General features: G+C 38.5%; 1 protein-coding gene across 1 annotated transcript; it reads right to left on the bottom strand.

Annotated features, from left to right (window-relative positions):
• Positions 1 to 78,583: 78,583 nt before the first annotated feature.
• Positions 78,584 to 185,515, bottom strand: LOC149194310 (short-chain dehydrogenase reductase 2a-like). The gene is made up of 6 exons (XM_089407626.1): positions 185,378 to 185,515; positions 185,041 to 185,193; positions 80,162 to 80,386; positions 79,936 to 80,014; positions 79,657 to 79,732; positions 78,584 to 79,562 (listed from the first exon to the last, which is right to left on the bottom strand). The coding sequence occupies exons 1-6, from the start codon at positions 185,513 to 185,515 to the stop codon at positions 78,740 to 78,742; spliced, it is 1,494 nt and encodes a 497-aa protein (XP_089263752.1). The 3' UTR covers positions 78,584 to 78,739.
• Positions 185,516 to 288,358: the final 102,843 nt, after the last annotated feature.

Below are 288,358 nucleotides of genomic sequence, written 5' to 3'. Positions count from 1 at the left end.
ATTTTTCATGCCATTAGAGATGATTATCTTCCTAGTTTTCCCTATGATGCCCCTTAATTCAATTTCATTTCCTTCTATTCACAGTGTCAGAAATTCGTCAACCAAGGGGGTCTCCATGGTGTGAAGTTCCAATTATACCTCACACTATATGGAATAGGATCCCCATACAAAATATCTATCTGGTTGCCATATATTTTTACAGGTTTGCCTTAGCTTTAACTATCAGCAAGAGAGAGAAGCACATATGTGGCTTTGAAAAAGAAAGAAAGTGTGTTTGGTGAATGTTTGGTTGTAGGTGTATAAAGGTTCTGCTAATACATAGGGAGAAAAAGTGATCCTCTAAGTGAGAGGTAATAGTACCACCCTAGTAGAGGCACACAAAATCAAGAAAGAATCACCTAACATCAAGCAGAATAAACCACATGGATGCGACAATTGTTACAACCATTACAACACATTCTCTATATGATAAGCACTAAAATAACTGAAATAGTTCAACTACTTTAGTACAGGTGAAAGAAAACATAAATCATAAACATTTATAGAACAATCTTACAAATATTCACAATCCATGCATGAAAATGTGTTAACCATGAGGTTTCAAGTAGTAAGTAAAATTCCAAAGATACATGTGTACAATGAACATTACTAGCTCCAATAATGGAGCATTGGAGCCATGAATGGCTCCCCAAAAGTATTGAATCTATCTCTCTGATGCCTTATGGGAGAAGCTAAGGTGAAAAGTCCATTTCTTATACAATGAGGGTGTATATGTAATGAGTGGAGCAATCCTTCACCTCCCTTGTGACTCTTGGACTACCCTCATGACTATTCAACTTCTCTATGAGATTTTGACTTCTTATATGATTTTTCACATTACATGACTGAATCTTGGACTTCCACTTCACAATATAGTTCTCCATTATATAATTTAAATAATCCATAAAATGATGTGGTACATGATGACTCACGACACAACATGACATGAAGTTGAAGACATGGACTACATGATGACGTGGAAGTGTCAAGTCATTCTTTGCTGCTAGTTTCTTTGTATCTTATTGGTAGATAGAACATGGTCTTTTCTTTCTCCTCCTCCTGACTTGAAGATAAGGAGTCTTCAATGTGGTCTTGATATTATGTTTTCTATTGTAATCGTGTGTTCCTTCGTATTCTCTCCTAATGATCATCTAGTTTATTTAGCTCCATAGGTGTCTCTTAGCATGGTCTCCTTCTCCATTTCCTTCATCATCCTCCTATCATAGAACAAAAGAATATATGAGATTGCAATCCACTCATGAGAACATGACATCAGTTTGATAAACCCCTAATATAACATGCTTCATGAAATCACTTTTCAAGGCTAGAACTGGTGACTAGTTGAGTGACTGAATCAAGGATTTCTCATTTCCGAAGATCAATGTTTGGGACTGAGGCTTGATACTATGAAATACGTAGTTTTGGAAGGCCAAGGATGAGTGACTACACAGTTGAGGGACCGAAGGAGCAAGGTTAAGGGATTGTGCATTGGTTTTTCCTACTACACAGTTCTGGTAGGCAAAGGAGGCTAGGTGACTGCGAAACTACGTAGCTCAGGAGCTCAAGGCTAAGGCCTAAGATCTAAGACTCTATAATGTGTAGTTAAGGCTAGGCTAGAGACAAGGACTGTGCAGTTCTGGAGCTAAGGGGATGGGCTTGAACACTAAGATTACGCAGTGTGCAGTTTTGGAAGGCAGAAACTACACATTACCTAGTGCCAAGAGACAAGGATTATGGTTGAGGGTTGACACTACACAGTGCACAGTTCAAGAGGGATAAATGAGGCTAACTGGCCATGTCGGAGAGTTTTCCTAGTTATGCTAAGTGTTGGATTCAAGAATTCAACATGATCAAACACTTAGATTAATTGATGACATGACAAGGAACACTCAGAACACATGAAAATCACAGTTTTCCTCAATGCGTCAACTTTGCGATGACCTACACCAAGTACAACACAAAGTGTACACTTTTTTACGACAGTGACGACACTTGTGTGACAGTGCTTGAAACTTTGGAAATGAGTGTGATACATACTTTCATGATAAGAAAAACTCATAATCACAAATATTACCCCTTGCGTTTACATGATAAACAAAACTTCTCATTGTGAAAAGATGACATTTTCTCAAGTACAAACGACACTTGCGATATGTGAATGACGGAGAAAGCGACACATGCCACAGAAAACATAACATGAAAATGACACTAATTAAAGTGAAATAAAGAAAAAGAATCAATCAAAAGAATGAAAACGACACTAACAAAAGAAAAGGTGCGCAAAAGCATCAGTTTGCAAAACTCACCGAAATAGGAGTACAAACATAGCTAGAAGTGAGAGGCTATCAATGTCATTGTGCACTGATTATTGACATGGATTGTGATAGGAATGTTAAATCTTGTGTAAAATAATGTGTTCATGAACTCGTTGTAGACTGAGCATGTGTGAGAAGGTGACTTCGACACTTACAATTCAAGAATGGAGCTGAAAGACTTAGCAAAGCATCAACTGACAAAGAAGTGACTATAGAACAACTAATCGTAAGATCCACAGTAGGCTCCAAAATTCAAGTGTAGGAAAATTTTTGGAGGGTGTTTGCCATAACGATAACACTTGGTGACACACTGATAGAACTCCAACTTCTCTATTTGGGCTTTATTCTTAAATGAAAGGTCTTAATCTGTGAGGAAGTATTGGTTCACCCTATGAATTACCTTGATTTTCCACTTGTCCTTGTTAAGTATATATTCCCTTCTATTCTTTGATCAACTTAAAACGCATCAATATAAGACTAGTCAAGACTCAACTACTTTGTTAGGGGAGAAGGATAGTAAGTATATCAAACTTGTAAGCACATTCGCTGTTGTTGCTCCATTTCCAGTGAGTCGGAATAGTACCCCAAGGACGTCACCTTAAGAGAACACAAGAATCACTTTGCTACTAGCAGTTCTGGATAGTACACCCAACAAAGTTTCTTGCTTCACCTCTTTGCATAGGAATCCTTTCTCTTCTTTCACCCTTTATTTATTTTATTTACATAATTGTGCTTAGGCACTTATTTATTTATCGAGCAGGAAGAGGGATTCCAACTTATTGAGAATAGGAGAGATAGTTACTTTTTTAATGGATTTAAAAGATACATCCTCGTTTCAATTTTTTTCTCCTTTCCCTTCTTTACTCGGTCGAGTCGACAAGTCAAAACACCATTCAATACAAGGCAGAATCAAGAATGAGAGTCCATTTGAAGATACGGGCTTTGTGGTTCAACCAAAGGCTTTATTTCTAGAATGAACCGTATTTTCTTTCTAGACATCATTAACTCTAAAGGTATGTAAACCCAAGATAGAGAAGAGGATAACATATAATCCAAGCATCATTCATCATCACAATTTCCCTTTTCAAGTTTTTCCACATTGTCTTTTGAGCCAACGAAGGATCTTTCATGCAAAAACTAAAGGAAAATACATGATAAAACACAGAAACAAAATCAATATGACAAAGAAAATAGAGGCTAAACCAAAAATAGAATGTGAAACAAAAATAAGAAAACAAGAAAGACTAGCAGAGAGTAAGTGTAGGATGGGTGCAAGAAAGGGAAACTAGAATGCAACTAGACCTACTCATATCCTAACTAGCTAGAAGGTCAGGGTTAAGTATAATGAAATTTCCAATGAAGCCACCATATTTTCTCCTAACATTCATAGACAAAGACATGAACAATTAAAAATGATATAAAGTGATGTGCAATAGAAAAGATAAGATATTTAATAACTTGCACAACAACTAGAAGGGATTGCCTGTCATCAGAACGATATCCCATAGCCACTAATTCTAACCAATTTGCATTGTTACCTTTCGATAAAAACCATCACTAAACAAACCTTAGAAGCTTCTTGTGAATGTGTCTTCATCTGCACTGTACTCCTTAGCAAGCATGAGGATAGATCAAAACTTTTTATTTGTGATGGAGCTTTCCAAGTAATATTACTCTAACCATTTAGCGATTAGATTATGAAATTAGAAACAATCCTCTTGAAAACCCTAAAATATTTGAAAAGATGAATTTTCAATTAAAAGCATGAGACCAGGATGAGAATATTCTAAGGGAAAATTAATCTGATCATGCTCAAAAGGCTCATCAAGACAATGAGGGCCTAGCATAACCATTAGCGAAGGTCGAAGTGCCTGAACTACTTGACAAGTATTTGAATAGTGAGATAAACCATAAATATTAATTGATGTGAAACAATTTTCTTTAGATATACTGGTGGGAAAATGATAAAACAAATGACAATTAATTTTATGATCAAATGGACTATTTGTGGCATGGGATTCTAGGTTAGAGCATAACAAACATAGATCAGTTTGAACAAATTTACAAATGCCTTGAACAAAAGAATCATCTTCATTGCATGATAAAAGTAACAAATTATTTCCTTGTAACTGGTCACATGTTACATTTTCATCATAGTCGTCGAAAGAAGTGAACAAGAATGATAGTACAACAGACAAAAGATACCAATCAAGGTATAGTGAACAAAGAAGAATTTGATTCACACAATAACGCATGTATTCATTAGCAGTCAAAAGGATCTTAGGTGCGGTGAAGAACAAGATTTGCGATATAAAATTCGCAAGAAAAACTAAGAGCTAACTATTATGAAAATCATTTGATAGACATGATTCATTTGGCTAAAGATGATCTTTGAAATAATCAGATTCACAATTCAATAATTTGATGGGAGATGCACATTCCAAATTGGATTTTGATACAAGAGATTTGCATGAAGATGAATTAACTGAAATAGAATCCTTAACCTGATGATACATCGAATCTTGAAAGTTGTGAGAGTTATAGTCAAAATACAAAACATCTTTCAAGAAGGAATTTACATCTAGTGAAACCATGAAAAGGAAAGAATTTTGTGAGAAAATTAAAATCTGATTTAGTTCAGGGACCTCGCTAGAGTTACAAGAACTTGACATAACCATCAAAGGAAGTTGAAGTTCCTAGACTTCTTGACAAGTCCCAGTACTCTATTGTAAAATTTCATTTTGAAGATTGAACCAGATCATGCATTCCGTAAGAATTGCTACTACCTCTGATTTCAATAAGATCACTACTAACTAGATCAAATTATCTCTTTCACTGATTTGATTGAATTTTACAACTTCAACAACCATATTACTCAAGAAGAAAGATTATCTTGATAACAAATCCAAAGATGTATGAATGAGGGAAATTTCATGAGCAAGCTGATTTGAAGAGTTATCTTCATGAGAAACAAGAGATGATGGGGGATGGAAAGAATACTCAATGATTTGATTGTTTTATTTTAAATCATGGATAACCTCACTACCTTGTTTCAATTGAGAAGTTAACTCATTAGGTGAAGAACTTGAAGAGAAAGGAGTATCTTGATTGCAATTTGATGCATCATAAATTTTAGAACAAAAGGGATAGTGAGATGAAGAGTAAATTTCCATAAGAGCATATTCTTCGACTGAATGAGATTCTAGATCTAAATATTTCAAATCAAAATATTCTAGAGGAACTAAAAGATTGGTCGATGTACTTGGGCATTCATAGTCACATACAATTGTTGGTAATGTTGGCATTGATGTCAAATGGTCATGATAAGGAAACTTCTTGTCATTAGGATGATTGATTAATGTCGATGAATGTTGTTGATGTCATTGCAAAGGTTAAAATTGATGTGAAGTGCAAAGGATATGATAATCAATGAGAAGGTTGAACATTGTCAAATTAAACATAAAATATTGAGACACAAGCTAAAAAATATATTCTTTAATTGAATAGAAAAGTGCATGATATAAGATAATACAAATCTGATTTGTATCTTATAATCATTACTAGTTGAGCTATTTTATTTCAGCTCTATTTTATGCTATGATTTTTTTTTTTTTTTTTTTTTTTTCAGAACTAAAAATGAAGAGACAAGCTTGTGAATAATTTTAGAATACCAACAAACAATACCTCATTTCATATTCCTACAAAGAATACAAACAACCAATAATGCTTTGTTATAAAATATACATTGTTAAATGGAAAGAAAACTTTTTGAAGTGAAGTTGTCTACATGAGAAAGGTTATGAGGAGAAATAGAAGAGGCACAAAATTGAAAAGGAGAAGTAGTGAAGATTTTTGGTAGACTTAATAGCAAAATTGCATATCAGGTAACCAACACTTTTGACTTGATATTGTGATTGGGAGATTGTTGTCCCTTTTTATGTTGTAGCTTGATAAAAAACAAGTTGTAGCCTATTGAGGTAGGAACCTCCTGCATTGTAGCCAACATAAAATTTATGGATTTGGAGCTTTCTTTGAGGTAGGAGCCTCTTCTATGTTGGAGCCTACAAAAATATGAAGTAATAAGGAGTAGTAGCTTGCCTTCACATCACTTTCAAACTAAAATTCACGGTTTTATCCCTTTGGGGTTTCTACTTATATCTGAGGTCATCATGTGTTGGTTCTTGAATTTTGTGTGAATGTTCTTGAATTCTAGATAAGTATATATGAAAATTTCTCTCTCTGACAGCTGCAAAAGGATTCCAATAATAATAGAGCATATACATAAACTCATAAGAAGAAAATTAAGTCGAGTAAAAAGTAAAATTTTAAATTATTGATTCACCCCCCCCCTCCTCTCAGTAATTTTCAAACATAAATATCAATTGGTATCAGAGCCAAGTTCCTCCAGTAGCAGTCTAACAACCTGGAAGGAGGTCCTAAGTTAGTAAACTAGCTATTCAAGAAGGATGCTAAACAAATAAAGCTCCTCTAATAACTGGTACAAACTATGCCTTCTTGAAAGTGAGAATGAATACATATTTAATGTCTCTTGGAGTAGAATTTTGGCCTACTATGATGGTAGGATATGAAGAACCAAAGGAAATGACTCGTGATAAAGACGCAAAATTGGATTTTTAGTTAATGCAAAAACTATGAATGCACTTCTGAGTGGTCTATGTGAATTTGAATTTATTAAAGTAATGCATTGTCAGACAACCAAAGATATTTGGGTTAAATTAGAAAATATTCATGAAGGAGATAAAAAGGTGAAGATCGCCAAATTATGAGTATATAGAACACAATTTGAGACCTTAAAAATGAAGGAAGATGAATATATAACTAAACTCTTTTTAAAAGTTGATTAAGTCATAAATGTCATGATGGTTCTAGGAGAAATAATCAAAGAAATTGTAATAGTTTAGAAAATATTGAGGTCATTACCTTCTAAATTCAATCCTAAGGTTTCAGCTATATAAGAGACAACAAACTTTAAGACTTTAAATAGGGATCAACTCCTTGGTTATTTGACAACATATGAGATGAGAATTCCAAAAGGGAAGCTAGTCACTAGAGAGGCATCTTTCAAGGTAGACAAGTTCATAGAAGATAATGAACGTTTATTCTCAGATTATGATGATGAAGAAGAAAAATTTGTTAGAAGGTTGAAAAAAGGTATAGGTAAGTACAAAAGAAAACTTCCATTTAAGTGTTTTAATTGTGGAAGAGTGGGGCATTATGCCTCAAAATGCCCTTATCTCAAAGAATAAAATCAGCCTAAAGGGAAAGAAAAGAACAAATCTAATAAAATGTAGAAAGAGAACAAGTTTAACAAAAAAAGCTTCTATGCTCATGAAGATAGCAATGTATCTAGAAGTTCTAATAAATCCTCTAGTGAAGATGGAACCAGTGAATTCATGTTGATGGCCTTGGAAGAACTTGACAAATATTGTCAAGAATATGAAGAAGAAGAGGAAGGTGAGATAGATATTGAGGGGGAGTTGATCAATGCCCTGGATGAAATAGAAAGGCTTAAACTAAAGAATAGGAAGAAAAAAGAGATCATATTGAAATATGCAAAAGAAGAATCAATTTCAAAAGACATTATCAAGTTGAAAGTTGAACTTAAAGAAGGAATGATGGTAGAATACATTTTGATGCAAAAAATAAAATAGAAAATCTAGGAGTGTGAAATATTGGAAGAATAGGTGGTAAGTTTGAAGAAGAGGCTAGAGAAGGCACAAACTGAATTAAACATGAATATTCATCAGATAAAAGGGTCTGAGAAACGAGATGTGACATTATGATCCAGGTGGATATTGGTGGCCGCCCACCTATTCCACTTGGACCCCCAACACTGTCTCTTTCAATTTTTGAGTTTCCTTAATTGTAGTAGAGTTTACTATTTTTGGTAGTTTCTTCGGGTCCTGAATTTCCGGAGCCATATTGAGGCACTAAGCGATGTTGTTAGGGAAAACAGATAGACTAGAAGGGTACCAAACTGGCTTGCTAGCTTTCTTTTTTCCTTCTCTTATATATCTTCGAAAAAGGGTATTATGATAGCCAAACGGAGATCGCATGCCAAAGTTATGACCTCGGGAAGTTGATGTGCCAATTTACCCAAATGGGGCCCACAGTTTTGGTGCTTCATCTCCTGGGGTTACGTTTTTTGATGTTTAGTGTTTTTCATTCTTTCTCAATAATAAATAAGCCTTTGAGCCTCATTGTAACATAGTTCAAAGGCATGTAGCCACCACATATCTTCTCAGAGATAAGCGACCATCACGTGCACTAGTTCATTTTATTTCCGTATGTAAGCATATTTCAGTTCTTTGATATTAATGAAATGAATTTTTATTTCTATTGCATCTCTGTGTATATGGGTATTTCTTTATTTTGTTGCGTTCCTGCATAAGTCCAGATCAGTGGTATCATAGGGGTCTGCTCTTTATTTATTTTTCTTTACATGTCCCCATCGAGGTCAGGGCATAAGAAATTAGGGCTCGATCTGGTTCAACCTTTTCAAGACCAACCATGTAAAACCTGACGACATCCCATGGTAGAAGAAAAGAAAGATGATGGGGTAGGAGATCCTTTTAGAATACTGCTCGAGGAAGCCCTCGAGTGATAGAGGGACACAATGATGGATAAATTTCCCCAAGTCCTTCGACCAATACCCACAATTGATGCATCTTCATCCAGTAGCCACTCTGCAGGGTACAAGTTAACTTTGATATTCCCATATTTGAGGGCCATATAGATGTAGACGTTGTAGATAAATGGTCAAATATGTTCAAAGGGTATTTTTCAATTCATGAATTTTCCAATTGGGAAATAAATACTTTTACACTTCTCAAAGTTGCCCCACATGTGAAGGAATGGTGGGAAACTTACTATGAACAAAAGGAGGGTAGGGAATCCTGATTATTTTTAGCCGCACCCACTTGAAATTATTTTCGATATGCCATCAAGGAACAATATTACTGTGTCAGGAGCTGTGAAGATAAATACATAAAGTGGACCACACTATAGCGGGGAAGAGGCCAAGATGTGTCAAAGTTTACAAATTTTTTCCACACCCTTCACACGAAGCTAGGTATTAAGGATTCTGAGCAGCATTTGTGATGATGAGCCTCATCTTTGGGTAATTATATGGGCCTTAATTGTCCTTAGTTCACCTCCTAGCTTAGTCAAACCAACTACTCTCACAACTTATTGCATACTTTTGATTATATTTTGTTTATGTGATGAGTTAGAGTTGGATATTTTTCTTTGTGGTCTAATGTGCATGTAATGTAGGAATAAAGGATGAAAGAAAGGAAAAATGCAGGAATAAAGGATAAAATCAAGGAACTGTGGCAAAGACCTTGGTAAAAACTCGAATGGGACAAGGGAGAGGAATTATACAAGGTAAATCCTCCACATTTACTACCCCTCCATTTCAATGTTCCTCCATCATCTCAGAGTGCAAACAACCAAATCATGAGGACTAGAAGACAACCAAGAAAGTGAAAGTGATAGAAACCAGTTTATCTTGAGTTGGGAGCCAAGCCTCCCTAATTGGAAGGAAGTCATTAGAGACTTTAGATGTATAAGTAGAGAGGTTTAGGACCTCAATAGGATTCATATTTTTATTGTAAAACTCTACTTTATTTCTAAGCTGCAAGACCTATGATAGTTTGTTATGTAATCCATGGTTTTGATAATAAGAATGAGTTTCATTTTGAGCTAGCAGTGAGTTAACTCAGAGGGCTGAAGCTCTTGGGTTAGGGCCCAACCCGAGTAGCCAAAGCTCCTCTTTATTGTACATGTATGCTAGCATAGATTCCTGGTTTTCTTTTCATTTTCTTAAGTACCCGCATTTCCATTACAGTAGTATAACATAGATGATTCATGGTTTTTCTGTTCATTTTCTTAAGTAGCTGCATTTTCATTACAATAGTATAGCATAGAGTTATGGTTTTTCTGTTCATTTGCTTAAGTAGCTACATTTCCATTACGCTAGTGTAGAGTAGATCGGTTGTGCTTGAGTTTACTTCCATTTGTGCCTTCTTTCAATTAGAAGGTTAGCTAGGAGAAAAAGATCACCATAAGGTTGTCCACAGGTGTCTCGGCCTCACCTCCTCCCTCTGAGACCATGACTTCAGGAAGAGATCCTTCAACAACCCCAAAAACATAGGTTTCTAGTTCTCGCATGAGCTTTGGAGTTTGTTTTTTGATGTAGTTACTTGTTTCATTCCATTTTCATCGTTTTCCCTCACTCTCGGTCCACCCTCACCCTCACTTGTTTTTTTGTCGTTTTCATCGAAACCTCCTTCAGCACATTCTTCATGCATAATTTCCTTACTATCCAACGCACAACAAACCTGACCAATCACCATCTGATTCATTAGTTTACCCAACGGCCATCACGCACGAAGTCTTCAACCTACTTATGTGCTCCAATCTCCACCATCGATCTGTCTCTTGATCCAATGGTTATCGTGTCACCCGCTCGCCAACTAGCTTGGCCAATCTTCATTGTTGATCTGCCTTGCCTGATCCGACATATATCGCGCAATCTCATGTGGATTCTTGCACGATCGTTATCCACCCAAGAGCACGTGAGAAAAGTGGTTTTCCCATGCTACGTGTCACCCAGTTAGGCTAATCGCGTGAAATTTCGAAATACAACTTACAACTTTGAGGGCGCGCGAGAAACTGCTTACCACCTCCGAAAACCCGCTCCATCATTTCCGCACATTTGTTTGATGATAATATCTTCACCAACCATTCTCCATTAATCCTGTCTATCCATCTATTAACTTAGTTCCCTGCGATAAGATCTCCATCGTTCATCTGTCGATTAATCATGTTCGTCCATCCATTCACTTAATTCCCCGTGATAATATCTTCGTCATTCATCTTGTTCGTTAACCCTATTCATTATCCTATTCACTAAATCACCCATGATAAGATCTTCATCGTCCATCTTCTATTTGTTGATAGATCCAACGGTTTGTATGCACTATTGTGCCCTTACATCCTCTTTTCTCCAATTTCGATCTCCGACTGCTCTTCCGCTTGAAAACAGATTTAGTTTAGTTTCTTTGCTTGCACCTTAGTATAGTTTGATGCTCTTTTCTTCTATAACTTAGATAACAGCATTAGGTTAGCGACTGATTTAGCAATTCTGATTAGCATAGTTGTTTAATTGGTTAATTAGGTTATGGTGTGAGTTAGCATTATAAGTTGTTTTCTTCATTACTATAGTAGAGTAGCTCTCTCTTAGAATAGATTTTCTCTTCTTCCATTAAATAATCAAGCTTCTTTTGACTGTATAGAAGTCTGGCTTGGAACCCTTGGGGTCTCTTGCCAGATGAATAGTGACAACAGGCAAGACCTTCACTTTTACTTGTGCATATAGCACTATCACCTCCAATTTTGTATGAAGCCCAGGTTGATAAGTAAAGCTGGTAGCCCTCGGAGTTCCAACATTCTTATTGCAATACCTAGGCTCATCACTTTTTGGCCACAGTTCCTTACTTTTATCCTTTATTCTTGCATTTTTCATTGCTTTTATCCTTTATTCCGGCATTACATGCACATTAGTTTACAAAGCAAAATATCCAACTCTAACTCATCTCATAAACAAAATATAATCAAAAGCATGCAATAAGTTGTGAGAATAGTTGGTTTGACTAAGCTAGGAGGTGAATTAAGGCCAATATAATTACACAATGATGAGGCTCATCATCACCCCCCTACTGAAAGTGTTGCTCATCCTCTGAGAAAATTAGTCAATGTCCATGTCCTTCATGGCTTTGGTAGGCTCTCTGAAATCCCATGCTTCTGTTGTGGTCTCTTCTTGTTGTTTATAGAAGTCTGATTTCCTTTCTACTTCTTCCCACTGCCTCTTTTCCTCTTCTTCTTTTTTCCCTTCTAGCATCCCTGGAATTAGTGGTGGACTGAGTTTTAGGCCTATCCAACTGACCTTCAACCTTTGCATTGATTGCTTATACATAGGTGTCCCGTTGAGTGCCTCTCTCAACCTTTGAGGGAAGTGATATTCTCTGATCTTCAGCTGTGTAGTAGTGTGTTCCATATCTTTTAGAAAGCATGTATATTATCATCTCTTAGCAACCTAAACATATCCTCAAAATGTGAAATTGCTTGCTCTTGGGCAGCAAGATATCTAAGTGACAGCTGAGGATCATTTGTAATTAGATTATGGGTGCTGATTAGGGCCATGGGATTTGATTATTTAGCTCTGATGAAAAGAGGTTCATTTTTCTCTCTGGCCAATATTCTTTTCATCTCTACAACCCTTGACTCCTCATGGTTCATCGATGATGCCAAAGCCATTAGTTGTAGATCTCCTAGCTTGGAATTAGGATCCCAAATATTCATGTCTGTGAGGGCCATGTTGTGCAAGTAAAACTTAGCCATTTTGGCCCTATCCTCTAGTGTACTTTGATCACAAAGATTAATAAACTGCCTGTAGTCCTGAAATGGCATGGTTCCCATCTATGCCAACCATTGTTTTAATCTGAAATTGCAACCATTGTTCTCTGAGGTAAGGAGCATAGGATTTAGTTGGCATCCTACACTGGATGGACTCCAAGGAGAGGCTAGCCATAAATGCTAGCTGGTTTTCCTATTCTTCCCCTTTTGTTTCAATGCCTTCTTCCTCTTTGCTTTTCTTATGTTCTTCTTCTTAATGTTCTTTCTCCTTTGTTTCAATACCTTCTTCCTCTTCTGTTTCAGCATCATCCTCCTCTTATGCTTCATCATGTTCCTCTATATTAGATTCTTCTTCATCCATCTCATACCCATCTAGATATGTATCTTCTTCTTCTTGTTTTCCCTCCTCCTCACTAATAGAAGGAATAACATCATAGATGAGGGTTTTGATGTCATCCTCTGCCAGTAAGTCTCTGATGACTAACCATCTTATAGGGATCCTGAGGTTTTCGAGGGCATCCTCGATGATGATCTTGATCAACCCATGGTGAACTAATTGTTGGGAATTTCCTTTCTTTACTTTGTTGCTGGAGTCCATGAGTGATTGCATTAGAAAATAAAGAATGCTGAGTCTTTGGTGAGCTGGTGTTTCGATCCCAAATATTAATCATTCAAGCATCCTAAAATGGTAGCCATAAACAACATTGTATCTACCCTCATAGTGTTTGTGGGTTCTATCCTATTAAACCCTCCTGTCATCCTTTTTGTGGGGCTTGAGGAGGAAATGAGAGGTGTGGCAAAAGAATTTTAAATTCAGGAGAAAATAGAGTTCCCTGTATATGCAATCCACTAGCTTTTAGAGCACTTCTAGTTCATTTTCTTGTAAATGGGGATGGCTTTTTAGATCATACCTCTTTAGAATGGTGGTAGTGGACAATTCTCTTTATATTCCCTCTTGAACCCTTCTCTGCCTATCCTGTAGACTGCCTCTATAGACTGTTCCTATAGGAATACCTGTGCATGCTCTTATGGAAATTCTCTTGCAGAGCGATGGATCCTTGCTTCCAGTCGGTGGCCAAAGTTATGAGAACTACTTGAGTGAGGGAGTTTCAAGGAGTGGAATGCATGAATTCACACAAACAATGTTTTGTTTCCCTTTATAACAACTCATCATTTCCACTCCTCGTAATCAGCTCCCACAATTGTTAAATCCATAGTTAACCACTTCTTATCCTACTCCTCCTCTATTCTTTGCATTGACTGTTTCCACGTGTAAGAGGACACCCTGCTTTGTATGTGATGACTGAACAAAGGTGGCCAAGTTAACTGGCCACCTTCTCACTTACAAACCAACTACCTCATAACCTTTACAACTTTAGCTCAAATGATGCATATGAGTGAGTGAGTGGGATACTTACCTGTGGTCTTGATGCCATGCTATAGTTTGTTGAGGATCAGAGGTGTTGCGTTGTTTATTTTCTGCATGGTCATTTCTCTTCCTCCTTTATTGTCTGCTGATGGTGTTTGTGACTATAGATCTGATGATGCTATTGTTGTGTAGCTCCTGGATCATCAGTAGCTGATGATTTATATTCTATGGGATAGGGTGATGGTAATGGACGAGGTGAGTGGTTAGATCATGTCTAGAATGAATTTTGGGGACCTAACCAATCAACCACTCAAGGGATCTTGTAGAAAACACTATCTACACCTAAAATGGAGCAATGAAGTAAAAAAAAACAATGGAATTGATGGAGGGATGCATGGTAAGGAGTGGAGGAGATGAACATATGTGAGGCATGGTTCCCTTTGGATCTTCTCTTTGCTCCTTGATTATCCTTCTCACCCAGCTGCAAATAACAATTATGTGTTTTTTTTTCTTTTATTATTACATTTTTGTAAAAAACACCTAGGCTGCCTCAGAGAGGTTTTCACCCTAGATATTTTCCCTAGGCGCCTCAAGGAAGGTTTTCACCCAGGGATCTTCTTACTCTTTTTCATTTTTTCTCATCCTTGGGCCACCTTACGAGGTTTTCAACCCAAAGATGGGACTCAGGCACCTCATGCAGGTTTTGACCTAAATCCTTATTCTTTTTCTCCTTTTCAGTGCCCTGATGAGGGAGGAGCTGGAACTTGCTCCACCATCATCATTGTCTTATTGATATTGTCAATGAACTCTTATTTTGATAAAGGCCTCTTGTACATTTTCAATCGGTGTCCATTAATAAGTAATGGAATGGCTTCTTCATCTATAGTTCTGATTTGCATTGAACCATTATCATGGCATCTTTCCACCACATAAGGTCTGAACCATCTTGTCCTTAGCTTGCCCTTGAAGTCTTTATACCTAGAATCATATAACAATGCCCAGTATCCCTCCTGAAATTGCTTCTCCTTAATATGTTTGTCATGCCAGACCTTCCTCTGAAGCTGAAATATCTCTGTATGTAGGAGGGTCTACATTTTAAATTCATCCAAGCCCTTCAAATGGAACAACCTTTCTTTCTGTGCATGACCGAGATCCAAATCTAGTTGGGCTGCCATCCTCAATGTGTTATATTCAAACTCAATGGACAACAAATCCTTTTTCCCATAGACCAGGTCATAGGGTGTAAATCTAGTGGTGGTCTTCCATGTTATATTATAGGCCTAAGTGGCCTCAACTAGTCTCTTTGCCCAATCCTTCCTGCTGCTGATCACTACCTTGGATAAGATGTTCTCAAGTGTCCTGTTGGTCACCTCCACTTGTCCATTAGCTTGTGTATGATAAGGAGTGGAGGTCCTATGCTTGATTTTGTGATGGCTGAGCAGTTCTCCAATCATGCTGGAGGTAAACTGGCTACCTTGGTCTGTGACTAGCTCTCTAGGGTACCCAAATTTGTAGAATACATTCTCCCTTAGGAACTCAGCCACTTTCTCTTCTATTTCTGCCTTAATTGACTTGGTTTCAGCCCACTTAGTCAAATAATCAGTGCACACAATAATGTACGGCTTTGTCTTTGAAGGAGGGTTGATAGGCCCAATGAAGTCCATGCCCCACTTGTTAAATGGCTCGAAAGTCACTTGAGGTTATCGGGGAATTTCATCTCTTGGAGTAGGCTTTCCCATCCTCTGGCACCGATCACACTGAATAATGTTATTTTTCACATCCTGATGAAGAGTAGGCCAATAATAGCTTGCTTGTAACACTTTGAATGTTGTCCTCTTTGCTGCAAAGTGACCTCCATAAGGCCCATCATGACAGGTCATAAGGATGTAAAAAACTTCCTCTTCCCTTACACACCTTCTGAAGATTTGATCTGGGCCAAGTTTGAACATATTTCCCCCAATCCAAGTGAAGGGGGAGCTTTTCCTCACTATCTTTCTCTTTTCTTTGGAGGGCGTGATTGGTGGGAACTGTGATGATAGCGAATAGTTTGTTATATTAGCAAACAATGGGGAGAGAACTGAAATATAAAACAAATGCTTGTCTGGTAAATGGTCATCCACCATTCCTTCTTCACCTGCAAGCAGATTCATCCTAGATAGAAAGTCCGCAACAACATTTTCCTTACCAGACTTATCAACAATAGTTTGATCAAACTGTTGTAATAAAAGCAGCCATCTTATAATTCTAGCATTCACATCTAGTTTGTTCATTAAATATTTGATTGAAACATGATCAGTATGCACAAATGTTTGATAGCCTATAATGTAATGCCTAAATTTGTTTAATGAATGCATAACAGCCAGGAGTTCCTTTTCAGTCACAGTATAATTTAGCTCAACCTTTGACAGGTTATTTCTGGTAAAATAGATGGCATAGGGCAATTTCTCCTCTTCCTAACCTAAGCCTGCTCCTATGGATTTGTGTGAGGCATCAACATGGATATGAAAAGGGAGGGCCGAGTTTGGGCCTCGAAGAATTGGTGCAGTGGTTAACTTACCCTTTCTAAGGACTCTTGACAACTCTTTGACCATATAAACTCAGAATCTTTGGCCAACAACCGAAAGAAAGGAGAGGCTAACTTGCTGAAGTCCTTTATGAACCTTTGGTAGTATCTAGCTAACCCTAAGAAATTCCTGACATCTTTCTACTTTTGTGGAGGTGGGACCCTTTGGATGATCGCTATTTTGTTTGGGTCCACCTATAGTCCTTGCTGAGATATTGAATGACCTAGCATAGTCCCTTCAATCATTAAGAATTCACATTTTTTTGGACTGAGAGACAGATTCATTTAAATGCATTTGTGCAATACTTTACCTAGGTTAGTCAGGGCTTCTTGAAAATCACAACCATAAGGTGTAAAGTCATCCATATAGATTTCCACTGCGTCATGTATTAATTCAACAAAAATACTCAAGACTGCTCTCTAGAAAGTGGCAGGAGCATTGCATAAGACAAAAGGAAGGACCCTATAGGCGAAAGTACCCTAAGGACAGGTGAATGTGGTATTATACTAGTCTTCTAGGTAGATTTGGATTTGGTTGTACCCATTGAATCCATCTAGGAATGAAAAAAAACTTCTTCCCTGCTAGACGATCTAACACTTGGTCAATGAAGGGTAAGGGAAAATGATCCCTCTTTGTGGCTTTGTTCAACTCCCTGTAATCGACACAAATCCTTCACTTACCATTTTTCTTTGGAACTAACACTAAAGGAGAGACCCACTCACTATTTGAGATAGGGTAAATGAATCCTGCATCTAGCAGTTTTTGCAGTTCTTCTTTGACTATGTATTTAAGAGCTGGATTCATCCTCCTTTGTTGTTTCCTGACTGGCTTGGAACCTTCTTTGATGCATATGTGGTGATTACACACTGAGGGGTGTACTCCCTTCACGTTCTTGTAACTCCAAGCGAAGGATTCTAGGTTTTCTCTCAACTATTGCTTAACTCTTCCTCTTCAAGAGCAAACAAAGATGGATTAATTTTCAAAGTTTTCTCTGGGTCAAATTCTATGGTTTTGACATGGAGTGGGTTGGAATTTGTCAAGCATAAGTCAATTGGATGATTGTTCTCGGTTTCCCTTACTTCTTCTTCTAATTGTAATGAACTAGGAGTTGGACTTTGGAGCAAGTGTTCAATTAAGTCATCCTCATCTTGTTGTCCTCTTCCTATGGTTGCTTCCAAAGCATAAAGTTAGGTAGAATAAACCTCATCTTCTTCCTCCTCCTCCAACCATATAGGTAAATCATGCTTTAAGGTAGGTTGAGTAGGAGGGTATAGGACTAACTGTTTCAACATATGCCCATTCTTGATGGTGATATTCCCAGCTCTGCAGCTAATGTAAGCATCAGCTGTGGCCAACCATGGCATCCCAAGGATGAGAGGGTAACCAGTAAGCTTAGCCTTGGGCTGGAAAACTAGAAAATCTGCAGGGTACTCCTAGGAATCAATGGAGACCATCACATCCTCCACAATTCCCTCAAGGGTGACTGTGGAACGGTCTGCAAGTTGCAGAATTTTTGTGGTCTTCCTCAATGACCCTTGGAGGTTGAGCTTGAGCATGGTGTCCTTGGTCATCAAATTAATGGCAACCCAAAGATCAATAAAAGTGTGCAGGACAATGGTGCCATTGATGTGAACATCTACTATAAGGCTTTTAGGGTCCAAATATTTTGGACATATTACCTACCCCAGCATTAAGTCAGACAACCGCCCAATGACATTAATGGTAGGGGCATCCCTTTTTCTTCTTCTTGGATGCTTGAAGAATTTATCCTTAATCAACTTATTGTAAATGGGGACATATTTTATTGCCTGGAGAAGGGGTATCTTTACACATAGATTTTTCAATTCTCCCAGAAGTTCAGTTTTCTCTGGGGTAGGCTGGAGTGGTTGGGCTAATCTCTCGGGAAAGTGTGGATTTACTTTAAGGTTGCTTTCCTCTCTTTCTTCCTCAACCTCCCTATGTGGAGAGGGAGGTTTGTTATCAGCGAGAATTCTCCTAGATCTTAAGTTGATCTCCTGAATTTCTACAGCATAAGTTGGGTATGATTTCTCTCCACTGTATACTTGTTGAGTCTACCTATTGTTTGGGTTTGGATTTGGCTAGGCAGGAACTAGGGTTGTTTGGGTGGAGCAGAGTGCAGGAGTTGTGGTTGGGTAGGTGGTGGAGGCAAGGGCTGGAACATTGTTGAATTAGGGCCTCCACCCCTGGAGTGGGGTATTCTAGTGATGTTGTGGCTGAACATAAGGTTGAAATGAATGGCTAGCTGGTTGGAAATGATACTGAGATAAATAGTGTTGTTGGGAAAAGTATCCAATACGGAATGACCCTATCCCACTCTAAGGGTGATAGTTCCTTATCAACAATCAAAGCAAAGCTATCTGAGATTACTTCTTTATGAGATGTAAAAGAGGGGAGAAAGAGATCCACTAACCGATGTCTTTCGCTAATGGTTGATCCAATCTTCTCTCCTTGCTGCTTGCCCCCAGCTCCTTACTCTTTCACTGGCCCAGCTACACCAAGATCTTGCAAAATGGCAAGAGAGGGAAACCACAAGAAGCATACATCCATAATTGATTCAAGGATTAGAATAAATCAAATACACAAGTATAACAATACACCGTTGAGACACATGCATATAGAAGAACCTCAAATGCTTTATTAATGGAAGAAGTAAGGTTCAGGAAGTGATACAACCATAAGAGGCCCAATCCAGCATCACATTCCCAGCAGAAAGAAATCTCCTCTTCACCTCCTTCAAAGAAAATCACCCAATAGTTCTAAACTCAAACCAACAGCAATTCTTTACATTCACAAGATTCCAGCCTCCCTAGACCTCATGAGAGAGATCTATATATAGGAGTTTTAGAGAAAGGATGAGTCAGCTTGAGGCTGGCATGAAGCTGACTAGTGTCCTCTCTCACTTCAGTTCTTAAGTCCACTTGGAGGTTCTTGCTTCAACTTGGAGATCTAGAACCTCTTACTCATCTCCAGTCGAATTCCCTGATCCAAGTGTCATTTTGGAAGATTCTTGGGCATTGACACCTTGAGGAATGATTGTGCCACATGTCCAAACTCGCCCAGCGCAGGTAGCCTTCTTTGCAGTTGACATTCAACGCAGGTAGACAGTGGAGCACTTGACATTCAGCGCAGATGCTCAGTGGAGCAGTTGACATGATCCAGAATTGCCTTGTTTTTTAGTGTTTTCAGGTGGAGAACTTTTGTTCAGTGCTATGGTTTGCTGACCTTGTTCCTCTAGGGGTAGGAACAACATGTTTAGGGACTTTGGATCCCTTCGATTATGGAAATTTCATGCTTCATGTTGTAAGGCACAAAAATGTCTATAACAGTTGCCCCCTAAAGTATGAGGTCGTTTATCGGGTGAAATGCTTTATCAGGAGGATCCGAAGTTCATTCAATCGCTGAGAGGTGACCTGTAATAAGATACAATACAATACATTATTTTTCATTCTGCTTTCATGATCTAGCTGAGGCGGGCATTCCCATGCTCAGCTTTATAAATTCATTTTGGTACATAGAACAGATGATCGTCTGATGGTAGACTGATAATTTTGGTGAAAATTATCATCCTTTGGGTAGGATGATCATCTGCTGCAATGATGTACATGTCAAATGTCTTTATTTTCCTGAATATATATTGCAGCCCGGATGGATGAAACTAGATCCGGGGTCTTCAAACTCGTTCGATCTTCACTCTAAGTACAAGTCGATCCATGTGAGAATTGCGCTGAAGTCGAACATGGAAAGACATCGCTTGATTACCGGTCAATGATGTAAACCGTTAACAAGCGCGAGAGGAATCACTGATAATGATAATGACCCTCAAGGTACTGCAGTACAATTCACATGGTGTGAATAAAGGACTTGGCGTCGAACACCACACAAAATCTTCTGGTCGAAGGTCATTGACGTATACCTGTCGTCGGAAGTGAGAAACTTGCCATTGAGGCATGCAAGCTTCAAAGTACTGAGGGGGTTGTTCCTAGATCAACTTCTTGGATAATGAGCTGAAGTCGACAAGAAGTGATCCGTCAAAGGAGGGTCTTAATGAATCCCACATCAGTGACACGAAACGGAGCTAATGATTGTGATGAAGGTGAAAACGATCTGTGAAATATGATTCAGGGTGGCGGTCATGAAAGGATGAAAGATGATGTATGGTAGTGGATGGGACACGGTTGACTCTTTCTGAACAACATCTCTTGAACATATAACGACACTGATGCGATGGATCGGTAGCATTACCCCAAATGTGGATGGTTTGGCGAGACCATGGTGATGAGACCGGTGAATGAAACAACCCAACCCGATGTGGTACGGAGGAAAAGTGTCATGTTCAAGAGCGACTTGCTACCATTAAAGCTTTGAGGTTCTCCCAATTTTTCCCTAGTCATTTCTGACTAGTACCTCTTTATTTTTGTCAAGCTTGAGGAGGATAACATATGCTTGTTCTATAACCTGCCCTTCGGGCAAGCCCATCGCTATGTTTTAACGAGCTTAACGATAGGGAAACTCGTTCTCGTCTAAAGACAAGTTTGTCGCTATTTAGTCATTTTAACGAGTCTAACGACAAGGAAAACTCGTTCCTTTTCATTTTTAGAGAGTCTGAAAAGGTACATAAATTTAACTCCAAAATTCCTTTTTCGTCATCTAATCCCTTAAGTTCGGAAAAGTATAAAACAATACGAAAGGGATGAGTTTTCGATAACTTTAACGAGCCGAATAAAACAAGCGCTCGACCTTTTTGTGCAATAATCCCTCAGGTCCAAAAAGATTAAAATCTAGAGGAGGGATAGCTCTTCCGGTCCTTTAACGAGCTGGAAGGCCAAAACTCGGCAATCTTTTCATATTTTATGAGTCAGTTGAAAAGAGCTTAAAGAAGACTCGTCTTTTGAGGAACGAGTGATAAACAAGGATAGCAACTGATTCCAGGTATAGGTTGGAATTTTCCAATCACGGCAGTGTCACAAGGATGGCTAGGTGAAATCACTCTTCGCAGCTGTTCCTCAAAATGGGTAAACAATCATATGGAGGTGAACGATCGGCCAAATGAAAGTGGAGGTGGCAGGTGCAAACATGACCAAGGCTTTTTATGGCTGATAAATTTACAAACACAGCGGTTATTTACCGGGATAGGTTCATTTTTTAGTTAAAAATGAGCTTAAACACTGGAGGAAACTCTGCTCACTGCTTATATTTATTTTTTAACGAGCATGAAGACTGCGTTAAAACTGCTCGGATCTTGCGTTTATTTTTTAACGAGCATGAACTTTATGCTAAAACTGCTCGATTATACCAGTCATAAGATAAGAATGTCTCCTGAAAGATCCCATTTTTTATAGAGCTTGCGCCTTACCAAAGCTATGCTCACTCTCCTTTCTTTATGCAAGTTCAGAAACGGCTAATCCTACGAGTTTAAAGGGTTAGACCTATAGGTTTAAAGGGAGGACCTAAAAATTTAAAAAATAAATAGTCGTACCTTGCTTGCACTCCAAAAGGTTTGCATGCCCCCAGGTATAAAATACAATTTCAAGGTTGCCCCTCCTCCTTCTCACCTCTGCTTTTCTTTGGGTGTTCACAGCTACTTGTCGTCTTGCTAGTCCAATTTTAATGATACTTGTCTTCTCGTTAATTTTAACGGGTCTATACGATACTTGTCTTCTCATCAGCCCAATTTTCAACAGATTTTTCGCAAGATCGCAAGAGAACAGCTACTTGCGACAAGAGAGCAGCTACTTGCGACAAGAGAAGAACACTACTCAAAGACAAAACATTTGTGTTACTGAGGGAGGCTTACCTCTTTCTGGTTACCCAAAGATTGTCTCGTTAATCTTTCAAACAAAACACTTCCTCAGCAATGTCTACCGAAATAGACAAGGGTGAATGACTGGTGCCAAACACGTAGCTTTGACAAAAGAATCCTATTCCAGAACAACCCTTCTTCCAACCACGGACGGGGTACGGACTAGTCATATTCTCTCGCGAAAATTCTACCTTATACCCAAGGTTTTCTCTGCCCAACGCAGACCAGGATGCATGCCCCCTGGGTTCCAATCCCATCTTTCCGAATCACTCGCATTCATCGGGAAGAAGGACTGGGGGTGGAGACACTTCTTGATTGAATAGACCATTCAGGGTTGGTATGTGACTATTTGCGATGCGTGATCCTGGAAATGAAAGTTGGTCTACGAGCTTGACCATTCTTCCTTCGTGTGGAAAACACATTACTCTAAAGAGTGAGGAGACTATTGCTCCCATGCAATATATATAGTCTCGTCCAAGGACTAGGTTATAATCCAAGGGTCCTTGAACGACTATCATGTTCATTTGAATGGCCTTCCCTTTCAATGTAATGGGCACATTAGGGAGGATCCCTAATGGTCGACTGGTTCCTTTATCGAAACCCGAGAGATTTCTTATCTCAGGCAAAAGCGCCGGGGAACCCAGTGCTTTCCAAGCAACAGAGGAAAGGATACTCACAGATGCCCCTTCATCAATGATAGTGCCAGCCATTACCATTCTGTATATTTGGACTATGATTCTGAATGGTATACTGGCTGGCAACCGGGGTCTGCCTAGTTGGTTCCAATCAAAGGACACAACCAGGTTGCTTGGTGGTGGGACCGATTACACGACCGGATACGACCCTGACGATGTTCCTTCCTGCGATAAAGGAATGGGCACATTGCCCTGACGCTCATCAGAGTCTGTGTTGATGAAAAGAATCTGGATGGTGTCATCCTTATTCTCTTCAGTGAGGGTGTCATTTGAAGATGGAAATTCTGAAGGGAGAACCGGGTCAACTGCCGTTTCGACCTTTGGACTTTCGTTCGGTCTGGATTCAGTAGGTTCATTTTCAATGACTGACGCTTCAGCTGACCACTTGAGCGGGCCAGCTGTATTCTCAACCAACGAAGGACTTGGCATGAGTTTTTTGTATCCAGGAGGAAGTCTCAACGGTGAAACCAGACGATCTTCCAAAACTCTCTTCGCTTCGTCTAAGAAGGGACAACGGTGGATGGCGTGATCGCCTTCACACAGTCTGCAGGGGGATCTTTCTCCCCCTCTTTGTCTTGAACCTTCACTTTCGCTGGTTGACGGTAAGCATTCAACATGGCTATCAGAGGTTGATGCTCCCGAACTGTGCAAACGAGGGGACCAGTCCCTTAGTATCCGGGGAATACAAGGACAATCTCTATGGAAGTGGTCTCCTCTACATATGACACATGGCAATTTAGGCCCAGTCTGTGCTGTGTGTGGATTTTTGTCAGATGTCTTTTGCTTGCCCCCAGTCGCCTTAGGCTCCTTCTTCTTCTTCTCTCTCTTCTTCTTCTCCTTCTTCTCCATGGGAGCTTGGCTTTTGCCGGCTCTACCTTGCGAAGATGAAGGATTGGAGGAAGGGTTATAGGAAGTAGAAGGCTGGTGGACAGCTCTAGACTGATCTAACTGTTGACTCGACTGTTCAGGAACCATGGTGTTCTGAATTACATTGGTTGAGAATAGCCAGATTGGCAGGCCAATTGTCAGTCCTGGAAGCGACAATGTGGCCATGTGGGGCGCACCAACTTCTCCCCAAGAGGAGAAAGGACTAGGATTTCCATCATGGGGAATTCCTTGGTTGGTGCGTTCCATGTTCTCAACCTACAGATCAACGCAGGAATAGGAGGTGATTATGTTCCGTTTTAAAATAAATTTTATAACGACGCTTTAGACACAACTTGCTTTTTCACTTTTTAAGAGTCGAGAAAAAGCTAAAGATGACTCTAGTCTCCTTCGATGTTTTAACGAGCCCGAAGTGACAAATTCTCGGATGGACTTTTTCAGTTATAGAGTTTGAAAAAGGCCAAAAGAAACTACTCTGGAGTTCTAGGCAGAGGGTGTGCCAAACTTTTCGCAAAACCACAAAATACGTTTTACGGTACGGGTGGTCGATCTTCGTGAATGTTGTGTTCACTGCATTGCGATCAGTAGGGTGGCCATCACGGCTTCCTATGGATAAAGGTTTTGTTCCTATAGGGGTCTCCCAATATATACGCGACGGTACGTGGGAGCACAAGTCCGTATTGATACTTATCGCTTCACCGTGGAGGAATCACCCAACCACTCAACGCTAAGATATCACGTTTAACGACGCCGGAACATGTCTCTAGCTTAGACCTCTATGTGTTTGCGTTATGTTTCAAAGCGTTGTTATGTAAATTCAATTTATTTTAGGTTGATCTTGTTTAGCAGTTTGCCTTTATGGATCACCACGAGATGTATGGTACAACTCCTAAATGCAGTCTAAAGATGAGAAGCAAGCTTTTTCAATCTTTTCAACTTATGAAAATCTTAACTACTGAGGGAAAAGAAAGACATCATCTTTTCACACAGATCATAGAGCACACACTAATGCACTTTTTCCTAAATCAACATGCAAGCTGTCAAAATGTACATGCACAATGCAGGTATTTCTTTTCTCTTTCTTAATGTTGGTGTACTACAAAAGAAAGCTGTTGTATAACTTTGAATTCAATTTCAAGTGAAAGAAAACAAGCTTTTGTCCAAAATCAAAAGACACCTTAAGATTTACTTGTTTCAACACTAGAAATACATAAATTCAAACCATATGACGAAAGCAAAAGCTCAATCAGCTATGAACAGCAAACAAACTAACTCTTAAGATCAGAACGACACTTATCACAGGTCTAGATCTAAGAGGCCACAGCAAGACTAGTTCACTTTCATTATGGGAAAATGCAAATGATGTAAGAAATACACAAAGAACAAATATAGTTTCTTTATACAACTGAGGCAGAATAGTGGCAAAGAAAGGTGGTTTCAGATAGGTACATTGACTGATAACAGGCAGCAAAAACAAGGATGAAAACAGGGCAACAGAAAGTAGAGAACCCCAGCTGCACAAGGCAAAATTGGTTTAGCACAGGTAGAACACTGTCAGTTTGACATTCAGCACAGGTAGCCCCTTCGGGACCTACGATGAAATGCAGACTGCCTTCACAGTGCCTGCAATGAAGAGAGAAACTCTCGTTTCTCTTGGTTTCCGGGTTACAGATTGCTCAAAAATCAACAGTTTTTGGCCAAATCAAAGCTACCAATCAAGTACACACTAAAGGATGAAAAGGAGGATGAAAAGCTATCACTAAGAGCTGTTCAGAGTCCTTGTGGATCAGCTCTTCAAATCATAAACATGCCCAAAAACTGAGCTAGAGTAGTTGCCCTCTACTTTGCATTTGAAAGATCCAAATGCAGTTCGATTCGGTACTCACTGTGTTTAGGAAATGAATAGAAAACACAAAAAAACCAACAAGATACGATCCCCAGCGGAGTCGCCAATTTGTTGTTGGGAAAAGTATCCAATACGGAATGACCCTATCCCACTCTAAGGGTGATAGTTCCTTAGCAACAATCAAAGCAAAGCTATCTGAGATTACTTCTTTATGAGATGTAAAAGAGGGGAGAAAGAGATCCACTAACCGATGTCTTTCGCTAATGGTTGATCCAATCTTCTCTCCTTGCTGCTTGCCCCCAGCTCCTTGCTCTTTCACTGGCCCAGCTACACCAAGATCCTGCAAAATGGCAAGAGAGGGAAACTACAAGAAGCATACATCCATAATTGATTCAAGGATTAGAATAAATCAAATACACAAGTATAACAATACATCATTGAGACACATGCATATAGAAGAACCTCAAATGCTTTATTAATGGAAGAAGTAAGGTTCAGGAAGTGATACAACCATAAGAGGCCTAATCCAGCATCACCTTCCCAGCAGAAAGAAATCTCCTCTTCACCTCCTTCAAAGCAAATCACCCAATAGTTCTAAACTCAAACCAACAGCAATTCTTTACATTCACAAGATTCCAGCCTCCCTAGACCTCATGAGAGAGATCTATATATAGGAGTTTTGGAGAAAGGATGAGTCAGATTGAGGCTGGCATGAAGCTGACTAGTGTCCTCTCTCACTTCAGTTCTTAAGTCCACTTGGAGGTTCTTGCTTCCACTTGGAGATCTAGAACCTCTTACTCATCTCCAGTCGAATTCCCTGATCCAAGTGTCATTTTGGAAGCTTCCTGGGCATTGACACCTTGAGGAATGACTGTGCCACATGTCCAAACTCGCCCAGTGCAAGTAGCCTTCTTTGCAGTTGACATTCAACGCAGGTAGACAGTGGAGCACTTGACATTCAGCGCAAATGCTCAGTGGAGCAGTTGACATGATCCAGAATTGCCTTGTTTTTGAGTGTTTTCAGGTGGAGAACTTTTGTTCAGTGCTGTGGTTTGCTGACCTTGTTCCTCTAGGGGTAGGAACAACATGTTTAGGGACTTTGGATCCCTTAGATTATGGACATTTCATGCTTCATGCTGTAAGGCACAAAAATGTCTATAACAGTTGCCCCCTAAAGTATGAGGTCGTTTATCGGGTGAAATGCTTTATCAGGAGGATCCGAAGTTCATTCAATCGCTGAGAGGTGACCTGTAATAAGATACAATACAATACATTATTTTTCATTCTGCTTTCATGATCTAGCTGAGGCGGGCATTCCCATGCTCAGCTTTATAAATTCATTTTGGTACATAGAACAGATGATCGTCTGATGGTAGACTGATAATTTTGGTGAAAATTATCATCCTTTGGGTAGGATGATCATCTGCTGCAATGATGTACATGTCAAATGTCTTTATTTTCCTGAATATATATTGCAGCCCGGATGGATGAAACTAGATCCAGGGTCTTCAAACTCGTTCGATCTTCACTCTAAGTACAAGTCGATCCATGTGAGAATTGCGTTGAAGTCGAACATGGAAAGACATCGCTTGATTATCGGTCAATGATGTAAACCGTTAACAAGTGCGAGAGGAATCACTGATAATGATAATGACCCTCAAGGTACTGCAGTACAATTCACGTGGTGTGAATAAAGGACTTGGCGTCAAACACCACACAAAATCTTCTGGTCGAAGGTCATTGACGTATACCTGTCATCGGAAGTGAGAAACTTGCCATTGAGGCATGCAAGCTTCAAAGTACTGAGGGGGTTGTTCCTAGATCAACTTCTTGGATAATGAGCTGAAGTCGACAAGAAGTGGTCCGTCAAAGGAGGGTCTTAATGAATCCCACATCAGTGACACGGAACGGAGCTAATGATTGTGATGAAGGTGAAAACGATCTGTGAAATATGATTCAGGGTGGCGGTCATGAAAGGATGAAAGATGATGTATGGTAGTGGATGGGACACGGTTGACTCTTTATGAACAACATCTCTTGAACATATAACGACACTGATGCGATGGATCGGTAGCATTACCCCAAATGTGGATGGTTTGGCGAGACCATGGTGATGAGACCGGTGAATGAAACAACCCAACCCGATGTGGTACGGAGGAAAAGTGTCATGTTCAAGAGCGACTTGCTACCATTAAAGCTTTGAGGTTCTCCCAATTTTTCCCCAGTCATTTCTGACTAGTACCTCTTTATTTTTGTCAAGCTTGAGGAGGATAACATATGCTTGTTCTATAACCTGCCCTTCGGGCAAGCCCATCGCTATGTTTTAACGAGCTTAACGATAGGGAAACTCGTTCTCGTCTAAAGACAAGTTTGTCGCTATTTAGTCATTTTAACAAGTCTATCGACAAGGAAAACTCGGTCCTTTTCATTTTTAGAGAGTCTGAAAAGGTACATAAATTTAACTCCAAAATTCCTTTTTCGTCATCTAATCCCTTAAGTTCGAAAAAGTATAAAACAATACGAAAGGGATGAGTTTTCGATAACTTTAACGAGCCGAATAAAACAAGTGCTCGACCTTTTTGTGCAATAATCCCTCAGGTCCAAAAAGATTAAAATCTAGAGGAGGGATAGCTCTTCCGGTCCTTTAACGAGCTGGAAGGCCAAAACTCGGCAATCTTTTCATATTTTACGAGTCAGTTGAAAAGAGCTTAAAGAAGACTTGTCTTTTGAGGAACGAGTGATAAACAAGGATAGCAACTGATTCCAGGTATAGGTTGGAATTTTCCAATCACGGCAGTGTCACAAGGATGGCTAGGTGAAATCACTCTTCGCAGCTGTTCCTCAAAATGGGTAAACAATCATATGGAGGTGAACGATCGGCCAAATGAAAGTGGAGGTGGCAGGTGCAAACACGACCAAGGCTTTTTATGGCTGATAAATTTACGAACACAGCGGTTATTTACCGGGATAGGTTCATTTTTTAGTTAAAAATGAGCTTAAACACTGGAGGAAACTCTGCTCACTGCTTATATTTATTTTTTAACGAGCATGAAGACCGCGTTAAAACTGCTCGGATCTTGCTTTTATTTTTTAACGAGCATGAACTTTATGCTAAAACTACTCGATTATACCAGTCATAAGATAAGAATGTCTCCTGAAAGATCCCATTTTTTATAGAGCTTGCGCCTTACCAAAGCTATGCTCACTCTCCTTTCTTTATGCAAGTTCGGAAACGGCTAATCCTACGAGTTTAAAGGGTTAGACCTACAGGTTTAAAGGGAGGACCTAAAAATTTAAAAAATAAATAGTCGTACCTTGCTTGCACTCCAAAAGGTTTGCATGCCCCCAGGTATAAAATACAATTTCAAGGTTGCCCCTCCTCCTTCTCACCTCTGCTTTTCTTTGGGTGTTCACAGCTACTTGTCGTCTTGCTAGTCCAATTTTAACGATACTTGTCTTCTCGTTAATTTTAACGGGTCTATACGATACTTGTCTTCTCATCAGCCCAATTTTCAACAGATTTTTCGCAAGATCGTAAGAGAACAGCTACTTGCGACAAGAGAGCAGCTACTTGCGACAAGAGAAGAACACTACTCAAAGACAAAACATTTGTGTTACTGAGGGAGGCTTACCTCTTTCTGGTTACCCAAAGATTGTCTCGTTAATCTTTCAAACAAAACACTTCCTCAGCAATGTCTACCGAAATAGACAAGGGTGAATGAATGGTGCCAAACACGTAGCTTTGACAAAAGAATCCTATTCCAGAACAACCCCTCTTCCAACCACGGACGGGGTACGGACTAGTCATATTCTCTCGCGAAAATTCTACCTTATACCCAAGGTTTTCTCTGCCCAACGCAGACTGGGATGCATGCCCCCTGGGTTCCAATCCCATCTTTCCGAATCACTCGCATTCATCGGGAAGAAGGACTGGGGGTGGAGACACTTCTTGATTGAATAGACCATTCAGGGTTGGTATGTGACTATTTGCGATGCGTGATCCTGGAAATGAAAGTTGGTCTACGAGCTTGACCATTCTTCCTTCGTGTGGAAAACACATTACTCTAAAGAGTGAGGAGACTATTGCTCCCATGCAATATATATAGTCTCGTCCAAGGAGTAGGTTATAATCCAAGGGTCCTTGAACGACTATCACGTTCATTTGAACGGCCTTCCCTTTCAATGTAATGGGCACATTGGGGAGGATCCCTAATGGTCGACTGGTTCCTTTATCGAAACCCGAGAGATTTCTTATCTCAGGCAAAAGCGCCGGGGAACCCAGTGCTTTCCAAGCAACAGAGGAAAGGATACTCACAGATGCCCCTTCATCAATGATAGTGCCAGCCATTACCATTCTGTATATTTGGACTATGATTCTGAATGGTATACTGGCTGGCAACCGGGGTCTGCCTAGTTGGTTCCAATCAAAGGACACAACCAGGTTGCTTGGTGGTGGGACCGAATACACGACCGGATACGACCCTGACGATGTTCCTTCCTGTGATAAAGGAATGGGCGCATTGCCCTGACGCTCATCAGAGTCTGTGTTGATGAAAAGAATCTGGATGGTGTCATCCTTATTCTCTTCAGTGAGGGTGTCATTTGAAGATGGAAATTCTGAAGGGAGAACCGGGTCAACTGCCGTTTCGACCTTTGGACTTTCGTTCGGTCTGGATTCAGTAGGTTCATTTTCAATGACTGACGCTTCAGCTGACCACTTGAGCGGGCCAGCTGTATTCTCAACCAACGAAGGACTTGGCATGAGTTTTTTGTATCCAGGAGGAAGTCTCAACGGTGAAACCAGACGATCTTCCAAAACTCTCTTCGCTTCGTCTAAGAAGGGACAACGGTGGATGGCGTGATCGCCTTCACACAGTCTGCAGGGGATCTTTCTCCCCCTCTTTGTCTTGAACCTTCACTTTCGCTGGTTGACGGTAAGCATTCAACATGGCTATCAGAGGTTGATGCTCCCGAACTGTGCAAACGAGGGGACCAGTCCCTTAGTATCCGGGGAATACAAGGACAATCTCTATGGAAGTGGTCTCCTCTACATATGACACATGGCAATTTAGGCCCGGTCTGTGCTGTGTGTGGATTTTTGTCAGATGTCTTTTGCTTGCCCCCAGTCGCCTTAGGCTCCTTCTTCTTCTTCTCTCTCTTCTTCTTCTCCTTCTTCTCCATGGGAGCTTGGCTTTTGCCGGCTCTACCTTGCGAAGATGAAGGATTGGAGGAAGGGTTATAGGAAGTAGAAGGCTGGTGGACAGCTCTAGACTGATCTAACTGTTGACTCGACTGTTCAGGAACCATGGTGTTCTGAATTACATTGGTTGAGAATAGCCAGATTGGCAGGCCAATTGTCAGTCCTGGAAGCGACAATGTGGCCATGTGGGGCGCACCAACTTCTCCCCAAGAGGAGAAAGGACTAGGATTTCCATCATGGGGAATTCCTTGGTTGGTGCGTTCCATGTTCTCAACCTACAGATCAACGCAGGAATAGGAGGTGATTATGTTCCGTTTTAAAATAAATTTTATAACGACGCTTTAGACACAACTTGCTTTTTCACTTTTTAAGAGTCGAGAAAAAGCTAAAGATGACTCTAGTCTCCTTCGATGTTTTAACGAGCCCGAAGTGACAAATTCTCGGATGGACTTTTTCAGTTATAGAGTTTGAAAAAGGCCAAAAGAAACTACTCTAGAGTTCTAGGCAGAGGGTGTGCCAAACTTTTCGCAAAACCACAAAATACGTTTTACGGTACGGGTGGTCGATCTTCGTGAATGTTGTGTTCACTGCATTGCGATCAGTAGGGTGGCCATCACGGCTTCCTATGGATAAAGGTTTTGTTCCTATAGGGGTCTCCCAATATATACGCGACGGTACGTGGGAGCACAAGTCCGTATTGATACTTATCGCTTCACCGTGGAGGAATCACCCAACCACTCAACGCTAAGATATCACGTTTAACGACGCCGGAACATGTCTCTAGCTTAGACCTCTATGTGTTTGCGTTATGTTTCAAAGCGTTGTTATGTAAATTCAATTTATTTTAGGTTGATCTTGTTTAGCAGTTTGCCTTTATGGATCACCACGAGATGTATGGTACAACTCCTAAATGCAGTCTAAAGATGAGAAGCAAGCTTTTTCAATCTTTTCAACTTATGAAAATCTTAACTACTGAGGGAAAAGAAAGACATCATCTTTTCACACAGATCATAGAGCACACACTAATGCACTTTTTCCTAAATCAACATGCAAGCTGTCAAAATGTACATGCACAATGCAGGTATTTCTTTTCTCTTTCTTAATGTTGGTGTACTACAAAAGAAAGCTGTTGTATAACTTTGAATTCAATTTCAAGTGAAAGAAAACAAGCTTTTGTCCAAAATCAAAAGACACCTTAAGATTTACTTGTTTCAACACTAGAAATACATAAATTCAAACCATATGATGAAAGCAAAAGCTCAATCAGCTATGAACAGCAAACAAACTAACTCTTAAGATCAGAACGACACTTATCACAGGTCTAGATCTAAGAGGCCACAGCAAGACTAGTTCACTTTCATTATGGGAAAATGCAAATGATGTAAGAAATACACAAAGAACAAATACAGTTTCTTTATACAACTGAGGCAGAATAGTGGCAAAGAAAGGTGGTTTCAGATAGGTACATTGACTGATAACAGGCAGCAAAAACAAGGATGAAAACAGGGCAACAGAAAGCAGAGAACCCCAGCTGCACAAGGCAAAACTGGTTCAGCGCAGGTAGAACACTGTCAGTTTGACATTCAGCGCAGGTAGCCCCTTCGGGACCTGCGATGAAATGCAGACTGCCTTCACAGTGCCTGCAATGAAGAGAGAAACTCTCGTTTCTCTTGGTTTCCGGGTTACAGATTGCTCAAAAATCAACAGTTTTTGGCCAAATCAAAGCTACCAATCAAGTACACACTAAAGGATGAAAAGGAGGATGAAAAGCTATCACTAAGAGCTGTTCAGAGTCCTTGTGGATCAGCTCTTCAAATCATAAACATGCCCAAAAACTGAGCTAGAGTAGTTGCCCTCTACTTTGCATTTGAAAGATCCAAATGCAGTTCGATTCGGTACTCACTGTGTTTAGGAAATGAATAGAAAAAACACAAAAAGCCAACAAGATACGATCCCCAGCGGAGTCGCCAATTTGTTGTTGGGAAAAGTATCCAATACGGAATGACCCTATCCCACTCTAAGGGTGATAGTTCCTTAGCAACAATCAAAGCAAAGCTATCTGAGATTACTTCTTTATGAGATGTAAAAGAGGGGAGAAAGAGATCCACTAACCGATGTCTTTCGCTAATGGTTGATCCAATCTTCTCTCCTTGCTGCTTGCCCCCAGCTCCTTGCTCTTTCACTAGCCCAGCTACACCAAGATCCTGCAAAATGGCAAGAGAGGGAAACTACAAGAAGCATACATCCATAATTGATTCAAGGATTAGAATAAATCAAATACACAAGTATAACAATACATCATTGAGACACATGCATATAGAAGAACCTCAAATGCTTTATTAATGGAAGAAGTAAGGTTCAGGAAGTGATACAACCATAAGAGGCCTAATCCAGCATCACCTTCCCAGCAGAAAGAAATCTCCTCTTCACCTCCTTCAAAGCAAATCACCCAATAGTTCTAAACTCAAACCAACAACAATTCTTTACATTCACAAGATTCCAGCCTCCCTAGACCTCATGAGAGAGATCTATATATAGGAGTTTTGGAGAAAGGATGAGTCAGCTTGAGGCTGGCATGAAGCTGACTAGTGTCCTCTCTCACTTCAGTTCTTAAGTCCACTTGGAGGTTCTTGCTTCCACTTGGAGATCTAGAACCTCTTACTCATCTCCAGTCGAATTCCCTGATCCAAGTGTCATTTTGGAAGCTTCCTGGGCATTGACACCTTGAGGAATGACTGTGCCACATGTCCAAACTCACCCAGTGCAGGTAGCCTTCTTTGCAGTTAACATTCAATGCAGGTAGACAGTGGAGCACTTGACATTCAGCGCAGATGCTCAGTGGAGCAGTTGACATGATCCAGAATTGCCTTGTTTTTGAGTGTTTTCAAGTGGAGAACTTTTGTTCAGTGCTGTGGTTTGCTGACCTTGTTCCTCTAGGGGTAGGAACAACATGTTTAGGGACTTTGGATCCCTTAGATTATGGACATTTCATGCTTCATGCTATAAGGCACAAAAATGTCTATAACAAATAGGACTAAGGAGGGGGTGTAGACCAGGAAGGATGAGTAGGGGGTCCCTAATAATGTATAGTTGTGGTTTGGTTGGGGTTGTAATATGCATGGTATGGCCCTTGCATACCTTGCTGGTATGGTCTAGGCCCAGGAGGTCTCCTTTGGTTGATGTATAAAATCTGCTCAGTGACCCCTTCAGCTCCTTGATATATAACTTTGAGTCTAGGTAAAGAAGGGCACTTGTCTGTGTAGTTGTTTTCTTCACAGACTGAGAAAATATTAATACAGTTCAATGGACATTCGTTCCTAGGATGCCTCCTCATGCATCTATGACAAAAGATGGCCAAGGTTCTCTCTGCTTCCTCTTGCTTCCTTTTGATGTTCATGTTGTCCAATTGCAAGGCAAGGGTTTGCAACATATCACTTTTGAAATCTTCCAGCATATTTCCAATTTCACCCTTGATGGATGAGTTGGAGGATGATGTACTGGCCATAGGTTGACTACCCCTACCCTTTTTCCTGGCTTCCCTAGAATGGTTTCTAAAGACAATATTGATATATTCATAGGGTAATTGGCAGATTTCTCCTTCTGCTAACATGTGCAAGGTATCCAGAAGATCTTCCCTTACTCCTCTAAGTAGGACTAGCTTTAGTGACTCAGGGTCAAGTGTGCACCTGGCCCTTTTGTAACTAAGTTGGAATCTTTCTTCATAGTCTTCTAAGGATTCATCCTGAAAATCTCTTATTTAGTATCCCTTGACCTACATTAGCCCCTATATTTGTTGTTAAAATCCTGTTGCATCTGAGCCCAAGTTGTGATGCTATCTCCAGGTAAACCCATGAACCAGTGCAGTGCTCCATCCTTGAGGATAGATGGAAACAATTTTAACTTTTTCTCATCATCTATATAGTCATAGGTTCGAAATATAACAATAAACTCAAATAGGAAAGTGTTAGGGTCCTTTGTGGTCAGGCCATGGAAATGAGGTAGAGTAGAGGGGCTTATATTCTTCATCTTAGTGTCTCCATTGGTCTCCCTGATGAGGAAGGAACCCTCAATTCTCTCTCTATTTCCTCTGTCATTACAATTTTCAGCTATTGGTTTAGTAGGAATGGGTTCTTCCTCTTCTTCTTCCCCTGTAGGTTCTTCAAATATGTAAGGTTTCTTACCTAAAGGTTCTTCTAGTTTACAGTCACCGAAGAAGAGAGAAGGTTTACTGTTGGATGCAGTGGGGGTATTTGACAAGAATTTCCCTAAATTATCCCTATTTCTACAAGGCATTAAAGGAAATGTTTTTGGGTTGGTTTTTGTAAGATTTTGTTAAAGCTAGAAAGTACTTTTCAGAAACGAAATTGTTGATTGAATGAAAACTACTGACATAAAAGACTACTTGCTGAATTGAAATTCTATTTGCAGAAATGAAATTTTTGATTGAATGAAAACCACTACCAAAAGACTATTTGTTGAATTGAAATTCTACTTGCAGAATGGAAAGGAAAGCAGATAATGACAAATGAAAGAAAGGAAGCTACTATATTACTATTGCAGAGATAAACTAATGGAAGAAAATTGAAGACTACATAATAGAAGAAAGAAATAATCACATTCTACTTTTACACCTCCCCGGCAACAGTGCCAAAAAGTGATGAGCCTAAGTATTCCAACAAGAATCCTGCAACTCCCAGGGCTACCAACTTTACTTATCAACTTGGGGTTCGTACAAACTTGGAGGTGACAGTGCTATATGCACAAGTAAAAGTGAATGTCTTGCCTGTTGTCACTATGCATTTGGCAAGAGACCCCAAGGGTTCCAAGCCAGACTTCTATAGGGTCAGAAGAAGCTTGATTATTTAATGGAAGAAGAGAAAATCTATTCTAAGGGAGTGTTATTCCGCTACAGTATTGAAGAAAACAACTTATAATGCTAACTCACACCATAACCTAATTAACCAATTAAAAATCTATGCTAAGTAGAATTTCTAAATCAATTGCAAACCTAATGCTGCTATCTAAGTTACATAAGCAAAGATCATCAAAATATACTAAGGTGTAAGAAAAGAAACTAAGCTAAATCTGTTTTCAAGTGGAAGAGCAGTCGGAGATCGAAATTGGTGAAAGGAGGATGTAAGGGCATAGTAGTGCATAGGGATCATTGGATCGATCAACGGACAAAATATGGACGATGGAGATCTTATCGTGGGTGATTTAGTGAATAGGTGAAAGAATAGGGTTAATAGACAAGATCAACGACGGAGATCTTATCGTGGGGAACTAAGTGAATGGATGGACGAACATGATTAATCAGCAGATGAACGATGAAGATCTTATTGCGGGGAACTAAGTTAATGAATGGACGGACAAGATTAATGGATAATGGATGGAAAAGATCTTATCATGAAAGAAATGTGCGGAAATTATGGAGCGGGTTTTCGGAGGTGGTAATCAATTTCGCACGTGCCCTCAAAGCTGTAAGCTGTATTTTTAAATTTCATGCGATTAGCCTAACTGGGTGACACGTAGCATGAGAAAACCACTTTTCTCACATTCTCTCGGGTAGATAACGACCATGCAATAATCCACACGAGATTGTGGGATAGCCATCAAATCAGGTGAGGTAGATCAAGGACGGATATTGGCCAAGCTAGTTGGCAAGCGATTTACGTGATAGCCGTTGGATCAAGAGATAGATCGACGGTGGAGATTGGAGCACATAAAGTAGGTGGAAGACTTCATGCGCGATGGTCGTTGGATAAACTAATGAATAGGATGGTGATTGGTTAGGTTTTTTGTGGATCAAGTGGTAAGGAAATTATGCATAAAGAATGTGTTGAAAGAGGTTTCGATGAAAACGACAAAAAAAACTAGTGAGGGTGAGGGTGGACTGAGAGTGAGGGAAAATGATGACAATGGAATGAAACAAGTAACTACATCAAACAACAAACTCCAAAGCTCATGTGAGAACTAGGAACCTATGTTTTTGGGGTTGCTGAAGGGTCTCTTCCTCAAGTCATGGTCCCAGAGGCAGGAGGTGAGGCCAAGACACCTATGGACAACCTTATGGTGATCTCTTTCTCCTAGCTAAGCTACTAATTGAAAGAAGGCACCAATGGAAGTAAACTCCTTTTCTCCTAGCTAATCCGCTAATTGAAAGAAGGCACCAATGGAAGTAAACTCAAGCACAACTGATCTACTCTACACTACCGTAATGGAAATGCAGCTACTTAAGAAAATGAACAGAAAATCCATAACTCTATGCTATACTGTTGTAATGAAAATGTAGCTACTTAAGAAAATGAACAGAAAAACCATGAATCATCTACGCTATACTGTTGTAATGTAAATGCAGCTACTTAAGCAAATGAATAGAAAACCAGGAATGTATGCTAGCATACATGTACAATAAAGAGGAGCTTTTGCTGCTCGGATTGGGCCCTAACCCAAGAGCTTCAGCCCTCTGATTTAACTCAGTGCTGGCTCAAAACGAAACTCATTCTTATTATCAAAACAAGAGCTAGTACATCAGCTAGTACAAGAGCTAGGGGATTGTAGTTCCCTTCCAAGAGAAGTTGGAGAACTAGAGAAGGTTGCAGCCTTATGTAGATAGAAGCCTGCGCACTGGTATAATATTGCACCAGTACAAAATATTGTAAAAATAAATTTCTTATTAAAAGAAAGATAGAGACGATTGCAACAGGTGGTTTTCACCCACATTGGGTTTCCACCTTATATCTTGTGTTCATGTGTGTGACTATCTGTTTTGTTTTTACTGCTCCTGCTTATTGTTATATGGTTCTAATGCACAGATTAAAGATCAAAATATGAAAAATTAACTAAATTATAAGTTTACAAGGTATACGCTAGTTGCCTTATATACAATTGCATATACACGCAAGTTTCATTAACTGAAGTAGCATATATGAATCAGAATATGGAAATGAAATATTATTGACTTGCTAATACTGATTCACCCCCCACCCCCTCTCAGTATTATTTCCAACATCAAGCCCTTCATAGATAAGGTACTATGCAATGTTGCTCCTCTTGAATTTTATGATGTATTATTAGGAAAACCATACTTGTGGAAGTGGCATGTTGTATATGAGTCTAGACCTCGCTCCATGATTATTACTTTTGGTGATAAGTTGTACAGGATACTGGAGGTAGCCCCACCGAATGCCATCTCTTTGATCACTACAAAGAAATGCAGTAAGATAATTTCCTAGAATAGGAAATTTGTTTTCCTTATGATTTGCCCTCAACGAAAGAAGAAGGTTGTGGCCACCACTTCCAAACAGGGTTCCTCAACACAACAGCAATAGATGGGCAAGGTCGTGGAGGAGTACAGGGACATTTTTGCCTCACCTACAGGGGTAAATTTTCACTATCATGTCAAGCACGCCATCGATTTGATCCCAGGCATGCCACTACCCAATGGATTGATATATTGACGCTTTGTTCTATTGAACGACGATATCAAGAGGCAGATTCAGGAGCTATTGCAGAAAGGGCACATCAGGGCATGCTCATCACTCTATGAGGGCCCGATTATATTGGTACAAAAGAGAGATGGGGCCCGGAGACTCTGTATTGACTATCAGGTGTTGAAAGAGATCACTTTCTAGAATAGGTACCCAATTCCATGGATTGATGACCTTCTGGTCTAGCTCAGCAGGGACAAATATTTTAGCAAGATTGAATTGAAGCCTAGTTATCACCAAGTCTCTATCAAATCCTCTGATGTGTGGAAGATGGCCTTCAAGTATAAGGAGGGCCTTTTCAAATGGTTGGTCATGCCTTTTGGGTTGATGAATGGCCCAACAACCTTCATGAGATTGATGGACATAATATTGCGACCCTTCACCAATGCATTCATGGTGGTGTATTTACATGACATCTTGATCTTCAGCCAGAGTTGGGAAGAGCACCTCCACCATATTCGACAGGTCCTTGAAACCCAGTGACAACATAAGATGCGTGCCAATTTGGAGAAATGCACTTTTGGCATGACCCAGTTTCAATATCTTGGGTATCTTGGGTACATCATTGATGATAAGGTTGTGAATGTGGACCTGGACAAGACACAAGTCATTTGGGATTGGCCAGGCCCAACCACTCTACCAGAGCTCCGCAACTTTCTAGGCCTTGCCAATTTCTATAGCAGGTTCGTGTTGGGGTTCTCTCATATCACTTGGCATTTAAGTCAAGTAACCAAGGGAAGAGCAATAGAAAAGTTAGTTTGGCCTAAATCCCAAAAAAAGGCATTTGTTGCATTGAAGTATCACCTCTGCTCTTCATACAGACTACCGACCCCTATAGTTCATACAAACATAAGGAAAGTTGCAAAACAACCACCATCAGAAATGGTCCACATACGTGGAACAATTCCATTTGAAAATTGAGTACAAGAAGGGAAGAACCAACAATGTTGCAGACTACCTCAACCAACCACCGGTCATGGCACCAATCGCTATGCTCAACTCTTCTGAGCAGGACACTACAGGGTGGCCTCATCTTTACAAGAGCAATCCAGAATTTGGTAGCATATACCATACACTCCTGGAAGGTAAGAAAGTTCCAAATTTTCACCTCTAGGATGCACTTTTATGCCACCTAGGACGCATATGTGTTCCTTTAAGTGAGCATGTCAAGATGATTTGGGAGGCGCACTACAGTCAGGTCGCTAGACATTTTGGGATAGAGAAAACAATGGTTATACTGCATGATTATTTTTATTAGATGAACCTTTGACAAGACATTGGGAAGTACATCAGATCCTACACTTCCTGCACTATTGCCAAGCTGACCATAAGGAAGCAAGGCCTATATACTCCTCTTCCTACTCGTATTCGACCTTGGGAATCCATATCAATGGATTACATGTCTAGCCTTCCTTCTATTAAGCATGGCAACAACTGCGTTTTCGTGGTCATCGATAGATTCTGTAATTGGTGGGTTCCAGTATTGCAGCAATGATGTTGCAACTCCTAGGACTCCCTTCTTTACTTTTGTCAACCCGGTTGTTCGTAACAAACTTGGAAGTGACAGTGCTATATGCACAAGTACTAGCTCTTGCCATAGGCTGTCACTAGATCAGCTAGCACAAGTCCGCTAGGAGCTTAAGCCAACTTCTATGAGCTCTTAGAAGAAGCTTTTAACTGTGATGGATGAAAGCTAACTCAAAGGAGGCTAGTCTACTTGCAGAAAGAAGCTAAAAGCTGAAAAGAAACGTAAACCCTATCAAATCCTAGTTTTACCGACTAACCCTACTGGTGCAAGAAAAGAGATGAAAGTGGTGGGAATGGATGCCATCGACTCTTGGAAAGGTAAAATTCATGTGACTAAGCTACTTCTGAAGTAAAATCTGGAAAAAGCATATTTTTGTATTTTTGAGTAATTTTGCAGAATTATTATGCATGTGCTTTAGCGATTTTTGACTGTGCAGAGTTTAATTGGTGAAAGGAAATGGACTAGGCACTTGCAGGAGGTTGGGAAGGTGAGAAGAGGGCCTAAAGGGTCCCTAAAACCCTTCCAGAGATTTTCATAGTGATCAAATCTCGAAAAACTGCTCACGTGAACTTCTACAGGAAGTCTGCAGGGGTTCTATAAGATGTTCTACAGGAAGAGCCGAAAGAGGATTTTGGAGGGTTGATGGTGAAAAAAAAAGTGGGAAAGTGGAAATAGAGGTTGGATGAGGATGTGAAGAGGTCTAGGACTTGTTGAATGAAGCTAAGGAATGATTAAGGTGGTTGGATTTGTTCAAGGATGGAGGGAGCAATGCTGCACAAGAATGTAGAAATTAGGGCAAATCGGAAAAGTGTGGCAAATGAAGGGAAGGAATCTTGTATTAGGGGTTGGAGTAGGTTGTATGATGGAGGAAGGATAGGTAGGGATGTATTACAAGTGCTCTGCACACTATTTTCCAAAACTGATCGAACAAAGACTAGGAAAACCAGAGATCTAGCTATTTTGACCTAATATGACCTAAAAACCAGAAACATGATGAACAAAAGTTTATAGATAGGAAATCATGCAAGATAACTATGGAAACTAAGCAAGAACAGATCTTAAACATGCAAGTACAACTGGTATCAACTTTTCCAACTAAAAATCTAACACTAGCAATTGCATGGAAAGGCAAAAACAATGTTTTTGTGGCAACAAGTATGCCTTGGTCTCAGCTCATGGTCCCAAGGAGGGAGAGATGGGATCAAGGATTGCTTGATGGCCATTTTACAGATCTTTTCCTTTACCAAACTTTCAAATCAACCTGATGTATGAAAAGTTATTCTAACCATCGAAAACAACCTACGTAGCAAAGAAAGATCTTAACCTAAATAACAGCATTTATTCTAAAACTGCAACAAAGACACATAAAAGTACACAAAGGAGGTATTGGCACTTGGGTTGGGCCCAACCCCAAGAGCTACAACCTCCTAAGAAAGCTCAGAGCTAGTACAAAGTGAAATTTATCTCAATTACTCAAAAAGTAATCATGTCACAAAACTGTTTACAGCAAAAGCTCGAAGATGAGCTGAAATGTAGAGCTGCACCAAAGTGTGAAAAACAACTGTTCAATGGCTAAGCTACTAAGGCTTGAAGCCTTCCTAATTATGCACCACGGGGACTCCCAACAACCCTCCTTAACTTTAGGAGCTTTGCTGCTCAAAACTGCAGTTAATCAGCCACTTCACAAAATCTGCTTGGCTGCCCCTTGAAATCATCTTTGGTGGGCTATTGAACTCCGAGCTAATGGTGAAGAACTCGAGGAAGGGGTCATTTAGTGCTGGAGACACCCTTCATATGAATCCTCATCCTTGTTCCTTCGTATTTGGCTGTCAACTTGCTCATAAATGCTTGACCTTGGTCCAAAATATGTCCAAAAATCTGCAATAAGCATGTATTAGACTTTGTGGTCAAGTGACTATTCTCATTCATTCAATTAACATAAATATATTCAAAAGCATGCATAGAACTATGAAGAATGGTGGATTAATTGAGAATAATAGGCAAAATGAGCCCAATAAGTTACCCATTTTTGGGGCTCATCATCACCCCCTGCTGAATGTGTTGCTCATCCTCTGAGCAACTAATCCAGCTCATCATCTTTGATTGCTTTGATTGCCTCTCTGACATCCCAGGCTTCCGAGGTGATGTCCTCTTCTCGGTCATGAAACCCTACTTTTCTCTCTACCTCCTCCCACTGCCTGTGTTCTTCTTCTTCTTTGACCCCTTCCAACAGTCCCAAAAGCAATGGAGGACTGAACTTTAGGCCAATCCAGCTAGCCTTTATATTTTGCATTGACTATTTGTAGAGGGGTACTCTAGCCAAAGCCTCCTGCATCCTTATTGGGGAGTGGTATTCCCTTATTTTTAGAGCGTGGGACAATGTGTTCCATCTCCTGGTGCAAGCATGGATGTAGTTATCACCCAAAAATATCTCCATGTCCTCAAAGTGAGCAATGGCCTAAGCTTGTCTTTCAATGTAGTCTGGGAGATCCTGAGGGTTGTTGGCCAGGTGTTGATGGGCATACACTAAAGCTGAGGGATCTTCTGGTTCTACTCTGGTCATGAGTGGCTCACTCAGCTCCCTGTCCATAACTTTCCAAATTTCTGATGCTCTCTTTTCCTCATGATTTAACAAAGAGGCCATGGCCATTAGTTGCACATCCCCCAATGCTGCAATGGGGTCCCATAGATTCATGTTTGGAAGTTCCAAGTTGTGTAAATAGAATTCTGCTAACTTGGCCTTATCCTCAGCTGAGCTACTATCACACAAATGTATGAACTGATTGTAGTTCCAGAATGTAATGGTGCCCCTTTGGGCCAGTGTGTTAATTTGAAATTGCAACCATTGATCCTTAAGATATAATGCATATGACTTTGCAGGTTGCCTACATTGTAAGGCTTCTACTGCCCAGCTGGGCATGCAGGCCATTTGGGCTTCTTTCTCTTGCACCTGTTTTTTCAAAGCCTGTATTTCTTTTGCTGCCTGTGTCTCCTTTTCATATAGTATTTTTTTTTATCATCTCAACATCAGTTGGCATCTTTTCTTCTCTCTGTTGTTCCTCGGTTGTTTCCCTGTCTTCTGGAGGTCCTTCTTGCTACTGCTGCTCTCCCACAAAGGACGGCCTATCTTCCTTATGACCTTCCTATAGCTGCAACTGCTTCCTTAGAGCTCTAATCCGGATTTAAACAGGAATGCAATAAAATACAGAGATAACAATAAAGACAGATATGCAGCAGAAATAATACTTCATTTCATTATTGTAAAATACTGAAATATGCTTGCAAACAGAAATGGAAATAAACAAGCTAGGGCGATGGAAGCTTATCTATGAGAAGAGATGTGGTGGCTACATGCCTCTGAACTATTCTGAACTGTGTTTCAATGAGGCTCAAAGACCTATTTATTATTGAGAAACAATGGAAAACCATTCACTTCCCAAAACCTAACCATAGAAGATGAAACGCCAAATTGTGGGCCCCATTTTGGGGTGAGTTGGACGGCCAACTTCCCGGGGTCGCGAATTAGTCGTATTATCCCATTTGACGCACATGATAGCCCGTTGGAAAGATCTCTCTGAGGAATATAACGCAAAAGATGATTTTTTGACAAAAAATTGCTGGCGATAGATTTCCCAAAAAACGTCTTTTAAGGCCTCAAAACAGCTCCGGAAGTTTAGGACCTGAAAAACTGCCAAAAATAGTAAATTGTGCTATAATTAAGGAAACTGAAAAACTAAAAGAGATAGTTGTGGGGGTCCAAATGGGATAGGTGGGTGGCCACCAACATCCACATGGATCATTCTTCCCCCCTTAGGAAGCAATGGTCCCCATTGCGTTGAGTTCCTCCCTGAGATGAGGAAGCTTCTGCTGAGCTGAGTCTCTGGTGAGCTATTCTGCAATCTCTGATGTTTCCAGAAATGGTGGGGAGCATGGTCGGTGACAGTCCACATTGAACACTCAGTGCAATCGAAGGAATGGAGGAATGTTGTGCTTCAAAGCATTGTTGCCCGTAGCCTTTTTACTAGTGTAAGGACCATGTCGAAGTGGTCTGAGTTTCTGATGGGTTCTGGTAAGGCATTCCCTCTGCAAATGTAACCAAACTTTGTCACCCACCTGAAACTTGTGTGGTACCCCTCTCGGTAAGGAGAAGTTGTTCCTGTGTTCTGTCATGACTGTATCCCTCTGTTGCTGCTGTTGCATGGAGGAACCCTTCGTGGGGGTCATGGATGTAGCAACGATCTTCCCCTTACTTTGGGAGCGAACCAGACAGAAAATAAATTTCCTAGTCTATGAGATGAGATTGCTGCCTTTCTTAGCAGTGATCAAAGAGGTGGCGATAGGTGGGGTAACCTCTGGTATCCTGTATAATGAATTATCCAAAAAAATAATGACAGCGCGAGGCCTTGACTCATACACAGCATGTCGCCTCCACAAGTATGGCTGGCCTAATAGTACATCACAAACATCTAGAGGTGTAACATCACATAATACCTCGTCTGTGAAGGGCTTGATGCTATAGGGAAGGCAGCACTGCTGGCGATCTATGAGACCTCGTCCTTCGTGAAGCCACCCAATACTGTACGGTTGTGGGTGTGGTGTAGTTGGTAGGCCCAATCGCTTCACGACCTCTACTGAGATGAGGTTCTCTTGGCTGCCACTGTTGACAATGAATTGCAACGACGAACCCTTCATCCACATCTGTGAGTGGAAAAGACGTTTCCCCTCCTCTGGATCTTTGGGCTCATTTTTCTGGATCTGGGCGGTGGCAATAGTGGCACTGGGCTCTGCATCAATGATCTGCTTCCCTTTGGCATTCCCCTTGTCAGGTTCTGGCTCAGGGTCGGAACATGCATTTGATTCAGAAGCCTTCAACTCGGCCACTAGCGACTGCTTGGTCCGACACTCACTTGTGTTATGAGTGGGACCCTTGTGGAACTCACACCACTTTCTTGTGTCCTTCTTCGGCTTCGTGGTGGTGTTCTTTTCTTGCGGCTTCGAGGGGTTGTCTTGGGTCACCCTGCCTTGGCTTTGTCCTTTAGGCTTCGGATTTGCAGATCCAAAGTCTCGCTTCTTCTGTTTGAACTTTTGCTCGATTTTGACAGCGTATCGGTATGTTGTGCCGATTGAGGAGATGTTCAAGAACTCCATCTCTTCCTGGATGTATCTGTGTAGGCAGCCGCGGTATTTGAGTACCAGATGCAGCTCAGAATCTTTGATACCCAATTGTGTGTGAAGGGTATGAAAAATGTTTGTGAACTCCAGCACATCTTGGTCTCGTCCATGCCGCAATGTGGTTCATTTGATGTATTTGTCCTCATAGCTTTTGACAGGGTAGTACTGCTCCTTGATGGCATCCCGGAAGTCATTCCAAGTGGGTGCGGCTGAAAATAGTGAGCCTATACTTTCATCCTTCTGCTCGCAATAGGTTTCCCACCAGTCCTTGACGTGGGGGGCTGCTTTGAGAAGAGCGAAAACGATCTTTTCCCGATTTGAAAATTCATGAACAGAAAAATACCCATCTAGTAGATTTAACCATTTATCTATGGCATCTGCGTTTATTTGACCCTCGAAGATGGGGATTTCAAAATTAATTTGTACCTTAAAGGGTGTGGCATTTCCAGAGTAGTTGTTGGAAGCCGATGCGTTGCCTCTGGGTAGCCGTTGAAGGATCTGGGCAAAGTTGTCCATCATTGCGTTCCTTTGTCACTCGAGGGCTTCTTCGAGCAAGATTTTGATAGGATCTCCTGCCCCCTCGTCTTTCTTCTCATCCGCCATGGGAGGTCGTCGAGATTTGCGAGGCTCATCTTTCAAAGGTTCGACCAGTTCAAGCCCTAACTCCTTATATCCCGACCTCACTGGGGACATGCAAAGAAAAACAGAGAAAAAGCAGACCTCTCTGATACCACTGATCCGGATTTAAACAGGAACGCAATAAAATACAGAGATAACCATAAAGGCAGATATGCAGTGGAAATAATACTTCATTTCATTACTGTAAAATACTGAAATATGCTTACAAACAGAAATGGAAATAAACTAGCTAGGGCGATGGTAGCTTATCTCTGAGAAGAGATGTGGCAGCTACATGCCTCTGAACTGTTCTGAACTGTGTTACAATGAGGCTCGAAGGCCTATTTATTATTGAGAAACAATGGAAAACCCTTCACATCCCAAAACCTAACCCTAGAAGATGAAATGCCAAATTGTGGGCCCCGTTTTGGGGTGAGTTGGACAGCAAACTTCCCGGGGTCGCGAATTGGTCGTATTATCTCCGTTTGACGTGCATGATAGCCCGTTGGAAAGATCTCTCTAAGGACTATGACAGAAAAGACGATTTTTTTACAAAAAAGTTACTAACGATAGATTTCCCAAAAAAAGTTGTTTAGGGCCTCAAAACGGCTCTGGAAGTTTAGGACCCGAAAAAAAGCCAAAAATATGATGCATGAGCATCTAGACCCAGCTAGCAATGTGGAGATTTGTCCACATGTTGTGGTTAAATCTAGTGAAATTTATTTACTGTTGGTCAAAAATCAATTTACTGAGGAGGTTGGATTCCTCAAATAATTTGTTATTGTAATAAATAGGAGATTAGCTTATTTTGGATTTTGAGATAGAGCTGTTAGTCTAGGTGTGCTTGAAAAGCAACGGAATAGAAGAATTTTGTTCTTTCTTGAAAAAAATAGGAAACTCTGTTAGATAATTTAGGAGAATTATTCGAGTGGCTAATAAATAGAGGAAAATTGTAATGAGCTGGGAGGATTCTTTTAGATGGATTAGAGTTTGTCTGTGGCTTTGAGGGGAGTGAGAGGAGCGATGGTGTGAGTGTGAGGTTTGGTGTGGAGTGCTATGCTCAGATTTAGTATTGAGATGTGTAAAAAAGAAAAAATAGTGATCAGTTTTGTGTAATTGTCCAAGAGCCGAGACTTTTTCATTCTTTGAATATAATTGTGGTTTGAATACATCGATTATGCTTTATGATGTTAAAATTGATAGAAAATAGAACGCGCAGTGTTATTTGCCATTAGATCGGTTGTAATTGCAGATTGTATAGAGTGTATACAACGTTGAAAAACTGCATTCAAAATTTGTGGAAACACGAGTATGTGGAGGCGAATTAACATATCATTCAATTTGAAATGCATCGAATCCCCAGAACTTATGGCATTGAAATAAAAAGGGAAGGTTTCCATATCAATCAATTTAGCAATGAATCTAACGCGAAGTGATATTAATTGGTTTCAAAGGATATCGGTTTCGTGTTTTTATAGGTGAACGTGGTTAATTATCCAATCGGATCGGATAAGAGGATAGTTAAAAGCTGGAAGCACACTTGCATGTGCCGATTTCCGACTCCGATCAATCGGATCGGAATTACAACTCTTGACAGCTTTGATATTCAAATAAATGTGACTTCCGATTACTGATTACATCGGATCGGAGCTGTTGTTGTTATTAACAGTTTTGGCTTTCAAGACGCTATGGCTTGCGAGTGCCGATTGCAATCGCATCAGAGTATAGAGATTTGGATCGGATCGCCAGCTTGGAGCGCGTAGAACAGTGGTTGATATTATATCGGCATTTGTGGAATTGGCGTATGTCAGAGTTTAAATCGGTGCGTTTTGCAGTTGAGGAGGGTAGTGATACCGTATCAAATTGTGGTTACATGCCCAAACTCTTGTAGCATATCATAATACAACAATTGGCAAACCGATTCGGCATCGAATCAATAAAATCTGGGATTGCTGCAATGTGCTGTTGATTCAGAAGAGTATATTGCGCGATGTTGTGACCGATCTTTCGTTGCATTATTTGAAGAAGGCGAAGATCGTGGTTGTCAAGGACATGGAGAGGGATGATATTGAATTTATTACCAAGACACTGAATTGTTTGCCTATTGCGAATATTGAGCATTTTAGGAAGAGAAGTTGGGCATGCCGACATCATGGAGAAGCGCAGAGAGAAGTTGGGTCGAAAGGCCTAATTATTGGTATGGGAATGTGTCTATAGATGCTTGTTAATATCCAGATAAGAAAGAAAGTATTTGGAGGGTAAAAGTGAAGATTTCAAAAGCTATGGTCCATTATTAACTTGTATGCAAAGTTCGATTATTTATCGAAGAGTCATAAGAAGGGATTATTGAAAAAGGACTGAGTATGGTATTCGACTATGATTTTATAACCATGTATATGAATTTGGTTTGAGAAATTCAAGCTTCCGCATGTAGAAAAGGTTGGTACAAATTGAGGTTGCCAGATATTGAGTTTTATTTGAGCAGCAGATGAAATGCCTGTTTATATGCATCAATAAGAGTGTGATTCTGGGGTATCACAGAGGTGTCTCTGCGTCATTTTTGGTATCAGAGCTTGGCTCTGTTGAAATTGAATAAGTTTGTTTTTCTGAATAAAGTTTAGTACCAGATTACAGTAGTGAGGAAATCCATTCAAAACACAGGTGACAACATCAGAAAGAGTGAAGACTGCAGCAATATAAATCAAGAGAAGTTGTGAGAGAAGAACCAGATGCATTCTTAAAAGTAGAAGTGGCAGTGAACCTGAAGGTTCCAACAAGAGATTGGACAAAGAGGAAAATTGAAGTGTCTTCAAGAGAGAAAGTGAGAGATTGCAGAAGCCTAGAGGGAGCAAAGGTGTTGCTCAAGAGAAGATTCCAGATAGGGGATCGTGCTTACCAAAAGACTGAGTGAGGAGAGCTTAGTGAGGTAAGATTGCAGTAAGAAGGACTTGCTGTGCAGAGGCTTGTTGCAGAGGTGCGAAGAGCTCATGGAAAGAGAGGAGCAGAAAATGACTACAGATAGTCATAGCAGAAGTTCACAAAGAAGCCACAGTAGAAGGGAAGATGCCAAAGCAAATGGCATGAGGATGAGTCAAGAAGACTTTGACAGAGAGAAAAATGAGATAGATTTCCAGATTGGAATATGATGAAGATGCTGCAGAAAAGTGTTTGGACCATGAGGAAAAGTGTAAAGTGGCCAAGGCTACGAGAAAGGAGAAATCAGCAAGTGAAGCCAGAGATGGTAGAAGAATTGAGAAAGATTGAGCAGATATTGAGTGCTCAAGAGGAATCAGAGAAACTCAGAGAAGCAGAGGTAGAATTGGAAGTTTCCATTTGCAGACCAGAACAAGGTGAAATGTTGGGGAAAGAGGATAATGAGAGGTCAGCTGAAGATCTCATGGACTACTGGCAGAGTTCAGAACAATTCAAAGATATGTTGACAAAGGAAGCAGATGAGGCAATGAAGCCTTGTGATTTTGATTCTTATAGTTTGTGTATGTTTGCAGGATATGCAGAGGATGATGGACAGTCGATTGAAATTGTCACAACCAAGAATGAAGCTCTTGAGGTAAAGTATGATGGTGAATCCCTTTTAGAGGAAGAAGGCGTTGATCTATTGCAATAGAAGGAGTTCATAGATGAAATCCTGTTTGCGGTAAAACAATCAGATGAGGTTGATATAGACCAGCAGTCTAAAGAAAATTCCATAGTGGGACTACAAAAAGGTAAACCGATGAATTTGTTTAGTGGAATTAATGAAAGATGCTTGCAATATGATGATGTAGAAAACAGGTCAACTCAGGAGGATTGCCAAGAAAAGAATGAAGCTGAGAAGGAAAATTGTGATGATCTGCTGGAGAGATTTCACAAGGAGATAGAGTTCTTGGAGAGAATACTCAAGGAACCCAAAGGAGAAACGAAGCTTACAGAACCTGATGGAGAAAAAAGTGTGGAAGACAGCATTAATAAATATGATGCTAAAATCAGAGAAATTGAGCAGCGATTATATGAAGGTGAGATGAAAGATCAAGAGCAACAAGGGAGTTATGTCCTCAGAGACATGAAGGAGACAGAAATATTAACTCAGCAAGATGGAAGTAACCAGAAATTTAGAAGGAATGATCAGCTACATGAGAGTGAATTTGAGGAAGGCATTAAATTGCAGAAGTATAGAAGCTGGCAGCAGAATGAAGAACCAGAAATTGGTCTAGCAGTACAAAGAAAGATAAGTGAAGATCAAAGATACAGATGGAAACTGAAGAAAAGGGTGAAGTGGAAGCTATTGCAACAAAGGTTGAATGGCAAGCTGATGAACAAGTTCAGGGAACTTGAACAAATTCATATTGATTTGTTAAAGAAGGGAAGACTCAGAGAAATCGAGTCACCGCAAGAAGGATTTGCTGAAATCCAAAAGATCTGTGATGGAGGATTGTTGCTTGAAGCATCAAAAGAAAATGAAAGGTATTGTATTTTGAAAACTGAAGGTTGTTGTGTGTTTGCAGGTCATATCGATTTGAGGAAAGACAAACAGTTATTGAAGACTGTTGAAGAAATGGCTACTCATAGTCATATGCAGAATAAGGAGGATGGCAAAAGAATTTTTGAATTCAAAGGATACACTGAGTCATTGAAGATCATTGATCTTGAAGAAAGCCAGAGTGAAGGAGGATTAAAGACAGATATTGCGGACAATGCAGTTAGTAAAGATGGTGCAGAACTTTTGAGAGAACTTCCAGATGAGATGGCAGATTTGTATAAGTCGAATCTTTTGATGAGGAAGCCAGGTAAAACATTTGTGTTTATTGAGTTGATTAATTTTGATGAAGATTTACATGCAGGAAAAGGGCAGTGTGAAGTCAATCTGAACCAAGAAGAACAGATCGGATTAATGGAAGGTGTGCTGGAATTTGAAGCAAGAAATGATGAAGTCATGAATGAGAAACCAGAAGAAGAACCTGGGAAAAGGCAGTGGTACATTTCAGAAATGTATATGGAAGTTTATTGGCACAAAGATTATGATGTTCTAATTCAAGAATGCAATCAGTTGCAACATAATATTATTCAGCACATGGGAAGTGAAATGGACAAAGAATTGGATGAGTTATGGAAACTCATACTACAACATTCCAGTAAAACAAATGCAGGACAGAAGAAGAAAGGAAGATTGGCTGGAAGAAATGGTACAGGTGAAGGGAATGAAGAATTGCAAATTAGAGTGAGCAAAACAGCAGCGAGGTATGTGAAAAGGACAGCAGCAGATAGTGATGCATTACAACATAGTGAATAGAGACTTGAGGGACAAACAACAACAACAGTAACCAAGGACAGACTATCAAACCAAGTATGGGATCCAGGAGGACACAGATCAGGAGTGTATGATCAGGAGATCATGGCTAATTTAAACTTTGAGAGTTTGATGCAGGAGCATCTAGACCCAGTCAGAAATGTGGATATTTGTCCACATGTTGTGGTTAAATCCAGTGAAATTTATTTACTGTTGGTCAAAAATCAATTTACTGAGGAGGTTGGATTCCTCAAATAATTTGTTATTGTAATAAATAGGAGATTAGCTTATTTTGGATTTTGAGATAGATCTGTTAGTCTAGGTGTGCTTGAAAAGCAACGGAATAGAAGAATTCTGTTCTTTCTTGAAAAAAATAGGAAACTCTGTTAGATAATTTAGGAGAATTATTCGAGTGGATAATAAATAGAGGAAAATTGTAATGAGCTGGGAGGATTGTTTTAGATGGATTAGAGTTTGTGTGTGGCTTTGAGGAGAGTGAGAGGAGCGATGGTGTGAGTGGAGCGCTACGCTCAGATTTAGTATTGAGATGTGTAAAAAAAAAAATAGTGATTAGTTTTGTGTAATTGTCCAAGAGCCGAGACCATTTCATTCTTTGAATATAATTGTGGTTTGGATACATCGATTATGCTTTATGATGTTAAAATTGATAGAAAATAGAACGGGCAGTGTTATTTGCCATTAGATCGGTTGTAATTGCAAATTGTATAGAGTGTATACAACGTTGAAGAAATGCATTCGAAATTTGTGGAAACGCGAGTATGTGGAGGCGAATTAACATATCATTCAGTTTGAAATGCATCGAATCCCCAGAACTTATGGCATTGAAATAAAAAGGGAAGGTTTCCATATCAATCAAGATATATAAGGATTTCTCAATAGCAAGGGTTAGATGATGATACTAGAAATTACAACTCGACTGGGATTGAATTTTCAAATGTGGATTCAGAACTAGTAGTGGGAAAGTCGCATATCATCTCAACAAAATCTAAGGATTTATTTGACATGGATTTGATGAATTCCAAGTCAAAATACTATAAGATGATGATCCATTTGAGGTACTTTCCCCCCGAAAATTGACGTGACAAAATTTATATCATAGGGTTGCAATCTGAAATGACCATAGATTTTCAGAGTAGTATATAGTGGCAGAACACAACCGCCAAAGTTAACTTTTCAACGTGAGTGTACTTAAATTCGATATCATTGAGATTTTGACTCAAGTAGTAAATGGGATGCTAGATCCCTACATCATCTTCTTGGATCAATACCATTGCGATGGTAGTAACTGCAGCGACAAGATACCGAAAATAGTCGCACTGGTAATACATGGGATATATTAGAGTTTTTGGAATCAATATATATTTCAAGGAATCAAACACATTTTGAGTAGCATCGTCTCAATGAAGGGGAACCCCTTTCTTTAATAGGTGAGTGAATAATTTTGTCAACTCAGCATAGTTAGGGATAAACCTTCGTAGAAATTTAGCCTTCCCTTCAAGTCGTTGGAGCTGAAGGAGGGAAGGAGGCGAAGGTAGATATATGATCGCCTAAAATTTCATAGGATCGATACGAATTCCATGTTTTGAGACCAAAAAACCGAGAAGTCAGCTAGAGCTAATGCACAACACACATTTTTTATGGTTGAGTTGAATATTGTATTTCCCACATCGTAAGAAAATGACCCTGAAATGCATCGGGTGATCAACCCAATGTTTTGAGTGAGCAGGGAGATCATCTAGATAAGGTTGCACAATGTGTTTGATATCATGGAAGGTGTAATTCGACACCTTATGAAACATTGGCTGAACATTATTCATTCCCAAAAGGATTTTTTTGTATGCAAACGTGCCCTAGGGATAAATAAATGTAGTTTTAGGTTAATCCACTAGGAGAATGTTGATATGATTATAACTGGAAAATCCATCCATGAACGAATGGATCTCACAACCAAAGAAATCAACAACAATATGGTCAATGAACGGGCTGGGATAATTATCCTTTGGAAAAGCACAATTTATGTCTCGATAATCAATACATAAACGAATTTTTCCTTATTTCTTCATCACAGGAGCAATATTTGACACCCAATTATTAAAAGGGACTAGATAGATGAAACCGATGCATAGAAGATTTTCAAATTCAGATTTAACTACGACAACTTTCTTGGAATGGACTAGACGAAGGCACTGTCGAACTGGTTTAGCATCAGGATACATTTTTATTTCATGAACCATGATGTTTGGATAGATCCCTAGAATTTCTTCATAAGACCAGGCAAAGACATCTCGAAACTCCTGAAATAGAGCTTTATAAGTCTTAATCTCATATGGAGAGCAAGACGCACTGATATGTAAATTCTCAACAATGTCATGTTTAATCGAGATATCAAGAGAGATAGTCTCTTAAATATTCTATATATTTTTCTGTGAATCGACTTCATGAATAGAAATGTAATTCGTAGAGAGCTCAATGATATTGGTCAATAAAGGTCCATAGGATTACCCTCCATGGAATCTGATAAGGAGGAGCGATGGTGATGATCATACCATAGCACATCGTCCGGCATCATGATCTCCATGATGCTCTCATCAGTAGGGAATTCATGAGAGAAAGCATTAGAAGAAGTTCCATAATCCAATGAATGATCGAACCAATTGATAGAAGAGACTAGATCAAAATGAGTCACACAAGCTAAATGAATGGCTTAAAAATCAAGCTCGATGGGGCTAAGAGGCATATGGTCACCAAAACTATCGATGTTAGCTTCGTCTGGTACTACCCTAGGATTAGTTTCAATAGTAGAAGAGGATATCATATTGATATAGGCAACCGAAGGAGAGTTATCAGATAGCGAAGGAGAAGAGAAAATGTTCCCATGAGAGAGGAATCCTTAATAATTCCAACCTGAACATGCTGGTATAGGTGTAGAGTTTTCCCTACGAGAGGGACACTTCCAGTAATTGGAGAATTAGAGGAGAAAATTGTGAATTGATTGATGGCTACTATGTCACCTTTATGAGGAAAGGAGATCATTCATAAATCAGTCAAAACAATAGTAGCCATGGTGTAAACCCATGTGCAACCCAATAAAATATTATAATTGAGTGGTTCACTGATAACTTTGACCTTTTGTGGATATGAATTTACTTCCCCAATCTACTTGTAAGGAATTCAAAATCCCAAAAGGTTTATAAGTTCCTTAGTCAAAAAATTTCAAGGTGGTGGGTGACTGATTCAATTGAGGAGAACCAATGGCCTCCCAACAAGACAAGGAAGTGATGCAGGTTGAGGCTCCCTCATCGACAATAGAATGATGAATGTTCTTACCGTGGATGACAACCTCGACCATAAATGCTAATTAAGCTAGAAGTCGAGGTGTATATTTATCGTGATTAAAAATGACTAGGTTAGAATATGAAGGATCGATGCATCCAATCGTGGAAAGAAAATCCTTTCTCTGGGAAGGCCAATTTTGCAACACCTCGAGGGCAGGCATAGTTGATGGAGATTGTTCAACCAAAAATAGGATTTGCTATTGTAGAAGAGATCCCCAAGTTGAATTTTCCTTTATTTGCCACAAATTATGCCTCTATTTTACCCTAATGCATGTAATAATGACTCTCAAAGTAGCAGCAAAAGGGTAGAATCTATCTCCGAAATCCAACCCCTTGCCCATGGATGGTTGTAAATATATAGATGAGGGAGGTAGTTCATGAATTCTTATCCATTTTCCAATCTAGGCTTGAGATCTAGTTGATATGGGAGGATGATCTCAAGGGATAAGAGGTGAAAACTCCAAGGTAGGATCAAATAGGATTCAAGACTCTTATCTAAGGCAAATGGTTGAAACAACCTCAGGAAGCTTCTAGAAGAGGAAGCTTCATGATTCTTTTTATTATTCCCGAATTTCTAGCCGAAGACTGATCAAACTATTGGTGATTAGTATAGGTGCAGAGAGGGAAAATATGGTGGCCAACATTGGTCCCTAAAGGGTCAAGGTGTGATCGGCCTTAAAATATTGGAAAATTAGGAGTCAAGAGAAGAAACTCAAGGATTTATCAGAGTCATTCTTAGGGATTTGTGTAGGGATGATGAAAATATGTTTCAGGATGTAATTTGAATCCTTTAAAGGACTATTGACCAGATGCGAAAAAATGTGCTATAACACTTCCCTTTATCACTAGAGATATGAATTGCAAACAATACACATCCTTTCATGCTACTCTATTTTTCCTACATAGTTGTAGCGATTCTCACTGATGTAGGCTTCTTCTTACCTTGCAATATTATCTTCTCATCATTGTCATCCAAGAACTCAATAGCCTTATCATAACAATCTACCTTAGTCTTGTGAAGGTACAACCAATCCATACCCAAAATCATCATTTATTATCCCAATGGGAGCACATTCATATTGTTGATGTAGGCATACCATTAAACTCAAATTCACAAGATCTCACCCAATGGTGAACTCTCTTCTTGGTCCCTATAACCAATTGCACCAACCAAGATTCTGAATGAACTTCTTTATTCAAGCCACATTTATCCACGAAGCCAAGACTAAGATAACTATAATTATATCTAGGATAAATCAAAATAGAAACAACTTGATCACAAATTTTAGCTTCCATCTCGATAATAGATACATGATGATTAGCTTACCTATTATCTAATGTTGCATAAATCCAAAGAATGTTCTATCTAAAATCCCCAACTGTTTGTGCCTCCTGAGCACTTTAAATTTGATATTAGCCACCCTAATGTTGTGGACAATCTCTCCTATGTTGATCCTTTCCACAAAACCAATACTGTAAAGGCTTCCTACCATCACCCTTGTTCTGCTCCTCAGACTAAAATCTCTGTCCTCTTTTAACTGCATTAAACTTCTTGTACGATGTTGTGTTCTCCTTGTTACATACATCCTAAGGTCTCCCTCACTTCTTATCCCACTTTCCTTTAGTCTTGTTAGTACCTTTCCAACCCTGCTTAGGTTTCTACTTAGGCTTAGACTTCAAATAACAATGCTTTAAATTCCCAATGAACTCCTCCAATGACCAAGGCTAATCATACTCAATCTAATCTTTAAATGAAAATGGAAATCCACTAATGAATCTTTAAACCTTCACCTTTTCATCCTTAAGATATGGCACATACCTCAAAAACTCTAGAAACTTAGTCGTATATTTTTCATCTGTAATAGACCCCATATTTAACTCATAGAAATCCTTAGCCTTACCATAATAGTATCTTTATGACAAGTACTTCTTCCTGAAAAGTCTCTTGAATTCATGCCAACTCAATGCCTCTGTCTTGATACCCATGACATGCTTCACACATTCCAACCAAATGTTTGCTTTCCCTTTGAGACTTCAAATAAATATCATGGCCTTCATGTTCTCAAACATGCCAAATATAAACATTATCAAACATAACTTATGTAATAGCCCTGGTGAAAAGTTCATATAATAAAAGATAATAAAGGAAAAATAAGACCAAAGTTAAGGGACACTTATTCTAAGCTGAATGGTGGGCAAAGATATCCTAGTGCGCATCACTGGATGTGTGTTTTGGCTAAGAAAATTGGAAAAGGCTAAGGCAAAGGCATTAAAAGGAAAAAAGGCATTTTTGGCACAATTATTTATGAAAATAATGGAAAATGAAGAAAATAGAGGCCTCATCCATAAAAAGCCTTCCGAGGATCAATTGGTAACGTTTTGTTAGTTCAATTTTGGATCTCTCTCTCTCTCTCTCTCTTGGTCACTTAGAGTTTTGTTCGAGCACTATAGCTTTGGATCAAGGAAGGAAAATCAAGCAAAGGGAAAGAAAGGAAAGTAGGATCAGGAAACTTCAATAGGAATACTTGTAGGCAACCTTTTATATGTGTGATTTCCTAGATGGTTTGGAAATGCATGGCTTTGCATGTTGGTGTATCATTCTCTTGTTATGAGTGTCATGGTTTTTATAGGTTATGACAGTGGTTTTCAGCATAGCCTTGCCTTTTTCCACATGCCATGGTGTTGGGAATAATTATTTCAGTTTTTGACCTTCCGTTTGTCAGATGGATTTCGAAATCCAGGGCAGAGGTGGTATGAAGTTCCATTCCCAAAGGCCTAGGAATCCCTTGACCAGTTTTGGAGGAATACATGGTAATGCTTGAGGGATAAGTCTCGGTTTAGGGTCTAGTGATCTAGTTTAGATTGCATAAATCCTGAGAGACAAGTCTTAGTTTAGGGCCTAGTGATTCGGGTCGGGATTGTGGTAAAGCCTGAGAGACAAGGAGACAAAAAATTCCTCAAGGATAGTGATGGACTCCGGATGGCATTCCAAGCTTTTTACGGTTGTGATTGGAGGTTTGATGAGGGTGGAGGTGGTTTAACCTTTGGATTCCCTTGGATTTTCTTGGATTGGTTTTTCAATGAGATCCCACATTCTTGCTTGGAATATGGCACGTGGTTGACTGGCTGAAAGAGAGATTTGGTTAACCTATTTCTAGGGTTAGGTGGTACATGGAAGTCTTGAACTTGGTCAGATTTTCCTATGACTAATGAATACTAAGTTCTCTTAAATTTTCACTTTTTTATATGTGGATTTGATGGCTGTCATATCTCTAATATTTACATTGTTTTATGTTGGTTATAAGCATGGTTAAATGACTAGTTTATGTCATGGCTATTTCATGTATTTACGTGTAACTGTTAAATGGATCGATGAAAGACCTAACTGATTATATAATAGTTCAATGGAGAAGGTGGTGATCCTTCTAGTTATGTTTCATAAGTTCTTTCAGTCATCTATGCTTTGTCTTATATCGTAGATCTATAGTTTGCATTGATGCCAAGTGCTTGATAGAATGTAAGTCCCGGTTGGGGGTGCTCAGGCTTAGTCCTGAGGTTGATGTTTTATTTTTTTATCTTATCATCATGCTTTTGATTTATACTAGAGGTTGTAACAAGTTCTAGCCAGAGGCCAAGATTATGGGCTAGAAAAGTGGCTCAAATCTCAGGGTCGCTGGCATAGGTCTACTAAAGAGAGTCTAGGGACACTGGAACACAGGCCTATGAGAGTGACTTTGGCTTCTGGTCATTGTATTTCCTATAACATGTGAGCAAACTTGAGTTAAAAGGTTTAAATCATCAGTGGGAGTAAGGGGCAGGATGTGTGAGTGGCTAACATGTCTCCTGACAGTGTTGTTGCTGATGTGGTTGGTCTTTTTGAGGTGTTCTATCGATTCCATTTCCTTAAGGTCACCAAGGAGATTGAATCCATTATAGTAAACTCTCTCATCACATGTTACCCCCGCAGGTTGGTTGCTTGGGTGGACCTTGAAGGAGGGGGTGCTACATATTGGTTTCAAAGCATGGTTGCGCTCTCCTTGGGTGAATCTGTTTCCACACATGGTTACAAATTGGTACCATAACAGGTTTCTCTCTCTTTGGGTCATATCTGATACTATAGATGTGGGTGAATGTGTTGGTCATGCAAACATTTTAGTTGCATGTGTGTCTCTTACGCTTGTTTTCCATGTGATTATTACACTAAATCATATTAATCATGGTTGTAGTAAGGTTATCATGAGGAACTTGATGTCGATTTTATGGAATGCATCGTCAGGAGTATATGACTAGTTATATGATTATATGCATCTTGATTACATCCTTGTATGTTGGGTTGCATTCTTGGTTATTTGATTACATGTATTAGTCTTGTAGGTTGATTACAAGAATTGATCACTTATTCTCGACTACATGCGGTTATGCATATGTGTAGTTGATTAGGAATTCCTTATGCAGGTTGATAGTTGCATGAGGAAATGTGTACAATGGAATAATGTTCATTGTCATGCAGGAGGTCATAGCATGCATTATTGATATGGCCTTGCATTGATAAATGGATCCTAGCTAGAATGATGTTTATGCGTTGATGCACTTATTTGATATATGTCTATATGTTATTATGGTTATGTTATACATGCATCATGATGATTCGATGATCTTTTAGACAAGGTATCCTCCCTTAATTATGCTAAGGTACATTGATTTATGGTGATCTATTTTAGTTGACATAGTATGACTTGTAGGAAAGAGATCAAATGGCTAGCAAGGTAGTAGACTACATAGAATCTCCCTATGCATCAGATGAGTAGCACGGTTTGGGGCACTCTTTTGACTTGGTATACATATTAAGAATCCCAAAGGGAGAAATAATGAGTTGCAAAGTAGATAATGTAGGCACAAAATAATTAAGCATAGGTGTATGCAATACTACTTCAGAGTTTGTTAGATTTGCAGCGTCAAGGACCACTTCGGATCAACCATGGACTGGAGGATAGAACTAATGGGGCACATGGAAATAGATCTCCTAGTAGATACATGTCAGATAGATCTGACATGGTCAAAGATGGCAGGATGTTGGACACTCTAGATAGGAGAGGTGATCGATAACAACTTTCAGTCTCAAATGTAAAGCATATATTTTGTGGGAAGACATGATGAATGTCAATGATATAGATGAGGGAGATTTGACTTGGCATAAGTTTGAAAGACTCTTCAATAAGAAGTACTTGTCTGAGATGTACTATGATGAAAGGGCTAAGGCGTTTTATGAGTTGTGGATGGGTTTTATGCCAGATGAGGAGTATACTAGGATATTTTTGGGGTTGTTGAGATATGTACCTTATCTCACAGAGGAGAAGGCCAAGGTTCAGAGATTCATCAGTGGATTGTCATTTGTATACAGATACCGAGTTGAGTTTGATGAGGCTAGATCATTGGAGAAGGCCATCTGAAATTTGAAGCATTGTTATGATTAGTTGAAGCACAAAGTTGAGCCTAAACGTGACTTGAAGAGAAATGACAAAGCTAAAGGAAAATAGACACCAAAGAGAGGAAGACCTCAAGATGCAAGTGAGAAAGAAAATGTAGTTCCTTACAAGAGATTCCAGATAGTTGAGAAGGAGCATGGACAACAACAGGTTAGAGGCGATGGTAGGGAACCATTGTAGTGTTGGATATGTGGTTAAGATCATTGTAAGAGTGATTGTCTGTAGTGTCACAGTGGTGGTAGACCCCAGATCTACAGTGTTGAGGAGGCGTATACAGTTGGTGATGTTGGTAATAGAATTCTTCAGATTTATGCAGTTGTGGATAATAGGCAGGCAGATCATTAGGCATCGATCATGGAGATGAATGGTAAGATTTATGATCAAGTTGCTTCTATTTTGATTGATCCTAGATCTAACTATAGTTATATAAATCCTGAACTGGTGGATAAGTGTGGTTTGAGAAAAGAAGTGCATGTAGAATATTGGTTGGTATAGTTGGCTACAGGTACAAAGAAGCAAGTTCACCACTGGGTAAGAGCTTGTGCATTTGAGTTAAATGGTATGCCTAGAACAACACATTTGAATGTATTTCAACTGTGATTGTATAGTATGATTTTAGGTATGGATTGGCTATACCTTCACATAACCAAACTGGATTTCTTTGACAAGGCTATTGAGTGTGTGGATGATAGTGGGGAAAAGAGGACTTTGCAGGGAAAGAATAAGCCTACATCATTGAGGATGGTTACCACTATGCAGGCTAAGGTTGCATAAAAGGTTGTGTGATGTTTGCAGTACACATTTGTCGTGGAAGGAGTAAGGAGGTTGAGGATGCAGATGTGTGGAGAAGGTATCCAATTTTGTAACAGTTTCAAGATGCATTTCCTGAGGATATTACAGAGTTTCCACATCACAGAGAGGTAGAATTTTCTATTTAGTTGGTGCCAGAGGCAGCTCCAACATCAAGACAACCTTATAACATGAGCACACCTGAGTTGGTAGAGTTGAAGTTGCAGCTGGAGGAGATGTTGGAAAAATGATACATCAGACCCAGTGTATCGCCTTGGGGTGCACCAGTGTTATTCGTAAAGAATAAATATGGTACTCTTAGATTGTACATTGACTACAGGCAGCTGAAGAAGGTAACGATCAAGAACTGGTACCCTTTGTCGAGGATTGATGATTTGTTTCATCAATTAAAGGGAGTAACAATGTTCTTTAAGATCGAGTTGAGATCGGGATACCATCAGGTACACATCAAGGAAGAGGATATCTTCAAGACTACGTTCATGACCAGGTATGGTAATTATGAATTTGTTGTTGTTCCATTCAGTTTGACTAATGCTCTAGCTACATTCATGTATTTGATGAATAGTGTGTTGCGTCCATATTTGGATAAGTTTGTTATTATGTTCATTGATGACATACTGGTATATTCTAAGAATGAGGAAGAACATGTCGAACATTAAGCAAGAATGTTGAGGTTGCTAAGATAGTACCAGTTGTATGTTGAACTTAGCAAGTGAAACTTCTTTCAAAATGAGGTACATTACTTGGGGCATGTTGTTTGCAAGGATTACATAGTAGTGGATCTAGAAAATATAATGGCTATCATGTAGTGGGCAACTCCTAAGAATGTGGATGAGGTGAGATCATTCATGGGATTGGTAGGCTACTACAGGAGGTTCATCAGGAACTTCTCATGCATCACATATCCTATCGCATCATTATACAGGAATGGTAAGAAGTTTGAATTGACAGAAGAATGCGAGATTATTTTTGAGCAGCTTAAGCAGTCGTTGACACATTCATGCTAAAGATTGTGGACCCGCTCAAGGAGTTTGTAGTTTGTAAAGATGCTTGCAAGAGAGGACTTGGTGGAGTTCTCATGCAAGAAGGACAGGTAGTGCGTTATTTGTCACGGAAATTGAATTAGCACAAGCAGAAATATCCAACACATGATCATGGGCTAGAAAATATTATACATGCATTGAAGATGTGGAGACATTATCTTCTTGGTAGGAGGTTCACATTGATGAGAGATCACAGTACGTTGAGGTATCTATTTGATTAGCTGAATCTAAATGCTAAGCAAGGTAAATGGTTGACTACTCTTAGTGAGTTTGACATCAAGATTAGATACATCAAAGGGAAGGAGAATTGAGTTGCAGATGCTCTTAGCAAGAAGGTACAAGTAAATCGTATAGAAACCATGAGCTCTTATGGGACAAAATTACAGGATATGATTTTGTAGGCAACATAGCGGGAATACATGGAGATCATGCACAGGTTATGGCAGAGTACATGTATAGGTACAGGTATAGGTTCAATTGATCAATATGCAGACTACCCTCTCATGGCAGATGGGTTGGTGAGATTTAGAGACATGATCTATGTACCAAATTGCAACGAGCTCAAGAACCTTATCTTGAGAGAATTTCATGTGAAGCCATACTCAGGTCATCCATGATATCAGAAGACATTGATGATGGTTAATAAGTTATACTATTGGTCAAATCTGAAGAAGGAAGTGGCAGATTTCATCGCTAGATGTTTATATTTTTAGCAGGTTAAGGTGGAATGTAAACACACAGGTGGTTTACTACAACCTATAGTGATTCTGGAATGGAAATGGGAGGTCATTTCCATGGACTTCATCATAGTCCTTCCGAGGAAAGTGATGCAACATGATTCTATTATGGTCATGGTCGACATGTTTAGCAAGGTAGCTCACTTAATTCCAGTGAAGACTACATATTCAGCCAGTGAGGTAGCACAAGTGTTCATCAAAGAGGTAGTGAGACTGCATGGTGTTCCAAAGAAGATTGTGTCAGATAGGGATGAAAAATTCACTTCAAAGTTCTAGAAGGAGCTATTTGAAAGTTTGGGTATAGAGTTTACCTTCAGTACAACTTATCATCCACAAATAGATGGACAAACAGAGAGGTTCAACAAGATCCTGGAGGATATGTTGAGGATGTATGTGATGCACCAGTAGAGGAAATGAGAGGAGTATCTTCCATTGGCTAAGTTCACATACAAAAATGGTTATCAAGAGTCATTAAGAATGATTCCTTTCGAGGCATTGTATGGAAAAAGTTGTAACACTCCCATCATCTAGAGTGATCTAATGAACAAGGTACTTATTGGACATGATATGTTGGTGGATATGGAGCAAGAAATGCAGGTTATAAAGAAGAACCTAAAGGCAGCACAAGATAGACATAAGAGTTATGCATATCAACACAAGGTATTCAAGGAGTTTTAGGTTGGGGAGCTGGTGTATTTATGCATCAAACCGAAGAAAAGCTCTTTGAGGATTAGTTTATGTGCCAAGTTGGCACCATGGTATTGCGGGTCCTTTGAGATTCTTGAGAGGATTGTACTAGTGGCATATCGACTTGCACTACCTCCAATAGTGAAAGTCCATGATTTTTTCCATATTTCATTGCTTAGGAAGTATATAAAGGATTTTGATCATGTTATTGATTGGTATGTATTACACGTGCAACAAGAAGAAGCGTTCCAACCAAAGCCTCAGTGCATATTGTAGCGGAAGTACGTCATACTCACGAACAAAGCCATAGAGAAATTTAAAGTGGAGTGGAAGAACTTTGGGTGTGAAGAATCTAAATGGGAGATAGTGGATCATAGGTGGGTCGTGTATCCTGCATTGTTTTCCGGTTGAGGAAAAGTAGTTTTGGTTTGATGTTGGTATATGTTTGGCGTAACTTTTTTTGATGTTTTGGTATATGTATATATGGTTGTAAATACCACCATGACCTAAGTTATACATCTCCGATAATTGGTATGGTTGTTATATTATCATGTTGTCATGATGTTTTGCTTTAAGTATGTCTTTCATTGTAAGTATTGCAACGATCTAAGTTATAAAGTTCCATAGGCAGTATGTTTTCTTTTCAGTGGTTTTGTTGAGGTCTTGGTGAGGTTTAAAACTGAGGACAGTGTTCCCCAAGGGGGAGGGATCTCTAACAACCCTCATGAAAAGTTCTTGTAATAAAAGTTAATAAAGGAAAAATAAGACCACAGTTAAGGAACACTTATTACAATATGAATGTTGGGCAAAGATATCCTAGTGGGCATCACTGGATGTGTGTTTTTGCTAAGGAAATTGGAAAAGGCTAAGGCAAATGCATTAAAAGGAAAAAGGGCATTTTTGGCACAATTATTTATGAAAATAACGGAAAAATGAAGAAAATAGAGGCCCAATCCATAAAAAAATCTTTTGAGGATCAGTTGGTAACCATTTGTGAGTTCAAGTTTGGAGATCTCTCATTATTCTCTCTCTCTCTCTCACTTTTGGTCACTTAGAGTTTTCTTGGAGCACTCTAGCTTTGGATCAACGAAGGAAAAGAAAGAAAAGGGAAAGGAAGGAAAGAAAGATGAAGAAGCTTCAATAGGAATACTTGCACATAACCTTTTGCATGTGTGATTTCCTGGTTGTTTTGGACATGCATGAATTTGCATGTTGGTGTATGGTTTTCTTTTGTCGGTGGCATGGTTTTGCCAGGTTATGATAGTGGTTTTTAGCCTAGCCTTGCCTTTTTCTGGATGCCATGGTGTTGGGATTTTTATTTCAATTTTTGATCTTTGGTTTTCCAGTGAATTTTGGAATTCAGGGTTTAGGTTATCTCAAGTTCCATTCCCAAAGGCCTAGGAATCCTTTAACCAGTTTTGGCGAGATACACGGTAAATCTTGAGGGATAAGTCCCGATTTAGGGCCTAGTGATCCAAGTTTGTATTGTAGTAAATCCTGAGAGAGTGGTCTCGGTTTATGGCCTAGTGATCTGGGTTGGGATTGCAATAAATCCTAAGAGACAAGGAGAAAGAAAATTCCTCAAGGATAGTGATGGATTCCGGATGGCATTCTAATTTCAGTTTGGTTGTGATCGGAGCACCAGTTTTGGTGTGTTCATGGTTTGATGGTTTAACCTCTATATTCCCTTGGATTTTCTATGAGATCCCACATTCATGCTTGGAATATGGCATGAGGGTGACAGGCTGAAAGACAGATTTGGTTCAACCATGTCTACGGTCGGGTGATACATGGAAGTCTCGAACTTGGTCAGATTTTCCTATGATTAATGAAAGCTAAGTTCTCTTACTTTTTCAGTTGTTTATATATGGATTTGATGGCTTTCACATCTTTGATATTTACATGGTTTTGTGCCAGTTATAAGCATGGTTAAATGGTCTACTTATGTCATGGTTATTTCATGTATTTACTTGTAACTATTAAATGGATGGATGCAAGACCTAATTGATTATATAATAGTTTAATGGAGAAGTTAGTGATCCTTCTGGATATGTTTCATAAGTTCTTTCAATCATTTATGCTCCGTCTTATGTCCTAGACCTGTAGGTTGCATTGATGCCAAGTGTTTGACATAATGCCAGTCTTGGTTAGGGATGCTTAGGCTTAGTCCTGAGGTTTATTTTTGATTTGTTTATCTTTCATCATGTCTTTGATTGATTATGGAGGTTGTAATAAGTTTTGGGCAGAGGTCGGGATTCTGGGTTGGAAAAGTGGCTCAAATCTCAAGTTGCTGGCACAGGTCTGCTAAAAAGAGTCCAGGGACACTAGCACATAGGCCCGTGAGAGAGAATTTGGATTATGGTGGTTGTATTACCCATAGCATGAGAGCGATTTTGAATTAAAAGTCTTAAATCATTAGTGGGACTCTAGGAAAAGATGTCTGAGTGGCTGAGATGTCTCCTGAGGGTGTTGTTGCTGATATGGCTGGGTTTGTTTGATGTTTTTCGTCGATTCCATTTTCTTAGGGTCATTAAGGATATTGAATCCCTTATAGTAACCTCTCTCATGACATGTTACCTTGGCAGGTTGGTTTCTTGCTTGGACCTAGGAGGAGGGGGTGTTACACCCTAAGGAAGCTTAGGGGAGGTTATATCGTCTGCAAAATCAATCTAAATTAACAATATATATATATATATATATATATATATATATATATATATATATATATATATATATATATATATATATATATATATATATATATATATAGATATATATAATGAAATCAACATATCATTGTCTCAACATCAACATCATATCGACGGAAGACCACAATAATGGTTATCACAATGTACGTATAGCTAACATATCAATGACTAACATGCATGCATAACAATCACACCTAGCCCATCCAGTCCAAGTGTTTGAACCTAGAAGATTTTATGTCACCCTGTAACCACCTCACCCCATATTTACCCACTTTAACTTGCTCAGTAGGGTAAACATGAAGATTAGAGTTACTATGCTAGACCTAATTTCTAAGATGGACTTATGGAAAATTAGGTGCTTATGTCCAGAACTGGCTACAACCACTCAGTGACACATGATCACACTATTATCAACCCAACTTGACACAACACTATTTTTTTTAGTTTCTTCTCCTTAAAATTTAACATCTATTTTTGGCAGTTTTAAGTTTCTAAACTTGCGAGGCCTTAGAAGGCCTAAATGACATTTCCAAGGAAAATGGAGAGATTGAAAAAGTGCAAGACCAATTTAGTAGGTTTTTTTTGGCCTCCTCATGGAGATATTCAAAACGAGGTATTATGATAGTCAAACAGAGATTGTATGTCGGAGTTATGACCCTAGGAAGTTGGAGGTCCAAATTACTCATTTATACAAACAATTTTTGTACATAGTACTTGTAGGTTATAAATACTTATTAGTTAATTAATTCAATAATCTCACCAAAGAATCACCGAGAAGGCATTCTCCACATAACAGCAACACCACTTATTAGTCCATACATTCATTCGTTGATCAATAGCTAAATAATTCATGACAAGAGGCATAAAAGATACGCATCATACGAACAAAAGATAACAAGAAAATAATCAACATATAAGCCATGACAACCCAGCCATAATATAACTAGCATAATGTCAACAATTATACATGAATCATCTTAAAAGAATAGCTCTTATTAACATATGCTAATTCCAACCAAGTCAGGACTTCCATGTACCACCCAACCATAGATTGGGCTGGACCAAATCTCTCTTTCAATCAATCACCCCCGTGCCATATTCCAAGCATGATTGTGGGATATCACGAAATAAACTAGACAAAACCAAACCAGGGCTTCCATAGGCCAAACCAACTTAAACCTCAACCAATGATTCCACCTCATGGTCGGACATCACTATCACCAACCAGATCGGTCTCTACCGAAGCTGTCCAGGGCTCCAGGAACTAGTTACTCAACGCACAACCTTCCAGCGCTCTAAAGCGTTTGTCCAACTTGACTCTAGGGACTAGTAACACAACCCACCAAGGGCTCCAAAGTGTTTGTTCCAACCTAGGCTCCAAGACTAGTAACTCAACCCAAGTTGTTCTAGGGCTTCCAAAGCATTTGTTCCAACCCACATCCATAAGGAATTATGAGCACCAACTAGAAAACCATGAAATGGAAAATCCCACAACACCAGGGCTATCTAGGAAATGACAAGACAAGGTTAAAACCATTGTCGATCCAGGAAATTCTCCTTGCCAATGACAACAGATAATGAGATAATCACATGCATACACCATGCATCCATAAATCACCAAGGAAAACACACATGTAATATGTTACCTGCAAAGTAATCCAGCTGTGATTGCTAGTAATCCAGTTGTGATTGCTGATCCAACTGTTCCCTTGCACTTTCCTTGACAAACAAATATAATTAGCCTTAAATATTAAAAAGAATTATAATTTTTTTCATCATTTGATCAATAAATAGTTAACATAAATATATCTATATGTAAAAATTGTATCTAATTAAATAGATTAAAGAATATTTTTTTAATTAACAATGTGTTTAAATTACTATTTACCAAACTATATTATATTATGAGGTTGCTCTCTTTATAGTTCAAGTTTTTGGTATATATATATATATATATATATATATATATATATAGATAAAAATAATTGCATTAGGCCTTTTCAAAATAATGGTTAGGAATTCTAGTATAAATTTTATTTTCATATTAATAATGAATGTGATTAAAATAGCCCATCAATTTATTCTATATAGATTAATAATTTTTTTTAAACAATTATGAGAGTTATATTAAAATAATTTGATTTACACGATAAAACATTTTACATATTTATCTTTGATTTCTTCATATGCATCTAAAATGATCCAAAAAACATTGTATCTTAGAATCCCATATAACATTGTATATTAGAATCCCATATCTACATTTTGCTATTGGAAAAATGTTAAACTTATACACCCTCCAAAATATTTATAATATTTCTATGTATCTGCGTAACGTAATTTAAAATGGAAAACATAGTTATCAAAACACTTTTTTGAGGATTTGTGTTTTCATAACTTCAAAAATAACTAGTTGATTTCCTAATTTTTTATTGTACTCCTTTCCCGTACAATTTTCTTAGGTGGTCTCCCTTTCCCTTTCTCGCCACCTTTTTTCTCGTGGTTACTGCCCTCGTCTGCTTGGATAAGTGATTGGGGCATGTTTTGAGTGGTGGCTGGACCTCCTGCATTTTTGTCTGCAACATGATCAGGTGATTATTCAGCCTGAGACTTATTAGGAGTAGACCTCAAGCATGAGGCTCTTGGAATTTTTTCCGAGACTTGTTCTTTCTCATGTTCACTTATTTCCTCAACTTCTTGCTCCACCACTACAGTTTCTATGCGTGAAATTTGCTTCTACGAGGTAGGGTTTATGGAAGCCCATTCGACACCTTTATGATGCTACAACATACTAAAATGATTTGTTGATGTGAATGCACCACTTTTATTTTGGACATTTTGTGCCTTATCCTCCAACGGTTTTCCTTTATTTCCTCCTCTCCTTTGAGTTTGCCAGGTTTAACATGATCAATGGGCGATTTTGGCCCTCTACTCATTAGAATTTCTTAGTCTTTTGAGAAGTGATCGTATTCATGGAAAAATCTACACTTGAAAGGGATTTTTGGCCCTCTACTCATTAGAATTTCTTAGTCTTTTGAGAAGTGATCGTATTCATGGAAAAATCTACACTTGAAAGGGATTTTCTGGCAGTCCAGAGATTGGTAAAGTGACAGTCTCCTAGTGTGAAATTGATCACAGAGGGAAAACCTTTTTTGAAATCTACCCACACATAAATTTTAGCACTTCCAAACTGAGAAACTTTGGGTTCAGCCCAATCCAAATATTTCCCAACTCCATTTCAAATGGCTCTCAAAGGATCATCACTCCAATAAAAAGATAGCACCGAAGGGAACTTCACCCATGCACCGAAGGGAACTTCACCCATACTGAGATGGCATTTGGAATATCTTCATCTAAATTAAAAATGAAAGAAACCACTTATTTAAATGCATCCCTCTTGAACCCAAAAAAATATGGACCATTTCTAAATACTACATCCAAAACTTCTTTTAAGTTCAAACAAGAAACAAAAAAAGCCATTCCCACAAGGATGAAGACTGATGTTAACTTTCATCATTGTCTCCAGGTTTTCTCGGTCCATTCTTCCATTGAATAGGGAGACGACCACATTCCCCGTAAATTTTCCAACTAGAGCGTGTTCTGAGAGATTTAGCGTTGTCCAGCGAACCCCCTCAGGTAGGACTACGGAAGGGATTGAATCTGATTTCTTTATGAACTTTGTTTGTGCATCCTTGTTTTATGGCCTGTTTGATAGGGCCGCCACGAAGGCCTGAAACGCAACGGCTTCATCAGGTGGGTGAGAGGGAGGAGCCCTCTCCGAGAAGGTTATTCCGAGCAGCTCATAAAGGTTTCGTTAAATTTTCAGGCTTCGATGCTTCTCACTTCCTATTTAGATTAAATTTTTAATATAAATTTTATTTTCGTAGTACTAAAATTTAGAATTATTTTATCTTTTTTATTAATATATTTTATTTAAATATATCTTTGATAATTATATTTTTTCAAAATTTATCTTATTCAAAAATATTTTGGATAATTAAAAAATAAAAACAATTGAATTTTGTTTCTACCTGTACCCAGGTTTTGTTATCCATTTATTAGTTTGGTGAATTACCTTTTTCACTTTATTTTTCATCCATTCATAATTACACTATGACATAGTTATCCATTTATTTTGTGAAATTCAAACAAATATTTATTATTTTTTATTTATTGATAGGCAAGTCATATTGTAATAATTTATAGTAAAAAATGTTTGATTTTAAATTAGTTTTGAAAATTAAAAAAAAAAAATTTATTAAAGTTTTGAAAAAATTAATTATTAAACAAAATATTTTGAAAATAAAAAAATATTTTTTGAAATTTGAATTTTTTCTTTTCTTTTTTATTGGTTTATATAGATGAAAGGACTAATTTTAAGGGGTTATAAATAGCATTGAAGTTTTGAAAAAAAAATTATTAAACTAAATATTTTGAAAATAAAAAATAATTTTTAAAATTCGAAATTCCATTTTCTTATTGACATGAAATGGCAGGGTATAAATAGCATTGCTAAGATTGATTTAATTTTTATTTTTTTATACCACTTAGTGTCATAACAGTAAACCCATAAATCTTAATGTTTGTGAAAGATAGTATACACATCAAATCTAAAAATTTAAAATTTCGTTTCTAAATAAAATGGATGATTATATGGTTTTAAATCTAATTATCAAAAATTTAAATTATTTAAAAAAAAATTAAAACCAACAAAAAATTTAAGACAACAAGATTGTGACAAAGAAATTTTTGAAAATTTGACTTATAACTGTCAAACTTCAAAATGATGGTACCAAATCTATTTCAGACATCTTTTCAACATCAAAAAAAACCAACATCTTTCCAATATCAAAAAAACTATTTAAACACTCCAACCTTCTGAGTTTTTAAATTTTATTTTACCAAATTCTAATCCAACAAATTTATAACATCAACCAACAAAAAAATTAATTTATATTTATAATAATACACAAAAGCTACTCAACGTACACAGTCACCTCTGTCCTAATGCGTAATAATTTTGTACGATGGTATTATAACGAGAATGTGTTGAAAATGTCTTATCCTCCGATAAAGAACGGTTCAAACTAGTTTTTCCCGGGGCTTTCGCTGAATTCAACAATATTAATGTGAAGGATATGAATTTCCGATCCCATCAAACCAGAAAAGTTTGTCATCTAAACACATCTGGATTTATAACAAATTTTTGGAAAAATAAAGCACACAGCGCCTTTCTCTTCTCCACTCAAACACCCGACACAAACCGTTTTCCAGACGAGGAGTCGGGAAAACCTAAAATATCCACGTCAGTACCACCAGTTTTCCCGGTGCCGATAGTTGAAACATTGGCCACCGTTTATCCCATTGTATTATTATTTTGAAAAGACTGAGATTTTAATGAAAATACTTTCACCTCAATTACTGGTCAACTCATGTAATTTGTTCAATAAAAATTCTTTAATAAATTACACATCTCATAATGTTAAAATTATGAAAAGACGATACATTATTTATAACTCTAATACATCTACGAAACAATAAAACAAATATTCTAACTCATATTATTTAAAGGCAAAGAACCAAATCACGCTCTCAAAATGATATTCTAAAACGGAGTGCATCTTAATCTAAATCAGGTATCATTTCAATGATTATATTTCATATATTAAGACAGGGAGGGGGTTTATTAAAATCTGTCATTTTAACAAATTTACCGCCTCAATAAACAACGCTATTAAAATAAGTGTGTTAATTATTACAATAAAATAAAATTTATTTTTTTAATATTATATATATAATTTTATTTTATTTTAATATTTAAATTATGAAATATAAAATAAATATATGCTAATCAAAATTATTAAATTTGAAATATAAATATTTTGTCTTATTGATTTAGATACAATAGACTTAATAATGCTATAATAATATATAGATTAAAAAATTAATAATGTTATGTAAGGATTAAAAAATTAATAATATTATGTAAGAATTGAATTTAAATAAGGGAAAAAATATTTTTTATTTCAATTTTAGTGCTTATATATATATATATATATATATATATATAAAAAGAGAAAAGTATTTAAAATTATTATGTTATTACTTAAATAAAATATTTTTATAATCAGAAATTTTTAATAAAAATATACTTTTAAGCTTTACTATTAAGACTCTAATACTATTGCAACAGTGCAACAACTACAAAAAGAAAGTACATTTGTGATATTCTATCACTTCCTATGTCAATATAGAGTTTTTTTTAAATGCAATCTAAGTTTTTTCTCTAAAATTTTGCTGCATTTGAGTCCCTTCCTACATTAATACAACTTCATTAGATAAATGATCAACATTTGAGTTGGATTATATATATGTGAAAAGAATCATAGAAATTGCAACGATATTATAGTATCAATTTTACATTTATTGTCTGTCTAATTTATTAATAACTTAATGTCTCCCAATACTTATAAATATTTTACTATTGTTTTTCAGTAAAAATATAAAATACCTAAAACTTAACTTAATTACTCATTTCTCTACTAACAATATATTCCAAAATAATGTAATGTATTGATAAGAAAAAAACAATGTCTCTTCCATTATAAAATTTTATAGCTTTTTGGCATGCCCCTAAGTCAACATGTCTTTTAATAATTAATCATGTGTTCCTTTAATATTATATAATATTTTCCTTTCAAACATTTTTACTACCTTTAATAGCTATCTTGATTTTATGGGAAACTTGTGTAAGAGTCACATAAGGCCTTAATATATCAAGTTGTTGAGTAATGCAAAGTAAAGACTTATAAGCATTTGTAAATGTATTAGTTATTTAAGAATATAGACAACAAACGAAAGTCAATTGATACCAATTATTGTGGAAGTTTTTGTTATGAATGATTTTAATGTAAAATCGAAATTTCATTGTTTTAACTAAACACTTAAATCTTAACTTTGTGAATTCAACTATAAAAATCTCCCTACTTAAGAATTTTAACAATTCTATTTGTTTTTATGGGCAACTTCTGTAAGAGTCATATAAGGCTTTAAAATATCAAGTTGTTGAATAATGCAAGGTAAAGACTTATAAGCATTTGTAGATGTATTAGTTATTTAAGAATATAGACAACAAACAAAAGTCAGTTGATGTCACTTATTGTGAAAGTTTTTGTTATGAATGATTTTAATGTAAAATCGAAATTTCATTGTTTTAACTAAACACTTACAAAATCTTAACTTTGTGAATTCAGCTATAAAAATATCCCTCCTTAAAAAATTTAGCAATTCTGTTTGTTTTAATATTTTGAAGTAGAAAATTAAATTCAAAATTTGAAGAAGATCTAAACTATTATAATGTTGCCTACAAAATGGAACATTGCAAATTACAAAATTTAATAATTAAAGAAAGTTAATATTTTTATTCATGAATATGACTTAAATTTTTATGCTATCAATAATTTATTCATGAGGTAAGTAGTAAGAATTTTTATTTTAGATAAAATAATTTCTGCTATCAATTACTCTATTCATCAAACAAGTACTCAGCAACAAAACTATCTATTATATTTTTTAAATTTAATTTGTCAATAACCTCTTTCCGCCTTGTTAAATTTAATCTCAGTAACCTCTTTCACCTGTTTCATCAATTGGTTACTTCTAGTATTATTTCTGATTCCATAATTGTTCAGCAACACGAGGTTTACATATTTACAATGTACTAATGATACTAGTAATCCTAATTCAGCATTGGAAACTGCTCGAACTCTCGTTTGTTCAAAATACTAATGTTTATTATTGATATATGTTACATGGGTTTTTCACCGACTCCCAATGCTTGTAAAATTCACCGACTCCTCATGCTTGTACTTCATATATCCAATTCACCGACTCCCCATGCTTGTACTTCATATATCCAAGTAATTTTTGTTTGATTTTGAAGGTGGTTCCGTGTTCGCCATAGTAGGAGGCGTTGAGATTCCTCCACCGAACAAAAGCTTTTTCTGTAATAGTTAAAGACAACCCATTTGAAATTTTTATCTCATTTTGAAGATGGCTCCCAGTTCATTCCTCCCCAAACGAAAGCTTTTCCTTAAATACTTAGAAAGCATACCTTGCATAATATTTAAATTAAATTATAAGTAGTTTCCAGAGAAATAAATAAATCGGTAAATAAATTTGAAAAAATTCAAGATTTTGTACTCAAATATTTACACTTATATGAATTTAGTTTGTTTGAATATTTAAATTTATATGAATTTAGTTGTTTGAATATTTAAATTTAAAATTTGTTAGAAACAAAAAAAATGATGTTTTAACTTCAATCCAATTAATGAGTTAGTTTTGGATCGAGGATCTGTAGCTGTTTCTTGGAGGTAATGCAAATTGTCAATTCTAGTAAATTTCACAACAAAAACAGAATATGTGATAGTTATTGAAGAAACAAAGAAGATTGTGTGGATTAAGGAAATACATGAATATTTGTTGGTGAAACAAATAAATTCTACTCCTCTCCTCGTCTAGTTGACAACACTCTTGTAATGAAGTTGGCCAAGAATCCTAGATTCTATGATTGAACTAAACATATCATCCCAAAGTATCATTTGATTTGATAGCATGTAGTGACCAATATTATTTATTTTAAGAAATTTTTCCACAAATGAGCAAATTGCAGCAAAGTAGTCTAAAGGGAAACATTTGAAAAAATCAGAATGATGCTTGAGCTCACAAACTGATCCAGGTTGTACAAAGAAAGGAAGGAAAGGAAAGAAAGGAAATGGAATAATCCAGGTTGTACAAAGAATGAAAGGAAATGGAATAATCCAGGTTGTACAAAGAATGAAAGGAAAAGAAAGAAAGGAAATGGAATAATCCAAGTTGCACAAAGAATGAAAGGAAATGGAATAATAGGTTGTACAAAGAACGGAAGGAAACTAAAGAAAGGAAATGGAATACACAAACAAATATAGAAGAGAAAATAATAATATAGTAAAAACCCAACTTCTATTTATAAGTAAATAATAGAATATCTCAGAACACAAATTGGTCAGAATTATGGAAGCTATCTCTTAAGGGAGAGAGATGTTAGCTATATGCATTTGCAAAATCTATTATAAGAGGCCAAAATGATGGTCTTTTAACATAAAGAAAGAATTGTAGAGGTCCAAAACCCTAACCATATAATATGAAGTGCCGAATGGTTTGCAATCCCACAAGGTGGTTAGTTGGTAAATTAATTTCCTTAGGGAAAAATTGTGCATACAATGTTTATCTAATGTACATAGTAGCTCGTTGGAAAGATCCGTCCAAGGACTACAAATTTTGGCCATGGCCAAGGGGATTCTATGGCAACATGTGGCCTATGATATTTCCAAAAAACATCATTCAAGGCCTCAAAAAGACCCTACAAGTTTGGGACCTAAAATGTCATAGAAAAACTTCCAAAAATATAGAGAACCATTGAGTCAGTAGAAGAAGTGGGTGGCCATCTATATGCAATTGGATCACAAACACCCCTTTGACTTAAAGGAGGGAATGTTGAACATAATCATTTGGTATTTTTGTAATAAAATTTGTAAATAAATAAAGTAGGAGAATATGAAGGGACCTTTAGACATTGAAACCAAGGGTCACCTCCTTGTATAAATTTAGTTGCACATTAATAGAGCTAGTAAGGACTTATCTCTCACAAGTTAAATGGTACTATTATTTATGCTTAGTAAACCTATGATATCATGAATTTGTACCATTTATTTATGCTTAGTGAATCTATGATATCGTAAATTTATAACAAAATGAATGTGTTAATCATGCTACATTCATTTTTCATAACTTATATAAAAGTTATTTTATTGAGTCGAATAATAAGTACTATGCATGTAACATTATAAATATGATATTTACATGAAAATAATGTTTGTATATATATATATATATATGAAATCATAATATCTAAGTACACAAATAAATTTTGAATTTAAATATTTAATTTTTTTTAACATATATATAAATTAATTAAAAATATTTTTTAAATATTATTATTTAACCAAATATATTTTGAACTTACTCACTTTATAATTCAATTTTTTTAGTATTTACATCTAAAAATAAGTTGCATTGAAGATTTAGTTATTTACTGCTCAAAAGTACGTTGAAATTCCAGCGCAAACTTTTTTCCTCCTTATCCAACTTTATTTTCATAATTCTGATTAGTATTCTTAAAATAGATAATCAATTTATTTTATTTAAATTAAATTGTTTATATAATTTATTTTATTCAATAATATATTTTAAATAAATATATTATAAGTAATTAATATTTTTTTAAAATTTATTTTATTCAAACACATTGTAGAAAAAAAAAGAAAAATCCATTGAATTTGTTTGCTACGTATCACAGGGTCTTCTTGTCATCCATTTATCTTGCTCTAAAACTCAAAAGCAAATATTTATTATTTTTAAATTTTGGTGGGTAAATTACCCTTTTCACTTCGTTTTTCATCCATTTATACGTACACTAAAAGTGATGTAGTCATCGATTTATTTTGCAATTAAACTCAAAAACAAATTTTATTATTTTAAATTTTCATCTGTCCGTGACCTCTTTCCGCTCATTACTTTTAAAAATATTTGTGATGCCATCATATTGTTCAACACACTCGGTTTACCTATTTACAATGTACCACTAATACTCATAATCCAGTGCACGAAACTGCTGGGACTCTCATTTGGTCAAAATCTAATGTTACATGGATCCCTCACCGACTCCCAATGTTTGTACTTTATATTTCCAACTGGCCTCTCTGTAATTTTTGTCCCATTTTGAAAGTGGCTCTGTGTTTGCGGAAGTAAGAGGTGATAAGATTCCTTCCCAGAACGAAAGCTTTTTGATTTCGATGGTGGTTTCACTTTATATAAAGTGTTATTGGTAAAGTCTATATATATATATAGTGTTACTGTTAAAAAGGTTTTTTACAATTTAGTATAGTAGTAAGGTGTACATGTAGTATAAAAATGATTTGTAGTTATAAGATAAGAAAATTTATAAATAATTTTACATTTTACTTTAATAGTTTGAATTTAGATTAATGTGTTTAATTTATAATACATAAAAAAATTGGTAAATATTTGCATGTAGGTTAAAAATAATGTGGAGCTTAGTATAAGAGAGATGTTGTGGTGTTCTTAAAATGTTAAAAATAATAAAATTAATAAAATTCAATTTGTTTTATTGTAATTTTGTTTTTATTAGTAAAATTATGAATACTTTTTTAGATAAAAGAAAATAGTAACATATATATTACATTAAAATATATAGCCTATAAATAAAAAGAAAAAGTTAAGATCCATTTAATATTATAAAATAAAATAATGATTCTAGAACCATATTTAATTTTAATTAATAAGCATATGGAAACTTTAATACTTACAATATAACAATATGTTTTCCATATATATTATTAACTTGTAAATAGACTTTGTTACAATATGATGTGTGAATACCATGGTTCATCAATACAATATGCCCATAAACCATCTATCATTTTACAATCGAAATATTTTATAAATATTTAATTTTATAATAGTTTTTTGATTAAATCTTAAAAACAATAAATTATAATTACTTTGGAGATCTATCGACACCTTTACCACATTAAAAAATATCATCCATTTTATTATATGAATTGAAATAATAATTTTGTGACCATATTTAAATTTCATCAATAACCACATAAAAAATTAATACTTAAAATATAACAAGATTTTTAACCATGGATATTCACTCTCACTTTACCACAGATATTATTAACCATACCATACCATGGGCCAATATGATGACTCATCAATACCACAAGCCCAAAACCATCTTTTATTTCCTAGTATGGAATAGATGTTGTAATGTCATGTTATATTATCTTATCTAAACATTTTGACCAAATCAAATTGCATAAAAATAAAAAGAAAAAAGAAAATTATTAGTTAAAACATTTTGACTTAGTAAAATTATATAAAAGTAAAAATTAAAAGAAAAATTAAAATTAATTATTAAACCAACCTAGATCTATTTTAATTCCAAATCTATCAACCTGTGAGAAAGATCAAATCTCTGAAGTTCAAATCTCTGCACCTAGAAAAATCCCTAATAAATCCAAAATTAAAATAAAACTAAAGTAATAATATTAAAATCCCTCACCAAAAAAAATCTACAATAATTAAATACATGCCATAAAACCTTGCATTTTAAAATTATTAAATACATGCCATAAAACCTTGCATTTTAAAATTATTAAATACATGCCATAAAACCTTGCATTTTAAAATTAGTTAAACTACCAGCAGTTTCACAAAAATAAATCAGTAAACGAATGTAAGATAAGGCTCTTTCCAATCAGCTTCCATGGCAAGTATTAGCTCTTCCCAGTCAACGTCAACTTTCAGTAAATTAGTTAAACTACAAGCAGTTTCACAAAATTAAATCATTAAACGAATGTCAGATAAGGCTCTTTCCAGTCAACTTCCATCACAAGTATTAGCTCTTGCAAGTCAACTTTCAGTACGCACCCTTGTGGAGTCCAAACTCCTTACATTAATCAAGATTGGTGAAAACAGTGTGCGTGAAACGAGAGACAAATTGTTTGGAAGCAGGTCACAGACGAATACAGTTATTTACGTTTGTAACACCTCCATCCACTACTAAATTATGGCCGCTTACATACTGCGAATCATCGCTGGCAAGATACAGGGCTGCTTCTGCTATATCCTTGGCTCGAAGAGTTGGGCCCTTTAAATTTGCCAAGCTTCCAACCAGCTCTTCTATTTTCTGCTTGCGATGTTCGAGATCATCCTTTAACATCTCTTCTACATTTTCTGTATCGTATTCGCTCCAAGCATTTATCATCATAGACGTTGCAACTCCAAAGGGAGAAATTGAGTTCACCCGAATCCCATATTTTCCTAGTTCACATGCACCATTCTTTGTTAAACCGATGATGGCATGCTTAGATGCCGTGTATGCATGAGGTCCAAGTCCTCCCAGAACACCTGCAACACTTGAAGTAGAAATAATGCACCCCTTTCTTCTGGGAACCATGACTCGTGCTGCATGTTTCATTCCAAGCCCCACTCCTTTCACATTAACACTCATTATTCTATCGAACTCCTCTGCATCAAACTCCATTATGCTCTTGCGTTTCTTCTGCTCTCCAAGGATTCCTGCGTTATTGTACATGATATCAAGTTTCCCGTACTTGGCAACTGTTATGTTGACAAGCTGCGCCACATCCTCCTCTCTGCTCACATCGCAATGCACGTATGTTGCAGCAGGAGCCAAAGATTTGGAGAGCTTCTCGCCTGCAGTGTCATCGATGTCGGCTATTATAACTTTTGCACCATGTTTTGCAAAAAGCCGAACAGCAGCTTCGCCGATCCCTCGCGCACCTCCCGTAATAATTGCTACTTTGCCTTCCAACCTATATATATAAGGCAAAGCAATTTTACGTTAGGCAACATGCGGTAAAATCTCATGTATTCTAGTAACTCTCCAACGACAAAGCTAGTTAATACATGGATACGTATTTGAAACCATAGTTACCAAATTTATATAGACATGTATTTGAAACCATAGTTATCAAATTCGACACTGTAAATTCAACGTTGAAAAAAAAATAAGATAATATACATCTTAATTTTTACTCCTCAAAAAAATGCTTACTGTATTAAACTTAACGAATTATTAAATGAATCAAATAGTATTCAAGAATTTTCGATTTTTTTTGGCGGATGCTGCCGAACTTTGTAACTATGTTTGAAACCCGTCATAAACCTTTAGAAGGTCTCCTTAACCTTCAGCACACAGTTCTGTAAATGAAAATTGAAATACAGATATGTGATTGAAATTAAGCAATTTATCACCAGCAGAAATCTTGCGCCAACAAAGTAAAAGAGACACAACGCAAATACTGTGTAGCAAAATATGATCCAGACTAATTCGACAGCTTGTGGGATTACAAAAGCACAACTATTTGTTAAAGGATGTGTGTCCATTCTCATTGCTTTCTGAAATAATGACCGGCTCCCGCACATGCCCATGCCCATTCTCAATAACCTCTGAAACGATATTGGGCATCACAGAATGGCCATCCTCGTTACATTCAGAAACAGTATTGGTCAACACTATGGGATTTTCGTTGCTTTTGCTATGTGGTACGTTATCTCGCACCGTTGAATGCTGGTTAGGAGTGCTCTCGCCTACATGTTGCGCCGACACGACTGTGATTCGGAAAGGAAAGAGAAACTGCACAAAAGACACAGCACTCAAGAGATTGCTACTGAAATGATCTCCCAACTTAAGAGGCAGCTCAGTGCGAGTATCCTTCTGTGATGACCATATTTAGAACCACAAGTTATAACTACAATTTCGTCAAAGGGCACAGAATCCTGATTTAAAACGACAGCCTATACGCATTTCCTAATCTTTGAATTTTGTTCACGACGGCATTCAAATCCTGATTTAAAACGACAGCCTATACGCATTTCCTAATCTTTGAATTTTGTTCACGACGGCATTCAAGGTTGAAAAAGTATCTCTAGAGAGTATTGGCAGCCTTTCAAAAACTGATAAAAACGTAGTCAAACACCACGGGCAAGGACGAAATTTCGATGAATAATAACAATATGCGCAATAAATGGAATTGACTGGCATGTTCAACGACCAGCGTTATGCATCGATGTATGACTCATCGACTGTGGTATTGTACACTTTGAAATAGATTAAGGACACAAATTTGTTTAGAAAATACTAGAAATTTTGTTATAATTTTTGTTAAAAATTTAAGTAAAATTTTGGAAAATTTAAATTATAGTTATTGAATTTTAAAATGGTTAAGATTTTTTCATAATATTGAATCTATTTTTACCCTAAATAAAAATAATTCAAAGACACATGTGATTAGATTTTTAAAAAATCACTAAATTATGGAAAAAATAACTTTCCAAATCAATTTATAACCTCCTGACAAGAAAACCCCTTTTAACATTTATGTAAATCCATATTTAAAAATGTATATGTTCTAATATGTAAATACATATTTGATAGTGTATATGCTTTATTATGGATAAGTCTTTTGTTGGAGATCAGATGCATAGCAAACATAAAAGCATATACAAAGCGACTAAAAATCATGCACAGGGACATAGCTTTTTAATGTGGTTCACCCAATCAATCTGGGCTACTAAGGCATTGGCAATATTATTAATCAAACAGGAGATTACATCAATCAAACTCTAACTCTACACCCAGCTATCCGAATGACTACCTATTTTATAGCAAGGAGAATCTAACTGCCTCTCACATCAAATTTAGGATGCATTAATTTTCTCCCAACAACCTAGAGCTAATCCAGCAACAGATTTTCTATTGTTGTCACACACTGAGATTTTTGCCTATTTCGTCTAAAACAGAAAAATCTCAAAAATCTCCACCTTGACAACAATTAGCCTGATGCCATGTTTGTTTATTATTGTTATCTTTTCTGCAAGCCAAGAGAAGCCAAACACCAACGTAGCTTCTCTAACAAAACTGGTTTCGTGAACATGTCTGCACAGTTTTCCTTTGTATGCACCTTTTCAAGAGAAACTCCTCTTTCAGTGATAACCTGTCTTACAAAATGGTACTTAATTGGAATATGCTTTGATTTACTATGATAGGCCGGATTCTTAGCCAAATGTATTGCACTTTGACTGTCACAAAGTAACCTGATGTTGTCCTGTAACCTACCAAACTCACCAAGCAAACCTTTCAACCAAACCGCCTCTTTGCAAGCATGCGAAGCAGCAATGTATTCTGCTTCAGTAGTGGATAAAGCAACAATGTTTTGTAGCTTTGACATCCAGCTAATAGCTCCACCTGCAAGAGTAAAGACATACCCTGAAGTTGATCTTCTCTTATCCAAATCACCTGCAAAATCAGAATCAACATATCCGCAAACAGATTCACTACTCTTATTGTAAGTAATACAATAACTACTTGTGCCTCTCAAATACCGAAGCACCCATTTTACTGCTGACCAGTGCTCTTTACCTGGATTTTCCATGTACCTGCTGACAACCCCAACTGCATGTGAAATATCTGGTCGCGTACACACCATCGCATACATCAAATATCCTGCTACATTGGCATATGGAATTCGAGACATATAATCCTTTTCTTCATCTGTATTAGGACATAAACTGGAAGAAAGCTTGAAATGGGAAGCTAAAGGGACTGACACAGGCTTCACATTATTCATACCAAACCTCAAAAGTATTTTCTCAACATACTTCTGTTGTGATAGCCACAGCTTACCATTATTCCTGTCTCTGAAAATCGCCATGCCCAAAATCTGTCTTGCTACTCTTAGATCTTTCATATCAAATGTCCTTGCCATCTAAGTCTTCAACCTGTTGATTTCTTCAATGCTTTTGCTTGCTAAAAGCATATCATCAACATACAACACTAAGATAATGAACATGCCATTATTTAACTACTTAAAGTAAACACAATGATCATATTCACTTCTTACATATTTCTGACTCAACATGAAAGAATCAAACTCCTTATACCACTGCCGAGGCGACTGCTTCAGGCCATATAATGACTTCTTGAGCCTGCAGACAAATTTCTCATTGTGATGCTGAACAAACCCTTCCGGTTGTTCCATATATATTTCCTCATCTAAGTCTCCATGTAAAAATGCAGTCTTAACATCTAATTGCTGCAACTCTAAATCAAGCAAAGCCACTAATGCTAACATAATTCTAATTGAAACAATTTTAACCACTGGTGAAAATATCTCATGAAAGTCTATGCCAGCTTTCTGAGAAAACCCTTTTGCAACCAGTCTCGCTTTGTACCTATCTTCCGTATCATTCACACCCCGTTTCACCTTGAACACCCACTTGCATCCCACAGTTTTCCTGCCTTTGGGAAGTTCAACCAGATCCCACGTGCCATTCTTACCTAAGGCCATCATTTCTTCCTTCATGGCTGCTTTCCATTTGTCACTATTTGAACCTTCTACAGCTTCCTGATAACACAAAGGTTCATCATCATTAGCGGTCAAAGCAACTGAAGTAACATAATCATCATACCTTCTCGGAGGGCGTTTGATCCTCGTAGACCTCCTTAAGGATGTTTCTGGTGCTTCCACAAATGGCTGTCTACCATCTGTAGGAACTTCTTCATGATCGCCATCTGAGATTTGTTCATGTCCTCCATCTGAACCCTGTTCATAATATGATTTTGAAACCTGTTCATGACTAGAATCTGAACTATGATCATCATGACTATCATCAGAAGTGCTGTCAAACTGAATGTGCTGAAAATCAGATACATCATCCTGTTTCAATTTATTATCTACATCTAACTGTATAAGAGAGGATTCATCAAACTTTACATCTCTGTTGATGATGATTTTGCGGGTAGTAGGATCCCACAATCTAAATCCCTTTGTTCCATCACCATACCCAACAAAGACATACCTTTTCGATTTCGGATCTAATTCAGTTCGCTGATGTTTAGGCACTAGAGCATATGCATCACAACCAAACACTCTAAGTTTAGAATAGTCACAAGGGTGTCCTTTCCATACCTCTTGCGGATCTTGCAGCCTATCGCCGTTGATGGAGATCGGTTTATCACATAACAAGTTGTTGCCACCGCTTCCGTCCACAACTCCTTTTGCAACCTGGCGTTACTCAGCATACACCTTGCTCTCTCTAGAAGAGTCCTGTTCATGTGTTCAGCAACTCCATTTTGCTGAGGAGTATAAACCGTGGTCTTATGTCTCTCGATCCCTGCATCCTCGCAATAGCTGTCAAACTCCTTGGAAGTAAACTCACCACCATTGTCAGTTCTTAAACATTTTATAGTTCTACCAGTGTTGTTTTCTACCAATGCTCTAAACTGCTTGAAAACTGTAAAAACATCAGACTTCTTTTTCAACATGTAGACCCATACTTTCCGAGAAAAGTCATCAATAAACGACACAAAATACGATGAGCCACCATACGAGGTTGTAGGTGCTAGACCCCAAACATTTGAATGAATATAATCAAGTATTCCTTTACTAGTATGTTTGCTTGTTTTAAACTTTTGTTTACTTTGTTTTCCAAACAAGCAATGTTTACAGAAATCTAACTTTCCAGATCTTAGATTAGGAAGTAACTTGCGGTCAGCCAAAATTTTCAACCCTCGTTCGCTCATATGGCACAACCTTTGATGCCATAGGCGAATGGAACTACTGTCCTATTCAGACACCGACACATGATCTGACCTAGTTCTACCTTCTAATTGAAAAAGATTTCCTACCTTCTTAGCCTTCATCACTAGTAAGATACCTTTATAGATTTTCATAACTCCACCTTGAATTACAGTTTTATATCCATTCGTATCCAGTGCTCCTAATGAAATTAGATTTTTTCTTAGATCTGGTACATGTCTCACATCAGTTAACAATTTGGTTGTGCCATCAAACATTTGCAGCTGTATACTCCCTATTCCCACAATATTAGATGTGACATCATTACCCATGTACACGACTCCATCATTCACTGATCTATATGTCTTAAACCAATCTCTATGTATACACATGTGGTTTGGTGCACCAGAATCTAGCAACCAATGTTGATCATGATTTGACATATTAACAGACAATACCTCATCACTCATACCTGAACCAGATACTGAACCTGTATCTGTGGTGTTGGCTTCCTTCTTTTCTGTCAACGAGCCTTCTTTAGCAGCCTGCTTTCGCTTCCAGCGATCCTTTTTCAGATGTCCAGCCTTGCCACAATGCCAGCACTTTACCTTTGTCTTCTTTCCTTTGGACTTTGAACGAGAGTCGCTATGCTTGCCCCCGAAGTGTCTCTCTCTTGAGCGACCTCTGGCCATCATTACCTCTGATGTAGAGGTGTCTGCATTCGACCTCTTCCTCGTCTCCTCAGACAACAAGGCTCCAACAACATCGTCAAACTCAAGGATGTCTGTTGTACTAAAGCTTATGGAAGTAACAAAGTGATCCCAGGATTCGGGCAATGAACACAATAGAGTTATTGCCTTATCCTCTGAATCAAATTTCACATCTAGACTGTCTAATTGCACCAGTAAGGTATTAAAAACATTCAGGTGATCAGTAATCGAGGTACCTTCTTTCATCCGCAAACCGTAAAGCTGCCGCTTCAGGAGAATCCGGTTTGTCAAGGATTTTGTCATATACAGCTTCTCCAACTTCGTCCACAAACCAGCTGCAGTCGTCTCTGACACGATGTTAAATAAAACATCATCAGCCAAACACAACCGAATTCCGCTCAAGGCTCTTCCATCCAATTCATTCCACTCATCATCTGTCACGGGGAAGGCAGTTTGGACCTGCCCAACAACGCCTTCGCCACGCCCTGCTGTACTAGCAGATCATGCATCTTTACCTTCCAGATCTCGAAATTATTTTTGCCATTAAATTTCTCGATTTCGAATCGGGCACTCTGAGTTTTCGCCATCTCGTCTAAAACAAAGAATCTCCAATTTCAATTTAACAAAAAACAAAATTGAATGTCACTAAATGCCTATGCCTCAAATTATCTTCGCCTTTTTAAAAACAAACAACAACCCCCGGTGTTTTTGCTGTTTAAATCTCAGATTCCAAATTAAAAAACAAATGGCGCTTGCTGATTAGCACCTGAACCGCGCCTATTAAAAAACGCTCTAAGTGATGACAAATTGGCGCGAGAATCGCACTCAAATGCGCGCCTATCGGCTCATTAGCGCATTGGCGCACTTAATTAATGCGTTTCCGCGCTAATTCAATTGGCTGGCGCAACTGTGATTGAATTACCCGCGCCAAGAAGAAAACGTATAAAAAAAAAAACAAAAGGCACTCACCAATTTTAGGCGTGTTCTGACATTACACGTATCTGCGGCAGCACCAAATCTATACGCAGCAGCATACAGCTAACAAGTCACACACATTTATTTGACGCCTAGGACCACAATTCGCGTGGCGAATGGCTCTATGATCCGTGGCGACCAGCGCTCCACGCAGACTCAATACACAGCATGCAGGTTCAACAGCTCGCACCACGCTGTACACCAAAAAAAAAACTGGAATACGCACTACAACCACGCGGAGTTATTGTTCATCGCCACGCAGGTGTTATAATATATATCCACGCAGTGTTAAATACACAAATCCACGCAGGATTATTCAGCTTATTGACCGCCGATTCACCTCCATGCACCAGCATGTATCGATGCTCCACTCGCCTTTCCCCTTTGGATCCGAACTGAGCTCCTTTTCGCAGGAAACATATACCTCCTTTTCGATGGTAGCTTTCACCACGCAGTAATCCTCAGCAGCGCTTCGCTCCACGCACCAACAGCAGTGCGCTCCAGCAACGCATCAAAAAAAAAATGTTTCACGCAGCTTCTTCGGGCTCACACGACGCCTCCAACATGCTCTGATACCAATTGTTGGAGATCAGATGCACAGCAAACATAAAAGCATATACACAGTGATTAAAAATCATGCACAGGGACACAGCTTTTTAACGTGGTTCACCCAACCAATCTGGGCTACGTCCACACAACTAAGGCATCGACAATATTATTAATCAAACAGGTGATTACATCAATCAAACTCTAACTCTACACCTAGCTATCCGAATGACTACCTATTTTATAGCAAAGAGAATCTAACTGCCTCTCACATCAAATTTAGGATGCATTAATTTTCTCCCAACAACCTGGAGCTAATCCAGCAACAGATTTTCTATTGTTGTCACACACTGGGATTTTTGCCTATTTCGTCTAAAACAGAGAAATCTCAACACTTTTTAGGATACTAGTTCGAAAATTGTAATTTTAATAGAAGGATGTATTATTAATCGTTTAAAATCGTGATTTTTTTTTGAAAATTATAAATAAATGGAATTGACGAAATTTCGATGAATAATAACCATATGTGAAATAAATGGAATTGGCAGGCCGGTTCAACGACCAGCATTATGCATTGACGTATGACTCATCGTTTGTGGTATTGTACGAATATATGCACTTTGAAATACGCTTTGAAATATGGTTGTATCGAATATACGTACTTTGAAATAGAGTAGTATATGAGGGTATATATTTGTTCAGAAAATAATAAAAAATTTGGTGCGATGTTTTAAAAATTTGGTAGAAATTTAAATTATAGTTGTTAATTTCAAGATTTATAATCTTAAGATTTATAATAATGTTAAATTTATTTCCATAAAAAATAATTCAAACATTTTTATAATTAAATATTTAAAAAAGAACTTACCAAATTTCAATTAAAAAATATTTCCAAACTAATTTATAACCTCCCTAAATAACACTTTTTAAAATTTATGTAAATCCATATTGAAGAGTGTATATGTTTTACTATTAAATACATATTTAATAGTGTATATGCTTTATTTCCAAACTAATTTATAACCTCCCTAAATAACACCTTTTAAAATTTATGTAAATCCATATTGAAGAATGTATATGTTTTACTATTAAATACATATTTAACAAGAGACGCTGCATGGCAGCAAGTCTCTGTGTTGAGCTGGATAGCTCTACAAGGAACAATACAATGCAATTTAATGCTTTAGAGGAATATTTCGTTTGGATGAGGAGAGCCATAATTGAAAATTGCAACTGGGCAGCGGAGGGCAACGAGCACGATATATTTGAGGTCGCTCTCTTAACTGCGAAGGCACAGGCAGTGCTCGATGAGGTACACAAATTAGTTAACGATGTGCAATAATTTTTTTCCCTCGAATCCCCAATTCATGTGTCATGTGACCAATAATCATAGCAATAATGTTTTACGTTTCTGTTTGGATTTGTGTTCATGGAGATCATAATAATTTATACATACTCCTTATTTTGAGGTATTCTTCAGATCTATCGAAACGACGTGCTGCGCCATACGGGTCAATCCAGCGGAAGCGGAGTTGAACGAGCGGCGTATGATGATAGTCAGGTTTGAGTATGATGACGTTTAAAGCCATCTGGTTTATATCGAGATATTTAAAGCTTTGATTTTAAGTGGTTTATAACAAATTTATTGTGAATCATCAAATTCCGATGGAAGCTCGCCTTCATGGTCCATCCCATTTGACCGAAGCGTTTGGCGTTTTCTTCGGAGCCCTTTGTTCGCCAGCATAAGAACACATGTCCACATATGCAATAACCCAAGTAACACTTGCAATGACATTTATATGTTGAATTGGAACGCAACCACATTTTTTATATTTCCCAAAAATGCAAGTACCCAAGTAACACTGCAACGACATTTATAGGTTGAATGGGAATGTAGCCACGTTTCGTATATTTTGCATGCAAATATTTTATGGTCGACTCTCCATTGGAAAGGATGTTAGGCAAGAGGTAGAGCCATATCACGTGGCTTGCATGCTCGCTTTCATGTCACCAACTTTATTGTAACAACCCAAAACATCTGTCTTCGGTTACGATTACAGATCTCCATGAAGATGACCTCGTGATCCAGATTTCTTTCAAATGTCACCAAATGAGCAATGAGAATGAAATCGCATTGGAAACTCAGGCCGTAGATCCGGCCTGGCAGAAAGATTTCTCGCTAAGCCCAAAGGAGAGCAAGAAAATTAAACCCTATACTTATCCGCGGATGAGAGCATCAATCATCCTTAGTTATTATATGTCTGGTTATTTCATTCTGCCTGGTTTGTGTGCACTAGCGATAAATAGACAGACTTAAATAGAAAAACAGTCGCAGTTTGAGTCATTGATTCTGATGTTAGACCATAAAAATAACTCCGGGCATAAATTTATTTAAGACAGGTATTAATCAGTTACAATTTGGGAACGAATTGCCTTTATTCTGATTTTCTATGTACCCGGCAACGGAACGAACCTGGATGATTTGTGGGAGAGCGCATGCACGCCTTCTACGAAGAAGAACAATAAATGGTCTTTCCAGGGGCGCCGATTTGTGGGAGAGCGCATGCATGCCTTCTGCGAAGAAGAACAATAAATGGTCTTTCCAGGGGCGCTTAGGGTTTGAACCTGTGAATTTTTGCTTGGCAAAACAAATCCAGCCAAAGAAGCTAAATTAGGGAATTAAGGCGAAGGAGAAGAGGCAAATGAAGTGGCTCGAGTATACATAATATTCCAGATGGGAGTGGAATTCCTCGGACAGTCCGTAGGCAGTATGGTCTTTCCAGGGGCGCCGATACAACGAATGCAAATGGCCTTGAACGCGGTTTTATGCCCATGACGTACCAGGGTTGTTTTAGTTCCTTGAGATTCAGTGGCTTGTGAAAACGCCCTACCCTTTCAATCAGTAGTCAGCTCTGTAGTCAGTGTTCTGCGAAGAAGAACAATAAATGGTCTTTCCAGGGGCACCTGGGGTTTGAACCTGTGAATTTTTGCTTGGCAAAACAAATCCAGCCAAAGAAGCTAAATTAGGAAATTAAGGCAAAGGAGAAGAGGCAAATGAAGTGGCTCGAGTATACATAATATTCCAGATGGGAGTGGAATTCCTCGCACAATCCGAGGGCAATCTAAAATATTAGGCAACTGCTTCTAATGGCCTTTTCTCCTAAAAATTGGCTCACTCACTCATTTTTCGTTTCGAGTCGTTTGACAAGGTGAAAGGTACTATCCTAGACTGGTTGTTTCAATGATTTTATAGAATGTAGTGTCTGTACTTTTTAATATATTGTTCAGATTTTAGTAGTCTACGAATCTGGCAGGCTTGAAAATGTATTCTCATATCCACACTCCACATCAAGCTATAAACCCTTTAATATGACAGATACTTCAAGGAGTTTTTTGCTATTGTTGCAGTCATTTCCAGCAAAACAACTTAAACCCCATATAACATAGTCTTGTAGAGTGGGCGTCTTCTGGAAATTTTATAGTTGTAACACTCCTTGCCCTACATGCAATCCCTTTCCATTTTTAGGTAACTCCATGCTCTTCAATACTTGACGAAGAAGTAGCAGTGAGGCGTAGAAAAAAGTAGTATAATGAATAGAAAGGCGCAGGAAAAAATAAAGCCCTGCAGTAGCTTAATGTGTTTAATGTGTTATGCCTCTTCCATCCATGCACTGGGGGAGACCCAATTGAAATATGGAGAAAAAAATAGCAAAAAGAAAACAAGTGAATTGGGGTTACCAGAACGGTCTTGTTCGCCGCACCAAGAGGGGTGATGATCAACTGGTCTCCCTCCCTCGAAACCATCGACTCCTTCCTTTTCAATGAAGGCCCAGAAGTTGTTGTCGAACTCATGGCTGGTTTCCTTTCGGCCTAAGTTTTAATGTCAAAACAAATCTGAGATGTTTCATACTATAAAAACAAATATGAGATGTTTCATAACGTATATTCATATGTACAGTAAGTTAATATTATCTCTGGCATTCGTGCAGGATGTAGCTGAGGAAAGTTCAGAAGCCCAAATTGCTTGATCCGAAAGCCGCTACTGCCGCATCACGCCCCAGGAAGGAACGACCACCGATTTAGGATTAGTAATGGGATGAGAAGGATCCTATAGCTATTGTTCATATTGGACCTGCTGCAGTAACACCGAAGCACCATGCAGTAACAGGTGGAAACAACGGCAAGCACGGGTGGCACCTACACCACCTGCATGCACATCTACACCTGCCAACCTGCAAATAAATGCTCAAACTATGCTCAAACTAAAATGCCAACATGCAAATAAACGCTCAAACTACAAACTAATGTTAGCATTAATATCCACTGTTTCACAGCGATTAATAATGAACCGGGTAAAACAGAACAAACCTATGGTCCAGCCTCTTCCGCCTCGGGAAGAGGCCAAATAAGATGGCAAACAAAGATGCATTTAAGAACTTTGGTTACTCCAGCAATGGCAAACAACATTGTATTTAAAAACTTTGGTTACCCCCGCGATACTCAGCTCAAATTAGTAACATAGCACCTTAGACTAATGCTATAGCATCGCATTTTGATTACTATAGTCCCTGGCCATTGCCAGATGGCAGAGACTAATAATGTATATACTTTATTTTGGAAAAGCCTTATAATTTTAAAGTATTTGATTTTTTTTTATAAGACCATGTATATTAACTATGTAAAAATTCTAAATAGGAAAGATCATTTATTATTTTTGATTTAAAAGTAATCAACTTTTCATAGCCAGTACGTTGAATTCTTTTTTGCAATTTAACAAGGAAACATTACAATGTCATCAACAATAGGTTGCTTTTTCGGGTATTAAGTTAATATGGGGATATTTTCCTTGTTGGCATGTAACCTTTTCAGGAATGAAGTTAATAAGGGAACTTTTCTTTGTTTGTATTTTTTGGGTTGATTTTATAGTGTTAAATGTTTTTAAAAATTTAAAATTGAAAATATAGTTTAAATTTTCCAAAAATTATATAATAAATTTTTAATAAAAAAATTTATTTTAGTAAATTATGGAATTTAATATATATAAATATTTATATTTATATGAAATTCAATAAATATAAATATTAAAATATTAAAATTTGATAAGTTATGTGAGTTTTGAGATAATTAACACGTTTAATATATAGTTTGAATAGCCAAAATCCAAAAACATCTATATTTTTAAAATCACTTAATATAAAATACCTTGTTACCATCTCCTCTACATCCAATAGTCACAATCTACTCTACGCACGAGAGTCAGAATCTTACTTTTAGTTTTCACAACTGGAATTATGATAAAATAATGTGGTTTAACAATTAGATATTTTGGTTTTTCATTAAATAGTCACAGTCCACTCTACACACGAGAGTCAGAATCTTACTTTTAGTTTTCACAACTGGAACTATGATAAAATAATGTAGTTTAACCATTAGATATTTTGGTTTTTCATTATAATGTAGTTTAACCATTAGATATTTTGGTTTTTCATTAAATATTATTAATACAAATTTTTGTGAAATTGTAATTTTTAGTTTTTTCAAAATATTAAATAAATAAATAAATTTAATTTTTTAAAATTTTTTAAATTACATGACTCAAAATTATAACTAACCATTTCTTTTATATAAATTATTGTAGAATGGAAAAGAATATAAATAATATGACCGTGAATCATAATTTTAATTTTCAAACTCTCATAGATGTAAGAATTCAAAGTAGCCCTAACGTAAAAGGGAAAAACAAACTCCATGGTAAGTAATTTTTTGCTTCCAAACATAGTGAAAATAATTCAATTAATTACATGATTTCAGTAACGCAATTATGAGCTCAACATGATCCAAATCCAATTAGTTAATGGAAGATTTGTTTAGGTAAGTATGTTTAATTAATATAATTATGAGAAATAAAAATGGAATGGATAAATGGCTAATATAATTCGTTTGTTTATATATATATATATTAACAAACGAATTATATTAGCCATTTATCCATTCTATTTTTATTTATATATATATATATTAAAATTAATAATAAATTTAATTGATAAGTAAATTTAGGAAGGCAATAAAGATTGAAAAAGGTTAAATAATATTAATAAAAATGGTTTAAAAATGATTATTTACTAATAAATGATTAATTATTTTCCTAATTCAATATTAAAAACTATATTTTAAGAATGATGTCTTTTTATTAAAATATTATTATTTATTAATAAATAATATTTATTTAGTCAAATCTAACTATTATATGATAATGTCTAATTTCTTTTCTTCATCTAGTTAACTTGATGCCAAGATATGGTTCTTCATCTTGTTCTCATGATGACGATGATGTGGTTTTTATCGAAAATTTTCTTACTTTTAAGTGATATTATTCTTAATTTCAAATATAATAATGTGTAGCACCTTCTCAATAATAAATATCTATCTATTCCAAAATTATATTAATATATGATTATAAACTCTTGAAGTATATTGATTTATGAAAACCAATCATTTTTACTATTTGTGTATTTATGTGCAAGTAATTATATTGTAAAGGGAAAGAATTATGTTGTAAAGTGTGTCTTATTATTATTATTATTATTTTGTTCTATGAGATATTTAAACCTTGAAATTCATAATTTATATAATACCTCATAACCATGATTATGAATTAAGTTACCTTGTAAACTATTTTTTATAATTCTTTTAAAAAACTAAAATATTTAAATTAAAAAGAAACTAAAATATGATGACTCTTATTGGAGAATCTGGAGAATGGAGTTCACGTTGATTTCTAGGGTTTTTTTTTTTCATGTTCTCCTCATCATCCACTTCGAGCCATGGGATGGATATTTGCGATGGAGATTTGCTTCGTTAGTGATGAGCCCCATAAATGGATAATTATATGGGCTCATTTTTCCTCCTAACTCAGATTAATCCACCATTCTCATTAGTTTATTGCATGTTTTTTATTATATTTATGCTAATAGAGTGAATTGGGTTAGTCATTATGCCATGAAGTCTAATGTGTCCTTCATGCAGATTTATGGTCAGTTTTCAGACAAAGTCAAAGGTTTAATGAGCATTTGGTAGCCAATATTTGAGGAAAACAAGGGAGAGAATTGGTAGGAGGGTGTCCCCCTCATTTATGACCCCCTACTTCGAATCCTCCTTCAGAAATATTGGAGAACAAGCAGCCACATCAATGCATCCAAGAGGCAACTGAGTAAGTGAAGAAGAACTGTGTCTATCTCTAATCTTGGAAGACAAGCCTCCTTGATTTTAGGAGAGTTGTTGGGGTTCCAGTTGTATAAATAGGGGGGCTTAGGGCCTCAGAAGTTTAGTTGGATGTTAGTCAAATTTTCGCACTTTTGTTGCAGCTCTTGCTGAGCTCATTTCGAGCTTACTTTTGTGAACAATTTATGTAATGTGACTATTATTTTGATAATGGAGATGAAATGTTTTCTGAGCCAGCACTAAGTTCTTTCAGAGGGCTGAAGCTCTTGGGTTATGGCCCAACTCAAGCTGCCCAACACCTCTTGTTTTGTATTTATATGTTTTCTTGTTTCAGTGTATGAATTAGTTGTTGTTAGATAGATTTTTTCCCCTTGGTTAGAATAGGTTGTTGTTGGTAATTTACATAGCTGTTTCCATTTCAGTTGCTGAAGTAAGTTAAATAGTGATAGGAGAAAGATACAAAAAGGCCAACAGGGCCTTGACCTCCTTTCCTCCCTTTGGGACTATGAGCTTAGGTTAAGACACTCTTCATGCCACAAAAACACAATTTTGCTTCCTCCATGCAATTTATAGTGTTGTAGTTTGATTTAGAATGCTTTGCTTCAAATCCATTTTGCCATGTTCATTTCTGTTTCTGCACTAAATCTCTTTCCATGCTTTCCTTTCCATACAACAGTGTTCAACATTTTATTTCCCTAGATCAGAATTTAGGTTAACATGAGATATAGTTCTATTTTTTGGTGCAACTAGTTCCTTTTCTTGCTTAGTTTCAATATTTTGATGTGCAACTCTCTTACAATACACCTCTGCTCATAATAAATCAATAAAGCAGCCATCACCATCTCTTTTGTAACAGGTTTCGTAGGTCATTCACAACCCTTCACAAATCTGCCCTAATTTCTGAACTTTTCTCATAAGCTTTCCTCCCATCTCTTGAACAAATCCAAACATCATTTTATTTCCTAATTCTCCTTGATGAACCTCAGACACCTTAGCACATCCCTCTAGTCTTCAGCTACCATTTCCCACCATTTTTCCACCTTTAAAACCTCTAAAACAACCCTCGGCATCCTCCTGTAGATCCCCTGCAACCTCCTGTAGAATTTTCTGTAAGTGACCTTTTGAAGTCCGATTGCAGGGAAGCCTCCAGAAGGTTACCAAAGGCCTCCTAGGACCCCTCCACACCTTCCTACACCTATTCAAATCCAAAATTCACCCTCCATCGCCACCTAATCGCTGCCACATCCATAAACGAATAAATTACATGCATAACAATTTCACATAAAATACCTAAAAATCCAAAAATATGTTTTTTTCTCATTTCCTTCTAGAAATAACTTGAATAGATGTAGTTTACTTCCTCAGTATTTAATGGCATTCATTTCATAGGTTTGTATCTCTCTTTCTACAAAAGTAGGGTTAGTTGGTAAATTAGGGTTTGCTAGGTTTTGCTTTACATTCCAGTCTTCTTTCTCTTTCTACAAGTAGAATAGCCTCTGTAGAGTTAGCTTTCCTTTCTTTCATCACATATAAAGCTTCTTCTGGAATTCATAGAAGTTCGCTTGAGCTCTTAGTGATCTTGCATCAACTAATCAAGTGATAGGCTGCAGTAAGAACTAGTACCTGTGCATACAACACCGTCGCTTCCAAGTTTGTTACGAACTATCGGGTTGATAAAAGTAAAGTAGGAAGCCCCATGAGTCGTAGCATTATTGCTGCAATACTGGTGCTCACCACTTTTTAGCGCCGTTGCCAGGGAAGCGTCAGAGTATTTTGTGATTACTGTTTTCTTCTATTTTCTATTGTAACATTATGCTAAGTAGTTTATTTAAACAAAAGTAGAGTATTTATTCCTTTCAATTTCTGCATTTCCTTTCTTTCCTTTCAATTCTGCAATTTCCATTTCAGCAAAAGTAGATTAGTCCTTTCCATTCTACAATTTCCATTTCAGCGAAAGTAGATTAGTCATTTCCTTGCTTTCATGTCAATTGTGCAATTTCTATTTCTACAAAGGTAGATTAGTCATTTCCTTGCTTTCTTTTCAATTCTACAATTTCCATTTCAACAAAGGTAGATTAGTCATTTCCTTGTTTTCCTTTCTGCATTTCATTTGCTTTCCTTTTCATTTATGCAATTTCATTTTAGCAAGTTCATTTCAGTTAGTTGAAATTTGTTTGTTCATTCAATTTTAGTTTTGCAGGTACAAGCAGAAAAAAACAAAAACCACCCAAAAAGAGATTTCCTTTAATGCCTCGTAGGAACATAGATAATTTAGGAAAATTTTTGCCCAACACCCCCACTGCTTTACACAACCAACCTTCTCTCTTCTTCAGTGGCTACAATCAAGAAAAACCCTTAGGTAACAACCAGACATATTTGAAGAACCTATAGGGGAAGAAGAAGAAGAAAACATTCCTCTAGAGCCAATGGCTGAAAACAGAAATGTTGGGAGTAGTACCTTTTCTTCCAATGCATCCATTAAAGGTGAAATTGGAAACATGTTGGAAGACCTCAAGAGTGAGATGTTGTAGATTCTTGCCATGAAAATGGATGCCTTACATATCAAAAGGAAACAAGAGGAAGTAGAGAGGACTTTGGCCATTTTTTCCCTAGATGCACTAGGAGGCACCCTAGGAATGAATTCCCATTAAACTCTGTAAGGGTTTGTTCAATCTGTGAAGAAAATCATTCTACAGACAAGTGCCCGTCCTTTCCCGGACTTAAAGTTGTATACCAAGGGGCCAATGGAGCCACTGAACATATCTATTACATAAACCAAAGGAGGCCACATGGACCTAGACCATATCAGCAGGGGATGCAAGGGACATCTCAGGCATACTATAACCCCAACCAAGTCAACTCCATACCTTCTTGGGGCTCCCTTGCTCATCCTTCCTAGTCCACACCTCCTCCTTGGTCCTTCACATCTCCATATCATGTCCAACTAGCCACCCATTCATTTCAACCCTATGCTTAGCCGCAACCTCAGTGGAATGCATCTCATCGGGGGTGGAGGCCCCAGTACAACTCTCCTTCCGCTCTTTTTCCTCCACCACGTGTTCAACCACAACCATTGCCTCCTACTCCACCAAGGAAACCCCAAATGCCTGCCCAGCTGAACCCGAACCTAAACAACAGATAAGCCCAACAAGTATATAGTGGGGAACCACCATTTCCAAACTCGTACATTGGAGTAGCTCAACCCAATTACAATGCTGAGGTACAACACTTCCAAACAACTCCTCTTGAGCTCAATGATATTCACCATAGCTCAGGAAGAGTATTGCAAAAAAGAGATTATATTGATATCATTGAAGGACCACATCCAACAGAAGAAGATGCAAAAGAGAATATCAAAGAACCATGGGCTGCACTTGATGAAGAGAAGACAATAGAATCAGAGATCGAGAGAGCTCCCTCATGGTTACCATCAAATCCTCCATGTATTCAAGATAAAAATCAACAAAAAGAGGAAGATGTGAAGGTCATGATAGAAGAAGACATGAAGAATGATCCAGATCAGAAAAAGGACCAAGGACATGACGACTATATTCAAATATGGTTCCAGACAGTCATTAATTTGCAACAGTGCTCTCTTCCTCAACAATGCTTGATCCCTTCAAAGTCAAATAATATGGTCTCTGAAAAATGGATACATGTCAAAGAATACATTTCAAGCCTCCACATGATTTTGTTTATCATCTTGATGTGCACATGGCTCCATTGGAAGTATTCTTATACTTGAAAATGATTTTGTTTTTCAAGTAGGGCAGGGTAGAAAAAATAAATAAAACAAGAAAAAAATGAAAAATAAGAGAAAAATAAAAATCTAAGGTGAAAACCTCCTTAGAGGCGCTTCAGATTGGCTCATTGATTAAAAACCTCCATGAGGCGGTCAATGGGTTGGAAAGAAGAGAAAAAAGGAAAAATAATAAGATCCTTGGGTGAAAACCTCCCTTGGAGGCACCCAGGGCAGGCAATTTAGGGTGAAAACCTCGGTGAGGCGCCCTAGTTGTTTTCAAAAAAAAAAAAATAGAGAAAAGGAAAAAGAAAAATGAATTTCCAGTTGTATTGCAGGTGCAGGAGGACTACAAGAAGCAACAATAGGTGCCAAGGAAGCTTTGAAACCAATAACAGCACCTATCCTACCTTCCCTCACCTTTCTCCATCATTCTTGACATTCTTTGCACCTCACTATGCTTCTTTTCTGAAAACTGTGTTTTCTACAGGAGGCTTCTATAGAAATTACAGAGAGCTAGAAATGGATTTTAAAAGTAGTTTGAGGAACAAGGAAGCTTCATAAAGGGTTTATAAATCCTCCTGCAGTCTTCAAACCTCTCTTCCATCATTTCCAAGTCTGCATTACAGCCCAAGCTCATTTTTTTTACTGTCTAAAAACTGTAGGATGCTCTGATACAAAAATACATAGAGCAGAAATTTGTTTTTTCTCTAACTTGAAAACCGTGCATCCATTTAAAAAATTGTTTCATGGGGAGTTGCATATGGATGATGGTAACATGCTCAAGCAATTTCAGCAAATTCTAGTGCACGGTTACCAAGAAATTGGCCTCCATCACCTTTAACCATTTTGCATTTTCTCCATATCCGTGCATCCATTTAAAAAAATGTTTCATGGGGAGATGCATATGGATGATGGTAACATGCCCAAGCAATTTCAGCCAATTCTAGTGCACAGTTTCCAAGAAATCGGCCTCCATCACCTTCAGCCATTTTCAATTTTTCTCGAAATCCGTGCATCCATTGACCAAATTTTTTCTATGGGAGGTGCATAATGATGATGGAAACATGCTTAGAAAATTTTAGGTCAATCCAGTCTACCATTTGGGAGATATGGACAAACCAAGTCATCGTCCCATTAAAATCTAGCATCAACATCATGAGGGTGCAAATCTGAAGGTTGAAGCAGACTCTTGCAGCTTAGATCTAGCTAGAGGATACCTATAAAAGAAAAACAGCCACACATCAGATAGCAAAAAACATATAGTAGAAGGGATACAAGCATGCAACAACTAAATATGAGCATGCAACAGCAAAAGAACCAAGAAGCACCATAGCACGAGCATTCAACTTGCATGTAAGTGTCTAACCCTCTCCTATATTGCATCTGTGTAATTAAAAAAGTGCATAAATGAATGAGATGGTGTTGTGCCCTACAACAACCCCCCATTTCATAACATTTTTATCACAAACAATTCACATATGAAATGGGTCCTTTTTAAAATTTTAATTGGCATTAACGAATTTGTTCGAAAAAAGGTATGATAATCAAATGAATTTGTGAATAAAAGCCTTTTTGAACAAATAATAAGCAATTTTTGGTTAAGTCCGAAAAATCAATCGCCAAATCATTTGCCACCTTGGTTCTTTCCGATGCGATATCGCTATCGGCCATCGGCGATAGCCAATGCACACACAGAAAAAGCACATGTCTTTTCCCCGATGCGACACGATATCGGTGATCAACTATCGGCGCTGCTTCTTATGAAAAGTGTTTTAAGCTTCGACCCGATGCGATATCGCTATCGGTAGTCGGCAGAATCTCATACATCTTCATAAGACGTTCAGATCTTTTCCCGATGCGATGTTGACTGGATGAGAGTGGCCAGTTAATTGGCCACCTTTCTTGTCCAAACCTAACCATCTGTTGATGCCCCGAAATTCGTTGCAACAACATCGGGGAAACCACCCGGTCCGGAACTTAGTGCAGCTCCTTTTCCGTTTGGAATAGTGGCTCCGACTGGGGATAATGGGACCAGTTTCCCAAAGATTATAAGTAAACGAGATGGATGAATGATTTACGATATAAGGTGATAATAAGTAAATAACTAAACTACAAGAGAAATATAATAACTATAAGCTAATCCCGGGACTTATCGATTCGTAGAATGCAGCGTTTGATAATCTACGCTTAATGGCAGGCATATAGATGACTCTAACACTAAAGCATAGATGTTTAAATCATTTGAGATTGCGCTGCATAATTAGTTATGCAGAGCGATAATAGCGAATTACTGCACTCAGTCATTTATATTATTGTTACACGCATGAGTAAGAGAGATAACAAATCACAAAACATTCAATAGTGATATGAAATGAAGACTTGCTGTTATATCGCATACATGTATTCAACAATAGCAAAAATAATAACACAGCAATTCATATAATAGAAAAGAGAACAAATACAGATAATAGTACCATGTAAGCTGTTTGATCAATCCAGTATATTAATCACTATGTCGCGGTCCTTCCTTCAAACCAGAAAGCATTCCAAGCAAACGACAGTAGTGCACAATTTACTTAAAACAGCCTTCTAAGCAAAATTAAGAACCAATGGTCGAGTTTCAAAAAAGAATATAGACTGAAGCACAATAGTGCAAACTTCAGCCTTTAAGTCTTTTACAAAATTTTACGACCCTTTCCAAAACAATGAAAGGATCTATAAATACTATGCTAATCTAAATATCTAAATATCTAAAAACTAAAAAGCTACTAAATTGGCATTAACAAACATCATCTTGTTTCCTGGTGATCTGGCAGTCGGCGGCGATGCTTCATTCAGAGGTCTCTTTGCCTTTACTCCTTCGCTGACATATCGCCAGCATTGGCTCTACTTCTGGTGGAGTATTGAGGCGTGAAGTTAGCTGTGCATCATATGTGGCATCTTGAATGTCGGAAATCAGGTATCGGAGAGCATCTGTTAGACAGTTAAGAGCCGACCTTTGAGAATGTGGTTTAATCAGAAAAAGCCAGTATGCATCGGCGGTTAAAGTATTTACTCCGGCGATTAACCGCCCTTGTTTCTCCAGATCAGGGTAATTCCTGTGCTCCAGCATGTTTGCTGTTGTTATGTTTCCAGGTGTGCATTGGGAAATCATGTTTGCCAGATACAATGTATCATTGACTAGATTGATCATGTTGCTGGCAATCATTTTGCATCTTGAGGCTGCCCTTTCCGCTTTCATTACCTGCGTGTTCCATTCCATGAAGAGTATGTCCTTGTATGTTACATGGATTCGGGACAAGTTTGCTGCTTTCCCTTCTGGAGTGTCTTGCCATTCAATATATTCTGTTATATCATCTTCAGCCTGATCCAGCTTATTCCTGGCTTTCTCTATTTGTTCACACACTGCTGTAGATGTTTCACAAAGTGATTCAGCGTCAACAAGTTGTTGGCACAAGAGCTTGATTTGAGATATCAATGCGCTGTTTATTCGAGTTGCCTCTGTTCTGAAATCATCAATACTCTGGGCGCCCTTGATACCTTCGAGCTGTGCTGATAGCTGAATTATTTGCTCATCTTTAGCTTTTGTAATCAGCTCATTCGATGCTTTTAACTGGGATAATGCCTCTGACAATTCTTTTGCTTTCTGAATGTCACTTTGGTCTATCCTCTGTTTTTCGATTTGCTGGGTTAACAAATTATTTTCTTGCTGTTGGGCCAGCAATTGTTCCTCTACCTGCGCTGCCTTATTTCTTGCCTCAATTACTTCTGCTTGTAATGCATATATCTCATGATCTTTAGTCTTCAAAAGAAGACTTACTTCTGAGGCTTTGTCAATAGTTGTCGCTGAATAAGCTCCCGCAAATTGCGATAGCTTTGTCAGATCTTCAGAGGGATCTAATTCTCCCTTCCAGACCACATTGCCTGTGACTGTTTGCTCAGGTGAAATAGAAGGTTGATCAAGCCTTCGTCTTTTCCTAGAGCGCCTTACAACGGCTCTATGCTTTGGGCTGTAGAAAATGTCTAGGGGAGGAATTTCCTCCACCTGAAGATCAATTTGATCGGATGGGTCTTGAGTGATTACCTCAACATTCTGTACCATGGGTGGGCCGCTGGTTCCTTCTAGAACCGGAGAAGAAGTAGTATCGGGAGCATTATTTGTTTTAGAGGCGTCTGAGTCTTTGGAGGCTTCCTTACCACTTATAATGGAATCGAATTGGTTCCATTCTTTAATCAATTCAGGATCAGTAGAGATTTGCTCACTTTGTTCTGTGTGGGCTTTACTCTGTTCTTTCTCTCGTTCAATCCTCTGCTGTTCCTCGAATGCCTTCCGCTGTTGCTCCTCTTGTGCTCTTTGCTGCTGTTCCTCCAATTCCCTTTTCTGCCTATCTTCTAGTTCTTTCTTTGCTTTCTCTTCTTCTTCTCTTTTCCTTTGTTCTTCTAACTCCTTTTGTTTTCTTTGCTCTTGATCCTTTTGTGCCTTTTGCTGCCTTTCTATCTGCTCCCTTTTATGCTTCTCTGCTTGCAGCTTGTTTTGCCTTTCCTCTTGTTGTTTATCATACTCTTTAGTTGTAACAGGAGATAGGTGTATTTGCTGCTGACCAGGCTCGCTTGAGGAGGATGTTGGGGTTGTGGATAATAAATCTAGAGGCAAAGTTTGCAACCTTTGCTTTCTAAGTTTATTAAATTCAGTTAACTCCACATCTTCATATCTCAATGTAGCAAGTTGTTTGACTTGGCTTATTGAATCAGCACTCACGAACAAGTCATCAAACTGATCCTCCTGATGGACAACCTTTGACAGTTTGGCCTGTTCCAAGGCAATGAAAGCAGTCTTTTTTGGATCATAGAGTCTATTTGGAATAGAAGCCAGGGATATCATTTGGAGTTTTGCTGCTTCCTTTTCTGCATGCTTGTAATTTAGCAGCGTATAAACTCCAATTCTTAAAGGAAAAGAGGGCCATCCTCTCTTTTTCTCCTCTTTGAGAGTTTGTGTGACACCCTCAGACATAATCTGGTAGGAGATTTCCCGGGCTAACAATTTATCTGGGATGTACAGGGGGAGAACATGTGGCCTAGCCTTGCTTCCAAAAACTCTAATATAGGTAAAATGCTCTTCGCCGAACCAATGGGCTACAGTTGGTAGGTCAAAAGAAGCTTCATAGGAAATTCTAGGGATAGGTCTGTCAAAAATAGAATAGTGAACGGGCACCATGAAACCATTGCAAATTTGATACAAATGGTCTTTGTGAGAGGGTTTCCATAATTTCTGATGGTACAAGTGAATGGGTGTTGGGTCATGGGTGGTCCATCTCCAACCAAGGACAGGAAACTCAGAATTAAAACACAGGGTATCCATAATGTAGGCAGAGTAATAGAAGGGTGGGATTTTCCTCTCGGTGACTCTAGTTTTGGCCCTAAACTCACGAATGGCTATGACCAATTTATCAGACAGAATAGTGGCCCAATCCATGATTGTACTATTGACGGCCGCTTCCATTAGGGGAACCATATCAATATGGATATTAGCAGAGTCATGTAATCCCCACAATCTACACATCATAATCCCAGCATAGCAATAAGGTGAAGCCAAAGAAGCATTTGAGTACTTACCCGACATATCATGCTTGTGTTTAGCTGGATTCTGCCTCCAATCTCGGAGAGGTTCAGATGGTGATTCATTCTCTTTCGCGAACTTCTCCACAAAGGCTTTGTTATAGACTAGCTCAGGTTCAGGCAAATGATACATTCGTCTCAAGTCATCAGGCTTGAAGGAACCGAAAATCCTTCCATCCTTTGTATGAAAGGTTCTATCAGTGAGGGTAATTTCCTCAATTGCCCAGCGTACCACATCAGTATAAGGCAGGACTTGTTCTCTGGCTGCTATTCTGTGCAGAAAGGAGTCGGCCAAATCTTTGAGAGTTGCCTCGGACTTCCTTAATTCATCCACACTAGCCTCAGTTACTGTCTTTTCTGGTTGCTCTGCCTCTAGCAAATTGTATGTACCTTGCCATGTAGTGCTAGGAAGACCAGTGCATGTAGTATCTGAGATTAAGCCTTTCTTTGAAACTATAGCAGCTTGGCCTGAGACAGGTGTCGCAGTAGAACCTGCCACCTTCTTGAATTTCTTTCCCATCATATTCAGACTTCTCTCGACGGTTGAATTCTACACAAATGCAAGAGAAATCGTAACAAGGAAATAACAATGACGATCCATAACGGGATAGATATATTATTTGAAGCGTGGTGAGATTATTTCTAAAAGTGGCTGCGGATCTAATGATTTGAGAAGGCACCGCAGATGCAATGATGGTGATTTTACAGCCTGCAGCTCCATAAATGACCATTACTTAAGTTATTAAACCGAATGACCCCTTAAAGCGTGCAACAGATTTTTTCAAAGGTCTAATCGTAATTGTTCGTTAATTCGAAGGGGCAAAGCTTTAAATACGCATGCATTACCTTATCCCTTTATTTAACGGCATTTTGAAATCTGTGCTTTTGTCAAATCGGATTTAAATATAACTTTAAAGCTTTGAAATAATCACCTTTTAGGAATTCTGGTCATCATTTAAGCGTCATCGCATCGCATCGGGGGTGTGAGTGACATTATCATTTGGGAGAGATCTTGGCGAATGCCGATTGCGACATTGTATCATATTAGCGTGCGAACATAATCCCTAAATGTATATCAATTGATTTACCGACTACCGATAGCGATATCACATCGCATCGGGAAAAGATCTGAACGTCTTATGAAGATGTATGAGATTCTGCCGACTACCGATAGCGATATCGCATCGGGTCGAAGCTTAAAACACTTTTCATAAGAAGCAGCGCCGATAGTTGATCACCGATATCGTGTCGCATCGGGGAAAAGACATGTGCTTTTTCTGTGTGTGCATTGGCTATCGCCGATGGCCGATAGCGATATCGCATCGGAAAGAACCAAGGTGGCAAATGATTTGGCAATTGCTTTTTCGGACTTAACCAAAAATTGCTTATTATTTGTTCAAAAAGGCTTTTATTCACAAATTCATTTGATTATCATACCTTTTTCGAACAAATTCGTTAATGCCAATTAAAATTTTAAAAGGGACCCATTTCATATGTTAATTGTTTGTGATAAAAATGTTATGAAATGGGGGGTTGTTGTAGGGCACAACAATTGGCGATTCGCTGGTAGAACCAGTTATCTCTGGACTAATAAATATACTTACACCTTTTCAAATAGAATCTTTATAAAGGAAAGGAAATTTCTAATATAACTGGATGTCTATTGATTCTGAATAAAACAGGCTTCTTCATTTGACTTCCTCTTTTTATAAAGAAAATAAATGCATTTTGAGTTTTAAAACAAGTCTTTATTGGTTCATAAAGGTAAAATAGAAAACTTTTCCATATCAGCTTTTAGAATAAACTCCTCTATCACAGGTAGAGCCTCTGCTGCCAGCAAACGTTCATAGTCTCGGCAGGGTTACCTTTTAACCATGTTGTTGTCCATTGTTCCATTCACTTAAGAGTGTGACTAAACAGAATGAATTCAAAAGATATTTTCGTAATTTTTTTGAATTTCACTTTCTTCTTTGCTTAAGATAAAAGCCATTGTCCTGGTTTGGTGGCCAGATAATGACAATGCCACTCACGGGTAGTAATCAAACTGAACAAGCTGGCTCGTGATGAGACCCCTTGTCTTGAAATTTCAAGCCATTATCCTGTTTGATATGCAGTTTTGGTAATGTCAGTTAAATTATTTTCCTATGAACATGGTAAGCAGGCTTGTAATAAGACCTCTTATCTTTAATCTTTTATATTTTAGAATTACACTCTGAGTAATCATAAACTTTTGGTGAATGGGATGAACAACTATCTTCTTAAGAGTAAATGGATGACAGGTTAAGAGTTAAAGATGCTGAAGATGGATTAGCTCCTATTTTAATATAGATAACCTTTAGAGACTAATTTTGAAAACCCAAGATGACTCATAGAACTTGGTTCAGAGTGAAGTTTACAAAAGTTAGACTGTGATGTTCAGAATAAAAAGATATCTAATTTCCTAGAAATGATCTCTCTTGGTTTAAGACGCTATTATCCAAAAGTAAATACTAATAGTGTCGTGGCGAGACAACTTTTAATTACAGCGCAAGGTCAATGGAAGATATCCCACATTCTTATTTCTACAAATCCTACAAATTACGTAAAACTATCAAACTATAAAGAGAAGGGGTTACCCCCTCAATTAAAGAATTTCTTCAAGATCAGACCATTGACAGGGAGAGAATCTCTCACCCCTGATAGATTTTGCAGTATAAAAGTGGAATGGCCTACTTTTTCACAGATCTGAAATGGTCCGAGCCACAGTTTTTGAAATTTGGAATGTTTACCTTTGTCTTCATGGGCTTTGTCCCATTTCAGGACTAAATCTCTGACTTGGAATTGTTTAGGACTAGATGAAGCTAGATCGAAAGCTACTTTAATGACTTGCTGATGTTTTGCGTGTATAACCTTGGCTTTTTCCCTTTCTTCTTCAAGTTTGAGAATTTGATCATATCTAAACTGGATAGAGGAAGAAGGAGTTTCGTCAATAAATTGCACTAGGGCTAGAGATGGAAGAAGAAGATTGGTTGGTACGATTGCTTCTTTTCCGTAGACAAGATTAAACGGAGAGGTCCCTATGGAAGCTTTCTGTGTTATTCTATCCGCCCATAATGCAAATACCAAGGATTTATGCCAGTTCTTATGATTCTCTTCGATTGTTCGCTTAATGATTTTGATTAGATTTTGATTAGTTGATTCTGCTAGGCCATTGCCCTGAGGGTAGTAGTTAGCAGAATACTTTAATTTAAACCCTCTTTTGATAGCGAAATCAATCATTGCATTGCCTGAGAAGTAAGAAGCATTATCAAAGACAAGAGCGTTTGGAACACCAAACCTGGTAATGATGAACTGATCTATAAATTCAATGATCGCCTCAGAGTTTGTTGTCTTTAATGGAACTGCTTCTACCCATTTTGTAAAGTAATCAGTTGCTGTAAGGATATATTTGTGCTGCTTGGAAGAAGATGGATTAATTTCTCCAATGATGTCCAATCCCCATTGTTCAAAAGGCTGTTCAATGTTGACTGGTTGCAAAGGGAAAGCTGGTTTTTGTTGTCTTCCACTGGCAGTTTGGCATTTGAGGCATTTCCTTACATATTCGTGAGTGTCCTTAAACAAAGTAGGCCAATAGTATCCAGCATGAATGACTTTATGAGCTGTTGTATTAGCTCCAAAATGTCCTCCTGCTGGTCCGTCGTGTAGCTCCTGTAACACCTTTTGAGCTTCAGGTTTCTCAAGGCATCTTAATAGGACAGAATCATAATTTCTTTTGAAGAGCACATCATCAATAATGGAAAAACTCTTAGCTTTCAATCTAAGGGCCCTTTTGTTCTTGTAGGACAAATTGGTAGGTGCATAACCATTCTTTAAATAAAATATCAGATCTGCATATTGAGATTCGGAATAGGGAATACTTAGCTGATTAACTTCTTGGGTTTTCTCTGTATCACTTGATTCCGGAATGTTTGATGCTCCTGCTAATATCCTGCAAAAACCTTGACCTTTAACAAACTTTGCTGGCTTTATTTCTAGATCATATTCTTGGAGAGCTGCGACCCAATTTGCCCTCTTTTCACCCAATTCCTTTTGGATTAATAGTTGCCTAACTGCTGAGAAAGGAACTATCACTTTAGTATGGGTTTTTAAAAGAAAGGGTCGATAATGTTTGACTGCTTTAAAGACAACAAAAGCTTGTTTCTCAATATCGGAATAGTTCAATTCGGCACCTTGAAAGTTTGAACTAAAGAACGAGATGGGCGCTTCCAAATTGTCATCATTCAACTGGGTGAGCACTGCTGCGTAAGATAAGTCGGATGCAATGGTATATAATGTAAAATGATTAGAAAGATTTGGAGTATTCAGAGCTGGGACATTGATTATTGATTGCTTAATGTCATTAAAAGCTTGCTTTTCTTCTAATCCCCATCTGAAGGTTGAATTCTTTTTAATCATCGTTTGTAGTGGTAGTACAATCTGTGAAAAATCTGGAACAAATCGTTTAACGAAATTAATCTGTCCTAGAAACGACTGCATCGATTTTTTGTTGTGTGGAAAAGGAATTTCAGAAATTTCCTTAATTCGATCAGGATCTACATAAATGCCATCCTTAGATACAATAAACCCTAAAAGCTTACCCTGGTTAAGGGCAAAGAAAGACTTTTTCGGGTTAAGAGAGATACCATGTGTTTTGCATCGTTGAAAAATCTGATTTAAATCATGCAAGTGATTATATCTCTTCTTAGAATATACAGTAATATCATCGAGGTAGACGACTACTGTTCGATTAATTAACCCTCTAAAGGCTATATCCATAGCTCTTTGGAATGTTGCTCCTGCATTTATGAGTCCAAAAGGCATCTTTTGATATGCATAAGTCCCCCATTTTGTTTTGAATGTGGTTTTAAGTTGGTCATCAGGATGAACCAGCACTTGATTATATCCTGAGAAACCGTCGAGAAAGGACATCAATTCAGATCCTGCTACCGATTGGAGGATTTGCTCCATGGTAGGCAGTGGGAAATTATCTTTCAAGCTTGCCTTATTCAAGTTTCTGAAATCAATACAGATTCGGATGTCGCCGTTTTTCTTCCTGACTGATACCATATTAGAGACCCAGTTTGAGTGTCGGACAGGGAAGATAATCTTAGCTTTTAAAAGCTTATTAAGTTCCGACTTTATCTGGCTCTCCAAATTTGGATGTATTTTTCTTAACTTCTGCTGGATCGGTTTTTGATTGGGAAGCATAGGAATAGTATGTTGTATGATAGATGTATCATATGTCTTGAGGTCGTCATACTTCCAAGCAAAAACTTGTTTGTTTTTTCTCAAGAGTTTGATAAATGCTTCCTTTTCTTCTATAGAAAGTCCTAATCCTAAGTTGATATTTTGAGGAGCTTGATTTGTTCCCAAATTAATCAATTCAAACCTAAGAGTAGAGCTTTGGAGTTTTGCATTAATTACAGGTTTGAACCTGTCTTTAATGTCATAAAGGTCTTCGAGCTTTACTACAGGCTTAGGAATCACGTTATCTTGAGATGTTTATTTCATTTGAGAATCATGCTCATCTTCTTCAATGATTTGATTGTCATAGGACTTTTCAGAGGTTAAGAATTGCAAGATGTCCTCGTCATGGTTGAAAACCCTCCAGTTGGTGATGTTATCGGGAACTGAAGGTCTAAAAATTAATTCTATAGAAAATCTATCAAGACTATAGTCTTCGGAAGGGAGAAGTTTGGAAGCTACGTTGGCTAGTAAATCGGCTGCTGAGTTTTGTGATCTAGGAATTGAAGAAATGTTGAATGCTGAGAAATGCGAAGCAAGATCTTGCACTAGCGATTGATAATGCTCAAGGTGACTTGAAAGGCAATGAATTGCATTCCTTACCTGCTTAACAATGATCTCACTATCGCCGAATACTTTAATATATTGGATTTTAAGGTCAATTGCCTTATATAATCCCTGCACTAGAGCTTCGTATTCGGCCGTGTTATTGGTGCATTCAAATTCTAATCTACAGGAAAGCATCGTCTTTTCGCCTTGCGGACTAACCAAAATGCAACCTGCTCCTGAGCCCTCGCTGGACTTAGAGCCATCAAAATACAAAGACCAAAATAAAGGAAAATTAACAAAAATATTTACATCCTTTTGATTTTCATTGAAGCATTTGGATAAATTGGTTTGTGAAAAATTTTCTACCTGAGATGTACAATGGTTAACTGAAAAAGGGGAAGATTGGGCAACAAAGTTGCCAAAGAATGATTCTGAGGAATAATTTCCCAAAATGTTGTTGTTGAAGGCCACAGGCTGGTTTTCTTGTTCGAAATCGGTTACTGTGTGGGTCATGTGTTTCTCACGGTCGATCCTTATTTGATTTGGCTTACCCTTGTAGGGGAGCCACATATGTGACCAATCCGTGGAAATGTATCCATGGAGTTTTTCAGACCAATCCCTGCTCAAAATTAAGCCGTAGAATTCAGGTATGTCAGCTATCAAAATATCTATTCTCTGTACTATTCTGGGATCAGCAGACAACCTGATAGTCACGGAATTAATTTCTCCTATAACCTGTACTTTGGTTCTGTCTAACTGTACAATGTGAATAGCGGACTTCTGGGGTTCTATGTTCAGTTTAGAACAAACTGAAGCTGGCATAATATTAGATGAAGCCCCTGAATCGATTAAACAGTTATGCAGATTTCGATTATAGATTTCATAAGTGAGCAAGAAAGGTGGGGTATGAGAATTGGATCTATCTCCGATCAGAACCGAATCGGTAGCTTCGACCATATCTGGAGGGGGTTGTCCTGAATCATTAGCAGCTTTTGAACTGGGAAGAGGAGAAGAGGGGACAGCATTAAATTCTCTTAGGAGTAATTTCTGCTGATGTTTTAACTTACTCAGTTCAAACATGGTTATGTTTGCCTTAGTCTTTTTCATATCATCAACAATATTATACTCCATGGAGTCAGATACCACTAGTGTCTTAGATGTCGAAGGAGAATTAGAAATTGGAGGCTGGTTTTGAGGGGCTGCTACCGGAGACTTTTTTAGGAGAACTTTTTCTTTTGGTGTGGCAGCACCTGCACTCCTCTTTTTTGTAGTTGTTTGAGTAGGTTCAGAAGCGATTTTACTTCTTGTAGTAACAGGAAATGCTTCTTCTTGATTCTCAGTGTCAGAGTTTGGGAGTATAAAATCCCACATGCCGTGGCATTCAACTACTTCTTCTTCATCATCTGTTTGAGAAGTTGTTTCCTCTTCCTCTTCATCCTGTTCTGAGTCTGCATTAGATATAACATTGGGTGGCTTTGTTTCAGTTTTCTTGAAAGTTCTAAATGGTCTTTTGTTTGAAGTCTCAGCCACCTGTTTTTTAATCTCAACCATTTCATTAGACAATGTTTTGAGGACTTTTTGTAAACCTTCCATGTCGTATGGGTCCTTTGGGGTCTTTTTCTTAGAATCTTCTTTAAATGAAACTTTTTTGGTTTTTCTATCCTCCAAGGCTGCTTTCTTCTCTAGAGCATTAATACGCTTTTCAACGGCAAGTGCTTCCTTCATATTTTAACCTAAGGTAGGTTTGCCAGCCCTGTCAACAAAAATAGCTATGTTGGAAGGGAGGGCAGTAATATACCATTCGCTCCTAATTTGTTCACTTGGTTTCGAAGCGGTGGGGATTTTATTTAGGAGTTTGTTGAATCGAGCATTAAACTCCTTTATTGGTTCCCTATGCTCTGTTCTCAAATTGGAGAGGTCATTTATTAAAGTGGCTAGAGACCTGTCATCTCCATATTTGGTAAGGAACTGCTCTTGGCATGTGGTCCAGCTGGTAATAGAACCAGAAGGTAAGGAGAAGTACCAGGATCCTGCCGATCCTTGCAGGGTATAAGGGAAAAGCCTGACAACAACATCTTGTTCTGTCACTCCTTTTAAATTAACTGCTAACATGAAATTGTTAATATGTTCTTCAGCTTGTGTTCCGTTATCTGGATTAAATTTAGGCAACCATTTTTCGGGAGCATCAGGTAGATCATGCAATGGTGCGGGCATATTGACTGCACCTGGCGTAGTCCTTGGATCTGCCATTATGCTCGCGATAATAGTTGTTACTACTGTTGGGATTCCAGATGACTGAGGAGAAGAGGTTGTTGAAGAATGAGTAGTTTGAGATGCTGTAGTACTTATTCCCTGATGAACAACAGCATGTAACGGAGGAGTGGATGGTTGACTTCGCAGAGGAGGAGTTGAGATGGAGGATATGGAAGAAAGATCTTCACTATCAGATACTTCATTAATCTTCTTAGCCTTTTTCCTTTTCGGTAAAGGGAACTCAGTAGGTTCAATACTGAGTTTTTCGCTCTGAAGTCTGGTAAGTGGATGGGATAAGTTGAACTGCGAGGTCACACTGCTTTGTGATACTTCAGATTTCTGAGGCGAAATCGAGAAGCTCTGAAGTTTATGGATAAGAGACTGAACTTCAGGGGATTCAAGACTTAATTGTTCTGAAATATGATGGGTATGAGCAGTGGTGATTGATTCCTCTTTTTCTCGATTGTGTGCCGGAGAACCAGCATGTGATTGAGAAGGGGAAGAGGATTTGGAGGGAGAATTACTCTTAGAATGGTTTGCAAATTTGGACCTACTTTCCATTCACAGTCGATGGCCCTCCTTCTAGCGCCAAAAATGTTGATGCCCCGAAATTCGTTGCAACAACATCGGGGAAACCACCCGGTCCGGAACTTAGTGCAGCTCCTTTTCCGTTTGGAATAGTGGCTCCGACTGGGGATAATGGGACCAGTTTCCCAAAGATTATAAGTAAACGGGATGGATGAATGATTTACGATATAAGGTGATAATAAGTAAATAACTAAACTACAAGAGAAATATAATAACTATAAGCTAATCCCGGGACTTATCGATTCGTAGAATGCAGCGTTTGATAATCTATGCTTAATGGCAGGCATATAGATGACTCTAACACTAAAGCATAGATGTTTAAATCATTTGAGATTGCTCTGCATAATTAGTTATGCAGAGCGATAATAGCGAATTACTGCACTCAGTCATTTATATTATTGTTACACGCATGAGTAAGAGAGATAACAAATCACAAAACATTCAATAGTGATATGAAATGAAGACTTGCTGTTATATCACATACATGTATTCAACAATAGCAAAAATAATAACACAGCAATTCATATAATAGAAAAGAGAACAGATACAGATAATAGTACCATGTAAGCTGTTTGATCAATCCAGTATATTAATCACTATGTCGCGGTCCTTCCTTCAAACCAGAAAGCATTCCAAGCAAACGACAGTAGTGCACAATTTACTTAAAACAACCTTCTAAGCAAAATTAAGAACCAATGGTCGTAAAATTTTGTAAAAGACTTAAAGGCTGAAGTTTGCACTAATGTGCTTCAGTCTATATTCTTTTTTGAAAACTCGACCATTGGTTCTTAATTTTGCTTAGAAGGTTGTTTTAAGTAAATTGTGCACTACTTTCGTTTGCTTGGAATGCTTTCTGGTTTGAAGGAAGGACCGCGACATAGTGATTAATATACTGGATTGATCAAACAGCTTACATGGTACTATTATCTGTATCTGTTCTCTTTTCTATTATATGAATTGCTGTGTTATTATTTTTGCTATTGTTGAATACATGTATGCGATATAACAGCAAGTCTTCATTTCATATCACTATTGAATGTTTTGTGATTTGTTATCTCTCTTACTCATGCATGTAACAATAATATAAATGACTGAGTGCAGTAATTCGCTATTATCGCTCTGCATAACTAATTATGCAGAGCAATCTCAAATGATTTAAACATCTATGCTTTAGTGTTAGAGTCATCTATATGCCTGCCATTAAGCGTAGATTATCAAACGCTGCATTCTACGAATCGATAAGTCCCGGGATTAGCTTATAGTTATTATATTTCTCTTGTAGTTTAGTTATTTACTTATTATCACCTTATATCGTAAATCATTCATCCATCCCGTTTACTTATAATCTTTGGGAAACTGGTCCCATTATCCCCAGTCGGAGCCACTATTCCAAACGGAAAAGGAGCTGCACTAAGTTCCGGACCGGGTGGTTTCCTCGATGTTGTTGCAACGAATTTCGGGGCATCAACAGATGGTTAGGTTTGGACAAGAAAGGTGGCCAATTAACTGGCCACTCTCATCCAGTCAACTGCGCTCATATGAAGATACCACCAAACGTGTGCCTAGTCAACTCACAGAAAATCCAAAGGACAGGTAGTGGCAGGTGTATAAACTCCGATGCAAATGATGGGAAGTGATTGTGGGCAGAAGTCATGAGAAGTCATGATGACACAATAGTGGGGACCAACAGTCCGAATGGGGCCAACGTACACTTGGCTAGCTCACCCTCCATCACCGGAAATATCCATAAACAACCATAAGTACTCCTCCTCAAAACACTCTCACCACCTTGTCTTTCATTCCATCCTCGTCCACTTAGCTGTAGCAAGCTCCTTGTCACCCCACAGCCTCGAAACCATCGTTCTCCATTGCTTTCATCCATCCTCTTGCTATCGGCATTCTACAGGAGCACTTACAGGTTCTACAGGAGCACCTACAGGCAATTTTACAGGAGGGGCAGTGAGTTGTTTTTAGGAAGAAAACAAGGGATTTTTGCTCAATTTCTGGCTTGAGGATGTAGGTTCCATGCATACCCACCTCGATTATCAATATGTGCAAGGAGTGATATCATTTTAAAGAGGAATTGAGTCCATAGAAAAGAGGAATTACATAAAAAAATTCTACCTATTTTTTTTCAAAAAAAAAAAAAACAACACACACACACAGTTTTTTTCTGTTTTCCTGTTTTCTTCAAAATTATTGTCTCCATCTCTACATTTGGTGTTCAAAAGGGGTATAAGCACAATGACAGGAGGATTCATGAGGAAGGAGCCCTCACCTATGATATCAGTCCTTTTGACAGTGAGGAACAAGAGCAGAAAGGTGAAGAAGGTGAAGCAACTGATGACTCAGCAGGACAAGAAAAGGAGAAGGAAGAAACTAAGATAGAAGAGGAGGAGGATGAAGAGATAGAAAAGGAATAAATAGAGCCAACAAAGATTAAGAAAAAGAGATAGAAGGAGGAGAAAAAGAGGCAGCAAAGGCAAAAACAAAGAGAAAGGTCCCCTGAGACTCTAGAAAGAGAGGTAGCAGCTGCCCTCACTGCCCTGAGCACACCAATTAAACCAAAAGAAAAAAGGAAAAGGGAGGCCTCCATGTATTTCAAGGCCAGGAAAAGCACAAGGATAAAAAACAGGAAAACCCCAGCCATCCTCAACAGTGCCCATTACAATTGAAGATTCACCCATTGTCAAAGGGGAAGAACCTCCCTCTAAAACCCCTATCACAAATGAAAGAGGGACTCCTAGATCTTCCACTTGGAAGGAAAAAGTGCAACTACAGGACCCAAAAACAGTCCTATAGGAGGCACAAACAGTTCTACAGAAGACACTGTGAAGACTACAGGAGACCCAACAGCTTGATAAAACAATGGAAAAGCAACCAAAGGGGAAGGAGGAAGCTATAGAGCCATAAGAACCTGATCCCCAACCCAGCACATCAACTACTTGCAAATAATCCTTAAATTGCCCCTAAGTATATCGATGATCAGGCTGAAGCCATTGCACATTTTGAGGACATGGAAAGGTTACTTGGGGATGAATGTATTCATGCTTGTATGAGAAGGTGGAATACACTGCCACAAAGGAGGAAGAAGAAAGACAACAGTGGGAAGAGGTGGACAGAAAGGCTGGATTCCATGATAGAGAAGGGGATCTCACATCAGAGGTATGGGATGTCAGGGAGACTATTAGGGCCATCAAGGATGAGGAGATGGACTAGTTGCTCAGAGGATGAGCAACACATTCAGTAGGGGGGTGATGATGAGCCCCATAAATGGGTAATTATATGGGCTCATTTTGCCTCCTAACTCAGCTTAATCCACCATTCTCATTAGTTTATTACATTTTTTTTATTATATTTATGCTAATAGAGTGAATTGGGTTAGTCATTATGCCATGAAGTCTAATGTGTGCTTTATGCAAATTTTTGGTCAATTTTGAGACAAAGTCAAAGGTTTAATGAGCATTTGGTAGCCAATATTCAAGGAAAACAAGGGAGAGGATTTGTAGGAGGGTGTCCCCCTCATTTATGACCCCCTACTTCGAATCCTCCTTCAGAAAGCTCGGAGCACAAGCAGCCACATCAATGCATCAAAGAGGCAGCCGAGCAAGTGAAGAAGAATTGTTGTCTATCTCTAGTCTTGGGAGCCAAGCCTCCTTGATTTTAGGAGAGCTATTGGGGCTCCAGTTGTATAAATAGGGGGGCTTAGGGCCTCAGTAGTTTAGTTTGATTTTAGTCAAATTTTTGCACTTTTGTTGCAGCTCTTGCTCAACTCATTTCGGGCTTGATTTTGTGAACAATTTATGTAATGTTACTATTATTTTGATAATGGAGATGAAATATTTTCATCTCCATTATCAAAGATGTGCCACCTCTTACTATATCATATTTGTCCATCTTTTACCCTTTATGAGACCTGCTATCATCTACACCATTAGAATTTTCTTCCTATCCATGGATGATCCCCAGTGGTCCCTACTTCTGCAATTTTGAAAGGCTGTCGAGAATGACTACATTAACATCATATTTCTTTTCTTGAGATATGGAAAGCCTTTCCTATGCCTCCATCAACCACTTATTGTATTCCTTGCAACTCACAATTTATGCCTTCAAACTTCTTAATGTATATGCCAAACTAGGAGAGTATCCATCTCCCTGTTTCTCAACTGATCTCTCCCAACCCACCAATGTGTCTCTTTCGGACTATACAGAGAGTCATATAAATTGTACTTAACTCTTTTTCTCTTCATCTCTTGCCCTTCGCTTTCATGGAATATGCAATTATTATCTAAGTAAAAACGTAATCAAAATCATACCCCAATATATCTCACAGGAGGTTATTGCATCTGCACAAGACAATCCATATTAACACGATACAATATCACATGCATGCCATCTCATATATGGATATCATGACCATAACAATAATTAGCTAACATGCATGCGTAGTAAACATATAGAAAACTAACATGTGTGCATAGCCATCACATTTACCCTAAGGTCCAATGTCGCAACCTCGCTCTAATACCACCCTATAACTACCCCACCCCACATTTACCTGCTTTTACAAGATATCTAGTGTAAAAATGAGTTGAGAGTTACTATGACATGACCTGACCTCAAAGTTCTAATTATGGAAGTGGGGTATAGCAACTAGAAACATAATACAACCTCCCAAGAGAACTACTATTAGGCATGGAATCTGCCTAAGGCATTTTTTGGGGCTTAAAGCCCAAGTTTTGACCGAATCTTTTTGTAAAAGCTCCATGAATTGCGGGCGTGGGGCACGAAAGTATAATAGAGTCATAGGGTTGTCTACCCTAGTTTTTGTAATGTAATGTTGGCTGGATAGACCTACCCATGGTCCACGGACCATGGGATTGTATAAATAGAGCGAGGATCTAAGTGTAGAAAATAACTAATAGAAGGAAAGCATGAGAAGTCTAAGTGATTGAGTCGAAGTGTGTATGTGGGTCATAGAGTAGGAGAAGGCTCAGCAACTGAGTGCACAAAGGCCTAGTAGTCCACAGCTGAGTGCACAGGGCAGGAGTCTGTAACCGTTGGGAGAATCAATAAAGAGAAGTGTTGCTATAATTTTGGGTATCTTTTCCTAGTTTAATGCATGATTGGATATAATTTGCAAATATATTGTTTATTTATTGCGTGAACCTGTATGAATGTTTAGTATTACGAATTATAACTTAAGACATTTAGGTTGGAGAAGGTAATTAATTAGTACTGGAAGATAAGTCAGATCTCGGGTAATAGCACAAAGCGCGGTACATCCCCTGGTTAGGGCTGTGCGAACGTAGTGTATCAGGCTGTGAGGAACGGAAAGTGCGTGAAGCGACCTGTGCATAGGAACAAACATAGGACTAGTCATACCTCTCAGACATCTCAAGGGTGCGGAAGCCTGGTTCTAGCACCCTCCCATAATACTTTAGGTGAGACATTAGTCCACGCTCTGCAAACTGTTGTCGAAAGGGCCAGTAGTACAGGGATTTGTTTGGTTAATTAACTCCAAACTTGGGTCAGGCCCCAACAACACAACAAATGGTTCCATTGCAGGGACTGGGATCTACATAGAGATGTCTAATGTCATATCACTAGAATCTGACAAAGAAAGGAATTGAATAGTGGTTGGACAGAAAAATTCACGAGTTCGCAACGTAGGAAAATAGGTATCCACGATTATCAAAGGAAGAGTGGTTAGATTGCTACTTGTATACAGAGATCCACAAAATTTTCTGTACATCCTTCGCCATTGAGTTGTACGAGTGGATCGCGAAGCTAGCAGTTAGCCAAGGAAGGTGTAAACTTGACAAAACTATTGTGTGGACTCTAGAATTGGTGTGCAGACTAGAAGCATCAAAATATAAGATCGCATGTGCTGTCAATCATTGGCTCGATCGAATCATAGGAGGATTCATCACCGAATTCACGGTAGATACTTTAGTCAACTACAGTGAGGCAGAACGACACTTCCTCAAGGAACCACGAGGTAAGTACATTAAATCTTTGAACACTTGGATTAAAATGCTACTGTGTGAAAAGTAGGTTATGCGAATGAATTGATGTTTGGGGCTATGTGGAGTGGGAGAATCTACAAAAATGAATTAGAAACTAGCCCCTTGATTTCACCTCTGCGAGGGGGCGAAGAAGAGCTCACGAAGGTATCGCCAAGAAGTAAGATCAATTTGATAAGGAAAATAATTCTGCGCATAACACCCCCACCCACACCACCACCAGTTTCACCATCTTCACCCCCATCTTCGCCCATACCTCCTCTGCCACCATCATGAAGCAGTATGGCAAGCGCGATAAAGCTACCAGTGTTTAAGGGAGTAGGGAATGAAGATCCGGACCAGTTTTGGTTCGTGATAAAAGCTGTATGGGAAGCACAAGGTGTCATGGATGACAATATAAAGAAGGCAACATTGGTCAGTGCTTTGCAAGATCATGTGCTGACCTAGTACATTAAGCATTCCAATGACAATCTGAATGCGGGGATCACGGATATCCAAGCTACGCTAAACAAATAATTTAGCAGGCCAAAGTCAGAGGCACAGTCGATCATTGGATTCAAGGAAATCACAATGCTATCGAGCAAAACCCCATGGGAGTTGGATCAAAGACTAAAGTGCACAATCTGTGAAGAAAACATGACATTAACAGATGGGCAACACCGCAAATGGTTTCTAGCATTGTTAACGCCGCATCTGCGGAACGCGCTATCGCAACAAAAGCTAACCACTCAAGCTGAGGCTTTGGAGGTCGCGATGAGATTGCAGCAGACTCTGATACAAGATCCTAACCTGAGAGTTCAGCAGATTCATGTGCAGCTGAGAAAATTGTGCCTGGAGATGCAGATTTTGAAACAAGATAGGACAACCGGCCCAGAGATGTGCAATGAGGTATGGTGCATAAAATGCAAGGGCCAGGGGCACGACGAGGATCACTGCCCGGTGTTCGTGAATTACCTGAAGGGATGAGGGCCAATGCCACTTAGATCGGAGGCACAAGCAGGGCCAAAAACGACGCCTACACTATGGTGCATGATTTGTCAGATAGGAGGAAAGCATGCCATAGATAACTACCATCTATTACAGAAGTATATGTAGAATTCACAGCAGTTGTTCTTTAATTTTTGTAGGTCCATAGGACATGATGAGTGCACCTGTTGGAGTTATGAATTGATGATGGATCAAACTCCTACCTACAGAGTTCAGGCCAAAATATAGGCCCTCGATCAAAACACAGGAATGGCGCGCACCATATTTCATGGATGTAGATGAGGCCGATGTGGAAGGGGACCAGGAAGAGTTCGCAGGCAACTGATATGTTACAATTGCAGAGGGCTAGGGCATTATACTTTTGATTGTACAAATCCAACATGACCATCGTGATTGTATTGTATGTTGTTTGACCATGAGACAGAGGATTGTCCCACACTGATAGCGAGGTTGCGCGATAAAGGATAAATCCAACCTCCTCCGACTCAGAACCTACAAATGATGAGGTCTAAGCCCCGCGAAGAAGACCCTAATGTAAATATCGTGCTCCGGAGTGATATTATGATAGGGGATGACAAAGGAAAGTAGCTTGAAGAAATTACCTGGGTTCACAAGGCTCCAATGAAGGAACTAGAATTTGATTTGGAGCGCGCTAAGCAGACCTTCATGGAAACTAAGAAGAGCTTCATTGATGCCTCCACTTTAGGAAGTAAAGGCAGATTGGAGCTGGAAATGGACCCATCGATGCTCACTACATTCTCAGAGACATGCATGAAGTTGTTGCACGACAGCAAGGCTGTAAAGGGGTTGTAAGAACTCATAACAAGATGTGCTAGGACTATGCTAGGAGAACCGCGCATAGTCTCGAAGCTTAGGAAGCACACAATGTGAATAGGAAGGGCAATGAAATTGATCGTGAAGATCGCAGATTATGAGATGGACCAAGTGATTCTAGATCTAGGATAGGATGCGAATGTCCTGCCAAAGCAAACATGGGAGCACATGGGCAGGCTTGCATTGCAATGGTCTGTTATCCAGCTATGAATGGTGAACCAACAAAAGATCCTACCTATGGGGAGATTACAGGTAATCATAGTAGATATCGAAGGAGCAAGTGCGCTAGTAGATTTCGAAGTGATAGAGATTATTGATGGCAGCAATCCCTACCCCATGCTATTGGGAATAGATTGAGCCACTGACATGAATGGAGTGATAAATCTAAAGAAGCGCAAGATGATCTCTGAGAAAAAGTCACTCCACGTAGTGGTACCCTTAGATCTTGCAGAAGGATCGCACTACACGAAGCCAGTGTGTGACTATGATAGTGATGAACTGCATCTACAAGATAACCGCACGCAAGTAATATTGCATAAATCCAACCACGGATGGTCGAATCTCTTGGGAGCACGAAAGCTCCTGCACATCAAATTTTGACGAGGAGACAGAACAATGGAAAAACCGATTACACGAGGTAACCACACTCATATGTAACATGATGACAAGGCCGCTGCACTGCATAGCAATAGAGGTAAGATATTTGCCTACGTATGACGAGTTAGGCGAGGTGGATGACTTCATGAAAAGAATTGAAAGAGAAGTACCATAACAACATCGTTTCAACGCTCTAAAATGGGTACTGCGAGCTTTGCCTGCAAGATGGTGCTATATGCACCAACCAAGTTTTGGGGACTGGCATGAATGCAGAAGGATGATGTGCATGCGGTTTGGGAAGCCTTCGATGTGATTAACAGACAAAATTGACAAAGGAACCGGCCCACGCACCCACCTATCTAGGTGGATATAGGCATATGGTGCAAAACCTACACGAATTCACACCATTCCCGCAGTAAGAGACACAATCAGTAAGCAGGTGTGGGTAAGGCTATGGCACGAACAAACCCTTCGGTTGGGACCACGAAGTATCGAAAGACCAAGTTCACAGAAGAATATCCACGTAGAGACTTTTAAAAAAGTAAGTGAAGCGTTGAACAAGGTCCAGAATGTGAAATAGACTAAATGGGACCTGCGCATACGGTGACTCTCTGGGCTTATAGGAATGCATGCAAAAAACCTGACTGTGCAGGCACTGCCAAGGCTGGAGTATGACGCAACCACAGTAAGCCCTGTATTACTTGGAGAGCTTATATCGCACAGGATAGCACCGATAGATACGACGGTTTGTGGAACCTTGGAAGCAGAAATCCAACAAGGAGATTTTAGACTCCAAGAACTTGAAGAAGAAAGGGTACGATTAAGGGAGAAAAGTGCTTTGGTGGACATGGAAGTCAAGAAGCTGGAGGACAAGATAAAGGAAGATTTTCTTGGCAAAAATACCAGGGTGTTTTTCCGGGAAAACTAGTGTCTTTTCGATTTTCTAGTCCCACGAAGATGGGTAGCTATCTTAGAAACAAACAATTCAAAGCACTTCAGATTTCCTTTATGTATGATAGATAAGAGATAAGCAGAGAGCACCAACATGTATCTTCCGCTTGGCTCCTTGCTTGTTCCCTCTCTCCCTTGAAAGAGCTTGCCACTCTTCTCCTACGTGTCCCGCTTTAGAGAATACCTGTAGAGGCAAAGCAACAAAACACTATCAAAGCATCGAGATATATGATATCATAAGCAATGCAGAATAAAAAATACATCAACCATACAATTGCATCCACAAATAACAAGATTTACAAATACACAATTATATGGAGGAAAACTCAAAGAACTTTATTGATAGTAGAAGTAGAAGAGAGGATCACAGCCCAGTTGTTTGATCTAGCATCATCCTCCCAGCATGAAAGCCCCCTTCACCTCATGAAAAGTAAGATCACCCAATAATACAATGTTTCTTCTCAAAGAGAAGCCAAAAGCACTTCCTTACAAATTACAAAATTCTCTCCTTTAGATCTCTCAGATGAGGGATCTATTTATAGATGTTTGCAGAGGGGTGAGTTAGCTTCTGGGTTTTTGATTAGTGTCAGTTCATTGATAGTTCTTGGTTCCACTTGGATATTTCATTGATCTCTTACTCATCCCTGGGCAAATTCTGAGATACAAGTGTCATATGAGAAGTTTCTAGAAGATTCCTTAGGCATCCACTTAGCAAACTGTCTCTGCCATTTGTCTACTCTTGCTCATCACACCCTACAAAGGGCCTTTTCAGTATGCATCACACCTCTTGTGTGTAGCAAGTGAGATGCATCGCACCTTCACCAAGGAGCAGTTAGTATGGTCCAGTTTTGGCCAGTTTTGAGTGGCTTTTCAGGTGGAACCTTTGGGAAATGATGTAATCAGTTGACGATGATCCTTTAGGGTGTTAAACAACACTTTTAGGGTTTTGAGAGCCCTTGGTTTATCAACATATGTGATTGGGGTTGCAGTGCCCAAATATTTCTATAACAGGGTGATAAGGTAGGATGTGTAGATCATGATGAAAGGTTTAAGGCCTATCGCCACAAATCGATCAATCTGATGCCTTGGCTTGGACTACACATTGCTAAGCATATTGACCAGGATAGCACGTTGTAGATGGTAAAGTATGCAATGCCAAACGTAACAATAAAAGGTGGGTATTTTCCAGAAAACACGTTGGATGATAGGATGAAGCTTTACATGGGTGGTGGGACCACCTCACTAGTCGAAGGAAGTACAATCTTAGTGCTCCAGGCAGTTGAAAGGAAGTGTGGGACTATAAAATATTCTACCAAGGAGCTGCATGATGTAGGAGCTACACGTAGAAGAAAAGAGTCACCAGGTCCGTGCTCGTGCATGGGGGGCTACACTGCCGTGTGGGTTGGCCAGAAAGTGACCATTAAAGTCACTATTCATGATGGGATGCTCGACTTAAGACCAAATGGAGCGGGTGACAGACATTTACACGATTTATGGGTAAGATTTGGAAAAATATGCCACCAAGGGAGCATTAATGAATCAGATTTGGGGGGAGCGGTCAAATTCAAATTCAAAAAGAACTATAAATTACAAAGGGCTTCCCAGCAAACAACACTTGGTCATTTGTGATTTGAGCTATTGAGGAGAGCCTTGATTGTTTTGTGTCAAATGTTGATTGAGCCCTTGAGTTCGTGAGTGCTATATTTCTGAACGGACACGATGGAAACAACTGAGGACGTTATGGAGATAACATAAATGTCTGTCAAAGAGGTCGTGCAGGCCCTGAATGTGGGGGATGCCCCAGAAGGTGCCGAGATTGTGGCATAAATTCCGAAGTCACCGTGCATGCCAAGACCCAAGAAGGACAAACAAGCAATGGTTCTCGTGTGTGTGTCCCCGCGAAACCTGCTATGCACCAAGCTGTCAATTGAGGAGAAGGGGAAAGCCATCACCATAGAGACCAATGAAGAAGAGGAATACCTGGAGGATCTAATCATCGTAGAAGACGAGGATTAAGGCATGGAGGAGGAAACTAAGCCTTTGCACCCCCCGAAAAGTCTGCCAACCTATGTCCCACTATGGAAGGAAAGGCTAGAGTGCCTAAGGACCTTGACGAGACCAAGAGCTTGCTATAGATCCCACTCCTCCCAAACAACATTAATTTTGAGGGCACGCACCTGGGATGGGTGTCGAGCCTAAAATTCAAATATTGGGACCTCGCTGACCACGATAACTTCCCTCATCTTGAGACCTCACACCTCATGAAGCCTAAGCAGAACACCATGGTGGGGGTTAGAAAATTAGAGCCACGAAAGTGGTTGCGCGGAATGGAAAATGCTGGGCTATTGAAACTGCTCTAGGTGTTGCATTTCCACCGTGCCCCAATAACCATTTTCGTCATCAGGCAGTTGCTTTTCCTGGTGCATGATGGGTGTTTGTGGTCGGAGGAGCCCAACCCCATCATGGCAGACTTGATTCACTGTATTTCCTAGCTTCCATGTAAAGGAGAGGACCCCACAGACATCTCGGAGGGGAAGAGCAGTGACTTGGACATAGCGGAGGCCATGAAGAAAAAATACAAGTTGGCAAAGAAAAAAAGGGGCTACGCCATATCTAGCATCAGTGAAAATGGAAACCCAAATACTGGCCGGTAAGGTTATGCACAAGTGCCACGCAGACGAGGTACCTGTGCTGGTGGTAGCACTGGCTTAGCAGTGTGTGGAGGTGGTCCAATTTAATTGGTCTCGGTTCCTTTGCAAAGAGTTTTTAGAGAAATTCCACAAAGCTCAAGAACAGGGAAAAACATTCCACTATGCATGGCTTCTTTTGTCCATAGTGCTCATGGCAGGGGAATTACTAGAGGAGAGTCAATTCCCCAAAATTGACAGAGATCTGTCAGAGGCCATGAAGTACGCTTTGCTCTAGGCCACAAAGGATGCCACTAAGATCCACGACAACAAAATATTCTGGGTGTTCATGGAGATGAACCTCAGAATGTGGATCAACCACAAGCCACGATTGTAGCCTACCATCTACAATAGTCTTCAGAGTTTTGCAAAATTTAAAGTGGACATCCATAGCATTCACATTAGATCATGCAAGGACCTGACCAAATAATGGAGGAAGCTACCCTTTGTAGCCATAGATGATGTCATCTTTAATGTCCTGGAGACATGGTCGCCGGAGTGGTGTGCTCCAGACATCGCGGAGATAGAGAAGTTGGGGGCACAAAGGGAGAAAGATGAGGCTAAGCTGTGCATCACACAGTTGGCATAAAAGAGAAGGAAGGAAGCAGTGACAGCAGAAGTACGGGAGGCGCGGGACACTACACAAATAGCAACTGAGCAGGAAAAGGCCACAGTAGCAACAACACCAACACAGGAGGAAGCCATGAAGGCATGCGAGGGCCAAATGTCACCTTCACATTGGAAGGAAGTAGAGAAAGAAGAGGGAGGCACAGACCCACAAACTGTGTCAACACAGCTGAAGCGAGAACACCCAACCAAGTGGGAAAGGTCATGTAAGAAGGTCAAGGCATAAAAGTTGTCTATTGACCCAATCACCCTAACCGAGCGTGATGTGCATGACATCGACGAGACAATGAGTGATGTCACCTCTGAGGCCCTCCAAAATTTCATGTAGGAGAACCAGATTGTGTTGGGGGCCCTCAGAGTGTAGTTGCAGAAATCACAAGTGTGCCCTCCTCAAGATGGTACCCTTTCGACCAACCTCATAGTCAGAACAATGACAACAAGACAAATTTTGTGCACGTGGATGACGAATACCATAGTGCTGCTGGAAGGGGCACTAGTGACAACAAATGAGGCCGACAGGCCTATGGTTAGCGCGCTGAAGGGTCTTGGTATCAATATGGCTGCACTCCCACGAGAGACCTTATATGTTTTGTAGGATGGGATAACTGCAGAGCTGCGAGCTAGGGAGAGTCACGCACTGCAAGTCCTCAACAAGTAGAAAATCAATATGGAACAATTGAGCTTGCAGCGCGACAAAGTGGTGTTGCAGAATCAACAACTGGTACAAGTAATAGATGAAGCTTGCCAAAGCATCCTGGAGCTGGCCATCCCAGTAGACATACCAGTAGAGGTGTGCATCCATAGGTTAGTAGCAAGGGTGCGTGAGGCGTGGGAGGAAATGGCAAAGGTTCAGCTGGAACTGAACCTTTAGGTCGATGAGCTGCGGTTAAAGGCGCAGTTTTCCACCCCTCTGGAAGTTAGAAAACAATGCATTAGCACTATCACAGTGGGACTGGATAAAATTGGTAGTGCAGTGGAAGACTGCACCAGCATGTTGGAAGAATCATTTGAGGTCCTCAGCAATCTGTAGGAGGACCCAAACATCCAACACTTAGAGACAGAGGCATGAGAACACCAAAAAAAGTATGACAACATCAAAGGAACTGCGTAGATAGTAGCCCTCACTCAGAGGCTCGTGCAGATGCAATAGGCTAAAGCGCTGAAAGAGCATGTGGATGTGGCACGACACAAGGAAGCAGTTTTTAAGGTGCACGTCAACCTTGGATCGACGAGGCCTTCACCATCAGAACATAAATTGAAGGCAAGCTCACACACATACAGGGGATGCACGCACTGATGCAGAGAAGCACTTCCAACACAGAGGTCTCGGAACAATGTTATAGCTCTAATACCACTTGTTATAGCTATGATTCCACTTGTTATAGCTCTAATACCACTTGTTATAGCTCTGGTACCACTTGTTATAGCTCTCATACCACTTGTTATATATCTGATCTAAAAATATAAGACAATGAAAATAAACCCCAGAAATAACAAGATCTGAATATAGATAGAAATGCTTCTTTATTGATCAAAACCCTTAAGGTAGGGCAACACCATACATTCACTCCTTAAGGAAGAAGAACACTCCACAAGCCATATGCCTGTTCATACAATAATCCTTGACATCTCTCAATGGGGAGTCTCTAGCCTCTATATAGGCCTCATACATACAATACCATGGGTCATTACCATGGTTCCCTCAATACCATCTATCTAATACCATGGGCTTATTACATTATTGCTAACTACTTGTGGTCCCTTACATGATATGGGTTAACCACCTTATTTATTACGATGGCCCATCCAATTATTACATTATTCCCTTGGGTACCTCCCTTTGTACCCCATATTATCCTCCCTAGGTATACTACAAACAACATATGCAACAGATCCAACAAGCAGTAGCTCAATGCGTTGTTGACCTTGCCGTAGTTCAAGAATAGCTGGAGGGACTCTGCGCAAATATCTCCTCACTGACAAAGTGACTCGAGGGTCAGTCATGATGTTTTTCTTAGGGTCCTGTTGGGCATGGAATCCCCCCAAGGCATGTTTTGGGGCTTAAAGCCCAAGTTTTGACCGAATCTTTTTGTAAAAGCTCCGCGAATTATCGGCACGGGGTGCGAAAGTATAATAGAGTCACAAGGTTGTCCACCCTAGTTTTTTTAATGTAATGTTAGCTAGATAGATCTACCCATGGTCTGCAGACCATGGGATTGTATAAATAGAGTGAGGCTCTAAGTGTAGAAAATAGCTAATAGAAGGAAAGCATGATAAGTCTAAGTGATTGAGTTGAAGTATGTCTGTGGGTTGTAGAGTAGGAGAAGGCTCTGCAGCTGAGTGCGCAGAGGTCTAGTAGTCCACAGCTGAGTGAACAGACCCTTGCATCTGAGTGCGTGGACCCCTGCAACTAAGTGTGCAGGACAAGTCGAGTCTATAACCATTGGGAGAATCAATAAAGAGAAGTGTTGCTATAATTCTGTGTATCTTTTCTTGGTTTAATGCATGATTGGATATAATTTTCAAGTATACTGTTTATTTACTGCGTGAACCTGTATGAATGTTTTGTATTGCTAATTATAACTTAAGACATTCAAGTATGCGAAGGTAATTAATTAGTACTGGAAGATAAGTCAGATCTCCAATAATAGCACAGAGCACGACCCAACCTCTGGTTAGGGCTGTGCGAAGGTAGTGTATAACGGTGCGAGGAATGGAAAGTGCGCGAAGTGACCTGTGCGCAGGAACAAACAGAGGACCATTCGTACCTCTTAGACATATCAAGGGTGAGGAAACTTGGTTCTAGCACCCTCCCATAATACTTCGGGTGAGACCTCAGTCCACGCTCTGCGGACTGTTGCCAAAAGGGCCAGTAGTACATGGATTTGTTAGGCTAGTTAACTCCGAACCTAGGTCAGGCCGCAACAAGCCAACAACTACATCACCTAGATACCATACAACATATGTTGATGACCCTACTTTGACCTGACAACCCAACTACACGAATGCCAAGCTATGAATGTGGTCAGAAAGCTTCAACCACACACACAATTTCCAGTTCAGAGGGTTCGGTTAACAACCCCATTCTAATTTTTCAAGGCTAGTTATAGACCAACTATCCAGAACAACCTAGAACTCTCCAAAATCAAGTATGAGATAATTACAAGTCTGAATAATCAATACTATGACTAAATCTTTCCAAAACTTGCCAAACACATGGAAACTGACATCCACCCATGGTATTCATCCACCCATAGTATTAATCCACCCATGGAATTTACCCATGGTATGGTAAGTGACATTCACCCATGGCATTTATCCACCCATGGAATTTACTCATGATATTGTAAGTGGCATCCACTCATGGTATTAATTCACCCATGGTATTGTAAGTGGAATCCACCGTTGGTATTCATCCTCCCATGGTATGTATCCAATCATGGAGTTTACCTATGGTATTCTAAGTGACATCCACCCATGGTATTCATTCAACCATGGTATGTACCCACCCATGAAATTCACCTGTGGTATTGTAACAAAAAAATGTTATAAGTAACAAGTCGCATTTTGTAAAAGGACAGATTGTCCACCATAATGTAGCCCTTATAGTTATTGTTTGTTTTAACAAAAAAAAAATTGGTTTTGTTATTGTGTTTTCTCTTCTCTTCTTTTGATATTTTCATTTTTCAGATCTTGGGGGCTTCCCCCCTAAGATCAATTTCATCTTTTTAGTTTTCGTGGGCCTCCCCCAAAGATCTGGATCACTGGTATTAGACTGAGGTTACGACTCCATGGAAATGAGGTTTTGATGCATATTTCACTTTCAAATTTTTTTTAGAAACTTTCACCAAACTTCATGCATGTGCTACGACCTCCACAAAGCACTTTCTTGGGAAAAATGTGATCCGGATTTAAACACGAATGCAAAAAATTACAGAGATAACCATAAACACATAGATGCAATGGAAAAAATACTTCATTTCGTTAATGTAAAATACTGAAATATGCTTACAAACAGAAATGGAAATAAACCAGCTAGGGCAATGGTAGCTTATCTCTGAGAAGAGATGCGGAGGCTACACGCCTCTGAACTGCCTTACAATGAGGCTCAAGGGCCTTTTTAATATTGAACAATAAGAGCAAACCCTAAACAACCAAAACCCTAACCCGAGGAGATGTAACACCAAGAGTTTATGGGCTCCGTTGGGGTGAGTTAGACAACCAACTTCCCGAGGTCACAACTTGGTCATATTATCTCCGTTTGATGCACATGATAGCCCGTTGCGTGAAGTTCCCTCCTAAAAACTGCTAAAAATAGCAAACTGTGTTACAATTAAGGAAACTGAAAAACTGAAATAATTAATGGTGGGGGTCCAAGTGGAATTGGAGGGTGGCCACAAATATCCACCTCGATCAAAACGGGAAGACATTTTTTTTTCATTTTTCGCAGGAAGTTTTTTGGGCGGTGAGTTTTCATATCAGATCTGAAATTTTTGTTGAAAAAATTATAAAATAAAAAATACGGATCTGGATTCCTTACAAAAAAAATACCCAAATTCGAAAAAAACATCGGCTGGATCAGAGTCCAGATGAGGGAGATAATTTAAAATCAGTTACGTTTCAGAAATTCTTTTGATGACAATTCATGGACAACGAATCTCCTATAATGTTTTGCAGTTTTTATGCAGAATTTCAGAAAAATGATTATAGATCCAAGCTCTTCTAAAAAAATCATACAATTTAAAAAAAAATTAGTCAAATTAGAGTTCAGATGTGGGAGATATTGTTGATTTAAAATCAACTTATTTTCAAAACTTTTGTGATGGTGAGACAGTTGCAGCGTGAATTGCAGTTTTCAAAGTGTCCAGATAGGGATTTCAATCAAATGGGAAGATGCATTATGATCATTCTATTTCCAAAAGTAGGTTCTGATTAATATTGACTGAGTTATGCCCATTTTAAATCTGGAGCAACATTCAAAGTGGGTTCCCTTTGGAGACGTTTCCTCCCACCCTAATTTAGTAGGCACATGCTTTACATTCATCAGTTTCAGCAAGCAACATGTATCTTGGGTTCTTTGGATATGTGCCCTCCCACCCTAGGCTATGTAGGTACCTGCTACTTCATCAACAATGAGAATCACGGTTATGGGTCAACCACACAAAATCCTTTTCATCGAAGTCCATTTGTTAGGCCGCACATTGTTAGTATCATAGTTAGTCACAAGCATCACAAGGTACCTTTATCCTCAGATATTCATTTTTCATGGTTATGGGTCATCCGCAAACCCACACTTCATTGAAGTCCATTTTCTAGGCGCACACTATTAGTATCATCGTTGGTCACAAGCATTATAGGGTATCTCTATCCTTGGATCTTCATTTTTCATGGTTATGGGTCATCCACAAACCCAAACTTCATCGAAGTCCATTTTCTACAATGCCCACTGTCAGTATCATCGTTGGTCATAATAATTATAGGGTATCTCTATCATCAGATCTTCATTCATCATGGTTATGGGTTAACCACACAAAACCCTTCTCTTCAGTGGCTCTTCGTATTCAACAATGGCTTCTTAGGAGGGAACTTCATGCAATGGGGACGATTTCTTCTTAAGGAGGGATGAATGATCAGAATGGAAAATGGCATCCACCCATGTAGTTTAGCCATGGTATTGTAAGTGGAATTCACCCATGGTATTCATCCACCCGCAATATTTATCCACCCATGGAATTTACCCATGATATTGTAATTCACATCCACCTATGGTATTCATTCACCCATCGTATTGTAAGTGACATCCACCCATGGTATTCATTAACCCATGGGATTTACCCACCCATGGAATTTACCTGTGGTATTGTAACAAATTTTTTTTATAAGTAACAAGTCGCATTTTGTAAAAGGATAGATTGTCCACCACAATGTAGCCTTTACATTTATTATCTGTTAAAAAAGAAAAATCTTTGTGGTTTTGTTATTGTGTCTTCTCCTTTGTTCTTCTCATATTTCAATTTTTCATATCTTGGGGGCTTCACCCCCCATAATCCATTTCAATTTTTTTAGATTTTGGGGGCCACCCCCCAAGATCCAAATCAAGACAACATCTCTTGATGACCCTACTTTGACCTTACAACATAGTTGCATGCATGCCAAGTTGTGCATGTGGTTGGAAAGCTTCAACGACACACACAATCCTTCCTCCATGTAGATGTAGCCAAAAATTTCTGGTTTAGAGGGTTTGATTAACAACATTGTTCTGGATTTTCAAGGCTAGCTACAGACCAACTACCCAGAAAAACCCATAACTCTCCAAAATCAAGTACGAGATAATTACAAGTTTGAATAAGATACTAAATCTATACCTTATCCAAAACTTGCCAAACACATGATAATTTTTTTTCAAACATATGGTAAACATAGTGGCTATAGTTTATGAATGCATATATGTCCACATTATCTTTAACTTCATCAAAAAATCATCGATAAGTCTCAACACACCCTTAATTAAATGAACTAAACACTAGTTAGCCCATTCATTCATTGGCCATTCAATAAATTATCAAATCATGAATATATCCATAACAAGAGCACATCATTTGACCATGCCTATAACCATAATCAAACCAAAATGAATCCATGACAAATTAGTCATAAAGTAAACACAATAACAAACACATGTGCGCCTTGATCACACTAAGAAAGTAGCTCATATTAACATATGCAACTGCCAACCAAATCAAGGACTTCCATATACCACCCAACCATAGATTTCGCTGAACCAAATCTCTCTTTAATTCAATCACCCTCGTGCCATATTCCAAGCATGAATGTGGGATTATATGGGTTAAACCAAAATAGTACCAACCAGGGCTTCTAAAGTCAAAACAACCTCAACCCTCAGCCATATGATTTCACAAAAACCAGTCTAGAAATCAATAACACCAAACAAGCTTGGATGCCTCCCACTTCCTTCACCATATCTAGAGTAATTTTCTCTCTCGACCCATCTGTCAAGGGTTCCAAGTGAAACACCATCTCCACCGTTGACCCTTGGGAATTTTCTCAAGACCACCTCAACCATGATCCAAGTCTCTTGGCTATCCAAAGATCAACCAAATAGAGAAACCACTACATCATGGTTATCAAAGAAATGGAAAGGAAAGGCTAAAACCAAAACCAATTTAGGAAAATCCAATGCCAATGAAAAAAGAGTAACCAAATAATCAAATGCATAGACCATGCTTCCAAATCTTAGCAAGAAAATCACACATGCAACCTGTTACCTTTAATGGAACCTGTTATAGTTTCCTTTTACAACCTTTCCTTGTGCTCCCTATATTCCCTTTCTTTTCTTTTCTTGTTTGCTTGTTTGTGACCAATTGCTCTCACCCTCTCCTCTTGGAGTTATATTTCTTCCTTAGTAAAACTAAAGTTGTCACAAACTGAAACTGATCAAAGCTGTCAATTATTTCTCAGATGCCTTTTTATCATTGATGTCTCATCTTTCTTCCTTTCCTTTCTATTTTTCTTCATTTTCCTTATTTCCTCTCTTATTTCCCTTGCATGCATATTTTTCTCCCTTCACCTTCCTTTCTCCTATTTTCCTTTATTTCCTTAATTAATTTCCATTTACTGCATTTTTCCATTTTCCAATTCCTTTGCCAATTTCCATATCCATTAATTAACAACAAGTGATACCCACTTTAATGTTTGACCACCATTCAGCTTGGAATACATGTTGCATGACCTTGGTCTTATTTTATGTAAATGGAAAGGGTTGTTAAAACCATTTATACCAAATTACGACTTCAAATGTTAATTAAACTAGGGTTGCATCAACGAGTGAATTGTAAAATGATACCCCATGTTGAACCATGTGTAATAAATAAAGGAATAATTTTAGGTCATGGTTACTTTGCTTCGAAAGAGAAAAATGTCTCAATAGTGCTTGACCTCTACTCGCTCTAGTCATAACCATAACCTTTTACCTTCAAACTGGAGCAATATATAAAACTTGTTTCACAACACACTTCACATGATGTTTTTTTGTAGCCCATGGCTTCAGGGTATATATAGTTGATTGGTGGTCCTATGGCTCAATAGGGCCAACACATTGATGCCCTTAAACAATATGATTGATCCTACATGTACAGAGAGTATCCATAAATATGACTAGGTGACCATGTCCATATGACCAACATAGAGTGAATATTTTGAAACCCAAATATTTTGGTGGTTAACTCAGTGCGACCTTGCCATGTGACCTGATCCTTAGGCTTCCATGTCCATTTTCCTGTTGAAATCATCATGACATTATCAAGTTACATGGTAGTCCGTGAGGGGTTCCATGTGTCATCATTTTTAGGCTCTTTCACCAATAATAGTGAAGCAAATATGCTTTCCACATGTTAGCCTCTAATTGTGCCACATCATCATGTTGAAATCATTGAACGATGTGTCACACCACATCGTACTTGCAACCATGTCATGTCCTGTGATTGGCTTCCATGTTTTGAATCTACTACATCATAATGTCACTCTAAGTGTCAATCGACCATGTCATTGCATTGGGACAACCAAAACTCACTAAGTGGCAATATTCCAAAACTTGGCAAGTGTCATTTCCTTCGTATGTCATGTTCCTTGAAATTCCACTCAAATTTTCCACACATTCCTTCAATGAATCCCTACCATGTGTCATCAACTTGTTGGGTCAGCAGGACTAGTTAAATGCCATGCACCTCTTAACATCATCCACCATTAACCTTATCATTCAATTCTTGGAGTCATCCAATCAGATCAAACATGCCTAAACTTTAATTATATTAAATTTCATGCATGGTGAGCCACCATCTAGCTTAGATTTTCCTAAAGATGGCATTGTTTAATAGATTAATGTTTGGGGGTTTTCTCCTTATAGTTTTAGACCCTCAATGAATGTTGATTTTGAGATAGCCATAACTTCTCAACTAGGAGTACCTTTTCAAAGAAGGAGATGCCATTAGAAATATATCAATTATAACTACACAATCATGATGTTTGTATGATCATTAAAGCTTCATAACCTTTTCAAAAAATCATTGTTTGTACGGTCATTAAGGCTTCATAACCTTTTCAAAAAATCAATAAAATTAATGCTTCCTTGGACTTCACCTAATGAGGGTATGCAATATGTCTAATTGTCATACTACTTCCTTAGACCCATGAATAATATTGCTGATATCTCAAACATCCTCTTTGAAATTAATGACAACTTTTTGTAGTCAATGATAACATTATATGTAACATGTGCATCTTCCTTTATCGATGAACCTTGAGGATATCTCATGAAGCATGAATAGGACATTACATATCCAATTTATTTTTATCTTGGGAAACCATATAATGATGAGGTATGTAATGTATATTTTATTATTAACATCTTATTGTTTTCATTAATGAGGAAAATTTGTTGCAACACAAGGAACATTTCTATCACATTGAATATGCATAAATGTTAAACAATACAAGAATGTAAGCAATAGATAAGATAAATTGTTGAATGCATATTATTCACAATGATACACATATTTATAAATTATTTTTTGGCCATTGGTTTCATATTCCAAGAGGTCTCTTCGACTTTCATGATCGTTCAAAATCCACATCATAACCCTTAGTAGATTAGGTGTCCAACATCCACCGCCCCTTAATTTGAGGGGATGTATATGAGTCCAAGTAGAGATTTGAAATAAAAAAAAATGCAAAAATGCATGGGAACAATTGGTTGAATGTGATCTCTAAAATGATTGTAAAAGGTGGGATAACTCAAGGTCTCAACTGGTGGTGGTTTAAGGCTAACCACAAACAAAAGAATTCTTGGTGCAATTCCTAGAATAGTTCCAAATTTGGTTAGAAGTTGAAGTCTTTTGCAGGTAGAAGTGCTCCCTAATGTTATGAAAAGGGAGACCATTGAGGTCTAAACATAGAATGCTTAATGCATTTCTTGGAAAAATTCCAAAAATTCTTGCTCATGGGGCATGACTTTGTCTCCAGTTATAACTCTGAATCTAGGTAAGGTTGACCCTAGCTCTATATGACATCCCTTGACTTGAGGTTTTTATGTTATTACCTATACATATGTGTTTTATTTTTTAATGTTTAAAATACACAAAGAATTTAATTATCAGTACTTTATTACTAATAATGAATTATTGTAAATATGTATTTAAGATGCTTAAGTAAAATAAAAGATGTCTAGAAAATTAATATTGCAGTACACTTGTTTTGAAAGAGATAAGGTTGCAAATTTTTGGTGAATATCAATTGCCTAGTAATAAGTCATCAGAATCAATTGCCTAGTAATAAGTCCTCGGAATCTAATCTGAATGATTAGATTTATAATGAATTTATGGAATTGGACAATTTATTGTTTCCCCAAAAGATAGGATGTTGTCATTGGGAGTGAGAAAGAAAATCTCATTAATGAGCCACTAACTACTTGCCACCTATTAGTGAGATGGAGGTAGTTACTAACTACCAAAATGAGTGGTGGATGGAAAAATGGAAAGAGAAGAAAATTGGGATTCTCTATTTTTTTCTTCTTAATGAGAGACACTCACGTTGTCTAGGGAGAGACTATTAGAGCAACAAGCGAATCCGACGAACAAAAGTCATTTGCAAACCTATTATGCATGGGGGGATACTTTTTGTATGCAGTATCAAGTTTGGGAGGACTCAGGAGCCAACTAATCAATTATTAGTTTTCCATATCTATATTCCAAATCGGTATTTTGAAATTTTCATTTGTGTATGATTTCTTAATCTAGCTTGAAGGAAAATTTGAATTCTGTTTATTTGTTACAAGTCATGAAAACTGAATTAACTTATGTTATCTTTATTTATAAAATTTTATATGAAAAATAGTTATAGAAAACTAAAATGTAGCCATGTGAAAATCTGTCTAAATACAAAATTTTATTCTAACAAAGGTAAATTTTAAGTATTTATTCAAAGTATAGGAATCTATATAGACATGCACATATATGTAAGTTCAAAGAATATATATATATATATATATATATATATTAAAAGAATTTATGTACAAGATATATATTTGGAAGATAGATATTTAGAAAACTTACAAAATAGAAACCTATACATTCCAAAGAATAGTTTTTCTTACAAAGGGAACTAGCCCAAACTATGATGGAAACAAATAAACAAAGTGATTCTATTTCTCTTAAAATATAAAGGATTACAACAATATGAAAAATTATAATTAAGTTGAATGTTTATATTTAGAAACTTTCTCAAATAATAGAAATCTAAAATACCATGAAATTAAAACATGGTATTTATAAATATAAACATTTATTTTAGAATTGTATAGATTCAATGAATTAGTGCCTGCATGTGGATAACATTGTAAGGGATATATAAAACCCTTAAGATATTGTACAAAAGGTAAGAACTTACAATTAACTAAAAATAAATAGAATAAGTATGTTCCAAAGAAATTCTTATTGCAAGATAGGATTGAGACTTCAAGTTACTTCCATCTAGGAAGAAGATATATCTCAAGAAATACATAAATAAAAGAACCAACTATTAAATATTTAGAATAAAAAATTCTAGATATTTTACTTCGAGCACAATAATCATCTATACAAAAAAATTAACGAACCAAAGGTTCGAATCATTTGACCTGGAAATAGATAGTTAAATGTCCTACGAGTTGCAAGAGTAACTTCATAAGAAATTGGAAACATTGATGGAAAAAGGTAATCCAACTGGTGTGTTGAAAAATACATACAGAAACACAAAATGAACAATGATAACCATTAATAATTGTTTATAATAGAGGCATACGTAAAAAAACTAGTAATGAAATAATAATTTAAAAACAAGTTTCATAATTACCTTGAAACGATTATAACCTCATCTTGTTCTCATTATTAACAAAAAAAAAATAAATAAATTTAGTATTGAAATGGGAAACATATGACACCACAAAGTCTTATGAATACATATTTAAAAGAAAAAGGAAAATAAAAATGTACCCAAAAAAATTATATATAACTTTATCTAGAGTAAACAACTCTTAATAACACATATATGTAATTCGATAGAGAAGTAGAAACAAGGCTTTAATAAAATTAGGGTAAGGAAAAAACATAAATGTATCAATATAGTTTAATAACCCATACATATAAAATGGTAATTCGAACTAAACAAATAAAATCCCATTAAAAAAATAAAATTGTGAATGTGGTTGTATAATTCCTAGAATTAGAGGAAAATTTCTAAAACTCCAAATGAATTTTAATATATTAAATGAACGGTGAGTAAGAATATAATATTTTTAGTCATATTCTATATAACAAATCAATAATTTCTATCTTTAAAAATAGATGAAGACATATAGTTTCAGTGAGTTTAATATAGAGTTTGAGTGGACTTAATGGTTAAGAGTGTGTGTTTCCTTCTAAGATGTCATAGGTTCAAAACCAGAAGCGGTAGAGTATGTATGCCTTCATAGACTAAGTGTGTCAAACAATTTTGAAGCTGTTATGATAAGCATATTTAAAGGGAAAATATTTGCATATTTACCGAAAACACTTGAAGGCAAAAGATACGAAACCCTGGAACGTCAACAGTATCTCCAACGAAAATATACCTCAGAGAGAGACTGTAAGTTAGTCTACACGGTAAAAAATTGAAAACACAAAAACTTTATTTTGGGAAAATCATAAAAAAGACCAGTTTTTAATTAAATTTGCATCAAAATATCACTTGATAGGTATTTTTAAGAGAGGGAAAAGAAATAATATGCGTACTACTACACTAATGTAAACTTTGGGGAAGCTTTATGGCCAATGGCGAAAGTTCTGTAACAAACCCTTAACATGGAAACACAATAGAGATAGTCGTAAGAACCTGACAAAGTCAATAATGAGTGATTAGCACAGAGAGATTAAACCCTGAAAAATTAACAAAAGAACGAATTAGGCATCTTAGAGATGGTACATTAGTAAAAGTTACCTCTATCATTATGTTTCGAGAAAAAATACGAGCATAACTTTTTGCTTGGAAGAGCTAATGATGAAGATAGAGACATAGTTTTCCCACGCCATTATTCAACAAACAAACCCTTGAGTAAGGTTAATTACAAAGAGAAAATTTACAGAGCACAATGAGGAAATGAATGTATAGACAGAAACGGTTGGAGTAGTCATTACACCTCAGAGAAACCATAAAAACTCTAACCACCATCAATTCTGTAGATCACATCATAACCATTCACTTGGTAGGTCAAAAATATAGTATGTGGAGGTGCATAAGAACACTACGCATACACATAGAAAGGTCTAGAGATAATTCCCATGAAATCCTTATCAACTATATCAAATTTGATGCATAGAATCCGATAACAATAATACCACATCGAAGCGATGAAAGGAATTGTAAACATTAATATAAGTAGACTGATATATGTCACGTTACATCACGTGAGTTTTTATGTCTCCTAAAACTGAAAGGCTTATTTTATCTATGTCATGTTTATATTGTCAATGGACTGTTATAAAAGTTTGAAGTATGTTTGGACATACCTCTATAGGACCACCTAGAGGTGGTGATGAACTTGCTATTGAAATTGGAATTGGAATGATGGGTGGAGGAACTAGTAATGCGGAACACCAAGTGTTTGAGGTATTGAAATTAGTGTGTAGCTTGAAGGAAGACTTAGATAACATAATAGACAATCAAGAAATATTGTTTAAGGCTAAAGAGGAACTTGATGATATTAATGGTTATCTATTGAGAAAATTAGAAGAAAAAAGAGTCAATAACAAAATAACAAAAAGTCACAATAAGAGAACTAGGAGTGAGCCAACAAACACAACTAATTCTATAACCTGCTAATGAAAGTAAGTCTCATGAATTTGATATGGGAGAAGAATGTAGATCTATAAGTAGTACTTCTATATCTAGAAATAAGGCGACTACATATTAGCTACAAGCAGAGTTTAAAAATACCAGGCCTCCGAATTTTGATAGTGAATTTGAAGGAGTAGAAGCACAACTTCTTAATACGTTTAAGTATTTTGAAGTCTACAATTATCCAAGCTATTTGAAGGCCAAGATAGAAACTTTGAGTTGAATGGTAAGGAAACCTTATATTGAGAGGAGAAAAAATCTATAAAAGAATTAGAAGTAAATATTTAACTTGGAATCTCCTTAGAAAATAATTTAAAAATAAATATCTAATCGAAAGGTATTTTGATGAAAAAGCTAGAGAGTTTCATGAGTTAATATTGGGATAGTCTACCATGGATGAGTTTGTTAATAATTTTATGAGTTTGTTGAGATATGTACCATATATGAAGGAGTAAATCTCCAAAATACAAAGGTTCACTAGTCATTTTCCTTTTTCACACAGGGAAAGGATTGAGATTGATAATCCGAAGACCATGGATGAGAATATAAGGTGAAACTATGTTTTAATAAAAACAAAAAGAAAATTGACAACTCTAAGAGTTTCATAGCCAAGAAGCATGAGAAGTTCAACACTAAGAAAAAAGGATTTAAGAAACCAAAATTTTCAAATACTTTCAAAAGTAATTAAGGAGGGAATTATAGAAGAAGTTTGAACCAACCAAGAAATTTAGGATAAAAGAGTGGACAAGAGGTTGGAGCAGGAAATATTTTTTTTTTAGAAGCAACCAGACAACTAATTAAATGTTGGGGTTACAATGAAAATAACTTGTGGAGAGGGTATCCACAAAATCTAGTAAATAAAGAAGGAATAGTAAATAATATGCAAGAAGCTTCAACAGTGAATGATATTTCCTGCAATATTCCAAGGATTAGTGCCACATTGGATGGAAGACAAGCAAACCACAAATCCACAATGGTAGAAGTCTAAGGTAAAATTTTTGAACAAAATGTTTCAGTATTAATAGATGATGGATCTACGTCAAGCTACATTTCCCATGCAGTAATTGAAAAGTCTGAACTTATAAAGGAAAAACAAGGAAACCTTGGTTGGTACAACTAGCCATAGGAACAAAAAGAAAAGTGACAGAAATAAGAAAAAACTATTTATTAAAATTCAATGGAATGAACACTCAAAAGAATCTGAATCTTTTACCTTTGGGGTGATACACCATGCTAATTTGGATAGGATGGTTAGAATACCATAAGCATTTCTTAATTACCTCGAAAATTCTTTCAACTATGTTAATGATGAAGGAGAAGAATGTGTAGTGAAAGGAGTACCAAGAGATATTTTTGTGAGGCAAATTTATGTTTTACAACTAAATAAATGTTATTGTAAATGTTTTCAGATGTTTGTTGTTTCGGTCTAGGATTTAGCTGGGGAAAAAAAAGGACCATCTTTAGAAGACTACCTTGTTTTGGAGCAATATAAAGATGTGTTTCTTTAAAATATACCAGGACGTCCTCAAATGAGAGATATATATTTTACTATTGATCTCATTCCTAGAGAAATTCTAGTCTAAATCTCCATTTAGGATGAGTATTCTTGAGTTAATGGAGTTGAAAATTCAATTGCAAGAGCTACTAGATAAGAAGTACATAAGACCTAGTGCACCAGTTCTATTTATCAAGAAGAAAGATGAAACACTTAGGCTTTGTATTAACTATAAGCAACTAAACAAAATGACAATAAAAATAAATATCTTTTACCCTAGGTCGATGACTTGTTTTACCAACTCTAAGGAGCATAAATATTTTCAAAAATTGATCTAAGGTATGGATATCATCAAATAAGGATCAAGGATGAAGATATACATGAAACAACATTGAGAACAAGATATGGACACTATGAATTTGTGGTTATTCCATTTGGATTGATTAATGCACCAAAAAAATTAATGGTCTTGATGATATTCTAGTTTACTCAAAGTGTAATGAAGAACATGATCAAGATTGTGGATTGTCCTTCAAACACTTATAGAGAATGAGTTATATGCCAAATTCAACAAATGCTCATTTTACCAAGAGCATATTTAGTATTTTGGACATGTAGTGTCTAGGGAAGGGATTTTTGTGGATCCATAAAAGATAAGAGCTGTTACTGGGTGACTAGTACTTAAGGATGTAGCTGATGTCAAGTCATTTATGGGAATTATATGTTATTATAGAAATTTTTTAGAAAGTTTCTCTAAATTGGCATATCCTATCACTTCTCTACAAAAGAAGGGGACAAAATTTGAATGGAGTCCAAAGTGCCATTTAATTTTTGAGAACCTAAAGCAGTTATTAACCACTACCCCCATCATGGAACTATCTTATCTTAATAAATATTGTGTTGTATACACAAATGCTTGTAAAGAGGGATTGGGAGGTGTTTTAATACAAGAGGGCTATGTAATCAACTGTGATTATATGAAAATAAAGGAACATGAAATGAGCTATGAAAGACATGCATTAAAACTGGAAAACATCATACACACTTTAAAAATGTGGATGCATTACTTCATATGAAGGAAATTCTAGTCAAGGATAAACAATGATAGCCTCAAATATATTTTTGACCAGCCAAACATGAATTCTAGGGATGCTAAATGGTTGGCATTCCTCAAAGAGTATGATTTTGAAATTTTACATATTAAAGGAAAATAAAAACAAAATTATTGATGCCCCAAACAGAAAGTTATATCAAATATGTACAATTTCCTAAACAAGCCAACAAGAGATTTGATAAAAAGGGTAGAAAATTAACAAAATTTGATAAAGAATACACGCAAGTTAAAAATAAAATGCAGAAAATAGAGTTGTTAGGTGAAGAAGAAAATGATTTTTCATTAAATATTCAAATATTTGTTGTTGTTCAAAGGAAAAATTTACTTTCTTAATGATCCGGAACTGAAAACATTTTCTTTAAATGAATTACATAAGAAACTAATATTTGGTCATCTTGGATATCAAAGACTGATAACTATGTTGAGGAGGATTATTATTGGCTAACATGAAAAAAGAGACAAAAAAAATGTGGCTAAATGTCTAGAGTGCCAACAAGTGACGACTTTCCATCAACACCCAACAAGTTTGTTGCAACCTTTACCTATTCCAGAATGGAAATGGGAAAACACATCCATCGATTTTACTACTAGAATGCTAAGTACTAGAAGGTAGAATTACTCAATCATGGTAATGGTAGATAAGATTAGCAAGGCTACACATTTTATTCTTGTTAAATATATATTTAAGGCTATTAATATAACATAAATATTTATGAAAGAGATATTTATACTTCATGGTATGCCCAAAATTGTGATTTCAGACTATGATGTGAAATTCTCTTCAAAATTTTAGAACGGATTATTTGAAGGAATTGGAACAAATTTAAAATTTAGTGCAACCTACCACCCTCAAACTGATGGTTAAATGGGAAAAACTAATCAGATCCTAGAGTATATGTTAAGGATGTATGTTATGGACATACCAACTAAGTGGGAAGACTACCTGCATCTAGTTGATTTTTCCTATAATAATGGATACCAAATTTCTTTGAAGATGAGTCCCTTTGAGGTACTATATGGCATAATCTGAAAAATTACATCTAACTTAGGACCACCCTAAAGATTGGTTAGTATTGCGGCTGGATATGTTAAAGGAGATGGGGGAAGTGGTTAAACAAGTTAGACATACTTTAAAAACAACATAAGATCAAAAAAAGAGTTATGAAAATTTTAAAGAGTTAAAAGGGAATTTAAATGGGATGTCATGTGTATATAAAAGTGAAACCAAAGAAAAACACACTTAGACTTGAAAATTGTGCTAATTTATCACCTAGATGTTGTGGACCTCTTAAATTTTTAGCCAGAATTGGACTAGTTGCTTATAAGATTTCCCTTCCAACAAAAATAAAAGTTCACAATGTTTTCCATGTATCATTGTTAAAGAAATATGTACATGATCGATCACATATAATTGATTAGAATGTTGTATAGGTGGAACTGGAGGGATAGTTCCTAGAAGAACTGCTACTTATTCTAGATTGGAGGGTAGTCATGCTCCGGAATAGAGATATAACTCTGCTAAAGGCTTAATGGAAACATTTCAATATGGAAGAGGAAACTTGGGAATTGGAGGATGCTATTAAAGAAGCATATCCTTCTATATTTTAACAAACTAGAATGTATTCCAAAATACTGTGATCATACACAAGGACGATGTCATATTCAAGTGTGGGAAGATGCGATATCCCATGACTTGAGCTTTTCATGTAATTAGTTGTATATATGTGTTTTCTTTTTCAATATTTGAAAGACGTGAAGAATTTAATTATTTGTAATTTATTACTGATAATGAATGATAATAATTATGTATTTAAGATGTTTTTAGTAAAATAAAAGATGTTTGGAAAATTAATCATGGAGTACGCTTAGCTAAAAGAGATAACGCTACAAATTTTTGGTGAATATTAAATACCGAGTAACAAGTCCTAGGAATATAATCTCAATGATTAAATTTATTATGATTTTAAGGAATTGTACAATTTATTGTTTCCCTGAAAGAAAGGATGGTGTCTTTAGAGTGAGAAACAAAATATCATTAATGAGCTAATAAATACCTACCACTTGTTAGTGAGGTGGAGGTAGTTACCAACTAGCAAAATGAGTCATAGATGGATAATGGGAAAAGAAGAAAAATGGATTTTTTTCATTTTTTGTCTTCTTGTTGAGAAAGACTCATGTTGTCTTAGGAGAGAAAATGAGAGAAGCAAGTGAATAGGATAAACAAAAGGAATTTGCAAACCTATTATTCTCATGGGGATACTTGTTGGATGTAGTATGAAGGCTAGGAGGAGCCAAATACTCAATTATTAGTTTTCCAAATCTATATTTCATGTCAGAATTTTGAACTTTTCATTTCTGCATAATTTTGTAATGTGGTTTGAAGGAAAATTTGAGTTTTGTTTATTTGTTAGATGTCATGAAAATTGAATTGCGAAGATTCGAAATTTTACAATAGTTATATAGAATAAATTAAATTATGTTATCTTTATTTATAAAAAATTGTATGGAAATTCGTTGTAGAAAACTAAGACAATTCATGTGAAAATATGTGTAAACACAAAATTTGATTCTAACCTTAATTAATATACAAGGTAAATTGAAGTATTCACTCGAAGTATAAGAGTCTATATATGCATGCACATATATGTAAGTTTGAGGACTAAGTCCAAAGTGATACACACACACGTATATATATATAAACCACAATGAAAATATATACAATAATGTACACAAACAATAAATATTCATGAAAATATTTGAAATAGAAACCTATACATTCCAATGAATAGTTTTTCTTGCAAAGGGAACTATCCCAAACCCTGAAAGACACAAATAGGCACCATGATTATATTTCTCTTAAAATATAAATGGCTAGAGTAAATAGTAAGAAAATTTACACTTAATTCAAATGTTTATATTCAAAAAAATTCTCAAATAACAGGCATCTAAAATATGATGAAAATAAGACATGGTATTTAGAAATATAGACATGCATTTTAGAATTCTACATAGTCAAGTGACTCAGAGTATACATGTGGATAACATTGTAAGGGATATATATATAACACTTAAGATATTGTACAAAAGATAGGAACTTACAATTAACCAAAAGTAAATGGAATCAACATTTTCCAAAGAAGTTATTATTACAAGAGAGGCTTGAGTCTTCAAGTTACTTCCATTGTGGAAGAAGATATATCTTAATAAATACATAAAGAAAAAAACCCAACTATTAAATATTTAGAACTAAACATTTCAGAGATTTGACTTCGAGCACAGTAGTCACGTCCAAGAAGAATTAAGAAATCAAAGGTTTGGATCATCTGACTTAGATAGAGATAGTCAAACGTCCTATGAGTTGTAAGAGTAACTTTGTAAGAAACTAGAAACATCCAAGGAAAAAGGTAATCCAACTAGTGTGCTGAAAATTGCCTGTAGAAAACGAAAACAAACAATGATATTCATTAATAATTGTTTATTACAAAGGAATAAGTGAAAAAAATTAGTAATAAAATAATAATTTAAATGTGAGTTTCATAATTACCTTGGAATGATTATAACCTCATCCTATTCCAATTATCCGCGTAAGAATAAATAAATCTAGTATTGATATGAGAAACAATATACACAATGCAACCAGAGAATCCTTATATATATATATATATATATATATATATATATATATATATATGAAAAAGGAAAATAAAATTGTACATTAATACATATATAAAAGAGAAAGGGAAATAAAATTGTACAGAGAAATTTATTTATAACTTTGTCTATAGTAAAAAAATATTAATAACACACATATGTAACTATGTAGAGAAGCAGAAACAAGAATTTTACACTTATAAAATCATAGGTAAACAAACATCATAGTTGTATGAATATACTTTAATAACCAATAACCATATAGGGTTTATACATATAAAATGGTAATTTGAAATAAACAAATAAAACCTCTTACAAAAAAATTGTGAATGCGGTCGTGTAATGCCTAGAATTAAAGGAAAATTCCTTAAACCCCAAATGAATTTTAATATATTAAATGAATGGAGAGTGAGACCATAATATTGTTATTTATATTTTGTATAACAAATTGATAATTTCTACCCCTTAAAATAGATGGAGACAAAAAATAAATGGGTGCAAACTCTAAAAAGGAATTACAAAAAGAATGATCAATAATAGAAGAAAATTGTGACATAAAATTTTTGAAACATTATGATAAATGTATTTAAGGGGAAATTTTTTGCATATTTACCTGAAACTCGCAAAGTTGTTGAGTTAAAGGCTAGAGGTATGAAACCTTAGAACCTCAACAATCTCTCCAACAAAAATGTCTCTCAAAGAGAGTGTAAATTTTTCCAAACCATCATAAATTAAAAACCCAAAAACTTTATTTGGGAAAATCATAAAAGAAGACAAGTTTTTAATTAAATTTCTATCAAAAAGATCACCTTAGAGGTGTCGTTAGTCAAGGGAAAACAAATAAGACATTAATAAACTCTAGGGAACTTTTATGGTCGATGACCAAAGTTTGGTAACAAACCCTTAACAGGGAAACAACATAGACATAGCCGTATGAACCTGACAAAGTCAATCATGAGAGATTAGCACAAAAATATATTAAACCCTAAAAAATTTAACAAAATAATGAATTGAACATCTTAGAGATGGCACATTAGTAAAACGTATTTCTAGCATTACCTTTGAAACAAAAATCAATGTATAACGACGCGGTCAATGGCAGAGACGTAGACGGATAATAATGAGGAAATGAATGAACATATAGAAACCGTTGAAGTAGTCATTACACCTAAGCAACCCTTGAAGTAGTCTAACCATCGTAAATTCTTCAGATTACATGATAACCATTGATTTGTTATATGCATAGAAAGCTCTAGAGAGATTTCACATAAAAACCTTATAAATTATATCGAATGTGATGAATTGAATACGGGAACAACAATACCACATGAGAAATGAAAGGAATTGTAAGCATATATGATGTGTTAAATGTATCATACTTATGATATATGTTTATTTTATACAAGGACATGGAGTTTTGGTTAAAGGTTAAAATAATGTCGATGGTGGGATTAATATAAACTTAGTATAAGTGAAAGAGAGTAGCATGGCCTATAAAACAAGTTTGTTGGTAAATGAAAAATATTTTTTTACTTGAAAAACCCTTCGATTTATAAAAATGAAAAAACACATTACAATGTTTAAAAGAAATGTTATGTAAGTAATAAATGGTCAAGGGTTGATAGATCAATTTCAACCAGAGCACTAAAGCAAATTATATCCGTGATAAGGAATTTAATGTATGATTCTATGAAGGACAAGGAATTTATATGATTCTTGTAAAAAGGAAATTATTTGGAATAGAATGCCAAAAAAAATGAGATTAGTAATGAATAATAGTCTAGGGTATTTAAATAAAAGTAACAAGTGGAAGTTTATAAAAAAAATATCAATTTAGGAATCGTAGAGAAAATATATTGTGATCAAATTTATTTTTTTTGTAAGTTAAATTTCTATTTATAGTTTCAAAATGAAATACATCATAGGAAAAATGTAGGTAGTCTAACCCCGACTAGGTTTGTTGACTATCGTTGAAAGCATATGACAATGAAACAAAAAAACAAAGACAGACACAATCCACAATTTCAAAGGTGATATGCCCCAATAAACGGACAAAACATATTAAACACCTCTATCCATGCTAGTCATCAGAGGTGATAGAGGCTGGGTTGTTCCTAGGTGTACTAGGAGGTGGCAGAGGACGAAAAAAACATTGGACATGCTCCTTGAAATGGGCCATCCAAGCCTCTAGCTTCTCAACCTTCTCTGATAGAAAAATCTGGCCATGCCAGACCACCACAATAAACTCCCAGGTATGACATTGGAAATAATGCATTTTGTTTAGAGTTTCTATCAATTCAGCAGGCTCCTCATTTCTAAGCCACTTTGAATTCTCCAGATGTTCCAGAATTGACTGAAACACATCTCTGTAATGCTCCATGTAGCATCCTTGTCGCTAACTGTGGCCACCCTGACGCACCAATACATGATGCCTAGAACCACCACGATGAGCCAAACCCCCTCAATGTAGAATGGGAGGAGTGAGGCAGGCCTGACTCCTAGCTAAGCCCTCGTGTCTACCACCTCGAGTTACTGACCTTGTGCATCCAAAACGCCCCGACCAACCACCACCTTTGCCTCCTAAATCCACATGACTTGAACCCTCTGCACTTGGACCTCCCTTCACCACTGCCAGACACTAGCTCAAGCTGAGGCCATGACTTAACCAACCCTAGCCTACCCGAATTAGATGGCATCTGGCCTGAGGACCACCTTAAGCATGGAATCAACCACATTTTTGAAACCCCGACACCATATAAGCAAGACGAAGACCACCCTTTCGATAGCTACCAAACAATCCATGTAGGGGTTAAGACCACTAGCTCTCGCGGAACCTCCTCTGCCTCTAGTGTTAGGCATCCATGACTTACAAAGCTATTTCCCACATTGAACCAACAACATACACCCCCGCTAAAGTGACCCCTCAAAATTCCAACAAACCAAAACCCACGACAGGCTCGCCAATGGCACCACCTTGCGGCCGAAGACCCTATGGACTAGTTGGGGAGGCACACTTCAATAATCTCGCTCCACCAAAGGAAATATCGCAACCAGCCCAGACTAAAACCACACCAAACAAACCAAAAGAAAAAAAACCACCCCCGTTATACGCACATACACCATGTTCCTTGTATACTTGGTCTTGCTAAGCCAAATTCGAAAATTAACAGCTACCCACACCCACCAGTAGGGCCAGAACCTTCTACGACAATGCTGACCCTTTCGCTGGCCTAGAGCACCTCTGCAACACCGCCCTCTTCTCCCAGCACTCCACACATAGGCTCCAAAACTATACCCATTAGAGAATGACCATCGAAGACCCCTGCCACCCCCCATAACGTTAATGCACTCACCACCCTCCGCAAGACCCAATGTAACTTGAGGTTTCCCACACCAATATTTAATGTCTCTTATACTCAAGGTAATATGGGAGGTTCGTGAGGCCAATCCGCCATCTTGTAGCCACGTGCTTACCATAGGCAACCACGTGTTCCCTCGGGAACACACTCCTCTCCATTCTTAAACCCCCATCGGGAGGCCTCGTCTGAGGCCATGATCCTACTCACATATCCCATGGATGTATCCTGCATGGTTTGGGCCCAATACCTAATGTGTTCCTAGTCCTAATGATCATAACCCCAGTTAGCAAGCTTTTCCGCTGCCTTCTTGCCCTCATGGTCAACCTACTTCATAATTACATATTCAAGAGAAGGGATCCTTGAGGGAATATGTTCACCGATGACTTCTAACCTCCAAATCTTAATCACCCAGTTTAGAGGGGATCCATCTATCAATTTTTGTAGCATGAAGATCACTATTTGAGAGTCTCCTATGACCTGCATCTTAGCAACCCCCATATCCACTACAACTTGTAGTCATTTTTCCATCACCAGAAAATATGCCACATTATTGCTGGTGTTGACGCATGAGGCTGCATATATTTTCACTACTTTACCTTTGTCATTCTAAAGTATTCCCCCTAGGCCATGTAGACTCAGGTTTCCCTTGGAGGCTCCATCAAAGTTCAGTTTGAAGAATCCTCGTGGCGGGCTAGTGAAAACATTTGGGGAGAGGGATTTAAGAGAATGGAGAGGGTTAGATTGAGGTCGAGCGCGATTAATATTTCCCGTTCCCTAGCTATCTTCTTCCAATATTCATCTGACCAACAAGATATTAAAATAGTTTCTTTAATATTACTCATCACTATTTTCTAGACCTAGTCAGTCTGGATGTTCTCTTAATGGAATATTGCACATGTTCCTTGCTTTCGAAATGTTCTAAAGAAAAAATCCCTATGAGATTCACCATGCTCTGTTAACAATGGGATTCTGGAAGAGCATCCATCGCTGCTACTCTAAAGAGTCCTTTAAACTATTGTCTGGTCGATCGCTTAATCTGAATAATATAGCATGTCGGTCCCTAATTTCCCACAATTTAGAACAAAAGTTCAGTAAGTGGTCGGTTGATTCCTCCTCCCTAGTGCACAAGGGGGAATGACAGGGGCCACAAAAACCTTCTTTCCTAATTTTATCCCATGTGAGGAGCTTACCATGCCAGATAATCCAAAGAAAGAAAGAAATGTTGGGCCACAATTTGAGTACCATATTATTTTCCATAATGGGTCAGGATCCTGGTCAGAAGAAGTGGAAAGAATCAAATAGTCTTCTTTAAGAGAAAACATACCTTTTGGGAGGTGCCCGCAACAATTTTTTTTTGGTTCACCATTGTTCAGAATGGTGCACTATTGCAGGATCAGGGTGAGGGCTTCCCAATCCAGAGGCAAAGCCTGAACTAGCCAAATATCTCTAGGTTTCCAAACTCTCCACTTCGACCATTCAGTCGAGTCTTTCCAAAAATCTCCAACATTTTCCAAGCCAATATGGGTGGTGAAGGATTGAATTTCTCGTAGACTGTCCTCCAAATCGAGTCTGGGGTGTTTCATCCAAGAATCCTCCCAGAATATACTTGCTACCATCTCTTATCACCCAGAACCCATGGTCTTGAGCCAACACTTGGTTGTCTTTTTCCCTATTCGAGATTGAGGATCCACTCAACATGTTATTATGGGATTCTAGGGGCTCCTGCCAACCATTCGAGCCATATTTAGATGACCACACCTCCTTCCAAATCTCCTATCCACCTTGCAACCATTGCCACCAGAATTTAGCACTGAGGGTTTGAGACAAAATTTTCGGTTCCTTCAAATCAAGGCCACCATAGACCTTTGTTTTACATAATTTTTCCCATGCAACCAGGGCCCATTTTCGACCATATCTCCAAACCTCACCATAGGAAGCTCCAAAATTTTCCTATGAGGTCTTTGTATATACTACGGGGGGATGGAAGGGCCGAGAGTTGGTAAATTGGGATGGCCTACAAAATATCTTTTAGGAGGACTAATTGTCCTTTAGAGTTTAAAACTCGAAAGGTCTAGCTGGAGCGTTTTTGGTCAATACGACTTAGCAGGTCCTTCTAATGCAATACTTTCAAGGAATTAGCCACCAAAGGGACGTTGAGATAAGTTCTTGGAAGAGATCTAATTTTGAAGCAAAGAGCTCGAGCTAGATGGTTCTAGACTTGAGGGTGAGTATCAAAAAGTAACATATTAGATTTGTCACCATTAATAAATGTTCTAGATGCTTGTTGAAATTCCTTCAGGATGGATCCAAATTCTCTTGCTTCTCTGAGGGTGGGATTTCTGAACAACATGTTTTCATGTACAAATTGTTCGTAAGTGATGGAAGGCACTGCCCTGGTGAGTTTTAGCCCATGAAGGGATATGTTATCCACCACAACCTTTATAAGCCTATTCAGTCCTTTTGTAGCTTTAATAAAAAGGAAGAGGGTTAAGGATCTCACTGCCTCAGACCCACATATCCCCTGAAGGTGCATGAGGGAGCCCCATTTACAGGAATGGAGTAGAATGGGGTTTCAATCATAGATTTGATCCAACTAATCCATGAGAATGAAAATTTGAATGCTTCCAAAACTGCCGAAAGATAGTTCCAGTTCAAACAGTCATAATGTTTTGAAAGATATAATTTAATCAACATATATGGGGATTTTGAAGTGGATTAGATAGGGAAAGGGGATGAAATTCTCTTGGGTTCAAGGTCGCACCTTTCTTTGGGATCAGCGTGAGAAAAGAATAAAGAAACAAATATTTGAATTATCAAAGTAAATACTTTTTGAAATAAATACGTTTAGGAGGAAAATGAGTTAGTCTCCTATACAAATAATTATTCCCTTTTTCTCAAAAAGAAAATTTAGTGTTAAGAGGGATATTACACTCTATGCCATGGGGGCTTCACTCAACTAACCTCTAACATATCACGTGCATTCATGGCATATTAAACAATACCCTTAATTTGACTAAATATTGGAAAATATCTCTAAAAATCACATTATTTAACCCCCTACCAATATGAACTCAATACACCTTCCCAATATAAAAACCCCTACTTTCATTACATATTGTAGGTATCCATTTTTCATTAACATTTTTCATACCCCTTTATATTTTTGCATTAACTTTGGGATCCATTTTTTATATTGGCCAATATAAAAACTCTCTACCCCCTATATATCCCGCAATATATTTTCTCATTTTTTTCTCAATAAATATCCCCCGATATGAATCCACACGATATGGTATTGCTCCCCGAGTAAAGCCCCTGTGCTCTAGGCTTAGGTAATAGGCTAAGGTTATGGCTTAGGCTCACATTATGTACCTTTGAAGCTTGTAGTGTTGAAAATATAAAGTAGAAATGTTAAAAAATACATCAAGAAAAATCCTAATTTAATTTTTCCTTGAATTAAATTGGGAATAAAATTGTAACCCTACATCTCATGACAACTTCTAATAGTTAACTAAGTTAATTTGACCTAGTTAGCTTAATTAATTCAAGTTGATGGTATAACTAGGGTCATGTAGTGTCTCTTAAAATTAGGAGCACTAGTTGATTTTATTTTGAGTTGTAATTATTTAATTCAGTCTAATTGAGTTAAAGTCAGTTAAACTAGTTCCAACTATTGGAGGAATTTGTCGGAGGTCTAGTAGTGGGGTGTAACTATTTGGTGTGGAACCTGATTATCCTCTTGATTCAAAGGTCTCTGTTTCATCCAAATGTATACCCTAGGAAGAATGTACACCCCTCCATGCGGGAGGGTGCAGGGGGGACCATCCCCCTCAGCTGGGGGGTCCAGGCAGTGCCCCTGAAGCTAAAAATAGATGTACAATTTCCTTGAAAAATATTGTAATTTTGTAGTCAATCTGGGTCATTTATTAGGCAGATGATATGATGGTAGAAGTTATGTTTAATTTAGGTTTTTTTCCCTAGAAGGAAACCCCTCAATTTATATGAGGGAATTGTATTGCAACTGTGTATATGTGTATTCTGAGCGAGAACGAGAAAGGATATTGTGTGAGAGAAAAGAGGAAATTATAGAGGATTTGTTATAGGTTGTATCTCTTCATTTTGTTGGATAATATGCAAGTAAGGACTAGTCATTTCTCCTTGGACGTAGCCCAAATTAGGTGAACCACGTATATCTGTGTCTCTATTGTTTTATCATTTTCTGTGTTTGTGTTTTTGCAATATTTTATATGTTCCATTGCTCTATAATATATAATTTTATAACAACTGGTATCAGAGCGGATAGTCTATTTGGCTGTTAAACTCATACAAGAGAAGGGTTCTTGGTTTGAGTGGGAGAAATGGCAGAAGATGGTAGGTTTAGGGTTAAGAAATTTAACGGAAAAAACTACCAGTTGTGGAAGATGCAGATGGGAGATTATTTGTATCAGAAAGATCTATACGTACCATTGAGTGGAAAAACAAAGAAGTCGATGAGTATGGTAAACACAAAATGGGATATTCTCGGCAAAAAGGCACTTGGAACAATACCGTTGTGCCTAGCAGTGTTAATGGCCTTTAATATTTCAAAGGAAACGACAACAAAGGGTTCGGCCTAAAACAAGGAATTTCTTATGAAGCGTTTATTTAACATGAAGATGTTAGAAGGTGGATTTATTGCTAATAATTTAAAAGAATTTAATACGGTTACCAATTAGTTAAGTTATGTAGGGGTAAATTTTGAAGATGAATTTAGGACTTTGTTATTTCTATGCTCATTGCTAGAAAGTTGGAATGGATTAGTTATGGCCGTTAGTAACTCTATCTCTGGATCTAGTAATTTAAAGTTTGATGATGTCATTCATGCTATCCTTAGCGAGGAAATGTGAAGGAAAAGCTCCAGTGATACATCAGGTAATGCTTTGACTGCAGAGACTAGGGGTAGAAAAATGGAAAAAGGAAAGATCCTAGGATATCGCGGTAAGTCAAGGAAAGGCAGATTCAAGTCTAGATCAGGGATAATGTGTTGAAAATGTGGGAAGAAAGGATACCTGAAGAAATATTGTGAGTCTTGGAAGGGAAAAAAAGGAAACACACAACAAGAAAACAATCATAAAGTGAATGTGACAAGTGATGTGTTGAAAGATGCTTTGATTCTTTCCTTAGAAGATATTATTGATGCCTGGGTGGTAGATTTAGGGACCTCATTCCATGCCACACCTGATAGGAAACATTTTCATGATTATGTTCAAGGAGATTTTGGTCAGGTTTGTTTGGGTGATAATAAATCCTATAAAATCATTGGAATGGGTAAAGTTTTCATAAAGAAATGGAATGGAAAACAATGGCTATTGAAGGAGATAATTCATGTTCCAGATCTGAAGAAAAATTGTTGGATATATTTAATATACAAAATGAAAAAAACAATTAGTACACCTTTGGCTAGCCATTTCTAACTAAGGATATGTCTAGCAATGGCATGTACAAGGCTTGATATTGCACATGTAGTGGGAGTTCTAAGTAGGTACCTGAACAATCCAGGAAAATAACATTGGATGGCAATGAAGTGGATTCTAAGGTAATTGAGAGGTACCAGAAATCAAGAATTATGCTTTGGTGGTTCAAACATTACTTTATAGGGATATGTTGATGCAGATATGGCAAGTGATAGTGATAACATGAGAAGAACCACATGGTATGTGTTTATTATAGGTGTAACAAGTGTCAGTTTGGTTTAAAAAATGCAGAGTGTTGTTGAAATTTCAACAATGGAAGCAAAGTATGTGGTTGTTACAGAGGCTAGTAAAGAAATGATTTTGTTACAAAGGTTTATGGATGAATTGGGTAAGAAGCAAGAGATGGGAAGATTATATAGTGGCAACTACAGTGTCGTTCATCTTGCAAAAAACCCAACATTTCATTCCAAGACTAAACATATATATCTCAAGTACCATTTCATATGGTCAGTGTTAGAAGATGGACAATTGAAGTTGGAAAAGATACACACTAGCCAAAATCTTGTTGATATGTTAACAAAAGTTGTAACCAGGGAGAAAATGAGATTTTGATTAGTTTCAATTTGTGTTCATGTATGATGATGAAGATGAGAAATGACCAGGTCCAAACTGGATTCATTATCCACCAAATGAAGCAGCATGGAGTTATTATAATCAGTCTCCAAGTGGGAGATTTTTGGGTGTGGAGCCTGATTATCTTTTTGATTTAGAGGTCTTTTTTAAGCCAGATGTATACCCTAGGAAGACTATACACCCCTCCACATTGGGGGTCTAGGGGCCAGCGGGCCCCCTATGGTAGTTCAGGGGCAATGACCCCCAAGCTAAAAATAGATGTAAAATTTCCTCGTAAAATATTATAATTTTGTAGTCAATATGGGTCACTCATTAGGCAGATGATATGACAATATAAGTTATCTTTAATTTAGTATTTTTTCACCTTAAAGGAAACCCCTCGACTTATATGACGAAATTTTATTGTGGTTGTCATATGTGTATTTTAAGCGATAAATAAAGACAATATTGTGTGAGAGAAAAGAGGAAATTACAACGAATCTGTTGTAGGTTTTATCTCTTCATTTTGCTAGATAATATAAAAGGAAGGACTGCCTAATTCTCCATGGACATAGCCAAAATTGGGTGAACCACATATATCTGTGTCTCTCTTATTTTATGCATTTTCTGTGTTTTTGTTTATGTAATATTTATATTTTCCATTGTAATATATAATTTTCTAACAGTAACCTGCAATAGTGAGGTATAACCTACAATAGTGGGGTGTAATCTGTAGTAGTGGTGTGTAACTTGCAGTTGTGGGGCGCAACCTGCAGTAGTGGGGTACAACCTACAATAATGGGGTGTAACCTGTAGTAATGGGGTGCAACCTGTAGTAGTGGTGTGCAGCCTATAGTAGTGGGGTGCAACTTGTCGAACAGTGGGGTGCTGCCTGAAGTGCAGTGTGATGTTGCATGCAATGTGTTGTAGCTTATATTGTGTTTAAGCTTTATATATCAGTTTTATCACAAAACAAAGCAAAAAATCAAAATAAATGGAAAATTAAATCATTGTTTAAAGTTTGATTACATCGCAAATATCCATGGGACCTGTATCAGCGGAAAGAAATATGGCATGCGATATGGCAGACCTAATAAAGTATTAAGCATGGCTTTGAAATATTTGAAATTTGGAAGATTATGTTTGTTCGCATATCAGAGGAGTTGGAGGGGCATATGTGAATGTGACCCTTGGAGGATGCGATTGCAATTAGCGATAAAGATTGCATCGAGAAATGTGCACAGACACGGAATAAGCGGAAAAAGGTATGTATTATGTGTATTTCCCTTTTGAAGGGTTTATAATAGAAATAAGCGCCGATAGGAGGTTTATGTGAGTTAAGTCCAAAGTAATAAGGTTATGGGGCTTGGATATATATATGCGGCATAAAGCATAATCAAAGGGTTAATAAACATTAATCGAAGGATTAATGAAGAGGGGTTATAAAGTCCCGATAGAAAAGAAAGACTGGGCTACATGTATATGGGTTTTGTCAATTGCGATTTGCGATGACGGACTCGAAAAACATATATATCGTGTTTTATAATTTCGGTGGGTCCATTATATCGCATAACATATTATATATATGGTTCCGCTGATTGCGATATGTGATGGCTAGACCCGAAAAATGATATATTGTGTTTTATAATGTCGGCGGGTCCGTAAAGCACTGAATGCATATGTTTTGGTTCCACCAATTGTGATATGCGATGGCCGGACCCGATATGGTATATACATTATGTTTAATACTTCGGCGCGTCCATCATATTGTAGTTTGTTAAGGATTGGATTAATACAACATTTGAAAGTGCCAATTGCGATTTGTGATGGGAAGTTAATGCAACGTTGAATGGGCAGATCTGATGGAGTTATTAAAGTGGGTTAATTCTTTTTCAGTTATGCTATTGCATGCTTTGCGTTAATTTTTCCATGTAAAGGAAAAAATCAGTGTTAAAGCTGAATTTGAAGAAAAGGCAGTTGGTCGAGTTTCTTGGTGTTTTGGCCAATTGAAATGTGCCTGATACATGTGTAAGCCAAGGTTTATACAAGTCAAACATAGTTCATTATGATAAAAGCGGATTAAGGCATATACAGAGGAACTCGACAGTGGATTAATAGAGCTGAAAAGTGAGCAGTCATAGCCATCTTCTATGTTCAATTATTTTCTATTATTTTATGTTATTTAAGATGTCTTTACCCTCTGTGTAATATTTTTTAATAGTTTTTACTTCAGATAGTTATGAAAACAGTTTAGTAGTTCAATAGTTTCAGAGATCAGCAATTGTTTCACAAATGTATAAAAGGAGGAAGATTTATAGAGAGTTGTTGTGGTTCAAATTTTGGAGAACTCGGAGACAAGGCCATTGTATTCATGATATAATTGTTGATTACTGAAGAATCAAAAGTTTCCATGCATTTGTTGGGTATGATTTTGTGACTTCTTTGTTTAGTTCCATCTTATGTTTTCTTCCTTAAAGTATGGTAATGAAGCTGCAGGTCATTATTTGCTTAGGTAGATAAAGTTAAAGTTCCTTAAAAGAGCGCTCCTGTAATTGAAACTTTCACCTTTATTTCTAAGTTACAGATAGTAGTTTCTGTGCAAGGCAACATATTATCTTTAACTTCTATAAGAGTCATAGATAGTAGGTTCTGTGTTAAACAACATATTTTCCATGATTCAGTTCTCACCTTCATAATTCTTCGAAGTTACAGATAGTAGTTTCTGTGTAAGGCAGCATACTATTTTTAACTTCTTCAAGATTTCTTCATTTATCATTCATATTTAGCTATTAAATGGCATTCTGATATTTCCTTGTCACCTAAGTATTGAGAGTAAAAAACCAAGTCTCCAGGTCCTTCATTTGAGAACACAACATATATCTAAGTGACAAATAATTGACAACAAACAATAATCATTAATGTCTTAAGCACAATTTCTCCACAGCCAGGAAATTGGTTTCTTAAGGTACAACACAATGATCAACCAGTAAACTGAAGATTCAATCATAATTAACTCATGCATATCATATCAGAGAAATACCCAATTGAGATTGGAGTTCAGGGATAGTGTAGTATCAGTTTTAAAATCATCTAAATTAAATTGATGGTGCATGAAATTAGGAAAAGGCCTATGAATATTGTGCAATTCATAATTGAGGAATTTTCCGATTAAATATGGACTAATTCCTTGAGGAAAAACACAAGGAATTAGGATCTTGGAGGCTTGGAAATTTGGATAGGTATCGGCTAAAGGCAGTTAGTCAGGTAGAGGATAGAAAATACTTGTACAGGTTGAGCTCAAGGTTGATCAGAGGATATTATATTCATATATATTCTTTGACTAATGCAATATACATATAGCATGGGTTTTTAGTTGTGGTTTTCCCCATGAAGTAATTGTGCTATGTGTGACTTAATTCTTTCTCTTGTATGCTTCATGATTTATTGTTTCATTAATTATTTCCACTCATGAGTAGAGTAGATTCAAGTCAATTATTTTAGCATATTACAATTTGCATTTTGAATCTACAATGAATTTCTACATGGTATCAGAGTTATATTTGTAGCAAATTATACATGTTATTGGAGATGAAATCAAAATAGAAGAGACTAATTCAAAGTTTTCCTTGCAGATTGATGGATCTCTAGTTCAAGGAAGATCCAAAAGACCCTATGTGTAAAATTCTTAATGGAGAAAGAAGGTTTCTAGTGGGCAGATCAATGAGCCAATGTTTAGTGACAAAAAAATGAGTTTTGATAATTGATATTGGTAGATTGAGGAGCAAAGATATTTCTCATAGGGATATAAAGATTCAGAGGGATTATAGCTTCATAGACAACAGCCCTATGAAAGCTAGTACTTCAAGATCTAGGGATATAAGACTTATTATTACACTAGTTGCAGCAACAAAGTAGTATCAACAACAATATGAGTTGATAAAATTTATCTCATGCCTGAAAAGCCTTGAGGAGAAAGGAAGAGGTTAGAGACTTGGTGGTTGTGGGGGAGCATGAATTACCTCTCAACATGCAGCCTCAAAAGTAGCATTAGCAAGTTGTGGAGAAACCACATTACGAGAAGTAGGGAGGAGATCAAGTGGAGACATATAGTCAAGCAGAGACCTCTGGTAGGGGGGGGTTTAAGCTAAGTGGGCAAAGGGATCACATGCAACCATACCTTCAGGTGAGAGGTGGGGCAATGTGAAGTAATTGTCCCAAGAGTGCAGAATTTTAGGCACGATCCATTGATGTTGGGTCCCTATAATACTAGTGATTACCCCATTACTATTATAGTTATACCCCTTATTTATATTATTGTGCCCCCATTTCCCTCATATTGTTATTAATGTGCCCATAGAATCCCTCTATTGTTATTTTTGTGGCTTTATATTATTATTGTTAGGTCGACTGGATTATATTGTGACTCCTTAGACTCCTATATATAGAAAGGAGGTTTTGTCATTTGTATCATTCAAGAATTGTTCATTTATGTAATGTAAAGGAGGTTTCCCCCTCGAAGAGGCTGAATTCTAAGGCGTTGATCTATCTTTTCTATCTTTTCTTGAGCTGGTTTCATAACATTTGGTATCAGAGCTTTGGATTCTAGGGTTTCGCTGCTCCAAACAGGTCATCGTGGAAGTTTCCCTATAAATTTTTTTATGTGATGCTTCAGAAGTCCCAAAAAAGACCAATTTGAGAAGAAATCGCGCTAAAGCTTGGGTCCGAATTTCAGAGTTTTTCGCGCGATATTTTCGGAGATATGATCTGAGGAAGTTGGTCTTTTTGCAGACTCCTGAATTACATTCAAAACAGGTGACCTGGGGAAAATCGTCATAACTTTCTTTCTGAGAATCGGATTGAAATTTCGTAAGAAGGTACAGAAAGAGGACAGACTGTAGTTTTCTTTTATATATTTTTCAGAGTCAAAGGTTGAAACAGTGACACGTGGCACTTCATACAAGTTCGCTCTACTGAACTAGTCTATAATCAGGTCACTGTGGGAGATTGTGCATAACTCTTTCTTGGAGAATCCAATTTGGATCAGACTAGTGGCATTGGAAAGAGGACATAGAAGGCTACTACAGGTCACAATTTCAGAACTGGATGATTTGAAATTACAGAGATACATCAGATTCAATATCAGGCTTCTACAAAGTGAAAAAGGTGTGTAGTTTTTTTTTAAATTTTTGCATAAGCTTGGTTTGAAGGAATTCAAAGGGCATAGTAAAGCATTATTATCGGTAACTGATGCCCCAAGGAAAGAAAATGCAAAACCTAGTAAGGAACCTGAAAGCTCTAGCATGACTCATGAAGAAGAGGAAGAAATGCTACATGATATATCAAAATTACAAGAACAAGTGCAACAAATGTCACGCTCACAAAAGCTAACAGATGCTAAGATAAATGGCGTGGAATCTAAGATAAAGGGAATGGAAGCTAAGATGGATGATCTGAAGACATATTTGAGGACAGATTTGAAGATAGACATGGCAGATTTGAAGACAGATTTGACAAATTTTTTACAAGAAATACTTACTAATGGTGAAAAGGTTGTAAAGGAAACTCATGATGTGAACAAAAGAAATGTTAATCATGATTCCATAGACTCTAATGTTGGATCGAAGACCCACCATATTCCAAAAATCGATATGAGGAAGTTTGATGGCAAGGATCCCGCCACATGGATATTACAGATGGAGCAATTCTTCGATCTCAATAATGTGCAAAACACACAAAAGGTACGTATGGCAACTTTATATTTGGAACCAAATCAGTTTGTATGGTATCAATGGCTTTGCTCTCGTAAACAATTTATCACTTGGGCAATTTTTACGGAAGAATTGATAGCACATTATGAGGATACAAAAAGCAACACTTTTTTTAGCCAATTGATAAGTCTCAAACAAAAGGGTTCAATAATGGAGCACATTGAGGAGTTCCAAAAATTGAACATAAGGGTAAAAGATATTCCAGAGGAGCATAGGATTGATGTGTTCATAGGGTCTTTAAAGGATAATATCCAACATGATGTTGCCTTTGGGAACCTGATTCATTAGAGAAGGCATTCAGGTTAGCAAGAAAAATGGAAAGCAAAATTATGGCAACCAGGAAGCATACCACTCACAACTATAAAGACGGAAGTGTTGTTGCCCCTAGTCTTCCACAACCTATAAGGTTGACACCACAACAATTGGAAGAAAAAAGAGCAAAAGGGCTTTGTTACAGTTGTGATAGCAAATACACTAAAGGTCATAAGTGTGCTGAGAAGAAATTATTCTACATAGATTGTGAAGAGGAAGAAGAAAAGGAGCAAGAAAGGTCAAAAGAAGAGGATATACTCCAGGAACAAAGCCTAGATGAAGAACAAATAAATCCGACCATATCTTGTAATGCATTGGCAGGAATTACCACTCCTCAAACCATCAAGATAGAAGGACAAATCAAGAAGAAAAAGGTAATAGTGTTGATTGATTCAGGAAGCACCCACAATTTTATTCATTGTAGGGTAGCAAAAGAATTGAATTGCTTCCTATATCCAGCACCAGAGTGTCAAGTGATGATTGCAAATGGAGGAACAATAAATTTCTCTGGAAAGTGCCATAATATCAAGCTATCCATGGGAGAATATGTATTGACTAGCCCAATGCTTTCCATTCCAATGGGAGGTGCTGATGTTGTACTAGGAGTCCAATGGCTACAATCCTTGGGTACAATAGCTTTTAATTTTCAAGAACTTTTCATCAAATTTTCTACGGAAGGAAAGGAAGTTGAATTAAGGGGTATTGCAGGGAAACCAGGAAAGATAATCAGCTCTAATGGTATGACAAAGCTTCTAAAAAAGGAGCAAAGAGGTGTAATTGCACAATTATGTTCGCTAGATGTTTCCACATTGGAATCATCTATTTCTCCAGATCTCCAAAAAGTCCTGGACAATCATTCCAAGGTATTTGAGACTCCCAAAGGTCTCCCACCTATGCGTGATCATGATCATGCTATTCATCTGATTCCAGGAAGTGTTCCTCCAAACATCAGGCCGTACAGATATCCCTATGTCCAAAAAAGTGAAATTGAACGTATGGTTGCAGAAATGCTAGAGGCTGGTATAATTCAACCGAGTCAAAGTTCTTTCTCTGCTCCAGTAGTATTGGTGCACAAGAAGGATGGATCATGGCGCATGTGTCCGGATTATAGGGAGCTCAACAAGCTCACTATTAAAGATAAGTTCCCCATTCCTGTCATTGATGAATTACTGGATGAATTGCATGGATCAATTTACTTCACCAAGTTGGATCTTCGTTCGGGATATCATCAAATCAGAATGAAGATTGAAGACATTCCGAAAACGGCATTTAGAACTCATGAGGGTCATTATGAATTTTTGGTCATGCCTTTTGGCCTTACCAATGCACCTTCAACATTTCAAGGTTTGATGAATTCAATTTTCAAACCATTCCTTAGAAAATTTGTGTTAGTATTTTTTGATGATATACTAATCTACAGCAAGTCTTGGAAGGATCATGTTGAACATGTTGACAGGGTGCTACAACTATTGGAGGAGAAACAATTATATGCAAAAAGATCCAAATGTTTCTTTGGAGTCCAGGAGGTGGAATATTTGGGTCATATTGTATCTCATGAAGGAGTTAAGGTAGACCCTAGCAAAATTAAAGCCATTAAGGAATGGAAAATCCCCACATCCATAAAGCATCTGCGAGGATTTCTTGGGTTGACAGGGTATTATCGCAAGTTTGTTAAGAATTATGGGAGAATAGCAGCACCTCTAACAACATTATTGAAGAAAGATGCATTTTCATGGACTCCGGAAGCAACAAAGGCCTTTGAACATCTTAAAGAGGCAATGTGCCAAGCACCGGTCTTAGCTACACCGGACTTCACAAAAACCTTTATTGTGGAATGTGATGCTTCAGGAAATGGAATTGGTGCTGTTCTAATGCAAGATGAAAGACCCATTGCTTTTGAAAGTCGTCCAATCAAGGGAAAGTTTTTAAGCAAAGCTATTTATGAGAAGGAAATGTTGGCAATACTCCATGCACTTAAGAAATGGCGACCCTACCTAATGGGAAGACACTTCAAGGTAAAAACGGATCATGATAGCCTTAAATACTTTTTAGAACAAAGATTATCCTCTGAAGAGCAACAAAAGTGGGTCACAAAGATGTTGGGTTATGACTTTGAAATCATCTACAAAAAAGGGAAGCAAAATGTGGTGGCAGATGCACTCTCAAGAAAGGATGAGGATGTGGAAGCATTGTTGTGCGCCATTTCTATTATCCAACCAGATTGGATAAATGAAGCAAGGGAGGAATGGAAGAATGACGAAGAAGTGTGGGCACTTATTCGAAAGCTACAACAAGATTCCAGTACGTCTGATACATTTAGCTGGAAAAATGATTCGTTATGGTACAAAGATCGCTTATACCTCTGTAAGAATTCCCAGCTAAAACAAAAGATTCTTATGGAATTGCACACTTCTCCCTTAGGAGGGCACTCAGGATTTTTAAAAACTTACCACAGGGTTAAGAAGGAATTTTTTTGGGATGGCCTTAAATCAGATATTCAAAAGTTTGTGGCAGAATGTTTGGTTTGCCAACAAAATAAAGTTGAAACAATTAAGACACCGGGTCTATTACAACCTTTATCCATTCCAAGCCAACGTTGGGAGGAGGTTTCAATGGATTTTATCACAGGTTTACCCAAGTCTGAGGGAAAGAGTGTCATCATGGTGGTAGTTGACAGACTTACCAAGTATGCACACTTTTGTGCATTATCACATCCATTTAAAGCCAGTACAGTTTCTACTGCATTTATGGAAACAATTCAAAAGCTACATGGAAACCCAAAGATTATTGTAAGTGACAGAGATCCCATTTTCACTGGAAATTTTTGGACAGAATTATTTTCTTGTCTTGGTACTCAGTTAGCTCATAGCTCATCTTATCATCCTCAATCTGATGGGAAAACTGAGATAGTAAACAAATGTTTGGAAGGATATCTTCGTTGCTTTGTATCTGATAAACAGACACAATGGGTCAAATGGTTGCCTCTGGCTGAATGGTGGTATAACACTTCCTTCCATACAGCAACAAAAATGACCCCATTTATGGCACTTTATGGGTATCAACCACCATCCATCACATCATATTTAAGAGAAAATTCTAAGGTTCAGGCAGTGGAACATCACATCGAACATCAACAACAAGTCCTCCAACTCTTAAAGGATAACCTCGTGTTGGCACAGAATAGAATGAAACAACAGGCAGATCAACATCGCAGTGAAAGAAGTTTTGATGTAGGTGATTGGGTATTCCTACGGCTACAACCATATAAGCAAATGTCCCTCAAGCAAGCTAAGAAGGATAATAAATTATCACCAAAGTATTATGGTCCGTACAAGGTGTTGCAAAAGATTGGTACTATGGCATACAAATTGGAGCTTCCTGCAGCTTCTCGATTGCACCCAGTTTTCCATGTTTCATGTTTAAAGAAGGTTATAGGCGACAAGCTCCCAGTTCAAACAATATTGCCAGAACTTGACGAGGAAGGAAAAATTATATTGGAACCGGAAGCAGTCATAGAAACAAGAACTCGACAGCTACGAAATCGATCAATTTCAGAGTATCTTATCAAGTGGAAGAACTTATCCGCTGAAGATTCCACATGGGAGGATGAGAATTTTATGCAGAAGTATCCAGAACTACTCAAGCGTTGAGGACAACACTTTTTTTAAGGAGAGGGGCATGTTGGGTCCCTATAATACTAGTGATTACCCCATTACTATTGTAGTTATACCCCTTATTTATATTGTTGTGCCCCTATTGCCCCCATATTGTTATTAATGTGCCCATAGAATCCCTCTATTGTTATTTTTGTGGCTTTATATTATTATTGTTAGGTCGGCTGGATTATATTGTGACTCCTTAGACTCCTATATATAGAAAGGAGGTTTTGTCATTTGTATCATCCAAGAATTGTTCATTTATGTAATGTAAAGGAGGTTGCCCCCTCGAAGAGGCTGAATTCTAAGGCGTTGATCTATATTTTCTATCTTTTCTTGAGCTGGTTTCATAACAGAGGTGCTGATGTTGTACTAGGAGTCCAATGGCTACAATCCTTGGCTACAATAGCTTTTAATTTTCAAGAAATTTTCATCAAATTTTCTACGGAAGGAAAGGAAGTTGAATTAAGGGGTATTGCAGGGAAACCAGGAAAGATAATTAACTCTAATGGTATGACAAAGCTTCTAAAAAAGGAGCAAAGAGGTGTAATTGCACAATTATGTTCGTTAGATGTTTCCACATCGGAATCATCTATTTCTCCAGATCTCCAAAGAGTCCTGGACAATCATTCCAAGGTATTTGAGACTCCCAAAGGTCTCCCAACTATGCGTGATCATGATCATGCTATTCATCTAATTCCAGGAAGTGTTCCTCCAAACATCAGGCCATACAGATATCCCTATGTCCAAAAAAGTGAAATTGAACGTATGGTTGCAGAAATGCTAGAGGCTGGTATAATTCAACCGAGTCAAAGTTCTTTCTCTGCTCCAGTAGTATTGGTGCACAAGAAGGATGGATCATGGCGCATGTGTCCGGATTATAGGGAGCTCAACAAGCTCACTATTAAAGATAAGTTCCCCATTCCTGTCATTGATGAATTACTGGATGAATTGCATGGATCAATTTACTTCACCAAGTTGGATCTTCGTTCAGGATATCATCAAATCAGAATGAAGATTGAAGACATTCTGAAAACGACATTTAGAACTCATGAGGGTCATTATGAATTTTTGGTCATGCCTTTTGGCCTTACCAATGCACCTTCAACATTTCAAGGTTTGATGAATTCAATTTTCAAACCATTCCTTAGAAAATTTGTGTTAGTATTTTTTGATGATATACTAATCTATAGTAAGTCTTGGAAGGATCATGTTGAACATGTTGATAGGGTGCTACAACTATTGGAGGAGAAACAATTATATGCAAAAAGATCCAAATGTTTCTTTGGAGTCCAGGAGGTGGAATATTTGGGTCATATTGTATCTCATGAAGGAGTTAAGGTAGACCCTAGCAAAATTAAAGCCATTAAGGAATGGAAAATCCCCACATCCATAAAGCATTTGTGAGGATTTCTTGGGTTGACAGGGTATTATCGCAAGTTTGTTAAGAATTATGGGAGAATAGCAGCACCTCTAACAACATTATTGAAGAAAGATGCATTTTCATGGACTCTGGAAGCAACAAAGGCCTTTGAACATCTTAAAGAGGCAATGTGCCAAGCACCGGTCTTAGCTACACTGGACTTCACAAAAACCTTTATTGTGGAATGTGATGCTTCAGGAAATGGAATTGGTGTTGTTCTAATGCAAGATGAAAGACCCATTGCTTTCGAAAGTCGTCCAATCAAGGGAAAGTTTTTAAGCAAAGCTATTTATGAGAAGGAAATGTTGGCAATACTCCATGCACTTAAGAAATGGCGACCCTACCTAATGGGAAGACACTTCAAGGTAAAAACGGATCATGATAGCCTTAAATACTTTTTAGAAGAAAGATTATCCTCTGAAGAGCAACAAAAGTGGGTCACAAAGATGTTGGGTTATGACTTTGAAATCATCTACAAAAAAGGGAAGCAAAATGTGGTGGCAGATGCACTCTCAAGAAAGGATGAGGATGTGGAAGCATTGTTGTGTGCCATTTCTATTATCCAACCAGATTGGATAAACGAAGCAAGGGAGGAATGGAAGAATGATGAAGAAGTGTGGGCACTTATTCAAAAGCTACAACAAGATTCCAGTACGTCTGATACATTTAGCTGGACAAATGATTCGTTATGGTACAAAGAACGCTTATACCTATGTAAGAATTCCTAGCTAAAACAAAAGATTCTTATGGAATTGCACACTTCTCCCTTAGGAGGGCACTCAGGATTTTTAAAAACTTACCACAGGGTTAAGAAGGAATTTTTTTGGGATGGCCTTAAATCAGATATTCAAAAGTTTGTGGCGGAATGTTTGGTTTGCCAACAAAATAAAGTTGAAACAATTAAGACACCGGGTCTATTACAACCTTTATCCATTCCAAGCCAACGTTGGGAGGAGGTTTCAATGGGTTTTATCACAGCTTTACCCAAGTCTGAGGGAAAGAGTGTTATCATGGTGGTAGTTGACAGACTTACCAAGTATGCACACTTTTGTGCATTATCAAATCCATTTAAAGCCAGTACAATTTCTACTGCATTTATGGAAACAGTTCAAAAGCTACATGGAAACCCAAAGATTATTGTAAGTGACAGAGATCCCATTTTCACTGGAAATTTTTGGACATAATTATTTTCTTATCTTGGTACTCAGTTAGCTCATAGCTCATCTTATCATCCTCAATCTAATGGGAAAACTGAGATAGTAAACAAATTTTTGGAAGGATATCTTCGTTGCTTTGTATCTGATAAGCAAACACAATGGGTCAAATGGTTGCCTCTGGCTGAATGGTGGTATAACACTTCCTTCCATACAACAACAAAAATGACCCCATTGATGGAACTTTATGGGTATCAACCACCATCCATCACATCATATTTAAGAGAAAATTCTAAGGTTCAGGCAGTGGAACATCACATCGAACATCAACAACAAGTCCTCCAACTCTTAAAGGATAACCTCGTGTTGGCACAAAATAGAATGAAACAACAGGCATATCAACATCGCAACGAAAGAAGTTTTGATGTAGGTGATTGGGTATTCCTATGGCTAAAACCATATAAGCAAATGTCCCTAAAACAAGCTAAGAAGGATAATAAATTGTCACCAAAGTATTATGGTCCGTACAAGGTGTTGCAAAAGATTGGTACTATGGCATACAAATTGGAGCTTCCTGCATCTTCTCGATTGCACCCAGTTTTCCATGTTTCATGTTTAAAGAAGGTTATAGGTGACAAGCTCCCAATTCAAACAATATTGCCAGAACTTGACGAGGAAGGAAAAATTATATTGGAACCGGAAGCAGTCACAGAAACAATAACTCGACAACTACGAAATCGATCAATTTCAGAGTATCTTATCAAGTGGAAGAACTTATCCGCTGAAGATTCCACATGGGAGGATGAGAATTTTATGCAGAAGTATCCAGAACTACTCAAGCGTTGAGGACAACACTTTTTTGAAGGAGAGGGGCATGTTGGGTCCCTATAATACTAGTGATTACCCCATTATTGTTGTAGTTATACCCCTTATTTATATTGTTGTGCCCCTATTACCCCCATATTGTTATTTCTGTGCCCCATAGAATCCCTCTATTGTCATTTTTGTGGCTTTATATTATTATTGTTAGGTCGGCTGGATTATATTGTGACTCCTTAGACTCCTATATATAGAAAGGAGGTTTTGTCATTTGAATCATGGAAGAATTGTTCATTTATGTAATGTAAAGGAGGTTTCCCCCTCAAAGAGGCTGCATTCTAAGGCGTCTATCTATCTTTTCCATCTTTTCTTGAGTTGGTTTCATAACAATTGAGGTGTTTTTTGTCTCATGGATCATTACCTTGTTATAGGGTCCCACAGTATTCAGTAGTAGGAGGATAAGTGTCAGTAAGATACTGAGGAGCGAAGAGAAGTGTTGAAAAGAAAGAAGCAGGCTCAGTAGTAGAGTCAACAATAACATAATATTCCCAGTAGATAGTTGCAGACACAGTTGATTCATTTTTTTTTTTATGCTTTTTGGTTGTAGATGTTGCAATAGAAACAACAACAGTGACAATAGTTGAATGAAAAAAATTCCAAAGGTATGAGATTGAATAGAGTTGAATTCCTTTCTTGTTGAGAGGGAGTGTTGAAAATAACAACAAGAAATGTTAAAAATAACATCAAGAAAAATCCTAATTTAATTTGTCCTTGAATTAAATTGGGAATAAAATTGTAACTCCGCATCTCATGAAAACTTGTAATAGTTAACTAAGGTAATTTGACTTAGTTAGCTCAGTTCATTTGAGTCGAGGGTCTAACTAGATTCATGTAGAATGTCTCCTCAATTAGGAGTACGAGTTGAGTTTATTTTGAGTTGTAATTATTTAAGTCAGTCTAACTGAGTTAAAGTTAGTTAAACTAGTTCCAACTGATGGAGGAATTAGTGGGAGGTCCAGTAGTGGGGTGTAACCTGAAGTAGTCGGGCATAACCTATAGCAGTGGGATGTAACCTGTAGTAGTGGGGTGCAACCTGTCGAACAATGGGGTGCTACCTGAAGTGCAGTGTGGTGTTGCCTGCAGTGTTCAACCAGTAGACTGAAGATTCACTCATAAATAACTCATGCATGTTAGATCATAGAAATACCCAGATGAGATTGAAGTTCAATGACAATGTACTATAAGTTGTAAAATCATGTAAATTAAACCGATGGTGCATGCAATTAGGAAAAGGCCTATGAGGATTGTACAATTCATAATTGAGGAATTTCCCCATTAAATAGGGGATAATTCCTTTAGGAACAATGTAAGGAATTAGAAGCTTGGAGGCTTGGAAATTTGGCTAAGTATTGGCCAAAGTAAGTCAGTGAGGCAGAGGATAGAAAATACTTGTGCAAGTTGAGCTCAATGTTGAGCATAACATATTGTATTCATCAAGATTCTTTGACTAATGAAATATATAGATAGCAGGGGTTTTTAGCCATGAATTTCCCCAGGAAATAATTTTTTTATGTATGATTGAATTATTTCTCTTGTATGCTCTGTGATTTACCAAACTTTTAATTGTTTTTTCTGATGAGTAGAGTAGGTTCAAGTCAATTGTTTTAGCATATTACAATTTGCAGTTTGAATATACAAGGAATTTCTATATGTAGATACCCATTAGTTCTCCCCCTTTTAGATACAAGGTTAGAATATGGAGAAATATCTACTGCAAGGCATGTTAATACTCGAGAATAAAATTTATGGTATCAGCGAAATATCTTCTTGGTTGTTCAAACCCATTTCCAAGAAGTGATTCATCCAACGTGATTATTCGTTCTTACATGAGGCTTTATTTTGGAACATCTGTTTGAATGATGATTAATTATCCAGGTGGCTCTAGAGACACATACAAGACAAAGAGGACTCAAGAAAGCTCAAAAATAAAAATATTTGGATTATGCTCGAACCAAGACCAGAACGTAGATCTCATCATCTTCATCGTGGTGGTGTGAATGGTTCGTCACTCTGAGTTCGGATGAGGAAGTTAGAAGCAATCAAAGTTGGGTTGACTTTTTTCTCACTGGGGAGGGTTAAGGAGGCCACAATTTGGACAGAACCTGGCCACCAGATTCTGGACAGCTCCAGCTAGATTCCAGGTGAAATTGTGGCCTAGTTAAAAAGACTCCTACGGCTTACAAACCAAATTTAAAAAAAAAACATGTTTTGTTAAGTAACAAAAAAAATATAAAAAAAGTGGGGTGGGGACCACCAGCCTCGCCACCCCCTCCACACATAACCATTGCTTGCATATTAATTATAGTGGAGGGGTGGGCCATGACCCCCGACCCCCTCCCATGGAACCGCGGTCACATTGAAAGGGGGTGGGCTAGCCCTTGGGGCACAGACCCAACCACCCATCCATGGAACCAAAACAACCTAGGACCAAAAAAAATATTAAGTGTGACCAGCCGGCAAGAGGTGGGTATAGTGGGCGGGCCACCCAAGGCAGGCCCGACCCAACCGAAACCCCAAACGTAAAAAAAAATCGTTTGTAGTGTGTAATCAAAGGAGGCAGGGTTTGACCGCCCGACCTCCTCCCTACTAAATCGAATCTTAACTAACCTACCTAACCACCTTATTGAGAAATCCACCCAAGAAATTTTACTTAAACATAGTTTGTTAGTGTGCTCAGGGGAAGAAAAAGGCAAGGCATGCAGTTCGAGGCAGAATTTTGCAGGAGGGCTGAATTTTCACTTTGTCAAATTTTGACAAATTTTATATGGTTTCAACACTTCACGAAACCACAAATGAAATGTTGCTATCCGTTTATCCATCAGAGTTCTACAATTTTTTGGCCATTTTTTAGTATGCAGGTGGAACGATGACTACTGCAGAAGTGGGGAGAGGAAGCATGATCCTTGAAGTTTTCCCGAGGAGGTAATTTTTCTTCATGTCAGAATATAGTCAAGTTTATAGTCTTTTTTCATTGTTTTCTACAGGGATCACAATGGCAAGGTTAGAGTTTCCTTTTGAGTTGTATATCTCCAGTCCACCCATGGAGAATAATCTTTGAGGAATCTCAAAGATTCCTTAAGCCTCAGATTCTCAATTTCTCAGAATTCAAAAATTGGACAGTCAATTTTTCACTATTCGATGCCACAAATTTGATGGTGCATTCAGATTTTTCATTTTCTCATTCTGTTCTTCAGCCACTTTTCTAAGTGGAATGGAGGTGTCAGCATTCATGTGCGAGCAACCATTTTCATGCGATTCGATGTCGTGATATTGATGGCCCGAACAGCTTCAGCAGTTTGACATCCGCTTCTTCAAATGGCCCTTTGTTGTGAGGTATATGTAGTGTTCATGTATTTCTTTTTGCTATGCATTGTGTTGCACAAATCCCTATTTGATGCCTGAAGTGGGATCTTTTTTCTTACTCGTTTTCATGATTCCTACTTAATGTGATGCGAAATCATATGTCTGATGTACTTGTTGTCATGATTCGTCGTGTTATGTTTTGAGATCCCTTTGTTGTATGCTGATGGGATACTCATGTTGTTGTCATGCATGTTTACACTGAGATCCCTTGTATGCCATGTTGGCGGGATGCTCATTATGCATGACTTTTGTTTCATATTGATAGGAGTCTTGTTGACTGAGAGTTCCTCTAGTGTAACATCTCTCGGAGCCACTCCTGTGTGAGGGCATTTCCCTTGTATGATAGCGACAGCACCTCATGTATATCATCACTATTAACAAAACTTAATGTAGTAGCCTACACCATCTTGACTCTGGGGCCCGAAGACATAGTCCCTCCTAAATGAACTCCGTTATCAACGGCTTATGTTTTCATGTGTTGATGATTGACATGTTCCTCTTCTTTACAACATGCACATATATTCATTTATTTTCTTTTAAAAATGAAATTTAACACATCATGAAAGTAAAAGGTCTTGGAAGGGTCCTTTGTCACACTTGGACCTGGATCAAGTGGTATCAAAGAGATCTTTGCATTGAGGTGAATTGCAGCGTGAACAATGGAACATGCAGCAACAGAGGATGAAAAAGAGATGTATGAGATCGTGCTCAAAATTTCCAAAAGAGTGGAAATGATGTATGAAACTCTACAGAAAGAGACAGAGGAAAAGGAGTGATTCCAGCATCAGTTGCAAGCCACGGAAGAGGCCCTGGAAGTACTGAAGCATAACAAATATAATCTACAAATAGAGAACACCGAATTGAAGATCTGTCTACATGAAGAGAAAGAGGAAAAACAAAGCTTCTACAACAACTGTAAGCAAAGGACGAGGCCTTGGAAAAGTTGCAGCATGACCCATGTGAGGTAAAATGTAATTCTCCAAATTCATGTATGTTTCATGATGATGATTTCACTATTTTTGAAAATCATACCATAGAAATTGGCTCCAAACTGTTGAAGAGAATGGGGTATGAAGGAAAAGGCTTGGGTGTTAATGGCCAAAGCATTGTCAATCCCATCAAAGTAGAAGAATTACCCCATTAGACAGGACTTGGGCATGTCAGAAAGGAAGTTGGAGAATGCGCCGAGATAGCTAGTGAATCACCAAGAACAGATGATGAGAAGCCATCAACAATTGTTTCCAAATCAACAAAGGAGGTAAAATATGTTGATTTCCTTTCAGTTTCATTGTCACATAGTATGATTTTTGTTGGAGATTTGGAGATCCCAATTAGAGGGACAAACATGAGGCTCCTTACTAGGATGAGGCACGAGGAGGAAGAAAAACTTGGTGTTAATAACCAAGGCATAACTCAACCATTGGAGGTTGTGAAGAGACCTCAATTTGCAGGCTCGAGATACACTAAATGAGAATGCTCAAAGGTGTTAGATTGTTCTGAGACATTGTCAAAATCGTCGAGGAAAGAGAATGATGGGAACACATCCCCACCATCCCATGGTAGTGCCCATTGCAGGGAGAGAGCTGAGGCAAGCTCTCATCGCCATATGTACACCAGAGACAGCAAGGAAAGGTATAACCACTCTCAACATTCAAATTTTCATTTCGATTATGATCATATCGTTAATGATGAATGAAGAACATGGCATCGAAAAACATGTACCTTTTGTGGATTACATAACCATACATTTTCTAAGTGTTGGAAAAGAATGGAAACACACAAAAGGATGAGGCATGAAAGACCCTCTCAACAGTAGGGAAAGAAACATGGTAAGTAGATCTGGAGGAAGAAGATGTATTGCAGTCATTGTGACAAAGGTGGCCATCAAAAAGCTACTTGTTGAAGGCTCCATCGAGAGCAGTGCCTTAAAAAAAAAAGTGTCGATGCATGAAACAGGTGAAACTATTGTTCGACAAGCAAAACCACCACAAGGAGGCGACCCATTCACATTGATAAGTGAAAAATGGTTTCTAGATATCTTTTCTTGTCATGGTCGTGCTTTTGTAAATAATTTGTTGCTTTTCAAAATGTAAAAGTGATGACGTGTTTCCATCACTTGTTAAGAAACAATGATGTCTGGTCTTATTTTTAGTTGCGTGATAAACTGTGAAAGTGATGTCGTGCTTCCATCACTTGTAAAAACAATAATGTTTGGCCTTGTTTTTGTAAATCATGTGTTGCAGTGATGATGTGCTTTCCATCACTTGTTGAAGCAACAATGATGTGTCGGCCTTGTTTTCGTAGCTAGGGTATTGTGTCCATATTGGTGTAAACTTGACCATCGAGTATGTGTTATAAACTTGTGGCAAGTATGGGATGCTTGGGTCACTATTTGGTCATGAAATGCAAGCATGTAATTTGCAAAACAATGTACGACAGGTTGCATAGGTTGCAGGTGTCGGCTCATCGCTTAAGGCTCCAAAGAACAAAGGTGAAGGAGGGGGAAGCGATGCCTTTTCAGGATGCTTGTGAAGTAGACAAGGTACAGAGAAGTTGCAAATTATTTTTCATGCTTTTGGAGGACTAAAAGCTCCTTAGTGGGGAGGATTGATCCAGGTGGCTTTAGAGACACACACAGGACAAAGAGGACTCAGGAAAGCTCAAAAATCAAAATGTTTGGATTATGCTTGAACCAGGACTAGAGCATACATCTCATCGTGTTGATCGTGGCGGTGTGAACAGTTCGTTAATCCGAGTTTGGATGAGGAAGTTTGAAGCAGTCAAAGTTGGGTTGACTTTTTTCTGGCTAGGCAGGCTTAAGGAGGCCACAATTTGGACAGAACCAAGCCATTGGATTCTGGCCAGATCTGGCTAGATTCTGGGTGAAATTGTGGCCTAGTTAAAAACACTCCTATGGCTTACAAACCGAATTTTCAAAAAAATGCATGTTTTGTTATGTAACAAAAAAAATCTAAAAAAAAGAGGGGTGGGGGCCACCAACCCCGCCACCCCCTTCGCACATAACCATTTCTTGCATATTAATTATAGTGGAGGGGCAGGCCATGACCCTCAGACCCTTCCCACGAAACCACAATCACATTGAAATGGGGTGAGCCGACCCTTGGGGCACGGACCCAACCATCCATCCACAGAACCAAAACAACCCACGACCAAAAAAATATTAAGTGTGACCAGCCAGTGGGAGGTGGGTATGGCAGGTGGGCCACCCAAGGCAGGCCCAACCCAACCAAAACCCCAAACGTAAAAAAAAATCATTTGTGGTGTGTGAAAAAAGAAGGAGGAGAGGTTTGACCGCCGGACCTCCTCCCTATTAAACCAAATCTTAACCAACCCAACTAACCACCTTATTGAGAAATCTTCCCAAGAAATTTTATTTAAACACAGTTTGTTAGTTCTTTCAGGGGAAAAAAAAGACAGGGAACACAGTTCGAGGCAAAATTTTGTAGGAGGGTTGAATTTTCACTTTGTCAGATTTTAACAAATTTTATATGGTTTCAACACTTCTTGATGCCACAAATGCAATGGCGCTATCTGTTTCTCCATCAAAGTTCTACATTTTTCGACCATTTTTCAGTATGTAGGTGGAACCATGACTGCTGCAGAAACGGGGAGCAGAAGCATGATCCTTGAAGTTTTCTCGAGGAGGTAATTTTTCTTCATGTCGAAATATATTCAAGTTATAGACCTTTTTCATGGTTTTCCACAGGGATCGCAATGGCGGGGTCAGAGTCTCATTTTGAGTTGCAAATCTCTAGTCCACCCGTGGAGAAGAATCATTGAGGAATCTAGGGAGAATCTAAAAGATTCTTTGAGCCCCAGATTCTCAATTTCTCATAATTCAAAAATTGGACGGTTGATTTTGCACTATTCGACGCCACAAATCTGATGGTGCATTCAGATTTTTCATTTTCTCATTCTATTCTTTACCCACTTTTCTAAGTGGAATGCAGGTGTTAGCATTCATGTGCAAGCAACATTTTCATGTGATTTGATGCCGTGAGATTGATGGCACGAACAACTACAGTAGTTTGACATTCACTTCTTCAGATGGCCCTTGGTTGTGAGGTATATGTAGTGTTCATATACTTGTTTTTGATATGCATTATGCTACATAGATCCCTGTTTTATGCTTTATGTGGTATCTTGTTTCTTACATGTTTTCATGATTCCTTCTTGATGTTAATGGGATACTCATGTTGTCGTCATGCATGTTTACACTGAGATCCATTTTATGCCATGTTGGTGGGATGCTCATTATGCATGATTTTTGTTTCACACTGATAGGAGTCTTGTTGACTGAGAGTTCTTGTAGTGGAACATCTCTCGGAGCCACTCCTGCATGAGGGCATTTCCCTTGTATGATAGAGACATCACCTCATGTACATCATCACTATTGACAACACTTAATGTAGTGGCCTTGGCATCAGGGCTCGAAGACGTAGTCCCTCCTAGATGAACTCTATTATCAATGACTTATGTTTTCATGTGTTGATGGTTGACATGTTCCGCTTCTTTACAACATGCACCTATATTCATTTATGTTATTTTAAAAATGCAATTTAACACATCACAAAAGTAAAAGGTCTTGGAAGTGTCCTTTGTCACACTCGGACCTTTGACATGGCTAACTCTATCAAAATTTGGCATTTGACAATTTGTGGTCATTGTGGAAGAGGAAAGGGAATTGGAGGAGGTGAATATGAATTGTCATGAAGAAATCGAGTGCTTTGAAACTGTATGGGTTTGGAATAGTTTTTAATATGAAAGGATACATCCTTATCATATCCAAGATTCATTTTTTGCTTTTTGTTGGAAAGGAATTCCCATATTCTGATGCTGAGCTTGGGAAGTGCAACCTAAAATTCTACATATTTATGCAAAATTGCTCCTAAAATGGGAATTATATTTGAATCGACCTCAACATCACTAATTTGATAATTTTTGTTCTGTTTATGGGAGTCAACTTTAGACTCAAAGAGTGAGTTGTTGTGAACAAAAACCAGCTTAGAATCGCCACTCTTATACTCTAATTCTTCTTGCTATAATTGAGATTTGAGTTGTAAAAAATCAATCTTTTATTGTGCATTTTGTTGATAGATTTTGATGTTAGAAAGAAAGGATTTTTTTATTTTCATTGTGTCATCAATGGTAGATTGTATCATATTTTTCAAAAACTCTGATACTTCACCAATTCTAGCCATTTTCTCAACAACTTAAGTCAACAAAATACTGGTGTTAGCTTTAACCAAAAATGCACTATATTTTCACTTTGAGAACTTCAAGGAATTGCAATGTCACGCTTTGTCTCCATTCACAATACTTCACTTTTCCCATTTACACGATGCATATTTCAAATAGTTTATTTTTTCAAACACAATAGTTGATAAAAAGACATGGTTGTAAGTTCAAATGCGCCAAAAGAAATGCACCAAGAGAAAGTTCCACTACAATTTATATTGTTAACAATATTTATCCATTAAATCATTATATCTCTCAGGTTCGAGTTTCATTTTAGAGATGGAAACATAAGCATTTTCTTCAATTGTGAAAACATAAGAATTACTCTTTAATGCTACAACAACTACCTACTAAACATTCAGAAAAAGGATATTTGTCTCTAGAAAAAATCAAATTTGATGCAGAGACTAGCCAAAATCATTCTGAGGTTGAGAAAAAATTCACAGAAAAGGAAGCTTGAGTAAGTGTGGCCCAATGGAAATTCACCTCCAAATATATAAATTTGTTATCTTGTTTTTATATTCCATTAAACACATGTCTAAGCATCTGAGAATTCTAGACACGTGATCTTGATAACAGTTGATATACATAAGGCTTGTAGAGCCCAATCTCTCAAATTTTCCATCACATTAGAAATGCACTCTAGCATGATGTGTAGTCCAACATGATGCATCAATTTTTGGTCTCTTATAGTGACATGGATTTACAAAACTTTCCCAAAATATCTAACTCTTCTCACACTCCTTTTGATATGTGTGTTACACTTCCACATATTCAAACTCACAACCTTCATGCATACATGTTTACTTGCAATAACTAGCATTAAGATTGAGTTAACTCACATGGATTCTGTGTATGCTTAAGGGGAAAAATAGGTGAAGACAAATTGTAGTGGTAGTGGAAAAGGTGAAGGGTTAAAATTTTAGAATATAGTGTTGAATTTGGCTTTAAATCGGGAAACTAGCTTACAAAAAGCAAACAAAAAAGTTGCAACCAACCTCAAATGGCATTGACCTGGATTCCTTTATTGAACAAGAAACCAACAACGATGACATGAGCGATTTGTTGGGGCTAATACATTATCCATTATCTTGTATAATCTACCCCTTCTATTGGTAGAGTGTGAGAATGGACACGATAGGAGAGAGTGCACTAAAAATGAAAACACTAAAAACATAATGGAGGTTGCAACATATCTATATGTTTAAAGAGTGGAGACAGGTGTGGAGATTAATTTCTAGCTTGATAGAATCACACCTGAAAAGGAATGATTGAGCATTGAGCAGAAATACTAACTGATAGAGATGGCAGGAAGAATTAGGGTTCTTAGGCCTGTTGCAACAACCATGGAGTTATAGGGGCAAAGGAATGCCAAATCTGAGTGGAACAAGTCTTACATACTCAATAAATTAAAATTTGCAGAGAATCATGGCTAAAATGGAAGGACTAAAATGGCCACAAAAAGAGTGGCTCAAATTTGAGCAGGGAAAGTATTCACTCGCTCAGATAGAATGAACAACATAAGAATGTAAAAAAAATATAAGATAAATAATTGAATGCATATTATTCACAATGTTATACATATTTACACATTTTTTTTACCCTTGGTTTCATATTCTAAGAGGTCTCTTCGACTTTTGTGATTGTTCACATTCCACACCATAACCCTTAGAAGATTAGGTGTCCAACAATAAAGTTTCCATGCATGGATAACTTCAATGTCTACCCAATTAACACATGAAAAAATTTCAAAATGGGTAGTTTCAAGGCTTAAATATGTTTTGGATAGCAACATGCTTAGTCATTGATGTATCATGGAATTATTCATCTCTCCAAAAAAACAACCATCAAGATCCAAATCACGAGCTAACATGCATTTCCACATTAAAATTTTATGGCATGCTTCATGTGGATGTTTGACAGAGGATAATGAATAGGGCCATCAAAATTTATATAGGTTTATATGTGAACCATCTTCTAAAAACTAGATACTAGAGGCTATTATAGGTGAGATGCATGGTAGTGAAGAAGGATCATTATGCGAACATGTACATAGCCCTTTGGAGAGTAATTTTGTAATGCACGAAGGTGATTCCTATCATGGTGATTGGTTTCCCGATTTATCCATCAAAGGTGATGATCCGAATGGAAAATAACATCCACCTATAGTATTTATTCACCCATGGAATTTACCCATGATATTGTAAGTGGCATCCACCCATGGTATTCATTCACCCATGTTATTTTCCCATGGTATTGTAAGGGGCATTGACCCTTGGTATTCATCCTCCCATGGTATTTATCCACTCATGGAATTTACCCATGGTATTGTAAGTGACATCCACCCATGGTATTTAACCACCCATGGAATTTACCTGTGGTATGGTGACCAGAAAAGGCTATAAGTAACAAGTCACATTTTGTAAAAGGATAGATTGTCCACCACAATGTAGCCTTTACAGTTATTATATGTTTTAATAAAAACAAGTTTCTTTGTGGTTCTTTTATTGTGTGTTCTCCTTTTTTCTTCTTGCATTTCAATTTTCAGAAATTGGGGGCCTCCCCCCAAGATCCGGAGCAGGTGATAACTATATCATTCCCATCTGACATTGGATGAATCAATCATAGAGTGGTAGACAACAATCTTGGTGTGATCTTCATCTCTTCCTTCATATGTAAAAGTTCACATTAGTTTTCAGCCATACTGATAAGCATATAACCCCTTATTAAGCCCTAGATATTGAGTTGTTATACTTGTATTGTTATGTTTGCGGGTCATCTAAAATATTTCAATATGCCATTTTATTATAATTGTACTGATTGTCTCCTACACACACTCACACACACCAAAGAAACCTAGTCTTAGGATCATCTCATATTGTCTTGTGCATTGTGATCATTGTAAAATAGATCTCCCCCTTGAAGTGTATTGTATTCATTGACTTGTTATTATTTTCTAGGAATTTTTTTCATCACATTTGGTATCAAAGCTATGATCTAAGGGTTTTTCTTCTTCAATTAAGTCATCTTGGCATTTTCACTGTAACTTTTTTCAAGGACATTTTGAACTATGAAATATTGAAGTGACTAAAATAAAATATCAAGATATGGGTCATACAAATTTCAAGTTTTGGTTCATTATACTTTCAAAGATATACCCAATGGAATATAAGGTTTGTGACTAATCCTAAATTCAATTTTAAATGAGTCATCCTAGAATTTTTGCTATAGTTATTTCTCTAGGAAGGTTCAAACGGTAAAATTTTATGGAGATACAAGAGAAATATCATAGTATGAGGGGTTAAAATTTCAAAGAGATATATCATCTAGTTGACAGGGTTTATAACTATTCCTAAATTTATTTTTAAAAGAGTCATCCCATAATTTTCAATATAATCTTTTTTGTGAAGTTTTAGACTCTAAAATTTTCATAATTCTAAGATGACATAACTAGTTACATGCAAAAATAAAATAAAATTGACTCATTATATTTTATGATGTTTATCTTATGAAATTTAGGGTTTTTGAGTAATATTCAAAATAGTAGTAAACAAATAATTTTGGTATTTTCTCTATAACATTTTCCAATGAAGTCTCAAATGGTGAAGATTTTTTAAGAGTTTAAGAAATCACTTAATCGTGGTACTATAGGCAAAAATTTGGACTCATAAGGGCTAAAATTTTATAGATATATCAATACAATGGTTAAGCATCCATAAAGTCTGTAAATTAAGGTTTGAATTGTACATGACTTACAAGTGGCATAAATTTTAAATGAAAAACTATGTTTTGTGATTGAAAATTTATGATAAATAAGAGTGTTGTTAGTTTCTCATATGGAAAAGGGTTATACAAGAAACATTGTTTGTATTCCTCATAAACACTCAAACATGAAATCCAAAGATAGTGAAGACTTAGAAAACATGCTATCATAATTAAAGATCCAATTTGATGAAGCGAGTGGTAGTACATTGAAGAAAATGGATTTATCATATTCTCGTGAATATCTTAACAAGGAAGTTGAAGAAAAAATGAAAATATAATGGATGAAAATAGGGAAAAAATGATAAAACAGATGGATGAAAAGGCAAAAGATCAGAAAAATTCCATGTCTACCATCTACTTATATACCTTAGATAAGAAAATCCCTAAAGGACATATCAAGACACAATAAAATCATGAAAATGCGGAGGAAATAAATGTTGAATCCCAAAATCATGATTTTTCATCACATCAAGATCCATGTCATCAAGTTTTCAATGTGTAACTAAGAAACTACTTCATTCCAAAGATTTTCATGAGGAAGTTTGATGGTAGATATCATATAACATGGATATTCTAAGTGGAGCACTTCTTTGAATTATACTAAGTGCCAACCTTTCAAATGGTAAATATTACATTGTAGTATTAGAAAATGATCAATTATATGGTATGAATGGATTTATAAATGAAAAAGGGATTTTATCGTCTCTTGGTCCATTTTTATGGATGAATTGATAGTATATTAAAGTGATATTAAAAGAAATGCATTTTTTAATAAATGGATAAATATTTGACCAGAAGGGCCAATTGTGGAACATATTCAAGAATTCCAATAATTAATTATTAGGGTAAAGGATATTCCAGTATATAAACTATTAAATCTCTTTATTGGAACTTTAAAGGAAAGCATCTAACATGAAGTGAATTTCTTTGAATCTAACTCCCTTGAGCATACATTCAACATGGCAAGGAAATTTGAAAGTAAATATATGGCTACCAGAAGAGTGGTTGAACTAAAAACTATAGAGAACATCATGCTCCCTCTCCTAACCTCACTCAATATATAAGGTTGTAAACTTAACAAATGGATGAAACAAGATAAAAAGGACCATTTTTCAATTGTGATGTGAAGTATAGTAAGGGGCATAAAATTAAATATGGTGAGAATAAATTATTATACATCACCCATGAAGAGGACGAAGAAGATCAAGATTTGAAATATCATAAGATCTAAATCTAAAAGAAAATACTCCAATGATATCTTAACTTCCATTGACCATCATAAATACTCTACAAACCCTCGAGATAGAAGGATATATAAAAAAGAAAAAGGTATCAATTATTGATTTAGGTAGTACTCATAACTTCATCAATTACAAATTAGCAAAAGCTCTCAATTGCTTTGTATCTCTAACACCAAAATTTCAAGTAATGATTGTAGGTGGGGGTGCCATAAATTATGTAGATAAGTTCTATAGTATTAAGCCAAATATGGGGGAGTATTTATTGGATAGTACCACGATTTCAATACAAATGGGCGGTGTTAATGTTTTATTAGGGGTGTGATGGTTACAATCATCAAGAACATTGGCCATTAATTTTCAAGAGATGTTCCTTAGAAGGCAAGGAAATTGAGCATAAAGATGTCAATGGGAAATATTCTAAAGTGATTTACTCTAACCTAATGAAAAAATTAATCAAAATGGACATTATGGTGTAACTTCACATTTTTTCCCACTAGATGTTCAAAAATTTATATACTGTACTCTACTAGAGAGATTCCTAAGGGTATTCCACTTCCTCGAGATCACGACCATGCTATTCATTTTCAACCTAGAAGAACGCCACCTAACATTAGGCCTGATAGGTATCTATATGCATGGAAGAGTGAGATTGAGTGTATGGTTAAAAAATGGTTAGAGGCGAGCATTATTCAACATATCTAAAGTGATCTCTCTTCATTAGTAGTGATGGTTAAATAAATAATGGCTCGTAGCAAATGCATCTATAGTATAAACAGATAAACAAAATGACCATCAAAAATAATTTTCATATTCCTTCATTAGTGCTGATGATTACAAAAAAGGATGATTCATGAAATTTGTGTATAGATTATATACAATGCAACAAAATGACGATTAATGATAAATTTCCAATTCCTATCACTAGTGAAATATTAGATGAATTGCATGGAGCACGTTTCTTTACTGAGTAAGATCTCCATTTGGGATATCATCCAATCAAAATAAGGCAAGAAGACATTCCTAAAATAGCCTTCAAAACACATGAAGGTCATTGTGAGTTTTTGGTTATTGCATTTAAACTTGCTAATACAACTTCAACATTTCAAAGCTTGATGATTTTTATTTTCAAACCCTTCCTTAGAAAACTTTAGTTACTATTTTTTGATGACATACTAATCTATAACAAATCATGGGAAGGGCATGTAAAATTATTTATAGGGTCTTAATACTATTGGAAGAGTAACAAGTATATGAAAGTCCTTCCAACTGTGTCTTTGGGTTTTAATAAATAGAATACTTGGGTCATACTGTATCTCATGAAGGTGTAAAAGAAAACTATAAAAAAACTAAAAATGTGATGGAATACCCAAACTTCAAAACATTAAACAAAATTAGAGGATTATAACAATTGACAAACTATTACCATAGTATTGTCTTCCTCTAAAAACTTAGAGGGTTTTTAGGTTTTCCATTGTTTTCACTACTAAAATAATCTTTGAAGAATCCCTAATTCTTAATGTAACCATGGATAATCGAAATAGTTTTCTAATGTAATTTTATAGCTAAAGTTATTCACTTAATCTTTAAACGTTATTTTAGCCAAGGAGGAATATTAAGAGTGAAATGGGATTTCTCTCTTAATCTTGTTATGAAATCACGTTTTAAGATATTATATATTTTGGAGACAAGTTTTTGGCGATAATTGCATCAAAATTCATTTGTCAACATGTTTCGAACCAACAAGTGTGGTTCATCGTCGAGACAAGATGAAGAATCAGATCAGGGTAACATGTTAAATAGAGAGACCAACCATTCAAACTGCTAGAAGGAAACGACTTGAAGGATAATTCTATGAGCAGACTTGTGAGGTTTCCATGGGCTCCCCCTATCCCCGATTGTTGATAATCTTTTTATGGAAGACTTTGAATCCAAGGCTTTGGCCTCAACCCATTTCCATCACAAGATATGGAAAGGGTTTGTAGATGACACTTGTGTCATCTGGCCTCATGGTCAAGAAAAATTAGATCAATTTTTCCAGCATCTCGACAATCAATCTACCTTCATAAAATTCACTATGGAGAAGGAATTCGAGGGTTTCCTGCCTTTTATTGATGTTCTCATTTCGAAGAAGGATGATGGTTCTTTCTCCCACCAGGTGTTTCAGGAGAAAACTCACACTGAGTAGTATCTTCATGCCAAGTCTCATCATTTCCCGGCTCAAAAGTTTGGTGTTCTCAACACACTACCTACTTGTGGGCTGAGAATCTCTATTGAAAACCACCTTTATAAAGAGAAAGCCCAATGTCCTTAATGTTTTTGTTAATAATGGATATAGTAGGCACCAAGGTCTTAAAGCTTTCCTCGAAGCTAGTAGAGTTCCCATGGTTAATAAATAAACTAAAGATCGAATATCATGGGTTCATCTCCCTTTCATCTAGGGAACCAGTAACAAGATTGGGAGAATCCTAAGGAAGCATAATGTTTCCTCAACTTTTAGACCACTTAACACCATTCATAGCTCTTTAATATTTGTAAAAGACCCTGTTGACCCCAAGGATATGGAACTTGTTTATGTTATTCCATGTTCTTGTGGGACCCCTATTTTGATGAAACGAGGTGCTCTATTAATCAGAGGATTCATGAGCACACAACCGACATCAAGCATGGGAGGACCTGGTCTTTAGCTTTGGCTAAACAAGCAGAGAAGACTAAGCATAATATATGCATTGAGGAGGCTTGGGTCATCACTAGGATTGCTCCTTTTCATCACCAAAAGTTTAGGGAGGACATTGAAATTGAAAGGAGGCTGAGTAATCTTAATAGGGATGATGGACGAAGAATCAGCAGTTGCTTGATCCCCGCCCTTTCGTCTTAGACCCCCCCTTCCCCAACCCCCACCCCCACCCCGCAATTTTTTCCTTTCCTATTATTGTTTTCTTTTTCGGTTTTGATTTTATTCCCTCGTCCCTTGAATTTTTTGTATTTTCTCTGTGTTCCCTTTTCTATTTATTTGTTGTTTTTCCTTTTTTGTTATTTATTTAGTATTTGTTGCCATTATTTATTCATTATTATTTTTATTAATATTATTATTATGATTTATTTTTAATTCTAATTTATCTCATAATATTCCTATAATAGTAGTAATATAAGTTTATGTATATGTTATTAGTTTTAATAATAATAAAGAAGAGAATAATGTCCCTTAATAATTATGTATTAGGTTTAATTTCTTCATAAAATTTAACTAATGTAAGTTAGTTTTTATTTAATTAAACATAGTATTTTTTTTTTGATCATGTAAGAGTAAGACCTTCTATTAATCTAGCCAATGATACATAGTTTACAAGTCACCGCCCCAACTCTATATGAGTGCAACAATTAGCTGGTTAGGCCCAAACCCGGGCCATACCCTCAAAAACATGAGCAATATACAAAAAGAGAGGAACCCTGACCTCCTTGGAAGCCAGGTCCAAAGAACCAAGAATTACAACAATTCGAAGGAGATCCACCAAGATTCCTTGGTACAAACACCCATTCGGAGAAAACATAAGGGTCCCACCTAGAGACCAGTCGAGCACGGGCTCGAAGAAAACATTAGGCCAACTTTTAGACTTTATCAGATTCAGAACTCCAGACAGACAAGCATGATCAATCTACACTGTTGATCCCCCACTGCGTATCCAACGGTCTACATGAATATCGGGTGAACAAAAAGCGTCGAGCATAAGCACGGAGGTAAACTCACTCCAAACACAACCATGTGTCACATGCGGAAAGTAATCAGAGCCTAGCTGCAAAAACCTGAGACCTTGTGGACCTCGCCCGATAAACCATAGAAGGTATTAACATTGGATGCCCCGTAGACATGCATAATCAATCTGCACCATTGATCCACCTCCATGGATCTAACGATCTACGCGGATATCGGGTGAACAAAAAGCGTGAAGAATAACCCCCCGATGAGGGTGGTATTCTCTCACATTTCACCGCTACATGTCACACTCTGAATGGAATCAGAGCCTTGCCCCGAAAAACCAGAAACCATATAGACCCAGCCCGATAAACCGTAGATGGTATTAGCATTGGATGCCCTGCTGACAATTTGACTCATACCCTCGCCCCACGTTGGCCGATGATCCATCGCAACGGATGGTTCTCGAGCCCTCCTCCCAGAATCTCTATCTCCTGAATTGTTTCGCTCCATCCTGTTAGTCCAGAGCTCCATATCTTTGTCCGCCTAACAGAGACAGTCCTCCCACAATTTGCCTGGAGGTAACAACTCCCAAATAAATCTAGAATCCCTGTCCAAATTGGTTACTCCTTCGTTCACCAGACGATCAACTAACATGTTAGCTTTCCTTTTCACATGAACAAAACAAATAGTTTTTAAGGTTTGCAGGTGGGAGTGGATGCGTTGAAATATCTGCAGGAGCCTCCAATTCTTTGAAACTTTATCTGGAGCAGAACCATTACACATTTTCTTGGCCGCTCTGATAATTAATTCCGAATCTGCTTCAATGATAACATTGTGAGAATTCGAATCCAACAGGATTTCTAAGCACTGCTCTAAAGCCATTAGCTCCGCCATATTGTTAGTGGCTTTTCCTAGATGGCCATGGAAGATTTTCTTTACCTGACCCTGTTCATCCCTTATAGCCCCTCCAAAGCCAGCTAATCCTGGGTTGCCCTTAGAAGCGCCATCGATATTAACCTTTAGGAAACCACGAGGAGGAGGTTTCCAGATGATACTCTCTACATTTATTTGTTGGACCCCCTTGGTCAGGCCCTGTGGGTCTATGGATTGAAGACCCAACTAACAAATAATGCTTTCCTCTTGGGGCAGAGGAGGTTCCTTAGGAAGTATCCTCACTAGACTTCTTACTGTGTCTTTGAGCTGCCTTAAAATTAGGTCAGTTATGTGTTGGGGCGTGCTGGCCTTGTTTTTGAAGATCCTGCTATTGCGCTCTTTACAAACATTCCAGACAACAAATCCTGGAACCAGAGTCCAGGCTTGATTGATTATTTCATTTCCGGAGAAATTCTTCCTCCATTTCTTCAAAGTGTTGGATATGCTGAGATTATCCCGATCTGTGTGTCTAAAAATTGAGGCCACCTAGTACCACATATGTGTTGTGGGGAAAAATGCCTATGCAGGATGATCCTATCCACCTAAGGTGTGACAGTGCCTTAGCAACAAACAAAGACAACTATTCTAATATTTCTTCCTTTATGAATTAAGAATGAAGAGAGAGATGGATGGACTAACCGGTGTCTTCTATTTGTCCCTCGATCCGGTCTCTCTTCTCTTGGAGGATTCCCAGCTACTTTCCTTCTCGCTCGCCCAGCTTCAAGAGGTTTCTGCAAGATCACAAGAAGAGAACACTGCACAAGACATGGATTCATATTCATAACTAGTTCAGGATTAGAAATAAACTAAACATACTAATGCAATCATACATCAAGAATACATCAGCATATAGGAGAAACCAAGATAGCTTTATTGATGAATAACAAGGTTCAGGAAGAGATACCACCCAGAGGGCTCCAATCCAACATCTCCTTCCCAGCAAATGGAATTCCTATCTTCACCCCCTTTCAAAGCATCAAGCACCCAATGATTCCAATCTCGAACCAACAACAATTCTTTGCAATAACAAAATTCCAGCCTTTAGATCTCATGGAGGAGAGATCCATATATAGATGTTTGGAGAGAGGATGAGTCAGCTTGAGATCTGACTAGTGTCCTCGCCCTCTGTCAGTTCTTGATTCCACTTGGAGGTTCTTGCTTCCACTTGGAGATTTGGAACCTCTTACTCATCACCAGTCGAATTCCCTGAGGCAAGTGTCATTTTGGAAGCTTCCTGGGTTCTGCCACATGTCCACTCTCGCTCAGCGCAGGTAGCCAGTGTTCCCTTTGACATTAAACGCAGGTAGCCAGTGTTGGCTTTGATATTCAGCGCAAACAGCTAGTGTAGCCACTGAAATGATCCTGAATTGACTTGTTTTTGAGCAGTTTCTGGTGGATAACTTCTGTGAATTGCTGTGGTTTGTTAGCCTTGTTCCTCTAGGGGTAGGAACAACATGTTTAGGGACTTTGGATCCCTTAGATTATGGACATTTCATGCCCAATGCTGTAAGGCACAAAAATGTCTATAACAGTTGCCCCCTAAAGTATGAGGCCGTTTATCGGGTGAAATGCTTTATCAAGGGGATCCGAAGTTCATCCAATGCTGGGAGGAGACCTGTAATACAATACAATACAATACATTATTTTTCATACTGCTTTCATGATCTAGCTGAGGCAGGCATTCCCATGCTCATCTTTATAAATTCATTTTTCTGTACATAGAACAGACAATCGTCTGATGGTAGACTGATAATTTTGATGAAATTATCATCCTTTGAGTAGGATGATTATCTGCTGCAATGATGTACATGTCAATGTCTTTATCTTTCCTGAATATATATCGCAGCCCGGATGGATGAAACTAGATCCGGGGTCTTCAAACTCGTTCGATCTTCACTCTAAGTACAAGTCGATCCATGTGAGAAATGTTCTGAAGTCGAACATGGAAAGACATCGCTTGATTACCGGTCAATGATGTAAACCGTTAACAAGCGCGAGAGGAATCATCGATAATGATAATGACCCTCAAGGTACTGTAGTACAATTCACGTGGTGTGAATAAAGGACTTGGAGTCGAACACCACGCAAAATATTTCAGTCGAAGGTCATTGACGTATACCTGTCGCCAGAAGTGAGAAACTTGCCATTGAGGCATGCAAGCTTCAAAGTATTGAAAGGGGTGTTCCTAGATCAACTTCTTGGATAACGAGCTGATGTCGACACGAAGCAATCTGTCAAAGGAGGGCCTTAATGAATCCCACATCAGTGACATGGAACGGAGCTAATGATTTTAATGGAGGTGAAAACGATCTGTGACATATGATTCAGGGTGGCGGTCATGAAAGGATGAAGGATAATGTATGGCAGTGGATGGGACACGGTTGACTTTTCTGAACGACTTCTCTTGAACATGTGGCGACACTGATGCGATGGATCGGTAGCATTACCCCAAAGATGGATGGTATGGCGAGACCATGGATTTGACCGGTGAATGAAACAACCCAACCCGATTGTGGTACGGAGGAAAAGTGTCATGTTCAAGAGCGACTTGCTACCATCAAAGTTTTCTTGAGTTTCTCCCAATTTTTCCCCAGTCATTGCTGACCAGTACCTCTTTATTTTTGTCAAGCTTGAGGAGGATAACATATGCTTGTTCTATAACCTGCCCTTCGGGCAAGCCCATCGCTATGTTTTAATGAGCCTAGCGATAGTGAAACTCGTTCTCGTCTAAAGACAAGTTTGTCGCTATTTAATGATTTTAACGAGTCTAACGACAAGGATAACTTGGTCCTTTTCATTTTTAGAGAGTCTGAAAAGGTACATAAAGTTAACTCCAAAAGTCCTTTTTCGTCATCTAATCCCTTAAGTCCGAAAAAGTATAAAACAATACAGAAGGGATGAGTTTTCGATAGTTTTAACGAGCCGAACAAAACAAGCGCTCGATCTTTTTGTGTAATAATCCCTCAGGTCCAAAAAGATTAAAATCTAGAGGAGGGATAGCACTTCCTGTCCCTTTAATGAGCTGGAAGGCCAAGGACTCAGCAATATTTTCATATTTTACGAGTCAGTTGAAAAGAGCTTAAAGAAGACTCGTCTTTTGAGGAACGAGTGATAAACAGGGTTAGCAGCTGATTCCAGGTATAGGTTGGAATTTTCCAATCACGGCAGTGTCACAAGGATGGCTAGGTGAAATCACTCTTCGCAGCTATTCCTCAAAATGGGTAAACAATCATATGGAGGTGAACGATCGGCCAAATGAAAAGTGGAGGTGACGGTGCAAACACGACCAAGGCTTTAATGGCTGATGATATTACATTCATAGTGGTTATTTACCGAGATAGTTCATTTTTTAACGAGCTTAAACGCGGGTGGAAACATTTGCTCGATCTTATGTTTATTTTTTAACGAGCATGAACCATGCGTAAAAACTGCTCGGTGATAAGTTTGCATGCCCCCAGCATAACAACGCAAATCGAGGTGCATGCCCTCCAAGCTTCATTGCATTCAACTTGGTGGTTGGAATGAAGGTTTACCTTTGAGATTTGGAAAGGAGATTGTTTCATTTTTTAATGAGGTTGACACAGTAAAAGAACTATCCTCATGAATCCTTGTTTCATTTTTTAACGAGGTTGACACGAGATTAGAACCGTCCTCGGAGCCCACTGTATTTACAGTATTTCTATTAGGGTGATGATCCACGCTGACACAATGTTTAGGAATCTTCTGAATCCATTAGATATAGAAGATTTCATATTGTAGGTTTCCACTGTGGCCACTTCTGCCAAATTACTTGCAGGCGGTAGGGCAAAAGTACCCATTAAGGCAGGGTCTTTTAGGAGACCTACTCCAATGTTTTGAAGCGAATGATTGCTTCCATGGATCGTTGGAGTGCTTCCCGTAACTTGTGAACTGTCGGGGAGGAAAGTTTGTTGGTCGACGACTGTAATTCCTCCTTGAAATGGAAATGCAGTCTTCCTGAAGTAGGTCGACACAACTGTGGCTATGGCATATATCCAGGGCCTTCCCAGTAGGATGTTGTAATCGAGGTTTCCATCGATTACTTCAACATCAACTTCTATTGTTTTGCCCTCCAGTTCAACTTGCAAGTTACTTAAAATCCCGTATGGAGTGTATGATCATCCATCAAATGCTTTTAACGTCGTTGACGATTTCGACAAGGGTGGTGAGCCTAAATTTTTCCAGCAACTCATTGACATAAGACATGTAGATGCCCCCTCATCAATAATTGTTCAATGAACAGTTTTGTTGAGGGCTTTCACTTGAATAAGGAAAGCTAGTTGAGCTGGTAACTGAGGGTCATATCCTTTATGATCAAAGGCCACAAGATTGGAATCTATTGAGCCAATCCCACCTATTGTTGATAATAAAGCTTGCTCTTGGGAGGGGCAATTTTGCGGTACCTCAAGTGTCGACATAGCGGACGGCGATTGGGCCAGGTCCTCTACTATATTATAATTCTATGCTACTTTGGCACGAGGATTAAATGTCGATTTGTGTACTACTCCCTTTGGCGACTTTATCATTGGTTCAGGAATGATGGGTGGCACAACTTTGGTTAAAGTTGTCGTCGAACTACTAGGTTGTTCATTAGCCTTGTTATTCGACAGCCGTGGATTCCCATAATATTTATTCCTTGTCACAACATCATTTTGCTGACTTGAGACAGACAACATAAGCACTTGGGATCGGGAAGCATTTTGATTAGCAACCAGTTTGGTTCCCGGGCTTGGAAACGGATCAGTCAATACCGCTGGGGTTTTTGAACTCTTAAAGAGTTTCTTAACTTCTGCTATATGTGGACAATCTCTCGTCCAATGATCCTCATCGCATATATGACACCCCACAGGGGGTTTCCTTTTTCTCCCTTTCATTTTCCTCTTGCCCCTTGGTTGCTTTAGTTGTTTGCCCTTGTCGGTCGACATGACATTTACTTCTGAGGCAAGAAGTTTCTCATTTGCATTTTGACTAGAAATCTTACAGGCCTTTTTAGATGTAGCCTTTGTCGATTTCGTATCTGTTTTGCCAATCACACCATCACCGGCGTGAGAGTCATTGTTTGATTTAGGAGGAGGAGGAATTGAGAATTCCGGTCTAGGGGCGTCAGGTATTTTGTCGTAGAGCGTGCCAGACTGAGTATAGACCAAGTCCAGATATTGCGCACGAGCGATAACTTGCTCTTCCGTTACGACTCCCCCCTTTGCCACATCTTCTGTTATGGCAGGAAGTAACGACTTGATAAACCATTCAGCTAATAGCTGATCGGGAACGTACGTTTTTACCATCCTACGACGACGTCGCCACTCATGTATATGATCAGATATGTGAGTGGCCGTTGTCTGTTTGAAATTGGTTAGGAGTTCCGTTCCCGTTTCATACCTTATCGGTAATTGAAAATGGGTTAAGAAAGTCATGGCTAAGGTACTGAAATTGTCGAATGAAGCTCTAGGAAATTCAATATACCATTTTGCTGCTGGACCCGTTAACGTCCTCTGAAAAAGGCGAAGTCTTATCGAATCATCATTCAGGGTGTTTGATGAACACCACAGATGAAATGTCATCACATGATTCGACGGATCTTCACCCAGATTTCCATTAAATTTAGGAATATCTGATGGAAGTTTATGCGAAATCGCTGGCCACCAAGGGGCATAAGCAATCGGATCATTCGTCAGCCGGTTTAGATCTGGTAATTCTAGAATTGCTACAAAGGGCAACTGTTGATTCAGGTTAGGTGAAGCATACCCAGGATAAGATGGAATCGCCTGAGCAGTGGGTCTTTGCATACCAGCATAATGTATTTGATGCTGGCAATTTTGATGATGGGCATAACCATTATAATATGGTTGTTGATAACCGCTTTGGAAATGTGATTGCCCATTACTTACAAAGACTTGTTGCTCAGGTCCTTGATATGATTGCTGGAATGGGGGTTGTTGAGTTTGAACTAGCTCTGGTTGTTGAACCATTTGTTGTTGACCAATACTGGATGATTGACCAAGGTGAGGAGTCACAGTACTTGTTTGATCCTGAGTCGCTCCAGATAAGGAGGCACTAACCTGAGGTTGTGATTTAGTCGTTGAGACAAGAGGCTATTGTATTGCAACCTGAGGCTGTTGGGGTTGACATACAACAGGTAGCGCTTGTACTTGCGACGCAGTCACCATAGCAGGTATAGTGGGAATATTCGACACAGGGTGGACTGGTTGCATTGAATATACAACCCTTGGTTGCTGAGGCAGTATTGGTACCCAACTACTGGATGTAATTCCAGTTTGACCTGAACTTTGTTGTAAACTCCCATATGGTTGTTCTCCGGGAGGGAACAATGAAAAGGAATACTGCCCTCCATATGGTGGCAATCTAGTACTTAAAGGGCAGATTGGCCTTTGAAGACACATTGGATCAATTTGTTGAGTTTCAACATAAGAAATACCAAATGATAATCCAGATGAAGAAATAGGAACTAACCATGTCGTCGAAGCAGTCCCTGATGGGACTCTGGCTTGTTGTTGATAACTTGCCGGGACAGATGATATACCATCGAACATCGTTGGGGTAGCAGCAGGAGGCTTTGCCGCTGTTGTGTCGGATGACACAGTCCTGGATGTCGACGGTTGTTCAGACATATCTAGTCTATCCAAAAGATTTTCTAGCGATTCTTCAAGAACTTCCGATGAAAAGAGACTAACTTCGAAGATCAACGAGGGAATGGTGATGATTATTCCGTTTAAAATAAATTTTAACGACGCTTAGACACAACCTGCTTTTTCAATTTTAAAGAGTTGAGAAAAAGCAAAAGAGGACTCTAGTCTCCTTCGATGTTTTAACGAGCCCGAAGTGACAAATGCTCGGATGGACTTTTTCCGTTATAGAGTCTGAAAAAGGCCAAAAGGAACTGCTCTGGAGTTCTAGGTAGAGGGTGTGCCAAAATTTTCGCAAAACCGCAGAATACTTTTTAGGGTACGGGCGGTCGATCTTCCTGAATGCTGTGTTCAGTGCATTGCGATCAGTAGGGCGGCCGACACGGCTTCCTAAGGATAAAGGTTTTATGCCTATAGGGGTCTCCCAATATATACGCGACGGTACGTGGGAGCACAATCCATACTGGCACTATCGTCCCTTAGGAGGAATCACTCACCATCAACGAGATCGACAGTCACCAAGCTTTACGACGTCGGAACACGTCTCTAGCCTAGGCCTCTATGTTGTGCGTTATGTTGCAAAGCGTTGTTAATTTCATTCAATTTATTTTAGGTTGATCTTTTTAAAGTTTGCCTTTCAAGGTTCACCACGAGATGTATGATACAATTCCTAAATGCAGTCTAAAGATGATAAGCAAGCTTTATATCTTTTCAACTTTGAAAATCCTAGCTACTAAGGGAAAAGAAAGACACCATCTTTTCTCAAAGAGCAATCAGCACACTCTAATGCACTTTTCCTAAATCAAACATGCAAACTATAAAAATGAAAATGCACAATGCAGATGTTTGTTTTCCGCTTTCTTAGTATTGATGCCTACAAAGAAAGATTTTTGTACAACTTTGAATTTGCTTTTAAATGACACATACAAACAAGTTTACTTTTTCGAAATCAGAGAGGGTAGAAGAGATTACAACACTTAACGATTTTCGAAATGAATACTTGTTTCGACACTTAAAAGAGACAAACTCAAACCAATAAGCAAAAGTAAATGTATAATCAACTGTAAACAGCCAATGAACTCTCTCCTAAGATCACAATCAACAGATCTGAATCAAGGGCTACAGGATGACTATTTCACTCATGCAAAGGAAGACTGCAAATGATGCCACAAACACATAAAAACACTCACAGTCTTTTTGTACAAAAGGAGGCGGAATCTAAGCAGAGAAAAGGAGTTATTAGACTGGTACCTATGCTGGTTACAGGCTGCAAAAATCAGAGATCAAAACAGGGCAAAACAGAGCAGAGAACCCCAGCTGCACTAGGACAAACTGGTTCAGCGCAACCTCAACACAGGGGTTTTGACATTCAGCGCAGGTAGCCTTCATGGGACCTACGTTGAAATGCAGAATCCCTTCATTGGGTCTGCGCTGAAGGAGAAACTCTAGTTTCCCACAGGTTCTGGGTCACAAATTGCTATTTAATCAACTGTTTCAGGCCAAATAAAAGCAACAAGCAAGGTGTAATCAAAGGGATGCTTTGAGGGAGTACTAAGATCTATCACAAAGGATCATCAAATCATTTGTGAGTCCATTGTTCAGATCATAGACAAGTCCAGTGATTGGATCAAAGCAGCAACTGTCAACTTTGCATCCGGGAAAAGCAGATGAAGTTCGATTGTTGCTGTCAAGTCTATGAAACAAACAATGATAGAAACACAAATAAAATGACTAAACAAATCTCCCCAGTGGAGTCGCCAATTTGTTGTGGGGAAAAATGCCTATGCAGGACGATCCTATCCACCTAAGGTGTGACAGTGCCTTAGCAACAAACAAAGACAGCTATTCTAATATTTCTTCCTTTATGAATTAAGAATGAAGAGAGAGATGGATGGACTAACCGGTGTCTTCCGTTTGTCCCTCGATCTGGTCTCTCTTCTCTTGGAGGATTCCCAGCTACTTGCCTTCTCGCTCGCCCAGCTTCAAGAGGTTTCTGCAAGATCACAAGAAGAGAACACTACACAAGACATGGATTCATATTCATAACTAGTTCAGGATTAGAAATAAACTAAACATACTAATGCAATCATACATCAAGAATACATCAGCATATAGGAGAAACCAAGATAGCTTTATTGATGAATAACAAGGTTCAGGAAGAGATACCACCCAGAGGGGTCCAATCCAGCATCTCCTTCCCAGCAAATGGAATTCCTATCTTCACCCCCTTTCAAAGCATCAAGCACCCAATGATTCCAATCTCGAACCAACAACAATTCTTTGCAATAACAAAATTCCAGCCTTTAGATCTCATGGAGGAGAGATCCATATATAGATGTTTGGAGAGAGGATGAGTCAGCTTGAGATCTGACTAGTGTCCTCTCCCTCTGTCAGTTCTTGATTCCACTTGGAGGTTCTTGCTTCCACTTGGAGATTTGGAACCTCTTACTCATCACCAGTCGAATTCCCTGAGGCAAGCGTCATTTTGGAAGCTTCCTGGGTTCTGCCACATGTCCACTCTCGCTCAGCGTAGGTAGCCAGTGTTCCCTTTGACATTCAACGCAGGTAGCCAGTGTTGGCTTTGACATTCAGCGCAAACAGCTAGTGTAGCCACTGAAATGATCCTGAATTGACTTGTTTTTGAGCAATTTCTGGTGGAGAACTTCTGTGAATTGTTGTGGTTTGTTAGCCTTGTTCCTCTAGGGGAAGGAACAACATGTTTAGGGACTTTGGATCCCTTAGATTATGGACATTTCATGCCCAATGCTGTAAGGCACAAAAATGTCTATAACAATATGGGAAGTGAACAGACAGAGATTGAGAAGGTGATCCATCGTCTCCTCATGTAAGTCGCAGAGGTAACATTTGGAGGGACCAATAAAGCCTTTTTTGAGGAGATTCTCCCAAGTTAGGATTTTCCTTTGATGCACTAACCAGATAAATAGCTTAATTTTCATCCAGTGGGGGCTCTGCCATAGTTTTTTCCATACTTGATCAAGATTCAAATAGTTAAATCCTGATACTTCCAGTTTAGCTTCTTTGATATTGAATTCGCCTTTGGCGTTCTTTCCCCATCTTAATTAGTCAAGTGAGGAAGATACCAGAATCCTTCTATGTTGTAGTTCCTGTGAGAAAATATCTGCCAGGGCTTTCATAGGACTCCCTTCACGGTGGCCAAGATACTTCCACTTCCTCCATTTTCCTTTATTAATATTGTGGCCCTAGAAGTCTTTGAACATAAGTAAACCTTTGCTATCTGTATCTCTTTTGAAAGCTGCTAATTCCTCCTTAAAAAGGTTGGGTTCTTGTTGCCAATTATCCTCCCAAAAGCGTGCAAGGTTCCCTGCTCGAATTTCTCAGAAGCTGTGTTGTTGAACAATACTTTTATTTTCCCATGCAAGGTTCTAGATATGGGAGCCCTTAATTTTCCCTAACAGTATAATGTGATCCTTCTCCTACCAATACCTAGCATATTTTTGTTTCCAAAGCTTAGCCCAAGGAGCAGTCAGCTCCTTAATCCATCTCCACCAGAGTTTGGCTCCTGAAACTTTACTGAGGGTTTTAGGGTCATGAAGCCCCAGACCACCATGGCTTTTGGGCTTGCATATCTTGTCCCAGGCAACTAGGGCCCACATTTTTTTTTCTTCTTCTCTGCCCCACAGACAATATCTTTGAATGTTCCGGATCTGCTGCTTAATGCCTTTAGGAGCTAGAAGAGCTGAGAACATGAAACCAGGAATTTCCTGCAAGACAGCCTGTGTGAGCACAAGGCATCCTATCCAATTAAGTGTCTTGCATGTCCACTTTCTGACCTTTTCCTGAAGTTTATTCATTAATGGTTCCCACACTTTCTTGCTTAGAGGTTTATCAGTGAGAGGGATGCATAGATACTTTAATGGAAGTTGATCCCTTTGAAACCCAAGAATTTTGGTGATATTTCTTTGTATAGCAATGTTAGTGTTAAAAAAAACTTTGGATTTGTTGAGGCTTACCTCTATTCCTACTACCATAGCGAAGTCACTTAAGATGTGTTTTATCACTTGGGCTTCCTTGACTGTTGGGATGCCCTGTAGCATTGTATCATCCACAAATTGTTGATGAGTGTTTGCTGCACCATCCAAAGTGATTTTCATTCCCTGTATACTTCCTTCAACATTTTCCATTTTGATTGTTCAGCCTAGCCCTTCCATCGTGAGGACAAAGAGGAAAGGAGAGAGCGGATCTCCTTGTCTAAGTCCTCTGGAGGGTGTAAAGGTTCTTGATGGAGCTCCATTAAGCAAAATTGAAAAATTGGTCGTGGTGACGAGTGCCATGACCCATCTTATCCAATTTTGGTCGAAGCCAAAGGCTCTTAGAATTTCTCTGACATAAGACCAACTTAGCTTGTCATAGTCTTTTGCAAGGTCCATCTGAATGATCATACCAGCTTGTTTGTTGCTTTTGGGAGAGTGTATTATATCATGCACCTCGATGATGTTTTTTAGGATTTGTCTTCCTTCCACATAGCCGATTTGCCCCTTCGAGATGAGAGATGGTAGAAGGGGCTTGACTCTATTGGCAATCACTTTGGAAATAATTTTGTACACCACAATACATAAGGCTATGGGTCGAAAACCCTTCGGAGTCATGGCATTTTCCTGTTTTGGGATCAAAGCTATGAAGGAGGCATTAAGAGCCCTTAGAATCTTTTTGGATTTTCTTGAATCTTCCACAACCTCAAGTATGTCCTGTTTGACTGTTTCCCAGGAGGCTTTGAAGAACTATACATTAAATCCATCCGAGCCTTGGGATTTTCCATTTTGCATTTCAATAATTTCTTCACTGACCTCCTCTGCCGACACTGGCCTATTAAGATTATGGTTGTCTTCCTTGGTAACCGAGGGATACACTGGGTGAAAAGGTTGATGAACCTGGATCTATCCTTCGGAGGCTCCTCTGTTATACTGAGGAAGTGATGTATAAGGATTGATTCCATATCATTATGAGCGACAAGCTCTATCCCTTGAGAGTCTTTGAGCTTTGTGATTTTGTTATGTGCCCTATGAGCCATGGTGGTTTTGTGAAAGAATTTTGTGTTCATTTCTCCCTCTCTAATCCACTGAATTCTTGATTTTTGTTTCCAAAAAATTTCCTCTTGCAAGCATCGATCCTCCCATTCTCTTTGCAAAGCGTCAGTTAGCTTTTGCTGCTCCTCGGTGAAGCCATCTGTGATGCTGATCTGATTGATCTCCTGGAGTTTCTGCCCAGCTTCTCTTTTGGCATGGAAGATGTCTCCAAATTCCTTTTTGTTCCATTCTTTAAGTCGTGACTTGATATGTTTGAGTTTCTGCTGGAGCATGAACATTCTAGTGCCTTGAATGTTCAAATCCTCTCTCCACCATTTGTCAATGTTGCTGGCGAATTTAGGGTGTGAGAGCCAGGCATTTTGAAACCTGAAAGATCGGTTTCTTGGTGTGCCCATAAAGGTTGCCTCCAGCTGCACAGGCCAGTGGTCTGATCCTCCAAAGGGCAGAATGGAAGCTGTCATGGTCAGGGCTGTGAGGATAAGATCCTCTGAGATAATAAATTTGTCAAGTTTGGAGGCCACCTGAGAAGTCCCTCCCCTCTTATTATTCCAGGTGAAGGTTCCATTTATTGTTTCAGTGTCTACTAGCCCCATGTTCATTATGAAATTCTGAAAGGCCATGGAGTCTCTTCCTAACTATCTAATACCACCTTTTTTCTTTGAAAGAGATCTTATCATATTGAAATCTCCTGCAACGATCTGGGGCATATTTGGGTGTCTTGCTCTAAGATTCTCAAGGGAGAAGAGAAGTTTGAGTTTGTCTGCTTGCTTTTGAGGTCCATAGACATTTGTGATCATATATATTATCTTATCACCTACACGTTGACATATCAGAGGATTGTGAATTTCTGTGGATCCCACACTGTAAGAATCCAGCCCGTCGAGTTGTATGCTTTAACTTTTAGATACTAATACTTGATAAGCCACTTGTTGTGAATTTCTCTAATCTTATCCATCGAGAATTTTGTCTCTTGAATAAACACCATATCTGGGTTTTCTTCTTTAATTCTATTGCTAAGATTTCTTTGTTTCCTTCTACTACCTATGCCTCTAATATTCCAAGTTGTGAGCTTCATTAGGAAAGGTCAGAAAAAGAATAACTGGTAAGATCTTTCATCTTACCTGAGTTGATCAGTAGTTTCCCACATTTGTTTAGCAGCTCATTCTATCTTTTTCTTCCTCTTTTTCTACCTGAGTTCTTTGGAGATTGTGCTTGTGTATTTTCCATCATTTTGACCCCACTATGTTCCTGGCTTTCATGATTTCTTTTGAATCCAGCTCCCTTTGATTGTGATCTCCATAGAAAAAGTTGTTGGACCCTGTCATAATCCTCTTTTGGCAAGGAGTCTACCCCTGTGACCGTCCCTTGTTTTAGAAATTTTTCTAGATCTAGGTGTTCCCTGTCCAGAATCTCCTGTAGTTCATGATCCTCCGTACCTGCTTCACCTGGAGTCATCTCTAGATCCTTACTTATCTCCATGCAACTTGGTAGATCATCCTTTTGCTGGTCATTTACTATGATATCTTCCATATCATCTTCCTTTTCCTTTTCATTTATTATTTTCTCCTTATCCTGGACTGTTTCCTTGATCCCCTCTTCTTCCTCTAGGATCTTAAACCGATTATGCCTTGACTGTTTGTTCTCATTTATCTTCTTTTGTGGACGTTTACCTCCCTTACTTTTTCCCCCAACCTTGGTGAAACCCTCATAATTTTTATCCACAGTAGTTTCCATTTTTCCTTCCCTATTATTTGATGGGCAGTCTCTGAATAAATGCCCGTGTTCATGGAATTTACAGCACCTGAATGGGATATGCTCATAGTCCATAGTTTGCACCCATTCCTCATCATATACTTCTAGAATTATTCCTTTCGAAACGGCGCGAGATAAATCCATCTTCACACATATTCGGGGCAAAGGATGTATATTTTCCTTTCAGAGTTGCCTCTGAGATCTTTAGAAAGTGTCCCAGCTTATTGCCTATTGTTTTCAAAGATGCTGGTAGCTAATAATCGAGAGGAAGGGAGTATAATCTAATCCATACCAGCACCGAAGTGAAAGTTTCATGCTCCGGGACAAAGTTCATCATCCATGGTCGCATGTAGAGTCTTGCAGCAGCGTAGAAATATGGCCCACCCTCAAATACTCTATCTTTATCCTCCAGGCTTGCGAACACCACTGTGAAGAAGCCCTTAGATCCCAAATGAAGGTGTATTTTCCCCTTTGGCTTCCAATGACTCCTTATCCAAATGTGCAATGCCCTTTCCGTTGGCCATAACCCCATAAATTTGCATATGATCGCATGTTCTGCCATATGATCTCTATGTGCTTGAAGCACCGGATCACTCAGTATGACCCGAGGAATGGTGCTCGTCTTGGGTTTGCAGACCCCATTTGTTCTTATAGTAGTAGGTTTCTCGCTGCTACCTTCATTCTCCTCCTCCTTGTTTGTATCCCATTGATCTCCTTCCTATTCCTGAAGTGCGTTCCTTCCCAAAGTTTCCTTGCTTCTTGCCTCTGAAACCCGTTCTAGAGGTTTTTTGAAATGTTGCTTTCCTTTATCCTTACTTCGATCTGAAACAACCTGACTGTAGGAGGGAGCCCCACTCCCCCCTGCGCGGTCCGCCATGGTACCCCAACTTCAAACCCTCACTCTCAAACCCTCGCTCTGAAATCCCACCTCGGAATTAGCTCAAGCTTTCCCCTCATGGCCTAGTTTCCTTAAACATAGTATTTTTAGTTAATTATAAGCATTCATATTTAGTTATATATATAGTTATAGTATAACTAATTTTTAACATATATATATATATAAAATTTACTACTATGTTTTTAAGTTTTTATTTAATTTTTAATTAAACCATATTTGTAATAAATAAGTTTACATATAAACATAGTTAAAAGATTTTTAAATTTATTATAAGCATATATATTTAGTTATATATATATATATATATATATATATATATATAAATAAATAAATTTAATAAACAAATTAACTAATTAATTAATTAATTATTAAAAAAAAATCTCTAATTTTTGGTCTAGTCAATTATAGTTGAAGCCTAGTCAATTGTAGTTGTTTCATTTGGTTAAGAGTAGTCATTTCTTTCTAGCCGTTTGAATATTTGGTCTCTCTATTTAACTTGTTACCCTTATTTGATTCTTCATCTTGTCCTGAGGATGAACCACACTTGTTGGTTTGAAACACGTCGACAAATGAATTTTGATGTGATTATCGATGAAAAATTATCTCAAAAACTTCATATAAATCACAAAAACCTTAATTCAATCAATATTATATATTGTTCATATATTGTTCATTTAGAAAAATTTTCACATTGCTTTGGCTTGTTTCATATATGGATATTCCATTATTGTTCATGGTTGCACATTATTACTGGCTTGTAATTCCATGGTTAGGATGGCAATTCTTAAATAAGGGTTGTCACTTATTTTTACATACTCCAAAAATCTATTTAGGATTAACTATGACATGGACATAATCCAAAAATATATTTAGGGTGGTCACTTATTTTCACATAATCCAAAAATCTATTTAGGATTAATGAAAGTATTAGATTGGACATGTATAATCTATGGCCACCATTCTAAGTAATAGCCGTAATCGTGATAACATGCAGATGTGGCATGTTTTGCGTGGATAACACGCAAGGAGATGGGAAAGAGAGATCACCGTTTTGTGTGAATTGGAGAGGAAAGAAAGACGAAGACATCGAATTGGATTCTGAAAGCGAGTGTAATGACTTCATTATTTAGTTTAACTAAGTGAAACGCAGCCTAGCGTTAAGCGGAATTTTTTTCCCTCGGATAAAATTGCAATTTATTTTTAAGATTTTTAATTTTTTTTATAATTCAATAATAATTATGTTATCCTGTCATTTAGTTTACGTTATCATGTCATTTAGTTTTGTGATTGTGTATTAGTTTGTTTAGATTGAAAATTTATGTGACTTATTTTTGGTTAATATTGGGAAATAATTTTTGTTATTTTTTTTTATTATTTAAATCTATTTATTTGTAAGATGATTAGTTAAGGTTTTATTATGAGTTGTTTAGTAACTTCCATTTTTATTAGTTACTGAATTTTTGTGTTTTGTTTTATTTTATTTTTATTTAACTTTTTAGATTTTTTATTTAATTATTATTCCATTTTTTTTTACTTTTATTGTTTTTCTTCATATTTTCAATTTAAGGTGACTTCTTATTATATTTAAACATATTTCAATAAATTTAATTATAAAAAAATTGTATACATTAATAAAAATTAAAACATATATATATACATATATAAAATAAGCAAACATATATTAAAGTGTATATATGCTATTATTTATATATATATATATATATATATATATATATATATATATATATTAAATTGTATATATGTTAATATAAACAATAGCTAATAGCATTTCTTAACAATAGAATGTTTAATTAGTTGTTTTATTTTTGTTATGAAATATTTATGTTTATCATTTTTTATTTTAACTAAGTTATATTTAAGCTAAGCAACAGGTACTAACTACTATGTAGCCCTTGTTTATATTGAATTAATTTATTGAGGTAGAGAGGATAAAATTTGGTTGATAAAAAATATATAATTATAATAATTAAATTTAAATATCTTTGGAAAAATCTGGAATACTTAAAAAATAAATAGGTGGTGATAGAATTAAGAACTTGTAAAATACTTATAAAGAGATGAGTGTGTTGACTTGACTTAAGAATAGGAAAATGAGTATATTGACATCATATAAATGGAGGATAGAGATAAAAAAAAATGGAAAGAATTCTTGAACAACAATTAAAATTACATTTTTAAGAATTCTCATGTTTTGATTAGATTCCATCAATGCTTGTGAATTGCTTAATGACTTGATTTTATTCGGATGGAGAAAGGAAGAAATTTTGTTGATAACTAAAAACATCGTCTTATTAGTCTAAGTAGAATGTCTTTTCAAAGCTTGTGAATTGAAGAGTTGGAAAAACTGAAAGATATGAAGAAAAGGCAGATGGTGATATAGTTGGAAACTTGTGAAACAATTATTAAGAAACGAGTGTATTGACTAGACATAAGTGGAGGAAAATGAGTCTATTGACTTGACATTAGTGAAGTATAGGGGTCCATAAAAATGGAGAAATTTCATCAATTAAGATAACGTTGCATTTTTCTAAGTTTGTAATGTTCTTATTAGACTCCACCAATGCTTATTATTTATTTATAATGGTTTGATTTCATTGGGATAGGGAAAGGGAGATGAGGACAATATGATATTATTTGTCCAAGTTAAACATATTTTCAAAACTTGTGATTTGAAGTAAGAGAGTTGAAAAAAATGAAAAATAGACAAAAAAGAAGATGGTGATAGAGTTGGAAACTTGTGAGACCATAAATAAAAACATGTTTATTGATTTGACATAAGTGGAGGGAAATGAGTGTTTGACTCACATATGTGAAGCGTAGCAGTCAAGAAATTTCACAAAATTATTTTAGTAAATATAAAATTGCATTTTCTAGGATTCTAATGTTTTTATTAGACTCCATCAATGCCAGTGAGCTATTTATGGTCACTTGGTTTTATTAGGATGAATAAACGAGAGAAAAATGTCAGTAAAGAGAACATGTTTTTATTAGTCATGGTTGAATAACTTTTCAAAGCATGTGAATTGAAACAACAAAGTTAGAAAATTTGGAAGATAGCGAAAAAGGAAGATGGTGATAGAGTTGGAAACTAATGAGGTAATTATAAAGAAAAAGAAATGGCCACATTCACTCCACTATCTTGACATTTTTTTAGGCATAGGAACCAAGAAATTTCAAGTATTTATTTCAATAATGATAAAATAACATTTTTCTATGATTCTAATGTTTTTATTAGACTCCATCAATGCTCGTGAGCTATTTATGTTGACTTGATTTTAATAGGATGGAGAAAGGAAAAAAAATGTCTATAAAGAGAACATGTTTTTATTACTCAAGCTTGAACACCTTTTCAAAACTTGTGAGTCAAAATAACAAGGAGAGAAAATTTGGAAGATAAGAAAAAAGGAAGATGGTAATAAAGTTGGAAAATAGTGAGGCAATTATAAAGAAAATGAAATTGTCACATTCACTACACACGCTAGGGAAAAAAAAGAGGGTGATAAAGTTGGAAACTAGTGAGGCAATTATAAAGAAAAATAAATGGTGTGTTCCTGTACTTTGTGCCCCATTCATGGATCATGGTAATATCTACAAGAATTACTTTCAAGGACTTTACATTCTCTTGCAATATCTTTTGCATATCATGTAAGGGCGCCACTGGCTTATGCAAGGTAACCAACTCCTCATAAAGTTGTCTCATAGTGTCTCCCAATGCCTAAATCTTTCCATAGCTTGTTGCTTGAAGTTCTTTAGGTATGAATGTGTAGAAGACAATCTATGATTCTCAGCTTGGAGTTGTTCAATTTTTTTCCTCCCTGCTTCTAGATCCTTTTTCATTTGTCTATTTTCTACCATTAGGAAATATGTATTTTTTTTTGTGGCTCCCACAAAGGCCAATTTAGTTGTGGAAATGGTATGAGGATTCCTTTTGGTGTCAATGACAATTAACCTTTCCATGTCAATGAAAGAAAGACACGCTAGATCATTGGGAAAATATTTTGTCCTTTCTTGTACAATTTTGTTCTGGATCTCACCGAAGGTTAGGCTAGCAATATCCATGATCAGGTCATCATTTAGAGGAGATATTTATTCTTCACCACCTAGGGCTTTCCCATATGTAGGGGGAGGTGGAGGTTGGTTGATGATCTATTCTGCACTAGGCATAAGGTCAACATCTTGGTTTTTTCACCTTGTCTCTACCTCCACATCTTGGGCTAATATCTACTCCTAATCTCTTGAACAAGCTCTTGATCTTGTTTCTGTATCTTTTCTTCTTCCTATAGATGTTTCTACCTTTCTTCTTCTACTTGTTTTGGCATTTCTTCTTCTTCCTCCCTTCTTCTTAGTTCTTCTTACACCTACCTTTCCTCTTGTACTTTCTTTTCCTACTCCCCCTTATACATCTGCTCTTCTTCCTGCCTCTTTTGCTCTTCTTCTTGTTTCTTCTGCTCTTCTTCTTCTTACCACTTCTATGATACTCGTTGTTTCTTTTTACTTTCTACTCTCATAGCCTCTTTTGGAATAGGTGGATCTTCTTTGCATTTGCAACTTTTCTCCTATGTTGAGCTATGTGGAATATTTTTGTTGTACTTGACACTCAGTGGGGTGCACTCTTCCAGTTGCTTTACTACCTGAGTAACATTTTGCTCTAAAATTGTATTGGAAGGGCTTGCCTAGTTTCCCAATGTATGCAACCAAGAGGCATTGTAGAAATTCTTCATCTTCTCTTCCTCTAGCCTAGAAAAGTGCCATACAACTAGACAAAGTGAAACTGGGCACAGTGTCTCTTGCAAACTCCTCTAGGACCATATTGATGATAATCTAATGTACAAAACATAAGGCTCGGGCAAACATAGGTATGCAGACAACCCACAAGTCTCCATGATGTTTTCAATAGGGATGGATAAATTTGTCTTAAATACTTGGGATTTTTTTTTTTAATCATAACAATGAAAAATAAATAAATTTCATATACATAAATAAGTTGAAATTGAAATATATTGCAGTGGTTGGTATCAATAAAATTGCAGATCAAGAATTAATTTTTTGGAGGAATGCATATAGATAAATAAATTGAAATTGAAATATATTGCAGTGTTTGGTATCAATAAAATTGTATGGTATCAATAAAATTGCAGATCAAGAAATAATTTTTTGAAGGAATGCTTTACGCAAGATGTTTTTATGACTTCATAGATGGCTCCATTCAGATTTATTCTTCACGGATATATTTTGCAACACACCAAGCTTTAACACCAAATGAAGAAAAACACCACCACATGAATAGAGCAATAAATTCAACAATAATAAAACTCAGCTCTAGCAAATTTCATTAACAAAGGCATATATTGAAAAATACCACCACATGAATAGAGTAATAAATTCAACAATAATAAAACTCAATTCTAGCAAATTTCATTAACAAAGGCATATATTTATAATGAGCAGAGGTCTTGGGATTCTTTCATCTCCAAAAATCTCTCAATCAATCACTCCACAAAAATCTCAATACATTTATTACTCAAAATAACCTATTTACAAATGAGTCATTATTCCAACAATATAGCATTGTTGTCATTGACCATTTTGGATTTCAGAGGTTTTAGATAGGGGTATTGCTGATGGATGAACAAGCAGACTAGATAAACTTGGAAGTGGAACGACCTTCCTTCCTCAAACTAATTTGGGAGTGTATTTTATCTAATAGAAACTATGGGAAATTGAATTTGGTGCAATCTTTGGTGACTCGGTCACACAAGGATACTAGGAAGCCTAGGATGGTCTCAATTACATGGATATCAATATCAAGACCTGTGGCTTGGGAAAGCATAGAGAAAGATAACATTGACATGGCATCAAAATTCACTAGATGATATGAGGGATGACTAGATGGAGAAACCAATCCTCTTGGAACAAATTTTGGAATTTTGGTGCAAGACCAATCCATTTTTCTTCGATTTCTTCTTTATTTAACCTTTGTAATTTTGTCCTATCAGAAAAATACAACAAGTTTGAAATGACCCTTGAAGTTGTTATGATTATTTCCTTACCATCTTAGGATGAGACAATCAGCCTTTAATGCAACAAATATCTTTTTGCACATCAGGACACCACTTTTGGGAATTGAAATACTTGCAGGAGAACAACAAAGACTGGATTTGTGCGTGCATATTATTTTGATCCCCTATCATTTCTTTGGTGTTCAACACGATTTGGATGGTTGTCTTCAAATCATGTGCAATTAACATTGGGTCCCAAACATTTGCTTTCCCATCCATAAAATATGGATCTTTGGTCTTTCCCTTGGCCTGAACATCAACAAGTCTTTTAATTGATGAGGAAGCCATGGGAACAAGGCAACTTATTTGGACTGACTGACTAAGAGGCAAGAAGAAGGCAAGGGAAAAGTATTTGGAAATTTACTGACGACTAAGGATGCACCATGTGGTAGGAGGGGGTTGGCCACTATTTGGAGGGAGGATCATTTAAATTTTATAGTAGGACGGAGTAGCTAGTGCACGTACCAGGAATAACTGAGGGTTTCATAAACACAATGGGCTTGAATTTTAAAGAATTGCAGTGTGGATTCAACTCATGGCCATGCCAAAGGGATGAATCTGACTTGGAAATAAGATTTATCTTTGGAAAACTAAGGTTTTCCAATCGAAATGTATCTTTTAAGAGGAGCACAAGGGTTTAGCCTTAATCCCCAAGATTCCAGACTTTTCATAGGAGGTATGGCTTCAATAGTTTAAATTTGCAACATAAAATAAAATGTCAATTCAAATTTGCAAACTCATGCTTAAAAATAATGAAATTAAGTGATTTGGAATGATGCATATGTAAGTAGAACTATGGAGTGACCTAGGAAAAATGAAAAATAAATTGTCCCCCCCGCCCCCAACCTTTTCCATTTATAATAAACATCTGACTTGGACACATGGTAGCACCGGATTGGTAGGAATTTTGGAGGATGTCATTTTGGTGTCAGTGGGATGTCGTGTCGACCACATGGAGGGCTGACTAGGCATGGTGGGTTGAATGGGCACGGTGGGGTCACGTGGCAAATGACATGGACGATGGGTCGAATGTGGCAGGTGTCATGCATGGGTAGGTTATGTGGACAACCATGTGATTCCCTTTCACATCACTTGTGTTCTAAAACTAGAAGGTTGAGGAGTGATGCAGGGGCAGAAGAAGGTGACATGTAGCCTCCGTTGTGTCACTTCCATCTATTAACCTTCAAGAGGTTCCATGGCACAGAACATCATCAGCCATTGGATGGCTAGGCATTCCTGACTTTCGATCTTGATTGGTGCGCAAGTTCTGACATCGCCTCCTGTGTGCCATGAACAATAAGCTTATGCTGAAACTCACTCAGCGGTGCCCACCCAATGGTTCCATGTCTGCAAAAAAAAATTTTCAAGCCATGTGAACCTTTGCCTTACACACTTGGTACTTGGAGATGCCTTTTCACCTTCTGAGGGCCCATGGAAGAAATTCAAGAGACAACATTATTTGGTGCTAACATTTGCTCCATGGGGAACAATAGGCCCCTACGACTTGTTGAGAACATGTAGTTCCAGTACCTTCCTTTATTATGTTGTGGAGTTTTTTATGAGCTAACTTATTTCCCTTCCTTGTAATTTTATTGGAAACTGAAAATTACAGTACTCGAAAGAAAATTTTGTGAAACTGCTTCTTGATAGAAAATTCTTTTTTCTTTTTTTTTTCTTTATATATATATAGACACATGCACACAGTTGGACATGCGTTCATGCAATGAATTTTTTCAGAAACTTTCCATTCACAGGATTCTCAAGGAAATTTCCATCGAGGGTATCCAGCTGATATGTGTTGTTGTCCAAAACCTCTTGCACTTGGAATGGGCAAATCCAAAGGTTGTCAAATTTTCCATGTTTTCCTTTAAAAACGCTGACTGAGTCCCATTTTAGTACTAAATGTCCAGCTTGTAGATGTTTATCCTTTGCTCTCTTATCAAAAATTTCCTTCATATTTTGTTGGTAGGATTGGGATGTGCTCAAGGCTTCTTCTCTTTGTTGTTGGACTTCTGTCATTTGATATACTTTTTTTTGTAGAAGACTAATGTCTAACTCCAGTATTCCTATAACATCTTCATTACTAACAGAGTAAGATTCATGGGAAGGATGACATTTGTGTTGTATACTAATTGATAAGGGGAGGTGCATATAGCCCTTTTGGTACTAATTCTATTCATCATAGTGTACACTCGAGATTAGCATCCAAAATCTCTTATTCTTTTCTAGAATCCTCTTCAAAATTCTCATTGAATTCTTATTTGATGATTCTGCCAACCCATTTCCTTGTGGATAATGTGTTGTAGAATGCACTAGTTCTATGCTATGATCATGAAAGAATTGCGTCATCTTGAAATACTTGAAAGCATAGGTAATACCCATGACCAACCTTTTGGGGAACCTAAATATGGAGTGGAAAGCAATGATGACCTTCTCATCAACCTTGTGATTCACAATGGCTTCTACCCACTTAGTGAAATAAATAATGGTTGTTAGAATATACTTGTGTTGATATCTTGAATTGGGCCATATCTCTCTAATGAATTCTAATCTCCACTGCTGAAATGGAGCTTGAACATTAATAAGCTTCAATGGTACAAATTTAAGTTTTTGTTTGTCAGCAAACACCTAAAATTTTAGACAAGACCTGGTAGCAACATTTGTGTCATTAAAAATGGAAGGATAGTAATATCTGGCTCTCAAAATCTTATATGCTATGACTTTCCATGATTGATGTTCTCCGCAGACTCCTTCGTGAAACTCTAAGATGATCTCATGTGCTTGCTATTCAAGAAAAAAATTTAGCAAGGCACCAGTAGGATCATTCCAAAACAAGCTCCTATCTGCATTGTAGTACTTAATTACTTTAAGCTTTAGGTGTCCATATTTGGCCTTTGTTAGCTCAAGAGGACAGTGTATATTTTGAATGAATAATATGAGGCCCTAATACCATATGTAATTATGAAATTTTGAAAGGTCCTTCTAAAAGTGTTCTTGTGGATTCATTCTATTTGGTGCGAAGGGTTTTTGTTTTCTCCTTCCTATTGGAACAAGAGGTTCTTGTGGATTCTCTCGTTAAGGATGAAGATGTTCTTGTGGATTCTCTTTGTCTGAAGAAGGATGCTCTTGTGATTTTTCCTCTCCACATATGTTGAAAATATACTCATTAGCACACATATTGAGTGCAATATAGTTTGACTTTGTGTGTAACTTAGCCAACCCTTGACCCTTTACAAGATTTGTAGGCCTGATTTCTATATCATATTCCTGGAGCTTTTCTATTTGTTTTCCTTGTATGTCATCGCTATCAAGTTGTATGGGAATTTATTTTACTATTGTTGATGATGTGTACACTATAACTTTAGAATGAAGCACATAATCCAAAAATTCCTTGAATTATTTTACCATAGCATACACTTGTTTTTCTAGAATAATATATTTTAGTTATGCATATCTCAATGTGCAACTGAAAAATTCTATGTGTTGCTCATAATTTTCTTCATTATATTGTAAAAGTACTATTGTGATGGTATGCTTAGAGGAAAAATAGAAAATATGAAATTATTTGGAAAAGTTGGGACTCCACAAGATTGGAGCTTCCATGGCGGCCTTCTTAATATTCTTGAATTATGCATAGGCTTCAGGTTTCCATATCACTTCATTGTTCTTCTTTAGCATACCTTAAATGTATTTGAAAGTTCTGCGAAGTTTTGTAATGAATCTACGTAGAAATTTGATCTTCCCCAAGAATGAATGGATTTCTTTCTTATTTCGGGGTAAAACAATTTTTGATATGGCCTCAACTCTTTCCGAATTAATTCAGAGATGCTCCTTGGAAACTATATGTTCCAATAATTCTCCCCCCAACAAGGGAAAGAATGAATTATTAGAATTCAACAAAACACTGAATTTTCTACATTTCAAAAAGGTTTGCCTCAGATGCAACAAATTCTCTTCATCTGATTTCGAGAATACACTAATGTCATCTAGATTAAAAAACTATGAACTTATCACTTTCACTAACAAATGCAATATCCATAACTCTTTGAAACGTCACTCTTGAATTCATTAATCATGTTGTAGCTACTACAAGCCCCTCCAAAATTTTAGCTACATCTAAATTTTGGAGCCCCATATTAGTCATGTGAACTATCATTCTAAATCATCTAAGGCATCCTTAGTCTTATTTTGTAAGCATTCAAGTCTTCTTATTGGAAATCTTAAGTGCCACAACTACTTCCTTTCACATGCCTAGCTCTTAATACCTTCATAATTGCACCTCTTCCAAGTATACATTTCACACTTTATGGAGATAGTGGAGCGCACTTCTTTCCTCTAGGAAGAGCACACTCCCTGTTGACAATCAGTGCACACTCATGGGAGACAAGCAAGCACACCTCTTGTTGATAGAAATAACACAGTTCCTAGACATAGTCATTGTGTATTTCTGAGAGATAGTTATTCCAAACTTTTTATTGACAGTCAATGCACACTTTTTGTTGATATCGATTTTTCACTTCATGCACACTTCTTCAAGTTAGTGTTGTCAAAATTCTTAGTATCAGTTATAACTCACTCTTGACTCCTAGTTTCCCAACATGCATTGCCTACACTCTAAAACCCTAACCCAAATTACATGTATGCTCTCCTTATATAAAGAATTCATCCCAAAGCTCATTTCATATTCATATTTCACTTTTGAGCTCTACACACTTTTGGAGCACAAGGAGAATTCTCTCACTCTTGGTTTCAAGTGCAACATCATCTAGGTGAGTTTCTCAACTGTCGATTTTTATTTATTTTTCCTTCACATGTGCCACTTTTTCTTTTGCATGCATTACTTTTGCTTGCTTTAGCCCTTGCATGTGTCGCTTCGCTTCCTTTCACTTATCTTGTTAAGAACACCTAAGCGCACCTTCTAGAGGAAGCTCTAGTGTGTTCCCTTGCATTCATTGATCCTATTTATCACAAGGACATGCACTTCTAGTTGTTCATGAAACCTTTTTGATCTATGCATCTTCAATTATAAACCCTGAAGAACCTTATGACCTGGGTGATTTATTTGGTGATGCTAAAATGTCAGATGAAACTTTTGAATATTGATCATGTTGAAATAACTAATGAAATTTTTCTATAGGTATATGTTGATCTGTCTATACCCTCAAAATTTAATCATTCAACATTTGAAAGTTCACATACTTGTGAGGGAGTCATGGTACTTCATATTTCACTAATGGTTATGTCAGGTTCTCATGATCTTGATAAAATCCCTGAACTAGGCCAAATATGGATTTTCTTGCATAACTCTTATCTCAACATTGTCTCTCTAGATTTAATCTCGTTCTTGAAAGATGTTTAACCTTTTAAAGATGGTTTACTTGATCCTCAAGACTGAGTTTCTGATCGGATAGAATATTTCGATTCGATTAATTCATCTTCATGCGGACCTCTTGTATTAAATCTAGGGTTTGAATGCTTATATTTATTCCATGAACATAAATTTTAAGCCTATCGTTTTCATTATCGAGACAAATATCATCATTGGCCAAAATATTTCTTCTTGTTAAACTCCTTCATGAATAATCAAATTCTTGTCTGTCTAGTGTATGTCACAAAGCTAATCATTTTTTTCACACAATATTTCCTCATAAGTGTTAGTGAATTCTTGATTTATTTTTTGAATCAAAATTCCCATGCTGACATATTACTTTCCCAAGCTGATACATGCGTTAAATATGAATCAATGCATGTTTATATGTTGTCATCCTATTCTCATCCTTTTTTGTATCCTAAATGGTTCCTTAGATCTGCTACACCAGCATCCATTTTTTATCCTTTCGATTTTCATGTTGTTGGTTTAGTTTTTAATTGGATACAAGGTAATGATTTTTTGTACATAACATGTGAGGATAATGATTCTATTATTCAACGCATTCATAAAATCTCTCAAATCGACCTATCTATACTTCTGAATAATGGAGGATCTTATGTGTTAATTGACCGATCTGATCATAACACTAATTATAATATTTTTCACTCAATTAATCTAATCCGTAAATTGTCATGGATGTTCCACTCGATAATTAATCACAACAGATCTAACAATATTATATTAAAAATACAAAAATCCTACACTATTACATTTTTATTTAATTTAAAGATCTGTAGATTTTACTATAATTAGTGCATGCATGTGAATGGAAATTATGCATAAAATTAGAGAAAGACAAAATAAGCTCACACACACACATAAGACACAAAATATTCTTTGGGAAAACCTTTCGGGAGAAAACCCAGCTGGAAGATGAGGTCACTTCACTCTCTTTCTCTATTTGGAAAATAAGGTTGCAGGTACAAAGAAGTAATACATGTGTCCCATGGACCGCTACAGTGCAAAAATCTTATTTTTGTGCTCTATCTCCTATATCTCCTAGGTATCTTTGCTTAGATATGGAACAAAATTCTCTTGAAAGAATGGAATGCCTCTTCCTCTAAGTCACCTAGTTATATCACAACTCGATAGCCTACTAGTGGATAAGTTTGACTACATCAACTCCTAAATAGAGTTAAAAAATAGACTCCTCTAGAGTATTTTACATCATAAACACGTGGCTAGCCTGTTTTCCATGAATAATGGGGGCTAATGTGGCATCCTCTCGAATTATAGGTGTGAAAACAGGAAGGTCAACTTCTGAGTGGCATAGATTTTGCATACATACTCTAATTGACATGTTTCTTGCATCGTTATAAAGATCTATGTGTGTAGAAACAATGTAAAGGTTTCATGGTAAATTAGAAAAAAATTACCCAAAAAAAATGTGCTCCTAGAAGGTTTCAAACCTTGTTTCACCAAACAGGGTCCCGCTGGTAAAAATGGTTCTATGAGTTGATTCCTTCACTTTTTCCACTTTAAATACATCGATATACATGAAAAATAATATAATGATCCAATCCATATCACACCTCCCAATTTTGGAAGGCTTTTGGTCCCAAAAATAATTTATTGAATGAGGTGAGGAAATTTTTCCTCCCCCTTCTCTTTGGTGTACCAATTCGATTCTCCTAGAAGCTGTCCCTTCAACCCAATATGCCAAAGGCCATACTTCCCTTGTATTCTAGTTCTGGAACTCTTCTTAAAAACTGTATCTTCTGTAAACTCTACCTCAACATCTGGTGCTAAATCCTCCATATACGGCAGGACATGTTCCTCTTCATGGTCTAGCATTGAAGGATCATAGAGTTTCAAATTCTCTACATTCACAACTGAGTAAATGCACATACATGGTGGTAAACTAAGTCGATAGGAATTATTACCCACCTTTTCCATTATCTCAAAGGGGTCATAGCTTAGAGCCTTGATTTTCTTACTAGGCCCCTACAACACCTCCTTATTCAATTGTAGCCATACTCTATCTCCCACCTTGAACGATTTCTCTGTTTTGTGAACATCATTTCTAGCCTTATGCTTCTCCTGCGAATTCTATAGTGTGTCTTGTACTTGGAGATGGATCTGCCTAATATTATTTATAAAAATTTTAGCCCTCATATATCCAATAAAATCTTCCCTCACTCCTCCTTACTGCCCATATGCAATATCCAAAGGTCAAGGTGGAAAATATCCAGAATAAGTCTCAAATGGGGACTTTCCTATATAAGTGTGGACTGTTATGTTGTAAGAATATTGTATATATACTAGATTTTCATCCCAAGTCTTCAGATGATTTTGGTTATATCCCCTCAAAAGTTGCACCAAATTCCTGTTAACTACTTCTATCTGCCCATTTTCCTGTGGATGGAATGTTGTAGATATCTCCAACTTTGTGTCCATATTCTCCCGCAATATAATCTAGAATGCACTGAGAAATCTTGTATCCCTTTCTAAAATGACGCTCCTTGGTATCCCAAAGTGCACCCAGATTTGTCCAAATAATAAATTTTCTACTTCTTGCCAACTGACGATTTTTTTACAGGGCATTAAAATACACATCTTGCTAAATGTGTTAACTACTAGGAACATGTAGTCATGTCACTTACTGGTTTTCAGTATACCTCCCACAAAGTCCATGGAAATTCTTTCCCAAGGATGAGTCAGTACATGTAAGGGATGATATAGACCTTATTTCCTATTGCTAGGCTTGTTGGTACAACAAAGCATGCATCCTCTTATGAACCTAGCTGCCTTCTCTTGCGTCTTGGGCCCTTTGCAAGTTAGCCATGAACTTCCCTACACCAAGTTTCCATGAAACCTTGGAGGCGTGATCCTCTATAATCAACTGCAATCGATCACCTTTACAAACACATAGCTTATCCAGCCTGTAGAGTAGCCCATCCTGGAGATGGTAGTCAATGGTGTTGTCGCCATCATGCACATGACTCTAAATATGAAACTGTTGATACACCTCCTTGAAGTCCTTATCCTCTGAATATGCCTCTCTATATGCATCATGGGTGAATGGCTCCATGTGCATAAGTCCCAAAAGTTGTAATGTTTGATGTGGGTGACCTTGAAAGCATGTCATCCAACATGTTTATGTTTCTCTTCTTATACTTGATCGCCAAATGAAATTGCTGTAAAAGACCCCATCCAGTTGGAACGCCTAGTCTATTGTAGCTTACTTTGGGCCTACAAGTACTATAATGGCTAGTGATATGTGTGGATTACTATATCCTTTCCCATCAGATAGTGGTTCCACTTCTTTAGATCTTGCACCATGGCATAGACCTCCTTGTCGTAGGTAGTGTAGTTTAGAACTAACCCATGAAATACTTTAGAATGGTAGCATGCAAGCCTTCCTCCCTACATCAAGACAACTCCCATAACATACCCACTTTCATTTGTCTCCACTTCAAGGGGCCACTGCAAGTTTGGTAATGCCATAACTGGTCCTTGACTAATCTTCTTTTTTAGCTCCTTGAAATCCTTTGGCTAACCTTTTCCCAACTAGAAACTCTTGCCACATGTTGTTATGGCATGGGTCGGTGTTGATACTGCTAAAAAGGAAGCTATGAATTTCCTCAAGTGTTGTGTTTCCTTAATGAAACTCCTTATCTCAAAAAAAATTGTAGGGACCAACCATTTCATGATGGCCTCCATCTTAGAGGGATCTATCTTCAGCTTCCCTCCACTGATCACATACCCTAGACACACCAAACTTTGTTGCGTAAACTCACACTTCTTGAGATTTTCTAGCAACTCGTGCTTCTTCAATGTTTCTAGCACCTATGTCAAATGTGAAATATGCTCCTTCTAGGTAGCAATATATACCAATATATAATCCAAATAGACAGTAGCAAATGAATGTATAAAAGGACGTAGTATATCAATCATTAATATCATAAATGTAGCTGGTGCATTACATAGGACAAATGGCATAACTAACCACTCATACAAACCCTGCCTTGTTTTGAAGGCGATCTTCCATGTATCTTCTTCTTTGACTCAAACTTGACAATATACATACTTTAAGTCCAGCTTGGTGAAGTATTTTTCTTGCTGAAATTGATCCAACAAATCATCTATCCTAGGTAGGTGGTATCTATTCCTGTGCGCGATTTTGTTCAACATCGTATAATCTATACACATCCACCAAGTCCCATCCTTCTTTGGCACAACGATGATGGGTGACCCACATGGTGATGCACTCGATCGAATGACACCCTGTTCCAGTAGTTGTTGCAACTATTTCTTCACCTCACTTTCTTCTATAATAGATTGCATGTACAACCAAATATTTGGAAATGGGGAGTCCGACAATAGCTGGATCTCGTGTTCCACATCTCTCTTAGGTGGTAACCCTTTGGGTTCTCGGAACACGTCCCTGTATGCCTGTAACAAATGCTCCAATTATTTTTTGTATTTCATAGTATACCCCTCCAAGGATGAATTTCATATTATTGACTCCTCTATAGACTAAATTTCTCTTAAAAATAATAACACATAATTCTCACTGGAACTGATCAATTTCTTTGTTTGGTTGGCACCTACCAGTGAAATTTTTGACTTGCCTTTGTGCACATTGAGGATGAACCATTTTCCATCCTTGACGAGTCGGTACTGGTTGAATCTCCTCATGAATATTACATCATGCATGTACATGTATGAACTCCCAAACATGACTCAACATACATCAAGGGGAACCCCATCTAGATCTACTTCATCAATAAAATCAACACTGATGGCAAATCTAATTTTGCATTGTTTTGTTACCTTCAGCTCTACATCCTTATTTACCCATCTAGTGGATGTAGGTTTGGATGATCATGAACTTCCAGCCCCAACTTCTTGACCAGATCTGTTTCAATGAGATTCACCTATGATCCTAAGTCAAACAAAGCATCAATCTTTGTCTTCTTGACCTGTATCTTTATATGGAAGAGTTTGGTCATTTCTTTCTCTTCTTGTTGTTGAAGGCTACTCATATTCACATAATTTTGTATCAACGTACATACAATCTTCTCATCCACATCTGAGCTTCTTTCAACATGGTTGCTCGAATCAGTGGCCATGAGATTCTTCTTCTTGTTATATTTCTTCTTTTTCTTCGGGTTTAGCTTTGGATGCAACTTCCAACATTTTTCTTCTCTGTGGCCATCGATGTTGCAATGGTTGCTAGGATCGTTTCACTAGTGTGTTGTGGCTATCATCTTATTATATTTCCCCCCTTTTTTCTTCTTCTTACCCTCCTTATAGGTGTCTTGTTTCTCCTTCTGGTTCAATCCACTTGATTTCTCTCTCTTCAAGGCTATGTTCTGCAGGTATTGTGCCTGTACACAAGCCTCATCCATCATTTTTGGCTTGAACAGCATCACTTTCTCCTTATCCATATCCCCCTTTGTTGCACTTGCTATGCAGCGCAGGTACACCATAGAGCTTTTGACATTCAGCGCAGATGCTTAGTGGAGCAGCTGCTTTGATCCAAAACTGACCTGTTTTTTAGTGTTTTTCAGTGGAGAACTGATTTGCAGTGCTATGGTTTGCTGACCTTGTTCCTCTAAGGGTAAGAACAACATGTTTAGGGACTTTGGATCCATTAGATTATTGACGTTTCATGCTCTATGCTGTAAGGCACAAAAATGTCTATAACAGTTGCCCCCTAAAGTATGAGGTCGTTTATCGGGTGAAATGCTTTATTAGGAGGATCCGAAGTTCATTCAATCGTCGGGAGGTGACCTGTAACAAAATACAATACAATACATTATCTTTTCATACTTTCTTTTCATGATCTAGCTGATGCGGGCATTTCCCATGCTCAGCTTTATAAATACATTTGTTGTACATAAACAGATGATCGTCTGATAATAGACTGATAATTCTCTGCTTTTAATTATCATCCTTTTCGTAGGATGATCATCTGCTGCACATGTCTATGTTTTTATCTCCTGAATATATGTCGCAGCCCGGATGGATGAAACTAGATCCGGGGTCTTCAAACTTGTCCGATCTTCACTTTAGTACAAGTCGATCCATGTGAGAATTTCTTGAAGTCGAACATGGAAAGACATCGCTTGATTACCAGTCAATAATGTAAACTGTTAACAAGCGCGAGAGGAATCACCGATAACGATGATGACCCTCAAGGTACTGCAGCACAATTCACATGGTGTGAATATAGGATCTGACGTCGAACACCACGCAAAGTCTCCTGGTCGAAGGTCATTAATGTATACCTATCGCCGGGAGTGAGAAACTTGCCATTGAGGCATGCAAGCTTCAAAGTACTGAGGGGCTGTTCCTAGATCAACTTCTTGGATAATGAGCTGATGTCGACAAGAAGTGATCCGTCAAAGGAGGGCCTTAATGAATCCCACATCAGTGACACGGAACGGAGCTAGTGATGATGGTGAAAACGATCTGTGAAATATGATTCAGGGTGGCGGTCATGGACGGATGAAAGATGATGTACGGTAGTGGATGGGACCCGGTTGACACTTTCTGAATGACATCTCTTGAACATATAACGACACTGATGTGATGGATCGGTAGCATTACCCCATGTATGGATGGTATGGCGAGACCATGGTGAAGGGACCGGTGAATGATAATAACCCAACCCGATATTTACGGAGGCAAAAAGTGTCATGTTCAAGAGCGACTCGCTACCATTAAGCTTTGAGGTTCTTCCCAATTTTTCCCCAGTCATTTCTGACCAGTACCTCTTTATTTTTGTCAAGCTTGAGGAGGATAACATATGCTTGTTCTATAACCTTCCCTTCGGGCAAGCCCATCGCTATGTTTTAACGAGCTTAGCGATAGGGAAACTCGTTCTCGTCTAAAGACAAGTTTGTCGCTATCTAATATTTTTAACGAGCCCAGCGACAAAGACAACTCGGTCCTTTTCATTTTTAGAGAGTCTGAAAAGGGTACATAAAGTGGACTCCAGGGGTCCTTTTTCGTCATCTAATCCCTTAAGTCCGAAAAAGTATAAAACAATACAGAAGGGATGAATGTTCGATAGCTTTATCGAGCCGAACTAGACAAGCGCTCGATCTTTTTGTGCAATAATCCCTCAGGTCCAAAAAGATTAAAATCTAGAGGAGGGATAGCTCTTCCGGTCCTTTTAACGAGCTGGAAGGCCAAAACTCAGCAAACTTTTCATTTTTTACGAGTCAGTGAAAAGAGCTGAAAGAAGACTCGTATTTTGAGGAACGAGTGATAAACAGGGATAGCAGCAGATTCCAGGTACAGGTTGGAATTTTCCAATCACGGCAGTATTACAAGGATGGCTAGGTGGGATCAGTCTTCGCAGCTGTTCCTCAAAATAGGTAAACAATCAAGTGGATGTGAATGATCGGCCAAATGAAAAATGGAGGTGACGGTGCACAAACACGACCAAGGCTTTTATGGCTGATGAATTTACGGTCTCAAATGGTTATTTACCAGTTCATTTTTTCTGAATGAGCTTGAACTCTGGGGAAAGCTTGCTCACAAGCTTATGTTTATTTTTTAACGAGCATGAATTTCTACATTAAAACTGCTCGGATCTTGCGTTTATTTTTTAACGAGCATGTACTTTGCCAAAACTGCTCGTTTGATAAGGTCAAACTCATATTTTATCATGACTAGTTTTCCTTTTCAGAGATAGTACTGTTTTCATCAATTTGCTGCAACAAACTTGTTAGGAACGGATAACATGAAGTAAAAATACTAATATTTCACTTTGAACTGCGTAAAAAGCAATTTAAAAAATGTTTTTACCTCTCATTTTACCATTTCATGTGCATTGGGTTTGTTGAAGCATTGGAGGTGGCTCTTCCTCTTGATTCTTCACCAGCTGATTTCGGGAGATTCTGTGGACGATTTTCAGCGCCGTTTCCACCAGGTAGGAGCTAAACCCTAGCTCTATCTTTTCATGGTCTTATTTCTCAGTTTTATGCTTGTTTTCCTGCCCCCATGAGCCCCTGGGGTTTCTCTAGGGCGCTCTGCCATCAGCGCAGGTGCCCCATATCGAAACCTGCGTTGGGGGTTCTCTTTTTCAAAGGCAGTTTGTCTCCCAACGCAGGTGAGACCCTTCCCCACCTGCGTTGGGCGCAGAAAACATCTTGGTTGCACAATTTTTCATGAGATTTTTGCCATTTTCTTTACTCAGTCAGGGATCTTACTCCTCCTCTTGTTGGTTTTGCAGAGTTTATTGGAGCAGAATGACTCTTACGTGGCGAGAACGAGAGCATGAATAGGAGGACATGATTGCCCTCCATGATCCTGTTACCGTGAGCGCGTTGTGGAACTGTGGCTTGCTAAAATTCTTCCGCATATCTAGCATGAGGGCACATATACGTTTACTGCAGTACCTGCTTGATGCTTGGGATCCTGTTAACCAAGTGTTCCAGATTAGGGGCAAGTCCATCCCTTTGACCATAGTGGACATTTACTTCTTGACTGGGTTGTCAAGGCGGGGTGCCCCCATTTCCTTGTCCGGTTCGGCCCGAGGGAGTGATTCCGTGAAAGATTATATCCGTCAGTATTGCAGGGAGGGATCCCAGCCGAGCAGAGACGACAAGATTTCTATCTGTGATGTTACTGACAGGTCTCTCAGGTCTATTCTGTACACGATTTGTAGGATGGCCGGTAGTGCATCCCCTCATGTTGCCAACAGGTCATATGTGCAGCACGCCCTGGAATGTCTTCAGCCGAAAGTTTTTAACTGGTGTGATGCAGTACTGGTTCAGATGAAAAACCAGTTGACCAAAGTAAAGGACAGGAGACTGAAGAATTTTGGCTTTGGTTCAGTTTTGACTGCCTTCGCTTTGGAGAAGATACCCCTGATGCAACCTCAGTACATTGTCCTCGACTTGCCATCTCCTACTGAGCCACGCATGCAGAGGTGGGTTGACCACATGGCTAGACATGCAGGTCAATCTCGGATTACTTTCACTGATGCCTTCTTTAGGTGGTTCGAGCGGCAGGATATGGCTTTTTCCGAGTATCCATATATTGGCATGGATTTCCGAGGTGATCCGGATTTGGTACTACCGGATGGCGAGCAGTGGGGTGATCTTGGTAAATATTTTGACCTTATCACTGTTTACTGTTTTTTATTTATAATGTCCTTGTGCTTTACTCTATCAAGACTCTAATCAAACTCATGTGTGCATGCAGATGTGGGCCCCGTCCGTCCAGCAGTTCGTCCGGGAGTTCCGGCCGCTGCCCCAGCAGGGGAGGCTCCAGGGAGGGCTATTCTCCGTGACCTTGACTTGGCCGAGACTCTTGCAGCTGTGCAGGAACAGGTCGAGGGTCTTACCTTCGGGATTCCGGATGTACGGATTGACGAGTTGCCTCTGCGACTGCAGCGACATACTGCTGGTGTTCCTAGACGATGGTCTCGTCTTCTGCGCATGATCGCACAGGCCGTGGCATGTTATCATGAGCATCACTAGGCTAGGGTGCCCCCCAGCCATTTTTGAGTTTTGGGGTCGTATGACCGATTTTGTCTTGGTTACAGAACATTATATGTAAACCGTAAACAGTTATATATATTTTTGATTTTCGGGGTTTATTCCAGTTTTTATGTGATCCGTGTATGAAACATCGATGATGCTTCTCTTTTTATCAAATTTGCAAATGTCTATCTAACACATAGTTTGTTAATGAGTCAGTTAATGTGTTTAAGTTTCTAGAAATGTGTTGATATTGGATAAAATCAAACTGTCTTTCCAAGATTTTAACTCTTAGGCACTTGCGATAAATAGCTGGATTTCAGACAGAGTAGGTACCTTTGAGCTGTAGTACCACGAGCTGTGACTCTAGCCTGACGACTAGCCGGCGTATGCCACGTGTGATGGCATCAGAGAGGAGCTCTATCAACGCGCTGTACTCAGCGATATTATTTGTTGATTGACCAATACATACCCCCCTGAAACTCATTAACTCGTCGCTTGGGTTAAAAATGGCCCATGCTGCTGAGGATAGGTTCCTCGAACTACGAATCGCCCCGTCAGCATATCCAACCCATGGTTCCAATGGATTTGACATCTGCAATAAGTGTAAAAAGCGGATTACTTAAACCGGAACAAACGCTTTAGCGAAAACAAAAATGTAACAAAAGCATACAGGTTACTATTAGGCATAGTAACGCTTAAGGTACAACCTGTTGCGGGGTTGCGCCAGTGGAATTCCGTCATAATCTACCAACTCGTAGGCACCTTTTGCTAACACCCTTTTAACAATAGAAGGGCCCATCCATAAGGACTTGAATTTCCCAGCTCCCAATTTATCGGATTCTTGGTCATAAAGCAAGACCAAATCACCTTCCGAGAAGACACGGGGTTTGACATTTTTGTCGAACTGCGCTTTGACTCGTTTCTTATGGGCTTCGTTGGCCAAGGCGGCATCACGACGGGTTTCATTCCAACTGGATTAACTCCAAGAAATGAGCTTCTTCTTCTGAGGTTCCCGGGAGGAGATCAATTGCGAGTTTAAGGGACGAAATTTCACACTGGATTGGTAGGATCGCTTCCAGTGACTGACACTGCAGCTGGCCCTATGAGCGGGGCAGCTGTATTTTCGACCAACGAAGGACTTGGCGCGAGTTTTTGGTATCTAGGAGGAAGTAGCAACGGTGCAATCGGTTGATCTTCCAAAACTCTCTTTGCTTCGTCTAAAACGGAACAACGGCGAAGGGTGTGATTGCCTTAACATAGTTCGCAGGGGGATCTCATTCCCCTTCGTCATCTAGAACCTTCACTTTCGTTGGTCGACGGTAAGCATTCAACCTGGGTGTCAGAGGTTGACGCTCCCGAACTATGCAAACGAGGGGACCAGTCCCTTAGTATCTGGGGAATACTGGGACAATCACGGTGGAGGTGGTCTCCTCTACATATGACACATGGCGATTTGGGCCCGGTACGTGCTGTGTGTGGGTTTTCGTTAGATACCTTTTGCTTGCCCCCAGGTGCCTTTGGCTCCTTCTGCTTCTTTTCTTTCTTCTTCTTTTCCTTCTTCTTCTCTATGGGAGCTCCGCTTTTGGCGGCTTGACCTTTCGAAGAAGAAGGATCGGAGGAAGGCGTATAAGAAGTGGAAGGCTGGAGGGTAGCTCTAGACTGGTCTAACTGTTGACTTGACTGTTCAGGAACCGTGGTGGTCTGAACTACAGCGGTTGAGAATAGCCAAACTGGCAGGCCAATTGTCAGTCCTGGAAGCGACAATGTGGCCATGTGGGGTGCACCAACTTCTCCCCAAGAGGAGAAAGGGCTAGGGGTCCCATCATGTGGAATCCCTTGGTTGGTGCGTTCCATGTTCTCAACCTTAAGATCAACGTAGGAATTAGGGGTGATTATGTTCTGTTTAGAATGAATTTTATATGACGACGCTTTTTAAGACACAACTTGCTTTTTCACCTTTTAAGAGTCGAGAAAAAGCTAAAGATGACTCTAGTCTCCTTCGATGTATTAATGAGCCCGAAGTGACAAATGCTCGGATGGACTTTTTCAGTTATAGAGTTTGAAAAATGCCAAAAGAAACTACTCTGGAGTTCTAGGCAGAGGGTGTGCCAAACCTTTCGCGAAACCACAGAATACGTTTTACGGTACGAGTGGTCGATCTTCGTGAATGCTGTGTTCACTGCATCGCGATCAGTAGGGCGGCCGACACGGCTTCCTATGGATAAAGGCTTTGTTCCTATAGGGGTCCCCCAATATACGCGACGGTACGCGGGGGCACAAGTCCGTATTAGTGCTATCGTCCCTCAGGAGGAATCACCCACCTTCATAGAGATCGACAGTCACTATGTTTAAAGACGTCGGTTCACGTCTCTACCTAGACCTCTACTGTGTTTCGTTATGTTTCAAAGCGTTGTTAGATAAATTCAGTTCTTTTTAGGTTGATCTTGCTTAGCAGTTTGCCTTTATGGATCACCACGTGATGTATGATACAACTCCTAAATGCGGTCTAAGAATGATAAGCAAGCTTTTTCAATTCTTTCAACTTATGAAAACCTTAACTACTGAAGGAAAAGAAAGACATCATCTTTTCAAACAGATCATAGAGCACACACTGATGCACTTTTCCTAAATCGACATGCAAGCTGTCAAAATGCACATGCACAATGCAAGTATTTCTTTTCTTCTTCCTTAATGTTGATGTATTACAAAAAGAAAGCTGTTGTATAATTTCGAATTCAATTTCGAGCGAAAGCAAACAAGTGTTTGTCCAATAATCAAAAGAACACCTTAAGATTCACTCGTTTCAACACAAGAAATACTGAAATTCGAACCATATAACGAAAGCAAATGCTCAAGCAGCTATGAACAGCAATAAACTAGCTCTTAGAATCACAACGACACTTTCTCACAGGTCTAGATCCAAGAGGTCAAAGCAAGACTAGTTCACTTTCACTACGGGAAACTGTGAATGACAGCAAGAAATACAATAAGAACAATCACGGTTTCTTCATACAACTGAGGCGGAATGAAGGCAAAGAGAAGTGGTTTCAGCTGGGTATACAGGTTGACAACAGGCTGCAAAAACAATACTGAAAACTGGGCAACAGACAGTGGGGAATCCCAGTTGCACAAGGCAAAACTGGATCAGCGCAGGTGCTGCACTGCCAATCTGAGATGTAGCGCAGGTAGCCCCTTCGGGACCTGCGTTGCAGTGCAGGTAGCCTTTGCTGCAGCTGCACTGATGAGACAACTCTCGTCTCTCTCAGATTCTGGGTCACAGTTTGCTCAAAAATCAATGGTTTTTGGCCAAATCAGAGGCTATCAGTCAAGTATACACTAGAGGATGATTAAAGGAAGATGAACACTATCAAAAAGAGCTAAAAAGAGTCCTTGTGGATCAGCTCTTCAAATCATAAACATGCCGAGCACTGGGCTAGAGTAGCTGCCCTCTACTTTGCATCCGAAGGACTCGAATGCAGTTCGATTCGGTACTCCCTTTGTTTAAGAAATGAATAGCAAGAAACACAAGCTACCAACAAGACACGATCCCCAGTGGAGTCGCCAGTCTGTTGTGGGGGAAAGTATCCAACTCGGAATGACCCTAACCCACTCTAAGGGTGACAGTTCCTTAGCAACAGCTGAAAGCAAAGCTATCTAAAGTTTCTTCTTTATGACATGCAAGAGATAAAAGGGAGAGATCCACTTACCGATGTCTTGCACAAATGGTCGATCCAATCTCCTTTGTTTGCCACTTTCTCCCAGCTCCAAGTCTTTTCACGGGCCCAGCTACACGAGATCCTGCAAATAAGACAAGAAAAGGAAACTACAAGAAGCATGCATTCATAATCGATTCAAGGATTAGCATAAATCAAAGACGCAAGTAAGACAATACACCAATGAAACACATGTGAATAGAAGAACCTCAAATGCTTTATTAATATATGGAAGTAAGGTTCAGGCGGTGATACAACCATGAGAGGTCCAATCCAGCATCACCTTCCCGACGGAGAGAAATCTCTTCTTCACCTCCCTCAAGCAATCACCCAATGCTCACAACTGTAAACCAACAGCAATTCTTCGCACTAAATTCCGGCCTCCAGATCCCATGGGATGAGATCCTTATATAGAGTTTTGGAGTGAAGATAAGTCGGCTTGATGTGCGACTTGTTGTCCTCTTCAACTCCAGTTGTTCTTCAGTTCTTCACTCGGAGTTTCTGCCTTCCACTTGGAGTTTTAGAAGCTCTTAACTCATCATTAGGCGAATCTTATGATCAAGTGTCTTTTTGGAAGCTTCCTGGGCACTGGCACATTGAGAAAAAGATTCCTCCACATGTCAAAGTACGCCCAACGCAGGTAGCCTTTGTTGCACTTGCTATGCAGCGCAGGTACACCATAGAGCTTTTGACATTCAGCGCAGATGCTTAGTGGAGCAGCTGCTTTAATCCAAAACTGACCTGTTTTTGAGTGTTTTTCAGTGGAGAACTGATTTGCAGTGCTGTGGTTTGCTGACCTTGTTCCTCTAAGGGTAAGAACAACATGTTTAGGGACTTTGGATCCCTTAGATTATTGACATTTCATGCTCTATGCTGTAAGGCACAAAAATGTCTATAACAAGGAGGTAGTTCATGAATTCTTATCCTTTTACCAATTAGGGCTTGAGATCCACTCTTGATGGGAGGATGAGATCAAGGTATAAGGGATGAAAAATATAAGGTAGGATAGGATAGGATTCGAGACTTTATCTGAGGTAAATGGTTACAACAGATCCTAGAAGCTTCTGGAAGAAGAGGCTTTGAGATTCTCTCTCTCTTTCCCGAATTTATAGAATGAACTTAGGTGCATAGTGGAGTAACTTGTACGTGATCAATGCAGTCCATAGTGGAGCAACATGGTTGTCAATGTTTTCCAATAGGAGGCTAGGGAGAGTTCATCCTTAAAATTAATGAAACAAGGTGTTTTCAAGTAGAAGCTCAGGGATAAGAATGTGTCATTCTTAGGGATTTGTGCAAGGATGATAATGAGGAGGTCAAAGGATGCTGATTGATCTAGTTCAAGGCCTATTGACTAGATGTGACAAAATTGTAGGTTTTAACCCTGTACAGAAATTACTTGCATACGAATTCTAAAACATAGAAAATAAACAATGTGAGAGCATAACACATAAAATAAATATACACAAAGATTTTTCCCTGGATCCCAAAACCGGGACTACCAGATTGATTTTTCATTATATTCCTTTCAATGTTACATTACATTATACATGTCGAATCATCCAATACCATGGATTGAAAACCATTGCACCCAAAACCATGTGTGAAAACCATGCACAAAACCATAGGTAGGTCTACCCTGCCTAATATAGGATCCAAAAAAAATATCCACAGGGCACTGCCCCGGACCCCACAGAGGGGGCCTACCTGCCCCCCTCAAAGCCCCTATGACCCCCCTACTATGAAATCAGAGCAACGAAGGGGGGGCTCTACCCCCTTGGTTAACTTGGGGGGCTAGTCGTGGAAAGAATATAACACAACCAAACATTCTCCCACTTGTTGTTTTCTTTCCATAGGGGGCCACAAGAGAGATTAGTCATTTATCTAGCCCTGCAATGCACATTGTTTCTCTACACCAATAGAACTTCTCGGAGCTCATAGATTTTGTCAATGCATTTACAGTATTCTTCAAAGTGTCCATGTTTACCAGCAACACCTTTTTGTCTTCTATCATATCCCTCGCAAAGTGATGTTGAACATCAATGTGATTTGTCTTTGAATGGTAAGCAGGGTTCTTTCCCAAGAAAATTCCACTTTGGATGTCATATTCTATCCTTATACCTCCCTGTACTAACCCCATACTTGAACACAATATCTGCAACCAAACTGCTTCCTTTCTTGCATGAGTGGCTGCCATGTATTTTGCCTCTGTAGTTGATAGTGCCACTACAGATTGTTTCTTACTCATCCAATTGACTGCACCTCCAAATACATTAAACACATACCCACTTGTAGATATTCCCTGATCCATATCTCTAGCCCAGTCTACATGAACAAAGCCACGCATATCCAACACTCTGTCCAATCCTGGTCTTCCTTGGTAGCACAATCCATAATCACTAGTGCCACACAAATACCTAAAAACCTGCTTCACTATTGTCTAGTGCTCCTTCCTTGGTTTTGACATATACTTGCTCAGTACTCCCACCGCATGTGCAATTTCTAGTCTAGTATAGACCATTGCATACATCAAGCTACTGACTGCACTTGCATATGGAACACGAGACATGTCCACTTCCTCTTCTTATGTCTTGGGACACTATTCAGTAGATAACTTCATAGCTACAGGAATAGGAACCTTCACCGGTTTACTATCCTGCATATTAAATCTCAGCAATATTATCTCGACATACTTCCTCTTGTTTAACTAGAGCATCCTCTTTTCCCAATCTCTTTTAATTTCCATGCCCAAAATATAGTTTGCAACACCAAGATCTTTCATGTTGAATTTGGAGGACAATTGGGTCTTCAAATCCTGGATAATTTCTTTTTCATTTCCAACTAGCAACATATCATATCCCTCACAAATCTTTTTCATTTCCAACTAGCAACATATCATATCCTCTTTTTGTGTCTTGGGACACTGTTCAGCAGATAACCTCACACCTACAGGAATAGGAACATTCACCATTTACTATCCTGCATATTAAACCTCAGCACTATTGTCTTGACATACTTCCTCTGGTTTAAGTAGAGCATCCTCTTTGCCCAATCTCTTTTAATTTCCATGCCAAAAATATAGTTTGCAACACCAAGATCTTTCATGTTGAATTTGGAGGACAATTGGGTCTTCAAATCCTCGATAATTTCTTTTTCATTTCCAACTAGCAACATATCATCCACATAAAAGAATAGATAAATAACACAGTCACCGATTAATTTAAAATACACACAGTGGTTTGCTTTGCTTTTGGTGAAGCCAAGTCCCCGTATAAATGTATCAAATTTCTGAGACCACATCCTTGGTGATTTTTTTAACCCATACACAGAATTTTTTAACTTGCATACTAGTTCTTTCTTACCGCAAAGCCTCCAGGTTGCTTCATGTAGATCTCTTGTTCCAGATCCCCATGAATAAATGTTGTCTTCACATCCATCTATTCTACCTCAAAATAAAAAGTAGCAACAACATATAAAAGTAATCTAATAGAAGCTACCTTAGCAATAGGAGAAAAAATATCACCAAAATCAATTCTCGGTGCCTGGTTATAACCTTTTGCTACCAACCGAGCTTTGTATCTCTCCACCTTTCCTTCTGCATTTGTCTTCTTCTTGAACACCCATTTTCCACCAATGGGTTTCCTTCCAGCCGGCAACTCCACCAAATCCCAAGCCTCATTTTTGTGCAAAGATGCCATTTCATCAACCATGGCCTCTTTCCAGAGTTTTCCATCCTCTGAATCTATTGCTTCCTTCACATTTCTGGGATCGTCATCAATAATAGATAAAGAAAAATTTGAACAGAAAGTAGATGGACTATACCTTTCTGGTTTCCTTCTTTCTCGAACTGATCTTCTCACAACTGGAGTTTGTGGCTCTTCATCTTCTGATTCCTTTTCTGCTGTAGAGTCCAATTCTTCCTCCTTTAACTCAAACTCTATCCTCTCATGTTCCTTTGATGGGACTTCATGTTTAATAACATCTTTCACCTCTCTTAACACCACTTCTTGGTTGTACACAACCTTCCTTGTTACTCGGTTCCAAAGCTTATAACCCTTTAAACCATCCTTATTCCCAATAAAGATGCACTTTTCAGATTTACTATCCAACTTGGTTCTTTTATCCTTTGGAACATGTACATATGCATCACATCCAAATACCCTCAGATGTAAAAGAGAGGGTTTCTTACGAGTCCATACCTCTTGTGGAGTCTTATCCTCCAACGCTGATGAAGGTGATCTGTTGACCAGGTAACATGTTGTATCCACTGCCTCTACCCAGAATTCCTATCCTAAACAGGCACCATTGAGCATGCTCCTTTCCTTTTCCATCAACATCTTATTCATTCTTTCTGCAACTCCATTTTTCTCAGGTGTATATGGAGTAGTCTTCTACCATGCTATACTGCACTTCTTACAGAATTCTTCAAATTCCTTACTGCAAAACTCTCCACCATTATCTGTCCTCAACACCTTTATCTTCTTCTCTATTTGGTTTTCCACCAGAGCCTTAAATTCTTTAAACCTGTCAGAGACTTCAGATTTCTTCTTGAGGAAATATGTTATGCTCTTAACCTGCAAAATGATACCCAAATACAGAATATGCGAAGAAAAGATACCCAGAACACAGAATATCAATGATTTTATTATTCAGAGAGTAATTTTCACTTGCCTCTTCGAGGGGGCTACCTCCAATAGAGCAGAGCTCGACTACAAAATAAGACACAATGCTCCTCGCAGGGAGTCTCTATCCTTTATATATGACTCATACATGCAATACCACGGGCCAATACTGTGGGTTTTATTAATACCATCTATCTAATACTACGACCCATTTGCAACTAACTGTGGTCCCGTCATTAATTGCGGGTTAACCACTTACAAATATTAATATGGGCTTTATTGACTCTTGACTATGACGTGATCCCATGACATAAATAAGGGGGTTAGGGTGGGACCCTAACATGCCCTCCCCCTTAAGACTAGCCTTGTCCTCAAGGCTGAAGCTACAGAAACTGTTGAAGAATAGTGGTTGGTTCCCAAGTTGCATCTTCCGGAGAGGTGTCTTTCCATTTGACGAGGACTTCCTTAATCATGCGGCCGTGCAGGTGCTTGTCTCGTGTGTCTAGAACCTGTTCGGGTTGAAGCCAGATTGACCCTTCTTCGTCCAATTCAGGTAGACTGGTTTGAACTCGGAAATTGTTCCCAATCACTTTCTTGAGGCACGATACATGGAAAACTGGATGGATTTTTGCCATAGGTGGCAAAGCCAACTTGTAAGCCACTTCTCCAATGCGCTGAAGTACTTGGTATGGTCCGTAGAATTTTGGAGAGAGCTTTTGACAACCCTTGTCTTTGAGTGATGTTTTCTTATATGGTTGCAGCCTCAAAAAGACCTAATCCCCTTCTTGAAATTGGCGCTCTGAGCGATGTTGGTTGACCTATTGCTTCATGCGGTTCTGAGCTTGATGAAGATTCTCTCTAAGATGGGCGAGCAAGGTTGCGCGTTGTTGTAGGAGTTGATCCACTGCTTGTACTTTGGAGCACCCCTTGAGATAAGAAGTAGGGGAATGTGGAAGTTGACCATAGACTGCTTCATAGGGAGTCATTTTGGTGGTGGCACGATAGTTGGTGTTATACCACCATTCAGCCAGAGGTAACCACTGTACCCAAAGGTGTTACTTTTCTGAAGTAAAACACCTAAGGTAGGTTTCTAGACATTTGTTGATGGCTTCGGTTTGACCATCTGTTTGCGGATGATATGAAGTACTGAGTTTGAGTTGAGTGCCCTATATTCTGAAGAGTTCCTGCCAAAAATTACTGGTGAAGATCGGGTCGCGGTCGGACACAATAGAAGTGGGCATGCCATGCAATTTGAATATTTGATCCATGAAAGATTGAGCAACCAAAGTTGGTGTAAACGGGTGGGGTAGGGCGCAGAAATGAGCATACTTCGACAGTCGGTCCACAACCACCATGATGAATGACTTGTTCCATGACTTTGGAAGACCTGTAATGAAATCCAAAGAAACCTCCATCCAAATTGATGCTGGAATGGGCAATGGTTGTAATGTGCCTGGTGTGTTGACGGTTTCCCCTTTGTGGCGTTGACAGACATCACATTCTGCTACGAAAGTAAGGATGTCCTTTTTCATGCCTGTCCAAAAAAATGATCTTCTGGTGCGAGCATATGTCTTCTGAAAGCCCGAATGTCCTGCAATGGGAGATGAGTGCAATTCTGCCAATATGCGACTTTTGAGGGTGGATGTTGGTGATATTACGACTCTGTCCTTGTAGCGAAGAATATCATTCTGCCACGAGTATCCCTTGCTGGAATTAGGATCTACCTGTAATTGAGAAATGAGTTGGGAGAGCCCTGGGTGTGAAAACCATTCCCTGCGAGCCTCTTCAATCCAGTCTGGAATGGGGAGGGAAATTGTGAGTAGAGTACTTTCCTCCTCAAATTGGCGAGATAATGCATCTGCTACACTGTTGTCTTTCCCTTTCTTGCAAATGATCTCATAATCATATCCCAACATTTTGGCTAACCATTTATTTTGTTGTGGGGAGGATAGGCATTGCTCCAAAAAATATTTAAGACTGTGATGATCTGTGCGGATTTGGAAACGTCGCCCCAATAAGTAAGGTCGCCAGGTCTCGACTGCATGTAAGATGGCCATCATTTCCTTCTTGTAGGTAGATTGGCCCAGATTCCTCCCACTGAGTTGTTGGCTTGTGAAGGCCAATGGTCGCCCTTCCTGCATTAAGACCGCCCCAATACCTGTACCTGAAGCATCACATTCAGTGACAAAGGATTTGGTGAAGTCAGGTAGTGCTAAGACTGGAGTGGAACACATGGCGTTTTTGAGAGCGGTAAATGCTTGTTGTGCTTCCTCGTTCCAGAAGAAGGAATTTTTCTTTAGGAGTTGAGTGAGGGGCTTCGCTATGCGGCCATAGTTGCGGACAAATTTATGATAATAGCCTGTGAGACCCAAAAATCCTCTCAAGCTCTTCAAGGTCTTAGGTTGAGGCCATTCTTGCATTGCTTGGATCTTTTTGGGGTCCACCTTGACACCTTCACGCCCCACAATGTGGCCCAAATACTCAACTTCTTCCATGCCAAACGAACACTTAGACATCTTGACAAATAATTTATGCTTGTGGAGCAGTTGCAAGAGTAGATCTACATGCTGAAGATGTGCCGCCCAAGTGCCACTATAGATGAGGATGTCATCGAAGAAGACAAGGACAAATTTTCTGAGATATGGTTTGAGAATGTGATTCATAAGGCTCTGAAAAGTAGAGGGGGCATTACAGAGACCAAATGGCATGACCAGGAACTCATAATGGCCTTCATGAGTTCTGAAATCCGTCTTGGGAATGTCGATTTCCTTCATGCGAATTTGGTGGTAGCCTGAGCGAAGATCCAACTTAGTGAAGAATTGAGCCCCATTGAGTTCGTTCAGCAAATCGTCAACCACTGGGATGGGAAATTTATCTTTGACTGTCAACTTATTGAGGGCCCTGAAGTCGGGACACATCCGCCACTCCCCATCTTTCTTGAGGACCATGACCACTGGGGATGAATAAGGACTAATGCTGGGACGAATGACACCTGCTTCCAACAATTCCCTGATGATTTTTTCTATTTCATTCTTTTGGGTGAACGGATATCTGTATGGCCACACATTTGGGGGTTGGGCCCCTGGAACCAAGGTGATGCTATGATCATGTTCCGTTCGCGAGGGTGGAAGCTCATGAGGCTTGTCAAAGACTGTCCGATGGTTATTTAAAATCTGTTGCATCTGAGGATGAATTGGCAGAGACATGGTTTCGACTACCTGGATGGCATTAAATTGAGCTACCACTCCATGATGGCCCTTTTTTAACAATTTTTCCATCCTATGCGAGCTGATGATAGAGGGGGCTCCCGCCTGGAGTCCACGGAGGGTATGTGTGGAGTTGTTCTTCTTAAAACTCATATGTAACTCTTGGAAATCCATTGTGATTGGCCCAAGAGTGCGGAGCCATTCAGCGCCTAGGACAATGTCGCAACCCCCCATGTGTATGGAAAACATGTGGGTTTTCAACTGATAATCCCCCATTTGAAGTTTGACATTTTCACAGCGGCCTTCACATTTCATTGTGCCCCCATCTGCAATTTGGACTTGGAAGTTAGAAACTGCCCATACAAAACAATGTGCTACTTCTGCGATTTTTTGATGGATGAAATTATGGGTACTCCCACTATCAATCAAGACTACTACTGGGCGATGTTTAAGAAAACCCCTGATTTTGAGAGTTTGAGCAGAAGAAATTCCTGCCAATGCATTTAGCGAAATAACTGGTTCGTCAGATACACTCTCCTTTTGGTTGTCTTCTTCGATCGCCTCCGGTTCCTCAAGTGGTGGATCTTCCTCGGTGGAGTTGTAGTTAGTGGCATCTATTTGAAAAAACTTGGGCTCTTTGCATTTATGACCCGGGGAATATTTTTCATCACAGTAGTAACATAGTCCTTGCTTCCTTCTTTCGGCCATTTCCACAGGTGACACCTTTTGAATCTTAAGTGTCTGAGTCGTGTTGGGAGCCTGTGGGGGACGACCTTTAGCGGGGAAATTGGGGCGGCTGTATTGGGCTGCTAATGCACGTTCCACCTTACAAGCTACCTGGCAAGCCTCTGTCCATGTGGGAGGGTGGTGGAGTAGAACTTGAGCTTTGATGGCTTCTTTAAGACCGCTGATAAAACATTCCATGTAGAACTCATCTGTGAGACCCTTAGTGTGGAAGGCTAAGGCTTCAAAAGCAGTAATATATTCATCCACTGTACCCGTCTGTCGGAGCTTAGTGAGACGCCCCAAAAAAGAGTCTTCCTGTTCAAAGCGATTTCGAAGAGCTTTGGTAAATTGGGCCCAATTCTGAAAAGGTCCATTGCAACACTGATGTCATTCCCACCATTGCCACCGTTCATTGTCTAAGTACATGCTCCCCAACATAAGCTTATTCGCATCATCTAGGATATGATTCAATTTGAAATACTGCTCCATTTGACCTAGCCACGCGGAAGGGTGAGAACCGTCAAATTTATGCACATCCAACTTGGGAGGTCGCTGACTGGGTGGTGGATGGGTGTGCCAGACATGAGGAGAGTGGCTAGACTCACCCTCATTGTATTCATGGCCATTATACGCCTCCTCATGGGCGTGCTCCTTGCCCTTCGGGAGGAATTGCTGTACTTGGAGACTTAGTCCACGAATCTCAGTTTGGATGTTGTTCATCACAGTTTGGATGGAGGTCACAGTGTCTTCAATTTTGTCCATCCTTTCATTGGCCATCGCTTGAGCACGAGTTTCTACCATACACCAGCCTGATGAAAAATTGGGACCGCCTAAAAATTTTTACTAATAAATTGAATGGTACCACCTTGCTCAGCTCGTCGTCCTGATTCTGATGGGCTAGATCACCAATACGTGCCCCGGAAGATCTCAGACTCTTTTTTTTTTGGAAAACTCCTAACAGAGTTTTACTCCTTCTTGATCAATACTGCAGTCGCCAAATCCTCAAAATGTCAATGCTACCAAAAGTCTTGCGAAAAGTATTCCCCGGTATAGGAACCCTTCACAACAACTCCGATCTGGTGGATCTGAGAGATCTGAATGGTGGAACAACTGCTGTTGCGGATCTGATGGAGCTGCGGGACTGATGTCTGCTGCTGCGGCACGTCTTGGATCTGGAGTAGATGATGTGTGATCCCCCGATAGAAACGGGAACTATGGTCTAGAGGAGTGTCAGGTGCTATAGATCACAATATACATAAGGGTCTGACAGTAGTACTCGGCCCAATGTTTCAGGGCTCTAACTAAGGAGGATCGACCGTACCCTTAGCCGTACAACCTGACTACCCTATCGTACGGGCGAGTAATTTCTCCGAGTGCTGTTCTCGGTGTACTGTAGCCACAAGACGGCCGAAGTTTATCTATGGCGAGGTTTCAAGGGAGCCTAGGGGGCTTCCTATATACCCAAAAGGTACGTGGAAGACAGTCCGTGTGCGGTTCTGTCTAATGCGCTACTACTCGAAGGGGTACCCAAAGGGGTTACAAGGGAGTCCAACAGACGTGACCACCTCTTGTATTTCCTGCATGCATGCCTCCCCAAATCCGCAGGTTTATGCGCTCAACGACAGATCCCGTGGTTTAAAGACGCCGGAACACGTCTCTAGCCAAAAAAAGATTTGCTAAAAATTGGAGATCCCACCGAGCCCTGGAAAGTGCTCTGATACCACTTGTTATGCTCTTAACCTGCAAAATGATACCCAAATACAGAATATGCGAAGAAAAGATACCCAGAACACAGAATAGCAATGATTTTATTATTCAGAGAGTAATGTTCACTTGCCTCTTCGAGGGGGCAACCTCCAATAGAGCAGAGCTCGACTACAAAATAAGACACAATGCTCCTCGCAGGGAGTCTCTATCCTTTATATATGACTCATACATGCAATACCACGGGCCAATACCGCGGGTTTTATTAATACCATCTATCTAATACTACGGCCCATTTGCGACTAATTGTGGTCCCGTCATTAATTGCGGGTTAACCACTTACAAATATTAATATGGGCTTTATTGACTCTTGACTATGACGTGATCCCATGACATAAATAAGGGGGTTAGGGTGGGACCCTAACAAAATATATCCATGTATTCCTTGAGAAGTCATCTATAAATGATACATAGTATATAGACTTGCCCAATGATCGAACCTTCACAGGTCCAAACACATCACTGTGCACAAGCTCTAATATTTGTTTCGCCCTCTTACCACTAAAGGGGAAACTCACCTGATTCTGCTTCCCATATATGCAATTTTCGCAGAAATCAAAATCGAGAGAGCTATTACTCATACGTTCTACCATACCTTTACCATGAAGTATTCAAAGGCCCTTCTCTCTAATATGTCCAAGCCTTTGATGCCACAACATGGTCTTCTCTCCAGAGACCACTAGATTTTCTGCTCCACTTTCAGGAACCATAGAACTGTTGCACCCATCAATAACAATGCTACCTTGTAGCTTGGATATAGTTCCAATCCGAACTCCCTGCATCAATACTAGTGATCCCCGAACCATCTTGTAGGTATCTTTCTCGAACACTATTTTTACACCTGCATCATCCAACTTCCTTACAGAAATCAGATTTTTGGCCAATGCAGGAATATGCAAAACACTCGGAAGTGTTCTAATCCTTCCACCTTGCAACTTCAACTTTACTTTTCCACGGCAACTGATGAGCCCTGAATTGGGTAACTTATTGGGCTCATTTTGCCTAATTATCCTTGTTCAATCCTCCATTTTTCATAGATTATGCATGTTTTTCTAGTATGTTTATGTTATTTGAATGAATAAGGGTGGTCACTCTACCTAGGAGGCTAATACGTGGTCATTTCAGGTTTTTTGGACAAATTTTGGAGAAAAACCAAGCAATTATGGCCCAGGTGACAGCCAAGCTTGAGGTGAGGATTCGTAGGGAGGTTGTTTGTGGCATTAAATGGCCCTTCCTTGAAATCTCCACCCTCAACTCCGAGCTCAACAGGCCACCAAAACGAGTTCTAGAGGCAGCCAAGGAGCTTTGGAAAGAGTGACTGTTTACTGCAGTTGGAATAGCCGAGTCCCTTGAATATAGGAGGACTGCTAGCCCCTCATATTGTATAAATAAGAAGGCCTCAGTCTTCGTAGCTTACTTTTGGAACTGTTGGTATTTGCACTATAGTGTTGTTCTTTCTTCAGCTCGTTTTTCTTAGCTACTGCTGTACACTTTCTTGTGATGGTTATTTTTTAGTAATGAGAAGCAGCTTTACTTGGCATCAGATCTTAGTTCTTTAGAGGAGCCTGCAGCTCTTGGGGTTGGGCCCAACCTGAGTGCTAAGGCCTCCTTTATGTATTGTTATTTGTTCTTCATGCATTTGCAAAATTATTTCTGTTAAGTAGATTAAATCTTGCTGATTAACTAGGTCACTGTTAATGGTTAGAAAGAGTTTTGATGCTCAGACTTAGTTGATAGGCTGTTTACAGGGAAAAGCTTCAAAAAAGGGCCATCAACCATTTCTAGTTTCACCTCTCCCTCAGTGGGATCAGGAGCTGGGATTAGGATAACCTTGCTGCCCACAAAAACATTGATTTTGCTTTGCCATGCAATCACTAGTGTTTGGTTTTCATGTGTAGAAGTTGGTTACCAGTTCAGATGTTTGCTTGCTTAGTTGCATGAGTTAGAATACATGGTTTCATTGCAGTTCAACTTCTGTTCATTCTCCTTACTGACAGCTAGATCAGATTAGGTCAACGTAACTAGGTTTTTGATTTTACAAGTCTTCATAGGTTCAGTTGGAAAAACGACTTGCAGATCACTTGTACCACTTCTCTACCTGCCCATTCTCCATCAAACCCATCTGCTCCATCCCTCAGTTCAACTTCTAGCCTTATGTTTGCCATTTCCTCACATAACCCTAGTTTTTTTGTGCATCATTGCTTCAGTCCTCCTTGAACAAATCCAGCCATCTACATTTGTCCTCAACTCCATCCGCTAAGTCCTGGTCCACCTCCAACCCTTATCCGACCTCCATACCCACTCCTTCATCTTTCTCCATCCATCCATCCTCCAAAATCCCATTTCTGAACATCCTGTAGAAAGTTACAGAACGTCCTGTAGAAAATCACAGACATCATGTAGAACCCCTACAGACTTCCTGTAGAAGCTCATGAATGAGGTTTCTTGATAGCCAAACTCTGTGAAACTCTTTGGAAGGGTGTTAGGGTCCCCTTAGGCCCTATCTGAACCTTCCCAACCTCATCCAAGCATTTTCTCTTGTCAATCCACCTCTGCACAGTCAAAACAGTGAAATCGCATGCATAATAATTCTGGCAACTTATCCAAAAATACAAGAAGATGTATTTTTTTCAGATGTTACTGTAGAAGTAGCTTAGATACATGTACTTACCTTCCTAGAAGTCAATGGAAGTCCTTTCAGTAGCTTGCATCCTCTTTCTTGCATCGGTAGGGTTAGCTGGTAAAATTAGGGTTTGCTAGGGTTTATGTTTCCTTTCAGCTTTCCAGTTTCTTTCTGTAAGTAGAACAACCTTCTTTGAGTTAGCTTTCATCCATCAGTTAAAAAGTTTCTTCTCAGAGCTCATAGAAGTTGGCTTAAGCCCCTAGCGGACTTGTGCCAGCTGACCAAGTGACAGCTGCGGCAAGAGCTAGTACTTGTGCATACAACACTGTCGCTTCCAAGTTTGTTACGAACTACCGGGTTGGCAAAAGTAAAGAAGGGAGTCCCAGGAGTTGCAGCATTATTGCTGCAATACTAGAGCTCACCACTCTTTTTGGCGTCGTTGCCGGGGAAGCGTCAGAGTATTTGTGATTGCTGCTTTTCTTCTATTTTCCTACTCTAACCTTCTGCTAAGTAGTTTATTTCAGTTCCATTCTGCAATTTCATTTTTGTAAAATTAAATTAGACATTTCCTGATTTCATAGATTAGCCTTTCAATTCCGCAATTTCAATTCTGCAAGCGTAGAATAGAATTTCAATTCTGCAAGCGTAGCCTAGCATTTCATTCTAGCAATTTGATTTCAGCAACGTAGATTAGTCCTTTCCTGCTTTCATTTCAATTCCGCATTTTCATTTCTGCAAGATAGATTTTAGTTAGTTGCAATTCCATCTGTTTCAGTTTTGCAGGTACAAGTAGAAAAAAAAAAAGCAAAAACAACCAAAAATCCTTTCATGCCTCGTAGGAATAGAGACAATACTGGAAAATTCCTACCCAACACCACCACCACTTCACTGAGTCACCCTTCTCTCTTCTTTGGTGGCAGTGATCCAGAAGAACCTATAGGTGAACCTCCTGAGATATATGAAGATCCTATAATAGAAGAAGAGCAAGAAAACACTCCTTTTGAGACCATGGCTGACAACATAAATGGTAGAGACAATGATGAGAGAATAGAAGGTACCTTCCCCATCCGAGAGACCAACGAGGACATGAAAATGAAGAACATAAGTCCCTCCGCCTTACCTCATTTCCATGGATTGACCACTAAAGACCCTGATACCTTCCTGTTTGAGTTTGTTGTCCTTTGTCGAACTTATGACTATACAGAAGATGAGAAAAAGTTGAAACTCTTTCCCTCTACCCTCAAGGATGAAGCATTACATTGGTTCATGGGGTTACCTGGAAACAGTATCACTACTTGGGCTCAGATGCAGCAAGCATTTAACAACAAATATCGGGATTACTGTAGGTCGAAGGAAACCAAGGGAGAATTCTTTCGGATGACCATGGGGAATGATGAGTATTTAAAGGACTACGAGGAAAGGTTCCAACTTAGCTATAAATGGGCTAGGTGCACACTTGACCCTAAATCTCTAAAGCTGGTTCTACTCCGAGGAGTCCCTGAAGACCTTCTAGATACCCTTCACATGCTAGCTGGAGGAGACATTTACCAACTACCTTATGAGGACATAAAGACTGTGTTTAGAAACCACTCTAGGGCAGCCTGGAAAAGAGGTAGGGGGAATCCACTCTCAGCTAGTACTACCTTCTCCAAGCATGAGTTTGCTAATCAAATGGAAGACCTCAAAAGTGAGATGAGACAGACCATTGTCATGCAACTTGATACTTTCCGAATCCAACAAAAGAAGGAGGAAGCTGAGAGGTCTTTGGCCATTTTCTGTCCTAGATGTACGAGGAAGCACCCTAAGAACGAGTGTCCATTGCACTCAGTAGAGCTTTGTGAGGAGAATCACCCCACAAACCAATGCCCAACCTTACCCAGATTCAAAGCCATGTACCAAGGGATTGAGGCACCCATTGAACCTCTCTACTTCCTCAACCAAAGGAGGCCGCATGGACCGAGACCTTACCAGCAGGGGATGCAAGGGACATCCCAAGCTTATTATAGCCCCAACCAATCTGCTCACATGCCTTCTCGGGGTCCCCCTACTCATCCTTCCTGGTCTGCACCTCCTCCATGGTCTTATCCACCTCAATACCATACTCAACCCACTGCTCATTCGTTTCACTCACATGTCCAGCCACAGCCTCAGTGGAATGCACCTCAACCGGGGTGGAGGCCCCAATACAACTCTCCTCCCCCCATTCTGCCTCCACCACCGGCTCAACCATAACCATTACCTCTTGCTCCTCCAAGACAACCCCAGATGCCTGCTAAACCGAACCCGAACCCCAACAACTGATAGGCCCAACAGGTATACACTGGGGAGACAACATGTCCTACCTATGTTGTGGAGATCCAGGAGATCAACCTGCGATCCAGAAAGTCCCTTCCAGATCGCCAACCTCCTCCCCCAGAGGACAAGGAAGAGAAATAGGAAAGTGAACCCAAAGCCATTCCACCCTTTCTTGAGTGATTAACAGTAACCACGCAACTAAACCTAGAGGAGACTGAAATTCTGGGAGAATTGAAACAGTTGTGTATGAAAATGCCACTTCTCCAGGCCATCAAAGACGTACCGACATACAACAAATTGATTAAGGAGAAGTGTTTCAGGCACCCAGGTAGGCGAAAGAGAGATTCCTCGACTATCAATGTCATCAGACAACTGTCCGATATAATGTTGGGGCAAGTAATCTGTCCAAAGTATTTGGACCCTAGCAGTCCTGTAGTTGATGTCCACATCAATGGTACCATAATTCCCCATACCTTGATTGATCTAGGGGCTACCATTAATGTGATGACCAGGGACACCATGCTTAAACTCAACCTTCAGAATTCCTTAAGGAAGACCTCGACAGTCCTACAGTTGGCAGATTGCTCCACCATGACTCCCGAAGGGATTATGGAAGATGTCTTAGTCTCTGTTGACTCTTGGGAGTACCCTGCGGACTTCTTTGTCCTTCAACCAAAGGCAAAGCTCACTGGATACCCCCTCATTTTGGGAAGGCCTTGGTTATCCACTACGGATGCTTACATCAGTTGCCGAGCTGGAAGCATGACCATCAAGAATGGGCCTATGTCCAAGCAGTTAGTCTTATATCCTCCTGCCCAACCTCTGCTAGAACATGACTTACCACTCTGGTTGGAAGAAGGAGATGAGGATGAGGTCTACTCTGCACCATTGTGCACAGTAGAAACCACGAGGGGAGGTCCTCAAACTGAGGATGATTTGATTGAGACTTTGATTCAAAATCCACCTCCCAGTGCACTGTCCTTAGAGGAATTGGTGGAGGATACGCAAGCCAGCACCTTAGTGGACCTCTGTGTGACTGATCCAACCTCTCCCAGAGTTAAGAATGTGGAGTTTGGTCCCGAAAGAACTTTAAAGATCAGCTCCTCCGTATCTCCTTCCCAGGAGAAGGAGCTGTGTAGCTTACTAAACAATCATCTAGATGCTTTCGCTTGGAGCTATAAGGAGATGAAAGGAGTCCATCCTTCGGTCTGTACCCATCACATCTACATTAAAGAATATTGTAAACCGGTCAGGCAGCCTCAGAGGAGAATGAATCCAGCCCTTAAGGACATTGTCAAAGAAGAATTGCAAAAAACATTGGATGCAGGATTCATCTATCCTATCTCCGATAGTGAGTGGGTCTCGCCTCTAGTGCTGGTGCCCAAAAAGAACGGGAAGTGGAGAATCTGTGTAGATTACCGAGAACTTAACAAATCCACCAAGAAAGACCATTTCCATTTGCCTTTCATAGATCAGGTGTTGGATGGAATGGCAGGGAAGAAGTTCTTCTCTTTCCTAGATGGGTTACGTTAGCGCTCAAATATGCCTCAGGCTGAGGAAGGCAAAACTCGAGGCAACATCATACCACGCTCAGCCTCGTAGCTAGCCCTACGAGGACAGGAGAGGGCTCTCTCCGGGTCTATCTCGGCAAAAGGTTTTAAAAGGGGCTAAGATGACCAATAAGGAATACTGATCTTAGGCTAGATATTAAGTGCAGAGGTTTAAAGGTGATTTTTTGGGGTTTTTGTTGAATCAAAGGGAAAAGCAATTTTGGGTGCGGGAATGAGACACAGTTTCTGCAGAGGTCTGATTGGAACAAGGTAAGCAATTGTTTTGATGCTTTAAAAGCAATGAGGTGAATAGATCAGACAGGTGAGGAGCTAAGGAGAGTGAGGAAGTCTCAAGGATTCTCCTTAAACTGAAGAAAACATGGAAAATTAAACAAATTTAAAGGCAGAGCATAACAAATTTATGGATTCTACCTTAACACTTCATTTTTTCAATTGCAGAAGATGAGAGAGGGAAAATGATACACATAAAAAACTTACAAGTACTGAAAGAAGCACACCATCAAGACATAAAGCCACAAGAATTCCAAATAGTGCTGCAAAACCCTGGTCTTCCCTTTGTCAAAATGCTGAAGTAAAATGTACAATAAAGTCTCAAAGCCTCTTCCCAAAGAGTCCAACCCTGAAAATGACTAAGAAAATACATAATATAGGCAAGCTAACACATTCCCTTGCCTCTAGGGGTCGAGCTCATCATCCTAGGAGCTGTTTCAACCAATTCTAAACAAAGCACTACATTCTAGGCAGTCAAAACAACTTGCCTCTATAAGCTAGGAAACCATTTCATTCATTAAATTTTTGCTATTTTATGAATGAATCATATAGAATAGGTAAATAAGTGTCAAGTCAACATAAATTTCCATTAATTACATCAAGAAGGGTGAAAAATCCCATCACAAGTCAAAACTGGTCAAACTGGCTTCGTTTCCTGAGCTGAAGATGAAAATTACGCCAAAAAACCCTGATGCGCCGCGCGCCTTTCCACCTGCTTTTGGGGCACTTCCCAGCATCCAAATTGAGCTCAGGTTGGCTTGTTGGAAAGCCCTAGATGTCTACATTCCAACCCAAGTGGAATTTTCCAATTTGATGTCCATTTTCCCCTGCAGAAGTGCATTCTCCCAAGGCTGCTTCTTGTGTGTCCAAAAAGGGGCAGTGAGGTCATTTTTTGCATGTTTTTTGACCTTTTGGGGACCCAAACCTTGATGAAATGCCTTGGCAATAGCTGAGCAGGTATATTTCATCATGAAAAATCCAAAAATGCAAAACATTTGTGATTTGAACCTCCGAATCTTATGGGTAGCGCGTGGCGTGCTACGCGTTGAGCCAAAAAACCTATTTTTTAACCAAAAATTTCAAAATTGACAAAATTTTCTCCAAATTTCTTGAAATTTGGGCTGGGGGTCCCCAATCAAGTACCATGCTCAGCCAAAGAGGCTTCAGCCAAAATTTGGAGTGGATCGGGCTTTATTCGCCGTTTAAGTGCCTTGCTCAATCGCCTTTTAAGGATCTTCATTTTTGCTTTGCAAACATGCATCCGGGCCCAGTAATGATTCTTCATGTGATGAAGCAAGTCTTTGTCTCTATTGGCCTTCGCCAACAACCCCTCCAATTGTCGGTTGACCTTCTCAAGCACAAATTGCCGCACAACAGGTGTCAAATCACCCGGTCTTTTACGGGCCAACCTACGGTCTTCACGGATTCGTTGCAGCTCTATAAGTGTGTGCTCGTCCTCTAACTGTTTATTCCGCTGCTCTAGATACCTGATATATTGGGTCTTCTCTGATTCTGAAGCTGTCTCATCATGAATAGTAACAAAACCTGATGGCTCACCTGAAGGCCTCTCCTCATGCTTGGGCTTCTTGTCCTTATCCTGTACCTGCGGTGCTGCTGTCGAAAGCGAGGCCCCTTCCACACGAGGTGGAGATAACACTCGCTGTGCTGATGAAGTCAACGAGACCCCTTCCACCCCGGGTGGAGATAGTACTCATTGTGTAGATGCAAATAATGCCCTGTGTCCTCGCTGATATGTCACACATGCTGGAGCGCTGACATGCTCTATCTCAGGAATGTCAAACGGATGTGAAGGTCCTCCCTCATCATGAACAATCTCAGGAGGTGGCTGTAATGGTGCAAAGTAATCATGGGAGATGAAATCTTCCCAAGTAATGCCCTGTTGTGCCAACTGATGCATCACTACAATTTTGATCAATGCATAATGATAGATGCTCTTAAGCTGATGTGCTGGGCTCTTCCTTTGTACTAAAGGCACCATCCTCTCTATGTTGCGACACATGAAAAATGGAATGTTCATCATACGTACCCTTGTAAAATGCATCAACAAACAGACATGGTATGCGTAGAGACGTGAGAATCTGCCCTCGCAACTGAAATATCGAATGATAAGTTTCATCAATGGTGCATACTCATCCCTTAGGAATTTGAAAGGAAAAATTGCAGTCAAGTGTCTTACACATCTGGGCTTAATATATGGCTCATAGTGAAATCTGTCTAACTGCTGGCGTTTACTCCATTCCTCCCCTATATTTGGTATCCCAGTGGCCTGAGCAATAATCTCGGGTGACAAGGTGAAATTCACTCCGTAAAGGTTTACATGACCATCCTGCAAATGTAGAACAAATAAACAGACTAGTTCTCGATGATGCTGGATTTGTGAGATCCGCTCACAGTATTCAAAACGTGATTGATACCGAAAACAATCCATTGCAAGTGGAAAAGGTTTCAATTGAGCCAAAGAATTAGGCTCCTCCCTGACATGCCGACCACCTTTGCCACCTTTGTGATACCTCCTTGGCACACTTACCTCTGGTGTAGAATCACTATCATAATCCTGCTCATAAGCTGACTCGGTCTCTGACATGTTCTTTGAAAACAAGGTAGCTCGAATATATATATGCTGATATACAACTGTGTGCAAAATTGATTGTAGACTTTTTCTTTTTCTCAAAATGCTGTGACCAAGGGGACACAAATATACAAGGGAATTGTTAGGAAAGGGGAAACATTAGGGAAATGGGGACAATGGAAATAAAACAAGGAATTTAGGGAAGGAAGGGACATGAAAATCTTGAATTTTTAGGGTTTGGGATGAGGTGGGGTAGGAAAAATATGTTTGTAGTAGAAGGGAGGGGTTAGGATTTGAGGGAGAATAGTGTAGGGTTTTATGAGGAATTATTGGGGAAAATGTTGGTGAATATAGGGGGTGGGAAACACAGGGAATGGGAAAACCTTGGCAACATTTATGTTTGAAAACCCTACAGAAATCTTGGCATTTAAATCCTCACAGCAAACTAATGGAAAAGGAGGGTTTTTACACTTGGTTTTTCATGGCAAATATAGCATAATTTCTTTACATAAACCTTTCAAAACCAAGAATGAGCCGTGGATATAAAGCCTACCTGTGATTTGATGCGTGAGAAGAGGTGTTTGAATGTTTTTTGGGCAAAGTCTGGGCATAAACTTCAATGTGCCACACACCTCACCCAACACGCCACGTGCTTTTGATGTGCCTCATGCCTGTAAAATTACACTGAAAATTGTTGCCTGATGCGTAGCGCGCCACTGGTGCGTCGCGTGCCCAACCTAATGCGTAGCGCACCCTCAGTTAGATAGTGAATTTTGCAGGAGGCTTTTGGAGGCCTTCCTGGTGTTAAAATCGGGTACAGGATAGCTCGTTGGAAAGGTCCTTGAGTATAATTTCCAACCCAACTATAATTTTTCAATTTGGAGTTAATTTTCCTTGTCAAAAATCAAATCTCCCAAGACTGGTCAAAATGTGCCAAATGAGGCTGCCTCAAGGCAGAGTGCTGTTGCAGTCAACTTTTAAATGCCTTTCTGAACTCCAAATTGAGCTCATGATAGCTCATTGGAAAGATATTTTTGTCTAGTTATCCTTTGACTCATCAAGAAAGTTATTTGGCCAACCAAGCTAGGAGAAAACCTGATTTTCCCAAGGTCACTTCAGAGGTGCATCAATTCTCCCGAGGCGATTGTATTTTTGACATTTCTCTAAAACCATGACACTTGTGTAAAACTTGAGGGAGGTTTTTCTTCTTTGGCATGTTTTGGACAAAAACCTCTCTCAGTTTTCCAAAATTCATCTTTTATTGCTCTGAAACATCTTTTGAGTGAAACTTATCCCGATGTGTGAAACAAGGAATTTTGTGGAAATGAAGCGAAATGAAGGGGATGAGGGGCTTCTAAATTCTTGAGAAAATTTTTGGAAGTAGGGAGGGATGTTAGGAAGCAGGGGAAAGTGGAACCTCAGATATTGAGTGAGGGGAAGGGGTCCAAAAGGGCAAAACACAGGCCAAACCTAGAAAATTGCCAGGTTGTAGCAAGAAACGAGGGTTTGTGCGAAAATGAGGAATTTGGGGGATCTCAGTGATGGGAAGTGTTTGATAAGGTACTTTAATGATAGGGGAAGGTGTATGAACATCCAGATACAAGTTTTTCTAATGATTTGACCATCCAAGAGAAATTGCCTTCAAAACCCTAGGAGAGGCAAATGAACCTTGCCTAGGCGCAACTGAAGCATGAACAAGGAGTAAAATGACGCAATGGAACCTGACATGATAATGAAAAACCTTTAAATGATGGTACACTCAGCTGAATGATGACATGGACCGAAATTTGGACAACTTTAGAAGGAGTGAAAGCAAACCCTAGACCTAATGCCTAGTGACCGAATTTTGCTTGAAGACTCTTTGAAATGACAAAATTTGACCTTGACACTCTGAGACCACTTTGTAAGAGCATATTTGATCACTGGAGGAAGGCTGGAAAGACTGACACTAACAGGTTTAGTGGGTATAACCAGATCCAAATCAGCCCGGAAGACCAAGATAAAACCACCTTCACTTGTCCTTGAGGTACGTTTGCCTACCGAGTCCTTCCCTTTGGGTTATGCAACGCTCCTGCCACTTTCTAGAGAGCAGTATTGAGAATCTTTTCTGAGTTGGTCCATGATTCAGTAGAAATCTATATGGATGGCTTTACTCCTTATGGGTCCAACTTCCAAGAAGAATTGACTAATCTAGGAAAAGTTCTAACCAAGTGCATTGAGATGAACCTGTCCCTCAGTCCCGAAAAATGTGAATTCCTGATCACTGAAGGGACCGTTCTAGGTCATACCATTTCTCGGCAAGGATTACAGGTGGATCCTAATAAGATTGCTATCATCCGAAAAGTCCCACCTCCTCAAAAGGTAAGAGATGTTCGGAGTTTCCTAGGCTTAGCAGGATATTATCGAAGATTCATTAAAGACTTCAGTAAGCTAGCCTCGCCTTTGTTTGGCCTCTTAGGGAAAGATGTTGAGTTTAAATGGAATGACAACTGTCAAGGGGAACTGGATGAATTGAAAGATAAGCTGGTGTCTGCCTCGATCTTGAGAGGTCCAAACTGGGCCCTACCTTTCCACATCCACACTGATGCCTCGAACAAAGCCATAGGGGCAGCCTTAGGACAAGTTGAGGAGAAACTCCCATATGCCATATACTTCGTCAGCAAAAGCCTGTCCAAGGCAGAAATGAACTATACTGTAACCAAGAAAGAGTTCCTGGCTGTAGTCCATTCCCTAAACAAGTTCAGACACTACATCGCTGGTTATCAAACATTTGTACACACTGATCATGCTGCAATTAGATATTTAATGAATAAGCCTGATGTCAATGCTCGTATCATTAGATGGTTACTTTTGTTGCAGCAATTTGATTTGACTATTGTCAACAAGCTAGGTAAGGAAAATTTTGTTGCTGACTTCTTATCTAGATTGGACTTGCTTGCAGGTGAAGAAGGAATAGTGGATGACCAGATGCCAGATGAACATCCGTTTGCTATCTCAGTGCTCTCTCCATGGTTTGCTGATATCGCAAATTACTTGGTCTCAGCACAGTTCCCTCTGCATCTATCCTCAAAGGAGAAGAGCAGAATTGTAAGGAAGAGTGCCCTGTTCACTTGGATCGGGAGCAACCTGTTTAAGCTTGGCCCAGATCAGATCTTGAGACATTGTGTTAGGGAGGAGGAAGTCTTTGTCATCCTCCTAACCTGTCATGACGGACCTTGTGGAGGCCACTTTGCAGCCAAAAGGGCTGCCTTCAAAATTCTACAGGCAGGCTACTATTGGCCTACTCTTCATCAAGATGTCAGAAGATACATCAGCCAGTGTGACTGATGTCAGAGGATGGGAAAACTGACTCCAAGGGATGAAATGCCTCTCCAACCTCAAGTGACCTTCGAGCCATTTGAGAAGTGGGGCATGGATTTTGTGGGTCCTATCAACCCTCCTTCAAAGCAACGGTCTTACATCATTGTGTGCACCGACTATCTAACCAAGTGGGCAGAAACGAAGGCAATCAAAGCAGCAACAGAAGAAAAGGTGGCTGAGTTTCTGAGGGAAAATATCTTCTACAAGTATGGCTACCCAAGAGAGTTAGTCACCAATCAAGGAAGCCAGTTCACCTCCAACCTGATTGAAGATTTGCTCGCTCATCACAAGATCAAGCACAAGACTTCCACTCCCTATCATCCTCAAGCAAATGGGCAGGTGGAAGTCACCAATAGAGCATTGGAAGGGATTTTGACTAAGGTTGTGAGCAGCAGCAGAAAGGATTGGGCAGATCGCCTGGTTGAGGCCACCTGGGCCTACAACACCACTTGGAAGACCACAACCGGTTTCACACCTTATGAGCTGGTCTACGGGAAGAAAGCTTTGTTGTCCATAGAGTTCGAGTACAATACATTAAGGGTGGTAGCTCAGCTGGACCTAGATCTCAGCCACGCTCAACGTGAAAGATCATTGCAGCTAAATGGATTAGATAAACAAGGAATGCAGGCCCTCCTCCACTTAGAAGTAGTTCAGCTCCAGAGGAAGATATGGCATGACCGGCACCTTAATGAAAAGCAATTCCAGCCGGGAGATTGGGCGCTGCTGTATGACTCAAGATACAAGGATTTCAAAGGAAAGCTGAGGACAAGATGGTTAGGACCATATACAGTGGAGAAATGCAATGACAATGGTTCAGTCCTTATCAGGACCATTGATGAAGAAGCCATCCCCATGCGTGTCAATGGGCATGGATTGAAAATATACAAGAAACCCCTTTCAAGGCAAGATTTCATTGAAACTATGGAAAAATTAGTGTTGGTAATAGAGCAGGGTTCTGCCTCTGTTTCGGCCACACCTTAATACAAAAAAAAAAAAAAAAAAGAATAAAAAGATCCCTGGATGAAAACCTCTCTGAGGCGGCCAGGGCAGGCAGTGAGGGTGAAAACCTCAGGGAGGCACCCCTATTGTCTCTCAGAAAATAAAGAATTTGAATAAAAAGATCCTTGGGTGAAAACCTCTTTGAGGCACCCAGGGCAGATAGTGGGAGTGAAAACCTCATGAAGGCGCCCTTGCTGTCTTTCAAAAAAAAAAAAAAAAGAGAAAAAGAAAAAGAGGAAAGAAAAAAGAAAAGAAACAGGTCTCATCTCTGAAAAATTATTGCAGGTTGCAGGGAATGCAATGCAGATAAAGGAGGTCGCGCAAAACAAGGACAAGGGTCTGTACCAAGTTACCAGACATTCTCACCGACACTCCCTACATGGCCACTCACTTTTTCCAGGATTTGGACACATTCGGGTCAAGATTCAACCTCCTACATGAAGTTTCAGGGCTTTCTACAGGAAGTTCTGCATTTCTACAGGAAACATCCTGTAGAACCTTTGGGAAGGCCAAAATCGATTCCGAAGAGGGATTTAAAGCTTGAAATCTATTGATGAGGCAGGCAGCCACCCCTTTTTCCCATCCATCACCTGTTTCATCTCTTTCCACCACCATTACCACAATTTGGTCCTGAATTCCTGCACAGTCATGCAAAAAGTCATGATTTCCTCAGATTGCAATTTTTTTTCTCAAGGGACAAATCAAGTACATGAAGGCCCCCACACTCTACCTATTAGAGCTTCATCAGGACCCTTCAATCGTGAATGCAACCCTGCTCGTTTCTGCATGCAACCCAGGAGGAGAAGTAGCTACAGGATGTCCTAGAGGAATCCTATAGTAGCTGATCCACCTGGAATACACACTATGGAGTCAATAGCAGTTGAAATCAACGTAGGAGGCATGTAACCAGCTCTGCTTGAACATGAAAACCTCCTCGACAGTTGAGAAAGGGCAGAGTCGTGCATGCAATGTTCACCACCAGCGGATCGAATTCCGAAGCCTGCATGCAGCATCAGCTAATGAACGAAGGAATTCCAGCGCTTGTGCTCGAAGCAGCAATGAGCAGAGCCATCGTTCCACGTCCGGAAACCTGCAGATCATGTCCATGGCCACACAGGTAAGTGCCTAACCTTATTTTGTCAAATTGCATGAACTATACTAGGAAATTTGCATGTCTGTGAATGGTGCAGGTTGAACAAATTCGGTGGCCAGTCAACTGGCCACCCACAGTCAGTCGAATGGCCTCGTGGGATCCGAACGAGCTTGGTTACACTCGAGTCTGCCAAAGGGACATGGAGCTGACACATTGGAAGTGTCCAGTCGAAGAAAATCGGTGGATTTGCAGTGAAATCGGCGAATGGGCAGTGATGATGATGGGTAATGGCAGAGATAGGAAAATGGCGGTCAGAGACACGCCGAAGAATGATGGCAGTGACGTTGGCCAATCGATCGGCCTGGACACCTCACCCCCGTGCCATGAATTGCGTCGTAATTCAAAATCCTTCGGCCATAACACTCACATTAAACACTGGCATTTACTATTGCAACCGGTTTTCAGTAGCGTACGCATCCTCCTCCTCTGCAGTTCGTTAGCCCGAGCTTCTCGGCCCGCTTCAAAGTCCTCACGCGTCCCAGGCTTGCTCAGAAGCACCGTGACGTCTTCCAGAAGCTAGCAAAGCTCTCTACAGGAAGGAGCTCTACAAGAAGCACAACACAGCCTCCCGGAGCAGAGAAACTCGAATCTTCTATGTCGGAATTGGAGTCTCAAAGAGAGCTAGGCTGGAAAAATGCCATACCCGTGCATGAAATTTGAAAAAGTGGTAAATTAAATTGTTTGGAGTAGGGAAAGTTAAAACAAGTCTGCCTGTGGGTCAAGAATTGTCGTTTTCCTGGGTGATACATGGAGTTTTTTTTCAGTTGGTTCAGTGTTACATTCTCCTCCACGGTGCCTGTTAATGAATCCCTCCTGTAGAAATGATAAACCTCTGTAAGGACTGGTCTATGCATAAAAGAATTGTGACTTGTATATGGTGGGTGTGAAAATTAAGCTTTGCACTCTATCTGTGAGAGCCTAATTTCATTTTGACAGTCAATTTTTGGGGCAACGGCAGCATTTTAACCAGGGAATTGGTGAAAAGGGAGACACATACATCTGAGAAACCCTGACCTGAGAATCAAAGGAGGAAACCATACACAGAATTCCCCTTCTGATCAGTACACAAGCCAAAACAGAGTATTTGAGTATTTTTCACCATGCCAGGAGGGTTTATCAGAAAGGAACCCTCGGATTCCAAGAAGTTGAGAGAAACTCCTGAGGTGGTAGACCTATTTACCCGTGCAAAGTGGATGACCTTCTGTGACAAAATTCAAGGTCACGATGATGAAATAACAGAGGAGTTCCTAAGGTCCCTGCAACCCAAATCCAAGATACTGGCCATTGTCAATTTCCGAGGATTGACCTTAAAACTCACCCCACAACTCATTAGTCAGGTCACTGACTTGCCATTGGGGATACCCTGGGATAAAGAGGAAAGGAAATTGGGCCAGAAGGCCAAAAAGGAATTTTTCCTACCAGAAGAACAGTTTTCAGAGGATAAAAATGGGGTCCAGAGAGCTAGCCTACATCCATTTTGGAGCGAGGTCAGCCTTCAGATTATGAAATACATTACCTGTGAGGGGCGGTTCAGTATTGTATATAGTTATTACTTCCGGTTGTTAACTGAACTCAGGCATAAGATGGATTTACCCACAAAACAAAAATTAAGCCTCCTATACTTCCTCCTACAATGATTAATTGAGTGTGGCACAAAAATGAAGGAAGGGACACTAGACCAGCTGGCCCATCATGGGCTTTTCAAGCTTCTAGTAGAAGATGCCCTCCATACTTATACTGTCCCTCTCTCCTGGGATATTTTTCGCAATATGACCAAGGATGATGATATCCGGATTCTGGCCGAAGAACTCACTTCATCCAGCAGTGAGGAAAAGGAGCATATTGAGGCAGAGAAGCAAACTAAGGGTAAGGAAATTAAGGATAAGAAAACCCAGGACAGGCCCCCATAGAAAAAGCAAGAAGAGAAACAAGAAAAAGGCCAAGCTACTGAGGCCAAAGCTGTGGGTGAAATAAAAGTACAAACGCCAAGGGAGAAACAGTTGCAAATCAGGGCAGAAAGGACTGAAAAGGTCCAAGCAAGTGAGGGCACATCCAAGGAAACCACAGCAAAATTAAAGAAGAAGACACCCCCAGCCAAGCAGTCAAAAATAGTGAAAACTATTTCTACAGGAAGCCCAAAAACTGCTTCTATTGGAAGACAGGAAACAGTCAGCACATGACTTTCTACAGGAAGTCTGAAGACAGAGAAACAGAGGGAAAAATCACTAGAAATTTTAGCTAGGGAGGCAGCAGCTGTGATGGCCACCCTAAGCGCATCTCCCAAGCAGAAGGAAAAGCGAAAGAGGGAGCCTCCCCTGTATTTTAAAGCAAGAAGGAGTGTGAGGATTAAGACTGGCAAAACCCAGCCTTCGTCAAAATAACCAATCACAATTGTAGACACCCCTACCACATAAAAGGAGAGGTCCCCTTCCAAGGCATCCATCACTTATGAGTGGGGAAGCCTGAAGACATCCACCTAGAGGGAGAGAATGAAAATGTTGGACACAAAAGCCTCTCTACAGGATGCTGAAATGATTCTACAGGAAACATTGACCAGGCTCAAGGAGACTGAAGAAATGGAAGGTGAGGCAGCTAAATCACCACAGAAGGAAGAAGAGGTAGAGCACATTATGGAACCTAGCCCCCAGCCCAGCTTGGGCTCCTACTATAACTTCTTAGAGGCCGAAAAGATCTTTCCCAAAAAATTCATAGTGCCACCTTTCTTTGCACTAGAAGAAGAGAGAGTGAGGACCCACACTTGGATGAAAATCGCCAAGTCTAAGGGAGTAGCAGATATAGGTCCCCTAGAGGAACAACTCAAAGAGGCATGAAGAGAATTGGCTATGGTAAAACATGAGGGAAGCTGCCAGCGGGTCAAGCTACAGGAAGAAAATGAGCTGTTGTACAATTACAGGGACAAAGGAAGGAAGACAAACCTCATATCTTGGGAGAACAACAGCAACAGGAGGAGCCCACAACAGCCAAAGATACCCCTGATGAAAAACAGAGAAAGGAAGGGATACAGACTGAAATTGAGATACTGAATCGACAGCTACAGGAAAAAGAATTGGAGACACAGTCTCTGAAACAACAGATACAAGAAAAGGAGGCCCAACTAGCCTGCATGGCCAGCTGGGCAATGGAAGCTCTATAGTGTAGGCATCCTGCCAAATCCTATGTCCTATACCTCAAGGATCAGTGGTTACAGTTTCAAATCAATACCTTGGCTCAAAGTGGCATCACCCCATTCCAAAATTATCATAAGTTTGCAGCTCTATGTGGCAGTAGTTCATTTGAGGATAGGGCCAAATTATCAGAGTTCTACTTGCATAACTTTGCCCTTCTGGACATGAACGCATGGGATCCCAACACGGTGATAGGAGATGTCCAGCTTATGGCCATGGCATCTTTGATGAGCCATGAGGAGAAGAGAGTAGCAGAGGTCTGCAGTATCATAGGCAGAGAGCTTAGTGAGCCTCTCATGATCAGAGCAGAGTCGGATGACGCATCAGTAGTGATAAGCGCCCACCAGCACTTGGCCAACAGTCCTCAGGATCTACCGGAATACATTGAGCAACAGGCTCAAGCCATTGCCCACTTTGAGGACATGGAGAGACTGTTGGGAGAAAACTGCATGCATGCCTGCACAAGGCAGTGCAACACACTGCCTCACAGCTTGAAGATAAAAGAATACCACTCTCCCACCAGGATGAGGGAAGCCTCGGCAAGGGTACCCTTCTACAAATAGTTGATGCAGAATTTGCAGGCCAATTGGATTGGCTTGAAATTCAGTCCTCTTTTACTTTTGGGATTGCTAGAAGGAGCGAAGGAAGAGGAGGAAGGTAGACAATGGGAGGAAGTGCAAAGGAAGGCAGGATTCCACAACCGAGAAGAGGATATCACAGCAGAGGCTTGGGACGTGAGGGAGGTGATCAAAGCCATAAAGGATGATGACTTGGACTAGTTGCTCAGAGGATGAGCAACCCATTTAGCAGGGGGGTGATGATGAGCCCCAAATTGGGTAACTTATTGGGCTCATTTTGCCTAATTATCCTTGTTCAATCCTCCATTTTTCATAGATTATGCATGTTTTTCTAGTATGTTTATGTTATTTGAACGAATAAGAGTGGTCACTCTACCTAGGAGGCTAATACGTGGTCATTTCAGGTTTTTTGGACAAATTTTGGAGAAAAATCAAGCAATTATGGCCCAGGTGATAGCTAAGCTTGAGGTGAGGATTCGTAGGGAGGTTGTCTGTGGCATTAAATGGCCCTTCCTCGAAATCTCCACCCTCAACTCTGAGCTCAACAGGCCACCAAAACGAGTTCTAGAGGCAGCCAAGCAGCTTTGGAAAGAGTGACTATTTACCGCAGTTGGAATAGCTAAGTCCCTTGAATCTAGGAGGGCTACTAGCCCCTCATATTGTATAAATAAGAAGGCCTCAGCCTTCATAGTTTACTTTTGGAACTGTTGGTATTTGCACTATAGTGCTGTCCTTTCTTCAGCTCGTTTTTCTTAGCTACTGCTGTACACTTTCTTGTGATGATTATTTTTGAGTAATGAGAAGCAGCTTTACTTGGCATCAGATCTGAGTTCTTTATAGGAGCCTACAGCTCTTGGGGTTGGGCCCAACCCGAGTGCTAAGGCCTCCTTTATGTATTGTTATTTGTTCTTCATGCATTTGCAAAATTATTTTTGTTAAGTAGATTAAATCTTGCTGATTAACTAGGTCATTGTTAATGGTTAGAAAGACTTTTTATGCTCAGATTTACTTGATAGGTTGTTTACAGGGAAAAGCTTCAAAAAAGGGCCATCAACCATCTCTGGTTTCACCTCTCCCTTAGTGGGATCAGGAGCTGGGATCAGGATAACCTTACTGCCCACAAAACACTGATTTTTCTTTGCCATGAAATCACTAGTGTTTGATTTTCATGTGTAGAAGTTGGTTACTATTTCAGACGTTTTCTTGCTTAGTTGCATGAGTTAGAGTACATGGTTTCATTGCAGTTCAACTTCTGTTCATTCTCCTTATTGACAGCTAGAACAGATTAGGTCAACGTAACTAGGTTTTTGATTTTACAAGTCTTCATAGGTTCAGTTGGAAAAACGACTTGCAGAGCACCTGTACCACATCTCTACCTGCCCATTCTCCATCAAACCCATCTGCTCCATCCCTCAATTTAGCTTCTAGCCTTACGTTTGCCATTTTCTCACATAACCCTAGTTTTTTTGTGCATCATTGCTTCAGTCCTCCTTGAACAAATCCAGCCATCTACATCTGTCCTCAACTCCATCCACCAAGTCCTAGTCCACCTCCAACCCTTATCCTACCTCCATACCCACTCCTTCATCTTTCTCCATCCATCCATCCTCCAAAATCCCATTTCTGAACATCCTATAGAAAGTTACAGAACATCCTGTAGAAAATCACAGACATCCTGTAGAACCCCTGCAGACTTCCTGTAGAAGCTCACGAATGAGGTTTCTTGATAGCCAAACTCTGTGAATCTCTCTGAAAGTATGTTAGGGACCCCTTAGGCCCTCTCTGAACCTTCCCAACCTCATCCAAACATTTCCTCTCGCTAATCCACCTCTGCACAGTAAAAACAGTCAAATCGCATGCATAATAATTCTGGCAACTTATCCAAAAATACAAAAATATGTGTTTTTTTCAGATGTTACTGTAGAAGTAGCTTAGATACATGTACTTACCTTCCTAGAAGTCAATGGCAGTCCTTTAAGCAGCTTTCATCCTCTTTCTTGCATCGGTAGGCATAGCTGGTAAAATTAGGGTTTACATTTCCTTTTAGCTTTCCAGTTTCTTTCTGCAAGTAGATCAGCCTTCTTTGAGTTAGCTTTCATCCATCAGTTAAAAAACTTCTTCTCAGAGCTCATAGAAGTTGTCTTAATCCCCTAGCAGACTTGTGCCAGCTGACCAAGTGACAGCTGCGGCAAGAGCTAGTACTTGTGCATACAGCACCGTCGCTTCCAAGTTTGTTACGAACTACTGGGTTGATAAAAGTAAAGAAGGGAGTCCCAGGAGTTGTAGCATTATTGCTGCAATACTGGAGCTCACCAGCAATGATTCTAGCCTTCCTGTCATCCCACAAGAAGACATCACCACCATCATATTTCACATACTCGCAGAACCACTCTCTATGGGGAGCGAAGTGAAAGGATGCATTTGAGTCAATCCACCATGCCTCATGATATACATGTGTACTTGAAGAAGCCAAGTGCAAATCCCCACCTTCATCTAAGGTAATTTTCACCTCTGTAGAAGGAGCATCATTAGATCCCTTTCCTTTGTCAGGAGCTTTAGATTTACAATCCCTTTTATAGTGCCCTTCCTTTTTCCATTTCCAACACACCATCTTTATAGGTTTTCTTGGAGATTTAGATGTCCCACTTGATGACTTATTTTTGTTTCTGTTCCAGGACCGTCCTCATATAGACAAGGCATCACCATTCTGGCTCTCCATATTTTTTTGTCTCGTCTCCTCCAACAACAAGGATGAGACTATTTCATCAAACTGCAAGGCAGTTGCATTGCTACCTATTGCAATAACCAGACTATCCCACGAATCTGGTAGAGAACTAAACAAACTAATGCACTTATCTTCATCTGAAATTTTAATATCAACAGACAATAACTAACTTACCACAGTATTAAATGCATTCAGATGCTCTGTCACCGAGTCTCCATCTTTCATCCTCAGGTTATACAAATTTTTTCGTAGAAATAGTTTATTCACCAGAGACATAGATTGGTACAAAGTCCCTAACTTGTCCCACAAAGCTTTCGCCATAGCTTCCCCTAATAAATTCAGCAATACTAAATCTGAGACACATAATCATATTGTGCTCTTTGCATCTACCACGATCCACTAATATTTATCCACCAATAGATCCTCCATCTTGATTTTCCATAACTCAAAACTCTAACCATTAAATTTCTCGATCTCTATATTTCCACTGCTCGCCATCTTTCACCACTAGAATCGATCCCGTAGATATCCCACTGAACGAGGTCTACCATAGGTCCGAGAGAAACCCCTTAGCAACAAAGGCATCCCCTTCAAGCCAAAATAACTCTGATACCAAATTTAGGTTTTAACCCCGTACATAAATTACCTACATACGAATTCTAAAATATAGAAAATAAAAAATACGACAGCATAACACATAAAATACATATACACAGAGATTTTTCCCTAGACCCCAAAATCGGGACTACCAGATTGATTTTTGATTATGTTCCTTTCAATGTTTCAATACATATATATACATGTCAAAGAATCTAATGCGATGGACTGAAAACCATCGCGCCCAAAACCATGTGCGAAAACCATGCACAAAACCATAGGTATGTTCGCCCCACCTAATATAGGGTCCAAAAAAAAAATTCCCCAGGGCACTGCCCTAGACTCCTTAGAGGGCAACTACCCACCCCCCTCAAACCCCATGTGACGCCCTTACCGGGAAATTAGTGCAATGAAGGGGGGCACAACCCCCCCTCTAACCCCCTGGTTAACTATGGGGGCTAGTCGTGGAAAGAATATAACATAAGCCAACAAAAATGGCCTATAACAATGATAACCTAGGTGCAATATTGAAGCATACCCTAAATAAAACCCTATGCATGGTGCCCCAACCCTTGCATTAATTAGATGGAAAACCTTATATTGAAGCCCTATGGATTGCAAGCATGTATGCTTAATGAAACCCTATGAATGAAAACCCCTAAAATGGTTGGTTGGCAAGCCTAAAGCCTAATTACATAACAATGAAATCCTAACATGATTCATTAATTTAATGAATTCCTTGGTCTATGATGAGAAATCTGCCCTAGGTCCATTAGTATGATGAAACCATTCAAAGCTAGCCTTTTTAAAAATCCTTAACACTCTAGTTCATGCCCCATGATGTCATCTCTAGACTTGTTATATACTAACCCTTTATTGAGAAGCCCTAGCTCCCTAGTCCTTATTATACCCTAATCCTAATACCATAAGATCCATAATAATTACACCCTATCATAAATAAATGAAGTCTTATCCTCTACCCTAAATTCTTATCCACATTCCAAATATAAGTAATCGAAAGGCTATCATAATCCTCAAATTTTTTCAATCTATCCCTAATTTCTGAAAATAAAAATTATGTTTTGACAATTAGACACATTATCTTGAAATACCTCTTACACCATCTTGTATATGGCTTCAAACCCTTTCCAACAAGCTATTAATCTCCTTCTAACTCCCAATCATTATAAATATTTTGGATTTTTAAGATGAAAAATGTTAAAATTAGAAAAAATTGGCATGCCGACTTATGTACGCTTGAAATTCCTTTCCAATAGTCATGTCTCTTCATTGTGGAAAACAACCATATATATGAATGTATGTGCATTCAGATAAGCATCAATTCAGTTCATAAATTCGGTGAAGAATTGCAGAAAGAATTTGATAAAGAAGTAAGGAAGCAAGAGAAAGGAGCAACTAAAAAATTCATCCTTCTACAATACTCATCCCTATGGTTTTTCAACTTTTCTTCTAAGGAAAATTTAGGCCACTTCAAACTTGTTCCTATTGCATAATTTGACCCTTATCTATGACATTTCTTGACCGGACCATTTTGCATATCTTTTTGGACTTAAAATTGGTGGTCCTATAAAGGATCTTAACCCTCTCAATGGCTTGTAAACTCAGCCTCCTGCAACTCATATCTGTTAAAAATTTGTAGACTTGTGGTTAGGTTCAAGAATTTTCCTTTGAAGATCTTGGATATGTGGGTATTTTTTTTAATATTCTTCACCTGTGGTGAAGAATACCAACCTATGGCATAATATCTTAAACAATTATCTCAAACATGGATTTTTGCAATGTTAGAAGTGTGGATATTTAAAGTGACATCTAAGACACATTTTTTAGTAGATCTATTAAAGCATTATTGAATCTTAGACCATACTTGTGAAGACAATATTGTGTTAGACTTTGAATACGATTATGAGGATAGAATTTTGGCACAACCTTGATCAGTGAACGCATTTGTTGGGACACACTTTTGGACTTGTTAAAGCAACCTAATGAGCATATCTTGGAGCCATAATTGAGGCAACCCTTGGAAGACTTAAATTACATATCTATTAAGGACAATTGTTGGTAGTTTTAGATAAATATTTGGGCATAACTTGAAATGACCTTGCAACAACCTTGAAAACATTATATGATGAGTTTCCTTAGAGGTAGTTTTGAAGACTTGTAGTTGTCTATTTTATGTATTGTTGAAGACATTTCAGGAGAATAAAGAAATAGGAATTTGAATTATGTTTAGAGTTTCTTAAAAGCATTGAAGTGAAGTATTTTGGAGAATTTCTTTGAAGACATTTTGATAAATCCTTGATGTAGTATTTGTAGCAGTATTGAGAAAGTCCTTTTAGAGTAGTATTCAAATCCTTTTGGAGAAGCCTAAAGAATACATTTGAAGAATACCTTGAAGGGTTGTTTGGAGAAGACCTATTGCACACTTGTATATCAACATTGTTGAAGATATGATGGAATAATCTTGGAGAAGAATGTTTGGGCATCATGAAGAATATTAGAGACAACTTTTGTGATTGTTAAAGTTGGCATTGATGAGCTAACTCCTTTGGAGATTAATTGAGAGCATTATTGAAGGAAAACTTGCTGATAATATTAGGTCTTGTTGCAGGAGACATTGGAAACCTTGAAGAACTATTGATCCTATCTTGAATAATAGGGTTGGTTCCCTAGAGGATTGGAGTCCTCAAGAAGACTGGGTTGGATCCTAAGCCAGTTGAGAGGGTTTGATCCCTAGAGGATTGGATTACTCAAGAAGACCAAGCTGGTGCTTGGTGAAGTACTTGTTGGTTCTTGGTAGAATTGAATATTGGAGTATTCATCTAAGGTTGGAGCATTTAAGGAATCATAGGTGTGATAATAAATTTTGGAGGTTGAATTGTTTTAATAGAGGATTGGAGTCCTCGCCATTTGTTGTTATTAAAATTATTTATTTTCTTATTGTTAATTTTGTGTTTTGTTTATAAGTGATGCTAACTAGAATAAAAATAACATTTTTAAACGAAATGTGGATTATCCCCCACCCCCCCCCCCCTCAATATTTCCATCTATTGGTATCAGATCCAATACCTTTAGTCTTAGCCTAACAACTAGAGGTATATCCTTAGAACACAAATGGAAAAATCGAGGAAGAATACCTCCAAATCCTATAAATATGTCTCATCCTCAGTGAAAAAATCAAAAGATATTTAGATGTGAAAATCCCCCATATTCAATGGAACAAACTTTGAAATATGGAAGGTGAGAATGAAGAATTTTATAATGGCTCAAGATTTCGAAGTATAGGAATTTGTGGTTATTGAAAGCACAATGGAAGAAGAAGAGTCCAAGGATTCACATAATTCAATAGTTATTAAATTGATTTTGAGTGGCCTACCAAATCCTATAAAGGTCAAAGAGGATAAATGTCCATTACCAAAATAGTTTTGGGAAGATATTCAAGATATTCATTTAAAAGAATTGATGTTTGTGACCTATAATCAGGAAGATGATGGAGAAGAGAACAAAGATGAACCATACAAGATAATTAAAAGCGAATATGAGTGCACAAATTATATAAAGGAAGATAATGAAGATACCATTAAAGTTGAGATTGAAATAGATCTCAAGAGAAAGCTTGTAGATTCCCTAGAAGAAACAAGCAGTTTGAAAAGCGAAAATAAGGAACTCAAAAAGCAAGTACAAGATGTTGATCAATACCATGACAAGACAAAGGAGGAAGTTGACCTCTTCAAGCTTCAAGTACAAGAAACATATAAGTATCTCAACCAACTTAAGGATGAATTACATCAAAACAAGAAGAGACATCATGAATAAATCATTTCCATGACAAAGCAATTAGAAAAAGAGGAAAAAAGGGAATATATTTTGGAAAATTATCTCAACTAGAGATATAAATGATTGAATAAATCTGAATAAGAAACTAGTCAATATAAAGAAAAAGTCACCTAGAAGAAGCTAAGAAACAGATGTAAGGAGTTGTTGTTCATAATTTAAGTGAAGAATTGATCCTCCTAAGAGGATAAGTTGATGGAGCTGAAAAGGAAAGAAAAATCATGGCATGCCCACTAAAAGAAAATAATGAAGAGACTAACATATTTGAAGCATATGTCATCTCTTTTAAAATCGAAGCATGTGAGACAACAAGGATGAAGAAAGAAATGGAGAAACAACTAGAAAAGAAAGATGAAGAATGTGAGAAGATGAAAGTAGAGATTATTTCTCTAAGGAAAGAAGTTGATCAATGGAAAAATAATATAAAGAGTTCTCAAACCTTGGATGACATCCTAAGTCATCAAAGATCTCCCCTTAACAAATTTGGTTTGGGATATGCAGGTGAGTCTTCTGGAAAAAGTGGTGCAAACCTTAATGCCTCAAAGAAGAATAATATGGATAATATTCAAGTTTGTGCTAATCCCCTCAAATCTAGAAGAATCAAGGAAATGAGTCAACATAACATTGAAATATCCTTTACTCCAAAAGAAAATGTTGATGTTGTAGGCAGAAATAAATATCTTCAAGGAATCTCAAGGGAGAATAAGTTCAAAAGTGCACCAACACATTCCTCATATTCCATGTATCAAACAATATTGTTAGGTTATTGTTATTTTTGTCCAAATTTTGGGCACATGGAAAAGGATTGCATGGAATATAATAAACACATTTATTATGACTCCAATTAGTTCCCCAAAAGTAAACTTGCAAGAAGATACTCCAATGAGCACACCTATAGAAATTATGCTCCATCATTAATGTACATAACTGAATGCTTCAAATGTCATAATGTTGGACATATAACTCGAGATTACAAATTGAAGTAGGTTCCTGAAAAATCTAAATAATTGTCAACCAAGAAAGGAAAATTGTTCACAAATGTTTGGAGAAGGAAGAAGGTTATACCAGAAAAAGATCATGTTGAATTTATATTGAATGCTCAAAGCATAAATACTAATTTCTAATTATTTTAAGGGAATCAAAAGGAATATCATGCATAATTTTAGGGGGAATCGTCCTTGATGAAGATAGGTGGAGCAACATACTTATCATGAATAACTATCCTTGATGAAGAAAAATAAAAAAAATTACAAATGAAGAGAAACACAAATACGGGGGGAGCATGTACGAAGAATTCGTCATTGATGTTAAAATGGGAGATAATGTTGAAAGGAAAATATTTCCATAAATGACAAAGGGGGATATTGTTGGATAAATTTATCATTGATGTCAATAAGAGGAAAACCTAGGTGCATTGTTGAAGCATGCCCTGCATGAAACCCTAGTCATGATGCCCTAGCCCTGCATTTATTGGATGGAAAACCATAGAATGAATCACTATAGATGGAAACATGTACGCTTATTGAAACCTTATGAATGAAAAACCCTAAAATGGTTGGTTAGCAAGGCTAAACCATGATTAAAGAACAATGTAATCCTAATATGATTCATTCATTAAATTAAGTCCTTGGCCTATGATAAAAATGTTTCCGCACGCCCATTAAGATGATGAAACACTTCAAAGCTAGCCTTGTTGAAAAGCCTTAACAGTCTAGTTCATGTCCCATGATTTCATCTCTAACCTTGTTGTAGACTGGCCCTTTATTGAGAAGCCCTAGCTCCCTAGTCATATTGATACCCTAATCCTAATACCATAAGATCCATAATAATTACACCCTAGCACAAATAAATGAAGTCCTATCCACTACCCTAAATCCCTATCCACATTCCAAATATCCATAACCTAAAGTCTATCATAATCCTTAAATTTTTCGAATCTGTCCCTAATTTCTGAAAAGTAAAATAATGTTTTGACAAGTAGACACGTTATCTTGAAATACCTCTTACACCAACTTGTATAGGGCTCTAAGACCTTTCCAACAAGCTATTAATCTCCTTCTAACTGCCTATAATTGTAAATATTTTGAATTTTGAAGATGAAAAATGTTAAAATCAGAAAGAAAAAAAAATTGGAAAGATGACTTATGTAGGATTGACATGCCTCTCCAACTATCATATCTCTTCATTGTGGAAAACAACTATATATATGAACCTATGTGCACTTGGATAAGAATCAATTTAGTTCATAAATTTAGTGAAGAATTGCAGTAAAAATTCAGTAAAGAAGTAAGGAATAAAGAGCAAGAAGAAACTCAACCATTTTGGTCTTTTATAATACTCAGCCTTGTGGTATTTTGGATTTTCATCTGAGGAAAGTTTCAGCCACTTTAGACCTGTTCCTATTGAAAACTTCAGTCTTTATCTTTATTAATTTGGCATATTAGTGATAAATTCCAACAATTGGACTAAATTCCTCTTTTAGGAAGGACCAATTTTGACCTTTGAAGCACTTGATTCAGACATGCAAAAGTGGATTTTTGAAGTCAATCCCACATTGACACATTTATTTAGGTTGGCCTAGAAGAAAAATTAGAATTCATCCAACAAATATAAATAAAGGTGAACTCAAGCTAATCGTTACATCATATCACACACTTCTCTCTCCCTCTTCTTGATTTTGATACATTTGAAGTTTCTAGCGAAGGTACAAAACTGACCGAAGGTACAAAGCTAGGTAGAGAACTGCGATACTAAATTGGGTGCAGAACTGTGGTACTGAACTGGGTGTAGACATGTGGTAGTAGACTGGGTGTGAAACTGTGGTACTGAACTGGGTGTAGAACTATGGTACAAAACTGGGTGCAAAGTAGGCCAAAGGTATAAAACTGGGTATAGAACAAGCTAGTGAAAAACTGTTGATACTTTGACTTTGGCCAAATTTGACTATTAGCTAATATTTTGGTTTTTGGTTGGTTGCTCTTCGATAATTCAACCTTTAACTTGAATTATTATTTTTGTATTTGGGATCATTGTACTCTTTTCCGAACATTTTATTTCAATATAATAAAACAATAATTTTGAAAGGTTTTCCCCCTTGTGGGGTTTTTTCCTAGTCATTGAACAAATATTGTGTCTCTTATCTCTTGGTTGTATTTCATTTTGCATTTGTATTATTGTTCTATCTACTATTTCTCTATTTTCATTAGTTAAATGAAGAAGTGGAAATTTTTAAATTAGATGGTATTGGATATTGTTGAAGTAATAGTTGTAGCATAGAACAATTGGTGAAAAATTAACACTGTGAAATTTTAGAGCTAACCTTTTGCATATCTTTTCAGACCTGAAATTGATGGTTTTGTAAAGGATCTCATCCCTCTTTATGGCCTATAACATCTTCCTCCTACAACTCAGATATGTTCAAAAATTGCAAACCCCTACTTAGATTCATGACTATACCTTTGAAGAGCTCATATCTGTAGGCAATTTTTTAATAGTCGTCACCTGTGGCAGAAGAAAACCAACCTACAACATAAATTCTTGAAAAATGATCTCAAGTTTGGCTTTATGCAGTGTTAGAAGTGTGGATATTTAAAGCACCATTGAAGACACATTTTTGAGCAGATCTAATAAAGCACTATTGAAGCTTAGAGTAGACTTGTGAAGACAATCTTACAACAGACCTTAAAGAAGATTGCGAGGACAATTGTTTGGCACAACCTTGAAGTGAAGATATTTTTTGGGACACCCTTCTAGAGTTTCTGAAGCAACCTATTGAACATATATTAGAGCCATCATTGAGGAAAACATTGGAAGACTTAAATTGTAGATCTATTGAGGACAATGGTCAGAATTTTTAGAGAAATATTTGGGCATCATTTAAAGCATCCTTGTGACAAACTTGAAAGCATTGTTTGATGAGTTGCTTTAGAGTTAGTTTTGAAGACTTGTAGTTGCATGTTCTATGTATTGTTGAAGACATTTTAGGAGCAGAAAGAAAGAGGACTTTGAAGTCTATTTAGAGTTGCTTAAAGGCAATGAATTGAGGTATTTTGAAGAGTTTCTTTGAAGACATTTTGATAAAGCCTTGATGCAGTATTTGTAGTAGTCTTGAGAAAGTCCATTTGGAGTAGTATTCCAAGCCTTTTGGATCAACCTTAAGAATACATTTTAAGAATACCTTGAAGACTTGTTTGAAGAAGTCATATTGTACACCTTTGTAGTAGTATTATTGAAGCCATGATGGAATAATCTTGGAGAATACTATTTGGGAATCATGAAGAGTCTTAGATACACTTTTTGTGATTTTTAAAGTTTTCATTGATGAGATAAGTGCCTTGGATATTAATTGAGAGAATTATTGAAGGAAAACTTGAAGATAATTTCAGGGATTGTTGCAAGAGACATTGGAAACCTTGAAGAACTATTGATCCTACCATGAAGAACAAGGTTGGTGCCCTATAGGATTGGAGTCGTCAAGAAGAATAGGTTAGAGGAAAAACTAGTTGAGAGGGTTGGAGCCCACAATGATTGTAGTCCTCACGAATACCAAGTTTGTGCTTGGTGAAGTATAGATTGGAGCCTAGTGGAATTGAATATTAGAGACTTCCTCTAGGGTTGGAGCACTAAAGGAATCATAGCTGTGATTGTACAAACTAGAAATTGAATTGTTGTAATAGAGCATTGGAGTGCTCACTATTTGATGTTAATAAAATTATTTATTTTGTTATTCTCCATTTTGTGTTTGGTTTATAAGTAATATTAATTGAGATAAAGATAAAATTGTAAAAGAAATATTGATTCACCCCCCTTATCATTATTTCCCAAAATTATGTGGTCAAAGTTTGCATTTTTCCTGTTGTTAACCCAAGTTAAATAGCTCCAAAATCCTCAACTTTTGTGCCAAATAATGTGTCCTAGTAGAATAGGGATTCTCCCAAAATATCAAAATCAAACACTCCTCAAAATTTCAAAGTCAATGGTATTTAAAGGTGCTGAACAATTTCGATTTTTTTCCACTTGTAATTTCATCCTCCTTCTTGCCCACACATGTGAAAAAGAGCTACTTTAGACCGACATGAACTAATGAGATTGAGAGGGAGAATATGCGATGATGTTATGTGATGTTAAAATGATATTGAGGTCACTTGTATTTATATGCATTTTGATGTCCAAATGAGAAAGTGGATTTTTGATGTCAAGCCCACATTAGCACATTTATTTAGGTCAGCCTAAAAGAAAAATTAGAAGTCGTCCAACACACCTATATATACAAGTGACCTCAATCTAATTTGTATATCATATCACACACTTCTCTTGCTCTCATATTGGGTTCAATACATCTAAATTTTCTAGCGAAGGTACCAAACTGGTTGAAGGTACAGAACTAGGTGAAAAATTGTGGTATCGAACTGGGTGCAGAACTGTGGTACCGAACTGAGTGTGGATCTGTGGCACCAAACTAGATGTGGAAATATGGTAAAAAATAGGGTGCAAAATAGGATGAAGCTATAAAATTGTATACATAATAGGATGAAGGTTCATAACTATACCAAATTTGAATATTGGCTGATATTTTGGTTTTTGGTTTGTTGTTCTCTTGGATAAGTCAAAATTTTACTTGAATTATTATTTGTGGATTTGGGCTCATTGTACTCTCTACTAAACATTTTATGAAAATCTAATAGAAGAATAATTTCAAAGGATTTTCGCCCTTGTGGGGATTTTCCCTAGTAATTTACAAAATATTGTGTCTCTTGTCTCTTGGTTGTCTTTCATTGTCCAATTTGTATAATTGTTCTATATATTATTATTCTACTATCATTGGTTAATTGAAGAAGTAGAAATTGCTAAATTGGATGCTATTAGATATTGTTGAAGTAATAGTTGTAGCATAGAAAAATTGATGAAAAATGAGCATGGTATAATATTTTATTTGAAGACAAACCCAAGAGACATAGAGCAAGAGCATCCCACTTCTAGCATCTGATTGAAAGGGGGAAATCCTTTGGTAAGTATGTCTACATCATAATTCAAGGACAACGAAAAGCTAGTTGACTCATCTAGATTCGTAGCATGGAAGACCAAGATTAATGTCACTTTAGATGAGTATGATGTCTTGGAGTACGTGGAATGATCTGAAAATGGAATGTACTTGTTTAAGTGTGCAAGGTATCCATTTCCAATACTTTCATCTGTGAGATAGACACTCCAAATGACCTCTAAAAATGTGAACTTCTTATTTCTTATACAGAGATAGACTGTAGGGGCATTCACCGGACATGTCACCTCTAAAAAGAGGATGAGTTCCAGAGGCTACCTGGCCCTCTACAGGCTCTGCCTAAAGAAATAAACAAGTAAACACTTAGAAGTCTTTGACATACACATGCTTGAAGTTTAAGGTCTTGCGGAATAAGACAAACAACTTTCTGCAGCTGAATAGGTGATTATGTGTATATGCAAGTTATGTATATTTTGCTGTTTAAAACTTTATATCAGTTTTGTTTACCATATCATCTTCAGCAAATAAAAGACATCAAAATGATAAAGCAGTTCACCCCTCTCTGGGCTACATCTGCTGGACCAAGCCTCTTCAACTAGGCTTGTCCTCTTGTATTAAAAATGCTACAAAGGTTAATACAAGAATATGGGTGTCTCAAAGGATAGATCTGACTGTAAATACAGAATCAGAAGATAGGAATTAGCTAAACATGCTCTTTCCCAACACTAAATAGTGAAAATTGTACCTTCATACAGTACTTTCCCCAATTGGCCCTAGTGGCCCTTTAAACTTGCATGGAGAATTTAGAGGTGAATATGACCTCAATTGGTTCTGAAACCTCTGCCATTAGACTCAGAAGGTCTAAAATAGCAGACATAGGCTTTTGAATCACCAAAAACGGATGAACATAGCCCCTAAACAGCTCATGCACTGAAATGGCCCTAGTGGCCCTGAAAGCTTCCCTGAAGCTAAACAGTGAGAAGAATGCCTCAGAAGGAAAAACGAGCTGTATAAATGGATTCAGAAGGCTCAAAAACTTCAGGAATGACCTTCGTTCCACTTCCAATGGCTGCACAATTCCCAATGCAGCTCCCAAACTGATTTGGCCCTAGTGGCTCCTGGAACTTCCACGAAGCTAAAACACCTGCAAATGACCTCAGATGGCTGTGAAACCTATGCCAATGGCTTCAGAAGGTCGAAGAGACCCAAAATCAAAAAAAAAATCGTCCAAAACGGACTTTCCTAGCCAAAGTTATGGCCATTTAATCCCAACTGCCAGCTTGGCCTAAAAAAACTCAAGTTAACTTTAGTTACGGCCAGATAAGCCCGCCAAATGTGGAGCGGCCGCCAAATTTGGCACCACCGCCAAATAAACTGCCAGTCTAACTGCAGTTGTATTAATAGCACATGTGACCAGTTGCCTTGGATTGCGCGCTGGTGGTTTACTGGCGGTTATGGTCCTGAGCCCCTGATCACACCTCCCAAATGAGAAGGCTTTTGGTCCCCAAAAGCTCACTGAATCTTTGAACTGAACTGTACAGCACTTGAGGAACAAAAATATCCTCTTCCGTTCAGCCAAAACAACATACTGATGCCAAAATGTCCGGCCTTATCAACTGTCGTCATGGCGATTGTTGCTGCATAAACCAAGGACTCGTCGAATCCCGACCAACCTTGTTCGCCAGACAAACTGAAAGTTTGCAGAAACCAGCAATGAAACTTGCTGATATATGAGCTAAAATTTTCCTCTGCACATGTGGGTTTTCCACTGTCACGATGCCAATCCATGGCACCTCCGCTCCAAAAGAAGAACTGCCTCCCAAATGAGAAGGCTCTTACAAATATGAAACACTTCATCATTTCTCCTCTTTCAATTTTGGAGATCAAATTAACTTTTTCCAAGTCAATATTACATTACATGCATGGCTAAAAACAAAGTAATCAACCCTTCAAATTAATCACACATACATGTTTAAAAAAAACAAGGAAATCATCATGATCCCTGTGCACATGCATATCATTCTCATGCATGCAGTTTATCCTTCAGCTTTCTCTTAAGTACAATTATAAGTACAAGATCCTCGATCACATGTACATGTACTTTCAAAGCTAATAGGAATATAACTTTCGATGCAATAGAGTGAGTCTCATACTCAGCTTTTCCATCCTGCAACTTGCATTCCCTTAACAATGAAATGCATTCAATCAAAAGACATGCAACTTTAATTGGATAAGAATTCTAACCATTTCTTACCAATCCATTTCAAAGTCGCTTCCTTTAACTGCACATCGATATCAACATGTGTATCATCCTGACACATATCAATGATGGAAACTTCCTTCCCATTCTTGCCATACCCTTGCTCCAATTTCTTTAACTTTTGTGGAAGCATTGTTGGATTCAGAGTCCAACACCTTTCAGCAGTATGTCCATGCTTATGGCAATAAGTGCAACACATGTTCATCTTCTTGACAGCATGATTTGCATTGTTCATTGGAACTTTGGCTTCTTGCCTCCTTTCCTTCAAAAGTTTCCTGCATGTTGCCATTCTTTTCCAACATCTAGAAACACTATGGTTAAACAAACCACAAAAAGAACATGCAATTCTTTTCCAATGCTTGTGTGGAAATTTTCCATGCTTTACATGATCAAAGGAAATATGATTGAAATCAGATTTATACCTTTGTCTTTCACCTTCATTACCTTCATGAGGAGGTGAATCAAATGAAGAAGAAGCTCCTTTTGGAACACCATCAATCCCTTCAATGGTTTTAGAGCTTTCACCACTCCCTTGTTCAAGTGCATGCTTATTCACACCTTCTTCTTGCAAGGTATGTTTCAAACTATTGCATTCATCAAGAATACAACCTTTACAACCTTGAGATAAAGAACCTGAAATGAAACTCCTTCTAGGAACTGTTTCAATTGCCTTCATGGCTGCTTTGGAACATTCTCCATAAGATTGTCCATAACCAAGACCCAAATTCTTAGGCCTTACCTCAACCATTATTGGCTCAACTATACCCTATGCATGTTTGCCCAATCCTTGTCCTTCATATCCCATTTTGGACATCAACTTGGACCTTATGCCTCTGGTATGTTTCTCAAAAGAACCAACATAAACATTCTTATCAGAATTTGAAGACAAACTAGAATTGTTTTCCTCTTCTTCCAGCTGATACTTGGCTAAGGCTTCTTTGGAAACAAGGAGTTGTGTCTCCAACTCATGCATCCTTTCCAGCTTCATGTTTGCAATATGAAGTTGGCCTTCCATTTCCTGCAATTGTTTAGAAAGCAACTGCTTCTCTTCCCTCATGGAATTCAACTGCTCTTGGAGTCTAGAGCTCTTTCTTTCATCCTCATACATTTCTCTCACCATATTCATCATGATGAAAAATTCTTGCTTCAAGCCTTCATCAAAGAATCTTGTGAAGGAGGACGATTTTGAGAACTCACTTATGGAAGTCATTATAAAAATGAACAAAAGAGCTTCAGCAAACTCACAAAACAAGTAGTAAAGTAGTCAATCTCCAACACTGCTTAAGACACCTTTCAAGCTACACAATCAAGCTAGTGATGTCAGTCAAGCAACCTATTGCTCTGATACCATCTGATCTGAAAATGGAATGTACTTGTTTAAGTGTGCAAGGTATCCATTTCCAATACTTTCATCTGTGAGATAGACACTCCAAATGACCTCTAAAAATGTGAACTTCTTATTTCTTATACAGAGATAGACTGTAGGGGCATTCACCGGACATGTCACCTCTAAAAAGAGGATGAGTTCCAGAGGCTACCTGGCCCTCTACAGGCTCTGCCTAAAGAAATAAACAAGTAAACACTTAGAAGTCTTTGACATACACATGCTTGAAGTTTAAGGTCTTGCGGAATAAGACAAACAACTTTCTGCCGCTGAATAGGTGATTATGTGTATATGCAAGTTATGTATATTTTGCTGTTTAAAAATTTATATCAGTTTTGTTTACCATATCATCTTCAGCAAATAAAAGACATCAAAATGATAAAGCAGTTCACCCCTCTCTGGGCTACATCTGCTGGACCAAGCCTCTTCAACTAGGCTTGTCCTCTTGTATTAAAAATGCTACAAAGGCTAATACAAGAATATGAGTGTCTCAAAGGACAGATCTGACTGTAAATACAGAATCAGAAGATAGGAATTAGCTAAACATGCTCTTTCCCAACACTAAATAGTGAAAATTGTACCTTCATACAGTACTTTCCCCAATTGGCCCTAGTGGCCCTTTAAACTTGCATGGAGAATTTAGAGGTGAATATGACCTCAATTGGTTCTGAAACCTCTGCCATTAGACTCAGAAGGTCGAAAATAGCAGACATAGGCTTTTGAATCACCAAAAACGGATGAACATAGCCCCCAAACAACTCATGCACTGAAATGGCCCTAGTGGCCCTGAAAGCTTCCCTGAAGCTAAACAGTGAGAAGAATGCCTCAGAAGGCAAAACGAGCTGTAGAAATGGATTCAGAAGGCTGGAAAACTTCAGGAATGACCTTCGTTCCACTTCCAATGGCTGCACAATTCCCAATGCAGCTCCCAAACTGATTTGGCCCTAGTGGCTCCTGGAACTTCCACGAAGCTAAAACACCTGCAAATGACCTCAGATGGCTGTGAAACCTGTGCCAATGGCTTCAGAAGGTCGAAGAGACCCAAAATCAAAAAAAAATTCGTCCAAAACGGACTTTCCTAGCCAAAGTTATGGCCATTTAATCCCAACTGCCAGCGTGGCCTAAAAAAACTCAAGTTAACTTTAGTTACGGCCAGATAAGCCCGCCAAATGTGGAGCGGCCGCCAAATTTGGCGCCACCGCCAAATAAACTGCCAGTCTAACTGCAGTTGTATTAATAGCAAATGTGACCAGTTGCCTTGGATTGCGCGCTGGTGGTTTGCTGGCGGTTATGGTCTAGCTCCTGGTTCTCGGCCCATGGTCATACGCAACGGGGGGCTGGCCCTTAGGGGCTGGCCCTCTTTGGTTTCCGCCCCAATAGAAACTCAAACCTCAATACGAGTTTGTGCTGCCCATTTATCAAACGTAGCTGTGTTGGTGTAATGGTAAGAAGGTTCAGTAGCGTGTGGAAGGTCCCGTGTTCAAACCCGACCAATGCCAAAAATATTTTGATATGCGCCCATTGCTCGCTGACATCATCTGGGGGCCACATGGCGCCCTCTGGGCCTGCCACGTGGCAGCCTGTGATTGGCTGGCGAAAAGGAATATTCTTTTTTTAATTTAAAAAAAAAAAATTCAAATTTCTAATGTTATGGGCAAAATATTCTTTTGGCCATATCTTCCTCATACGGCGACCGTTTTTCGAACCGTTTGCGGCGCCCGAATCGGGAGTATGAGCTCTATCCGCTCGTTCAGGTTCCAATCAGTTCTGAGCACTTTCATTTTTGACCATTTTACGACACTTGGTCCTGAGCCCCTGATCATGGAACGAAAGATTTCACCTCCACTAGAAAATGATCCTCAAGATTCAAAATCCAAGCACAAGAAAGGTGATATTAAAGCGAAGGAGATCATTATTTATTCCTTAAGAGATCATCTACTTGTTTATATTTTCTTGGAATAATTTGAAAGAAATGTACAATAAGATTTTTGGCATGTATGAAGTAAACAATTTGAGCCACATTACGGATTTTAAAAATCAACTCAAGGAGTCTAAGATGCATAAGTGAGAGACTGTGTGATCATTCTTCGTAAGAATCACTGAGACTAGGGACCAAATGTGGATACTTAAGAAATTACACTTGACAGGTAATTGGTGATGACTTCCCTTGGTGGGCTTCCTTCATCATGGGGAATTTTCATTAATTCTATCAACAATAGGGAAATTATCCCTTCTTTTGATGATCTACTTGACTATGCAATCAAGAGGAAATATTGATGATATTTATAGGGAGAATTCAAACACCAAATGAAGGAGAGCTTACTGCCTTGATTTCTCAAGGGAAGGAGAACATGAAGAAAGGGAAGGGAAAGCCATCCAATTCAACAAGACTTCCTTAAGTCGATAAGCACTTCAATGATTCAAGAATCCATGATAGATATGTTGAATGCTATAATTATCATTGAAAGGGGCACTATGCTTGAGATTTCCATGAGAAGAGAGATGCTCCAAGAAGAAATTCTTCAAGGTCCTAGAATAATAATCGTGGCTACAATAGCAAAAAGTTGAACGATAGAAGAGATGGTAGAAGGAATGATAGAATAAGAAGAGTCTCTCCTTATTATTGTGAAGAAGCTTATTGTCCTGTTGACAGTGCTGGACGTGCCAACATGTCAGGGGATCTCCCCGGTAAGAAGTTCTTATTAGACCTTAGACTGTTTGGTGTAGGAGTCCCAAAAGTGGGTCGTATGGTATTGCCTTGACCATGATTTCACACAGAGGTGAGTAAGATGTCCTTATTGGTAGCAAGGGTGTGACAATTGCAGTAAGTCAAGGAAGGTGCATGAGAGGTTCTAACACATAAGAAGTGAGGTGTGCCCATTGGAAAACTGTAATTGTAAGTGATAAATCCAAGGTGATGTACAAACCAACAACACATCTGCAACAAGATTCATACAAAATAGTTCATGCACAAATGTGTAAGTTAAATAACATACATTACTACAACAACCTGAATAGTCCAACTACAATAACAACATATGAATGAAAACATGTTGGCTCTGTTACATTAAGAAGTGTAGGTTCTAGTCATACAATACATCCATGTACATTCGCTAGTTTCAATAGTGGAATGTTACAACCACAACTTGTTGCTCCTCCAAAGAGATATACTAGATTTGTGTAGTGGAGAAGCCAAGGTGCATTACAATGTTGTCCAAGATTTCTCTAAGATAGTCCTATTGAAGCTTGGCTGACCAAAAGCCTTTACAATGAGTTATAAGGGACTATTTATAGCAAAGGGTGGGGTGGCCCTTGACATTCCCCTTTGTGATAGTTTATCTACCCTCATGACTCTTCATCTACTCAATGATTGTTATATCCAACTATTGACACTCGAACTTACACTTGACAAGACGTTACATTACAATGCACATGTACCCATGCGAGACAAAATGGCTTGAGAAAGCCATCCAAGACATCACTATGACTCGGACAACCATTGGAAGTCCAACTCTTCAACATCCTCGCGATGATCAACAATAGCGAACTGATGCCAAGATCGATAATCTATGTACTCCAAGGTGACATCCTTCTAGAACCTAACTCTTGCCTCCATAACATTTGGGTACACTCCTCGAGAACTTCTGTCCAAATCGCCTAAAATCATGCACATCACTGTCTTCAACACGGTCAGACCAGCAACATAATTTTGAATGGTGTTTGCACTGATTGACAAGTCTGGGTTGGTGGCTATGCACATCAACTCGTCAAAGTACAAGTCAAGCTCTAATCAGACATGTGCCTTTCTATTCACCTGGGTGAGAGTCCCAATAGATGGGATCCCATGTGCGTGCAACACAACATCCATACTCTTGAATACACATGCATGGGAATCCTGTAGACTAGTGATGAGATGCAGGAGCTCTTCATAGTTCCAGATCTAACTCTAGATACATTCCTTCAGCTCGACCACACTGTTCATCATCATCTTAGGAAGGTGAAGCGGGGTTCCCTTGTATCTCATCGTCCATGTTTTCATGTAATCAAAAGAAACATGCACGTTCGAAGATATACGTGCTCTTCTAGCACATCATTGCTTCCATCCATTGAGATGGATGAATGCCTTAGGCATGGTACCAAACTTGGAATACAACACCTGCATGATTATTTCAAGGGACAATACTTCATCCAATATTTCCTTCTCTAGTTCTACTCAGGCGGATGTTGTAACCAACTCTCCTCCTTGCTTTGTCATCTATAGCTCCTTAGCCATTCGCTCATTCTCAACTATCAGAAAGTGAACACTTGAGCTAGTGGCTTCAGCATATGCTCTAGTAGCATTGGCCAAGGCTGCTAGATGTTTGTGCACATCCAAAATGATCACTCGTTCCTCATAATGCATAGGAGATGTATGATCTTCCAGATTCGACATTCTACGAGATTGTACAACTCTATGTTAGGACTCGTCAGATGAGATGTTGTGCATCTCTCCTTCCAGCTGATCTCCAAGGATCTTAATGCCTCCTTGGTCGCTCGGGACTTGCTCGTCTTCTGGATGCGGTGAAGCTGGTGGGTGGACCTCTTGGTGGTGAGGCATGAGGTCGATGTCCTGCTCTAACTCCTACAACTCCATATCTATATCCACATGTTCAAGTGCTCACTCTATCTCCTGAGTGAAGTCCTGCTCCTGTGATGCTTCACCCTGTTTACCTAATGCCAGCTATTCTGATGAGTCCACTACCTGTACAGGCATTATTTCATCCATCTGAACATGTTGCATCCCATGTTGTACATGTTGTTGTTGTGTCTCCCTCTCCTATTTATGCAGCTATTGTTCCTTTCGGAGTTTCTCCTTCAACTCATGCAAATCCTTCTCTATTTCCTCCATTCTCCATTTCTCTCTCTTCCTTTGTGCATTTAACTTATAGTGTTGTTGCCTCTTCACCTCTATGCCCATAATTACTTTCTCCATAAGAGGATCTACTCAAAACTTGTAGCTTTTCTCTTCCTCCATGTGATCGACAATCTTCCTCTTGCCCTTGTCATGCATTGGTATGTTCTCCTCTGCTGCTGCTGCTACTTCTGGTGCTCACTGATATCCTACTTCACGTTTCTTCTCTAACCATTTCACAGTGAAACTAACCATTTCATTGGGTTTGGAGGAGTTGTAACAATATCTCCATGGGTCCTCCTCTGCGCAATGACATGCCCCGTGGATCCACTTGAACTGTACTCTTGCACAGTGATCTTTCACAAGATAATGTGGGTCATACGGATTGTAACTTCGGAGGTCAAATGGATACTTCTTCATATGCTTTTCTTCGACATCCACATGCTTGAAATTTAGAATCTCATATAACCCAATCCACAATGAAAGAGTGGTCCAAGGTGCCTTCTTCTTTCGGTGCAGCCTAGCTGTCAATCCTACCGAGATGTGATATGCTACTTCCTGCATGACGAACATATCCAAGGAAAACTTCGGTAGAACATGAAGAGGATTCTCCGCACTATACATCTGTATGAAGGTGTCAAACGATGAGGCATACCAATCAGTTATGTCTATCAGTGCCTCCATTATTGCATTCGACATGTAGGGTGGATCCTGTTTGAATATCATATTGTAAACCGGGGTGACAAAGTGATCGGAAAGTTGTGTGGTAACTCCTCTAAAGCTGCATTCAGACAACATCTTACATTAACTGTTCACAACAGTCTCCATCGGTGACCATGCCCACTTCATGCCCAGGAACTCTTGTCGGGCACAGATTGCATCCAAGATGTAGGCAGACATGTAGATCTCTGCTTCCATACCTTTGGGTGGCTGTCGAGCCCTTTTTACCTTTTCCTTCAGCTAATGAGCCAACATGCTAGACTAGTTACATGCTTTTCCCTCTCTAGCCAGTTGGTCCAGCATGGTCACCCAACTCTGTGGAAATGTTTTTGAGCTTTCTTGGCCATACAATAGACATGCAAAGATGACCAAGTATTGATACACCTTCCATAGTATCTTTGTCTTGTATATCTAGTTGGGTGTCATCTTGAATCTAGCTGACTCCTTTACCCAGTTCTTCAAAATTTCACTAGAGTTGGCATTACTGCTGAGTAAGCTGAAAGGAGTCTCCATGATGGTCACAGGCTCTGACATTTGATACATCTCAACATAATCCTGTACCTTGAAGGTTTCAATCTTCGTCCCACTGACAGTGCTCAAAGTCATCATCTCGAGATTAATGTGCAAGACGATCCATTATATCATGTCCACACATGGGAACGCAGGGTATCTTCATGCAATCCGGTACAAGCCAGACTTGTGGATGTTCATGTATACATGGAAGTCCTTTAGGTCTTCCCTAAATGTGACTGCAAATGCATCATTGAAATCTTGCCATTTCATCTTGATGTCCTTGTCTACAATCAGTTTGGTATCTTCATAGATCAATAGACTTGCAGACAGTCGCTCAACTACTGCTCTAGTTGCACTTTTGTTAGTATCCTTTGATCCTGCTCTCTTGGAGGCCATTGATCCTGAACTGCTAAGAGGTGGACGAAAACCTACTAGATATAGAGACAAAGTGACATGCATGGCAAGAAATCTATCAACGAAAACCAAAGCAAGTTTGGGGAATAACATAACACATACCTGGGGAATGACTAGCAATGATTGTGTAATTTCTTCTGGGAGGTTGGGAGACTGGCTGCTAGACTTGCGCAAAAGGTAGGTTGGGTTATCTAGGAGGCATGACTAGCTATTAGAATTGCACAATGCGCAATCTAGGCTGGCTACTGATTGCTGGAATTACGCAATGTGCAATTTCAACTTGCAATGGGTGCAAGCTCAATGACTACATTGCGCAATTTTCTAGGCCAGCAGTCACTGTCCCTTAGATTTGTGCAAAGAAATCCTGGAGGATAGCTCCTAGGAAGAAATTCGCATTTCCTGAGGGGAAGACATAGCCTTCCCTCTCAAGATCGCGCAATGCTGTCTTGGTAAGGCAGAGTCTGGGCCAAGGCTGGGAAGACTCATTGACGTGCAACTGAAAGAAAATGTTAAAGTGAGTGCATGGCTATACTGAGTGTAAGCAGAAGAAAATAATCGTGCATGAAAATGGTGAAATATTCAAAAAATGGAACAATATGCATGTGGGTGAAGCGAGTCACTGAATTAGCGACTGCTCATGCAAAAAAGTTTCATGCATGCGACAACAGTGAGATGCTAACAAAAAATGAAATGGTGCTAGTACAAGCTATTATGCATGTAAATGACAGCAAGCGTTCAAAGAAATTAAGAAAACAACACTCACACAAGCAAAAACACAAAAAGTGACAGAAATGCTGCAAAAACATGTTGAGACCACTTACCTATGAATATATGAGCTGGATGTGTCAAAGAGTCCTAGATGTGTTGTGCGGTGTCGAATATCCAAGATCGATTTGAAGAAATGAGCTCTAATGCATTGAATAAATGATTTTAGGCTCATTACGTGAATGCCACAAATCTAGGAAAAAGTGATACTTAGGAAAGATTCAGACGATCTTTGCATGTAACTTCTAGCTACTAAAAATAGCTCCCTAAATCAAGGGATTCTTTTTGCATGTTGCCTTTTTTTATTCTGGGAAAAAGCAAGTCATGCATGCAAGTCAAGTTTCTTTGGTCCCGGGTGGAACTAATCAACCCAAATGCACATGCAAGAGGCTACTCAAGTGCTGGGAAAAAATGCACATTTCTGGAAGGGAGTTGGCTTGGTTGCCCAGAAGATATGCGCAATTTATGGGAAGAGAAGCTAACTGCTGCCCATGATTGCACAAATTCTAGGTTGAGTAGTCCTACTGGGAGGATTTGCACAATTTTTTGGATGAAGCTTGATTGGAATATTTGCGCAATTCTGGAACCCAGCAGGCTACAAGACAAAATTACACAATTTCTAGAGGGAGGGATGGTTTGAGGGAGATGCTCAGCCTACAGCTGGACCAAGTCTAGAGAAACAACCTATGAGGGGGATGCAACAAGCTTGATATACAGGTTGTCTTTTTGCAAGAAAATCACTAAAGCTTGTGTACTTGATGAAGCAAGAGATGGTGTTGTGAAAGGTTGGTAGGGAGGCTCCAAAACGAAGCTAAGGCAAAATTTTGGAGGGTGTTTGTAGCCACTACAACTCTTGGCAACACACTGGTATAACTCCAGCTCTCTGAATATACCTTGTTCGTGAAAATAAATTCTAACACCTCCGGAAGTATTGTTTAGTTCTCAGTTCATCTTGCTTTTGCACTAGCTTGATTGTAAGATGTAGCATCTGCCAAGATCTTGGTTGATTAACACACATTCCAAGCCAAAGAAACACAGCTGTTTCGATTGGGGTTGAGGGGTATATTGGTGCACAAGCAGTATAGTCATCAGAGTCTTAGTTTCATCTCTGGTGTTGCTACGCCACTAGCAATCTTGGACAATACCTCGACAGAGTCACGTAGGAACACAGGCATCGCTCCACCGCTAGTGAGCCTGGTCAGTACCCCAATGGAGTTACTTGCATCACCTCTCTGTGCAGGAAGACTTTCTCTTCTTTCGCCTTATTCATTTTTTATTTTTTTATTTTTTCACATTTCATTTTTTCATTTTTTCACAACTATGCATAACACTTATTCATTTGCAAAAGAGGTTGTTCCTTCAGAGAAGTAGTTTATTAAATACCTCTGATGTGCTTGTTAATTTTTTCCCCCTCACCTTACTCTACTTGGCTGAGCTAAGAAGGGTTAACCCAAAAATAACTGACTAGAGTAGGTGATAGTAGTTAGTGTGCAAACATTGGTTTTTCACCAAGGTTCACTTTGAACAATACCTATTTTCCATCGATGTATCATGGACTAAAAGTAACAAGTTCTTCATACAGAGGTAGTATGATAGATAACCAAGTAGTGATAACTACACAAGGCCTCTTGTACTTTACCTAGCTTGTTTCAAGAGTCATACATGGTTTCATGTGAAACTAACCTACGAACAAAACAATAAAACACACAACAAAAAAAACGGAAGCAGAAGTAAAAGAAAACTGAGTAAGAAAACAAGCAGGCAAACAAACAATCAAAGAAAGTAAGAAAACAATGTGCAAGCAAACAAACTGAAATAAAACACTACTCCTACTCCTAATCTAACGGTGCATGGGTCTGATCACGTGAAGTGATATTTCCAATGCAGCCATCGGTGCATTTTTTGACCCATGTTGGTGAAGGCTTGGTCCACGAGCAACCCCGTTGTGCGACACAGCAAACAAGAAAGATAAAAAAGTCAAGACAAACACACTTCATGTTTCAAAGTGCTCACAGGACATAAGTGAGTGCAAGTACATGACATGTGGTCCATGGACTTGTCACAATGTTGTGCGACACTGCGTGTAGCTTTGAAGCACACACATAATCTTCACTGTGACATGGAAGGAAATGAAAGAAATAAAGACAACTTGCATCGTGCACGTGTGCTTGAAATGTACGATTCCTCCAATGCATTAGTGGTGGGATTGTGCAGTTCGAGTGGAGGAAGCATGATCTATGTGTGAAATTGATCTTCAATGCATACAGATGAGTGATGAGGAGCCTTGGGTGATTGAACAATTCCCTGATCGGAAGTGAAACCAACCTTAGGATAGGGAGGGCCTGACATAACCATCAACTCGGGCTGAAGTGCCTTGATAGTCTTGGGTGTTTCAACTTCATCGTCAGATAGATCATCATAAATCAGTGGCTTTGAAAAATCAACTGCGATAGAATCATGATCATGATCGAATATGGGAGTAAATGGATCACGATAGCCATGATTAGAAAAATCAATGATTTCATCGGCATCCTCATGATCTGATGAATTAAATAGAGGTGTAGATGAAAAGCAGACAAATTCATCCTCTATGTTTCCGAAAAAGGCAGATGAATGATCAAGTGTATTTTCAATGAATAACTTATCCTTTCCATTGTCAGATGATGGACTAACATCCAGTGTGTCCTGTGAGTCATAAAAAATGGGTGCATCCATAGATGAAGATACACATGTGAAATCATGGATGGCGGGTTCACCGAATATGTCAGGAAAGAACAAAGGAAGCTCGGATGGAAGGAATTCATCCTTCGCCGAGTGTTGACGCTCAAGCTCACAATCATACTCTTCATGAATGACAACACATGTTGGTTGTGCAACACCAACTACATCAGTGGATTGTTCCTCATTCACAACAAGTGTAGAGTCTGGAATGGAAAAACACAGGATAGTATCATCCAAGGGAACAGTCGAGTACGAAGACAAAGGTTGTGGAACAAAATGCATATGACAACTCGATGGAGTCATAACCAAATGTACATGAAACTTAAGTGGAGTGTTGTTGGGATGATGTGACAGATGAACAGACATGTGAGCATGATCTCTTGCATCACTCTGCAGTAGTGGAGCTATTTGATGAGGAGATGGAAAACAATCACTTGTGACAGTGACCGTATCCGTCTTTGATTGCATAGCTCCATCACTAAAGAATATTGAGTGATGCTTGAGTTCAAACTTCTTCTCAGGATGGGAATATTTCTTAAGACAATTCTCGAATCGGTCCCAATGATAGAAAAATTTCATCTAGCTCTTCGGAGCTTGAAATTGCAAATCACGGAAACACTACCAAAAAACCATAGGCAATTCATGTGGAGCCTTCTGTTGTTGTAACATTTTTTGGTCAAGATGTTCTGGATCGAAATGATAGAAATTATCTTCAATGAGATCACAGAAGTGCTCAAGTGAGTGCACACTATCAGTCGGTAGGTTGCACAACCACTGATGTGGAGATTCGCGAAGTGTGTATGCAAGCAACAAACTGGCCTGTTCGTTAGAACATCCATCTTCTTCATGAAGCATGGAAAGAAATTCATGTAAGAGCTTAGTCCAGGCCACTTCACCTTTGCCATCATACGTGTAAGTGGAAAAGAGATCGAAAAACTCCCTCGTGATGGTAACATATTTGGCATGCAAAAAACATCACGGAGGAAGGAGAGTGCAAAACTCCATGATAGATATGAAAAGGTTCAAAACAGGATGAGAGGACATAGTTTGTCATCTAGCCCTCCTTCTAGCGCCAGAAATGTTGACGTTGTTGGACCCACCAACATGTCAGAGGATCTCCCTAGTAAGAAGTCCCAATTAGACCTCATACCATTTGGTGTAGGATTCCTAGCAGTGGGTCATATGGTAATTCCTTGATAGTGATTTGTCATAGAGGGGAGTAAGATGTCCCTATTGGTAGCAAGGGTGTGACAGCTGCAGTAAGTTAGATAAGGTGCATGAGAGATTATAACACATAAGGAATGCGGTGAGTGCACCCCTTGAAAACTTGTAATAGTACTTGGCTTAGAAGGGAACACATGAGAAAATATGCATCACCAGCTGGAAAGCAGGATAACGAGCAATCCAAGGTGATGTTCAAACCAACAACGCATCTGCAACAAGATTCATACAATTGCCTGCAAAATAGTTCATACACAAATGCATAAGTTAGATAACATACATTGCTACAACAACCAGAATAGTCCAACTACAATAACAACATATGCATGAAAACGTGTTGGCTCTGTTATATTAAGAAGTGTAAGTTCCAGTCATACAATACATCCATGTACATCCACTAGTTCCAATATTGGAACATTACAGCCACAGCCGCCTGCTCCTCCAAAGATATATACTAGCTCTACATAGTGGAGAAGCTAAGGCGCATTACAATATTGTCCAAGATTTCTCTAAGATAGTCTTGTTGAAGGTTGGCTAACCAAAATCCTTTACAATGAGTTATGAGGGACTATTTATAGCAAAGAGCGGGGTGGCCCTTGACATTTCCCTTTGTGACAGTTCATCTACCCTCATGAATCTTCATCTACTCTATGACTATTACATCCAACTATTGACACTTGAACTTACACTTGAGAAGATGTTACATTACAATGCACATGTACCCATGTGAGACAAAATGGTTCGAGCAAGCCATGCAAGACATCACTATGACTTGGAAAACCGTGGGAAGTCCAACTCTTCAACATCCTCGCGATGATCAATAGTAGTGAACTGATGCCAATATCAGTAATCTATGATGGTGTCTGTGTACTCCAAGGTGACATATTTCTAGAGCCTGACTCTTGCCTCCATAGAATTCAGGTACACTGCTCAGGCTCCTCTGTCAAACTCGTCTAAAAGTATGTGCATCATTTTCTTCAATGCGGCTGGACCAACAACATACTTTTGCATGGTGTCTGCAATGATTGGCAAGTCTGGGCTAGTGGCTATGTGCATCAACTCGTCAAAGTACGAGTCAAGATCTAGTCAGACCTATGCCTTTGTCTTCGCTTGGGTGGGAGTCCCAATATATGGGATCGCATGTGCACGCACCACAAAATCCATCCTCTTGAACACACGTGCATGGGAAGCCTATACACTAGTGATGAGCTGTGGGAGCTCTTCATAGTTCTGAATCTGACTCCAGATACGTGCCTTCTGCTCGACTGCTCTAGGTTTCATCATCTTAGGCAAGTGAAGCGGGGCTCCCTTGTATCTCATCGTCCATGGTTTCATGTAATCAACAACAGCATGAATGTTTGAAAATATATGTGCTCTTCTAGCACATCGCGGCTACCATCCATTTAGATGGGCGACTGCCTTATGCACAATACCAAACTTAGAATACAACGCCCGCATGACTATGTCAAGGGACAATAATTCCTCCCTTCTTTAGTTCTGCTCGGGTGGATGTTGTAACCAACTCTCCTCCTTGCTTGGTCATCTGTATCTCCTTAGCAATTTGCTCATTATTAGCTATCAGAAAGCAAACACTTGAGCTAGTGGCTTCGGCATATGATTTGGTAGCATCGGCCAAGGCTGCAAGATGTTTACGCACGTCAGACATGATCACTCGTTCCTCATACTATGCAAGAGATGTATGATCTTTAGGAGTTGAAATTTTGTGAGATTGCACAACTCTATGTTGGGACTCGTCCATTGGGATGTTGTGCATCTATCCTTCTGGCTGATCTGCAAGGATCTCAGTGTCTCCTTGGTCGCTCGAGATTTTCTTGTCTTCTGGATGTAGTGAAGCTAGTTGGTTGACCTCTTGGTGGTGAGGCATGAGGTCAATATCCTACTCAAACTGCTACTGCTCCATATCTGTATCCACCTATTCAAGTGTTTGCTCTATCTCTCTAGTGATGTCCTACTGGTGAGCACCAGTATTGCAGCAATAATGTTGCAACTCCTGGGCTGCCTACTTTACTCTTCTCAACTTGGTAGTTTGTAACAAACTTGGAAGCGACAGTGCTATATGCACAAGTACTAGTTCTTACTGCAGGCGTCACTTCGTTAGCTGGTGCAAGATCACTAGGAGCTTGAGCCAACTTCTATGGATTCCAGAAGAAGCTTTATATGTGATGAAAGAAAGGAAAGCTTGCTCTACAGAGGCTACTCTACTTACAGAAAGGAAAAAGATTGAAGTAAACATAGCAAACCCTACTTAACCAACTAATCCTACTCTTGCAGAAAGAACTATGAAAACCATGAAATGAATTTCATTACCTACTCAAAGAAGTAAACAACATCTACTCAATCTATTTCTAGAAGTAAATGAAAAAAAAAATCTTTTTGGATTTTTATGTATTTTTATGTAAAATTAACATGCATGTATTTTATTGTGTGTGAAGGTGGAAGTGAAGAGGTCATGTTGAAGGGCGAATTTGGGGTTTGAGGAGGTTTAGGATGGTGTAGATGGCTCCTAGGAGGTCTCAGGTGGCCTTCTGGCGGCTTTCCCCACACTCGACCTTCAAAAGAAAGCTTACAGGAAAATCTACAAGAGGACACAGGGGATCTACAAGAGGTCTACAGGAGGTCTACAAGAGGATGGCGAGAGTAGTTTTGAAGGTTTTGAAGGTGTGATAGTGGGTGGAAAGGGTAGATGAAGGCTGAGATGATGTGTTAGGGCACCTAGGGTTCACTAAGGATCACTAGGATAGGGAAGGATGGTCGAGAGAGAGGAAGAAATCCTATGGAAAGAAGCAGAAAACTAAGGCAGATTTGAGGTGAACTTTGGGAGACTTGTAGGGCATAGATCAGGGAGAGAATGTGATGGTTGATAGGTTGACCTGTTGTGAGAAGAGATCTACTGCAAAAGAAATAAAAGGCACACAATGAGATCAAGCAAGCAAGGAAATCAAGTACATCAGAAAAAAGAATTTTGCATCAAGCTAATCTAAATTATGAGCTATGGAAAGAAATGCTGAAAAATGTTAAAATGAGAGAAAGCATGGAAGAAGACTTATTGCAAAGATAGAAATGAGCATGGTGAAAGAGATCTAAAGCAAAGCATTAACCTTCTAACAAACCGCAACACTAGAAATCCTATGGAGAAGGAAAATCTGTGTTTTTGGGGTAGCAAAAGGGTCTTTTCCTCAGTTCATGGTCCCTTAGGGAGGAAAAGAGGCCAATGCACTATTGCTATCCTTTTGAATCTTATTTCTATCACTGTTTAAATTGCTATAGAAAACACAACTGAAAACAACCTTCTGAATCACCAAAAGCAACCTATTGTTAACCAAGAAAGAAATTCATCTAACAACAACTAATCCATAAACTGAAACAAAGCATATAAATACAAACAAGAGGAGCTTCGTTGTTTGGATTGGGCCCTAACCAAGAGCTTCATCCCTCTGAGGTAACTCAGTGCTAGCTCAAGAAATATCTCATCTTTATTATCAAAATAGCAATAGGATTACATGAAACTGTCACCAAAAGTAAGCTCAAAGTTGAGTAGAGAAAAAATGCAACAAAAATTCGACCCTAGTGAGGCCCTAGGCCTCTCTACTTATACAAATGAAGCTCCCAACATCTTCCTTAAAATTAGGGAGGCTTGGCTCCCAAAACTCGAGATAAACATAAGTTATCCTTCACTTGCTTGGTTGCCTCCTAGTCCATTGATTTGGTTGTTTGTACTCTGAGTTGCATGAAGGAGAATTCAAAGTGGGGAGTAATAAATGAGGGGAATTCCCTCCTATAAATACTCTGCTTTGTCCACTTCGAATTGTTGTTGCCAATTTTCTATTGAATCTTTGACTTTGTCTTCAAATTTCAACAAAAATCTACATTAAACACGTATTAGACCTTATGACATCGTAACTAACCCAACTCACTCCATAAGCATAAATATAATAAGAAAACATGCAATAATCTAAGAGAATGGTTTATTTAACTATGTTAGGAGGCAAAATGAGCCCATATAATTACCCATTTATGGGTCTCATCATCACCCCCCAACTGAAGGTGTTGGTCATCCTCTGAGAAACTTAGTCCACCTCCTCATCTTTGATGGCCCTCGTGGCCTCCCTAACATCCCATGGTTTTGATGTGATATCCTCTTCTTTTTCATGGAATCCTACCTTTCTGTCTACCTCTTCCCACTGCTGTTGATATTCTTCCTCTTTTCTACCTTCTAGCATGCCTAGCAGTAGTGGGGGACTCAATTTGAGGCCAATCCAATTGACCTTCAAACTCTGCATGGAGCACTTGTACAGTGGCACTCTCCTTAATGCCTCTTTCATCCTTGTTGGGGAGTGATACTCCCTGATCTGCAAAATGTGTGGTGAGGTGTTCCACCTCCTCATACAAGCATGAATACAGTCATCCCCAAGTAATCTTTCCATGTACTCAAAATGTGCAATGGCTTGAGCCTGGTCGTTGGTATATTTAGGGGCAATTTGAGGATTATTTGCAAGCAGGTTATGTGTGTTGATGAGTGCCATGGGATCTAATGGCTCAGTTTTGATAATTAAGGGCTCATTCTGCTCCTTTATCATCAACTTTATTATTTCTGCTGCCCTTAACTCTTCATGATTCATCCATGAGGCCATGGCCATTAGTTGTAGGACCCCTAGTCTAGCAATTGGGTCCCACACATTCATGTCTATGAGGGCCATGTTATGCAAGTAGAATTCTACAATTTTTCCTTGTCTTCTGATGAGCTTTGGTCACACAGTTCCATAAACTATCTGTAATCTTGAATGGGCATTGTGCCTCTCTATGCCAAAGTCTTTATCTGAAACTGTAGCCATTGGTCCTTGAGGTATAATCCATAGGATTTTGCTGGTGTTCTACATTACAGTGCCTCCATAGACCAGCTGGCCATGCATGCCAATTGTGTCTCTTTTTCTTGCAGTTGTCTTCTTAGAAATTCATTTTCTGTTTCAAGGTGAGTTCTTGTGATTGCTTCTCTATGTCTGACAGTACTTAATTCTTTGCCCATTTCTCTGAGTTGATTCTCCATATGGCCAATATCCTCAACTCCCTTGGATTTGGATATTTGCATCCACCTATGGGTCCATATTCTTTCTTTCTCCAACTCAAAGAATAGGGGAATTGCAAATTTTTGTGGAATGATTCTCCCCCCCTCAAGAAGATTGTAGTAAGAGCCAAGACTAGGTTGGGGGTCAGGTTCTTGTGCCTGTGTTGCTTCCTCCTTCCCCTATGGCTGTCATTCTATCCTTATTTTAGGTTTTTTGGTCTCCTATAGTCTTGACAAGGTCTCCTGTAGAACAGTCTGTGCCTCCTGTAGAACTATTTTTGAGTCCTGTAGTTCTACTTTTTCCTTCCATGTGGGAGATATAGGAGTCTCCCTTTCATAAGTGATAGGTGCCTTGGAAGGGGATTCCTTTCCTTAGGTAGAGGGTGAATCTTCAATAACAATAGGAACATTAGAAGGGGGCTGGGGTTTCCCTGTTTTGATCCTTGTGCTCTTCCTAGCCCTGAAATACATTGAGATCTACCTCTTTCTCTTTTGTTTTGGTTTAATTGGGGTGCTAAGGGTAGTGAGAGCAGTTGCTGCCTCTCTTTCTAGGGTCTCAGGAGACACTTCTGTCTTTTCTGCCCCTCTTTCTCCCCCTTCTATATTTTTCTCTATCTCTATTTGTTTTGTTTATTCTTGCTCTGTTTTGGTTTCTTCCTTCTTTGTTTTGGTTTCTTCAATTTCTTCCCCTTCTCTCTCTTGCTGCTCTTCCTCCTCACTATCAGAAGGATTGATATCATAGGTGAGGGCCTTTATGTCATCTTTTGCTGTCATGTTTCAGAAAGTTTCCCATGCTATGGGGATTATGAATGTATGGAGGGCTTCTTCCACTAAAGTTTTAATTAACCCATGGTGAGCCAGCTGATCTAGGCTTCTTTCCTTTAAATTAATGCTGGAGTCTATGAGGGACTGTAGGAGAAAATAGGGGATGTTGAGTTTCTGGGGTGTTGGAGTGTCCATGCCATATCTGAGCTCATGGAGGATTATAAAATGGTAGCCATAGACTATGCTATACCTCCCTTCACAGGAAATATATTTGATGATTTGGTAACTGACCTCATCTCAAGGGTAAGGTATGCTTGTCCTTCTAATGCCATTTTTGTCTTCTATAGGATGTTCATTGTTTTGGAAGAAGTTTTTTTGGCAGCCTGTCCAATTGGTTTTTCATCTTTTCTCCAAGGTAATCTGAGAGGAAGGGTAGTAACCCTACTGATAAATTCTGGGGTGTTTTCCTTGGAAAGACCTCTAAAAGTGATAGTGGCATGGGTCCTTGAGTGAGGGACTAAAGAAAGGGAAAATTCCTGAGCAACTTCCTCATCAAACCCTCAGAATTTCTCAAAAAATGTCATCCAATTTGCCCTGGTGAATATGGATACTACTTAGGGATGTTCATGGAGCCTGGTTGAATTAGTGGGCTCCTTCATCATGAATCCTCCTGTCATTGTGCTTACACCCATTTTGAACACCCAATGTAGAGATGGAGACAAGAATTTTGAAGAAAACAAGAAAACAGAGGAAAATTGTGGTTTTTTAAGAAAATAGGCAGAATTTTTTTATGTAATTCCTCTTCTTCTATGGACTCAATTCCTCCTTAAAATGATATCATTCCTTGCAAATATTGATAATCAAGGTGGGTATGCATGGAACCTACTTCCTCAAGCCAGAAATCGAGC

The sequence above is a fragment of the Pinus tabuliformis genome, chromosome 2_2, assembly GCF_031772625.1.
Source record: "Pinus tabuliformis cultivar Carrire ecotype Pingquan chromosome 2_2, CPIR1, whole genome shotgun sequence".
Lineage (NCBI taxonomy): Eukaryota > Viridiplantae > Streptophyta > Pinopsida > Pinales > Pinaceae > Pinus > Pinus tabuliformis.
This window is presented reverse-complemented; position numbering and strand designations above follow the sequence as displayed.

What these genes read in the sequence shown, in the direction of transcription:
- LOC149194310 (XM_089407626.1), bottom strand. Translation starts at nt 185,515, where the DNA reads ATGGCGGAGCTAATGGCTTTAGAGCAGTGCTTAGAAATCCTGTTGGAT. An exon ending in ATGGTTCTGCTCCAGATAAA is followed by an intron (nt 185,194 to 185,377) that starts GTTTCAAAGAAT and finishes TGTTACCTCCAG; the next exon opens with GCAAATTGTGGGAGGACTGT. An exon ending in TACAGAACTGTGTGCTGAAG is followed by an intron (nt 79,733 to 79,935) that starts GTTAAGGAGACC and finishes TTGAATTTACAG; the next exon opens with TGTCGAATTTGATAACTATG.